The sequence below is a fragment of the Rhodamnia argentea genome, chromosome 9 (assembly GCF_020921035.1).
Source record: "Rhodamnia argentea isolate NSW1041297 chromosome 9, ASM2092103v1, whole genome shotgun sequence".
Taxonomy (NCBI): domain Eukaryota; kingdom Viridiplantae; phylum Streptophyta; class Magnoliopsida; order Myrtales; family Myrtaceae; genus Rhodamnia; species Rhodamnia argentea.
The window spans coordinates 14,195,678-14,448,441 of NC_063158.1; the positions used below are offsets into that span (position 1 = coordinate 14,195,678).

Sequence of the window (252,764 nt, forward strand, 5' to 3'; positions counted from 1 at the left end):
CTTGGATTTTGATTGACCTCTACGGCTTGATCCTCGATCCGTTGATCTTCCTCTTCCTTGACTGCTTTTCTCCTTCCCAAAGAGTCCCTCTCCCGAAGATTTTGAACTACTTGCCCTTTTCCGGATTACGTTAGAAATTAAGGCAGCAGTCACCTCTCCGATCTCCGGGGTTTCCTTGCCATAAAGGAGCGTAGTCACCAAGTGTTCAAACGAATCTGGCAACAACGCCAATAGTAGAAGCGTTATGTCTTCATCCTCGAACTTTACCTCCAAGCTTGTAAGTTCACCGATCATCCGATTGAACACATTGAGGTGTTCCAACGGATCTCCTCCTTCACTCATCCGAAGCGAATACAATCTCTTCTTCAAGAATAACTTGTTCGTAAGAGATTTTTTCATGTAGATGCTTTCGAGCTTGAGCCATACCTGCGGAGTGGAATCGATTTCCGCTACGTATTGAAGGGCCTCGTCCGATAGGTTCAATCGGATTGTGTTGCACGCCCTCTCCTCCATGTCGGCCCAATCATCATCGGTTATGGTGGCCGGCTTGTTCGAACTTCCCAAAAGAACCTTTGATAAACCCTATTGAATCAACAGATCCTTCATCCTTCTCTTCCATAGTGTAAAATTATTCTTCCCAGTGAATCGTTCTATATCGAATCGAATGGTCGTACGTTTTCTAGCCATCTAGTCAAAAGTCGCAATACAGGAACGAAGAACCTGGATTGCTCTGATACCAATTATTGTGCGGAAGAGCTCTCTAATTAGATGAGATGAAAAAAAAAATAAGAAAAATCAAGAACGCAGAGATTTACGTGGTTCGGAGAAAATCCGCCTACGTCCACCGGAGAGAGAGGCGATTTCTTATTTACGAGCGTAAAAAGATACAAGGTACAAGTGCTGAATAATAAAGATCATCATATTTGTATCCTAAAGATCTTATCGGTTTAAGAAACTAACTAATAAATCTTTAGTGATTATCCCCCAAATCTTTTGAAATATCTTGACATATCTCCAAGCCTTCCTTGACTTCGTTTGAAATTCAAGACAACATCAATAGACGCCATAAACGTAATACACAAGTGGAATGATATATTGAAACTTTAGCAGCATCATTTGATGAAAACTTGATGGTGACCAAATTTGACTACAGACTGAAAGTGTGTACTTTGTTAAGAAATAATTAAAAAAAAAAATTGGAGACCAGAATTGTGACCAAGAGCTAAAATTGATACTTTTGAAGGGAAATAGGTATACTCTATCGGTAGACTATTAATTACAACTGAAATTTGTATAAATCATAACTAATTCTACGTACATTATATAAATAATGATAACACCAATTATCATGCTTTTGACTTGGTCGAATAAATAATGAAAATTTTGATGCTATACTCCCCTTATTACATATGTCATAAACGAAACCAAACAACATGATAGGTATTACATTACTTAAACCAAGCAGCGCAAAAGTTAATAAACTTACAGTCTTATTCTATTATTGTAACCAAACGGGATTGTAACCAAACGGGTTGTATGTTTGTTATGAGGCATAAGGTGGAAAGGGGTTCTTTAGATGAAAGGAAAGAGACGGAGAGAAAGGATTATGCGGGATTATGAGATATTATGAAGAAGTTCGCAGGAATTTGGAGGGATTTGTGTATTAATAAACATGTTTATTCTTCTTTCTCACTCGTACCCTTATTATACACGTATTTAAAAATGCAGATACAAACATTAATGTCATTACATACTGTTTTCCTTCCTTTTTCCTCGCCAGGATTCAAACAAAATTATAATCACTTCTTTTATCTTTTATGATTACTTTAAATTCTCTTTTCCTTCTTAATCGCTTCTTCCAAAATAAAAGGGAAAAAAAAAAGATATATCCCCGATCGAAGATATGGAAATGGGAGTCTGACTTAGCTGGCTTTTACATAGTTATGCGTTTGCTCCTGATGGTTGACGTGTGTGATGGCAAGACAAAAAGGTCCAAATCTGTTTTCTCAAGCAACTAACCGTAAACGGTTTCAGTTAGTTTTTTGTAAATGATAATCATAAGAAATAATCAAATACAATTTGTTCAATATCTGGTATAGCGGACTAATCGAACTGTTATATGATTTATTAATTCAAATCATAGTTTTTTTTTTTTTTATAATCTAAAGACACGAGCAAATCATAATTGTTCTATTTATAGATCACAACCAAATATTAAACTATCGTTACAACTTGCATAACTTTGGTGATTACTGTCCACATGGCGTAATGAGTTGCATATTGGTTTTGTTGTATCCGATAAACGAAACTATCGAAAAAAATCGCTCTCCATTTTTCGTGTTTTCCCAGTTGTTTAGAGAGACGTAGATTAGCGAATACATAATTGTCATAAATCTTTCGTTTATATGCATCACTTTTCGAGAAATATAAGCTTAAACAGGACGTTTAATTTGATTCCTTTTTTTTCCTCCATTTTTCCTTTATTTTTTGCTTGGATTTTTTTTTTTTTTTTTCACTATATAAACTGAAACCCAGCCGGTTCATTCATTCAGCCTCAACTATTTTAGCGTTTTAGTAAGAGTCTCTCTCATTTCCTCTCTCAATCTCAATTTCATAAACATCTTCGCAGCTGCTCTCTTCCTTCTTCTTCGGTTCCATTCCCTACCAGATTAAAGAAGCGAGGGAGAAGGAAAAGAAAAGCCACGAAAATGACACCGAAGGTCTCGTCTGGAGACGATCAAAAGAACACCGTTCCGCCGTGGTTGAGGCCGATTATGAGCATCCAGCTCTATGGCTTGTGCGAGACTCATTCCTCCGAGGAGTGCAATTTTTACTGTAGAGTATGCATGTTCGCTCTGTGCAAAGAGTGCAAGAAGCAACACGATATTTTCGAGCACGAGATCATAAGGGTACATATAGTTTCCATTTCGGATCGTAATCGTAACAACATTCATTTTATCGGGGTGTCACGAAAATGCGCAATTTACTGCTACTCTTTTTCTCTTCATGATCAAGAAAACGGAAAGTCAGGATTTCTTTTCCTCATTTTGAAATCTTTGCCTCTTTTTGGGTCTTCAGCTTTTTAGGCATATAAAGTTAATGAAGTGGCGTCGTTCAGACTGGCGGATTTGGAGTCGCTGAGGGATGCTTCCGATATCTGTCCATACAAAGGAAACGGGCGGCTCGTTGAGGTTATATACAAAAGGGGAGATGGGATCGCCTGCTGCCACGGTCAGGGCAACGTTGTGGAGTGCGAATCTTGCCAATACCGGCTCAAGTCTCCGAGCGCCAAATACTGCTCCATCCAATGCAAGGTGACGATCAGGCACATTTCTTTGAACAAACCGGGTTTCGATCCACCTATATCGTGCATCATTTTGAATGTGCCGCAATTTCGAACGACGTTTTCTCACATGTGAGTCATTCTTTCTCGTTTTTTTCCTTCGTAGGTTGAAGCCGTGATGAAGATGAATGAAAGTGAAAGTGTGACGAACGAAGCAAAGAGGAAGGTAGAGACCATATCAGAGGAGAGTGCTAGCGATGTGAAGTCATTCACGAAACGACCAAGAGAGTAGAAAAACCCGTAGAGAGCTCCATTTTATTAGCCGAAGATTGGTACATATTGATTACATTCTTGAATAGGGTTCGTTGAAACTCTGATTTTTCTGCTTTTGGTGTCGAATCCACCACGAATGTTAAGCTCTACTTTTCTTGTTAAGCTCTACTTTTCTTTACTCCGTCGTGAAGTATATTGATGCAACAATTCTCCGTTTCAGTTCTACAAGCAAATATGACCGCCAAGTATTATGATTGGTACTATTACTATTTGTGGCATTTTTGGGATCATATAAATTCATCGTAATTTTTCCAGTGGTAATTAAACAATATTTTTTTTTTTTTTGATAAGGTAAGTATGTATTGATCTTTCAAAAGCTAGATACAAAAAAACCGGGCACAGAAGCTATGAACTCAACATGGCACATAGGGTGCCAGGGAGAGTTCAACGTTGACCGGTTGCAAAATACACCCAAGAGAGGGGCCAGAGCCAAAAGACTAGCAAGCTAGCAGGGGAAAGAAAAAGGCCAAACAAGTGGCCAAACAAGAAGAGGAACCAACAAAGCAGAAGTACACAGCTAGAAGATGAATAATTAAACAATATTATTCTCCACTTTTTCCACAAATTTCTGAATGCCATTTTAATGGGTCAAACCGTCCACAATTATTTCATATAATAATGTCATGCCAACTCCATCACGGGTAAACATGTAGGTATCCAACAGCCGACTCAGTCGCACTCCCACTTCGGCCTTCTGAGTCGGATGTATCCGTTTTCGGTATTTTAAGTCATTGACTATGGCTTTAAGTTTGGTGTATTGGAACAGACATGTACGCTGAGATGGACAGGAATATAACATGAAACAACTTTTTCTGTTACGAACTGTCGATAGATGCGAGGTTAGAAACTTCGAAATGGAAATCACAACCAGGCTCTGAGGATGAAATTTCACAACACCAACACTGCACTAGCATTTTGCATGTCGAATTCTTGCCTGCTCAAATAGACACATCGAATCCAATTTAACTAATGCTTAGATTGTTATCATTATTAATCCTATCGTACTTTTAACTATGTAGTAACTAATATGCATTTTAACATAATTACATACCATATGATAGAATGTAAATAATGATCACAGAACTAATTACTAGATAATACATATATATTACACTCATAGAAGGTTATCAAAGTGGTATTTACTCTATATTATTGTAGTATAATCGCATGCTATGTGTTTAACTTTTCATTATAACATACATAAATCATCAAAATATCGCTAAGTATTCATAAATCACATATTTATCTGGTTATTAAACTTATGAGTCATGGTTAAAGTGATAAGTACTATAATACCTATAATTCTGATTTTAGGGTACTCTTGAGAATTCTAATCCTGTCCTTCCCGTATTACATACGTCATAAATGAAATTAAACAACATAAGATGTATCACATTACTTAAACCAAATAGCGTACTAGCTATTATATTACAGTCTAATTCTTCTATTATTGCACCAAAAGGGCTGTAAGTTTGTAAGGAGGAATTAGGTGAAAAAACGTTCTACAAATATAATCGTGTTAGGATGAAGGGAAAGAGACAAAGAGATAGGATTATGCCGGATTATAAAAGATTAAGAAGAGGTTTTTTTTTTTTTCGGCCTTTAAGAGATTGAGAAGAACTTGCCTTGTCAATTTATACGCAATTTTAGGTCACTCTAAATCTTTCTAAATGCGAAGGAATTTGGATGGATTTGTGTACTAATAAACATGTTAAATCGTTTTTCTTAGTTGTGTGCTCTCATTTCTCATGTATATGTGCGCGCGCGCGTGTTTAATTATGTGTGTGTACGTATGTAAGTATGAAAACGGATATTAATGTCATCATATGCTGTTTTTCTTTCTTTTTTCCTCGCTAGCATCCAACAATAGTATAATTAATTATCTTCAGACCATTCTTCTTTTCTCTTATACTTATTTAAATAATAGACTAGATCATTGATAGAAGCAAATAAAAATGATATAATCTCCGATCTAAGATATGGTTATGTGGGAGTATGACTGAGCTGGCTTTTCTAGTGGTGGAATCGTGCGGTTTGTTTTCTCAAGCTATTAACCGTAAACGGTTTGAATTAGTTATTTGCAACTGAGATTATCAAACACAATCTGTTTGATACCTTTTTCCTCTCTTTTTCCTTCGTTAATTCACCCTCAGTTGCACTAGCGCTTTAGCAAAGTCTCTCTCATTTCCTCTCTCTCAATGTCAACTTCATAAACATCTTCGCAGCCTGCTCTTCTTTCTTCTTCTTGGGTTCCATTCTTTATCAGATTGAAGACGCGAGGGAGAGAGGAAAAGAAAAGCCACAGAAATGACAGCGATGGATATGACGATGGTCTTGTCTGGAGATGATCAAAAGAATGTTGTTCCGCCGTGGTTGAGGCCGATCGCGAGCATCAAGCTCTATGACTTGTGCAAGAATCATTCCTCCAGAGAGTGCAATTTCTACTGTAGAGTCTGCATGGTCGCTCTGTGCAAAGAGTGCAAGAAGCAACATGATCTTTCCGAGCACGAGATCATAAAGGTATTAGTTTATGTTTCAAATTGTCTTCGCGATTGTAATCATGATAGCATTTGTTTTATCAGTGTGTTGCGAAAATGCGCAGTATACTACTGCTCTTTATCTTTCCATGATCAAGAAAAATGGAAACTGGGGTTTTCTTTTCCTCATTTTGAATTCTTTGTCCCTTTTCAGTTTGTCTGTTTGGATTTTACTCTTTCAGGCATATAAAGTTGCCAAAGTGGCATCCTTCAGAATGGAGGATTTGGAGCCGTTTTGGGATATTTTCGATATTTGTCCGTACAATCAAAATGGGTGGCTTGTTGCGGTCATATATAAAAAGGGAGATGGGATCACTCGCTCTCGTGACCAGACCGATGCTGCGGAGTGCGAATCATGCCACTACCGGCTCAAGTCGTCGGGCTCCAAATACTGCTCCGTGGAGTGCAAGGTGACGATCGAGCACATCTTTTTGAGCGAACCGAGTTCGGACTTCCTACGTCGTGCGTCGTTTGGAATGTAATGCAGATTTGAGCAACGTTTTACCTCATGTGGTAATTCTTTCTTCTTTTTCCATTGTAGGTCGAAGCCGTGATGAAGATCAATGAAAGTGGAAATATGAAGAACGAAGCGAAGAGAACGGTAGAGACCATACCAGAGGGGAGTGCTAGCAATGTCCAGTCATTCAGGAAACGACCAAGAAAGCAGACAAGCCCGCAGAGAGCTCCATTTTATTAGCCGAAGATTGGTTATTGGCAAACTTGGTGAAAATCGGGGTGGGCTACTTTGTTTTGGTACATGATGGCTAATTTTACCTTTAGTTGTTTTGGTGCATTCTCGATGGAGCTCAGTGGAACTTTAGTTTTTCTGTTTTTGGTATTGGATCCACCACGAATGTAGGGAAATAAGCTCCATTTTGCTTGACTCTGCTATGAAGTATATCGATGCAACAATAATCTCTCGTTCAGTTCTACAAGCGAATATGACTGCGAATTATTATTATTATTATTATGATTAGGATCATATAAACTCAATTTATCGAATGGTAATTAAACAATTTTATCCTCTACTATTTCCACAATTTTCGATATACAATCCTATTGCCGACTCCGCCAAGGACAAACATGTAAATAGCCAACAACCAGCTCAACCGCCAAGAAATTAAAGCAAAGACACTATCTTATCAAATAGAGAGGAGTTCGGTCACTATCTTGCGGGTTCGGGTCCTGGCCTTACTGGGAAGGATATGGCGAATTGTAAGTCTAACTAACCTGGCTTTTATGCATTTACATGTTTGTCCCCGATAAAATGGATCGTCACTGTTTTATTAATAGATAAAAGCCAAAAACGAAGTATCGTCGCAATATTTGCAAATGAAAACCGTGGAAAGCGGTCTAATACAATTCTAATAGTGCTGCTGTAGACGATTGATTACAACCAAATTTTGCATTAATCTTAACTACTTTTTAATGTTATAAATAATGAAAACACCAATTATCATTTTTTACATAATCACCTGATGTAAGATTAATGAATAGAATATTAGTTGATAGGTAAATACTTGTTGTAATAATTATTGTGTTATCTTGATAATGCACAATTACATATCAGATTAAATACAATGCGTAATACATTAATTATCATACTATTAGTGGCCCTCTATTAGATACGATTATCCAACATGTTATATTTTCAACTGGTTTTCTCAATCATAGTTATTTTAACTAATACTTTTAATGCCCTCGTACTTTGAACTGTGCAGTAAATACTGTGTATTTTAACATAATTACATGCTAAGTTGTAAAATATAAATAATCATTGAATTGATTAGTAGATAATGCATAAAAATTTATTTATTACCCTGATTATAGGTTATCAACATGACATTTACTCTAAATTATTGTAGTGTAATCACCTGGTATGTGTTTAACTTTTCATTATAACATACATAAATCATCAAAATATTGCTAACTATTTCATAAATTACATGTGGAATTGGTTATTAAACTTACGAGTCATGATTAAAGTGATAAGTATTATATTCTCTCTCATTTTGATTTAGGGGTTTCGTAGAATTCTAATGCCATTAATTAAACTAAACAACATAATATTATTGCGTACTTCAACCAAACAGCGTAATAGCTATTATATTACTATCTTATTATATTTTTGTACCAAAAGGGTTGTAAGTTCGTGAGAAGGAATTAGGTGGAAAAACGTTATACGAATATAATCTTGTTTGGATGAAGGGAAAAAGACGGAGTGATAGGATTATGCCGGATTATGAGTGATTCGGAAGAATTTGCTCGGTCAATTTTATACACAAATTTAGTTCACTCCGATTCTCTCTAAATGCAAAGGAATTTGGAAGGATTTGTGTACTAATAAACCTGTTAAATCGTTTTATGTATTCAAATATATATTAACGGACATTAATGTCATTATACATGTTTTTGTTTCTTGTTTCGTCGCTAGGGTCCGAACGATAGTAGAATTAATTCTCTTCAGACCATTCTTCTTTTCTCATATACTTTTTTAAACCTTTTCCCTTTCATAATCACTTGGATATGGGAGTGCGACTGAGCTGGCTTTTAGACGTTTATCCCTGACGGAACTATTGCGTTATTAGGTGTGGAAGTGTGCGGTTTGTTGTCTTCAAGCTACTAACTTTAAACGGTTGTAATTAGTTGTTTGTAAATTAGAATCGCAGAAATTATAGTCAAACGCAATTTGTTCAATTTCTGATATAAGGACTAATCGAACTGTTATATGACATATTACTACAAATCACAGATAATTTTTTTTATAATCTAAAGACCAGAGCATTGTAATTATTTTATTTGTAGATCGCAACCAAACTAAACTATCATCCCAACTTGCATAACTTTGGTGATTAATGTGATTCCTTCTTTTCCTCTCATTTTCCTTTATATTTTGCCACATTATTTCTTACCATATAAGCGTAAACCCAGCCCGTTTATTCATTCAACCTCAATTATTTTAGTGCTATAGCAAAAGTCTCTCTCATTCCCCCTCTCAATCTCAATTTCATAAACATCTTCGCCACCTGCTCTCCTTCTTCTTCTTCTTCTTGGGTTCCCGTTCTTTATCAGATTAAAGAAGCGAGGGAGAGGGAAAAGAAAAGCCACGAGAATGACGGGGAAGGATATAATGATGGTTTCGTCTGGAGATGATCAAAAGAATGTCGTTCCACCATGGTTGAGGCCGATCGCGAGCATCAAGCTCTATGACTTCTGCGAGACTCATTCCTCCAAAGAGTGTAATTTCTACTGTAGAGTCTGTATGGTCGCTATGTGCAAAGAGTGCAAGACGCAACACGATCTTTCCAAGCATGAGGTCATGAAGGTACATATAGCCTCCATTTCCAATCTTCTTCGCGATTGTAATCGTAACAACTTTTGTTTTATCGGTGCATCGCAAAAAGCGCAATATACTACTCGTTTATCGTTTCACGAACAAGAAAATGGAAAACCGAGATTTCTTTTCCTTATTTTGAATTCTTTTCCCCTTTTAAATTTTTTCTCTTTTGGTCTTTATATGTTCAGGCATATAAATTTGATAGAGCGGCGTCGTTTAGAATGAAGGATTTGGAGCCGTTGTGGGATATTTATGATATATGTTCGTACAATAAAAATGGGTGGCTCGTTGTGGTCATACACAAAAGGGGAGATGGGATCGCCCACTCCCACGGTCAGAGCGATGCTGGGGAGTGCGAATGTTGCCAGTACCGGCTCAAGTCGCCGAGCACCAAATACTGCTCCGTGGAATGCAAGGTGATGACCGAGAGCATATTTCATTGAAAAAAAAAAAACCGTGTTCCAATCCGCCTACTTCATGCATCATTTTGAATGTGCTATGATTTTGAACGACGTTTTCGCACATGTGGGTCATTCTTTCTCTTTTTTTCCTTTGTAGGTTGAAGCCCTGATGAAGATGAAGGAAAGTGAAAGTATGAAGAACGAAGCAAAGAGAAAGGCAGAGACCATATCGGAGGGGAGTTCTAGCAGTGTACATTCATTCAGGAAACGAGCAAGAAAGCAGAAAAATCCGCAGAGAGCTCCATTGTATTAGCTGAGGATTGGCAATTAGCAAACTTGGTGGAAATCAGGGTGGGCTACTTCGTTTTGGTACTTAATGGCTAGTTTTTCTTTTAATGTTTTTCGTACATTCTTGAATAGGGTTCTGGGAAACTCTTATCTTTCTGTTTTTGCTGTCGGATCCACCATGTACGTTAAGCTTACTGTTCTTTACTCCGACGTGAAGTATATTGATGCAACAATTATCTCTTTTTCAGTTCTGCGAGTGAATAAGACCGCTAAGTATGATGATCATCATTATTTGATATTGTTATTATTATTATTGGTGGCATCTTTGGGATCATATAAACTCATCGTAATTTTTCCAATGGGGATTAAAAATACTATTCTCTACTTTTTCCACAATTTGCTGAATGCCATTTTAGTGGGTCAAACCGTCTACAATTATATCACACCATGGCTCGGCCTAGCTTGACTATATAGCAAAAGGAAGTTCATTTTTTTTTCCCTGAAAATAAAAAGAGAGCAAAGAAGCTTGAGAGAGAAAGAAGGGGGGGGTGCGGGGGGAGAAGCGACGATTTTAGCCTTACTTTTTATATTTAGGTACGTCATTGCCGCGTATGAGAGAAAAATATTAAAAAAAGCTGTGTCAACATTTTTGTTAATTGACGTAGTTAATGAAAGGACTCGATTGTACAAATTTAACAAGTTTTAGGATTTGGTTGCACTTTTGTAAGTTTTAAAATTCAATTGCACTTCTATCACTTTTCGTGATTAAAAGTTTCCTATTTTTATATTACTAGTATTGGTAGTATAATCTTTAGGGTCATACAAACTCATCATAATTTTTCCAAAAGCCAATTGCGGTCTTAACCCTTGTAGGTGCTACTCGCTAAACCTTGTAGGTAAAATATATATAAGTTCTATTAGTACTTGAATCAATGCGTGGACCCGTAGCGATATGAAACTAGGTACTTAATGTCGATAAACGAAATGTAGGTAGATATAAAATTCTCAGAAATGCTGATCAAACGATTTTATTTTCCTCTTCTTCGATATTTGATTGGGATTTTTCTCATTTTCATTTGCAAATAGTCATTTTAATATGTCATCCCGTTCTCAATTATTTATAGCATTAGGATTTTTTTCTTCTGAAAAATAAAAGATGACTGAGAAGCTTGTGGAGAGAGTCGACTCTAATAGTGCTAATAGCGCTAATAGCGGAATACTCCAACAAGGGCAAACTTGTAAATGTCTGAAAGCCAGCTCAGTCCCAATCATCACTGTTTATCAAAACCACAGATAAGAGGCTTAAGGTGTGATGCAATCTAAAAACTCGTGCATTTTCTTTTTAATCCTTTTTTACCAAAAAAAAAAAAAAAAGAACTGCTTGATCTCTAAATATGTCTAAGCAACTCGTTGAATTTGCATAACTTTTCAGACATATCCCCATGACTTCAAATTCGATTTATCGAAATAGACACGTACGTTGTCGGAATGAATAAGAAAATAACGTGAAAAAACTTTTTTTTTTTTTTTTGGTTATGGTCTATCAATCAAGTGTGAGATTAAAAAAAATCAAAATTAAAATCACAACCAAACCCTAAGAGTGAGATTCCTCAGCGAGAACACAGTAGTCGGAATTTTCCATGTCCAATTATTAGTGCCTCCAATAGACACGTCAAACTCAATCAAGTATTAACTAGGTTTAGAGCTAGAGATAATTGAAAGAATAATTATGTTAATTCAAGTACTTGATTAGACAAATTAAGAGTGCAAGGACTTAATTGATAAAATTCACAATTTAAATATAAACTTTGACTTTCGCAACAACAACAACAAAAATTAACAAAAGAATTGACCAAATAGACGTTAAGTACAAGACAAATTATCTTACGAGCTATGATCAGGGAGTTTACTCATCTTCTTGTGGTTTCGGGTTCAACCCTTCTCGGAGGATTGCGGTAACAAAATCTTGAATGCACTAGGTAAAAGTGCACCCATGAGATCGATTAAAGAGTTAGGCTAGTCAAGATGTAGGAAAGTTAACCTAAAAATCACATACCTAATCACTAAACTAAAAAAGATAAATTTCTTTTCCTTTTGAATTTTTCTCCATGCGTGAGCTCGAGGCTCGTGCGCTCATTACTGAGTGCTCGAAGCATAAGAGTCCCCAATAGCCTCAAGATCCATGGTTCGAAAACATCTCAGAACCATGGCCGTCGTGAACTTCGCGGCTCAATAAGATCTCGTGGCCATGCCGATCGCGAATAGCTGAGCGGACATGGCCACCACGAGCTTAGAGCTTGAGCTCAAAGCTATGGCAAATGTCATGTGTGTGTCTCTCTCTATATATATATATATATATATATATATATATATATCTCTTATATTTGTCTTATTCGATACCTAATTTCTGTCAGCGCTAGCGTTAACATTTAGATGAGGTGAATAGGTGATTTCAAGGAATAATGGGAATCAATGCCAAGTATAAACAAATACGCTCAGACCTTCGTTTAGATGATGCTTGCTAATAAGATCTAAGATACCCTTAGATGGAGTAGCGTGCACAATTCTACTATCACGGTATATAAACAGAGAGAATAAGGGATAGAAAATTTGCACATAGAGTTTATAGTGGTTCAACTTCGTTCAAGCCTACATCCACATTTTCGCTATAGCAATCAATCGGTTAGATTCCACTAGTGAATAGCTCAAAGGTTACAACTTGGTGAATAGACTTCTCGTCTAACACTCTTACTCTCGAATGTTCTTCTCTAAGTATTATAGTGTTTGAATCAAAGGTATGTAAAAAATGTGAAACTCTCTTGACCTTGAAATTTAGAATTATACTCTCTCGTTATTTTTTGCTTTTCAACCTCGATGTCTCCTTTTATATTTCTCTATCTCCAACTTTTCGTTACAAGATCTCCATAGAATCACTCTTCAAATTTCCCGTTTGAACAAGATTGTATACAAAGGATCTCGTAACCGTTGAAGTTAATAAATGAAAGAATCTCCCGTTAACCAAACCTCCCATACAATTAGGATCTTGGATTTTCGTAGATAAAGTTCTTTATTAGGTGAGTCATCCGCGTCTCCCTTAATTCACGTCTTTGATTGATTTTCAAGATTGGGAATCTCCAAGAACGATCCAACTTGATTTACTAGCCATTGTGATGATGTAATCATCTTGAATATATCACTTGATAATTTGATCGTTGCACATGAAATACTCTCTCGGAGCTTGAGCTTTATTCCAATGTCTGAGCTCCCCACTAGACGTACAACACCTGAGCTCCATATCGCTTTTGAGCCCCCTCAGAACATCATTTGAGCCTTTCTTGCCAAATTCAATCATGTGTACCTATTCTTTATTATTCGAATGTACATTAGGACAATCTGCAAACATCATTTCATTGCATTAACTCAGATATTAGAGATCGTGGATTTTTTTGTCAATTTTAAAATCAATTATGATTTTTCTCAACAATCTCCTCCTTTTTTATAATGATAAAACTATCCAAACAAATATACCAATTGTTGTATAAATATCATGAGTAACATTATAATTTGCTATTCAATGATATTTTGCTAGCAATAATATATCATAGAGTGCCTTAGCAAAAATAAGTTCTGGGATAACGATGAATTCATTGTTCGAATGCGTTCTCAAAATATAATTCAGTTTCGCCTTCAAAACTTGTAGAACCTGTGTCAAAGCATCTAAAAACTTGTAGAACATGTAAAGCTTGTATTAGAGCATGTAAAACTTGTATCAAGATTAGAACAAGTTTCTTCTGTTCAGAGTGTTTAATTCATTCTTGATCTGTAGAACCTGTATAGCTTGTATCAGAGAGTAACGAGTTTAAAGCATTATAGAGGTTCAAAGCATAAACTATAAGTGTGTAACTTCAAAACTTATATACTCAGAATGTCTTGTTCCTGAATCATTCTCAGAACTTGTTTATGTGATATTTGTTCATTTCATATCGTATCTTGGAACTTATTGCTGCAAATCATAACCTCTCCCTTTTGGAATACAATAAGGGGCATAATATACTTCTCCCCCTTTTTGTCATCAGTACGAAAGCATAGATTAAACCATCATATGTGCAAAAAATCAACATCCAAACTCAAAAACATTCAACATTCAAAACAGAATCAAATCTAAGAAAATAAGAGAATGCAAATGAGTTCTATTTGGGTGGATTTGGGGCTGGAGTAGATGTGGATGACACAAGTCTGAAGGAAGTTGGACCAAAGTGAATTTGGATAACTGTTCCAGCTTTAGATCAATTGTCGTTCTCATGTTGTCCATCTTCTTTCCCATGTGTTCCATCTCAATGAAGGCCAACTTGTTATATGAGGACATATCTCTCCCAGCTTCTAAATTTCAAAGGTCATTCTATCCTTCATTTCATCAATCTCCACATGTATTGGGCTCCACATATCCTTAATCAGTTTTGCCAATTCACCTTATCTGTACATGATTTCTTTAAGCATCTCAGAGTTTGTAGCATCACTCATATCATCTTTAGTCTGAACGCCATCAGCTTTAGATGACTCCCTCCAAGTCTTGGCTTGGTTCTCAATTGATGATATCGAAGTGTCTTGCAGATTTGGATCTGAAGCTGTCTTGAGTGGAGTATCGTCTGAAACATCAATGTTTTTGTCAACATGTACAATATGCTCACCCTCAATCTGAGCATCCTTCTGCATCTGATCTACCTTCTAAGAATCATTCTCAATTTCCTTCTGGTCACTTGTTCCTTGATCCTCAACTAGGATAGTTTGAGCATCAAATTGCTCATTGACTTCAACTTCCACATCTTGTGGACTTTCTACTTCCTTTTCTAACTCCTTTTTCTCTTTCTCCTCCTTCTCTTTCTCTTGCTGCTCCATCTAAGCTGCAATAGCATCTTCAGCAAATTGTTTTAATAAGATTCTCAATATCTTGCTTAATTGACTCATCATCCAAAGCTAACTTTTCCAATTCAGCTCTTGCAGCAGCTTCCTTCTACTCATGATGGTTCCATCTAAACAAGGGATCCTTCAGCAGTATCCATTTCAGAGTCATTGAGGATCCTATCAAGCAACCTCTGACCAAGTTTTCTTCTTTGTCTAGGTCTTGTGGACTTGTGAGCAAGCATCTTCATCCTCCTTTTCCTTGTGGATTCAGAAGATTGAGCTGGTGAATGCTCAGTAGACTGTTCAATAGATGAAGCTCTCTTGATCTTGGAATTTAGAATTATGCTCTCTCGTCGTTTTTTGCTCTTCAACCTTGAGGTCTCCTTTTATACTTTTTCAATCTCCAACTTCTCGTTGCAAGATCTCCAAAGAATCACTCTTCAAACTTTCTATTTGAACGATATTGTATATAAAGGATCTTGTAGCTCATAGCTGTTGAGGTTGACAAAGGAAAGAATCTCCCGTTAGATCAAACCATCCATACAATAAATATCTTGGGTAGATAGAGTTATTCATTAAGTGAGTCATCCTCATCTCTCTTATCCACGTCCTTGATTAATCTTTAAGATTGAAAATCTTCAAGAACGATACAACTTGATTTGCTAACTGTTGTGATGATCTAATCATCTTGAATATATCTCTTGATGATCTGGTCATTGCATATAAAATACTCTCTCGGAGCTTGAGTTTCATTCCAACGTCCGAGCTCCCTGCTCAACGTACAACATCTAAGCTCCATACAGCGTTTGAGCCCCTCAAAACATCGTATGAGCCTTTCTTGCTATATTCAATCCCCGTGTAACAAAATAACATTTCATTGCATTGACTCGGATATTAGAGACCATGCATTGTTTTGTCAACTTCAAAATCAATTAGGGGTTTTTCTCAGCAATTTCCATATGAGTAAACGCCATGAAGGTAATACACGTGGAATGATACATCGAATCTTTAACAACATCATTTGACGGAAATTTGGTAGTGGCCAAATTTGGGTATCGACTGAAAGTTGGTGCTTTATTATGAAATAATAATAAAAAAAGTGAGACCCGAGCCAAAATTGATACTTTTCAAGGGGATTAGAGACACTGTATTGGCAGACTATTGAGTACAATTAAAACTTGCATCAATCATATCTAATTATACCTATACTATATTTATCGTGACAAAGCCAATTATTATTGTTTTGACTCGCTCGCATATTATGAGATAATGAATTAAACTATCACGTGACAGGTAAATAATTGATGAAGTAACAAGTATGCTATCTTGATCTTGCATAATTTGTTATTTACACATTTACCCCCAATGGAGCTTTTACCCTTTAAGGTGGTTGACGTGTTCGGTGCAGGACAAGGGTCCACAACTGTTTTCTCAAGCTACTAACTGTAAACGGTTTCAATTATTTATTTCTAAATGATAATCATAGAAAATAACCAAATACAATTTGTTCTATATCTTCTATAATGGACTAGTCGAACTTTTCTATAATATATTAGTACAAATCATAGTTATTTTTTGTTTTATAGTCTGAAGACGGGCAAATCGTATTTATTTTATTTGTTGATCGCAACCAAAAGCTAAACTATAGTTACAATTTTGCATAACTTTGGTGTTTACTATCAACATGGCATGGTGACTATTATATTGGGTTCGCTTGTATTTGATAAATGAAATTATGAAAAAAGTTGTTCACCATAGCATAAATTAACGAACAGAGAATTGGCGCAAACATATGTTCATACTCGTCATTTTTCTAGAAATGTAAATGTAAACCCGATGTTTAATTTGATTCCTTTTTTTCCTCTCTTTTTCCTTTGTTGTTTTGCTTGATTTTTCCCTTTTTTTTGTACTGTATAAACTTAAACCCGATCGGTTCATTCACTCACCCTCAGTAATTTTAGCTCTTTAGCAAAGTCTCTCTCATTTCCTCTCTCTCAATCTCAATTTCAGGAACATCTTCGCAGCCTGCTCTCTTTCTTCTTCTTGGGTTCCACTCTTTATCAGATTAAATAAGCGAGGGAGAGGGAAAAGAAAAGCCACGAGAATGACTGGGAAGGACACAAGGATGGTCTTGTCTGGAGACGATCAAAAGAACGTCGTTCCGCCGTGGTTGAGGCCGATCGCCAGCATCAAGCTCTATGACTTTTGCGAGTCTCATTCCTCCAAAGAGTACAGTTTCTACTGCAGAGTCTGCATGGTCGCTCTATGCAAAGAGTGCAAGAAGCAACACGATCTTTCTGGGCACGACATCATAAAGGTACTAACTAGTTTTCATTTTGAATCGTCTTCGCAATGTTAATCGTAACGGTATATCGGCATGCACGAAAATGTGTAGTATGCTACTACTGTTTATCATTTCATGATCAAGAAATACCGGAATTTGTTTCCCTCATTTTGAATTCTTTGCCTCTCTTTAGTTTTTCTTTTTGGGTTTTGATCTTTTCAGGTATATAAAATTGCTCGAGTGGCGTCGTTCAGAAAGAAGGATTTGGAGCCGTTATGGGATATTTCCGATATCCGTTTATACAATCAAAAGGGGTGGCCTGTTGCAGTCATATATAAAGAGGGAGATGGGATCTCTCGCTCTAGCGACCAGAGCAATGCTGCAGAATGCGAATCTTGTCGATACCAACTCAAGTCGCCGCGAGCCAAATACTGCTCTGTGGAATGCAAGGTGACGATCAAGCATATCTTTTCGAACGAACCGGGTTTCAACTACCTACATCGCGCATCACTTTGAATGCAACGCAGATCTCAAACAAAGTTCTATCACACGGGGTAATTCTTTCTTCTTTTTCCATTCTAGGTTGAAGCCGTGATGAAGGTGGATGAAAGTGAAAGTATGAAGAACGAAGCAAAGAGAAAGGTTGAGGCCATATCAGAGGGAAGTGGTAGCAATGTGAAGTCGTTTAGGAGACGATCGAGAAAGCAGAAAAACCCGCGGAGAGCTCCATTATTTTAGCCGAAGATTGGTAATTAGCAAACTTAGTGAAAATCGAGGTGGGCTACTTGGTTTTGGTACGTAATGGTTGATTTTTCTTTTGATTGTTTTGGTACATTCCTGATAGGGTTAAGTGAAACTATTGTTCTTCTGTTTTTGGTGTTGGTATTGATGCAACAATAATCTCTCTTTTAGTACTACGAGCGAATATGACTGCCAAGTGTTGTGATTATTATTATTATCATTATTGGTAATTAAATAATTTTTTTTTGGTAAAGTAAGTATGTATTAACTTTCCAAAGCACTAGGTAGAAGAGTATAACCGGACACAAAAACCATGAACCCAAGATGTCATTGTTGTATGCCATAGAGGGTTCAACGGTGTACCGAATGCAAATTAAACAATTTTATTCTCCACTCTTTCCACAATTTTCTTATCTAATGATGTCCCTATGACTTCGAATTCGGTTGATTGGAGTAGATATGTACGTTGGGATTGGGAAGGACAAGAATATGACGTCAAAAGGATTTTTCCGTTGTGGATTATCAGTCGATGTGCGAGGTTAAAAATTTCGAAATGAAAAATACAACCAGGCTTTGAGAATGAGATTTCGCAATATGAACGTCGTGCTCGCATTGTTCATGTCAAATTCTCGTACCCACATCAAATGCAAGTTCGAGTGCTCGATTGAGAAAATTAAAAGCAATTAGAAGCAAAAGAACCTAAATAGATAAACATAGGCAGATATAGATACAAACATATACTTCAAAAAGAAATTAAGGAAAGAATTGACCAAATGAAAGTAAGTGTGTACACATATCATCTCACGAACTATGACGAAAAAGTCTTACTAACCTAGCTTTTATATTTTCCACAAAACAAATGAAGCCTAAACCTGCTCTGTGACAATTGGTGTTGATTTGTGACTTCGTACATCAAGTTTAGGCTAAAGACTTTATAAGATCCAGATCTAAAGATTGGGTTCAAAACTGCATATTGCCTGTTCGATGCTTTGTCCAGAAGAATCAAAATTCTTTTCATGAAAACGACTATTGGACAGTGTTTAGAATCGTGTCTGATGTTCGATTGCTCTAGTGATTATATGAATTACGTCTGATTCGCTGTATTTCCTTTTTGTTTCATGATGTATACTTCGAATCTTGATGCCTACCGCAAACGAGCATATGAATGGGAATCATAAGTCAACCTTGCTCCCCAACGATGGCCTACGAAGATGTCAAACGGGTGGATCGGATAGGGTTTGGACTAGGTCGAATATGGTTCGATCCAAATTAACACATTTAACCCGTTTTGACCTATTTTTATAGAAGTATAAATGTAATGGCCCAACCCACACTCCACCGTCTATCCAACCCATATTACTTAAACACTTCTATATTTAATCAAATCATGGAATATTTGTTTCTAACAATTTGTTAAGAAAAATGATATTGCTAAAACACCTTCATGCAATAAAAATTTAATGAATTTTTTTCAATTTTTATTTTTTCTAAAAATATAATTTTTAATATTAAATATTAAATTTTTTATTTGATTTTTTTTTTTTATTTTTCTATCTTGACAATCGGTAGTGGTTGGCGGCAGTCTGCAGCGGAGGGCGGCGGTGGCGGACAGCGACATTAACAATATTTATATTTTTCAATTTTTTTTTAATATTTCTCTCTTTCTTTTACTTATTAAAAATAATGAAAATCAAAATCAAAAATCAAGTAAATATAAATTGATAAATGGGTTAGGTTGGGCTAAGTGGACTTGTCTAGCTAAATGAGTCGTAAATGGGTTCAAAGATAAACCCATTAACAATCCACATATAATTATGTTAACCCATTGATAACCCATTTTGTAGAATTTTACTATCCATATTTGACCCATTTTCAATAAAGTTGGTCAAATATGAATTTTAGACCCATATTGATATCTCTACCTACGATTAAAGTCCATTCTCGTCGGTCTTGTTTCCCTCCTCTATGTGTGGATGATTCTATAGAGTTTGGATTCTTGATTTAGCCACAGTTTAGGTGATTGGAAAACGAAATTTTATCGCCAGCGTTGATTTTTGTGGTCACCGGCAGCTTTTCGGTAACGACGATGTTGGTTTAGTAACGGCAGCAGAAGTGTAGCGATAACGGTGGTGGTTGACCGGAGGTGTTGGCCGGCAACTGTCAAAAGCCAGAAATGATGACGTCGGTGAGTTCTCGAGGGAGAGGACTCCCGAAGAAGAAGAGCCAGAGAGAGAAAATAAAATAAAAAAAAAATAGTGATAAATAAATAATAGAAAAAAGAGAAACAAAAAATAGACTGAATTGGGTCAAGTGTGCTTAGTGGAGCAGGCCGAGCCGGATGAATTCAGGTGCAATTGAATAGAGTTAGCCAGGAATTTGGGTTAGGTTTTAGAACCGGGCCGGACTTAGTCTGGTCTGAGCTTTGTTAACCTGGGCCGTTAGACATTCTTATTTTAGAATTTACTTAGTTTAGAACTTTAATGAACATTAGATTTAGCATAAAAAAATGTGTAAACATCTTTAGGCAAACCCTGGGTTCAAAAATTGAATAAGCCTTTAGGGTTTTACCTTAGGATTTTGATTGTTTCTTAGAAACAAATGCTAGGTTGTTGATTGTGCCTTATTCATTTCTTTTTTATTTTTACCTAATTACGCATTTCTTTATATTGATTGTTCTTTTCATTTTCTTAGCGTGATTAGAGATGTTGCATGGACACTTAGTGGATTAGAATTTTAGAAATAAAATTGATAGAAACACTGCATGAACTCCTTAGAAAATGAAAATTCAAGTTGAGGCACCAAAAGGGCATTAGCTGATTAGCTAGTGCAATCAAGTTTCCAAACCTAAAAAATCTCTAGTTGGTAAGAAGTAAGGTATGGTCCCGCACCTTACTTGATTTCTAGCCAGCTTCAATAGGCTAGTAGTGACTCCTTTTGCATGTTGATTTTTTGTTTTTTAAGTCACGAATTGATAGGGACTTGGGAGAGCTCGAGCTAAGCATTTTTAGCTTAGTAATCCATTGACCATCCCTTGAGGGTACATTTGCCCTTTGAGAGGGTCGCAATAATACTATTTGTAATGCTTCTCTAATCAATGAAAGCAAATTTATCTTTATCTCTACTTTCCGCAATTTTATCTTTTATGTATGTTTGAATTCCTCGTACTTTAGTTGTAGTTTCAAATATTTTGTCGTTGATTAAATTCTGCTTGGTACCTTAGTTGTAGTTTTTAGATCTTCGTCATTGATTAAGTTCTAATGTTGTATCTTTATCATCACATTTAATCATAGATTGACCTTCGGAAAGGTATTTTATCCTTCGCCTTTGGATTAAATTCCAACGAACCATATTAGTTCTTGGGATTCATTGAGACTACTCCTATCCGGAATTGCCACTCCGTCTCCTTTTACTAAAATAGAATAACCAATTTTGGTGAAAGATATTTCGTTGATTGAGACACTTTTCGGCAAAATAACTATTTTCTTCTAATGAAACAAAAAAACAAATTAACAAATACAATCGACGATTTTGCTTCGTATGCCTCATTAGTGAGTTCACTTGCACATGTAATTTTCAATTCCCTTTACACTAAAGTTCACAAACCCTGAGGAACGGGCGGATTTGGAGGAACATGCTGCGTCCTCCCAATTATCAATATGCGAAGTAAATTTTGCACAGATGGAGAAAGTGCATATAAGTATGGACATTATGCAACATATTGATTTTCAGCACCATCCAAATTTTGGAGTTTTGAACACACTCTACCTTTAATTAGAGATTTTTTTTATTTAATCTTGCGATTTTAATTAGACATTTTCCTCAAATTTGCCGCACTTTGGTTAATAAAAGATTGCATTGTTAACAATTTTTCGTGAAAGGTTAGGGGAAATTATGGAGGCGAAAAAATACGATATGCACATGCTCGAGCCCTTAAACAAGAAAGTTTTTTTTTTTTTATAACTAAAACATGAAGGTTTAAGAAAAGCGAAAGGAGACCTAATAGCTTATGTAAAAATTGTATTCAAATGACAATTAGTGTAGTTTGTACTATCTATTAATAAGCACAATCTGAGTTGCGATCAAGCGATTCCGGTTAGGTTAAATACAAGATATTATTATTTTTAGAGAAAATTTCAAATAAGGGTCGAAAGTACCTTCATTGTTGTATAAAAAGGCCCGATCGAAAGGCATTTTCATCATTTGTATTTTTTTAATTCATTTTGCCTTTTCTTTCTCTATTTTCCCTTTTTCTTTTTTTCTCTTCCCTCCTCGGCCATTGTTGGGCCACCGGCGGAGGTTGCTGGACTTTTAGGCTAGGGCGGCCCTCGTTGGTGTTAGGTGGCCCTTACCTGGGTTCTGAAAGAAGAAAAACATTGGAAATCTCCCCAATGCCTAGAACACACAACACAAAGAAAAAGGCAACGAAACAATGCAGTGCCAAGAGCAAATCAATAACCCGGGAGCGAAATATAGATCGAAAAGGAGAGGAAAGGGAAAAAAAAAGACTTGTTAATGGCCTTTGTCAAATCGGCAATTTGGAATGCCATCCCGCACAAGGGCAAGGGCGCCCGATGAGGGCATCTCTTGACCGGGCTAGCCTCGCCAGCCCGACGCCTCTAGTGAGGGTCGCTCAATGCTAGCTCGAACGAGACGGCCCTAACGCCTGTGATGGTTGGGAAAGTAAGAGGAAAAATAAAAATAAAAAAGGAAATTAGAAAGAAAAAAAGTAAATGACGAAAATGCCTTGATTTTGAAATAATGAATGTATTTGAGGCCTTTATTTGAATAAATGAAGGCGCTTGTGATTTTTATTTGAAAATTTTCCTTATTTTTATCACATATTGAAACACCTATAATTTTTTTTCAGACATTTTTACAAACACCTATAATTTACGTACATACACTTTTTTTTTCTTTTTCTTTTGTTGCTGAATCAAGGTTTGTAATTGTTCGCGTCCATCTCCAGACCTGGACACTTGCCGCCTAACCTCCCGCTCCGCCGCTTTCCCGGAACAACGTCGCCATTCTTGTCTGTAAAAACCCTAAACCCTATTTCCCTCATCTTCCCCCACATCCCTCCTCTGCAACTCTCTCTCTCTCTCTCTCTCTCTCTCTCCCAACAACAACAACAACAACAAGATAGCACATTGGTTTTGAGTTACATCTCGGCTTTGGCTGAACATGCCGACTCTGACGGGGAAAAGGTCGAAGAAGAGAGGTGGTGCCAAGGTACACAAGAGAGGCAACAAGAAGTACTCCATAAACGAGGACCCCTTCTTCAGCCACCAAAAGCGGCGCCGGGTCGAGGACGACGGCATGGATGACGACGATGGCGACGACGACGACGACGACGATATAGTAGTCAGCAGCGCCTCCGAGGAGGAAGGCGTCGCGGAAGAGGCGGAGGAGTCCGAGTTCGACAGGGAGACCGCGGACGAGAAGCGGCAGCGAGTGGCGAAGGAGTACCTGGATAAGATTCGGGCGATCGCGAGGAGGGAGAAGGAAGATGACGACGAGGGCGAGGAGGATGAGGAGGAGGATGAGGACGAGTTTGGGGGAAGAGTGCGGGACGGAGTCCGGGATTCGCTCGTCTCGAAGATTCTGCAGCAGGAGCAGCTCGAAGAGAGCGGTAGAGTCCGCCGGCAAATTGCTTCCAGGTGCCTATTTTGGTTTTGACTTTTCGTTCATTTGGCAATGCTGGCGATTATGTGATCGATTAAAGATCTGACTTTTGCAGAATGTGCTCTGTTTTTTGTGTTTAATTGGACCTGGCTAATTGAATTAAACTCAATCACTTTCTCTTTGCTAACAATGCTGATTGAGTGGTTAATTATATGCTCTTGAGATAGCGAGAGATGCTGATTTTGAACTCAATTTTTTTAGTAATGGGGGATTGACTGAGTTCTTTGTGGGGTATCCAACTACTTAAACGAAAGGCAGAACAATTTTGAATTGCCCCATCAAGCGTGGAGATTGGGCATGGATAGTTTGTTCTAAGTTATGCCCCTTCTCTAAGTGCGGGAATGATGGAATGACCTGTGGAAAGACGGAAACAGCTTAAAGGGAACAGTAATGGAAATTTATATGATATGATGTTGTTTGATCGGGGATATTCTATATAAGCACTGTGTATATCAATCAACTGCTCCTACTTTGAAAGGAAGAGATGAATTACTAATAACTATTTGGCAAAAAAAAAATTTACTGGTAACTACTCCTGCTCCTCTCAAGATGGATGAACTGATAACCATCCATTATGCACTTTGAATCCGCCAGTAACCTCCACAGTCCTACTAACTGCCTCTAACGAACACCTAGTAGAAAGTGGGTGTTTAAATAGGGGGTTTTTTTTCTTGGTCCAAGTCAAGAGGAGGTTAACGTATGACTTTTCTACTACTTTGTAGTGATTTATGATATTCATATGGTACAAATCTCTCCAGGGTCATTTTCTTTCTGCCAAAGTGTATAATTGATGATATAATGATCGTAATGTGATCATTACCTGTAAGTGGAAGCACTCCTGGTCCTACCTACTGTTGTATTTTGGTTATTGTGCTCTTTGGCATTTGCAACTAGTTGTACTCGGGATATTATTAGCGTGCTTTGTATTTTTATTAAGTAACATCCACCGTCCTAATCAGCTCCCTTGGAGATTTTCTCCCAGTGACTGGTTAATTTCAATCCTTGGCTCGCGTTTGCAACTAATTTTACTCGCATGTTATTTGGCACACTTTATAATTTCATTATCTAACATCCGACATTCTAATCAGCTGGAGATTTTCTCCAGTGAGTGCTTAATTTCAAATTTTCAATCCTTGAATATTGATATATTTCCTTATAAGGAGGCTAAATCATTGATTCATGCACTTTCTCATGCTGAAGTATGAAATTCATTTCATGTGACATTTGGGCAATGAAGATGTTGAACTGTCATGTGGCAGGGTTAAAAAGCCAGAGACAGTTGATAATTTTTGCGCCTTAGTAAAGCACCGGCATTCGGTCACGGCCGTAGCATTGTCTGAGGATGACTTGAGGGGCTTTTCGGCATCAAAGGATGGTACCATATTGCATTGGGATGTAAGTAGTGGAAAAAGTGAAAAGTATGCTTGGCCTAGAGAGGATACACTGAGGTCTCATGGAACCAAGGATCCGCAAGGTCGAGCTAAAAAGCATAGTAAACATGTTTTAGCTTTGGCTGTTAGCTCAGATGGGAGGTATTTGGCCAGCGGAGGCCAAGATCGCCATGTTCATTTGTGGGACACGCGGACACGCGAGCACATTCAGGTAATTATCTCCTTCCCTGGTTTGTTGTGTAGAAACACATGGTTTTTTTATGGAGCATAAATAACTTGGAACTTCTTGAGGAGATCTGGTCCTCTAACCATGGGAACAATCTTCTCATGAGAGCAGTTCACTGTTGCACACAAATGGTGTCTAGATTGGAACAATTCTCTTATGATTCCTCCGTTGGAGCTCCAGGAATTGGCTTGTTAGAAGCATTGTTTTTGCCCTGATTATCTGTTAGGGAAGAATTAGTTAATCGATCAGGCAGTGAGAATGGTGCTGCAGCTTGGTCATGTATTTTGTCCACTAGAATGCACACATGTTGAACATAAGGGCCTCACCTTTAATCTAATTGCTTCAACTTGCAGGCTTTTCCAGGTCATAGAGGACCGGTGTCTTGTTTAACTTATAGGCAAGGAACTTCGGAACTTTTCTCTGGTTCTTTTGATCGAACAATCAAGATGTGGAACATGGATGACAGAGCTTACATTAACACCTTGTTTGGCCACCAAAGTGAAGTTCTAACTATAGATTGCTTAAGAAAGGAACGTGTTTTGACTGTCGGGCGTGATCGGACAATGCAATTGTTTAAGGTAGAATTTTGCCTTTAATATTTTGTTTATTTGTGTGTTTACTTCTACTCAAATGATCTGCAAATCAACTGAGTTACTGGTTATGTTCTATTGTTTATTTAGACTGGTTACGTAGGCTGTTTTATTTATGCTTTAGAGTTGGCAATTGGTTTAGTTGATTTTGGTATTTCTTTTACTATATTCCGTTTTATATATTTTGAAGAGTTGGGATTAGATCATGGTTGTAATGGGTACAGGCTGATGTGGGAAGATACTGATCTGATTCGATGAGATCTGAAGACACTTCTGGGCTCTGAACAGTACATGGGAACAGTTAGGTGGTCTTTTTGGACAATTCTGAGGACATCACTTTGTATAAGTATCCTTTGCTTTTAGAATCTTCACCGTCCACTTCTATTAGGAAATTGAGTAAACTTAACTTTGTTCCTTCAAATAATGAAATATTATGTCGCTTAGTCTTAGGTACATAGAACTGCTTTAAATTTGTTAAGATCTTCTAAGAAGTGTAATAGTAACTTCAGCATCAACATATATTTACTGTAGAGAGGTGGCCATGGAATACTTTTGAGGGGTGAACGGTATGCATGCTTTTACTTAATTATTTGTCAATGATAGAGTCAGAGCTGATGGTTCATTTTTAGTGCCTCGTCTTTCACCGTCGAGCATGAAATCAATTCTAGAATTAGCCATTTGTGATTCTCATATGACAAATCTGCATGGTAGGATTGTCATTGAGATTTCTTGGTTCATTTTTTACACTTATCAAAGAAATATTTCATGCTTATTGTTTGCAAAATATTAACTTTCATGGCTTTCGACCTCTGTTGAGCAGATTCCGGAGGAGACAAGAATAGTTTTCCGAGCTCCAGCATCATCTTTGGAATGCTGTTGTTTTATTAGCAATGATCAATATCTGACCGGCTCGGATGATGGAAGTGTTGAGCTCTGGAGTATGCTACGAAAGAAACCTGTTTACATCATTAAGAATGCTCACCCTTTCTTCCTCAAGGACAATAAGTTTGATAACGGAGATAGCGAAAAGATCCCCAATGGTGACGCAGGTAGAGCTGAGATTAAGATTCCTTCATTTTTATGGAAACCCTTTTATTGTTCTATCTGGTGATAATTGATTTTTTGTTGTTCATGTGTCCGACACTATTTCCCCTCTAATCAACCTTAATTAGTTGTTGCTGACTTTTTTCTGTATGAGAGAAAGAAAAACTTTTGCCTCTTCTCTACGTATCAAAAATACATACAGTTTCCTGTTCCAAACAGGTCATCCTTCCCATTTTCCATGATTGGCTTAAAAATTTTCTAACCTTTTGTTGTTTGGAAAGCATTTTATAATTGTTGACTCTCTGGAAGTTGAAGCTATCTACTTAATTCGTTAATATCTTTCAGCAACTTGAGAGTTATCTTTACTATCATGATTTCTCCTCGCAGAGAACTTCAAATCCAACCCTGAAAATACTCAGAACTCAACAGCACATTCATGGGTGAGTTCAATCAGTGTGTGCAGAGGTAGTGATCTTGCCGCCTCAGGTGCTGGAAATGGTTACATTCGTCTGTGGGCTGTCAAAAGCGAGACCAATAATATTCAGCCCTTATATGACCTTCCACTGGTATGCTGTAGTTGCATTACCTTTTGTATTATTGCTTTTTGAGATTTTTAACAAATCAAAGTTTTCTCCGAAATGCTTCTTGAGTGATGATTTGCAAGTGGTGATTATAGTAATTCCCTCTTGGCCATAATACACTTAGTTGCTTGTTGACTTTAGCATACTATTTAAGAGTCTTGTTTTTAGTCTCCTAATAGAAGATGAAGGCTCATCGTGGCCAGGACATTGTTGTCCTTAGTGAACCATGACTGCTTTATAGAAATATAAGTCATAATTTAAGTAACTCCATAATTTCTATGATGTTTGTTTGGTAAATGTGAAGATCTTCTTTTTGCGTCAGTTAACCTATTGGGAGGACTAAAATGTTTTCGTAAAACTGTCCCAGTGAGCAACCTCTAAGGAGCTTGAATGAGTTTTAACATCCTGGGTCGATTCTTTTGAGCTCTTGAGGCAGGATTTTTTTTTCTTATGAATGACGTCAGTAGGAAGATTATGTGGCTCAGTACTTTGCTCTATAAGTCAAATGTTATCACTGGCCCCCAATTTGGTTGATCCTTGCATCAGTAAGATTTTTCCAGTTGAAACTGAGAGAAGCCTAAAGGAAGTGAATTGAAGAGACAACGTATCTTTTCTTTTCTTGGTCTTCATAATGCATTGTGCTAGTCTTGTTGGTCAATTTGTTGTTGAATGTAAGGGGAGCTTCTTCATAGGCAAACATCTTGAACACAATGAAAATTATCAATATCCTGGTCGAATAATTTTTTCTGGTAGGACCTGGGCAAATGAACTAAATCCAAATTTTATTGCTCGACTATTGAAAACCTCAAACACCCCCTTGTTCCTTCCTATTGTTGAATCTAGTCACTCTTTTATTGTATGGTCTGGAATTGAACGATATCAGTCCTTTCATTTCAGTCACTGCATCCATTTGACAGAAATTTTGGTAACAGGTTGGATTTGTCAATTCATTGGCATTTGCAAAATCTGGGGAGTTCCTTGTGGCGGGTGTTGGACAGGTGGTTCTTTCCCTTTACTTCAACTTAATATTCTTTCTCCATGCATAATGTGGCGCTCGATTGAAAGGCAACATTGATGACTTAAACATAGTCACCACTGAGGAAAGTACTTATAGAAAGTAATAAAACACTCGAAAGTTTTCTATCATGCCAGGAGTCGCTTCTTTGGTGCTTCCCAAATATCCTCTCTCTTTTTCAATGTGCTTTTAGTTTAGGGATGGTAAACTGGTCAGCTTGAAAGTATGTGTCTTTGTATGATGAGCAAAGTAATTGAGTACTAAATGATCGCTTAATCTGTCAATGAAAATGATAAAATAGCCCCGAAATTTCCAAGCTCCCTAATCCGTATTGCACTTATTGATCCACCTTAGTCCTGAAACCTAAGTTCAACCTGATGAAAATATGCTAGAGTCGGATGCTTGCATAATTTCCTATGACTCTCTGTGTCCACAAGATTAGAGATGATGAGGACATCCTCTTGATAGAATGTAGCCTCCAAAGCATTCTTGCTATTTGCATATTGCTAATTTGTCTAATAGAGTGAGAGTTCATGATAACAAGTCGATCAAATTGTCATGGTAGACTATTATTCCATCTGGTGTCTCTTGTTGGATTGTTCTCTTTTGTAAGTTGATCAGTTAATGGAGCCAAGATCTTGAGTTGGAATTGGCCGATTAGAACTTAAAATAGGAGTGTAACAACCAACACAAAGATGGGGAATGGGAATAACTGATTGAGTGTCCATTTTTCTCTGGTTTCTATATTGATAATGTAAATCGCATTGTTATACTTCTATCGCTTTTGAAACTTCATAGTGAACCATTATATGGGGGCAAAATGTTTTTTTTCTTGGTCCCATATTAGGATTTGATACATTGAAGATGCGAAGAAGTTTCTGAGTTTAAGACTACTCAAGCATCCATGGACACACAAGAAGAAAACTTATGCAATGCACATCTATTTTTTGGGGGAGAGGAGTGATAAACATGTTCGACTTTTTGCCTAGAAATTTGATGATGAATGTTGAGATCTTTGGGATAAACTGCAGACTTCCTTTACTTGTTCTTGAATGTCTCATTGATGATTTACCTCTAATGGGATTGGAAATGGGCCTGATTTCTCTTTTTATCCCTTGATACATCATCCTTTATCTCGATGTGGGGTGTCATATGTTTGTCTTTGTGTTTGTTTGAGTTCTCATTAGTACGCAGTGGTGTTACTCCTCCCATTATCTGTGTTGCCTATCTTGCGGGATATGTAGAAGTATCTCTTTCATTGTGAAAGAAAGAAGTCAGTGTCCAATTGGTGTACTAATTTCATGAAGACAGATTGAAAACACTCTTCCTTTATGAGGACGTCTAGAAAATGTTGTTGATTGTTGCTGCTGCTTTCCCTAAAAGGTTTTAAGAACTATTTTGCGACTTGTCAATAGGATGGACAACTTGAACATACTTACTCGGATTTGTTTGTTTCTTCTTCAAAATGCATTTTCCTCACTTGTCAAAATCACCAAAAACTATTAGAATCAGGATGGCCTGAAGTTCTGATAATTGTTTTCTAAATCATCATATTTTTATGTTACTAATGTCTAGTTCTCTGTTTCTTTGGAGCAGGAACCCCGTCTAGGACGGTGGGGGCGTGTACAAGCTGCCAGTAATGGCGTTGCCGTCCAGTCTCTCAAGCTTTTGTAAGGGCGATCATTGGCTCTTCAATTTTGACTGATAAAAGGTTGTCTTTATCTCTGTAATGATTATTCAGCTTCTTTGCTGACTTTTACTCTATACGAGCCGTCTGTATCCATCGGTGTTTCATTACATTTTTAGAAAGAAAGAATCATCCAGAGAGCAAATTTGATGGTCTATTAGGAAAAACTAATGAGGGTCGCTTAGTTTTCGGGATGTTTGGTTTGATTTATGCAACCAAACAGGTGGGGTCACACCTGCTTCAAGTCCATTATTCCACATCAAACAGAGTTGAGAGAAGATTAATTCTTCTTGACGCTGTTTCTCATCTTTGTTAACACTTCAAATGGACATTACAAACTTGTGTTAAGAAAATCAACGATTTGTCGTGGTCCTTTTCTTCTTCTTCCCGAGTAGTCACGCATGAATCGAACTCGAGACGAAATTCTGGTAGATGATGCACCAGGTTTGTTCGTGGAACTTAGCCAAAATTCCATGATCAGTTTGAGAAGATTTATTTCTACCGAAAATACGAAAGTGAGATAAGAAAAGAAGCATTTTGAAAATTCGAAGAAAGCATCTACAACTTTATGCGTCCTTGATTCATAGTTATTAACAGATGTGACCTTCGGCTGCAGTGTATGACTTTCTTTTTTTTTTTGGTCAAAGTAGCGTGTGACCTTAAGTGTACTCTGTTCCAACAGAGCTAGCCAAATGTGATACATATGAGAATGTAATGCAGCAGGAACATGGTGTGTAATAAGCTTTCGTCATTTGTTCTCAGTCGTGCTCTGGTGTTAACGCGTCTCGTTTACATCTGAATGTGCTACAGTGTATTGTTAGAATGGCTCTCTCTTCGTCGTGAGAAAAGGTTTTGGTGATGTCTCAGCGAAAGCGCCCCCCACCTAGACGCCATCTCAACAAGAATAAAATCCACAATTCAGATTGTCAACCAGAAATTAATAGACATTCAAAGTCATCTCTCTGTCTTTTATGGTACGTTTGTGTTTGCATTTTGCGAATCTATGATCAGTAGACGTATTTATGTAAAGGTAATGCATCTAGCTATCCCACCATCATTTGAGACCAAGTAGAAGACGTGTTTTATATTAAGAGTGACCAGTTATCGGTCCGGTCCGGTCTCACCCCAGAATTGGGAACCAAATTGGAGGGATCGATTCTCAGTTTTCGAAACCTTTGTCCAGTCCAGTTCCCAGGCGGAGGTGCACATTACTCCTACAAATAGCCATAATGCACGAAAATTTTTCACTGCCGACTGGTCAGGGAAAAAGTGCACCAAACAAAAGAAGAAGGGGAAAGGTGCGAAGAGGATTAAGCCTGTCTTTTTGCATCGGTATTTTACGTTTGAACTTTGACCAGTAAGTGTAATTCTCTGAAATTCAGCGGATATGAAGACGCGTGGAAAGAAGAGGCTGCGCGTTTAGATTAAGGTTAATGTTTAAGAAATTTAAAAATAAATAAAAAATTATTCGGTCCGGTCCGGGTGGCCTGGTTCCTCCTAGAACTAGAAACCGAACCACCTGGACACCGATTCCAATTTCAAGGAACTAGGAATCAGAACGATGCTCTCTAGAATTGAACCAAACCGGCTTGTTCGGTCCGATCCAGGCGGTTCCCGGTTCAATTAGTTCATTATGCTCAACCCTATTTTATATAGTGTCATATCGAAAATTTGTACAGTACATACAAAACCGTATGGAAATTTTAACTACTATGGAGTTATTACTTGTAGACAAGTGTGTATAATTGTACTCGTATTACAATTAGATATGCATTACAAAACCAAAAATCACTTCTTCTTTTTGACTGATGGGATGTGATCAACCCTGAACCTTCGTTTTTTGAGTATTTGAATGGGGGAGGACAGCAATTGATTCAGCTCATCTGTTGAACAATCCGAGTTAGATTAGAGTCAAAAGAGCAAATGGGATGCCGATTCCTAGAGCCCAAATCTCCACGAGATGCTTACTTTCTTTGGCGAAATTGTCCAAAATATGATCCACGTCAACGCCAGGTCCACATAGTCGATTGCCGTCCAAAATTAATTGGTAGGATTAAATTGATGAATCGTTGAAAGATGTAACACTAAATTGGCATAATTGAAATTTTTAGAACTATGATACATTATATTTAAAAAAATTTAGACGATTTTCTCCCACTTCTTTTGATTTTGCTAGGGGTAAAGCCGATTTTGATTTCACTATCTAGTGGCGGCTCATGCTAATCCATTACATCAAATTAGCTTGTTCTTTAGTTTAGAAAAAAAACTGAAAAGAGATGTGCCTAAGCTACACGCACGACACGGATTCATTTTCCCACGCCGACGAGTGTAAGGAATTCTGTGTTTGCACCATCCATTCGAATTCCGACTCTCGTCTTATCGGATCAGTGAAGGGATTTATCGGAACCGAATCGGATTATCACACGTAGAATCGAGAAAAATTGAAAGACGCACGAGATTACCCAGGTTCACCCCAAGATTAGGACTACGTCCCGCAAAGAGATTTTCACTATATTTTTCGGTTTACAGCTAATTCGCAAATTACAATAATAAAACCGAGCAAAATATATATGTCCAAAAACGGGCTAAAAAACCTAAATCTCTTAATCTCAACCATACGGGCCAGCTTAAATAAAAGCCCAAACCTGTAAAGGTTTCGGGGACGCCGCCCTCGAACCCCCGCCCGCTCACCAATGGAACCCCGTCGGGGAGGCGCTTTCCCCCGAACCCCCGACCGGCGGCAATGGGACACCCGTGTCGGGCGCCGCCTCCGAACCCCGCATCCCGCGTGGGGTCATATGTCGTTGGATAACACTTCGGTTTCCCTAAGCTCACGTGGGCGTATCCGGTGTGAGAAACAAGGGTCCCCGAAGTATTTGCCAACTCCAACAATCAGCAGGATACTTGGCAGGTCTGTGAATTACCTACTCAACACGGGCAGATTTAGCATACCAGGTTGCTCGCTTTACCAGGCTGCTCGCTTTACAAAGCTCGACGCATTGTTATTCCCAGCAGATTTAGCATACCAGGTTGCTCGCTTGACAAAGCTTGACGACATGCATGAAACCGAAATCATTCACTTCAACACGACCAAATTGCTCGCTTTACAAAGCTCGACCACGTGTTTACTTCCAACACAACCACAACGCATAGTGACTCGATATGGCGTGTGAATTAGTGTAAGAGAATATTTTCCAATTGGAGTCAGATGGATGGATCATGGAGTCAACTCATGAAAAGTGATCACTGGGGTTGGAGTCAGTGCTGGAGTCAAGGTTGGAGTCGATTATCGAGGGCTGAGGATTTCAGGTGCTTTTTAGACTTTTCCTTTTACCTCCTCTCTCTCTCTCTCCCTCCCCTTTTTAGTTTCAGTGTTCACACGCACGGTGGCCTGCAACTGACGTGGCATACGTGTTTTAGTCCCAGCCACTCATGATTTGACACATGTTTAATTTCTGGCTTGGCCAAGCATCAACCCTCTTTCTCCCTTGCTCCATTCTCCATCAAAAAGTGGGCTCCATCATGAACACGTGGCGATTGATGAATGGAGTGGTGGCTGGCTGACTTGGAAAGACCGGAGTGCAATATTTTCCTCTATTTCCGCCTCTAAATCCTTTCCTCCATTTTCGATCCCCCGTTGCATATCGTACGACCCAATTCGAGAAGAGCGTTCTTTCTTCTTCTTCTTCTTCTTCTTCTTCTTCACTTCGACTCCAACGCATTTGACTCCATCCGCTCTCGAATCCAGAACCATCCTTTTCATGTTTCTCGTATGTAGTTTATGGAATTCGTTTCCAACAGATACATTCTAACCAAAGTAAAAGGCTTCATGAAAAGTTTTGCCCATTTTTTAAGAAAATAATTTATGCATTTCCCTACTTTGGTAAAATAAAAAGAGATAAGAATTTCGTTTCTCTTGACTCATTATCGCATGTGCGGGACGCAGGGTACTCCAGGATGGCTACAATGCCACCGGTCGAGGAGGGTACAACTGATGAATTTTCCTTTGATTACATCAGTATAAGATGTTAATAAATAATAATGTAATGGGTCTATTATCATAACATTAAAATGCCCCGGTTTGTTATTTTATGATTATCATATTATTACGACACTTCGTTAGTGTCGTAATTTGGGATTGGTGTGAATTTATCCGCCTCAAGTCATTGATTAGCGGTTGCATCATGTCGTGTATCATCGATTATGGATGGCAAAACTTACTTGCAAGAATGCTACTTGAGCAGCATATATGGATATGGTTAGAAACTCTCGATCGATGAATAGTTCAATGAGATCCAACAAGGGATTTAGGTTGTTTCCCATGGATATACAGAAAAGTTTTATGTACTTCCAAGAGTACATCCAAGAGTTTCTAGTGCTTCGCAACCCCAATCAGTAGGAGTGTATTCAATAAGTGAACCGATAGCATATTTGTAATGATATGATTAAAATGATTAGTTTACAGGATTATACCATATGATAATCATGACATAAAATACCAACAATGGGTAGATTACAATGTGTCAAAAGTCACATGCAAATGGGAAATGTTTCCCCGATAGTACCGTCAAGAACGGTACAATCTTAATTGTAGATTTACACACCATCATTGCTTGTTTTGCATAAATCACTCATTGATTGGGACATCCGTAATTAGAAATAACTAACAAGACTGTCTTTCATGCTGACCTTCCTATGCAAATTATAGACATCCACCTGTAAAGAGGACACATACTACGAGAAAGTCCATTAGAATAGGTAGGCTGAGCAGTTTATGCCCATAAAAGGCGAGGCTAGGCCAATGATTTTGCCCCTGCATAAAAATTCGTGTAGAGCATACGAAAAAGAAGTGGCATGCGTTATATGCCCAAACACATAATTTTAAATGGCATACAAGTGCATGTTTTCTTTTCCCGAATGTAGAAAGAGATCACCAAAGACAATCTATTTTCCATTTCAAGAATAGGAATTAAAAATATTAATGTCTATTCTAATCTAATATATCATTACGAAGTTAGGGATGAACAATTGTGGTTACCCCATGTGGCAAAACACTTGTACGTCTAAGCCATGACATAGTAGCGCCTACCAATAATGGCATGCTATTTGAATTGCGATGGCCACATATTAACTGTTTTACTTTGCAATTGGTTTCAATTTTAAGTGTAACTCGAGCTGCAAAGAATAATCTTCATATCGTATGGGAACTAGCAATACCGCAAAACGGTTAATGAAATTTGGTCGATCCTATACGAATGAAAATTAAAACTCAAAAGAATCTAGGATAAAACAAATTTGGAATTGTGGTCGATCAACATTAAAAAAAAAAAAAGTTCACGAAATGTAGCCAATCCACTTTAAGTGGCAATTAAAATTTAAAGAGAAGTTGAGATACAAAGAATTTTGGAATATGATCAATCAACATAGGAAAAGGTTAGGATATTTATAGGATACATGTAGAAACATGACTTAAGTTTGCCATTGAGAATTTAAAGTTTTATTTTGATCGATTGAAAAAAAAAATCAAACAAACAAACAAACTTCAATCAGGTCTCAAGCTCGTTGTTGGATGAGGATTCAAGTTTCGGTAATCCGACATGGCTTCAACGTGGAATATTAGGTCATTTGCCACATGTCATCTCCAACGTATGAATTTCGCAAACAGCAAGCGCGAGACATGATTAAGATTTTTCATAAAACATTAAATTCTCGATTGACCAAGAAAAAATCATAAATCATCAATTAACCAATGATCAACCCTTTTAACATCTTGTTTTAACACCAATCCCAAAGATTGAATATGCCCCACAAATGTTTTCTAATTTTTACACACCTCACCGGTTTATTGGAGAGAGAGCGAGAGAGAGAGAGAGAGAGAGAGAGAGTTTTTGGCATCATTTTGCACATGTATTGATTACAAAATCAAATGTGCACAAATTTAAGGAATATGGCACGGTAGAGAAAGGAAGTTGAGACCCCCATTAGCTCTTTAATGAGGGTTTAATTGAGGGGTGTCACCGGTAATGACGTTTAATTGAGAAATTTTCCATATACTCACGTAACATTGTCTCATGGACCGTTGCGCAACTATCGATTTGTTTTCCACTAATTAATGTTGTGTGTTGTTCAAATTTATTTCAGTGATTTTGTAATATTTATCTATCCTCTCAATTAGGCTTATCGTTCGTGTTGTCTTTTATTTTGCGATGTGAAAGTATAATTAAAGATGTCGCCGAATGCCTTTAGCAATCACAGCCGCAACATCAGCTGATGCCAAATCATATGTCCGAAAAAATTGACGCCAGGATTCGTTCGCGACGGAGTTCGGCAAGGCTAGGGATTCGCTTGATTTCTTGTATCGATCGATCTTTCGGATAATTTCGGGCATGATGAGAACCAAACTGCAGTCATTCCAATTTCATCATCGACATGGGAAGTCACAAGAACAGCAGTCACAAGTTGCTGTGGACGGAGCGAACATGCGATTGAACTTCCTGACGAGCTACGGGCCTCCTTATGTTTCTTGTAGTAGTGGTTAGCGCTCCTGACACGCCCTTCCAACATACATAGGTGGGTCAGTTTTAAACATTTTTAATAAATTAGAGGTCAAAATATAAATCTATCAAAAATATATATACTTAAATCATATATCCAATCAGATTAAAAAAAATCTAATCGTAAATCCCTAATAAAAGAAGAAGAAACTCACCGCTAATATGCATAATAATATAAATTTAACATACAACGTGTTCTAACATTTCGAATTCTCTATTTTTTTTTTTTTAAATGATGTGTCAATTTATCTTGTCGTCTCGTCTCGTCTGGTCTTGTATCGCATGTCGCATGTGTCAGTGCTACTTGGCAAATAGCATCGCACACTCCTTAAAATTTAAATGGGCAAAGCTGTTGATTCTTATCAGTCCTCAAGTGTTTTTTATTCAAGTCAAAGAAGTTCGCATATTCGTTGCCTTGAGTACCAACAAAATTGACCTTCGGTTTCCATAACTTAATTCTAAACCCCACAAATAGCTTCACACACTCCTTAAATTTTAAATGGTCCAAAGTAACCCTCACTGGGAGCTCATTAATGGTAAATTTGATGGAGGGAAAAATATATTTAGCGCTGATTAAGCAATCGGATAAATTTTTGTCATCCCAAAGCTGTTGTCTTTTGTCTTCAAAGAGGAGAAGTATTCTGATAAAAAGAAAAAGACGGAGATTTGTCACGGTCCGGAGGTTTCCCTAAACCAAAGGACCGTGAACCAAATAATTTTTGTCATCCCTTTTCTTTGTTATCTATTATTATAGGTGCATTCCCATATTGCCTTTACTCGATTGAAGATAATCACTGGAGTCGAATCCATCGTCGCTCCTCCTTGACGTAACTCTGTCTTCAATCCCAGTTCAGTCGTTTGATAGAATCAAATCACATCTCGTTCTTCATTGACGTTCGGATCAAACCATCCAGACTTCTGTAGCTGGATTTCTTACTGCCAATGGCAAAATTGGGGGAAAACCCTTTCCCCCAATAAATTGGACCCTCAGGGATTGGGGCTTTCTGATTACACTTATCGACGAGAAAACCTAGAGATGGAGACTTGCAGTTGGTGGCGGTAGCGGCGGAGAAGCCGAAGTCGGAGCTCTCGCTGAGGCCCCTGATTAGCTGCGGCTCCGCCGCACTCGATTGTCAAGTTCTGTCATCTAGAATTCTGCATTACTAGCTCCTAAATAAGGGATCTTCAAGGGCTTGTAGAAGCACCTTGCGAGTGACATATATAGCTTTCCTTGATTTAGACCGCTTAACATACTAAGCTACTCTCGTTATGTAGCGATACTCGTCATGTCACAATACAATCTTTTCAGAGAGGAATTGTGAACACGAAAATTTTGAAAATTCAAGCACTTAGAGAAGCGCATTTTCCAACAACTTTCGTGTCTTGACAATTTGCAAATGAGGACATTAAAATATCGAAATTAATTTGACAAATCTAATCAGTCACTCAAATGATTTTCCAAGTCTTATCAGAACAATTTTTTTTTAAACGAACATTAGCTACGACTTCACACTTTCAACTTGCACAAATCCACTGCAACCCATCACTATAACTCTGCTTAATTCTGCAAATACCACAGCAACTACGAACAATGCTTATTCAGAAAACATATGATCGCAAGAAATAGTAAAAAGAACATTGTTCGATGTATTTCATTGTCATAAAACAACAAAGGGACTACACAATAGACCAATACTTATAGACAAGATTAGGTACGATTTTGTCATTCCAACTTGACAGATTTTCTGTTGGTGGAGTTTGATCCAGTCACTTCCTGTTATCAGCTTCTGTGAAAGATAAATAAGGAAACAATGGAAGCCATTTTGCAAAATAAACAAAATACCTCTGCCAATAATTTATGTTGAGTTAACATTTAGTGCTGTACTAGTGTAATATCCGTTTTTGTTCCTTGATTTTCTTGTATCTTTCTTGGAACTTGAAAGGTCTCCGTACTCATTTTTTTCCACACTGTTAATATTCTGATATGTAAAACAGGAAACCAAAAACATTCACTGTTCTTATCGATGTTATTGCTTCGACAGAAAATCTTCTGCCAAAACACCCACCAAGTAGTTTCTTTGTACTCCATAGCTCTACAACACATTAGTTCCCTGAATGTAGAAAATGGTTTGGGATGAAAATAAATGCTAATACTTCCTAAGAGACTGCAGTTGGTGCCTACCATCTAATTTTACTAACATCCTAACCATGTATGTCCAACAAATTGGGTATGGTAATCGGAGTCGCGGGACCGTAGAAACAGCCTCCCTTCATACATGATATTACCAGTCTTCAGTATATTTAATTTACAATCAATCACCAAGGCTGGCCCTTGCCTCCAAGCCGTCGAGCCAGCTCAAAATCCTTCCTCACTGTGATGAAAAGAGCAAAATAATATTGTAAGTGAAGCAAATCAAGTCCGAGTATCAAGAGTGGCTGTCAACACAATCAATATCTAATCTTGCGGTCATTGGATCGACATCTGGTTATATCAATTCTATGTCAAATATGAGGCAGTTTCCATCGAGTCAACAGCAAGAGTCTTCATATCAGTAGAGGAGTAAATGGGGTATTTTGCTTCTCAATGGGATTCTCATTAAGGTCAATGATAGGGTAGGCCAAACGGTACAGTGTATACAAGGATAAGGCATACATCTCAGCCACTTCATGAGCCTTATAATACGATGTATTACGCGCATACACGTTCTTAATGTAATCACTTAAGCAAAATTAAGATAGTGTAAAAGGAAACCTCTAAGCACAATTACATTGTCAAGGGAGTATTAACCTTCAAACTTCACCTGCCTAACCTTGTGGATCCTTCCGCCACGTATTAAAAAAGAAAAATGTCCATCCAAACCAAATGAACATTTGTCACCCAAATTCCAGACAGGAAAAAGATTATTTTCTCTATGTTTATCCATAGTTCACCAGTGTAGCATAATTTGTTGATGCTACAAATTAAATAGGACTTACTGAGGGTAACACGCTTTGCATGAATAGTGCATAGCGTTGCATCTTCAAATAAATGAACCAGAAAATCCTCTGCTGCCTACATAAAGAAAGACCAGTATAAGTTACAATAAAATAGTACAACCAGCCACATTCAGCCATCAAAAAAATTGAAGACACTGCCGACTTTTTTCCTAGCATTTGAGTATCAAATGAAATAGCTTATGCTCTCAATACCAAGTTAAAGTAGACCAAAGAGTTAGATGCAGTTAACGCATAATCTTATTGCAGCTAACATGGTGCTGTATGTTCTGCTCTGCAATTAACTATGTTGTTGATGAAATTACAGCATCATCCGCACATTTAGCCATCCAACTTCCAGTCGAGGATGATAATAAAAGAACCAGTATTCACACAGCCGCACTTTCAAGTAGAAACCAGGGGCATCCAGAGGCAAAGACTCAATCCAACGAATATATCAGAAGATAGCTTAATTTGACACAACAATTAATTAACAAAAGATACCACATTTCCCAAATGAAAATTTTCTACAATAATCATGACTCCAAGTGAAGCATATAGAATAGCAAAGGCAGCATGCTGATAGGTGGAGATTATCCAGAGAGTCATATAGGAAGAGCATAGAACATATTCAATGTCAAAGATCTCTCGGAAGACCATGTCACATGTGCAGCCACCGCCAATAATCATGACTCCAAGTGAAGCATATAGAATAGCAAAGGCAGCGTGCTGATAGGTGGATATTATCTATAGCATGTTCAATGTCAAAGATATCTCGAAAGACCATGTCACATTTGCATCCACTGCTGCTCAAAGTACAAATTATGTTGACACTAATACCTCCTGTAGAGCCACTAGAGCTTCAGCTGTCCAACGAGTGATATTAGGGGCTAGAGTGCCACTAATTTCTCTTACCTGCAATGACAACAAAAAACATCTCCATCAGGAATACCACCTGAAAGAATCTCCATAACAGATACATGCAAAGGTTCCAATAGCCACAGCACATTAAGTTTTCAAGATTTGCTGGTAAGATATGACTCAAGCTAATTAATACATCTAGCTCAGAAGCAACTGAAACTGAGGCATTGATGGAAATCATTTCCTGACTTATCACATAGGTCGAAATGGAAATTTATACATTAAAAGCGTTTGATATATTTAGATATTACTGAACTAGCTGATTAAATGACATTATATTGTTGGGATTGCCCTGGAATGTGTACATAAATATTTGTCATCAGCTCGTTTTACTGCATTAGAGACATAAATGTGCTATCTGATCATTCTCCTCCTAGAGATGGGAACAAAATTACACAAATTCGTCTCAGTAAAGAAATGAAAAAAGCAAGAGTTCAGTACAGAATTGAAAGGCCAATCCATATAAGGATATAAACGTTCTGCAGGTCCACCAAAGATCTGTCAAATAACAGGAATTAAATTTACTCAATTCACGTGCACCACATGGCGACACTTGCGAAGATGGAATAGATGTGTTAGTTTTTCTACACTTTTGGAATCATGAACAAAAGTCTCATCTGAAGTAAATAAAGGCCCTAATACACAAGCTATTGCAGCAAATGACGCCCCAATGTGCAGCACCAAAGTAATCACATGCAGTCACGATGTGAAGCCATCTATCCCGAAGTAGATTCACCTCTGTCCACAAACCAAAGCTACAATTTCCCCAACACACACACATCTATGAGCAAGATAGTAAGACCTGAAGTAGAGATCCCGTAACTAATTATCACATATGTTATATGACTCGTCTGCATGGTGATCTGTGACCCTTGGCTGCTTCTATTCTAGTGAACATACATATGCAATCATGCAAATGTATGCTTACAATATAAGCACAATAACAATACAGCCTCATGTCACTTCGCGTGACCACATGGATGTTCGAAACGGCTAACTAAAGTCTATTGTGAATCAAGCTTTCGGTAGAGCATAGACTCACAGTTCTAATGAAAGGAGCGGCGGGTATGAGGAGTGTCCAGGTCTTTTGGAAATGTCGAATTTCCCGGAGAGCAACTGTTCCTGATCTGAAGCGTCGCTTCTTCTTCTGCCCCGATGCAATTGGAGCTTAAAGGGAGAAGGAAAGAAATATAACAATACATTCTCCTAGCATTCAACTTTATCATAATCAACATAGATCAAGATGCCTAGCCGAGTAGAGTGATAACAGAACTCGTTACTATTAACAAGACTCACTTCGTGGAGCAGCACGTTTCTTGGGGCTTCTCCTCGGGCTTGTACTCGTGCCAGGGGTCTTCACCATCAATGGGAACAAACAAGATTGGCAGAAGAAAAGATGCACAAAATTAATGCAAGGAAAACCCGGGACTTCCATTGCAAAATACATAGAGAAAAGATATGACTTGTCCGACTTCTAGAGCTCAAAGTCCTTCTGCTCTCTTTGTGCATTCCCATTAAGTAGCTCAAAGCACAAAAGCACACAATTGCGCATCACACTAGGACATGCTGGCAATTGCATCGATGAATCTAAAACAAACATACTAGCAGATGGATCTTTTCTTAGCACAACTCAAACCTCTTGATGGTCGAAGAGAATTGAAAAAAAAAAATTAGAAAGGAGTAAAACCGACATGTCCAACAGCCCAAACACCGGCAAAACCCAGAACGCCACATTTCCGAACACGAAACAGAGAGCGAAAGGAAAAGGAAATCGGAGAGACGTACGGAGCTAGGTCCAGGCGACGCCGGCGACCGCGAGGCGGAGCCTGCAATGCAGATTTCACACACAGAGGGAGAGAGTGATCGTTAGGACCTGAAACGATGAATCCCTAGGTTTCGAAACTCGACGCGCTTCGCGTACGACGAAGGCGAACCAGTAGTGTACACGGAGACACAGAGAGAGAGAGAGAGAGAGAGAGAGAGAGAACCGGGAGGTGGTGGACGGCGAGCAGATTTCTTTGGTGCAGCGTGCTTGATTCTCGCCATGGAAGGAGTCGAGTCGAGGTCGCGAGCTCAGAGACTGGAGGAGGAGTGGAGCCGCATTTCGGGGACTCTCGGGCGGGGCGGGATTTCAATTTTCCCACACTTTCCCTCTCTTCGATTTCTTCCGTTTCCCACCTGGACCACCAGACTTTCTAACGGTTATTAATTACAGAGTTTTTTTTTTTTTTTTTACCAAAAGAAGTATTACGAAGTTTAAAGTAAAAATCACTCAACAACAATCTATTTCCCCACCACAAATCATCAAGAAAATATTCCAGAAAATTTAAGAAGTTGGCTTTTACGACATTAACTAAATTGATTCCTAGATCCTTCCTTATTATTATTCCCAAGCGACATTGCGAGAAAACTCTCGAGAGGGCCCCGTAGCGACAATGCTCGCGCGACTTTGCGACCGAAGCATGAGGGTCGTCTACGAATAGGATCTGCAGGGGGATTCCACGGGTTAAAAGTCGGGCTCGATTGGTCATGATGAGATCGTGCTCGCAACAAGTCGGAGTGTGTTCGCACGGCCACCGGTTGTGCTCTTAAGCCTTCCAAAAGGTCCGGCCTCCAGGGGTCTAGTTCCAGTGGCGAGTGCAACTGGCCTTGGACGTACACTGAGCAAGTAATGGGCTATTGGATGGGTTGAACAAACCAGGAGAAGAAGATTTTGAAGACCGCTTCAGTGAACGAGTAAGTTTGTTACGAGAAGATGCAGTCTTCTTCACGAATTCCGGTTGTCCACCACCGACAGTGGAGATTAAGGAGGCAAAGGAGGATATGCTCGCGACGGAGGTCGCGCATCAATTTATGAAGCGGGCTTATCACTTTCCTCTTTCAGGAAAGTGCCGATGATTCATCACCTAAGATGGATTCTGTACGTCACTTGCTCATAACCACCGAACCAAAATGGTCAGTACGAAGATTTATGGAGTGACTCCTTGTTAGGTTACCTGGGATCGCTTGTTTAGAAGCAGACGGGCTCAGGCAATTACTCTGTAGATACGTGCATATAAACATAAGCACACGTTCTCGTCGTACAAACCAACAGACAATCGTCTTGCGTCTCCAGTAAGAAATTCTGCTATTATTATTCACGACCTCTCGAGATCACGGCTCCATGTCCTAAATCATCGTCACTGGAAAAGTACATTGGAACAAGCAAAAGATGCTTCATTCCCCAATTTAACGATAGTAGCTGAAGACAATCGTGTACAGTACACTGTTTCAGTGCTAAAACTCTATGGACAAAAGTATACCTAGTAGGAGCAACAAAACATTAATGAACACATCAAATCTTTGCAAGAAATTCCCCCGCTTCCCATTTGGTGCTTCAAGATTTTTTCGAGGGATCAGAACAACACTTGACGGCACTGTTCTTGTGTGATGTTGCAGGACTGGTTTCGAAGATGGCCATCTACTACCAAGTGGCACATCTCGAATGAGATATTTTGATTGCTCCAGTTGAACGAAGAATCTGGGGAGCCTGAGGATAATGAACCAGTCATGGCCTTAATTCTCAGTTTTCTCAACTCCCACTGCTTTCTCTTTATCAACCTCAGAGATCACATTCCCAGATTCCTTAACTCCTGATTCATCTGCTATACTAACTTCAGAAGTGACTTCTATTTTGGCTACCATCTCTGCATCAGTTTGGCTTGAACCTGGATCCACATGACCAGATACTGACTCAGCAGGATTGGAGCTAGGAGTTTCACTTGCAGGCTGGAGAGCTTGTCCGGCACTTCTCTCATTATTCATCGACAAATCTGTGGATGGAGAAGGTTCAGCTGCATCAGTCTCACTATGGTCACCCCTATTCTCAGACTCGCCATCATGATTGCCCAGATTCTCCGTTTCCACTTCACCATTGGGAACAATTGGTGGTTTATCTGTGTCAGTTTGATCAATGATGTCAGACACTTCACCCCAGTCTACCCATTCAGGCTGCTTTTCAGTTTCGCTAACCCCAATTTCTTTTATGTCATCACATGCGTCATTGAGCAGAGTATCTTCTAGTTTTGCAGCAGGTTCTTGACGAGATGTTGCATCGGGGACTGAGTCAGTGCCCTCATCAACAGTTACCCCATCATTGCCACTGCTGGTGGTGTGGCCGATGCCATCATTGTCAAGAGACGAGGAAGCAAGCATGTCAGTCGAGCGGTCAGTGGCAACTCTATGGTCATCAAAAGCAAACCAGTTCGAATTTGTGAAAAGCGATCCGCTGCAAACCAAAGCATCAGGATATCAAGTTCACTGACAGCATAAAACAATGACACAGGATATAAGCATGTAAAATATGCTGAATGAAGAAGACTACTTTCAATTAAAAAAAAAATTACTGCTACTAAAAGTAAAAGGTTTACACTGTTCGTCAACTTTCTAAATATGGACCCATCTAAGTATCACAGTTTCTACTTGAAGAAGAAGATTAATTACTTCAAAAAACTTTTAACTGGCCAAATATAATTATGAGATGTTAACGCCAGCATGTGATTCTGACACTAGTCTCGCATTATCAGATGGAGTACAACCAAATCCCAAAATTGTGTGAACAAGCAGCAACCTATCAATTGACTAATGATAGCACCAATCTACAAATTGATACTTCAACTCCTGAGATGAATGCACTCCATTAAACAAGAGATGCACAGGGAATTTTCTGAGCGTTGCATATAAAAATTTGACTTGGAGATGAAAGAATCGATGAAATTGAGATACTGACAAAAGACATTTGAAAATTTAGCCATCCACCAACCTTTCCTGGTCATCTCCAAGACGCAAAGAGGATATGACCACCTCGGCGGATTCGTCATCAAAGTAAACGTCCTGCAAAATACAAAGTCAAAAGCTCATGCTTATTGCCACAATGAAGCTCAAGATGTTACTTCACAGTTCTTAAAAGGCAAGCACGTGATAAATCAACTTTATTTACAGTGTCCTAAGGTGTGAGCATCTGGCCATACACACAACAGACTATCTTTGCAAAAGGCCATTCACCAAAATGTTTGTCCAAGAATAAATTAGCAATTATAAGTTCAAGTTATTTAAACAAATTCTTGTCCTGTTCATCAGCTAAGGATATACGAAGAAGAAAATAATCAGGCTGGATTAAAAACAAGAAACTAGCTGGTTTTCTGATTTTATCCATAGTGAAAATAAAGTCTTGTCAAATGATCAATTTGGTAGTCTCTCCTGCTTTAAAATTTTGTTTCAAGTCAAAGTTTCCAGAAAACTAGAAGATAAACAAAATGTGTCTCCTTTTCAAGGACAAGACTTTCCTTCCAATACTTGCAACCCTTCAGTTTAGTCCCCCGCAAACAGCCTTTTCATGTTAGTCACTTACAGATTGTTTTGCTACTAATTTAGTCTCTTACGAATTGTTTTGCTACTAATTTAGACTCTCAGGCCTTTTTTTCTTGCCATTAACAGAGTGCAAAAAATATTAACAAAACACTTCTCCTGGGGACCAAGTCAGCTGCAATATAGGTGACATACTAAAGAACAAGATGTTAGCGGTTCAAGAAAAGGAAATTTAAAATAACTCCACTATCTGCTAAAAACATTTCTAACAACAGTTTCCCAATACTTATTACTGCGATCCCTGTTCCAGAGTCCTAAAGGACACCTACGACTTTTTGGAGGGGCCTGCATTCTATAAGTGGGAATCTCTTCCAAGTTGGTTGTCAATTTATAGCAAAAGAACATAGTAACGTGATTGAATTAAAAACTCACCAAAAATTCAAGGACAAGAAGTATACTTTTTCCCCTGATCAGGGAAAAAAATTTCTTTTTAACTGAAATAAGAGAGAGGACTCAGGTTTTGTGAAAATTTTCAGGTTATATTGATTTTGCACCATAATTAATAGAAAAAATGAAAATTTGAAACAGTACAATTTTGTAACACTTTACAATAAAATGGAAAACAATAAGCTATGGAGTCAAACGCGCATACCAAGTGTCTCCTGTCCTAATATCTTTAAGTAAATGACAAGGACAATGATAAGGTCAACCACAAGAAATAGACTATATAATTTCCGCATAGAAAACAAAAAGTTGTAATATGAGATAAGTTAAGAAGGAAAGAACCGTCAAAACATTAGTCACCCAATTCAAACCCCAACTTTGGGCGCGTTTATTACATTAAATTTCTTCTTAAAACTTCAAACAAGGTGTCCACTTGGCCCTCTCGGCCCTCTCATCAAGTCTAAAGGTGACTTTATCAAGAATGTGGATTGAATCTAGTGAAGTATATGACCAGGGATATTAGACATTAGCCATTAAGAAGTATTAGATAAGGCATTAGGTTGGAGTGACTCTCAATGCTCTGTAAATAGAGCTCTCATGTAATGTTCTTATTAAGTCATTGAGTAAACATTTAGCCTTTAGTATTCTCTCTCTTCACATCCTAAAAAATTGACAAGGTGCACAACCAAGAGAGAGGGACCCAAGACAAAAACCTAACTGCCATATTGATACTTACCCAGTATCACTAGTTGGACTTCAACAGAATTCAAACCTATAAAAAATATAAAAAGAGAGGAAGGTACAGAATAATTGAAAAAAACCTAGCCACTAGATGGCCTCACCATGGACTAGAAAAGTAATTAAAAGTAGCTGATCAGATATCTGCATAAAGAATGGCCCTTCATATTTTAAATGGAAATTAAAGAGACAAAAGTGAGCAAACCAATACCTCGTCATCCCGTTCAAGTGAACCACGAGGCTGCAAAGAATGCAGAAGAAACTAGAAAATTAGCATGCTGCTTCAGGTTATCATTATATAATAATCAGTCCAAGCATAGGCAATACAAGTAACTAAAAAAAGGACCAGCAAAAGATTGATGCCTAAGATGAAATGTACCATTTACAAGTCGGCACCGCTATAAATTATATCACGACCTAATGTTAAAATCTGATGGGCAATATAAATAATGCAACAGCACCAAAGAAGAGAGCGTAACTAAGCACAACCATAACCTCTTTCCAAAGCATGATCTTAAGTTCTCTCTCTCTCCTATTAACTTCTTCTTTTTCTGATTGACTAAAATATTACATGACACAGCCCGTCAACCTATTTCATCCAACATTACAGAAATCTTCATAGCTATCCACAAATATTAAAAGCAAGTATAGCTATCCACATCTATGGTACACATCATGGATGCCACTCCTTTCACACTTTCTAAGTAACTTCTCTTCATCATAAAGGTAATCTACGTTTTTGTCCAAAAAGCTTTAGGAAACAACCTCATCAATCTCATCATGGCTATAAATGCCGTAACGGAAGGCCTGACTCAGATTATTTGCTAGGGCTGCCACATCATAGTCTCTGTCTTGATAATCATCATCATCGCTATCCCTTGGCCGGTCTTGTAATGCCGTAGGCCTCCTATTACAACAAAGGTAGCAGCGTTCGATCAATTGTATGAATATCTCAAATGAATCCACTCATTGAAAGTTTATCCTTAAAAAAAAAAAAAGAAACAAAAAGCATAGCACTATCAACATAACGAATATTAGTACCCAGCGCCTGGGATGCAGATATCCTGCAGTTGGCACCAAGTAGGAATGTTTTCTAAAGACAGGATTAGATCCGTCTGCAGAAGTATGCCAACACTAACAAGTACTAAAACAATAAACCATTTAATCAAGTAGAAAGTGAAATCAAAACACATTGTGACTTCAAAAATATTTAACTAGTGAAGATGCTAGCAAAGTTGATAAAAACAGCAAAAGCAGACAACAAAAGTAAACGTTCCTTGAGCTAGTGCTGGAACAGCCTATGTGGACCAAACAAGTATTTATTGCTTATTTTTCAATGAAGATCAGAACGGCCATATAAGCTCATGCAAGTACTTGCAATGCATATTTTCTATATGTGACTAATAGCTTTACTGTACATTATAATGTCTCTCCCGACAATTGAGAGAAACCAGGAGTATACTTCTCGGTAAACAAAATGCCATTTCAGATATAAGTATTCAAAACTAGATAGAACTGGCTGGTTGTGTGTGGCTCTTAAAACACTGTTTTCAAACAAATCTTTCATAAGGAAGCCACCAAGATGACTCCCTAAATTAGAACAACCACATCCAGTACAAACAAACTACAGCAAAACATGGGAGATAAGTGCCATGGAAGCCAAGAGATGAAAGGTTAATCAGGTCTGAACATAAGAACTAACAATAGATTGACATATCAAAATGAAAGAACCAGTGTTTCAGGTCAATTACTCATTCCCATGCATTACTATTCACACTAATAACTCCAGGCTCCAGCGCATCCAGCAGTCACTGACATATACTTCAACCAAGATAAACATTCTTACCAGGCAAAGATGACAAAGGAGTAACATTAGCGCAGTGCCAGACACACCCATGCATGCATCTTTATTAACTGGAGCTTGGATATCAATTCCAGAAAGCTGGTAACATGACCGAAGTAGAAAAAGTTGAATAAAAGTTTCAGAAAAGAAACCTACCCACAGGACCACTGATACACATTTTCAACTGCATTGCGATTTGACAACAGATTCGTTTCCCAATCAATCCACTCACCATTTTCCTATTAAAAAACAATAATTAACATCATATAATTAAGGTAAAATACAAGACCAAACAATGAAGTAAGTACTACTAGAATTTGTTCATATTTGTTGGTCGACTTACAAAGATGAAAAATCTAACCAAAAACAAAAGCTTCAATCAGCAACGAGAGCACATTATTGGCGAAGTGCCATGATGATTTCTCAGTAGTTTTCACATACATACCAAAAGGTTCGAAGAAGGAGGGCGCATAAGAGTAGATAAACAGCCCACCCTTCTGTATAACCTATTCACATTAGTGAAGCAGTTGGATGCAGAACATAAGGCAAGTGCACGTTTGTGAGAACTTAGTGGGGATGGGGAGTCAAACTACGAGCAGAGAAGAGGGTGATACCACTGCCCCTCTCTAAGTAAATGTAAAGTCTCTCGTGCAGGTAGAATGGTTGGCAAAGGCGGTTGCTAGCATCAAAGAGAGCCGTCATCGACGAGAAAGTGGGAGTTCGGACTCAGCAAATGAGCTCTTGCCACAGGAGAGGAAGGCAGGGCAGGCAAAATAACCATTCCGGTGGTGGATAGTGGAGCAAAGGCTGGATAAAAGATGGATAGGCATGCCTTATCATCCAAAAGGATTTGAAAGAGGAAGGGCGTTGTGCGGCTTCTATTATAGCGCACGCGTATGATGGTGAGCAACAAGCTGTTGGTTTTTCAAGTAGGGGCTCTTACCACCAAGCACCCAATCCAACCAGAATACAAGTAATATGAATCGGCTGTCCCTCAAGCAAGTAGGAAAGAGCCATTGCTTTTGTCAAACCAAATACTTGAGTTCGACCGATTGCTTTGTAAGAAGGAAGGGATTGGTGCAGGACTAGAAGAATCTAGCTAGGAGTAAGAGGAGGCATGCATCGTATAATAAGATGGTCTCAAAAGTAAAGATATCCATGCACAAAAGAGAATCACTTTGGAAAGAAGAGCGACGTTCTCGAGCAAGATGGGGGACTTCCGGATATGCCTTTCCTGTCTTATGTTATCGCCGACGTTGATGGGGAGCTTTTTGAGGGAGGAACTTTTAAATGAACTACAAACGGGATTCCGATTATCAAATCAAATAAGTTCTACTATGATAGGTATCTCATTTCTGATGAAGTTGAATATGTGATGTTAGAAGCACTTTAAATCCAGCCAAGTGACCAAGTCCATAGCCATCATATAATTAGTAGTTGAAAAACCTCATCAATAACCCATCTTCTGTGGTAATAAGCATGCCTTATTTTGTGTTCCAACCTCAATTGTTACCCGATTTTAGCCCTTATGTTTGTTCTATGTTCCATCTACTTGTATTAGAACTTAAAAGTCCCAGAAGTTTGTTGTAGTTTTCATTGGAAGGCTATTATCGGTTGCAGCAAAGGTCATGGAACAGGCAATAAAAGTCATAAACAGATATAGACCAAAAAGAGCAAAATTTCAAACCAATTTCCAACAAGTGCCAAATAGAAAATTCTTCCCGGTAAAAGCTCTATTGCTCTGTTCTTTCCTAACCAAACAAAAAATACAGAAAAGAGTTGAGGAAATTCATTTTATACTATAAAAGCAATTAAATGTTAAAGAAGAAGTGTCACAGTTTCTTTGTCCTTTTTGCAGAGGAAGCACGTGTTGGCCAACACTCACCTCTCTTCTTCAATTTGCCCAAAGTAAAAGTACATTTTCACAAACTCCCCAACAAAAGAAGGCTACCCAAGGTAGAAACCTTGGTTTCCAAATAGCTCTCCACGTAAAAGAAATCATACCACCAACAATCAACTCCCCCCACATCTGACGAAAAAAAAAAAAAACCATGTTCGATCTTTAACACAATTACAAACCAACACATTATCCGAGTTAGAAGCAATGTTTGAATCATGAAACACAAAAAAAAGTCAGCAAAAGCTTCCAGCCCACGGCCATGGGCTTGTCCAAAAAATCAATCACCCAATAAATTTGGACCATACCTACATTAGTTGGCACCGCCTAGATGCCATTTTGCAGTTAAAGCTCTCTCACATATAAAACTCAGTCTAAAATCATATCAAGTTTCTAATTTGTTATTCAATTTTAATCTCCCAAATACTCATTAACCCTCAAAATGCTTAACATCATTTTCCATTCAATATTCGATCTACTCGTTTTAGCATTTTTTTGGTCCTCTTTTGCCATCTTTTACTATCTAATTCACTAGTCATTTGGACTGTCAAGCCTAACCCCAGCATGATTTATAAAGTTGTACAAAATTACCCAGGTTCTTGCCCAGGCTATATTTTGAACCAAATTAAATATGGCTAGCAACCGGTTTACTTATTTCAAAAGCTAAAAATTCTACTACAGCACTTCGAGAACATCATCATGAAGGTCGAAGGACCTTGTCTTGAGAAGGTCTAAAATTTGGACACAGGTACAGGGACACATCTAAAATTCCAAGAAGAAAAAAACTGTTCTGTAAAAGTAACAAACTTTCTCAGTGAGTTGCGTACTAACTTGGGGTTGCTATTTATAAATCTTAATAGGCTTCCAGAATACTGGTAAGCAAGGGTAAGCTAAGAAACTCCTCTTGCATGCTCAAAACTCTTTTGGGCCAAATTTTAACCCAGCCCAACCAACGTGACATTATTAATCTGAACATGAGATTGTCTTCCTCACCTATCACTCTAGGGTTCTCTGTCTGTCGAAGCATATCTGACATCTCCTTTTCTCACACGAAGGACGTAACAAGGAGTTACAGCTAGCCTTGCCCTGAAGCTTGTTAGGCTTCTTTATATAAAGGTCCAACTGCTTTTTAAGGGGTCCAAAACATAATCCATACCAACATGATGCCAGCCAAGATATCAATGAAGTCATTTGTGTCCAATATAATAACTTCATTGCCAAGGTTTGGTGTAGAAGAGTTGTTGCCAAAATCCACAATCCAAAAAAGTCTTACTAGACATAGGATATCCGACTTAAATTAGTAGCATTGAGTTCTATTAGGAGTTTCCTCTTCTTTCAATTTGGAATTTAATATTTGGGGTCACCAATTAGCAAGACTTTGCCTTTTGAATTGGGCATCGGCTAATTTTCTCTTAAATGCCTTTTTTCTCTTCAGCGTGATGCTTAAGAAACTAGAGGCATTATTATGCCTGACAAGTTTCTGGGTATCAGCCTAGGAAAATTTACTCTTCTTCAGTTAATTCTGGAATTCAAATTCCGTCTGAATTTAAATCCAAAATGGGCTTCTTATTTAAAAACTCATTGTCCTGCTTTACCATACCCAATACTTAACTCGTGGTACGTGACACAGGCACATGAGGGTTAAGAGACGAGTTTAAGTAATGTAGCCAAATAGAATCTAAACTTATATAGGATGGGAAAAGAAGATACTATTGGAATTGAAGCTTTGACACAACTAGAGTATAAACTTTTGACTGTTGATCATTTTGCTTCACCCATTGAATATTCAGATTACAAAAGTAACGGGTGAGTCCATTGCCAACACCTATCTCAAATACAGTATAGGAAACAAACCTGCAGGTGTTTCTGAATTTCAGTATCGCTAGTCCCCAGCTGAACAAGCTTATTCGATATTCGTGTTAAGTGTCCAATGTTGCCTATCTTGGGAGGTAATCTGCCCTCAGTAGGAACTGTTGGCTGCAGGAAGATTTAATGTAAGCAGCAACCCAGAAACAGACATAAAAACACAATACAGGATTGAAATATATATTCAATATCAAGAAACAGAAAGCAACAGATACACAAGCTGAGTGCTAACGATATGTAGCATCACCTTATCTGGTTTAGCTGTTAAAGAGGAATTCTTTTCCGCTTCAAGGATTCTTCCTATGAGATTACAACCTTGAAGAACATGCTCAACAAGAGAATGGTCCTTGTTTTCCAAGCATGATAAAAGAATATTTTCAACATGATGATGCAAGAAGTTATTGTAAGGGTACCTGCAGTTATAAAAATTAAAGCAAGTTATAAAACTCCAACTTAACCACCACCAACACTTTGACAGATGCTCAGAACTTACTCAAAGAACAAGTCCAGAATTCTCTGAACTGCTCCAAGACGAATCAGTTCCTTCTCAGCAGCTTCACTTCCAACAGTCAGTAAAACTGCAATAAACTCTACAATCTACAAATTCAGCAATGAGAAACTATTAGCTCAAGGTAGCATATAATGGAAATTCTAAAACAAATGATCTGAATCAATAAAGAACCTTGCTTCAACAAGATGCTGCCATACAAGGAGAAGAGGAAGTGTAAGAAGTACCTTCAAACGGTGTTTTCCAAGAGGTGGCTGCAGCTTGCCATAGGTGGTTGGCAATGCCTTCTCAGTTGACGATACGTCCAAAAGTTTAAGGAGATCACCTGCAAAATGTAATTTTGCTGACAATGAAGTATCCGCAGAAAGATTATAACAGTGAGAAGATTTACTTGTTTTTTCATAGATATGCATTTGGGTGCTCAATGACAACATAACACTGCTTCTGCATCAAGGTATAGTCAGTTTAATTTGCCTTCTCCTTATCTTTTTCATTTTCAACATACAGACAGAGAACAGAACCTATTCATGAACAGAAAAAAATAGAAAGACTAATTCCCAGTGGAATCAAGTCAATTCTGAGAGATCCGCATTAACAGTGCATGCCTCACTCAAATTGGTGAAGTATGCAAATAATGTATGCCGGGGAAGACTGTCCACCATATTCAGGTAACTATTAGATCCGCATTTCTAATCAGGTTTAAGCGCAAGAGATAAAGTCTTCTCAGTGTACTACAGACATCAGAGATAACAAGGCATGAGATTAGGTTAGTCTAGGAAGCTACACAATCTCGTCCTCAGTAGCAGGTATTCAGTGGAAAAAGACCTAAGATCATGGTCGGGCATTGGAACTAGCAAAGAGAAGTGGAATATGATTCATTTGATCCCTCTGGCAACTTTTTGGCTAATTTGGACGTAGAAATGTAAGAGAGTTTTCGATAATTCTGAAAGCTATTATGGGACTAAATAATAGGTGATATCAATATGCATGTTGTGTAGTGCATAGGGCACTTTCCTGAGCCATTGCTAGGAATTAGCATGATTGTCATTATATGCCTTTTTACATAAAAAAGATAAGTAAAAGTATTCATAAAGAGACTCCAAGCGGATGCCATCCCGTTTTTTTTTTGTCAAAGATGCCATCCCATTTACCACCATATATTTTACCATCATTTACACATAAAAAATGCTGCAATATCACATGCAGAAAGAAAGCAAAAACCAAAAAGTAGAAACAGAGCCCAAAATTAAGAAAACTAAAAGAGCACACAAAAAAACATGCTTAGATTTAACCCAAAAATCCCCAAAAAAAAAAAAAAAAAAGCCAACAGGTGCCTATTAAAAACTTGAAAACATATTGCTATTTTCTACAACGCTTCCTAGTAGATGTCGACAGTGTACAAAGATGCCTATCCCCTTATCAAAAGCTAGATTTTATTTCAATCAAGTAAATGACAGAAACTAGATTGAAGGCATAAAGAAACACTGATGATTATCAATCTAGTTCTTGTTATACTTAATACACATACCCAATTGAAAACACCAATTACAGGCAATCTACTCATGCTCCTTGCATAGCATTAATATCATAAAGAATGGTATCCTTGCATACAAGATGCTTATTTCTTCATCACAGTGGAAGCAGAAAAGACCATGGTATTATCAGAGTACATAACACTAAACCAGCATGACAGTGGATTAACATGCTTTAAACAAATGATATGCAACTGGAACTGAACCATAGGAGGAAAACACATTTTAAGTTGAGGCTACTTTCTCATCCAGAATGGCTGGGCATACAGCCTAGTGGAAAGAATAGACAAAAAATGACCGCAGTCAAAAGTTGACAACCCTAAGTCATTTTACTTTCTCCTTGATGCGATCTGGTTCCCAATTATACCAGTACAAGTGAAGAGGAGTAGGGTCTATCATGTGACTTAGGGGCAATCATCTGCACCAGTGTTACAGAATAAACCCTGAATGCCATTGTCCCAATTTTATCACAGATCAAATGCATTGGCTAAACTAGTTAGTTTTTCCAGCCAAATTAGCTTGAACCAAACAATTACAGTAATATTTGTCCAGATTTCACCATGTCTCTTCATATGAACACCATGCAAGCAAAAAACTTACCTAAGCTCTCCAACATGCCTTCAACCGTCTCAGGATCAGCCGTTACAGTAGATCCATGAGTAAGTTGGCGGTTATATGTGTGATATGGACCAAGCGTTGACCTCTTAGGGTCCAACAAAGATATGCATACAGACAAGGAGTTAACCAAAACTGACTTCGGCCTAGAATCTTCCAATGCGTGCCGAAACAATCTCCCAATAAAGCTGACAAATCAAGACAGTTAATACATGAGAAAATGGCTAAGTCAGACATTCAAGGATAACATCTACATAACACGTAGAAAATGAACACACTAAAAAGCAAACAGCTGCACAAAAGGCATAATGGGTACAAATAACACAACAAAAATATGAGAAAATGGCTAAGTCGGACATTCAAGGAAAACATCTACATAACATTTAGAAAATGAAAACACTAAAAAAGCAAACAGCTGCACAAAAGGCGTAATGGGTACAAATAACACAACAAAACTAACCTGGGACTAGAGATTTTAATGGCAAGACCGGCATGAGCAAATCTTGTTATAGCACACAGTGTCTCAGCAGCATTGGCATGTACTTCTGGACAGTCCTGTAAGAAGCATTTCAAAGGAAAGGCTTACGATACTGTTAAATAGTACGTATTTTTAGAGCAAAACTAACATGTCTCTATAACCAACACATCAGGATCTTTAGATTACATCGACCCGGTCATTAAGGAATTTAAGCACCATTGATCATAGCAGTTATCTTAGGGAAAAGAAAAACACTACTGCATGCAACATATGCACGTAAAAGTTTAATTGGCTCCAATGATATAGTACATGTCAACATTGACATCTATATAATAATGAAAATCATTGTATAGCGACTTTGCAAATAATTGTCACTCAGCGAGGAAAAAGGAACCAATGAGAAAACAATTGATGCAAAGAATGTATGCCACAGAGCCACGGAGACTTGGTAGAAAAAACTATAGCTCTCTAATTATCAACGCAGTTTGCAGCAATTGAAAAATTGAAAGCAAGTTAGAATTTTCATTTGAGGACCTCATCACTTATTACAGACTGAATCAACTATAATGAAGTCGACTGTTGATTTAGAATCCAAACGCCATGTCATAAGCATAAAGAATGTTGAGCAACCTAGAGCCTTCCTCTTCTACTCATAAAGCTAGAAACAGCAATTAAGAAAACCAGTACTCTGAACAGGGATTATACATATAATAAAATTCAAAAATAAATCAATTATACTTACTGAAGAGCTGAACTTGTTGGCAATCATCTCCAGGACATCTATATCTTCTAACCAGCTCATTGCATCTGTATAGTTCGTGTACAAATGCTCCTCAGCACCAATGAGCCTTACCAAAACCTGTTCAGCATTGCAAAGTAACTTTAACTCTCATAAAAGAAGCCTATGAGTAATGTCAGTTTAAGATCAATGCTCAAAGGCAATACTTTTCAGAAAGCAAACCAACAGACAAGTATGTTTTACTTTAGACAGAAAGTCAATTCACTGTTAGGCACTGAGGAGGTGCCCCTCTTAAAGAAAATTCGCCCGCTCTTAGAAAACACAAAAAATCAAGAAATAGAACCCAATCCTATTACCACCAAGTTATGAGTTGTCCTTCCATAATGGTAAAATGCACCAAAAAAGCTTTCAACGCAACAAACTAACACCAACGATGGCAGCTTCAACACCAATTAGTAAAATGCTGTATATTAATGTCCTTCTATGAAAGAAAGGTTCTTCGATTGCCATGTCAAGAAAGCAAACTAATGAGCCATATGAAGATCATAAGCAGCAAGCTAATTAACTGGAAAGTGCTAGAACCAACACCAGGCTACATGCAACTGGCACCAAGATAATGATCCAAGAGCAAAGAATAAAACTGCCAGAAACAAAGAAAATAGCAAAGAATACAAATGACCAACTACTAACCTCCATAATCGATGTGATCCCAATGAGGTCAATTAATTGCCTAACAAGTCCCAAGTGATCCTGCATGACCATGTACGGATATTATTTCTGCAATTTTATTCCTATAATAGCTTACTTTACCGGTAGTTAAAAAAAATTGCATTCTCAAGAGAATTTTTATTTGCTTGAGAAAAATGTGTCTGGAATCAAACTGTCACTTCAATGGCCTGGAATAAATCCGTCTGTTCATCTCAGCGCTTCTAGACCATGAGGCAATTCACAACTGAAGACTGTTGCTTTAGAAGGATACAAACACAACGAATGTAAACATACTGGTATACAAAACCATCCTAATACCACAAATTTGACCAGCAACGGCAAGAATGAGTAAACGATCCAAACAATGATCAACAGGAAAATTTTATTTTCCCCATAATGATGACGAAACCCACCTAAGTAGTTAAAATCAGAGCCCATAAAATACCACATGGACCAAATAAAACAAGCCAAAACCCAAGTTGGTAGCCCAAACATAAGATAGTTTGCACTTGCTAATAGGGAATCGAATCTATGTCATTCGCATAATCCATCCATGTATATTTCTTCCTTAACCATTGAATCAACACATGGGGTTAGATGAGCAACTTCAAATTTCAGTAGAAATTTCAGTAGAAAGAAACAAACAAACATAAAGATCAATTTAGCTCTCCGCAAAAGACACATATATTTACACACACACTTGTCAATAGAACTGTGGAGAAAAATTGAAAAGACTGGCCTAGCTTAGCCTAATGCAGAGTGGATCATAGATGGTTTTAAGACCTAAGGAAGTCTTTTGCACCTATAAAATGGTAATGCATAGTATACTAACATCCCAAATTACAAAAACAAGAGAACATAAATATTAATAGAACAAATTACTCTTATAAACAGGTTGCTTCGCAAGACGGTTGTCAAAATTGTTTTTACCTCGTGGAAGGTTGCATAGAATCACAAAAAAACATTGACTCATAGGATTGAAAATTCTATACCTCAACAGCAATTAGTGCTGATACTTTCATAAAAGAAAAAAGGACAACAATGAGAACAATTTCTTCAAGTAATTTTATCAAGCAATCTCATAGTAAATATTGCTATTAAAGGACAACTATTCCACTTAATCTACTAAACAGAATAAAGGTTCTACTAAACTGGTCGATTTTGCAGATGAATATTCTGTCAATTAAAAAATTATTCTCTACAATTGTGATCTAGAGCTTTCCAAGATATACTGGATGTGACATCCCACTAAGGGGGTGCACATCTCTTTGTCCCACATCGCTTAGGGAGATAATCTTGGGCTACTTTATAAGGGGTTGGGGGCTCTTTAACTTGCATGAGGCCTTTTCTGGGCTAGGTGCCCAGAGAAACAAAACCGTGCGGGTTGCAAAGCCCAAAGCGGACAATATCGAGCAATTGGGACCCCCAGGAGTTACATTGGAATTCCCAGGAATAGCTACATCGATAGCTGTCCTCGCTAATAGAATTGCTAACAATGACCATCACCTCTGTGTCGCTAGTGGAGCATTGGAATGTGGTTCCATGGAAACTATCAAGCGATTCATCTCTACTAACTTAGAAGCACTTCATCTAGAAAAAAATCACTGTGACAAGTAAGATATGGACTGGCTTTTGCTATTTCTTGCTTAGGCTCGAGAAGCCCAGAAGGAACAGCTCCAATAACCACCATGGAACGCTGGTTAGCTCAATGATTCCACTACAGAATGAGTTTTGCTAGGATTGAGATCTCCCATGATTTTTTGACACGTAAGCTCAGGAGTTTTGCAAGGACATACCCAGCGATTTATAAAAAATAGCGTTTGTTTAAACCAAGAAGATGAAAAAGCAGGCTTAAAAGCATGAGTCATTTCACTAAAGATTTACTAGAAAAGGGTAGTGCAGATCGGCGTCTTTGAACATTTCACTTTACTCTACTAGGATAAAAGAAATATACACTACATTGTCATCAGAATTCATCGATTTGGGGGATCGACATGCTCACTTACAGTTATTTCACAAAAAAAAGGGCGAACCTACAAAGCTGCCAAAACAAGAGGAGATCAAAGTAATTGAACCTCATTGATGAAGCTACTGGTGTAAAAAAAAACTCAAATGATCAACCATCTGCACCTAACATGCAAATGAAAAAGCAATTGCAGGACATCTCTAATGCAATTGCAGGATTTTGTTCAGGGGAAGCTCGAATATGATGCAAATGATGGAACAAGAGATTTACTAAGCATCATTGAAGGCTATTCAGCTTAGCAGAAAAAAAAAATGCTGCACCTAATTTCACTCCTAATCTTTTAGGTTCAATGGAGGAGAAAGAGGAGAGATTTGAGCCCAGCACAAAAGTATCACTGTGTCATGAATAAACTAGACAGATTTCAGCCCTAATTTTCTTCAAGATGGGCATACTTTTTTCTAAATAATGAAGACTTTAATCATGAATTAACTTTATCAAGACTTGTAACCATGAATTAACTTTCTTTGTGAAGTAATGGCATATCGGCTTATCCTAGACACTATCCTGGGAACAAGAAAGTGAAATTGGCAATATCAACAGACTCTTGTGGTGTCCAAACAAACATGAAACAAAAAAGATCCGCTCTTGCAATTTAATTTGTATGAAATTTGGATATCGATAGCAGATATATAATCATGATTCAATGTGTTAGGTCTCCTTGAATTGTTTATCCCAATCTCTTTGCGTAGGTCCACACAAACCTCAACCTCATCTCCATTTACCAATACAAAAGAACATATCACGATCAGAACACATCACTATCTATATATCCAACAAAAACAAACATATCACAATCAGAGGTATTTACTTTCCTTGAAAGGAAATGACCCTGGCTCTATGTATTTAGTGAAATATAAAGCACATTAATGGCACTGGCCGCAAAACCAAGAGACTGACACAACCTCAATTAGAGGTCTAAGGTGAACAATGTAAAAGCGAGCTGTTTGCAAAGTTTAAAATAATAGGGAACATTGCATCTGACCCAACTGAGCAGTCTATGCAAATAGCTGGAATAATTTAGCAAAGAAACTGATGATTAATATGGTAGGTTACTTACTTGAATGTAATTCATAAAAGGCATCGTTTTTCGCATCAGCAGGCAAATGACAACCTAACAAAATAGCACAGCATAATTATTATGAACAGAAGTGCATGCAGTAGGTTTGGAGCAATAATGCCTTGAGAAAGCATATAAAAGCGAGTACTTAAAAATCACAACATACCTTACTAAAGTACCCGGCCAGCTGTGTACTATGGTTACGATCAGGTTCAAGGAAAGAAAACAATAAGTCCATCAACTGCACATAGCCAACCGAGAAAAGTTTCAGTGACTAAATCCTACCAAACTAAAAATCTTTACAGAGACAAAGCCTTGTTACCTCCCGATCATCAACCAATGTCCTCAGTATTATATCAACTTCACAAGTAAAGATCTCACAAGCGATGAAAGGAAACCTATTAACCACAAAAAAAATTAATGAAAAACGGGAATATATTATGAACGCAAGACCTAAAAATTCTTGCACATAAGCCTACTTGATTGTTCGCTTCTTCTCAGCATCAGAATCAGCTTCTTCCACGATGTACCGCAAAAGCTGTTCCACCTGAGGTTTTTCCCGCAAACTGAAAGCATAGTGATTAATGAAGTAAGAGATAGATGCTTGAAGTCATACACATAATTGCTGCACTAAAACTCGGAAAAATTATTTACATCAACTCCAATAAGCAGAGAAAAGATACAAATACAACAATGTAATAAAAACAATTGCAGAAGATCAAATTAGTTAAGACTCCCAATGAAATCATCCAAGGGAAACCCATACAAGCACCAAATTCTAGACAAACAGAAGCACAGATCAGTTAAGTCAGATTGACAATCATTTCCAACACACAAGGGCTTATCCAGAAGACATAAAACCAATTGACAGACCCATGAATTAATATAGAGTAATAAGGGATATCTTGGACACTACTAACAGGATTGATCAGAATGAAGCCCTGACAGGGGAGAAATAAAACAATATAAAATAGCAATAAGAAGAACCTTGATTGCCCAAATTTAACCCCCAGAGATGCAATATAGTTTCAACATGAATTTTTCATCACTCAATAATCCCAGGCTTACACAATATTTCTTGCCGAAACAATTATGAAAAGAGTATAAAGTTTGAGCACAGAGGGTATCAATTGAAAGAAGAAAAAAGATTTGGCAAAGAATCGCAACCATTAAATGATTCCAAAGTCCAAGATTCAACTAAACACAACTCCTTGAATGAAGCTACTGCAAATTACTTAATTCTACTTAAGCAAATGACATAAAACTAGATTATTCATGGAATAGCCAGTATATTTGCACTGCTACATTTGAGGAACTACACTCATCATGCCCTTTAAAAGCATAGTCCAAGACAAGTACAACTAAACAGATGTAAGGAGTCTAATATGGCCTTGTGAAGCTCATTGGTTAAACATAGCAATCTTATTAATAAGGTACACTGTCAAAGAACTACATGCCAAAGGCACAAACTGAAAGTAAGGATTAGCATTCATTTTCATTCATTCTAGACAGTTATTGTTACCGAAGAAGAGGAAGATTGTCAAGAAACTCTGGACACTGCTTAATAAAGAAAGAAACCTCTTAACAAAGAAAGAGACGAAGGAAAACCCACGAACATATACAAATTAAATTAGCATTACAAATTAATGAGACGATTGTTAAGTGCTTTGCATTCTTGAATAATTTCATCCTCATCAAGAAGCTCCTCTAAAGTATAGCTATCTTTGTCCAGAATAGTCTCCACCTGTAAAAAAAAAAAAAAAAAGCAACCACAAACATTAGGATCTCAAGGTCAGTCACGCAAAATTTACACTCACGTCAGGTCCAAAGGGCCCTTGAACTAATCAAATGCAATGACAACACGACGGGTTGATTAACAGTTAAAATAGTGACAAAAAATCGAAAGGAGCATTTACCTAGAAAGTTTGCTCATCATTTAACGTAATGCAGAGAGACGGACATCAATAGCTGATGAGAAAATCAACCAAAGTTGATACTCAATTGCTATTCAAACTGGGGCCTCTCTCTCTCTCTCTCACACACACACAAAAAAAAAAGCAAACAAACAAACAAACAAAGGCTGAAAACATACTCTTGCATTAACTTTAAGAAAATATGAATGAATCTCTTTATTAAGCTAAAGTAAGTAGACCCATTTGTCCACTCTAGCTTGGATCCAGAAATGTTGGCACCAAACGGAAAGACCAGTAGACAACTGGCAGGAGTGCATGTAGATAAGCTGGATCATGCAGGACCTTGGCCTCTTCTTGATTTAAAAAAAAGACCCACAGACTAGATAAGTTTTACAATTAGAATATCTCCCGTTCTGCCAACCTTCATGAGATAGGAATCATGTCGACTTTATGCAATACCAGGAAATGGCCTGAGGTAAAATTTTGAGTGCATTCTTTTTACCTTAAAATCCATGAATGAGTTAATACACCAGAAAACTTCTGACACCAGAAAGCAGGTATCTCTAGTATGCTAGATTCAATCATCATGGCTTTATCTACCGTTTTCTCTCTTTATCTACCGTTTTCTCTCTTACTTTTGAGTGCATTCTTTTTACCTTAAAATCCATGAATGAGTTAATACACCAGAAAACTTCTGACACCAGAAAGCAGGTATCTCTAGTATGCTAGATTCAATCATCATGGATTTATCTACCGTTTTCTCTCTTACTTTTGAGTGCATTCTTTTTACCTTAAAATCCATGAATGAGTTAATACACCAGAAAACTTCTGACACCAGAAAGCAGGTATCTCTAGTATGCTAGATTCAATCATCATGGCTTTATCTACCATTTTCTCTCTTAATTCTCTTTGTCTTTCATATGACTGAGTAATCTCAGCAAGAATGTCGATCAAATACTAAGACTCGACCCACAATGATTAGTTAATAAAATTCACAAAGCTTCCTTTCTCCCATCAAAAAATATCTTTGAAAGCCACTACCCAGTCCTTCTAACCCGTACTTGTACCAAGACAAAGAACTCTCTTGTCAATTTTTCACTACAAGTATATACAAACTAGCAACTAGTGGAATTTGACCAAAGGTACCACTTGACAAAAAGTCACAGCCAAAAACTAATAAGAGCACTTCAGCCCTTTGGCACACGGCACTTCACTATTCTTCTGCATTGTGATGCACTGCTCTGGCAAGTCCCTATAATTTAAAAACGAATTTTTCCCAAAAGAAATTGATTGAAGTCAAGAGTTGAAAAAATGCAATTGCGGAACTAAAGCACAAAGGCTGTCCATAAAAAGTCTCGTAGAAATAGAAAGTTCTGGCCAAGCATGACCGTAGACTATGCTAATTCCATGACATTGCAGCTTTCCAACGCAGAAGACAACATTCATCAGAACGCTAATCAGAAGCAACCATTACCATCAAAAGAAAGCTGGTGATAATGCCCAAACCAATGTGACTCAGTAAATCAGGCTTCTCAGCTGAAGTCCAGCACCCCGATTACGAAAGAGGGAAATATTAAACCCAAAAAAAAGACAACGAAACTCTGTCTGCGCTCAGCCATTAAACGAGCGATGGAACAGAAACTGATCAAAAGGGTTACGATCCCCATGAAAATCCGCGAACCATTCGAAGCATTTCTCACACATCCACTACATTCACAAAAGCCCAAGTACCCATTTTCTCTCCCAATATGCCGAAGCACATGCAACTCCAAAATACAAATCCAGCAAAATTACCCCGCAACAGCAATCAAAAGCGCCCGAGAAAGCACTCACCGGAGACGCAGTGGACAATCCCGCCATACGCCAGAACATCCTGAACTGCAAACCGAAGACGACCGAGCACCCGCCCCCTCTTCAAATCCGGTCGAGACTCGGATCGGCGAATCCCGCAAACCCTAACGACGACTCGAGCGGCGACGGCCGGATCCCCACACCACCGCAACGCGAAGCAAGAAGCGCCCCCCTCAAAATTAAGGCGAATCGAAACCCTAGAATGCGAAGAGCGAAAACGTAGGAGAGGTGGATTCGAAGGGAAGCGGATTGGATCGAATCTAAGCGAATGGACGACGCAAGAGACGAGAGGGGGGCGAAGGAGGATTATACACACGCCCCTTCTATCGCGGGAGGTTAAAGGTGTTTTGAAATGAATGAGGGGTGCGTTCGCTCAATTCAACATGATGATGACACATTTGATATTTAATTTGATGGCGAGTCCTTTTAGGCGAATGTCGAAATTTGGATAATTGTGCAACCTTTTCCAATTTTTTTTTCCACTTATTCTTGGGGATTAGGTTTTTTTTTTCCCCTCTCTTTCGGTCGAGTATCGAGATGGAAAATCCGAAATACGAACGGGGTTTATATAATATTTTTTAACGGAAAAATACGATTGTTGAAATGAAAACAGACGTGATCCAATTTGAAAATGATTTCGTGGGTTTTATACGGATTCAAATTTTAAAAGAAAAAATCAACCAAAAAAAACTTTTATACATTATGTATACCATTGACTCCGGTGGGAAGCACGAGTACAAGGAGGGGACTTTTTAAGCACGAGATGCATGTGTGAAAGATGTAGATGTGTACGCGATTCATACGTACGGTCTCTCTCGTGATTGATTTTGGATGATGTATGAATACCGGTACTTAAAAGTATGAAGCCACCGAATTCGTGGGTTTCCGACTTACCAAACGGGGACGGTTCGATTGCAAAATAAACGCAATTCCAGGGTAGGATTGGGAATCGGGCCGATGCGGTTTAGGCCGGGTCCAAACTATAACCGGTTGGGTTCCCAAATCCAATTCTTTGGAACCGGGAAGTGCAGGGCAAGTGTTGGGCTCCGTCCTCGAAACGGATTCATCCTAGAACCGATCAATCTTACAAGGCTACGACTTACTCGGTAGGTTGTCGCGGAAAACGCATCGACACTTAGACACTTTTTTGGAAATTTGTGTTAATGATTGTTTCTCAAAACGAAAGGGGGACTTTACAGCATCATGTAAATATTAATAACTGCGTAGTTCAGTTTCCAAGACGTATTTGTTATTTCGAGATCGTATCTTTGTTGGTTCGTTGGGATTGGTTGAGGAACAAATTACAGTTTGATAGCGAAATGTCCAAATAGACCCTGATGGTTCCCTCGTTAATAAACTAAAGACTGATTAAAATATCTATTTCCATATTCTTAAGACATCCTTCACTAAAGCTACTATCATAATTTATGAGGTATAATATCTTTGTTCCTTATTATAATCGTCATGTCTTCTGTATCTAACTAATTGCCATTTTTTGACAATCATATTCTGTCTCGATAAAAGAATATTTACACAATTAGCACGTTGGGTAAGCATAATTTATAAAGGGGTAGATACTACTAGAAATCTCAAAGCGGTTTACTCGTGCCATATTTACTCCAAACTAATTTTCGTGTCATAAAAATTTATCGAACCAATACATATGTGTCACATTTAGCTCAAACTAATTTATATATCATAAAATGTCTCAAATCGGAATATGCGTGTCACATTTGCCTCAAGCTAATGTTACGTGAGAAAAACCCCAAACTGTGCATTCGTGCCCCATTTGCCCCAATTTGTCATAAGAATTTGGAAGATCTGTTACAAGCGTACTAATTTTTTGTGACACGAGAATTAGTTTAGATTAAACAATACAAGTGTACCCCGTTCAAGATTTTTTATGATACGAAAAAAGGTTTGGATAAATGTGGCACGGCTATACCAATTTAAAAAAAAATTATGATATGAAAATTAGTTGGGGGTAAAGGTGGCACGAGTATACCAATTTAAGATTTTTCTCTTCATAAACTAAGAGTCGTACTACTTGTGTAAATGACGTATTTATTAACAAAAAAAAAGCACGTATTAATATATAATCTCAAATAGTTAATTGATGCTGGATATATATTGTTATGGTTCAAAATAAGTAATCAATAATAACAAAGTGTGCACTATAATTCCATAGTACCAAATAGCATGCACTTTAAATTTCTATAACTTAGAATCATAATCAGGAGTCAACCTTTGAATATGATTAAAAATTCATTGACAATTAAAATATTAGTTCCGTTTACTCGCTTTACACCACCATAATGAAGTACAAAACTAGAAGCTAATAGCACAAATCGTCAATAATTGATTATTTTGAATTCATCGCATATAAAATTGAGGCAATATCATCGGTGGTCCCGAAATATTGCTCGATGTTTCAATGTACTTAATCGATGACACGAATATGTTTTAAAAATGACATAGATTGAAAACGTGAAACTACCATGCTAAAATTTAAGCGACGATACGATACTCGGGATACATAGACACGTCGAAATGTAATCAATAACTCGCATATGAAAGTTATCGACGGAGGCTACAAAGGCTATGAAAGATAAAGTGCGATACAAGAAAGTAAAAATAAAATAAATTTATTTGATTTGTGTAGGGGTCCTCCGAAGAACACGATGTGACTATTTAAAGCCTGCGATAGAAGGTTATCAACGGAGGCTACAAAGGGAAGTTACAAACGGAGGCTACAAACAAGGGTTACAAAGGGAAGTTACTAACATATACTACAAACACTTATGAATGATTTCTTCCACTCCACTATCTTGACTGTTTCTTTTTCGGCGGTTGCATAAAAGATCATCGGCTTCACTTTTTATCGATTTCTTCAAGCTGTCGATTCATCACGTTGTCGATAATTCTGTTTATAAACGATCAAATTATCCTATCATCGACTAAATCTATCACATGTAAATAATAACCAAAACGGGTCAATTTTTTTTGTGTGTAAACAACTACATACCTTTTCAGTTTGAAATGATCATTTTACCGAAAAACAGAAGATGGAAATGCTGATATGGTCATTAAATCCTTATTACACGACACTCTGAAATTACACGTGGCATCCCCATTGGCTGTTGAAAGCTTTCTAACAAAAAAGGTGAAATGGCACCAGTGATCATCTACCTTTTCCAGAAATGCCTTTTTTCTTACTAAAATGTGTAGCTAGCTGTCCCTGAGTTGAACTGGTGATGGAATTTGCTGACATGAATTTGTCACTATTAAAAATTTATTGATGTGGACTCTTCAGAAAAAGAAATGATCAGACCCCTCTCTCTCTCTCTCTCTCTCTCTCTCTCTCTCTCTCTCTCTCTCTCTCTCTCTCTCTCTCTCTAAACATGGCCACGGGCCGATTTGGGCGCAGAACCGACCTGTGGAAGAACCGGAACCGGCCCGTTGACCGGAACCGGCCCCACCCCTCATGGGCCGGTTCCGGTTTTAAAAAATTAGGAACCGGCAAAAAAAAAAATTAGGGAAAGAGCCGTTGCTCTTTCCCTCCCTTCCGGGCCCCACCCCAAAACCGGAACCACCCCTTCAAGAGCCGGTTCCGGTTCCATAGTGGCCACGAACCGGAACCACCGGTTCATGAATCGGAACCGGTGCTTCACGGCCCGTGGCCATGCCTACCTCTCTCCCGCTCTTCTCTTGTTAGCTCTCTCCCTTCTCGCCACGTTGGTCGCTCGAGCTCGAGCTCGCAACACCCATGGCCGCTTGAGCTCGAGCTTGTCTATGGCTATGATTTGCTCAAGCTCACGGCATCTTTGGTCGCTTGCCGCTCGAGCCCGAGCTTGCGGTGTCCTTGGCCGTTGGTAGCTTGAGATTGCGACGTTTAATGGGCTGGTCGTTCGGGCCGGCAGCCTCCATGGCCGCGATCTACTCGAGCTGGTAGCATCCGTGACCACTAGATCCGAGTCGGACGGCGACAAGCAACATCCGCAAGGCGCGAGGTGGCCTAAGCCGTAGGGGTAATGGCCGTGGTGGGGAAGGGTTTGGATGTGGGTGAGTCATGGTTAGTGTCTTATTTATTTTTAAATTTTTGTGTGAATGATTTGGCATCCATATGACGCCACATAAAAATGTAAAAATTATCAAAAAAGTCATAAGCCTATTAAAATTGTGTCAATTCATTTTTAGACCTTTTTTTGTGCCAATTTAGTTCCTCCAGTCAACTTTGGCCGGCGCCGACTTGGACATGTTATTTTTTTTCCCTTTTCTTTTTATTTTTTCTCCTTCCTTTGGCCGGTTGCGACTGGTGTCCACATCAATGCCGATCAGCATCCACATCGGCGTCGACCGGTTAAAGTTGGCCGGAATAACTAAATCTGCACAAATGGGAAGGTTTAAGACTGAATTGGCACAAAAAAAGATTTAGAACTGAACTGGTATAGTTGCAATATATGTAGGACTTTCCCGATAATTTTCTCCATAAAAATTGAGCACATTATATGATGATACGTGTATTTCAATGGTCCACATTGTTGCGTGGAACAAGTGATTGAATAATAAAATAGACAAAATAAGAAAATAAATTGAACACCAGATTTACGTGGTTCGGTCGTAGAGACCTACAGTTCACGGGGAAAGTAGCAACGAATTCGGTTGTAAAGACCTATGTTCACGGGGAGAGTAGTAACAAATTCCACTATATATCAAACGATATAAAGGGGGTCACAAACCTCACTCAAACACTTTCAGTAAGTATCTCACGAAATAATTTCTCAATCTCAAATAGGAATTATAAACAAATCTCAAACTCACGAGACTTAAGTAGCTCCACCCCTCTATAGCTTCAAGATGTGATTCACAATAGGATCCACTTCTAATTTATAGGCAATGGTTTGCTCCAAAATAGGAAAACCATCTCCAATTATGGTTAGGGAACTTATTCAAAATATGAAATATCACACGGATTCCACTAAAGATAGATTTCCATGAGATTCAAAACACATTTTATCCAGTGTAGAATTCAAATTCGGCCAATCCACTTCCATATTAGATTTTCTAGGTCAACTTCAAAAGCCAAAAAAAGATTACATGCTCATTTCTCTTATCTTTAATTTCACGATCAAGATATACTTATTTTCAAAATTTAGATTTTCGCTTCGGGTTCAAATTCAAAACATATTTTCAACACACATCAACAAATTAGATGAACGGTTTGCAACCCAAAAAATAGTAGACGACAATTTTGAATTTCAGGCAAAAGTACGTAAATCACTGATGCCATTTAAAAAAAAATCAAAATGAATCATTATAAAAAATTTAGAAGGAGAAAACTCATTGGAGAAGAAAAGAAAAGAAAAGAAAAGTTGTTTTTCAGTCTGAACGTGGGGATTTTGAAATTTGACTGATCTGTAATCCTTAACACCTGTTTCTTTTTTAAATTTGGCGTACCTGTAGGTCTGTGATCGTGTTATGGAATTGTTGTGTTGTGCTAGGACCACTATAATCACAATAACGAATAAGAGAGACTCATAACTTTGTTATTTCAAGAGCTTTTATTGGCTTTTATGTTCGTGTTATTAGAACTTTTGGACACATCGTTTTCGTTAACAAAATGCACATAGCGATGTTATTATTTTTCATTTAAAAAGTGAGGAGAAGCCGTTGTAAATTTCGTTCCGATGAAATATACCAAGGAATATTCGCGTGTGCAATAATCATGACAATAATAATCGTATCGTATTTTATTATTTTCCATAAGGAAATATTAATCCTATTATGTGTTATTTCAAATTTGTTGAAAATTTTTTCGAGAAAGGGAGGGTATTTGTTTGGGTAATTTTGTCTTAACAATGTAATCCTTCAAAAGTTTAAAAGCTACAAGCCATTCGAGGCAGTCGTGAAATTTTTACCTAAAAGTCTTGAGCTTTCTTCTTCGTCTTCTTCATGTTTGCGTCAGGGTTGACTGTTTGAGTGTAATGGCGGGAATCATTCATGCATCTTCGCGACGGAAGCCTTATCATTCAGCACGCAGCCATAATGTTCTTGGAGAAGAGGAAGTAGGAGGAGAAAGGGGATTTGCTCTCACCCAGATCTTCTCGCTCTTTGTCTGGCACGAGAGACGGCGAATGTCCCGTCAGCCGTCAGCTATCCCGGATCCGGTGAGAGACGCCCGGCCCCAGCGTCCTACCCGAGGCGGTGCACAATCCAGGCCTCCCTCACCCTTCACGAGCACGTCTACTTTGTAACTCTCAGCTATTGCTCTTTTTATTCTCTCCACGTGTGACAGCCAAAGAAAATCTTTGTGTGTGGATGAACGCTTGGATCCGCGACGACCGTCAGCCGAAGGCCGGCGAGAGCTCGATGACCCCTCACGGTCACTCGGGCGGTCAGTTCCAGATGCTTGAATCGACAAGGTTTGCCAATTCATGGACATGATTGCTCACGGTTCTGGATGGTGCCCCACTTTTCAATGGATCGACCAGGAACTCAGCGCATGAGCTGTTGATGTGCTCAAATGAATGATCGCGAGAGAAAATTGGTTGAGCAAGTTGACAATATGACGAATGAATGCAGAATACAATGATACATTGCTATTGAATACGGAGAGCTCTTTAAATGGAAAATCTTGCTCTGAAGAACCAAAAGTTAGGAGCGTACACTAGAGTGACTCGGCCTCTGGAAGTACAGATAATCACCATCTCTCTCTCTCTCTCTCTCTCTCTCTCTCCGCCATCCAGTGGAGGTCAACATAGCGATTGAGGTGGCCAACCTCAGAATGGAGGTTGTGGGACCCACACTCCAAGGTTGCGCGCTAAAACTCGAGGGCCTAACCTCAAATATCGTTTTGTCTCTGTGTGGTTATGTGTTGGCCGTGTTCGGCATATGGTGGGTGAATGCGGCGGCGGCGGCGGCAAGTTCTGGTGATGCTGATGGTGGTGGCGGCGGCGGTGGTAGTGCTGGTCAGCTGGGACGGATCAAGATCTCGTCTTTTGGGGTGGAAGAAAAAAGACTATGCGTCTCCCAACTGAAGTCGCTCTAGATTAGCATACGATAAGGAAGCATTTGGTCGTCAGTATAAAACTCGGGATAGAATATGTTTTATCATATCCCGTGTTTGGTAGGTGTCCCGGATAGTATAATGTCGGATATAGAGGGGATATAACCCGGATAAAAAAATCCGAGTTGGGGGGGTAGGATAAGGTCGGATAGGATTTCTTTTATCCAACATATAAAAAGTAACTTTTAAAATGATGACAACTTTCTTGTCTCATTCGTTTCTATTTTCATTTTATTTTATTTTTTTTGCAAAGAGGTTTGAAAATGTAATAAAATGTGTATATTTTCAAGTTTTTTTTTTTTTTATGTATGAGAACATTATTTTTATAGTAATAAGATCGGAATATTTCATGAGCATCACATAGGGGCATATATGTTCTTTATATTGATATACGGTTTCTACCAAATGCGGGATATGATAGAATATGAGAATATCCGACTTTAAATCCGTAGTTCACCAAACAGTAGATAGAATATGGGCAAATCCCTAGATTTCTTATCATATCTTATCCAATCCTATCCTGACGAGAAATCCTGACGAACAAACGCAGCCGCAAAGAACATATTATAGCAAAGATTTGCATTAGCGAGAAAATAACAATTTTGACGTAAAAGAAAGTCATTACAGAGTCTACAATCATCATAACATAACCGAAAGGTACAATTTCAAAGTCGGAGTTAATTTCTTTCGCCACTTGTACTTGGGTTTCATTACCGGAAAATGACAAAAGTGGTCCATGAATTTTAATGCAATGTAATTCATAGACTTTTAATTTATTTAAAATAGTCTTAAACTATTAGTAAATGTTTCATTTGAGTATATTATGTGGGTAAATCACGCGTAAATTTTTCTTTTGTCCACCATTCAAACTTAGCGGATTGGAAGCCAAATTAATAGATTTCGTTAACTTGGACTAACGAAATAGTAATATTGGACATTTTCATATAGTTTAGGAACTGTATTAAGTATTTTATGAGTAGTTCAGTGATAGAATTGAACAAATTAAAAGTCCAATAACGGCATTGCACATTGAAGTTTTCAGTGATCATTATTTGTATAATTTGTCGTTTAGTCAAACTACCCATAATGAGGTTCAGATTCTATGGGGTCAAACTATGGGACTTAAAAGAAATGATGGAAGGGAATAAAAAATTGGATGTAATAAAAGAAAAGAAAAAAGAAGTAAAAGAAAATGAGAGATAGATGAAGGACACATCTAACTTTCATAGATATATATATATATATATATATATATATATCGAAAAGCTTTTTTATGATTTGAATGCTTTGAATTTGTCTTAATTTTTTACTATATAATCGACACGGTTATAGTGATTAGCTCATAAATTGCTCTAACTAAAGATTCAATGCATGTAAAACCATAACGTGGTTACTTAAATCAAAACAAAAAAGTCAATCTTAGGCTAGGACTAGTTGAGCAAATGCTTAAGAGAGAGCACGTCTATGATTCCTTTGGCTGTGCCTTTGCAAAGTGCTCGACTTTTAGGGTGCGTATGGTAACGTTTCTGTTTCCGGAACAACTTTTGGAACGGAAATACTTTTTTCTTTTTCTGTTCTCGGCTACGATTTTTGAGAACAGAAACGCGTTTGATAACTACAAAAAAAAAAAATGTGTTCAAAAGCTTTCATAAAAAGTCGTCGTCTTTGAGAGTGTGAAGGAATAGTCCGAGAACAGAGGGTTGCAAAAAGTGTTCCTCTTGCGTTATAAAATGTGTTAAAAAGCTTTGATAAAAAATGTTCCGGGAACAAAGAAACAAGTATTTTTTGTTTCTGTTTACTCCAAAAGTGTTCCTGTTTCTGAAAAGTGTTCTCGGAACACTCTGGGAACACTTTTTTACCATATGCGTTTCGGGAGCGTTACCATATGCACCATTAACTTCTAAAACCTTTTCTCGTCCGTTTAGCACGCGTTTGGTAGTATTTCTATTCCTAAAAAATAATTTTTGTGTTTTCTCTATTTTTATTCTCTAGACAAATTTTCGAGTTGAAGAACGTGTTTAATAACTACGCAAAATTTCTATTCACGGAGTGAAAAAAGAACAAAAATGTATTTAGTAAAACCCTAAAGATTCTATCCTCGATTTTTTCATTTAAGTATAAAAATACCAATGAATACTTAACAATTCATGTTTGAATAACATTGAACTTTTATAAGGACTCAACTGATGAAGACATTCTAAGATGACTTCAGAAAATCCAACTTAATAGTTGTTAGGGGTGTCAAAAATACCTTAGTCGGTCCTACCTAATCCATCCGATCCGACCTGAAATTGGGTCGATCAGTTTATGAGTAAATGATTTCAAATAGTTTGACGGTTTGGGCGGGTCGGGTTTTAAGGGTTTTTTTTTCTTTTTCTTTACTCACCTGCATTGCCAAGAATTCGAGAAAAGTATCTAGTCAAAAGATAATATCTAAAGATGAAGAGAGAGAATGTGGAGGGGTGCTTACGAAAGAGAGAGTGAGCAAGGAAGAGATTCAAAAATCTTAAATATGGGCCCATTAAACATGTGTCGATACAACAAATGGATTCGAGTAAAAATGAGTTGGCACTCTTGGATACACAATATTTTTGGGATATGTCCACTAGAAGTATTAAAACTTATCACGAATGTATAATTGAGTCATAAAACTTACAAAAAGTGCAATTAAGTCATAAAACTTATTAAATCGGTGGAATTGAATCCTTCCGTTAATTTCGTCCAACTCTGCTAATGGAAAATACCATTGTAATTTTTTTAATATTTTGTCTCTTATACGTGGTGATGACATGGCTAAAATAATGTTGTTTTAGTGCAAATCTAATTTTTAATTATATATATTCTATTTAAATTTGATTAAAAATAATCTAGAAAAGAAGAAGGAGCATGGTAGCGGCGATGAGGGCTTCGGCGAGGGTCGCCGACCCGGCGGTTGTGGGCGGCAGTGGTGAGGGCTGCCCCTTGCCGCCTAATTCTAAGTTCTGTCTACTTATCGTTGTAGTTACATTATTGCCACGTAGGAGAAAGAAAATATTAAAAAAAGTCACATCAACATTTTTCTTTAGTCAAGTTGGACGGAGTTAACAGAAGAATTTAATTGCTCTAATTTCACAAATTTTAAGACTTGATTATAATTTTTGTAAATTTTTGAATTCAATTACCCTTTGATGATAAATTTTAAGATTTCCGGTGCATACGTCCTCAATATTTTCTAAAGGGGAGAGACGAAGAGCTGACGTGGACGACAAGTAGGCGCCACGGTGTACTATAGTTCTGGGTGAATTTCGAGAAATTAAGGCTGAATTATGAAGCCCAAGTGATAATTGCAAAAAGGCAGGATCGACAGATCTGTCAATCTCAACGACGCGGAAGAGTCACGATAAGCCCATTATTCTTCTTCCTCTCGCTAAATCATTCCTTTCGTCATTCTGTTCTCACAAATCTCTCTCGATCTTCGCCGTCCATGGCGTCCTCTTTGCTGCGACACGCCTCTTCTTGACATCCATTTCTCGCTGGTTTCACTCTCCCACATTGCTTTGCTTGGGGCCCTACAGAGAGCGAGAGAGATATGTTGGGTGGACTGTACGGAGACCTCCCTCCGCCTTCGTCCGCCGACGAAGAGAACCCTAGCGGCGCCAACCCTACCTCCACCGTCTGGTCGAGCAGCGCGAAGTTCGCTCCGCCGGCGCTCCGGAAGCCCTCCATCACGCCCCAGACGATCCTCCGGTCCCAGAACAAGCCGAAAGCCCCTGGCTCCGCTCTGCCGCCGAAGCCGACGGTGGCGCAGGTGGTCGCGCCGCTTCCCGCCCTGCAGCCGGATGACGTGGCGGCCCAGCCCGCGCTGGTGGGGGTCACGTCGACCATCGTGGAGGAGTACGACCCCGCGAGGCCGAATGATTACGAGGAGTACCGGAGGGAGAGGAAGAAGAAGGCGATGGAGGCGGAGCGGAGGAGGGAGTTGGAGAGGAGGAGGCAGGAGGAGGAGGAGAGGGAGAGGAGGGAGAGGGAGGAGAGGGAAAGAGAGAGGGAAAGGGACAGGAACATCTCGGGCGAGGAGGCATGGAAACGGCGCGCTGCGATGAGTGGGGCAGCTCCGAGGTCACCGTCTCCGCCTGGGAATGGGGACGGGTTCACCATTGGGAAGTCAGAGACGCCAGGCTTGGGCGTCGGTGCAGGCGGTCAGATGACGGCTGCACAGAGGATGATGGCGAAGATGGGTTGGAAGGAGGGGCAGGGGCTTGGAAAGCTGGAGCAGGGGATCACAACTCCGCTGATGGCGAAGAAGACGGATAGGAGAGCCGGAGTCATCGTAAATGCAAGTGAAACGAAGCCGGAGAAGAAGGTGAAGAGTGTCAATTTCAATGGCCAGCCGACTCGGGTTATGTTGCTCAGAAACATGGTTAGTGCTTCAATCTGCTTATTTCATCAGTATCTGTATGTCACTTTTATTGCTTCTTCAGAAAGATGATGGTTTAGAATTATTTCCCACAGCTGCTGTTCTTCCCTTTGCGGTTATGCTTGTAGATTTCTGTAGTTGTCCTCGCTCTTTCTGATATCCGCTTGCCCTGATCAGTGATGTGAACTTAACTCTGCATCTACTTTTGCATTGTTCAAATGAACAAACTTGTTACTAGTCTGTCTGCAGTTTAAGCTTATTAAGAGTCTCTTGTACAGTTCATAACAAAGTTTCAGCGCCCAATCGAGTCACGGTGAAATTATAATGGCACACACTACAAATTCACGCTTTTTTCTAAGTTAAGTTGACCAAGACGTAGTTTAGTATCAACGGACATTGTGCTGTGGATTTCAGTTATCTGGGATTTGTTTGAGTGTAAAAAATTGTGCTAATTCGAAACTGAAGTACGTGCATCGGAAGTATGGGAATAAACAGTGTTTTTAATAAAACAATAAAATAAATGGGTACCACAAACTCTGCCTAAAAAACAAGAGTCTGAGCTCCTTTTTAATTTCCACCTTTTTTATGCCTAGATACTGCAATTATGATATGAACTTGCTGCGCCTTTGATTTGCTTAACGGGCTGAATACTAAAGTGCTAGAAAAGGGAATGCATAACCTGAGGCAAACCAAACATTTTGTTATTTGTGCACGTGCTGGTGTTTGATTGCCCAAAATTTTGTCCCATAAAGCGTTGCTAGCTTTGTTGCCCCTAATAGAATTTTTCCTTGAGCTTTAGTGGCATTCGACATTCACACAAGACTCAAAATGCACTTCTGGACTTGATCCGTTATACTTCTACTTGATAAGTGAGATATGCATCAATTCCGCCATCTGTTTGCCAAATGGATTCAAGATATTGAAAGTGGTTACCTGTTGAGATTGCTTGATTTCCAATTCTTGCGATTGTGTTGTTTGAGTCCTGAGTATATTATGTTGACTATATTCCCAATGCCCTTGAACATTCAATCTGATAGTATACGCCCATATTTGGCATTCCTTCGTTTATTTCCTAAACAAAAAGAAGGATATAGGAGAATTTTATATCCAATCCGATTAAAGGCAGCCTTGGGGTTTACTCATGGCAAATGCAAAAGATCACGGTCTTTTTTCTCGTTCTGATAAATTGGAGTAGGTTGTGTTGCGGGCAAATAGTTACATATTTCTAGCATTTTCCTGTAAGCAAGAGTCCTTAGCCAATTCTTTAGAAGGAAGAGGCAGAAAAATAGAGAAGATTGAGTCTTTTATATTATTCAATGGATGTCATTTCAAGATGATGGAAAGCTTAGGCTTTCATCAAGTGAGCTGATTTTGAAGTTGGTGAAGCTTTGTCAAGATTAGATTTGTCAGCATGTTTAGAGCCTCTCAGAAGTTTCAGAATTAATAATCCTTGTGGAAGGTGCTTCACAGGCTTGATTTGGTTTTAACACTTCGTTATCTTGTTGTGTTTTGGTGTGACTTGTCATCTTTGGTATGTCTTGTATTTGTTTTATCGTGGGAGGTCGTGCTACAGTGTTTAGGGCCAGATGTTTTGTGCTTAGGGCAAGATACATACTTGGTTCTTAGTAGAGAAGGTGGACTATTTGTTCCTGTAACGATTGGTTTTGTGTTGGTACTCTTGCTGTGCCTTTAGCAATAAATTTCTTATACATAAAGGTTTCTATCACCTTATTTCACTTGATTTTCTAGTGGCTCCCCCTGATAGTTCATTGTACTTTTTGACCATTTTTCTTTTGTTGGATTCTGAGCTGTTTCTTCCTTTTCTTTTAATGTGAAATACTACAATGTTGTGGAAAAAATGAGTTGTCTCTTGTGATTGTTCATGCGTCTACTTTCTTATACATTTACCACCATTTACATGAGTTGTTTTCTAAATAAGAAACATGCTAGATAGTATGAATAATATGGGAATTTTGATATTATTTAGGGACAATTACAAAGAAGAGTTTGAAGTGAGGTCATTTTCTCAAAAGAGGGTCTACAGTGGACTTTCTCTCAAATAATGGCCTAAAGTGGCAAACTTAATCTCAAACAAAGGCCCGATCTCACTAAAAGTCAAATCTTATTTTTAGCTAGTGGTACTTTCGTCTAAGGGTTTCCAAAAAAAATTTCTTTCTTTTTTCTCTTTTTGTTATTTTTTTCTTTTTCTGTCTTTCTCTCTCTCTCCTTTTTTTTTTTCAATCATCTTCCTCGCGCCTCCATTTTACTCCTCAAATCTCCTCTTCCAAGGACCTTTAATCTCTGCCCACTAACCTCACCATCAATGCCCTCGACTTGCTCCGCCACTACCCTTGGCAGCAAATCAGAGCGCCTTCGCCATCAGATGGAGGTCAATCTGAGCCCTAAATTGAACACGAAGGAGCCGAGATTTGATGCTCATCCTCGATTTGAGACCCATATCTCTTCTTCGTGGTTGAGCACTGGTGATGGCCGAAGATGAAGCTAGGAGTTGTAAGCCATTAGCTCGTCATCCTCAATGCTCGAACTCAGATTCGTCCCCGAGCAAGTTCTCGTCAGTTTCAACAATGAGAAGCTGGATTTAATATAGGTTTTTGTGGCTGGATTAATCTCTTCGATCTCTTCAAGAGATTTCTCTTGAATCTCTTGATGTATATGGTTGCGATAACATGATATAGCTGTTCCGGACCTTAGTAAGTCCTAAAACTGCCACATCTATGGCCCATTTGGACCTCGAGATCCCTTATATGTAAAGCAATTAAAGGGTATTCGCCATCATCAGGGGAGGAAAAGATATAATGACAATTAGGGGGCTGGCGGTGGATAGTGTAGACTCCATGTCTGCTGGGTAGGCCTGTATAGTAGCGACTCGCGCCCGGGGTGAGTCATCGGAGCTTCAACTCCTAAGTTGTCAACTCCGCATGAGTGTCTGATCGATTTCCAAATCTTGGAAGGATAGAAGTCAGGTGCTGGAATGAACCGTGGAGATGATAAGCAGAGCGGGACAAGGCCAAGAAAGAAGCATAATGACTCTGTAAATAACACCCCTTCATCCTTCCGGTCTTCAACTTCTCTCCCAAAGCTGAAGCACTTGCAGCTACACAATGTACCCCAGCTGAAGAGCATATGTGAAGTCCCAATTGCTTGCTATTCCATGAAAGTTATAGTGATATCCAAATGCCCAGAATTGAATAGGATTCCTTTGGAATTGGGATTACGTGATATTGAGAGGGACAAGTAAAAGGAGAGAGAGAGTAAGAAAAAGCACCTCTAAATTTCAACAATCACCATATTTACTTGGCATATATTCTCTGTTTTATGTATCAATCTTTTAGCGGTTGCAAATTAAGATGGAGGTGATGCAGAGCCAAGGAGGCGTGAGGAAGATGAAAGAAAATGAAGAAAGAAAGAAAGGAAAACAAATAGATAAAAAGAGAAAAGATAAAGAAAAACGAAAAGATAATTAAAAAGAGGTCATTGGGCAAAAATACCTCTACCCGCATATAAGATTTGGTCAACCGATGAACTTAGGCCCTTCTTTGAGAGTAAGGTGGCTACTTCGGACCCTTATTTGAGACGAGGTAGACTATGGGCCTTTTTTTGAAAAAACGACTTCACTTCAGTCCTTTATTTGAAATTTTCCTATTTTTGATAGAAGGTTTGATTTGGGAAAAGACTATTCAATTGGGACATATTGGATATCTTTCGATCGGTTATATTTGTGTTCGAACAAGTTAAATGAATAACCTGATTATTCTGGAAGAACACAAAAAAATTTGCTTACCAAGCAAGAAAGCACGTAATATAGTTCAAATTCTAACAGCAAGAAGTTTGCTGCATCTATCAGAAGTATAGTACTAAACTTAGTTCTTTATGGTTATCTCATTATATGTTATTTGAACCAATGATCCTTGCATTGCATTTAATTCCGCCTATCTAAATGGACATGTTGGTCAAAGTAGTGGAGGTTTTGACAGAGTTCATGGAGGTTTTGGCTATGGGACTAGAAATGAGGCTGGCGAAGACATCTTGAGCATGGCATTAGCTTATGATTTGATGTTGACAAATACCTTCTTTAGGAAAAGAGAGTCACATCTAATCACTTTTCGCAGCGGTAAAAATTGCAGCTAGATCGATTTCTTTCTTGCTTGAAGAGAGGATAGAGCCTCGTATGTAGATTGCAAATTGTATCCTAGAGAATGCGTAGCTACGCAACATAAGTTGATAGTCTTAGAGGTTTGATATAACAAAGTACAGCAAATGCAGAGAAATGCTTAGAACCCAAGAATAAGATGGTGGAAGTTAAATGAGGCAAAACGAACAGTTTTCAAGGAAAGAATGCTTCACACAAGGATGGATAAGATAAGAAATTAAGATATTCGAAGAAAAGTTGAAGTAGTACCGGTGGTAGATAACATGAGAGAACATAGATTGAGATGGTTTGGGCATATTCTTCGAAGATTCCTAGATGTTCCGGTAAGAACAAGTACATTCTATCGAGAGCATGACATGAAAAAAGGAAGAGGGCGGCCGAAATTTACTTGGAGGAAAGTAGAAAAATAAGATTTAATGAAGTGGGAAATAGATTGGCATACAGTTTGCCTTAGGATGGAGTGGAGGAAAGCAATTAGAATTGTGGAGGGGCAGAATTCCTATGTTCCGGATTGTCCTTTCTAATCTTTTTTCCTTATATATTTTTATTTTTAGATATTTATTTTTAGATAACTATTTCTTTCCCTCAATTGATCTTGCTTTTATTTTATTTATTTTTGGGTTCATCGACCGCCGACTTCAATTAGTTTGGGATAAAGGTGTTGGTGATGTTGATGTTGATCTTTGCATTGCATTTCTGTAAAAATTCGAGTTGCAAGCATAGCCAAACTTTTTTATATCTGGGGAGGCTATATACATTAGACAACAAGTTTTTCATTTGTATTGTGAACAGAAACAAGATAATCGTATCCAACATACCCTATGTCCCAGTTGAACTCCTTTATTTTCAGTAGCATGTGTATGAGCTAATCGCAAGTTTCCAAGTGTTGCTTTCTGATGATTTATTTTATCATAGCAAAGCAATATTTATGATCCCTTTAGGTCCATTGCAGTCTATATAAGTGTGAAAGACCTGGAAGTTGGATCCAAGAACTGCTTGTTGACCTTTTGTATTTTAGTCCACCATTTTGGTTGATAGATGAAAAGAAAATGGAGTTTGGTTGTTGATGGTTCCCAGCAATGTTGAGCAGGAAATCAAGTCCTTTTTTGTTGTGCTCTTCCGTTGGAGCGCTTTGCATGTGCTCTCTGATTTTTTTGCTTTGATTGATATGTGTTGGCATGTAATAGGTTTTCTGTGACATTGTGAAGGAGAAAGTGACTTACCCTGATGTTGTTTTGTTGTTCAAGGTGGGCCCTGGTGAGGTAGATGATGAGCTAGAAGAGGAAGTCGGATCAGAGTGTGCAAAGTATGGCACCGTTACCAGGGTTCTTATATTCGAGATAACAGAACCAAACTTTCCCTCCGATGAAGCAGTTCGAATTTTTGTGCAATTCGAGAGACCCGAAGAAACAACCAAGGCACTTGTCGATCTCGATGGTCGATTCTTTGGGGGACGAGTGGTTCATGCAACCTTTTATGACGAAGAGCGGTTCAGTAAGAACGAATTGGCTCCTATGCCAGGTGAAATCCCTGGTTTCTAACAGGTAGCAATTTCCTCTTCTCATGAGCAGCCTCGTTAAGCCATTTAAGGAAATGCTGTGTCAGATTAAGAATTTGATGTTTATCAGGTGTCATGGGAGTAAAAGGCTTAAAACATCGCTATGACTCAGCACTTTTGGACATCAATTTATATGTTTTGTGTCTGAGTAATGCGCAAGATTTTCTTGGAGTGGGAAAAGGTTGTTTGATTAGGGATTGTTATCATTTTGTTAGCAAGCACACTTAAAAGACGACCAAATACGATTTTCTTTTGAACCAGCAATCTTGGGACTTTTTATGTGCACTTCTGCCGTTAAGTGTGTCATGCTCAAAAGCTTTGTCGCTTCTATTAATTGCAAACGGCACCTATTTCTACATGTATGGTTCTAAGACTGGTAACTGATCGTTATTCATCGATAGATAGGAGATTTAATTGTAAATGGAAGGAGCATGTTTATGAAGAATCCATGTTGTTAAATGCTCAATAGTGTTCCTCTTCCTCTGTTTTAGATGTCAGAAATTCGTTTGTCTTCATTGCTACTTTTTTGGGGTTGGCCTTGTACTGAATGGCACAACAAAAGAACTGATGGAGGATGAAGTTGGTCATCCGGAAAAAGGAAAATGAGACATGGTGGTAAATGAAGCTTTCTAAAACCACCTATAAAAGGGAAAACAGCATCACTTCAGTATCCGCATGTTACGCGAAAGAAGGAAAATTCGAGACACCATTAGTTTTGTGTATTGGCTTCTTGACACTTCTTGTAGATCTAGTGAAAAGTCTGCTCCATGCACGGTTCTGGGACTGATACACATTAGTATATACGACTTGGATATCTCTGAATCAGATGTGTTTCTGCATATTCTGCAGTATGGTACTCCGTATCCATAAGGAGTTGGTTCAGGTTCACTTGCATGGGGTCAAGAGATCAGCCTCCGTGCAATTGAATTTCATGAGCTTATTTTGGATTTTACATCGTCTAGTATATTTGAAGTTTCCAGAACATCTTGTTCATGACACCCCGCTGTTCATAGTCCATTCTTTATTCGAATGATTCAATAGACTAACTGCATTTTTGCTGCTAGCGATGTGCTTGTGTAATCAATATTGATTTATACCCCAATTATTCATGTCTCTCTTAGATGAATTGAAGAAAATTACATTGAGAATGCACGTTCTAACACGTAAAGCTGATCTCGGGTGAAATTACTTTCATGACAATGAATTTACGCCAAGCCACTTGGAGATGATCCCAACAAGGGAAATTTATTCCTAGACATGGTCTATTTCCATCTGTCGTAGTAATTTACTGAACCTCCATGGATAAGATAGATGGATTCCCGCCAAATATATGCATGCTTACTAGATACCCTTCTGCTAATAACATTCATTGCAAGTGCACATTATTGGAAAAGGAAAAATTCGAACGAATTTCATGTGGATTGACGCAGGGGGAGAGGGGTGTTTCGATTCTTGGGGACCGTCGGATAAAACACAGAGAGAAACTCATCCTTTAATCGAAGAGTCTTTGAGTTTGTTTGTGAATTTACGACATTTACACAGGAGTTGCGAAAAGTTGCAAGAATATTACAACTCGAGAGGCCATAGAACCGCGCAGGGAGAGGGTGAGAAATTCATGGAGGGGTCACATGTAGAGAAACCACAAAATGGCAATCGTAAAATTATGGATCACCCAAATTTCTATTGAAAAGAAAAAATATTCGCATGGAGAAAACCGTATTGCTCACCCGATCCTTGTTATGATGACTTCGGTCATGCCGACAGATTTATTTGCCCCGACGTGTTAGAAAAATTCGCTTTAGACATTGATCCAATCCGACGAATAATCAGATAATGTCATGCATCAATAATTCAACCTTGATGGTGAATCGGTAGTGCAGGCCCAGCCGCCCATATTTTTCCCTAGGGCGACTAGGCGAGCTTAGGCACTTGCCCAGGCGCCCAGAGCATTCATATTGAGTGTGCTCAAAGTCAGATGTTCCGAATCTCATGATTTACTTGTAACTAGAACAATATCTTGAGATCGGCACTTGTGGCTTATGAATTCGGGTATAAGTTTAACTAGTTAACTAATTTGAACAGTAGCGATATACAAGATAGTTTGAATTTCGATAAACACCGATTAACATGCCATAAAGTATGTGGCATTTGTACAGGGCAATGCATCAAATGCCTACCTCGCGAGTTCCAAAAATTGCAAATTGGTTTAAGCTCCGAGTGATTAGCTGGTCTTGTTTGCCACACTTGAGTGATTAGTGGGCTGTAAACTGTAGAAGTTGAATGCAGTGAAATGGAATACCGTCAAATCGACATACTGCTCAATCTTTGAAAACGCCTCATGATGCATGTGATCTCTATTTTGAATGTACAAGAGGTGACATGTATCTACATGTGTACATCCTTAGCTGCAAGGTCAAAGAATTATGGTTCGCTTACCGACATAACATTGGAGAGAGAAGAGAGAAAACTTTTAAATAAATTGATACATTGGCATTTTCTTTTAGCCAAACCAACGGCCGATGAAATTCACGGAAGGACTCGATTGGACAAATTTGATAAGTTTTAAACTCGATTGCAATTTTTAAAAGTTTTAGGACTTATGCCACACTTGTCTCCATAAGTTCAATCTATAAAGTTACCAAAGCGAATTCGCCTAGGTTCTAATGTGCGTTGCGCGAAATGTCACAAGATTGAAACCACTGCCTTGGATTTTCTTCCTTTTATCTTGTCCTTTACATATTGCATAAAAACCAACGTTTGGTATAAGGGGTTGAGAGGCTTAGTTTGCCCGTATTATGACGTATAAATGGATATTTTTTGTCACACACCTATAATGTAGAGAGAGACACATTAATTAATGCTAAAACTGATTAATCGCTCGTTCCCCATAGCTATTGCAGTTAATCCATATCTAGAATTAGGTAAGGAGGAGTTCTAAGCATAATTTAGGAAGAAATGGTAGGATTACTCGGAGCGTAACTCTTTCGAAACTTACCTAGGCAACTTGAAGGATTGCTTTTATTAGGGTGAGTAAGATGGATCGACCGAATTGGGAGTCACCCGAACCGGCCGGTTTGGTCCAGTTCCCTAGGGCACTATTTTAGTTCTCGATTCCATAAAATTGGAAGCGGTGGCTTTCTTAAATCTAATAATTCGCCGCTTTCGGGGGGAGTTGGACTGCCTGGACCAGTATTATTTATTCATTTATTACTTAAATGTAAACCTAATAATCCACCATTTTTTATTTCTTAAATGAAAATCTAACGTCCATAAATCGATCATTCCGAGCCGGTTCCTACTCCCGGAAACCGGGAACCATTCCAGGAATCGATCAGCATCCCTCCTTCCTATAGGCTTTGAGCCGAAAGAGAATGAGATGGAACCCTAAAGAGTATGAGATGGAACCCTAAATAGATTGAGAGAGAAAATGTTGGACGGAGAAAAATCGTATACATAATGTCGGTCACAACACAAGCTTCGTTTCTTTTGCGAAAAATGACTAATCTAAAAAATATTTTTCCTAAAAATAATCGCATGTATCAATTACAAAAATCAATGAACGACTAATCTTTTTGTCGTTCGCGATAATATTTAGATATAAGTTCTCATAATTATTTCAAACGACACAAGCTATTACTTTTGAAAAAACATTTTCTAGATAGTTCATGTTTCGCGAAACAAACGCATCCTCGAGACTAGCACTCGCGCACGGTTAATTTCGCCTTCTTGAAAGCGAATAAATGAAAGATAAACGTATGGACTCGCGAAGGATTAACGGGTTGGGGATCGGGGAGCAACCATTGCCTTGCTTGACTTCATTTAACAAGACTCATGCAATGAATAAAAAAACAACCAAACATAATTTGACTTGGGACGCGGCAAATTGTTGTCATTTGTTGCTCGTTTTATTCCTGAATTGATTGCAGAAAATCCGAGTTTCAATAATTAGCCAGCAAACGCTTCTGCGATATAAAAAAAGAAAAATTCTTACTTATGTTTGCCTCGTCATGTCGATGAATAATTAGCATTTCTTTCGCACGACACGAGATTTAATTTTCGGGGCCGTCGTAAGAGACCCTAACAATTTTATGCTACAAATTGATCGATTGGCTAATATCAATCTAAACATGGACTTACCGTCATGCAATACACAAGGTAAAAAGAAAGTAAAATAACTAATTACGGGGACAAAAAGGATGGATCTCTCAAATCGAGTTAAAAGTTAATTTTAATATGATTTGATTTACTTTCCCAATAATAAATGGCTAAATATGCTTAAATATTCTTTTCTTTAGGTTGAGATCTTTACTTTCACTTGAGGACAAGTTTGGAATGAAATCGAGTAAAAGGGAGGCAAACACCTCTGGCTTCCATTAATATCGGGCCAATAAATTGGGCAATTTATCAAGAAATTTCAAAACAATTCATCGATCTTTTCCAGCATATCTGGAAATCTATGCAAAGGGACACCAAAGGTCATTTGCAATTGCAATCATGCCATTTTTCATAAATTTTTTGGAAATCAAATTATGCGGTACTTTTATTTTGCTAGACAATCATACATAGACGATAAGCCGCGATCACGGTGGTCATAAAGCACATCAAGCTGACGGCGATGTGGTGTGAGACGCGCGCTCACGTGCAACGGTTTATCGTAGTTACGACAACATTCGAGGATTTACTATGTGAGATTAGTGCCCAAGGGCAATAATATGCTGCCTGAGGATGGATGCAACCAACTTAGGGCATCAGGATCGCTTCAATTTGGAGTAATCATTCATTTATCACCCTCCTTTTGGCCTTTTTGTGTGCCTTTACTTCTTGTTGTAGCAACCCAAAATGGGTGATTTTGATGCTCCAGGAGAGTCACGTTGGGGTGGTGGGGCATGCCTCGTTGAGTGTTGAAATATGATTAGAATGAAGTTCACAGGATTCGAAGTCTTGAGAAATGATTAAGAAATCAAACTTTATCTTTAAGCATATATTCCGATCTTCTCGGTTGAATTAGAATATGCTCGTTCTAGTACGACTGCCAGAACCTGAATTTGTCGCTTTACTTATCCCTTGGGCAAATGCAGAGAATTGCTTAACAATTACGCATCCAAAAGTAGTGCCGTGAGTACTGTAATCGCTAGTGTTTCGAAAAGCGTATGGCTTTTTCGTTCCTGTAATGTTATGCGGGATGAATAAATTATCCTATATTTGATCTCTATATCGAATTATTGGTTATAAATAGAGGCCGTTCTGAGGTAAATTCAAGACTCATGTTGTTTTGGTCTTGCTTTGTCCTCTCCCCATATAATCTTAAGTTTGGCCGGTCTTTGAGACGGTGCCCGATCGTTGCACCTTTCGATGCCGACACCGAGTTCAACCATGGCATTTTCGCTGCTCCCCCGTAACGCTCGCGAGCCGTGGAAGGAGTGGGAGCTACGGTTCCTCGTCCTTCTCAGCTTGTTCCTCCAATTGACCCTTGCGACTCTAGGCTTCCGGAGGAAATCCATCTACAAGTACTGGATTCAAGTCGTGGTCCGGACGACGTACCTATCGGCCGAATCCATCGCGACCCTCACGCTCGGTGTCCTCTCGAACCGGCTGGCCAACCTCAAGGAAGTGGAGGGGTCGATCGATCCGAAGAGCCGGATCACCGCTTTCTGGGCCCCGTTCCTTCTCCTCCACTTGGGTGGTCCCGACGCGATCACCGCGCACGCCCCGGAGGACAATGAGCTATGGTTAAGGCGGTTGGCGCGGCTTTGCATCCAGGTAGGACTAGCTTGTTACATCTACTTCATGGCCTTGTCGGGGTCCACGCTGTCGATATTAGCGGCCGGCGTGATCCCGGTCGGGTTCATCAAATTTGCAGAGAGGACTTTGTGCTTGTACTTGGCGAGCAAAAGTCGACTTCGAGATTCAATGCTTTCGCTTCCCGATTTCGGTCCCATATACCCCAGGATAATGCAGCAGTACACTCCGAAGAAAGAGGAGGGTTATCGAGTCGGCATCAACGAGGTCACGGAGGCTCCGGCACCGGAGGATCTCTCGGTGAACAGCAGTCAATCCGGGAATGAAGAGAAAGCCACGATTCCGGTCAAAGCCTATGAGTTGTTCAAGATCTTCAAGCTTCTCTTCGCCGGCCTCATCCTCAACTCCGGCGACCGGGAGGGCAGTAAGCGCATGTTCATGAACCCCGATATGGACTCGGAGGCGGCTTTCGGGATCGTGGAGATAGAGCTTGGGTTCATGTTCGATCCGCTCTACACCAAGGCGCCGCTGCTGAACTTTGCTTGGGGCGTCATTCGTTGCGGCATTAATCTCTCGGTGCCGTGTGCCGTGTTGGTATTCTTCTCCCTACGGGATAGGAAGGATTACCCCAAAGTCGACGTCTGGATCACCTTCTTCCCGATAAGCTCGGCTATTCTTTTAGAGATTTACGCAGCTCTTCTCGCGATTTCGTCCGATTGGGTCCACCACCGGCAGCTCCAGAGACCCGGGGAATCCGCGGTGTCATCCATCGTGGCTTTTCTCCGGGTCCGCCAGCACCAAAGATGGTCGAATTCCGTGGCCCGGTTTAGCCTCTTGGGATTATCTATCGGGAAAAGACGCGGGATCTTCAGCAAGTGCCCGAGGCTCGCCAAGTTAGAGAAGAAGCCGGAGAAGAACTTCTCCGTCGGTTACAAAGAGTTCAAGAGCAACATCAAAGATTGGATCTTTCGTCACATGATGGACACAATCAATCCGGAACGGACCAACAGAGTGACGAGCTGGTGGACTACTCTTGAGCCGGAGACTAGCGGAGTGCTGGAGCAATCAAACCAGGATGAGCTTAACTGGAGCGTGGAAAATATGGAGTTCGACCAGAGCATCCTCATCCGGCACATAGCCACCGAGCTCTGCCACAGCAAGGACCATGGCAGCAGACGGAACCAAAGACCGGAAGACATCATCAACTTCAAGATGAGTAAGTTGGTATCTCGGTACATGATCTATCTTTTAGTACTCCATCCTTCCATGTTGCCGACGGGGATAGGGATGCTTCGATACGAAGACACTTTTGTCGATGCTCAGAAGTTCTTCGAGGACAAGCTAGCCGTGTTGTCGAGGGAAGAAGGCAGCATCTTCTCATGGGTTGTCCGGAAGTGGCGGAAATTATACAAGGAAGAGCAGCATTCCCACACCGGTGTTAAAAGCTGCGAAAAGATGCACAAGTCGGCGGTGTCGCGCGATCTTTGCGAAGTCCGCCATCTTACGCTCCAAGTAGGGACTCGGCTGCCCGCCGAGAAAATACGTGGCGGCAAAAGCAGGTCGGTGCTGTTCGATGCGTGCCATCTCGCGTCCCGGGTTGAACGGTATCGAGCGTAACGACTTACAAAAAAATGGGAGTTGATCGGCCGGGTCCGGGTGAAGTTTCGATGCAAGCGGCTTGCCGGAGCAAAGGCCGGGAACACTCCGAGAGCTCGAGCAGAGGAGGAGAGCTCCTCGGCCATGTTTGGCTTCCGATGGCGCATCTCGGCATGGCGGATCCGGTACAGGCTGCCGAAGCACAATGCATCACCAAGGCGATCATGAAATAGAAACTTTGAGGTGGGAATGTGTCTTCCGGTTAACCTAATGTGGTTTGAGTAAGACGAATAAGTTAAGCTCATCATCTTCGAGATGGTGAGGGAGTTATTTCAATATCTGCTGTACTTGAGGTGTCGGGTAATAATGTAACCGTGTATCGGTAATTTGAATAAAACTACCTATGGGTAAATTTACACCCCCATACGGCGAAAGAACCATCATATGCCCAAGAAGATGGATTATTACGGGCCATACTTGGCATTCCGGTATCCACTTCTGAGGAAATTTGTCTAAAACTACCTATATGTGGTAGGACCTCGAGATGCTAATTCATGAAAAATGATACGAGAAATTAGAAAGAACTTATATACGAAACGAGCGAGCCCGTCAAACTAAAAGTGGCAGTAAAATCTCATTTTCCAATTTTAAAAGGTTTGATTTTCTTTTGTTTTCTTTAATCGCCACAGTATTATTCTGAATTTACGAAATTTTAATGCGGCACTCATTTATAATCCCCCGGCAACCTAAAGACTCAATTGGTTGAAGTTCTCAAATAATTTTTATATAAGTTTTGAAAGTTGCCATAGTAATTTCGTCAAGCAAAATTAACAGAGGGTAATGGTGCCGTCAGGCTAGCAATGCTCTAGACAGATTGTTTTCAAAAACACATTTCATCTCTTTAGTCCTTTAAGTTTAGTCTTTCCTATCCAATCTTTCACGCCTCTACGAATGAAGAAAATAATTCAAGAAAGCATATGTAAGAATCGGAAGATAACTTAAAAAATTGCCTTATGAACACATTATTAATTTCTTATGCAAATTTCTAGTAGATAGATAGAAAACTTCATGTTTTTTGATACTTCCCATTTGTTGACACCTAAATTTTAGCTAACCTTTTAGTCATCGATTGCATTTTAAAATCAGGACTAACCTTGACCCTTACCAAAACTATTAAATCCTTTATTTGTATATTTTTCATATACAATTAGTTTAACTTACAGCATTCCCGCATTGCATTTGCATTTAATCGGACAGGTGGCGAAGAATAGACGGAACTTAAGCGTGTGAATTCGACGAGCAAAACACAAAATTCTGCTGTGGCTCAAAATTCTGCTGTGGCATTGGGGGGGACATGTGGGCCGAAAATTCCATGAGAATAAGGCCTAATCTGGACTAAACTGAGCATAATTTAGAGACTTAAGGATTTAATAGAACCAATTCATCCCTTCATGGACTTAATCTGAAAAATATTTGAAGATAGGGTCTAATTTGTTAAAAGGACAAAGAATTAAGCCCGCGGTTTGACCTACGGTTCCACTATATGAGCATGTCAATGCTTCGCCAAAAGAGGAGGCCACACGTCGATGATACATCGCCATTAGAGAGAAAACAGGCTCCCCGCCAAGCTATAATCTTCCACTTCATCATCCGTGCCTTGACGAAACTCCCTCAGCAACCCCGACGACCGGAGCCATTTTTTGTCCGGGACGACGACCGGTTTCACCGACATCACCCCCTGCGAGCAAGCTAGCCGTTCGTGACGATTATCCCAACGGCAACGCACCCGTGACACCGTTGAGCCGATCCATGCCGAGGCGACACCGACAACCGCTGCGGTTGCCGCTCACTTTTTCTTCGCTGCGCCCGCACTTTATTCTGATCCCGACGAGCCCACGAGACGAGCCGACGTGGCCGCGCCGCCCCGACAATCTGCCGTATCCCGACGATCGGATTCGGCCGTGACGCCGCGACGCCGTCCTTGCTTTAGTTACCGTGGTGGTCCCTATCCGACACCGAAGCAAGCTCTGCAACAGCGGCTCTCGACGTCGCGTCGCAGCACCCCCACCGAGCCGAGAATTCTCTATTCTTGTTTTCCGGGCTTCGGCGAGGATTCGATCACCGTGATCGGCCGTGGTTCGCGATCTACCCTCCGGCCGTGTCGAGCTCCCTACATCCGAGACAATCACCGAGACGGTCCCTCACTTGGCGGAGCATATCCCGTTGCCGGTCGAGCCTCCAAGCCGCGAATAATACTTATAAGCAGTGCCCCAAGATTACCAAGTTTACATATTCGAACCATAATAACGTAGAAGAATTTACGCGCCTGATTTAAAATAATCATTCTTGACGCGGAATATGGACGTTGCAATGCTCAAGAGCTTCTAATCTGTAAGCCCTTTTAATCACTAGCTCGCCTCTCGCGTGTCGTATTTTGTGGCGGAGCTTCTCCCGTCTAAGCCCCTTTAATCACCGGTTTGCGCCTCACGTATCGCATTTTGTGGCGACTCTTTGCGTGAGGTTGTGTGAGCATTATGGTTTAGACCTCATGCGTCGCATTCTGTGGCGACCATTTTGTGGAGGGACTTGAACTCTATTTAATGAGTCTGCAAACCTACCCTCTCATTCAACCCACACTATGCAGTCCTATATTAGACACATTAGGAAACTTTATATCTTTACTTTATTAGACCAATTTATTAATAATAATAATAATTAATTCAGCCCAAATTAGAAATAACTTTTACATTCTCTAGCTTGGGCTATATTAATTAAAATTGTGCTGCATATACGCATCTTTATATTGGTCGAGATAATTCCTATTTGTCAATCTGATCCCATAAAGTCTCAAATACCGAATCATGCTAGTAACTGCACGAGAAGACACAAAGCCATCCATGGGCACAAGTATTCTTAATTTTACTGATATTGTATTCAATATGATAGTGTGCCATACGGATAACACATCAAATAATAGAGTAACTTTATCCGTTATCCTCCTTGTCGATCATGATTTTATTACTTTATGTGTCATAAAACCCGATGTGCCATAGGAGAATATCCTTATGATTCCAATAAACCCACATATGTCTTACATTTATAGTTAACTATACTTTATGCGTAGCTATATTAAGAAAAGAAAAGAAATTAAAATAAATCGAAAATTTGAAAAAAAAAATCAAAATATCAGTAAAAGTTATCCACGTCAACATCAATAATTGCACATAGGACATCCATCAAGAGGATCTTTCATATACAGATTATCCGGGGGAGAGAGAGAGAGAGAGAGAGAGAGGAGGGATTGCCTTCTTATCTTTGTAAATGACGCCATCTTGGAGAAGCTTGTTGATCCTAGCTGGGTTGGTTAGGTACTCAACAGCATTCACGTCTGCGCCACCAGCGTCCATCAAGAAGCCGATTTGCCTGTACTTGCTAATCTCCCCCTTGTGCCCATTTGCTCTTTGGTAATGTTTGATGCCGATCGATCTGTTTAGAGAAAGGCATATATATGGGGTTGGTTTGCCATCCAAATTGCAACTTGTTGGAGAAAAGAAAGATTCCAATTCCTTTAGAAAATAAGGCAAGCTCAATTTATGAAAGAGTTTTTGCTATATTCCGACTAGTCGAACCTACTCACCAGCTGTTTACCGGTCCGGTTTGAAAGCCACACAAAAACAAAATCAAATGATCGTTCAGCACACAATTGGGACAATGATTTTTGTCTGAATTTTGACTCCTAGCTCACCGAAATTGGTTCATGAGTACTCTGATCCAGAATACACATTGCAACCAATCCAAGAATGGAGGGCAAATTTATGCCATATATCAAAAGAAAGATCAACCAAGGACTTTAATGCACCATCCTTCACTGCATCAGCCTTTACCAGCACTACTTGCACCTCGTGTCCCATCCACTTACATTAAACATGAAAGAGGCTCTAACAGAAGCAGTGGTACGTGCAAGTTTTTGCCCTGAATTACCCAAAGGTACGTGAAGTTCTGCAATTAGTCTCCATGACAACTAGGTCATCGGTTGGCAGATGGCCAGTCCAACACGTTTGGCCAAAGAAAAACCCCATTCACCAGCGATGTTGCCTAATAATGCAGTACCATGAATCAAAAAGCATCAAGCCGACTACAACTTTTACAACTCCAGCCCCAAAAAAAAAAAAACAGAACACTTGTACTGCACGCTCTTCTAAAATCAAATTTAAAAAAAAAAATGTCAGCCAAGAAAATGGGGCAACATATTGCTCTGGCAGTATACCGGTGATGATAATTAATATAGAACACCTGGCGAGATGGTTCACAAGTTCTGGTCATCTGTCCTTCCTCTATCCCCACTGCAGCAATAAAAATGGGGCAGCTTGACACGACCGCATACCCTGGAACTAAGACAAGCAAAATATGCAATTGAAGATATATATCAACATGTTTTACTTTTGCCAAGGCACAAGGGGTATTACAAATAGAATAAGTAATGCGTTTGGTAAATAAGAAGTCGAAAATACAATCAAGGTGTGGGATATGCTCTTTGAGTTCATGGGTTGGTGTTCAAGTCTCCTCACCAGCAGTCCATCACAACTAAAAGTAAAAGCTAACTTTGAATAAATTGTTTTCTATTTAATAAACTAAACTGAAATGAGGTTTGGCTGAGCCCAATCCTTTAAGGGGTTCAGATTCGACCAAACTGAATTTACCAATTAAACCATCTAACTTTGAATAAATTGTTTTCTATTTAATAAACTAAACTGAAAAGACGTTTGGCCGAGGACAATCTTCTAAAGAGTTCAGATCCGACCAAACTGAATTTAACAATTAAACCATCTAACTTTGAATAAATTGTTTTCTATTTAATAAACTAAACTGAAAAGACGTTTGGCTGAGGACAATCTTATAAAGGGTTCAGATCCGACCAAACTGAATTTAACAATTAAACCATCACACACACAATTAAAACAGATTGAAGCAGGTTACTGGCTCTCTCTCTCTCATGGTGATACAGGGACTATACAGTTGAAGACATAGAGTGCTAGAGATTGATATATCATCCGTAAGATCCTGCTTCAGCAGTTTAGTCTTTAAGAAAGTGATATAGAAAACTCCTCGAGTTACAAGACACCGCATCAAGTCACAAAAATGACACTGAAAATTGAAAATGCAATTGTTTTTCTTGAATATCCCATCATTCCTTCATTTTAAAAAATTGTAGATACAGTAAAAATGAGATATAAATAATAATGCAAAGATACTTATGTGGATTGAACTATAACTGGAATGGGTTTCAGAGCCTTCGGTCCATTCCTAATACCTTTCTTGTGGCGGGAAACCTGCATTGTTATTAAATAGAAGCCAGTAACAACCCAGACACCATAAGAACTAGTATCTCCAAATCGATGATCTACAAGCACAATCATGCACATATTTGCATTATGGACAAGAATGAACCTAATGTAAACCAAAGGCACAATGAGGTGTAGGACATCAAATTAATCTAAACGGTATAGGCAATTAACTGACCCACAGAAAGTCATAATTGGAGTTGATCGCAACTGTAGACAAAGTAGAAAGATGCAATGGCCAACAAAGGAAAAATCAATGTTGACCAAGGAAAGCAAGAGCATCAGGACAAGGTGCAATAGATTATAACATGTCAACTTTCCCACAGAACTTTCCCTACACTGACTAGATTTAAGTTTAAGCCACCTTCAAAACAAGGAGAATGCATAGAAAAGATTCCAAAGGGTTACAAGTGATATAGTTTACAACATGAATAAAATTATACATCGCTTGAGTTCCATCGAAACCAAATTATGCAAAACTTTAACCAACTTTATTGAACTCAATCCAAGCCATTGGCTTTGTACTGTAAATGACAAAGTACCATATGAAGACAATTCAATTTCTAAGCTACCTTTCTTTCTGTATTCTTGATGGTCAGCATAGTGGATCCTCGCAATAGATAGTTTACCTCCATTATGAAAGCCCCTTTCGGAGTCCGGGATCAGTTCCAAGACATTGTGGGACATAGAAGGTGCCCACAGTGAAATTAACATTGTGGATAATGGGAATGCAATGAAGTTCCACTGTCCATCTTGTGATTACAACATAAACGAATTAACCATCTACAGCAAGAATGGCTAATGACAGGAGAACAACTATCAATAAAACCTCAAGCCACCGAAGACAACCACAATTTTCCTACATCTTTCTTGACATCCAATGTATTCTTGCCGCACATAGCACTAAAAAGAAAATTTCCATATCTCCTTTACTGCTTTTCTACTGACCTCTGCTTATCCCCGGCAAGAAAAGCCAAATGATCACAAAACATCCCAACAAGGCCGAAAAAGCAAAAGAAAATGCTTATGAGACAATGTTTTTTTATCCGAAAGGCATCCTTGCTAACTTCATCAGTTAATGTGGCTACTAATCTATCAGCCCCTATCACATCCGCTGCCCATATCACATCCGCTCTTGTTATCGGTGATCTAACATTACGGATGCGAATTTAGTGAAGTTCCCATCTCAAAGGCTAAAACGAATAGGATAACTACTGACCCCATATCGACACTCTCGAGAACATCTTTTCATTCCACAAGGAGCGGCAGCTTTTAATCATCATGACTAGACACGTCTACTAATCGGAAAAATGACCACATACATCTGTGAGACACATGAAGGATGACCGTCAAACTTTAGTCAACAACAAATTTCTTAAAAGATCATACGAAATATGCAGAGAGCAAAACCAGAGTCAAGAATCAAGAACACTATCCATACACAAAACCCCCCTTAAAACCCACTGACGGAATGGACACATCGACAAAACAAAACTTCGTCAAGGCAATACCTTCTTCTTCGGAACCGCCATGAGCTCCATGGCCCCTCCTAAACGAATCTTGGGAAATCCATCCACATGCGGCTGTCCTCCGGCAACTGGCCGTGCTCGGGCAAGACCAACGGCGAAGACGCGACGACGGGGGAGACGAGGTTATACAAGGGCCCGGGTCGGGCCACGGCCTGAAATCCGCGACTGGGTCCTAGCATCGACCCGCCGCCATGGCCGGCGACGACCCTTTGAACTGCCCTGTGCAACGCCATTCAAGAAGCTCTTTCTTCGGCTGGTTGCCTCCCAGGGAAAGAGAGCTTACCCTTTCAGACCCGGATTCTGGGTCGGGTGGGCTCATGGTCGGACCTAAATCAGCCCGTGATTAAAAAGTTCGTCTTCAAAATGGGATTTGGCAATTCGTACACGCGGGCCCCGTATTTCACCAAATATTTCCTTTAAGAGTATAGCAACACCAAAATTGTGAGAGAGAGCAAACATTTCTTTATATTAGTGGTAGATGCAAGTGTTGACACATTAAACACGTGAGTCAGGTCGGGTTTGGCTGGGCTGAAAATGGAACTAACCCAAATTGACCTATTTTACTTATATTGACCCACTTTTGTGTAAGACAAGTCTAACGATATGTAGCCGACCCAACTCGTACTCAATCCACACTTGATCCAATTCGAGCTTCAGTTGTCGGCAAATTTTCCCCTTATATATGAGAAAGAAATAGCATGTTGAAAATAGCAATCAAACCAATTTGAAAACAAATTAATATGAAAAGCTTACATGATATTAACTTACTAAAAAGTTAGCAAACTTTTTTAGCATTGATGTTAATCATCATATCAATAGCTTCATTCTTATTATTGTGAAGAATTTACAGTAGTTTGCTACTTTCCATAGTGCCCATGGCAGCTGGAGCAGCGAGTAGAACACGAGTGTTTCCCACACAGATAGGTGCTGGTACAACACATCATCCTGGACAAACCCGGTTGCCCTATTGCTCCGGTAGATGGGGGATGCAAGATCTTGGAAAGGAATCACGTGGCAAGAAAAGAGAAAATGGGTTTAGTGAGAGAAAGAGGGAGCGATTGAATTTTGAACATATGGGTTTAGAGAGAGAGAATGAAACGAGAGTTTTATCGCACGGTCGCTAGTGTGGAGGCTTGGTCCATCTATACTTGAGGTATGTACAAAGAAAGAACACTTGTTAATAAATAGCTCATGCCTTTGGTACGTAAAGATCATACGCAATACATATTCTTCGACAAATCACTAATTTAAAAAAATTGCGCATCAATTGCGATAATTCAACGACAATATTAAAATTAATTTTTTTTATCTTATTAAACTTTAAATGCTATCATCAAAATTAAATGTTGTACCTTGATAGTTACCTTTTTTCATCAATAAGTCATCCCCAAATAATTGACAAATGCAATTTACATTATAACACATCAATCCAACTTTAGTCTTCAAAGGGAAAAGAGAATGGTACCTCCGTGAAATCAACAAAATCAACCGCAAAAGTAAGGAAAGGAAAATTGACGATAAAAATTAGTATTGTCATAATTCTAGAATAAGACTGGAAAAGTTAATATATTCTCGTTACTTGGTCGATTTTATTCACGAGGATAGTCCTAATGCTAAAATTACCCTTTGAAAAATACAAAAAAAGAATACATTTTTTATTATTACTATTCTACTCATTACTATTAGTGGTAGTCTGGTATATGCAGGTGTTCACATGTTAAACATGTGAGTTGGGTCGGATTTGGGTGGACTGGAAATGGGTCCGACCCAATTTGACCTATTTTTACTTATGTTGAATCATTTTTGCGTAACACAAGTTTAACGGTCTATACACGACCTAACTCGTATTCAATCCACACTCGACCCAATTCGAGCTTCGGTTCTCAGCAAAATTTTTCCCCTTATATGCGAAAGAAATAGCATATTGAAAATAAAAATCAAACCAATTGAAAACAAATTAATATGAAAAGCTTACACGATAACAAATTACCAAAAAAATTAGCAAACTTGTTTAGCATTGATGTTAGCCATATACTAATAGCTTCATCCTTATTATTGTGGAGAATTTCCAATAGTTTGCTACCTTCCATAGCGCTCGCAGTAGCCGGAGCAACGCTCAAAACATGAGTGTTTCACAATTTGCACCCAGTAGGTGTGCCCAAGTAGACAACTCTCATGCTCATGTCACTAGCTCCCGAGCTCGAGTCCACAGAGGCCGGGCCAGATCCGTCTAGGCTAGGCCCAAGAATTCGGAGCCTATGCCCGAGTCACTAGCACCTCGGCTCAACAGCATCTGGGCTCAATTCTATCGAAGCCGGGCCTAGGGTACCCGACACCCATGCTCGGTTTCTAGTGGCTGGGTCCGGAAATCTCGATTGTCGAGTATCCATTTTATCACATGGATGGTGCATGTCGCTTGAAAGAAAATAAAATCAAGTCTCCCTTTTCAATGGATGGAACCCAATTTCTAATTCGTTTTCAAATTTCAGCCGAACATTCGGAAAATATTATTATTTCTCTGAAAAATGACTTCTTGGAAATATCTTCCGGAAATGTCCAGTTCCCCCGAAACCAAGGTCGTGATCCGGCATTCCAAACCCAGTTAACCCACACAGACCCAGCCATGCAGAGCGTGAGATAGCGGCCAAGGGAGCTCGGGCACATTTTGGAATTCAACGTTCTTCTCAAACAGGATCCCTCCCTGGTCAGACCAACGAACATTGGCTAATGTCCTTCTCACTTCTCATTTTTCAATACTGCGACACTTTTGCTTTATCAGAAGTTGATTTTTCTACTTCTGGAGAGAAGTAAATTTTTTTCTTTGATTTTACTTTTTCAAATGGCTCTAAAATTATTTCTGAAACAAAAAAAAGAAAAAATCCAGAAGTAGAAAAATGAAGTTGCGTAACCATATGAATTTTTGCTCCATAACCACTTATGAAGCAGAAATTCTATTTCAAAAGTGTTGTCATGCGCGCCCTTAGTAACAAGGAAAAAAAAAGTTAGGGAAATGTCTTGGAGTAAATGACTAAAAAGTCTAAATAAGTACATGAGGAGGTAGAACAAATCCAAAATTGTGACATCGATTGAGGTATAGAGTATCTTTTTTCAATGAAATCATGTCAACTTAGACCCGTGTGGGTGCTCTTGTTTCAACCAAATTGTTATGCTCTTTATTTTACTAAAATTCTATACTTTAACTCTTTTTTTCTTTTGTAGCACTAGAACAAGTTCAAAGAATCTATTGCGGCTTTTGAGTGCTTATTCTTGTTTCAACCGAATGAGATGTTTTGGAGTCTTAAGTTTCCATCGTGGTGGTCCGATCCGTTTCATCATCTCGTGTTTCCTCTATTTTTCAAATGCCAATAGTTGTTTTAGAATTATTTCCCACAGCTGCTGTCCTTCCCTTTGCGTTTATGCTTGTAGATTTCTGTAGTTGTCCTTCCTCTTTCTGATATCCGCGTGCCATGATCAGTGATGTGAACTTAACTCTGCATCTACTTCTGCATTGTTCAAATGAACAAACTCGTTACTAGTCTGTCTGCAGTTTAAGCTTATTAAGAGTCTCTTGTACTGTTCATAACAAAGTTTCAGCGCCCAATCGAGTCACGGTGAAATTATAATGGCACACACTACAAATTCACACTTTTTTCTAAGTTAAGTAGACCAAGACGTAGTTTAGTATCAACGGACATTGTGCTGTGGATTTCAGTTATCTGTGATTTGTTTGAGTGTAAAAAATTGTGCTAATTCGAAACTGAAGTACGTGCATCGGAAGTATGGGAACAAACAGTGTTTTTAATAAAACAATAAAATAAATGGGTACCACAAACTCTGCCTTAAAAACAAGAGTCTGATCTCCTTTTTAATTTCCACCTTTTTGTTTTTTTGCCTAGATACTGCAATTATGATATGAACTTGCCGCTCCTTTGATTTGCTTAACGGGCTGAGTACTAAAGTGCTAGAAAAGGGAATGCATAACCTGAGGCAAACCAAACATTTTGTTATTTGTGCACGTGCTGGTGTTTGATTGCCCAAAATTTTGTCCCATAAAGCATTGCTAGCTTTGTTGCCCCTAATAGAATTTTTCCTTGAGCTTTAGTGGCATTCGACATTCATACAAGACTCAAAATACACTTCTCCACTTGATCCATTATACTTCTACTTGATAAGTGAGATATGCATCAATTCCGCCATCTGTTTGCCAAATGGATTCAAGATATTGAAAGTGGTTACCTGTTGAGATTGCTTGATTTCCAATTCTTGCGACTGTGTTGTTTGAGTCCTGAGTATATTATGTTAACTATATTCCCAATGCCCTTGAACATTCAATCTGATAGTGTACGCCCATATTTGGCATTCTTTCGTTTATTTCCTAAACAAAAAGAAGGATATAGGAGAATTTTATATCCAATCCGATTAAAGGCAGCCTTGGGGTTTACTCATGGCAAATGCAAAAGATCACAGTCTTTTTTCTCGTTCTGATAAATTGGAGTAGGTTGTGTTGCGGGCAAATAGTTACATATTTCTAGCATTTTCCTGTAAGCAAGAGTCCTTAGCCAATTGTTTAGACGGAAGAGGCACAAAAATAGAGAAGATTGAGTCTTTTATATTATTTAGTGGATGTCATTTCAAGATGATGGAAAGCTTAGGCTTTCATCAAGTGAGCTTATTTTGAAGTTGGTGAAGCTTTGTCAAGATTTGTCAGCATGTTTAGAGCCTCTCAGAAGTTTCAGAATTAACAATCCTTGTGGAAGGTGCTTCATAGGCTTGATTTGGTTTTGACACTTCGTTATCTTGTTGTGTTTTGGTGTGACTTGTCATCTTTGGTATGTCTTGTATTTGTTTTATCGTGGGAGGTCGTGCTACAGTGTTTAGGGCCAGATGTTTTGTGCTTAGGGCAAGATACATACTTGGTTCTTAGTAGATAAGGTGGACTATTTGTTCCTGTAACGATTGGTTTTGTGTTGGTACTCTTGCTGTGCCTTTAGCAATAAATTTCTTATACATAAAGGTTTCTATCACCTTATTTCACTTGATTTTCTAGTGGCTCCCCCTGATAGTTCATTGTACGTTTTGGCCATTTTTCTTTTGTTGGATTCTGAGCTGTTTCTTCCTTTTCTTCTAATGTGAAATACTACAATGTTGTGGAAAAAATGAGTTGTCTCTTGTGATTGTTCATGCGTCTACTTTCTTATACATTTACCACCATTTACATGAGTAGTTTTCTAAATAAGAAACATACTAGATAGTATGAATAATAGGGGAATTTTGATATTATTTAGGGACAATTTCAAAGAAGAGTTTGAAGTGAGGTCATTTTCTCAAAAGAGGGTCTACAGTGGACTTTCTCTCAAATAATGGCCTAAAGTGGCAAACTTAATCTCAAACAAAGGCCTAATCTCACTAAAAGCCAAATCTTATTTTTAGCTAGTGGTACTTTCGTCTAAGGGTTTCTAAAAAAATTTCTTTCTTTTTTCTCTTTTTGTTATTGTTTTCTTTTTCTGTCTTTCTCTCTCTCGTTTTTTTTTTTTTTCCAATCCTCTTCCTCGCGCCTACATTTTACTCTTCAAATCTCCTCTTCCAAGGTCCTTTAATCTCTGCCCGCTAACCTCACCATCAATGCCCTCAACTTGGTACGCCGCTACCCTTGGCAGCAAAACAAAGCGCCTTCGCCATCAGATGGAGGTCGATTTGAGCCCTAAATTGGGCATGAAGGAGCCGAGATTTTACTCTCGTCCTCGATTTGAGACCCATATCTCTTCTTCGTGGTTGAGCATTGGTGATGGCCGAAGATGAAGCTAGGAGTTGTAAGCCATTAGCTCGTCATCCTCAATGCTCGAACTCAGATTCGTCCTCGAGCAAGTTCTCGTCAGTCTCAACAATGAGAAGCTGGATTTAATATAGGTTTTTGTGGCTGGATTAATCTCTTCGATCCCTTCAAGAGATTTCTCTTGAATCTCTTGATGTATATGGTTGCAATAACATGATATAGTTGTTTCGGACATTAGTAAGTCCTAAAACTGCCACATCTAAGGCCCGTTTGGACCTCGAGATCCCTTATATGTAAAGCAATTAAAGGGTATTCGCCATCATCAGGGAGGAAAAGATATAATGACAATTAGGGGCTGGCGGTGGAGAGTGTCGACTCCACATCTGCTGGGTAGACCTGTATAGTAGCGACTCGCGCTCGGGGTGAGTCATCGGAGCTTCAACTCCTAAGTTGTCAACTCCGCATGAGTGTCTGATCGATTTCCAAATCTTGGAAGGACAGAAGTCAGGTGCTGGAATGAACCGTGGAGATGATAAGCAGAGCGGGACAAGGCCAAGAAGGAAGCATAATGACTCTGTAAACAACACCCCTTCATCCTTCCGTTCTTCAATTTCTCTCCCAAAGCTGAAGCACTTGCAGCTACACAATTTACCCCAGCTGAAGAGCATATGTGAAGTCCCAATTACTTGCTATTCCATGAAAGTTATAGTGGTATCCAAATGCCCAGAATTGAATAGGATTCCTTTGCAATTGGGATTACGTGATATTGAGAGGGACAAGTAAAAGGAGAGAGAGAGTAAGAAAAAGCACCTCTAAATATCAACAATCACCATATTTACTGGGCATATATTCTCTGTTTTATGTATCAATCTTTTAGCAGTTGTAAATTAAGATGGAGGTGATGCAGAGCCAAGGAGGCGTGAGGAAGATGAAAGAAAATGAAGAAAGAAAGAAAAGAAAACAAATAGATAAAAAGAGAAAAGATGAAGAAAAAAGAAAAGATAATTAAAAAGAGGCCATTGGGCAAAAATATCTCTACCCACATATAAGATTTGGTCAACCGATGAACTCAGGCCCTTCCTTGAGAGTAAGGTGGCTACTTTAGACCCTTGTTTGAGACGAGGTCGAATAAGGGTCCTTTTTTGAAAAAACGGCTTCACTTCAGTCCCTTATTTGAAATTTTCCTATTTTTTTATAGAAGGTTTGATTTGGGAAAAGACTATTCAATTGAGATATGTTGGATATCTTTTGATCGGTTATATTTGTGTTTGAACAAGTTAAATGAATAACCTAATTATTCCGGAAGAACACAAAAAAAAAAAAATTTGTTTACCAAGCAAGAAAGTGCGTAATAAAGTTCAAATTCTAACAGCAAGAAGTTTGCTGCATCTATTAGAAGTATAGTACTAACTTAGTTCTTTATGGTTATCTCATTATATGTTATTTGAACCAATGATACTTGCATTCCATTTAACTCTGACTATGTTTGTTTACATAGCCTATCCCAAGCTAGGGTAAAGGAGGAGGGTTGCGTCGGGCGTTGCGAATATCCTTAGTGTGTATGCCTCCCAAGTTGGACTGCAAGCATCTGATAAGAACAGATTTTAGGAAGAACTGGAGGAGATTTTAAGGGAGACACCACACAAGGAGAAGATATTCATGGGAGGGGATCTAAATGGACATGTTGGTCAAAGTAGTGGAGGTTTTGATAGAGTTCATGGGGGTTTTGGCTATGGGACTAAAAATGAGGCTGGCGAAGACATCTTGAGCGTGGCATTAGCTTATGATTTGATGTTGACAAATACTTTCTTTAGGAAAAGAGAGTCACATCTAATCACTTTTTGTAGCGGTCAAAATTGCAGCCAGATTGATTTCTTTCTTGCTAGAGGAGAGGATAGAGCCTCGTATGTAGATTGTAAAGTCTATCCTGGAGAATGCGAAACTACGCAACATAAGTTGATAGTCTTAGAGGTTCGATATAACAAAGTACAACAAATGCAGAGAAGTGTTGAGAATCCAAGAATAAGATGGTGGAAGTTAAATGAGGCAAAACGAACAGTTTTCAAGGAAAGAATGCTTCACGAAGGACCGTGGCGACTAGAGGGCGAAATAAATATGTTGTGGAACGAGATGTATAACTACGTTAAAAGAGTGGCAAGCGGGGTGTTAGGGGAAAGTAAAGGGAATGGACATCAAACAAAGGAAACTTGGTGGTGGAATGAAGGCACTTGTCGATCTCGATGGTCGATTCTTTGGGGGACGAGTGGTTCATGCAACCTTTTATGACGAAGAGCGGTTCGGTAAGAACGAATTGGCTCCTATGCCAGGTGAAATCCCTGGTTTCTAACAGGTAGCAATTTCCTTCTCATGAGCTGCCTCGTTAAGCCATTTAAGGAAATGCTGTGTCAGATTTAGAATTTGATGTTTATCAGGTGACATGGGAGTAAAAGGCTTAAAACATCGCCATGACTCAGCACTTTTGGACATCAATTTATATGTTTTGTGTCTGAGCAATGCGCATGATTTTTCTTGGACCGGGAAAAGGTTGTTTGATTAGGGATTGTTATCATTTTGTTAGCAAGCACACTTAAAAGACAACCAAATATGATTTTCTTTTGAACCATCAATCTTGGGACTTTTTATGTGCACTTCTGCCGTTAAGTGTGTCATGCTCAAAAGCTTTGTCGCTCCTATTAATTGCAAACGGCACCTATTTCTACATTTATGGTTCTAAGACTGGTAACTGATCATTATTCATCGATAGATAGGAGATTTAATTGTAAATGGAAGGAGCATGTTTATGAAGAATCCATGTTGTTAACTGCTCAATAGTGTCCTCTTCCTCTGTTTTAGATGTCAGAAATTCGTTTGTCTTCATGGCTACTTTTTTGGGGTTGGCCATGTACTGAATGGCACAACAAAAGAACTGATGGAGGATGAAGTTGGTCATCCGGAAAAAGGAAAATGAGACATGGTGGTAAATGAAGCTTTCTACAGCCAGCTATAAAAGGGAAAACAGCATCACTTCAGTATCCGCATGCTACGCGAAAGAAGGAAAATTCGAGACACCATTAGTTTTGTGTATTGGCTTCTTGACACTTCTTGTAGATCTAGTGAAAAGTCTGCGCGATGCACGGTTCTGGGACTGATACACATTAGTATATACGACTTGGATATCTCTGGATCAGATGTGTTTCTGCATATTCTGCAGTATGGTACTCCGTATCCGTAAGGAGTTGGTTCAGGTTCACTTGCATGGGGTCGAGAGATTAGCCTTCGTGCAATTGAATATCATGAGCTTATTTTGGATTTTACATCGTCTAGTATATTTGAAGTTTGCAGAACATCTTGTTCATGACACCCCCACTGTTCATAGTCCATTCTTTATTCGAATGATTCAATAGACTAACTGCATTTTTGCTGCTAGCGATGTGCTTGTGTAATCAATATTGATTTATACCCCAATTATTCATGTCTCTCTTAGATGAATTGAAGAAAATTACATTGAGAATGCACGTTCTAACACGTAAAGCTGATCTCGGGTGAAATTACTTTCATGACAATGAATTTACGCCAAGCCACTTGGAGATGATCCCAATAAGGGAAATTTATTCCTAGACATGGTCTATTTCTATCCGTCGGAGTAATTTACTGAACCTCCATAGATAAGATAGATGGATTCCCGCCAAATATATGCATGCTTACTAGATACCCTTCTGCTAATAACGTTCATTGCAAGTGCACATTATAGGAAAAGGGAAAATTCGAACGAATTGCATGCGGATTGACGCAGGGGGAGAGGGGTGTTTCGATTCTTGGGGACCGTCGGATCAAAAACAGAGAAACTCGCCCCTTAATCGAAGAGTCTTTGAGTTTGTTTGTGAATTTACGACATTTATACAGGAGTTGTGAAAAGTTGCAAGAATATTACAACTCGAGAGGCCATAGAACCGCGCAGGGAGAGGGTGAGAAATTCATGGAGGGGTCACATGTAGAGAAACCACAAAATGGCAATCATAAAATTATGGATCACACAAATTTCTGTTGAAAAGAAAAAATATTCGCGTGGAGAAAACTGTATTGCTCACCCGATCCTTGTTATGACGGCTTCGGTCACGCCAACAGATTTATTTGCCCCGACGTGTTGCAAAAACTCGCTATAGACAATGATCCAATCCGAAGAATAATCAGATAATGTTTTGCATCAATAATTCAACCTTGATGGTGAATCGGTAGTGTAGGCCCAGCCGACCATGTTTTATCCCTAGGGCGACTGGGCAAGCTTAGGCACTTGCCTAGGCGCAAAGAGCATTCATGTTGAGTATGCTCAAAGTCGGATGTTCCGAATCTCATAATTTACTTGTAACGAGAATAATATCTTGAGATCGGCACTTGTGGCTTCCAAATTCCGGTATAAGTTTAACTAGTTAACTAATTTGAACCGCATCGATATACAAGATAGTTTGAATTTCAATAAACACTGATTAACATGCCATAAAGTATGTGGTAATTGTACAGGGCAATGCATCAAATACCTACCTTGCAAGTTCCAAAAATTGCAAATTGGTTTAAGCTCCGAGTGATTAGCTGGTCTTGTTTGCCACACTTGAGTGATTAGTGGCATTAAACTGTAAAAGTTGAATGCAGTGAAATGGAATATCGTCAAGTCGACTTACTGCTCAATCTTTGAAAACCCTCATGACACATGTGATCTCTATTTTGAATGTCCAAGAGGTGACATGTATCTGCATGTGTACATCCTTAGCCGCAAGTCCCAAGAATTATGGTTCTAATGTGCGTTGCGCGAAATGTCACAAGATTGAAACCTCTGCCTTGGATTTTTTTCCTTTTATCTTGTCCTTTACATAATGCATTAAAACCAACGTTTGGTATAAGGGGTTGAGAGGCTTAGTTTGCCCGTATTATGACGTATAAATGGATATTTTTTGTCACACACCTATAATGTAGAGAGAGACACATTAACTGATGCTAAAACTGATTAATCGCTCATACCCCATAGCTATTGCAGTTAATCCATATCTAGAATTAGGTAAGGAGGAGTTCTAAGAATAATTTAGGAAGAAATGGTAGGATTACTCGGAGCGTAACTCTTTCGAAACTTACCTCGGCAACTTGAAGCATTGCTTCTATTAGGATAAGCAAGATGGATTGACCGAATCAGGAATCACCCGGACTAGCCGGTTCGGTCTAGTTCCCTAGGGCACTATTTCTATTCTCGATTCCATAAAATTGGAAGCGATGATTTTCTTAAATCTAATAATTCGCCGATTCCAGGGGGAGTTGGACTGACTAGACTGGTATTATTTATTCATTTATTTCTTAAATGTAAACCTAATAATCCACCATTTTTTATTTCTTAAATGAAAATCTGATTTTAATAAATATATTAAAATAGCGTCCGGAAATCGATCGTTCCGAGCCGGTTCCTACTCCCGAAAACTGGGAACCATTCTAGGAACTGGTCAGCATCCCTCCTTCCTATAGGCTTTGAGCCGAAAGAGAATGAGATGGAACCCTAAAGAGATTGAGAGAGAAAATGTTGGAAGGAGAAAAATCGTATACATAACGTCGGTCACAACACAAGCTTTGTTTCTTTCACGAAAAATGACTGATCTAAAAAATATTTTTCCTAAAAGTAATCGCTTGTATCAATTACAAAAATCAATGAACGACTAATCTTTTTGTCGTTCATGATAATATTTAGATATAATTGCCAGAAGTAATGAGAACATATTCCATTATATAACCATTTCAAGCGACACGAGCGATTATTTTTGGAAAGATATTTTCTAGATAGTTCATGTTTCGCAAAACAAACGCATCCTCGAGACTAGCACTCGCGCACGGTTAATTTCGCGTCCTTGAGAGCGAATAAAAGAAAGATAAACGTATGGACTCGCGAAGGATTAACGTGGTTGGGGATCTGGGAGCAACCATTGCCTTGCTTGACTTCATTTAACAAGACTCAAGCAATGAATAAAAAAAACAACCAAACATAATTTGACTTGTGACGCGACAAATTGTTGTCATTTGTTGCTCGTTTTATTCCTGAATTGATTGCAGAAAATCGGAGTTTCAATAGTTAGCCAGCAAACGCTTCTGTGATGTAAAAAAAGAAAAATTCTTACTTATGTTTGCCTCGTCATGTTGATGAATAATTAGCATTTCTTTCGCATGACACGAGATTTAATTTTCGGGGCCGTCGTAAGAGACCCTAACAATTTTATGCTACAAATTGATCGATTGGCTAATATCAATCTAAACATGGACTTACCATCATGCAATGCAATACACAAGGTAAAAAGAGAGTAAAATAACTAATTACGGGGACAAAAAGGATGGATCTCTCAAATCGAGTTAAAGTTAATTTTAATATGATTTGATTTACTTTCCCAATAATAAGTGGCTAAATATGCTTAAATATTCTTTTCTTTAGGTTGAGATCTTTACTTTCACTTGAGGACAAGTTTGGAATGAAATCGAGTAAAAGGGAGGCAAAAACCTCTGGCTTCCATTAATATCAGGCCAACAAATTGGGCAATTTATCAAGAGATTTCAAAACATTTCATCGATCTTTTTCAGCATATCTGGAAATCTATGCGTAGGGACACCAAAGGTCATTTGCAATTGCAATTGCAATCATGCCATTTTTCATAAATTTTTTGGAAATCAAATTATGCGGTACTTCTATTTTGCTAAACAATCATACATAGACGATAAGCCGCGCGATCACGGCGGTCATAAAGCGCATCAAGCTGACGGCGATGTGGTGCGAGACGCGCGCTCACGTGCAACGGTTTATCGTAGTTACGACAACATTCGAGGATTTACTATGTGAGATTAGTGCCTAAGGACAATAATATGCTGCCGGAGGATGGATGCAACCAACTTAGCGCATCAGGATCGCTTCAATTTGGAGTAACCATTTATCACCCTCCTTTTGGCCTTTTTGTGTGCCTTTACTTCTTGTTGTAGCAACCCAAAATGGGTGATTTTGATGCTCCAGGAGAGTCACGTTGGGCTGGTGGGGCATGCCTCGTTGAGTGTTGAAATACGATTAGAATGAAGTTCACAGGATTCAAAGTCTTGAGAAGTGATTGAGAAATCAAACTTTATCTTTAGGCATATATTCCGATCTTCTCGGTTGAAATAGAATATGCTCGTTCTAATACCATTGCCAGAACTTGAATTTGTCGCTTTACTTATCTCCTGGGCAAATGCAGAGAATTGCTTAACAATTACGCATCCAAAAGTAGTGTCGTGAGTACTGTAATCACGGGTGTTTCGAAAAGCGTATGGCTTTTTCGTTCCTGTAATGGTATGCGGGATGAATGAATTCTCCTATATTTGATCTCTATATCGAATTATTGGTTATAAATAGGGGCCGTTCTGTGGTAAATTCAAGACTCATGTTGTTTTGATCTTGCTTTGTCCTCTCCCCATATAATCTTAAGTTTGACGGGTCTTTGAGACATTGCCCCATCGTTGCACCTTTCGATGCCGACACTCAGTTCAACCATGGCATTTTCGCTGCTCCCCCCGAATGCTCGCGAGCCGTGGAAGGAGTGGGAGCTACGGTTCCTCGTCCTTCTCAGCTTGTTCCTCCAATTGACCCTTGCGACTCTAGGCTTCCGGAGGAAATCCATCTACAAGTACTGGATCCAAGTCGTGGTCCGGACGACGTACCTATCGGCCGAATCCATCGCGACCCTCACGCTCGGTGTCCTCTCGAACCGCCTGGCCAACCTCAAGGAAGTGGAGGGGTCGATCGATCTCAAGAGCCGGATCACCGCTTTCCGGGCCCCGTTCCTTCTCCTCCACTTGGGCGGTCCCGACGCGATCACCGCGCACGCCCTGGAGGACAATGAGCTATGGTTAAGGCAGTTGGCGCGGCTTTGCGTCCAGGTAGGACTAGCTTGTTACATCTACTTCATGGCCTTGTCGGGGTCCACGCTGTCGATATTAGCGGCCGGCGTGATCCTGGTCGGGTTCATCAAATATGCAGAGAGGACATTGTGCTTGTACTTGGCGAGCAAAAGTCGACTTCGAGATTCGATGCTTTCGCTTCCCGATTTCGGTCCCATATACCCCAGGATAATGCAGCAAGTACACTCTGAAGAAAGAGGAGGGTTATCGAGTCGGCATCGACGAGGTCACGGAGGCTCCGGCACCAGAGGATCTCCCGGTGAACAGCAGTCAATCCGGCAATGAAGAGAAAGCCACGATTCTGGTCAAAGCCTACGAGTTGTTCAAGATCTTCAAGCTTCTCTTCGCCGGCCTCATCCTCAACTCCGGCGACCTGGAGGCCAAGAAGCGCATGTTCACGAACCGTGATATGGACTCGGAGGCGGCTTTCGGGATCGTGGAGATAGAGCTTGGGTTCATGTTCGATCTGCTCTACACCAAGGCGCCGCTGCTGAGCTTTGCTTGGGGCGTCATTCGTTGCGGCATTAATCTCTCGGTGCCGTGTGCCGTGTTGGTATTCTTCTCCCTACGGGACGGGAAGGATTACCCCAAAGTCGACGTCTGGATCACCTTCTTCCCGATAAGCTCGGCTATTCTTTTAGAGATTTACGCAGCTCTTCTCGCAATTTCGTCCGATTGGGTCGACCACCGGCAGCTCCGGAGACCCGGGGAATCCGCGGTTTCATCCATCGTGGCTTTTCTATGGGTCCGCCAGCACCAAAGATGGTCGAATTCCGTGGCCCAGTTTAGCCTCTTGGGATTATCTATCGGGAAAAGACGCGGGATCTTCAGCAAGTGCCCGAGGCTCGCCAAGTTAGAGAAGAAGCTGGAGAAGAACTTCTCCGTCGGTTACAAAAAGTTCAAGAGCAACATCAAAGATTGGATCTTTCGTCACATGATGGACACAGTCAATCTGAAACGGACCAACAGAGTGACGAGCTGGTGGACTACTCTTGAGCTGGAGACTAGCGGAGGCTTGGAGCAGTCAAACCAGGATGAGCTTAACTGGAGCGTGGAAAATATGGAGTTCGACCAGAGCATCCTCATCCGGCACATAGCCACCGAGCTCGCCGCCAGCAAGGACCATGGCAGCAGACGGAACCAAAGACCGGAAGACATCATCAACTTCAAGATGAGTAAGTTGGTATCTCGGTACACGATCTATCTTTTAGTACTCCATCCTTCCATGTTGCCGACAGGGATAGGGATGCTTCGATACGAAGACACTTTCGTCGACGCTCAGAAGTTCTTCGAGGACAAGCTAGCCGTGTTGTCGAGGGAAGAAGGCAGCATCTTCTCATGGGTTGTCCGGAAGTGGCGGAAATTATACAAGGAAGAGCAACATTCCCACACCCGTGTTAAAAGCTGCGAAAAGATGCACAAGTCAGCAGTGTCGCGCGATCTCTGCGAAGTCCGCCATCTTCTGCTCCAAGTAGGGACTCGGCTGCCCGCCGAGAAAATACGCGGCGGCAAAAGCAGGTCGGTGCTGTTCGATGCGTGCCATCTCGCGTCCTAGTTGAACGGTATCGAGCGTAACGACTTCAGCAAAAAATGGGAGTTGATCGGCCAGGTCCGGGTGAAGTTTCTGATGCAAGCGGCTTGCCGGAGCAAAGGCTGGGAACACACCGAGAGCCCGAGCAGAGGAGGAGAGCTCCTCGGCCATGTTTGGCTTCCGATGGCGCATCTCGGCATGGCGGATCCGGTACAGACCGCCGAAGCACAATGCATCACCAAGCCGATCATGAAATAGAAACTTTGAGGTGGGAATGTGTCTTGTGGTTAACCTAATGTGGTTTGAGTAAGACGAATAAATTAAGCTCATCATCTTCGAGATGGTGAGGGAGTTATTTCAATATCCGCCGTACTTGAGGAGTCGGGTAATAATGAAACTGTGTATCGGTAATTTGAATAAAACTACCTATGGGTAAATTCACATCCCATAGGGGAAAGAATCGTCGTATACCCAAGAAGATGGATTATCACAGGCCATACTTGGCATTCCGGTATCTACTTTAGAGGAAACTTGTCTAAAACTACCAATATGTGGTAGGACATCGAGATGCTAATTCACGAAAAACGATATGAGAAATTCGAAAGAATTCATATAGGGAACAAGAGAGCCCCGTCAAACTAAAAGTGGCCAGGAAAATCTCATATTCCAATTTTAAATGGTTTGATTTTCTTTTGTTTTCTTTAATCTCCACGGTATTATTCTGAATTTACGAAGTTTTAATGCGGCGATCGTTTATAAACCCCCAACAACCTGAAGACTCAATTGGTTGAAGTTTTCAAATAATTTTTCTATAGGTTTCGGAAGTTGCCATAATAATTTCGTCAAGCGAAATTAACGGAGGGTAATGGTGCCGTCGGACTAGCAATGCTCTAGACAGATTGTTCCCAAAAACACGTTTCGTCTCTTTAGTCCCTTGAGTTTAGTCTTTCCTATCCAATCTTTCACGCCTCTCCAAATAAAGAAAATAATTCAAGAAAGCATATGTCAGAATCGGAAGATAACTAAAAAAATTGTCTTATGAACACATTTTTAATTTCTTACCCGAATTTCTAGTAGATAGATAGAAAAGTTCATGTTTTTTTACACTTCCCATTTGTTGACATCTAAATTCTGGCTATCCTTATAGTCATCGATTGCATTTTAAAATTAGGATTAACCTTGGCCCTTACCAAAAATATTAAATCCTTTATTTGCATAGTTTTCATATAGGATTAGTTTAACTTCCAGCATTCCTGCATTGCATTGCATTTGCATTTAATCAGACTGGTGGCGACGAATAGAACGGACTTAATTGTGCGAATTCGATGAGCAAAACACAAAATTCTGCTGTGGCATTGGGGGGGGACATGTCGGCCGAAGATTCCATGAGAATAAGGGCTAATTTGGACTAAACTGAGCACAATTTAGCGACTTAAGGATTTAATAGAACCCAATCCATCCCTTCATGGACTTAATCTGAAAAATATTTTAGGATAGGGTCTATTTTGTTAAAAGGACAAAGAATTAAGGCCGTGGTTTGACCTACGGTTCCACCGTATGAGCATGTCAATGCTTCGCCAAAAGAGGAGGCCACACGTCGATGATATATCGCCATTAGAGAGAAAACGGGCTCTCCGCTAAGCTGTAATCTGTCACTTCATCATCCGCGCCTTGACGAAACTCCGTCAGCAACCCCGACGACCAGAGCCATTTTTTGTCCGGGACGACGACCGGTTTCGCCGACATCACCCTGTCGCGACCTTCAAAAAATAGACGAGTTAATTTTCGGGCTAATGGATTACCCGATTAATTAATTAGATTAATTAACCTAGTTCGAGCTCTCCCAAGCTCTACCAAATCGCAACTTATGGTTATGTGATTGTCTTGCAAAATATTTTTTCATTTTTGGAGCCGCCACTAATCATTTTCGGTAGGTTGATTAGAAACCTAAATAAAATAGCGGGAGAACTATTTTATTTCTGCGAACCGGAGATTTTAAATTCGGGGATTTGGTTACGTCGGATTTCTCTAACGCCCTTTCGGTACCATTTTCATGAAAAATATTTGATTTAGCAATTTTGATGGATTTTACTTGAAATTCAAAGATGCAATTTTTTGGTTTTTTATCTTCTTTTTTATGAGAATGTAAAACATTGAACTTTGTGCGATATACACCATGGATGATTTAGAAAGAAAGAAAACGCAGTCAAGCACGAGTATTTACGGAAATAAATTAACATGTAATAATGCTAAAATTTGGAACACGTGGCATGTCTAAAATAAACAAACAAATGTTCAAACCAAACGATTACATTTTTGTAGATCGAGATGGAAAGGATTACCTTCTATTACACAAAATCTTACTCACATACACGTTATAGTTCCCTTCAAGATCTCGGAGCTGGAAGAACGCGGCTGTCGTCGAAAATGGCAAGCAATGGCGTTGTTGGGTTGCGAGGGGCGAAATATGTGTCGGGACTCGTCGAAGATGATGCTCGACTAAAACTCTTTTCTTCACTCTCGAATTTTCTCTTCTGATTTTTCTCAAGAACTCTCTTTTTCCTCTCTAAAAATTCCTCTCAAAAACTCTCTCAAAACTCTCTCAATTCTCTTCCACTCCCCCCTCCTAAAACTCTTCTCAAGAGCTCTCTACCTTCCCTATCACCAAAATTCTCTTTCTCAATTCTCAAGAACTCTCCCTCTTTTATAGCCAAATTTCTCCACCCTTCATTCTTCATCTTCATTTCTTCACCTTCCATTTTCATCTTCCCTTCTTCATCTTCATTTCTTCACCTTCCATTTTCATCTTCCCTTCTTCATCTTCATTTCTTCACCTTCCATTTTCATCTTCCCTTCATCACCTTCCCTTCATCATCTTCCCTTCTTCATCTTCTTTTGGTATTTGCAATACGGTCCCCGAAGTTCCAAGTATTTGCAATGCAGATCCTGAAATTTTAAGTATTTGCAATACAGTTCTGAAGTTTCAAATCTTCTCGGTGTATTTTTCCATCCCGTGCCTAGTCTAGACGCATGCTAAATTAAGTGTTCTGCTTGCCCAATTATATGCCAATGCAATGTACGCTAAAAATAAATATGTGAGATGATTTTTATTTAGAACTAAAATTAGTTCTAATTTTTATGCAAAAAATAGATTAGTCAAAATTTAGGCGTCAACAATTGCCCCTCTTTGAGTGGAAGCTCGTAGAGGTTCCGCTCAAAGACAAAATTGAATCCTAAATTTTGACAGTGCAAATTATGGATGAACTTTTTGGCGGGAGTTTTAATCCCATTTTTATGAAGTGATGCATGATATGCAAGACTGTAAATAACATGTGTCATAATTTTCCTTTTTCATGTTAGAGAAACCTGCACATGGATCGCATACAAGAATACTTGTTTTACCAAATTTCTCGTAAGCTAATGGTTCTCTTAATTTCCAAGCTTCTTTTTGCAGATGCAAGGATTTTAAGGTATTTGGCCTATCTGTTATCAGAGACTTCTCCCTAATGCGAGACAGCGCAAGATATGTGTGTCGTTCGAGATCACAAGAACTACGTCGTTGTGAGTCGAAAGAAGTGGAACCAAGTTCACAAGAGCTACGTCGTTGTGAGTTGATTAAATGTTGAAATCGCCAGTGCATATGTCTTCACGATTCGACAAAGGGGAAACAAAATCATAAGAGCTACGTCATTATGATTTGGTTTGGATCAAAACCATGGGTGCTTATGTCTTCATGATTTGATAAGGGAGCCGAAAATCATAAGAGCTATGTCATTATGAGCCGACTAAAGGTCAAGATCACCAGTGCATACGTCTTCGTGATTCGAGACCGAAATCATAAGAGCTACGTCGTTATGATTTGATAAGATGTCAAGATCGCCAGTGCATATGTCTTCACGACCTGACAGAAAAGAGGCATATTGCCCGAATTGAACAATATTTGATAGGAGCACCATCGAATGGAATCGATAAGTATGAAATGGGCATATTGCCCGAATTGAATCATAACAACTATCATCGGAAGAGTTGTTAATTTGAAAAGTGGTTCGGAAAACTTACCCGGGTTCTCCAAACGATTAATCAAGGAACGAAACAGATTGGTCGTATCGTACCTGGTAGGCATTTGCCAGCAAAACTTGCTCATTCAATAATCCTTGGATGAATTTCGAGACCTTGGGAGGGAACTCGAACATCGGGAATGTATTACCTATCATAGAATGTCAGAGGTAACACACACAAACATATTCAACAATGAGTATAATGCAATCACTCATACTATGGTTCATGCATAACCATTCTGTCAAGTTTGCATTACCAATTTTGTCCAGGGAGGTTCTCACATTACGAATACCTCGAATGTGAGCTGAATGGGGGGACTTCAGTCCGAAAGGGCTTTCTCTCACTCTCGAGAAAAGCTATTTATCCTGTCTGTGAGGATTCAAGAGAAATCACTCAATCTTTCCATCATCGCATTCGATAAGGATCCAAGTAATCTCGCAATTGATACGACCGAGTCGATCCGGAGGTCTTGATTAGGACCGTAATGAGGGCTAGGTCAAAGGTTTACAAAGGGGACTCTAGTTGAGTCAAGGCTTTGAAATGAATTTCTTCGTTATCCGCTCCGGGTTTACAAGTCAAGAACCCCGCAAAAAATGAGAGAGAAATAATCTTGCTCGAACTTCTTCGAGTGATGCTTAAAATCATTTAACTCTACGTTAACTCAAGTGCCCTAATCAGAAGAGACTTTGGAGAGTTATAACGTAGGCTAGGATTGGGGACCGAGGAACGAAAAGGCTCGTTTTGGCTCGGAAATTAAATGAGAAGGGGCTTGACGTTGGTGATCATCACCGACTAGTCACCGATCTTGGTCTTCTGGAAATGTCTTCGGAAAGAATACCATCATTGAATGAGGGATGGTAGTTTTCTACTGAAAATTGCACTTTGCAAACCGATTTCTTGGGGAGTCTTCTTCACAACAAGTGTCTGTCGAGGATTTGCAAGAGACACAATGCAAACATGTACATGGAATTTACAACTTAACATGCAAAACCGTACATTCAAAATTCAGAAGTACTTTACAAATGAATGTGCATTGGCCTTACTTTTGGTAGGCACTTTGCTTTTCCTATGCTTGAAATTTTCATATGAGATCGGCCTTTGCTTTTCTTACTCCCGACTCTCATTTTTATTTTTTCTTATTTTTTTCGAGAAGTGATTTTTTTTCTTTTTTCTTTGAGAGCTCTTCGACATCTCTCTATTTTGCTTTTTTTTTTGTTTTTTTTTTTCGAGAGCGGGCCCTTCTCCTTTAAGCTGAGTTTGCCTCTCCCTTTTTTATAATCCCATGATTTTGAACCAGGAATTACAACAAGCATAAACATTTACAAAGAAAAATTATGTAAACATAAAAAATCTAGCATACAAGAAATGAGTCCATTCGGGAATTCTCTGTTGACCCCACCATCTCCAATTCTAATCCTTGGGAAAATGCTATCTTCGTCCTTGGAATGAGCAAATGATCACCAACAGGGGTTTAAGAAATGAATTTGCAGGCTCAAGTGGGCTATGCAAAGAATGAAGTGTATAGGATAGAGAAGTGAATGCTCTTCATCATCCTAAGGCACTTGAATTAAAATTCGAGTATAAATGCAAAGAAACACCCGAAGATTAATGTTAGTCCGAGCAAGAAAATTTCTAACCATTTCCCTCGTGTTGCTGCTAGAATTAACCCGTCTGGACCCCGATGTGGGGTGGTTCTTGACAGGGGTAAAGAAATGAAACCACCGCTCAAAAGGGGTAATCAATGGATAACTTGTAGTGTTTAGGATAGAGAAATAAACGCCTCCGTCACTTCGGTTATCGTACCTTTCGCGAGAAAACTCTTTACCTCGGGGAATGCGGAATTTTGCCACCGTTCATCTCGCCTGAAAAAATTGGACGTGTTTGGGAAATGATTGCCTTTCATCATCCTGTCATGCCCCATTCCATACATTTGATGTATCTTATGTAGTTCATGTTCCTTATTCAGAGTTGGTAAATTAAACATGAGGAACAGTCATGCACAAACTATGCAATATATGAGTGTTTTCGAGCATATAAAATGCAGCAACTTTTTATCTTGGTGCAAGCACGTAAGAAAATTCTTAAGGGCGTGGATTGTGAGTTGCCCTTGCTCATGCAAATGAGTTGCAAAACTTCATTATCTAGTTTGAGACATGAGATTGTCAAAGGCTCCAGGAATTTCTCATTTCATTAATTTTTTCGGAGAAGGGATACTTCCCTATCCGGAAAGGCGGTGACCTTCGTAAAAATCAAAAAGGAAAGCATCAATGTACGTTCTCATGTCCTAAACGAGTTGAAACGATACCGCTTTACCCTTGTACGTATTCCTTGCAAACTTTGAATTTGAAAAGATCGATTCATCCGGATCGGATTGTATGTCCGGGACGTTATCTCTTCGGTTTTGTAACCATCTAGGCTGAGCTTCAATCGGCATTGAATCGCGAAGCAAAAAGGTTTTTATTAATCTTTGTACATTGATGCCAAATCCCGGGATCGAACCTGGGATGCCTTAGACCATTGTCATTCCCCCCAACCACCAGGTGTGTGGTGATGTTGGCGCCCACGGATTGGTTCACTTTTTGCTATATTGTTCTCAAAACAGTTGGCAATCCCCATCGAGAATAAAATAAGCATAATTTAGAGTTTGAAATGACTCGAGAGCCAATTGGGACGATACGGAGTTACCCATCTTTGAGCCCGCTTGGCCTTTTACTCGTATTCTCCCAAGTAAGGCTATTCGGAATCTCTCTTTACGGGCGTTCGGGGCGTCGTCTACAAATTGATTTGCTACTGTGCCTAGCTTAACAAGGAACTCACGCATTTGATAAGGGAGGAGAAAATTCGCCCTTTAACTCTAGGCAAATTCTAGACGGCTAGAAAGTAAAAAAATATCCCACGCAGGGAACTATACATGGAATTAAAGGAGTATTCATGCAAGATTGGTTCCACCTCTTTTGCTTGGCCATTCCAATGATCGATCGATTTTGTCTTGGATCATACACCAACGATCGTTGTTTGAGGATCCATAATCACTTGCTTCGGATCACAACTGCGGGAGGTCCTTCACTCCGAACCGGGCGATCAAGGTGGTGAGCTCATCATCAAAGTAATCTTCTGATTTTTCGAGCAATTGATACTCGAATTGGGCATTGTTACTTGCTAACACCGGCGACTGATTTCCCACTTTGTTTTCGCCATGAGCAGTCTGACTCCTTGAGCTTGAGCTCGCCGTTGCTCGGGAACTTGTAGGGATGATCAAGCGGTCCGTTGCTAGAACCACTAGCGGAAGGTTGGTATGGCCTGTATTCTTGATTGGGAAGTGGCCGGGTACCTTTTGCTCGGTAGGTTTTCCCGGTATTGATCTTCCAATCAACTTTGGTCCGGTCGCCTTGATTCCAAGCCGTAATAACTCTTATCTCTCACTCAATCTGTCATCTTTTTCTTTTCCGATATGGAGGAGCCCTCAAATCTTTTCGTTTTCTCTACGAACGAGGCAGTTATTTCCCTCCTCAAATCTTTTCGCTCCCTCCTACGGAAGAGGCGGTTATTTCCCTCTTCAAATCTTTCCGCTTTCTCTACTAACGAGGCAGTTATTTCCCTCCTCATGTCTCCTCTCCGAATCTAAATCCTCCAGTGGATCATCACATATGGCATTAATGAATGATTTGAAAGGTTTAGGCGCCATGTAAGGTTCCTCCTTATGCGCCCCGTCTTCAGATATAGCAGTAATGGTTACAACATCAAAACAACCGGCGATATCGAAGACTCCTTCATCCTTACTAGCACCAACCCGTCCGATTCCCAGCCCGAATACGAAATTAATTTTACCAAAATGATCTAGCAAAGGATTATTCTGGATATTTGGCTGTTTGTTGCCTTGGAACGAGAATGCCTTAGAATCAAGAAGATCTTGAATCCGATGCTTCAACACGATACGGTTGTCGTTGTCATGTCCAAGCTCCCCGCAGTGGTAATCACATTTCTTTGATGGATCATATCTTGGCGAGCTCGTGTTACTGGGTCGTAGAGGCTCGGAAGTCAGTAAACCTATCTTACGTAGAACCGCGAGTACTTGCGACGGGGTTCCTAGTAGAGGGGTAAACCGCCGAGGGGACCGTTGATTCTATCTTTGTCGTTGCACGCCGAAATTGGCCTGTTGCTGATTTGGAACATGTACGACCGGCGTCCGGGTCGTGGGTTTTTGGTCGTAGGTCATGTTGACCCGTGGGGCCGGCTCATTGTCTTTCCTTACCACAAACCTCTTAGTCGTTGTGGTGACATCATCGTACCAGCCTTTCTTCATACCGTTCTCGATTTCTTCAGCCATTGCGATGAGATGGCTGAATGACGTGGCAGAGAATCCCAAAATTCGGGTTCTCATAACTTGCGGCAGAGTGGAAACAAACAATTTCATGAGCTCCCTTTCGGGAGGGACTGGTTTCAGTTGAGATGCCACATTCCTCCACCTGGTAGCATACCGCTTGATTGTTTCTCCTCTCTTCATCTCAAGCTGTTCAAGATCTTCTCCGGTGGTCAGCACGTCCAAGTTAAAGCTAAAATGTTTGATGAAAGCATTAGCTGCCTTTTCCCAATCATCCATCCGGTAGATCTCAGTAGTCCGTATACCATTTCATGGCGGCTTCTTTTAAACTAGCCTGGAAAGTCCGGACCATTAGGGGGCCGTTGATCGCATACTTGTTCATTCTTGCCTGGTACATCCGGACGTGCTGAACCGGGTTGGAAGTTCCATCATACTTCTCAAAGTCGGGCATCTTGAACTTCTCCCAGCACCGTGACCTTTGCAAAGACAGACAGTGTCAACTGGGGTATGTTGTGAGTCCCCTCGACCTCTCGGATCTTCTGTTCCATTTGGGCCAACTGCTTGGCCGTATCACCATTCAACCCGGGGGCCACAGGGCTGGCTTGGGGGATTGGGACTACGGGCGGCGTGCTCGAGTTCACGCCAGTAATGATCACATCTTCTAGCGGCATTGTCGGATAGGGAGTAGCTTCTAGGGCTTTACCGACGTTGTCCGTAGGAGGAATTAGAGCAGGAATGGTTAGCGGCGGGCTGGAGGTGGATGATTGAAGTTTGGCGGCAAAGGCGGCCATCATTTCCTCCATCTTTCGGGACATCATCCCTTCAAAGCGCTCGGTCAAGGAGCCAAGTTTCTCATCCAGGGCAGCACTAACGGCGGCGTTAATGTCGGCCATCCTCTTTGCGACCGATCGAGTAATATGTGGAGGATCCGTGATAAATTACTTGTACACAATAACAAACCCAAAATGAGTACAGGGAGCAAGAATAGCGAGCCGGCCCATGGCATCCCTCTAGACTCAAACGAACAAAGTGATTATGACCAAAAGATTGAAACATGTAATTTTCAGTTTGTCCGCTTTTACGAAAAAATTCATATTAATTCGAACGTTGATCAAAACATGTCCAAATTTTACGAGCTTGTAGTTGAGAAGATGCTGAAGAACTTTTATGTTGGCCAATTGGACTAGAAATGCATGGATCAAATCAGTTTAATGTGTTTTTCCAAAAAAATCACGTTTAGAAAACTGTTATAACCGCATATTGTTGAAAAAACGAAGGGCCATCTTAAATTATGAATTTAATTCTGAAATTTTGCAAGATATTAGTTGAAACATAGGTCTACAACTTTCATGTTTGGCACTTACTCAAAGCTCGATCGTAGAATTTAGTAAAAATCGCACAACAGGAATAAGCCAAATCAGAATTGAGGACAACTGATGAAATTGTAAAAGCTACGGAAGCAAAGTGCGAAATTGGAAATAAGACAATGAAACTTCTAAACAATCAACCTAAACCATGGACCGGCCCAAAATAAAAATGAGATAACAGGGTACAAGAGACAAGAAATTACCTCTCATACGAAGAAAATACCAATCACAAAGACATGCGCATGAATTGTGAGTTTAAATCTTATTCTATCTATCCAAAAGGCTTTTGCAAAGTGAAATGATGAACGAAATGACATGTCGCAGCCTCGCGCGCAATCATCATGACTAGTCGCAACCTCGCGTTCAATAGTCATGACTAGTTGGGTCCAATCACCTCGGCTTGGTTACGTCGACAAGGGCAATTCTCATGCATAGTAGCCTCACGTGTATGAGAACGACCCTTGAGCCATTTTTTGGAAAAATTTTCGGAATCCAAATGGGATAACCTTTAGCGAAACCTTACCGCCAAGGTTAAAGAACCATCTAAATACCATCTTAAAACTATTAGTGTGACCCAGGTCCGGTCACGGGTTGTGTGCGGTGTAGTGCAAATACGATAAATCATGCACAACAATTAAAGGCAAACACCGCTTCAATGATTCAAAAGTTAAATCACAATTCCAATTCACCAAGCCTGCAAAACAAAGGGTTAGCCGATCACTCCTCCCCTTATAACTCCCAATCTGCAAAAATATTTAACACCTAAGAATGAGAATTCAACCAAAGTTTACCAAATCAAGTGATTTCTTTTTCATGAAATTATCTGGCCTAAGTCCTCTTTGGATCCCCAGCGGAGTCGCCAAGCTGTCGCGACCTTCAAAAAAATAGACGAGTTAATTTTCGGGCTAATGGATTACCTGATTAATTAATTAGATTAATTAACCTAGTTCGAGCTCTCCCAAGCTCTACCAAATCGCAACTTATGGTTATGTGATTTTCTTGCAAAATATTTTTTCATTTTTGGAGCCGCCACTAATCATTTTCGGTAGGTTGATTAGAAACCTAAATAAAATAGCGGGAGAACTATTTTATTTCTGCGAACCGGAGATTTTAAATTCGGGGATTTGGTTACGTCAGATTTCTCTAACGCCCTTTCGGTACCATTTTCATGAAAAATATTTGATTTAGCAATTTTGATGGATTTTACTTGAAATTCAAAGATGCAATTTTTTGGTTTTTTATCTTCTTTTTTATGAGAATGTAAAACATTGAACTTTGTGCGATATACACCATGGATGATTTAGAAAGAAAGAAAACGCAGTCAAGCACGAGTATTTACAGAAATAAATTAACATGTAATAATGCTAAAATTTGGAACACGTGGCATGTCTAAAATAAACAAACAAATGTTCAAACCAAACGATTACATTTTTGTAGATCGAGATGGAAAGGATTACCTTCTATTACACAAAATCTTACTCACATACACGTTATAGTTCCCTTCAAGATCTCGGAGTTGGAAGAACGCGGCTGTCGTCGAAAATGGCAAGCAATGGCGTTGTTGGGTTGCGAGGGGCGAAATATGTGTCGGGACTCGTCGAAGATGATGCTCGACTAAAACTCTTTTCTTCACTCTCGAATTTTCTCTTCTGATTTTTCTCAAGAACTCTCTTTTTCCTCTCTAAAAATTCCTCTCAAAAACTCTCTCAAAACTCTCTCAATTCTCTTCCACTCCCCCCTCCTAAAACTCTTCTCAAGAGCTCTCTACCTTCCCTATCACCAAAATTCTCTTTCTCAATTCTCAAGAACTCTCCCTCTTTTATAGCCAAATTTCTCCACCCTTCATTCTTCATCTTCATTTCTTCACCTTCCATTTTCATCTTCCCTTCTTCATCTTCATTTCTTCACCTTCCATTTTCATCTTCCCTTCTTCATCTTCATTTCTTCACCTTCCATTTTCATCTTCCCTTCATCACCTTCCCTTCATCATCTTCCCTTCTTCATCTTCTTTTGGTATTTGCAATACAGATCCTGAAGTTCCAAGTATTTGCAATGCAATCCCTGAAATTTTAAGTATTTGCAATACGGTTCTGAAGTTTCAAATCTTCTCGGTGTATTTTTCCATCCCGTGCCTAGTCTAGACGCATGCTAAATTAAGTGTTACGCTTGCCCAATTATATGCCAATGCAATGTACGCTAAAAATAAATATGTGAGATGATTTTTATTTAGAACTAAAATTAGTTCTAATTTTTATGCAAAAAATAGATTAGTCAAAATTTAGGCGTCAACACACCCCCTGCGAACAAGCTAGCCGTCCGTGACGATTATCCCAACGGCAACGCACCCGCGACACCGTTGGAGCGATCCATGCCGAGGTGACACCGACAACCGCTGCGGTTGCCACTCACTGTTCTTGCCGCCGCTCCGCACCTGTTACGGCCCCGACGAGCCCACGAGACGAGCCAACGCGGCCGCGCTGCCCCGACAATCTGCTGTATCCCGACAATCAGATTCGGCCGCGCAACGCCGTCCTTGCTTTAGTTACCGTGGTGGTCCCTATCCGACACCGAAGCAAGCTCTGCAACAGCAGCTCTCGAAGTCGCCTCGCATCATCCCCACCGAGCCGAGAATTCTCTGTTCTTGTTTTCCGGGCTTCGGCGAGGATTCGATCACCGTGACGGGCTGTGGTTCGCGATCTACCCTCCGGCCGGGTCGAGCTTCCTACATCCGAGACAATCACCGAGATGGTCCCTCACTTGGCCGAGCATATCACGTTGCCGGTCGAGCCTCTAAGCTGCGAATAATACTTATAAGCAGTGCCCCAAGATTACCAAGTTTACATATTCGAACCATAATAATAACGTAGAAGAATTTACACGCCTAATTTGAAATAATCATTCTTGACGCGGAATATGGACGTTGCAATGCTCAAGAGCTTCTAATCTTTAAGCCCTTTTAATCACTAGCTTGCCTCTCGCGTGTCGCATTCCGTGGCGGAGCTTCTCCCGTCTAAGCCCCTTTAATCACCGGTTTGCCCCTCACGTATCGCATTTTGTGGCGACTCTTTGCGTGAGGTTGTGTGAGCATTATGGTTTAGACCTCATGCGTTGCATTATGTGGCGACCATTTTGTGGAGGGACTTGAACTCTATTTAATGAGTTTGTAAACCTCCCCTCTCGTTCAACCCACACTATGCAGTCCTATATTAGACACATTAGGCAACTTTATATCTTTACTTTATTAGACCAATTTATTAATTATAATAATAATTAATTTAGCCCAAATTAGAAATAACTTTTACATTCTCTAACTTGGGCTATATTAATTAAAATTGTGCTGTATATACGCATCTTTATATTGGTCGAGATAATTCCTAATTGTCAATCTGATCCCATAAAGTCTCAAATACCGAATCATGCTAGTAACTGCACGAAAAGACACAAAGCCATCCATGGGCACAAGTATTCTTAATTTTACTGATATTGTATTCAATATGATAGTGTGCCAAACCAGTAACACATCAAATAATAGAGTAACTTTGTCCGTTATCCTCGTTGTCGGTCATGATTTTATTTCTTTATGTGTCATAAAACCTGATGTGCCATAGGAGAATATCTTTATAGTTTCAATAAACCCACATATGTCTTACATTTATAGTTAACTATACTTTATGCGTAGCTATATTAAGAAAAGAAAAGAAATTAAAATAAACCGAAAATTCAAAAAAAAAAAATCAAAATATCAGTAAAAGTTATCCACGTCAACATCAATAATTGCACATAGGACATCCATAAAGAGTATCTTTCATATACAGATTATCCGAGAGAGAGAGAGAGAGAGAGAGAGAGGAGGGATTGCCTTCTTATCTTTGTAAATGACGCCATCTTGGAGAAGCTTGTTGATCCTAGCTGGGTCGGTTAGGTACTCAACAGCACTCACGTCTGCGCCAGCGTCCATCAAGAAGCCGATTTGCCAGTACTTGCTCATCTCCCCCTTGTGCCCATTTGCTCTTTGGAAATGTTTGATGCCGATCGATCTGTTTATAGAAAGGCATATATATGGGGTTGGTTCGCCATCCAAATTGCAACTTGTTGGAGAAAAGAAAGATTCCAATTCCTTTAGAAAAGAAGGCAAGCTCAATTTATGAAAGAGTTTTTGCTTTGAATCTTGACCTAAATCCGATAGGTTTTTGACGTTTTGAAGTTCTTTGGCTGACAAATGTATTATTATTATTTTTCCTTTAATCTCGATGGAAAAAAATGTTATACATTGAGCTTTGCACATTGTGACAAAACGGAAGTCTCGAAAAATATGAACTTCTCTGTCTATCTACTAAAAATTAACATTGCTTTTTTAGGATGAATCTTATCCTAAGGGTGAGCAAAAGGAATGGATTGGAATGGGAATCGTCCGAAACATGGCGGGAATAATTAACCCACCTTTCTTCCTTCCTCCCTTTCCTCTTATCTTCTTTACTTCATCCCTAATATATGATATCAGTTACCATACAAAGGAAGACCAAAAAGGTAGGTCTTGATTGATCGTAATGATGGGTGATTTGATTGCCAATTCCAAAGAAGAGTATATTACATATTATCTCAAAGAAAACGAACAACGTTCTTTCAATTACACAAAAACCCTTGCCTAAAACTTTGTGATTTTCTCTTGAAGAACGAGCGATTGACAGATCCAAATTCTCTCCCATTTGCATCTTGGGGCTTTTAATTTGTGGCAATCGATGAATGTTCATTCTACGTGATATAATTCTTCGATTAATGACTCAAGTTGATTTAAGACATGTAATTCAGTTTAATCCGCTACATATATGTACATATATGTTATTGAAATTCATTCCTTTTACTGATATTAGAGCAATCAGTTCTTGTTTCCTAATCTTTGTGATAGCTTGTAAACGAATTACGTGAGAGACCCATTTTTCGTCAGTTCTGTATGATGATGTTTCGTGATGTTCTGTGCAATAAAAATGTTTTTTCAACATATGGTAGGAGCGGGCTCGGCGAGACAATACGATAACGAGTACGAATGGAGACAGGATCTCATCCGGTGTAATCTCACTGAAGCGTTCAACACAGAAATGAAACTTCCGACAGTTTGCTCTTTTCAGGAGACTGGTACCACAAAGGCTTTTGGTCCAGGAGTAATCTCACACCTTAAAGGAGAAACAAGACAAAGGAGAACGGGGCAATGTCTTCCTTAGATAGGGGTGTTGAAGTACTAAAAGCAGCACCAGTTACCAGATGCTTGGAGTTATCTTTGTCAAAAACCAGTTCTTGGCAATGGGGGATAGCAGTAGCTGGTAAATGATGCCAACTGGGACTGCTTTATTCCGACTAGTCGAACCTACTCACCGGCTGTTTACTGGTCCGGTTTGAAAGCCACGCAAAAACAAAATCACATGATCGTTCAGCACACAATTGGGACAATGATTTTCGTCTGAATTTTGACTCCTAGCTCAACGAAATTCGCTCATGAGTACTCTGATCCAGAATACACATTGCAACCAATCCAAGAATGGAGGGCAAATTTATGCCATATATCAAAAGAAAGATCAACCAAGGACTTTTATGCACCATCCTTCACTGCATCAGCCTTTACCAGCACTACTTGCACCTCATGTCCCATTCACTTACATCAAACATGAAAGAGGTTCTAACAAAAGCAGGGGTACGTGCAAGTTTTTGCCCTGAATTACCCAAAGGTACGTGAAGTTCTGCAATTAGTCTCCATGACAACTAGGTCATCAGTTGGCAGATGGCCAGTCCAACACGTTTGGCCAAAGAAAAACCCCATTCACCAGCGATGTTGCCTAATAATGCAGTACCATGAATCAAAAAGCATCAAGCCTACTACAACTTTTACTACTCCAGCCCAAAAAAAAGAAAAAAAAAAGAACACTTGTACTGCACGCTCTTCTAAAATCAAATTTAAAAAAAAAAAAACATCAGCCAAGAAAATGGGGCAACATATTGCTCTGGCAGTATACCGGTGATGATAATTAATATAGAACACCTGGCGAGATGGTTCACAAGTTCTGGTCATCTGTCCTTCCTCTATCCCCACTGCAGCAATAAAAATGGGGCAGCTTGACACGACCGCATACCCTGGAACTAAGACAAGCAAAATATACAATTGAAGATATATATCAACATGTTTTACTTTTGCCAAGGCACAAGGGGTATTACAAATAGAATAAGTAATGTGTTTAGCAAATAAGAAGTCGAAAATACAATCAAGGTGTGGGATATGCTCTTTGAGTTCATGGGTTGGTGTTCAAGTCTCGTCACCAGCAGTCCATCACAACTAAAAGTAAAAGCTAACTTTGAATAAATTGTTTTCTATTTAATAAACTAAACTGAAATGAGGTTTGGCTGAGCCCAATCCTTTAAAGGGTTCAGATTCGACCAAACTGAATTTAACAATTAAACCATCTAACTTTGAATAAATTGTTTTCTATTTAATAAACTAAACTGAAAAGACGTTTGGCTGAGGACAATCTTATAAAGGGTTCAGATTCGACCAAACTGAATTTAACAATTAAACCATCTAACTTTGAATAAATTGTTTTCTATTTAATAAACTAAACTGAAAAGACGTTTGGCTGAGGACAATCTTATAAAGGGTTCGGATCCGACCAAACTGAATTTAACAATTAAACCATCACACACACAATTAAAACAGATTGAAGCAGGTTACTGGCTCTCTCTCTCATGGTGATACAGGGACTATACAGTTGAAGACATAGAGTGCTAGAGATTGATATATTATCCGTAAGATCCTGCTTCAGCAGTTTAGTCTTTAAGAAAGTGATATAGAAAACTCCTCGAGTTACAACACACCGCATCAAGTCACAAAAATGACATTGAAAATTGAAAATGCAATTGTTTTTCTTGAATATCCCATCATTCCTTCATTTTAAAAAATTGTACAAACAGTAAAAAAGAGATATAAATAATAATGCAAAGATACTTACGTGGATCGAACTATAACTGGAACGGGTTTCAGAGCCTTCGGTCCATTCCTAATACCTTTCTTGTGGCGGGAAACCTGCATTGTTATTAAATAGAAGCCAGTAATAACCCAGACACCATAAGAACTACTATCTCCAAATTGATCATCTACAAGCACAATCATGCACATATTTGCATTATGGACAAGAATGAACCTAATGTAAACCAAAGGCACAATGAGGTGTCGCACATCAAATTAATCTAAACGGTATAGGCAATTAACTGACCCACAGAAAGTCATAATTGGAGTTGATCGCAACTGTAGACAAAGTAGAAAGATGCAATGGCCAACAAAGGAAAAATCAATGTTGACCAAGGAAAGCGAGAGCATCAGGACAAGGTGCAATAGAATATAACATGTCAACTTTCCCACAGAGCTTTCCCTACACTGACTAGATTTAAGTTTAAGCCACCTTCAAAACAAGGAGAATGCATAGAAAAGATTCCAAAGGGTTACAAGTGACATAGTTTACAAGATGAATAAAATTATACATCGCTTGAGTTCCATCGAAACCAAATTATGCAAAACTTTAACCAACTTTATTGAACTCAATCCAAGCCATTGGCTTTGTACTGTAAATGACAAAGTACCATATGAAGACAATTCAATTTCTAAGCTACCTTTCTTTCTGTATTCTTGATGGTCAGCATAGTGGATCCTCGCAATAGATAGTTTACCTCCATTATGAAAGCCCCTTTCGGAGTCCGGGATCAGTTCCAAGACATTGTGGGACATAGAAGGTGCCCACAGCGAAATTAATATTGTGGATAATGGGAATGCAATGAAGTTCCACTGTCCATCTTGTGATTACAACATAAACGAATTAACCATCTACAGCAAGAATGGCTAATGACAGGAGAACAACTATCAATAAAACCTCAAGCCACCGAAGACAACCACAATTTTCCTACATCTTTCTTGACATCCAATGTATTCTTTCCGCACATAGCATTAAAAAGAAAATTTCCATATCTCCTTTACTGCTTTTCTACCGACCTCTGCTTATCTCCGGCAAGAAAAGCCAAATGATCATAAAACATCCCAAAAAGGCCGAAAAAGCAAAAGAAAATGCTTATGAGACAATGTTTTTTTATCCGAAAGGCATCCTTGCTAACTTCATCAGTTAATGTGGCTACTAATCTATCAGCCCATATCACATCCGCTCTTGTTATCGGTGATCTAACATTACGGATGCGAATTTAGTGAAGTTCCCATCTCAAAGGCTAAAACGAATAGGATAACTACTGACCCCATATCGACACTCTCGAGAACATCTTTTCATTCCACAAGAAGCGGCAGCTTTTAATCATCGTGACTAGACACGTCTACTAATCGGAAAAATGACCACATACATCTGTGAGACACATGAAGGATGACCGTCAAACTTTAGTCAACAACAAATTTCTTAAAAGATCATACGAAATATGCAGAGAGCAAAACCAGAGTCAAGAATCAAGAACAGTATCCATACACAAAACCCCCCTTAAAACCCACTGACGGAATGGACACATCGACAAAACAAAACTTCGTCAAGGCAATACCTTCTTCTTCGGAACGGCCATGAGCTCCATGGCCCCTCCTATACCGAATCTTGGGAAATCCATCCACACGCGGCTGTCCTCCGGCAACTGGCCGTGTTCTGGCAAGACCAACGGCGGAGACGCGACGACGGGGGAGACGAGGTTATACAAGGGCCCGGGTCGCGCCACGGCCTGAAATCCGCGACTGGGTCCTAGCATCGACCCGCCGCTATGGCCGGCGACGACCCTTTGAACTGCCCTGTGTAACGCCATTCAAGAAGCTCTTTCTTCTGCTGGTTGCCTTTAATTGTGAGAGAGAGCAAACATTTCTTTATATTAGTGGTAGATGCAAGTGTTGACACATTAAACACGTGAGTCAGGTCGGGTTTGGCTGGGCTGAAAATGGAACTGACCCAAATTGACCTATTTTACTTATATTGACCCGCTTTTGTGTAAGGCAAGTCTAACGATATGTAGCTGACCCAACTCGTACTCAATCCACACTTGATCCAAATCGAGCTTAAGTTGTCGGCAAATTTTCCCCTTATATATGAGAAAGAAATAGCATGCTGGAAATAGCAATCAAACCAATTTGAAAACAAATTAATACGAAAAGCTTACATGATATTAACTTACTAAAAAGTTAGCAAACTTTTTTAGCATTGATGTTAATCATCATATTAATAGCTTCATTCTTATTATTGTGAAGAATTTACAGTAGTTTGCTACCTTCTATAGCGCCCATGGCAGCTGGAGCAGCGAGTAGAACACAAGTGTTTCCCACATAGCTAGGTGCTGGTGCAACACATCATCCTGGACAAACCCGGTTGCCCTGTTGCTTCGGTGGATCGAGAGATGGGGGATGCAAGATCCAGGAAAGGAATCACGCGGCAAGAAAAGAGAAAATGGGTTTAGTGAGAGAAAGAGGGAGCCATTGAATTTTGAACATATGGGTTTAGAGAGAGAGAATGAAACGAGAATTTTATCGCGCGGTCGCTAGTGTGGAGGCTTGGTCCATCTATACAAAGAAATAACACTTGTTAATAAATAGCTCATGCCTTTGGTACGTAAAGATCATACGCAATACATATTCTTCGACAAATCACTAATTAAAAAAAATTGCGCATCGATTGTGATAATTCAATGATAATATTAAAATTAATTTTTTTTATTTTATTAAAATTTAAATGCTATCATCAAAATTAAATGTTGTACCTTGATTATTACCTTTTTTTCATCAATAAGTCATCCCCAAATAATTGACAAATGCAATTTACATTATAACACATCAATCCAGCTTTAGTCTTCAAAGGGAAAAGAGAATGGTACCTCCGTGAAATCAACAAAATCAACCGCAAAAGTAAGGAGAGGAAAATTGACGATAAAAATTAGTATCGTCATGGTGCTAGAATAAGACCGGAAAAGCTAATATATTCTCGTTACTTGGTCAATTTTATTCACGAGGATCGTCCTAATGCTAAAATTACCCTTTGAAAAATACAAAAAAATTACGGTTTTTTTTATTATTACTACTCTACTCATTACTATTAGTGGTAGTCTGGTACATACAGGTGTTCACATGTTAAACAGGTGAGTTGGGTTGGATTTGAGTGGGCTGTAAATGGGTCCGACCCAATTTGACCTTTTTTTACTTATGTTGACCCATTTTTACGTAACACAAGTTTAACGGTCTATACACGACCCAACTCGTATTCAATCCACACTCGACCCAATTCGAGCTTCGGTTCTCAGCAAAATTTTTCCCCTTATATGCAAAAGAAATAGCATATTGAAAATAAAAATCAAACCAATTGAAAACAAATTCATATGAAAAGCTTACATGATAACAAATTACCAAAAAAAATTAGCAAACTTGTTTAGCATTGATGTTAGCCATATACTAATAGCTTCATCCTCATTATTGTGGAGAATTTTCAGTAGTTTGCTACCTTCCACAGTGCTCGCAGTAGCCGGAGCAACGCTCAAAACATGAGTGTTTCACAATTTGCACCCAGTAGGTGTGCCCAGGTAGACAGCTCTCATGCTCATGCCACTAGCTCGTGAGCTCAAGTCCACAGAGGCCAGGCTAGATCCCTCTAGGCTAGGCCCAAGAATTCGGAGCCTATGCCCGAGTCACTAGCACCTGGGCTCAACAGCATCTGGGCTCAATTCTATCGAAGCTGGGCCTAGGGTACCCGACACCCATGCTTTGTTTCCAGTGGTTGGGTCCGGAAATCTCGATTGTCGAGTATCCATTTTATCACATGGATGGTGCATGTCGCTTAAAAGAAAATAAAATCAAGTCTCCCTTTTCAATGGATGGAACCCAATTTCTAATTCGTTTTCAAATTTCAGCCGAACATCGGAAAATATTATTATTTCTCTGAAAAATGACTTCTTGGAAATATCTTCCGGAAATGTCCGAGTTCCCCCGAAACCAAGCTCGTGATCCGGCATCCCAAACCCAGTAACCCACACAGACTCAGCCATGCAGAGCGTGAGATAGCGGCCAAGGGAGCTCGAGCACATTTTGGAATTCAACGTTCTTCTCAAACAGGATCCCTCCCTGGTCAGACCAACGAACATTGGCTAATGTCCTTCTCACTTCTCATTTTTCAATATTGCGACACTTTTGCTTTATCAGAAGTTGATTTTTCTACTTCTGGAGAGAAGTAAATTTTTTTTCTTTGATTTTACTTTTTCAAATGGCTCTAAAATTATTTCTGAAACAAAAAAAAGGAAAAATCCGGAAGTAGAAAAATGAAGTTGCGTAACCATACGAATTTCTGCTCCATAACCACTTTTGAAGCAGAAATTCTATTTCAAAAGTGTTGTCATGCGTGCCCTTAGTAACAAGGAAAAAAAAAGTTAGGGAAATGTCTTGGAGTAAATGACTAAAAAGTCTAAATAAGTACATGAGGAGGTAGAACAAATCCAAAATTGTGACATCGATTGAGGTATAGAGTATCTTTATTCAATGAAATCATGTCAACTTAGACCCGTGTGGGTGCTCTTGTTTCAACCAAATTGTTATGCTCTTTATTTTACTAAAATTCTATACTTTAACTCTTTTTTTCTTTTGTAGCACTAGAACAAGTTCAAAGAATCTATTGCGGCTTTTGAGTGCTTATTCTTGTTTCAACCGAATGAGATGTTTTGGAGTCTTAAGTTTCCATCGTGGTGGTCCGATCCGTTTCATCATCTCGTGTTTCCTCTATTTTTCAAATGCCAATAGTTGTTTTAGAATTATTTCCCACAGCTGCTGTCCTTCCCTTTGCGTTTATGCTTGTAGATTTCTGTAGTTGTCCTTCCTCTTTCTGATATCCGCGTGCCATGATCAGTGATGTGAACTTAACTCTGCATCTACTTCTGCATTGTTCAAATGAACAAACTCGTTACTAGTCTGTCTGCAGTTTAAGCTTATTAAGAGTCTCTTGTACTGTTCATAACAAAGTTTCAGCGCCCAATCGAGTCACGGTGAAATTATAATGGCACACACTACAAATTCACACTTTTTTCTAAGTTAAGTAGACCAAGACGTAGTTTAGTATCAACGGACATTGTGCTGTGGATTTCAGTTATCTGTGACTTGTTTGAGTGTAAAAAATTGTGCTAATTCGAAACTGAAGTACGTGCATCGGAAGTATGGGAACAAACAGTGTTTTTAATAAAACAATAAAATAAATGGGTACCACAAACTCTGCCTTAAAAACAAGAGTCTGATCTCCTTTTTAATTTCCACCTTTTTGTTTTTATGCCTAGATACTGCAATTATGATATGAACTTGCCGCTCCTTTGATTTGCTTAACGGGCTGAGTACTAAAGTGCTAGAAAAGGGAATGCATAACCTGAGGCAAACCAAACATTTTGTTATTTGTGCACGTGCTGGTGTTTGATTGCCCAAAATTTTGTCCCATAAAGCGTTGCTAGCTTTGTTGCCCCTAATAGAATTTTTCCTTGAGCTTTAGTGGCATTCGACATTCACACAAGACTCAAAATACACTTCTGCACTTGATCCATTATACTTCTACTTGATAAGTGAGATATGGATCAATTCCGCCATCTGTTTGCCAAATGGATTCAAGGTATTGAAAGTGGTTACCTGTTGAGATTGCTTGATTTCCAATTCTTGCGATTGTGTTGTTTGAGTCCTGAGTATATTATGTTAACTATATTCCCAATGCCCTTGAACATTCAATCTGATAGTATACGCCCATATTTGGCATTCTTTCGTTTATTTCCTAAACAAAAAGAAGGATATAGGAGAATTTTATATCCAATCCGATTAAAGGCAGCCTTGGGGTTTACTCATGGCAAATGCAAAAGATCACAGTCTTTTTTCTCGTTCTGATAAATTGGAGTAGGTTGTGTTGCGGGCAAATAGTTACATATTTCTAGCATTTTCCTGTAAGCAAGAGTCCTTAGCCAATTGTTTAGAAGGAAGAGGCAGAAAAATAGAGAAGATTGAGTCTTTTATATTATTTAATGGATGTCATTTCAAGATGATGGAAAGCTTAGGCTTTCATCAAGTGAGCTTATTTTGAAGTTGGTGAAGGTTTGTCAAGATTTGTCAGCATGTTTAGAGCCTCTCAGAAGTTTCAGAATTAACAATCCTTGTGGAAGGTGCTTCACAGGCTTGATTTGGTTTTGACACTTCGTTATCTTGTTGTGTTTTGGTGTGACTTGTCATCTTTGGTATGTCTTGTATTTGTTTTATCGCGGGAGGTCGTGCTACAGTGTTTAGGGCCAGATGTTTTGTGCTTAGGGCAAGGTACATACTTGTTTCTTAGTAGATAAGGTGGACTATTTGTTCCTGTAACGATTGGTTTTGTGTTGGTACTCTTGCTGTGCCTTTAGCAATAAATTTCTTATACATAAAGGTTTCTATCACCTTATTTCACTTGATTTTCTAGTGGCTCCCCCTGATAGTTCATTGTACTTTTTGGCCATTTTTCTTTTGTTGGATTCTGAGCTGTTTCTTCCTTTTCTTCTAATGTGAAATACTACAATGTTGTGGAAAAAATGAGTTGTCTCTTGTGATTGTTCATGCGTCTACTTTCTTATACATTTACCACCATTTACATGAGTAGTTTTCTAAATAAGAAACATGGTAGATAGTATGAATAATAGGGGAATTTTGATATTATTTAGGGACAATTTCAAAGAAGAGTTTGAAGTGAGGTCATTTTCTCAAAAGAGGGTCTACAGTGGACTTTCTCTCAAATAATGGCCTAAAGTGGCAAACTTAATCTCAAACAAAGGCCTGATCTCACTAAAAGTCAAATCTTATTTTTAGCTAGTGATACTTTCGTATAAGGGTTTCTAAAAAAATTTCTTTCTTTTTTCTCTTTTTGTTATTGTTTTCTTTTTCTGTCTTTCTCTCTCTCATTTTTTTTTTCAATCGTCTCCCTCGCCCCTTCATTTTACTCTTCAAATCTCCTCTTCCAAGGTCCTTTAATCTCTGCCCGCTAACCTCACCATCAGTGCCCTCAACTTGGTCCGCCACTACCCTTGGCAGCAAATCAGAGCGCCTTCGTCATCAGATGGAGGTCAATCTGAGCCCTAAATTGAGCACAAAGGAGTCGAGATTTGGCGCTCGTCCTCGATTTGAGACCCATATCTCTTCTTCGTAGTTGAGCATTGGTGATGGCCAAAGATGAAGCTAGGAGTTGTAAGCCATTAGCTCGTCATCCTCAATGCTCCAACTCAGATTCGTCCTCGAGCAAGTTCTCGTCAGTCTCAACAATGAGAAGCTGGATTTAATATAGGTTTTTGTGGCTGGATTAATCTCTTCGATCCCTTCAAGAGATTTCTCTTGAATCTCTTGATGTATACGGTTGTGATAACATGATATAGCTGTTTCGGACCTTAGTAAGTCCTAAAACTGCCACATCTAAGGCCCGTTTGGACCTCGAGATCCCTTATATGTAAAGCAATTAAAGGGTATTCGCCATCATCAGGGGAGGAAAAGATATAATGACAATTAGGGGGCTGGCGGTGGAGAGTGTCGACTCCACATCTGCTGGGTAGACCTGTATAGTAGCGACTCGCGCTCGGGGTGAGTCATCGGAGCTTCAACTCCTAAGTTGTCAACTCCGCATGAGTGTCTGATCGATTTCCAAATCTTGGAAGGATAGAAGTCAGGTGCTGGAATGAACCGTGGAGATGATAAGCAGAGCGGGACAAGGCCAAGAAGGAAGCATAATGACTCTGTAAACAACACCCCTTCATCCTTCCGTTCTTCAATTTCTCTCCCAAAGCTGAAGGACTTGTAGCTACACAATTTACCCCAGCTGAAGAGCATATGTGAAGTCCCAATTATTTGCTATTCCATGACAGTTATAGTGGTATCCAAATGCTCAGAATTGAATAGGATTCCTTTGCAATTGGGATTACGTGATATTGAGAGGGACAAGTAAAAGGAGAGAGAGAGAGAGTAAGAAAAAGCACCTCTAAATATCAACAATCACCGTATTTTAGCGGTTGTAAATTAAGATGGAGGTGATGCAGAGCCAAGGAGGCTCGAGGAAGATGAAAGAAAATGAAGAAAGAAAGAAAGAAAAGAAAAGAAATAGATAAAAAGAGAAAAGATGAAGAAAAAAGAAAAGATAATTAAAAAGAGGCCATTGGGCAAAAATACCTCTACCCACATATAGGATTTGGTCAACCGATGAACTCAGGTCCTTCTTTGAGAGTAAGGTGGCTACTTTAAACCCTTATTTGAGATGAGGTCGAGTATGGGCCCTTTTTTGGAAAAACGGCTTTACTTCAGTCCCTTATTTGAAATTTTCCTATTTTGATAGAGGGTTTGATTTGGGAAAAGACTATTCAATTGAGACACGTTGGATATCTTTCGATCGGTTATATTTGTGTTTGAACAAGTTAAATGAATAACCTGATTATTCTGGAAGAACGCAAAAAAATTTGCTTACCAAGCAAGAAAGCGCGTAATAAAGTTCAAATTCTAACAGCAAGAAGTTTGCTGCATCTATCAGAAGTATAGTACTAAACTTAGTTCTTTATGGTTATCTCATTATATGTTATTTGAACCAATGATCCTTGCATTGCATTGCATTTAACTCTGCCTATGTCTGTTTACATAGCTTGTCCCAAGCTAGGGTAAAGAAGGAGGGTTGCGTTAGGCGTTGTGAATATCCTTAGTGTGTATGCCTCCCAAGTTGGACTGCAAGCATCTGATAAGAACAGATTTTGGGAAGAACTGGAGGAGATTTTAAGGGGGATACCACACAAGGAGAAGATATTTGTAGGAGGAGATCTAAATGGACATGTTGGTCAAAAGTAGTGGAGGTTTTGACATAATTCATGGAGGTTTTGGCTATGGGACTAGAAATGAGGCTGGCGAAGACATCTTGAGCGTGGCATTAGCTTATGATTTGATGTTGACAAATACCTCTTTAGGAAAAGAGAGTCACATCTAATCACTTTTCGTAATGATCAAAATTGCAGCCAGATTGATTTCTTTCTTGCTAGAAGAGAGGATAGAGCCCTATATGTAGATTGCAAAGTCTATCCTGGAGAATGCGAAGCTACACAACATAAGAGGTTCGATATAACAAAGTACAGCAAATGTAGAGAAGTGCTTAGAACCCAAGAATAAGATGGTGGAAGTTAAATGAGGCAAAAGGAACAGTTTTTAAGGAAAGAATGCTTCCCGAAGGACCGTGGCGACTAGAGGGCGAAATAAATATGTTGTGGAACGAGATGTCTAACTGCATTAAAAGAGTGGCAAGAGGGGTGTTAGGGGAAAGCAAAGGGAATGGACATTAAACAAAGGAAACTTGGTGGTGGAATGAAGAGGTGCAGGAGGCAATTAAACAGAAGGAGGGTTTCGGATGTTTGCATAAATGTCCTAATGAAGAGAATTTGCAAAAGTTTAGGTGGACAAAATCCCTCTTACGTTAAAAGGAAAATTTTATAGAATAGCAGTAAGACCTGTAATCCTATATGGAGCTGAATGTTGGCCAACATATAGGCAGCCTGAGTATAAAATGGGAGTAGTGGAAATGAGGATGTTAAGGTGGATGTGTGGTCATACAAAGATGGATAAAATAAGAAATGAAGATATTCGAAGAAAAGTTGGAGTAGTACCAGTGGCAGATAAGATGAGAGAACATAGATTGAGATGGTTTGAGCATATTCTTCGAAGACCCCTAGATGCTCCGGTAAGAACATAAATCTGTTACCGAAAGCATGACATGAAGAAAAGAAGAGGGCGGCCGAAACTTACCTAGGGGAAAGTAGAAAAATAAGATTTAATGGAGTGAGAAATATATTGGCGTACAGCTTGCCTTAAGACGGAGTGGAGAAAAGTAATTAGAATTGTGGAGGGGCAGAATTCCTATGTTCCGGACTACCCTTTCTAGTCTTTTTTCCTTATATATTTTTATTTTTAGATAACTATTTCTTTCCCTCAATTGATCTTGCTTTTATTTTATTCATTTTTGGGTTCGTCAACTGCCGACCTCAATTTGTTTGGGATAAAAGTGTTGTTGATGTTGATGTTGATTCTTGCATTGCATTTCTGTAAAAATTCGAGTTGGAAGCATAGCCAAACTTTTTTATATCTGGGGAGGCTATATACATTAGACAAGAAGTTTTTCATTTGTATTGTGAACAGAAACAAGATAATCGTATCCAACATACCCTATGTCCTAGTTGAACTCCTTTATTTTTAGTAGTATGTGTATGAGCTAATAGCAAGTTACCAAGTGTTGCTTTCTGATGATTTATTTTATCATGGCAAAGCAATATTTATGATGCCTTTAGGTCCATTGCTATCTATATAAGTGTGAAAGACCTGGAAGTTGGATCCAAGAACTGCTTGTTGGCTTTTTGTATTTTAGTCCACCATTTTGGTTGATAGATTAAAAGAAAATGGAGTTTGGTTGTTGATGGTTCCCAGCAATGTTGGGCAGGAAATCAAGTCCTTTTTTGTTGTGCTCTTCTGTTGGAGCGCTTTGCATGCGCCCTCTGATTTTTTGCTTTGATTGATATGTGTGTTGGCATGATATAGGTTTTAGATATCAGAAATTCGTTTGTCTTCATGGCTACTTTTTTGGGGTTGGCCATGTACTGAATGGCACAACAAAACGACTGATGAAGGATGAAGTTGGTCATCCGGAAAAAGGAAAATGAGACATGGTGGTAAATGAAGCTTTCTACAACCACCTATAAAAGGGAAAACAGCATCACTTTAGTATCCACATGTTACGCAAAAGAAGGAAAATTCGAGACACCATTAATTTTGTGTATTGGCTTCTTGACACTTCTTGTAGATCTAGTGAAAAGTCTGCGCGATGCACGGTTCTGGGACGAATACACATTAGTATGTACGACTTGGATATCTCTGAATCAGATGTGTTTCTGCATATTATGCAGTATGGTACTCCGTATCCGTAAGGAGCTGGTTCAGGTTCACTTGCATGGTGTCGAGAGATTAGCCTTCGTGCAATTGAATTTCATGAGCTTATTTTGGATTTTACATCGTCTAGCATATTTGAAATTTGCAGAACATCTTGTTCATGACACCCCACTGTTCACAGTCTTTATTCGAATGATTCAATAGACTAACTGCATTTTCGCTGCTAGCGATGTGCTTGTGTAATCAATATTGATTTATACCCCATTTATTCATGTCTCTCTTGGATGAATTGAAGAAAATTACATTGAGAATGCACGTTCTAACACGTAAAGCTGATCTCGGGTGAAATTACTTTCATGACAATGAATTTACGCCAAGCCACTTGGAGATGATCCCAATAAGGGAAATTTATTCCTAGACATGGTCTATTTCTATCTGGCGTAGTAATTTACTGAACCTCCATAGATAAGATAGATGGATTCCCGCCAAATATATGCATGCTTACTAGATACCCTTCTGCTAATAACATTCATTGTAAGTGCACATTATAGGAAAAGGAAAAATTCGAACGAATTGCATGCGGATTGACGCAGGGGGAGGGGGTGTTTCGATTCTTGGGGACCGTCGGATAAAAAACAGAGAGAAACTCGCCCCTTAATCGAAGAGTCTTTGAGTTTGTTTGTGAATTTACGACATTTATACAGGAGTTGTGAAAAGTTGCAAGAATATTACAACTCGAGAGGCCATAGAACCGCGCAGGGAGAGGGTGAGAAATTCATGGAGGGGTCACATGTAGAGAAACCACAAAATGGCAATCATAAAATTATGGATCACCCAAATTCCTGTTGAAAAGAAAAAATATTCGCATGGAGAAAACCGTATTGCTCACCCGATCCTTGTTATGACGACTTCGGTCACGCCAACAGATTTATTTGCCCCGACGTGTTGCAAAAACTCGCTATAGAGAATGATCCAATCCGAAGAATAATCAGATAATGTTTTGCATCAATAATTCAACCATGATGGTGAATCGGTAGTGCAGGCCCAGCCGCCCATGTTTTTTCCGTAGGGCGACTGGGCAAGCTTAGGCACTTGCCTAGGCGCAAAGAGCATTCATGTTGAGTATGCTCAAAGTCGGATGTTCCGAATCTCATGATTTACTTGTAACGAGAATAATATCTTGAGATCGGCACTTGTGGCTTCCGAATTCCGGTATAAGTTTAACTAGTTAACTAATTTGAACCGCATCGATATACAAGATAGTTTGAATTTCAATAAACACTGATTAACATGCCATAAAGTATGTGGTATTTGTACAGGGCAATGCATCAAATACCTACCTTGCAAGTTCCAAAAATTGCAAATTGGTTTAAGCTCCGAGTGATTAGCTGGTCTTGTTTGCCACACTTGAGTGATTAGTGGCTGTAAACTGTAAAAGTTGAATGCAGTGAAATGGAATATCGTCAAGTCGACTTACTGCTCAATCTTTGAAAACCCTCATGACACATGTGATCTCTATTTTGAATGTCCAAGAGGTGACATGTATCTGCATGTGTACATCCTTAGCCGCAAGTTCAAAGAATTATGGTTCTAATGTGCGTTGCGCGAAATGTCACAAGATTGAAACCTCTGCCTTGGATTTTTTTCCTTTTATCTTGTCCTTTACATAATGCATTAAAACCAACGTTTAGTATAAGGGGTTGAGAGGCTTAGTTTGCCCGTATTATGACGTATAAATGGATATTTTTTGTCACACACCTATAATGTAGAGAGAGACACATTAACTAATGCTAGAACTGATTAATCGATCATACCCCATAGCTATTGTAGTTAATCCATATCTAGAATTAGGTAAGGAGGAGTTCTAAGAGTAATTTAGGAAGAAATGGTAGGATTACTCGGAGCGTAACTCTTTCGAAACTTACCTCGGCAACTTGAAGCATTGCTTCTATTAGGGTGAGCAAGATGGATCGACCGAATTAGGAATCACCCGGACTAGCCGGTTCAGTCCAGTTCCCTAGGGCGCTATTTCTGTTCTCGATTCCATAAAATTGGAAGCGGTGATTTTCTTAAATCTAATAATTCGCCGATTCCAGGGGGAGTTGGACTGACTGGACCGGTATTATTTATTCATTTATTTCTTAAATGTAAACCTAATAATCCACCATTTTTTATTTCTTAAATGAAAATCTAATTTTAATAAATATATTAAAATAGCGTCTAGAAATCGATCGTTCCGAGCCGGTTCCTACTCCCGAAAACTGGGAACCATTCTAGGAACTGGTCAACATCCCTCCTTCCTATAGGCTTTGAGCCGAAAGAGAATGAGATGGAACCCTAAAGAGATTGAGAGAGAAAATGTTGGAAGGAGAAAAATCGTATACATAACGTCGGTCACAACACAAGCTTTGTTTCTTTCACGAAAAATGACTGATCTAAAAAATATTTTTCCTAAAAGTAATCACTTGTGTCAATTACAAAAATCAATGAACGACTAATCTTTTTGTCGTTCACGATAATATTTAGATATAATTGTCAGAAGTAATGAGAACATATTCCATTATATAACCATTTCAAGCGACACGAGAGATTATTTTTGGAAAGATATTTTCAATAGTTAGCCAGCAAACTCTTCTGTGATATAAAAAAAGAAAAATTTTTATTTATGTTTGCCTCGTCATGTCAATGAATAATTAGCATTTCTTTCGCACGACACGAGATTTAATTTTCGGGGTCGTCGGAGACACCCTAACAATTTTATGCTGCAAATTGATCGATTGGCTAGTATCAATCTAAACATGGACTTACCGTCATGCAATGCAATACACAAGGTAAAAAGAGAGTAAAATAACTAATTACGGGGTCAAAAAGGATGGATCTCTCAAATCGAGTTAAAGTTAATTTTAATATGATTTGATTTACTTTCCCAATAATAAGTGGCTAAATATGCTTAAATATTCTTTTCTTTAGGTTGAGATCTTTACTTTCACTTGAGGACAAGTTTGGAATGAAATCGAGTAAAAGGGAGGCAAAAACCTGGCTTCCATTAATATCAGGCCAATAAATTGGGCAATTTATCAAGAGATTTCAAAACATTTCATCGATCTTTTTCAGCACATCTGGAAAACTATGCATAGGGACACCAAAGGTCATTTGCAATTGCAATTGCAATCATGCCATTTTTCATAAATTTTTTGGAAATCAAATTATGCGGTACTTTCATTTTGCTAAACAATCATACATAGGCGATAAGCCACGATTACGGTGGTCATAAAGCACATCAAGCTGACGGCGATGTGGTGCGAGACGCGCGCTCACGTGCAACGGTTTATCGTAGTTATGACCGCATTCGAGGATTTACTATGTGAGATTAGTGCCCAAGGACAATAATATGCTGCCTGAGGATCGATGCAACCAACTTAGCGCATCAGGATCGCTTCAATTTGGAGTAATCATTTATCACCCTCCTTTTGGCCTTTTTGCGTGCCTTTACTTCTTGTTGTAGCAACCCAAAATGGGTGATTTTGATGCTCCAAGAGAGTCACGTTGGGCTGGTGGGGGCATCCCTCGTTGAGTGTTGAAATATGATTAGAATGAAATTTACAGGATTCGAAGTCTTGAGAAGTGATTGAGAAATCAAACTTTATCTTTAGGCATATATTCCGATCTTCTCAGTTAAATTAGAATATGCTTGTTCTAATACGGCTGCCGGAACCTGAATTTGTCACTTTACTTCTCCCTCGGGCAAATGCAGAGAATTGTTTAACAATTACGCATCCAAAAGTAGTGTCGTGAGTACTGTAATCGCGGGTGTTTTGAAAAGCGTATGGCTTTTTCGTTCCTATAATGGTATGTAGGATGAATGAATTCTCCTGTATTTGATCTCTATATCGAATTATTGGTTATAAATAGAGGCCGTTCTGAGGTAAATTCAAGACTCATGTTGTTTTGATCGTGCTTTGTCCTCTCCCCATATAATCTTAAGTTTGACTGGTCTTTGAGACAGTGCCCGATCATTGCACCTTTCGATCCCGACACCGAGTTCAACCATGGCATTTTCGCAGCTCCCCCAGAACGCTCGCGAGCCGTGGAAGGAGTGGGAGCCTACGATTCCTTGTCCTTCTCAGCTTGTTCCTCCAATTGACCCTTGCGACTCTAGGCTTCCGGAGGAAATCCATCTACAAGTACTGGATTCAAGTCGTGGTCTGGATGACGTACCTATCGGCCGAATCCATCGCGACCCTCACGCTCGGTATCCTCTCGAACCAGCTGGCCAATCCTTGTTATGACAACTTCGGTCACGACAAAAGATTTATTTGCCCCGACGTGTTACAAAAATTCGCTTTAGACAATGATCCAATCCGAAGAATAATCAGATAATGTTTTGCATCAATAATTCAACCTTGATGGCAAATTGGTAGTGCCGGCCCAGCCGCCCATGTTTTTTCCCTAGGGCGACTGGGCGAGCTTAGGCACTTGCCTAGGCGCACAGAGCATTCATATTGAGTATGCTCAAAGTCGGATGTTCCGAATCTCATGATTTACTTGTAACGAGAATAATATCTTGAGATCGGCACTTGTGGCTTCCGAATTCGGGTACAAGTTTAACTAGTTAATTAATTTGAACCGTAGCAATATACAAGATAGTTTGAATTTCGATAAACACTGATTAACATGCCATAAAGACATAAAGTATGTGGTATTTGTACAGGGCAATGCATCAAATACCTACCTCACGAGTTCCAAAAATTGCAAATTGGTTTAAGCTCCGAGTGATTAGCTGGTCTTGTTTGCCACACTTGAGTGATTAGTGGCTGTAAACTGTAAAAGTTGAATGCAGTGAAATGGAATATCGTCAAGTCGACTTACTGCTCAATCTTTGAAAACCCCTCATGACACATGTGATCTCCATTTTGAATGTCCAAGAGGTGACATGTATCTGCATGTGTACATCCTCAGCCGCAAGGTCAAAGAATTATGGTTCTAATGTGCGTTGCGCAAAATGTCACAAGATTGAAACCACTGCCTTGGATTTTCTTCCTTTTATCTTGTCCTTTACATAATGCATAAAAACCAACGTTTGGTATAAGGGGGTGAGAGGCTTAGTTTGCCCGCGTTATGACGTATAAATGGATATTTTTATTCACACACCTATAATGTAGAGAGAGACACATTAATTAATGCTAGAACTGATTAATCGATTGTACCCCATAGCTATTGCAGTTAATCCATATCTAGAATTAGGTAAGGAGGAGTTCTAAGAGTAATTTAGGAAGAAATGGTAGGATTACTCGGAGCGTAACTCTTTCGAAACTTACCTCGGCAACTTGAAGCATTGCTTTTATTAGGGTGAGTAAGATGGATCGACCGAATTGAGAATCACCCGAACTGGCCGGTTTGGTCTAGTTCCCTAGTGCACTATTTCTATTCTTGATTCCATAAAATTGGAAGCGGTGATTTTCTTAAATCTAATAATTCGCCTATTTCAGGGGGAGTTGGACTGCCTAGGCCAGTATTATTTATTCATTTATTTCTTAAATGTAAACCTAATAATCCACCATTTTTTATTTCTTAAATGAAAATCTAATTTTAATAAATATATTAAAATCCGAGCCGGTTCCTACTCCCCGAAATTGGGAACCATTCCAGGAACCGATCAGCATCCCTCCTTCCCATAGGCTTTGAGCCGAAAGAGAATGAGATGGAACCCTAAATAGATTGAGAGAGAAAATGTTGGGCGGGGAAAAATCGTATACATAACGTCGGTCACAATACAAGCTTCGTTTCTTTCGCGAAAAATGATCGATCTAAAAAATATTTTTCCTAAAAATAATCGCATGTATCAATTACAAAAATCAATAAACGACTAATCTTTTTGTCGTTCACAATAATATTTAGATATAAATTGTCAGAAGTAATGAGAACATATTTCATTATATAACTATTGCAAGCGACACGAGCGATTATTTTTAGAAAAATATTTTCCAGATAGTTCATGTTACGTGAAACAAACGCATCCTCGAGACTAGCACTGGCGCACGGTTAATCTCGCGTTCTTGAAAGCGAATAAATGAAAGATAAACGTATGGACTCGCGAAGGATTAACGGGGTTGGGGATCTGGGGGCAACCATTGCCTTGCTTGACTTCATTTAACAAGACTCGCGCAATGAATAAAAAAAACAACCAAACATAATTTGACTTGTGACGCGACAAATTGTTGTCATTTGTTGCCCGTTTTATTCCCGAATTGATTGCAGAAAATCGGAGTTTCAATAATTAGCCAGCAAACGCTTCTGTGATGTAAAAAAAGAAAAATTCTTACTTATGTTTGCCTCGTCATGTCGATGAATAATTAGCATTTCTTTCGCACGACACGAGATTTAATTTTCGGGGCCATCGTAAGAGACCCTAACAATTTTATGCTACAAATTGATCGATTGGCTAATATCAATCTAAACATGGACTTACCGTCATGCAATGCAATACACAAGGTAAAAAGAGAGTAAAATAACTAATTACGGGGATAAAAACGATGGATCTCTCAAATCGAGTTAAAGTTAATTTTAGTATGATTTGATTTACTTTCCCAATAATAAGTGGCTAAATATGCTTAAATATTCTTTTCTTTAGGTTGAGATCTTTACTTTCACTTGAGGACAAGCTTGGAATGAAATCGAGTAAAAGGGAGGCAAAAACCTGGCTTCCATTAATATCAGGCCAATAAATTGGGCAATTTATCAAGAGATTTCAAAACATTTCATCGATCTTTTTCAGCATATCTGGAAATCTATGCATAGGGACACCAAAGGTCATTTGCAATTGCAATTGCAATCATGCCATTTTTCATAATTTTTTTGGAAATCAAATTACGTGGTACTTTTATTTCGCTAAACAATCATACATAGACGATAAGCCACGATCACGGTCGTCATAAAGCACATCAAGCTGACGGTGATGTGGTGTGAGACACGCGCTCACATGCAACTGTTTATTGTAGTTACGACCGCGTTTGAGGATTTATTATGTGAGATTAGTGCCTAAGGACAATAATATGCTGCCTGAGGATCGATGCAACCAACTTAGCGCATCAGGATCGCTTCAATTTGGAGTAATCATTTATCACCCTCCTTTTGGCCTTTTTGTGTGCCTTTACTTCTTGTTGTAGCAACCCAAAATGGGTGATTTTGATGCTCCAGGAGAGTCACGTTGGGCTGGTGGGGCATGCCTCGTTGAGTGTTGAAATATGATTAGAATGAAATTTACAGGATTCGAAGTCTTGAGAAGTGATTGAGAAATCAAACTTTATCTTTAGGCATATATTCTGATCTTCTCGGTTGAATTAGAATATGCTCGTTCTAATACAATTGCCAGAACCTGAATTTGTCGCTTTACTTCTCCCCCGGCAAATGCAGAGAATTGCTTAACAATTACGCATCCAAAAGTAGTGCCGTGAGTACTGTAATCGCGGGTGTTTCGAAAAGCGTATGGCTTTTTCGTTCCTATAATGGTATGCGGGATAAATGAATTCTCCTGTATTTGATCTCTATATCGAATTATTGGTTATAAATAGAGGCCGTTCTAAGGTAAATTCAAGACTCATGTTGTTTTGATCTTGCTTTGTCCTCTCCCCATATAATCTTAAGTTTGACTGGTCTTTGAGACATTGCCCCATCGTTGCACCTTTCGATGCCGACACTCGGTTCAACCATGGCATTTTCGCTGCTCCCCCAGAATGCTCGCGAGCCGTGGAAGGAGTGGGAGCTACGGTTCCTCGTCCTTCTCAGCTTGTTCCTCCAATTGACCCTTGCGACTCTAGGCTTCCGGAGGAAATCCATCTACAAATCTTGGATCCAAGTCGTGGTCCGGACGACGTACCTATCGGCCGAATCCATCGCGACCCTCACGCTCGGTGTCCTCTCGAACCGGCTGGCCAACCTCAAGGAAGTGGAGGGGTCGATCGATCCGAAGAGCCAGATCACCGCTTTCTGGGCCCCGTTCCTTCTCCTCCACTTGGGCGGTCCCGACGCGATCACCGCGTACGCCCGGGAGGACAATGAGCTATGGTTAAGGCGGTTGGCGCGGCTTTGCGTCCAGGTAGGACTAGCTTGTTACATCTACTTCATGGCCTTGTCGGGGTCCACGCTGTCGATATTAGCGGCCGGCGTGATCCTGGTCGGGTTCATCAAATATGCAGAGAGGACATTGTGCTTGTACTTGGCGAGCAAAAGTCGACTTCGAGATTCGATGCTTTCGCTTCCCGATTTCGGTCCCATATACCCCAGGATAATGCAGCAGTACACTCTGAAGAAAGAGGAGGGTTATCGAGTCGGCATCGACGAGGTCACGGAGGCTCCGGCACCAGAGGATCTCCCGAAGAAAAGCAGTCAATCCGGCAATGAAGAGAAAGCCACGATTCTGATCAAAGCCTATGAGTTGTTCAAGATCTTCAAGCTTCTCTTCGCCGGCCTCATCCTCAACTCCGGCGACCTGGAGGCCGGTAAGCGCATGTTCACGAACCGTGATATGGACTCGGAGGCGGCTTTCGGGATCGTGGAGATAGAGCTTGGGTTCATGTTCGATCTGCTCTACACCAAGGCGCTGCTGCTGAACTTTGCTTGGGGCGTCATTCGTTGCGGCATTAATCTCTCGGTGCCGTGTGCCGTGTTGGTATTCTTCTCCCTACGGGATAGGAAGGATTACCCCAAAGTCGACGCCTGGATCACCTTCTTCCCGATAAGCTCGGCTATTCTTTTAGAGATTTACGCAGCTCTTCTCGCGATTTCGTCCGATTGGGTCCACCACTGGCAGCTCCGGAGACCCGGGGAATCCGCGGTGTCATCCATCGTGGCTTTTCTCCGGGTCCGCCAGCACCAAAGATGGTCGAATTCCGTGGCCCGGTTTAGCCTCTTGAGATTATCTATCAAGAAAAGACGCGGGATCTTCAGCAAGTGCCCGAGGCTCGCCAAGTTGGACAAGAAGCTGGAGAAGAACTTCTGCGTCGGTTACAAAGAGTTCAAGAGGAACATGAAAGATTGGATCTTTCGTCACATGAGGGACACAGTCGATCCGGAACGGACCAACATAGTGAAGAGCTGGTCGACTACTCTTGAGCTGGAGACTAGCGATGTGCTGAACCAGTCAAACCAGGATGAGCTTAATTGGAGCGTGGAAAATATGGAGTTCGACCAGAGCATCCTCATCCGGCACATAGCCACCGAGCTCCGCCAAAGCAAGGACTATGGTAGCAATCGGAACCAAAGATCGGAAGACATCATCAACTTCGAGATGAGTAAGTTGGTATCTCGGTACACGATCTATCTTTTAGTACTCCATCCTTCCATGTTGCCGACGGGGATAGGGATGCTTCGATACGAAGACACTTTGGTGGACGCTCAGAAGTTCTTCGAGGACAAGCTAGCCGTGTTGTCGAGGGAAGAAGGCAGCATCTTCTCATGGGTTGTCCGGAAGTGGCGGAAATTATACAAGGAAGAGCAACATTCCCACACCGGTGTTAAAAGCTGCGAAGAGACGCACAAGTCGGCGGTGTCGCGCAATCACTGCGAAGTCTGCCATCTTCTGCTCCAAGTAGGGACTCAGCTGCCCGCCGAGAAAATACGCGGCGGCAAAAGCAGGTCGGTGCTGTTCGATGCGTGCCATCTCGCGGCCCAGGTTGAACGGAATCGAGCAGAACGGCTTCAGCAGAAAATGGGAGTTGATCGGCAAGGTCCGGGTGAAGTTTCTGATGCAAGCGGCTTGCCGGAGCAAAGGCTGGGAACACTCCGAGAGCCCGAGCAGAGGAGGAGAGCTCCTCGGCCATGTTTGGCTTCTGATGGCGCATCTCGGCATGGCGGATCCGGCATGCACTGCCGAAGCACAATGCATCACCAAGCCGATCATGGAATAGAAACTTTGAGGTGGGAATGTGTCTTCTGGTTAACCTAATGTGGTTTGAGTAAGACGAATAAGTTAAGCTCATCATCTTCGAGATGGTGAGGGAGTTATTTCAATATCTGCGGTACTTGAGGTGTCGGGTAATAATGTAAGCGTGTATCGGTAATTTGAATAAAACTACCTATGGGTAAATTTACACCCCCATACGGTGAAAGAACCATCATATGCCCGAAAAGATGGATTATTACGGGCTACACTTGGCATTCCGGTAACTTGTCTAAAACTACCTATATGTGGTAGGACCTTGAGATGCTAATTCACGAAAAACGATATGAGAAATTCGAAAAAACTCATATGCGGAACGAGAGAACCCCGTCAAATTAAAAGTGGTTAGTAAAATCTCATATTCCAATTTTAAACGGTTTGATTTTCTTTTGTTTTCTTTAATCTCCACGGTATTATTTTGAATTTACGAAATTTTAATGTGGCGATCGTTCATAATCCTCCAGCAACCTGAAGACTCAATTGGTTGAAGTTCTCAAATAATTTTTCTATAGGTTTTGAAAGTTGCCATAATAATTTTGTCGAGCGAAATTAACGGAGGATAATGGTGCTGTCAGGCTAGCAATGCTCTAGACAAATTGTTCCCAAAAACACATTTCGTCTCTTTAGTCCCTTGAGTTGAGTCTTTCCTATCTAATCTTTCATGCCTCTCCGAATAAAGAAAATAATTCAAGAAAGCATATGTCGGATCGGAAGATAACTAAAAAAATTGTCTTATGAACACATTATTAATTTCTTACGCGAATTTCTAGTAGATAGATAGAAAAGTTCATGTTTTTTTACACTTTCCATTTGTTGACACCTAAATTATGGCTATCCTTATAGTCATCAATTACATCTTAAAATCGGGACTAACCTTGGCCCTTACCAAAAATATTAAATCCTTTATTTGTATAGTTTTCATATAGGATTAGTTTAACTGACAGCATTCCTGTGTTGCATTTGCATTTGCATTTAATCGAACAGGTGGCAACGAATAGACCGGACTTAACCGTGCGAATTTGGCTAGCAAAACACAAAATTCTGCTGTGGCATTTGGGGGGGACATGTCGGCCGAAAATTCCATGAGAATAAGGCCTAATTTGGACTAAACCGAGCCCAATTTAGCGACTTAAGGATTTAGTAGAACCCAATTCATCCCTTCATAGACTTAATTTGAAAAATATTTGAAGATAGGGTCTATTTTGTTAAAAGGAAAAAGAATTAAGCCCGTGGTTTGACCTACGGTTGCACTGTATGAGCATGTCAATGCTTCGCCAAAAGAGGAGGCCACACGTCGATGATATATCCGTTGGGGATTTATCCCTCTAGAGTGAATGAGAAGGAAATGTGGGAGTCCCACATAGGATGAGAGGTAGATGGGAGATGGGTTTATTAAGTGGAACCTCACAAATGGGTTTGGGCCCCAAGGGGCACCCCACTTTTGTGGAGGAAGGAGGACCTACGCAAATGGATTTCGGCCCGCGCGCGCCGCCGCCGCCGTCCGTCCGGCCGGCTCGATTCGGGCCCGGGCTTCTTATATTCCATTTTTTATTTTTTGCCCATCAGTCTTTTATTTTTTGCCGAACAGACACATAGCCGAACAGAATTGTCTAGAAATTTCTTGACATTCGTCCGCGAACGAACAGTTGCAATTGTTCGGAAATTTCTGGACATTCGTCCGTGAACGAACAGTTGCAATTGTTCGGAGAATAACGAACAAATACAATTGTTCATAAGGAGTTGGCTGGTTATGAAAAACTACCGCCCGAATTCAAGCTTCGTGACTCTTCGTGGCTTTTCGTCCTTCCAAAATAAATAGTCCTCGAATAGGCCATTTCGGGATATGTTTTTCCTTTTTCCTGAGCATACATTTCGGTTTCCTGAAAAATCTTGCACACCTGTTTTCGCCTCATACATTACGTGTGATAATTCCGCAAAGTTACGTTCGTTGGAGTCCTTTGAAGAAGTACCGCTTCGGAGGAACGCGATCCGTTCTATCCCGGGAGACAATTGTCCAACGTCCTCGGGTACGAAACTTGTCTGAATTGAGGGGACAAATTTGTCTTAAGGAGACAGCGACATTCGTTGGGCTCGGATCAATCTTCTGCATACTCGTTTTTCATTTGGCTAAAGGTTAGTCTTTCAATCTTATTTTCTGTTTATACGAGCTTACATGACAACAATCTTAAGACAAAGTTGTGGTTCGTTCATTCATGATCATTGTGCTTAGTTCGTATAATATTTTATTGAAAGTATTCTGTTCAACCGTTAATGTATCGTGTACATGCTTGTTGTATGATATTCTATTGCATCGTTCAATATCAATCTATTTGTTTTTCATTCTGTCTTCGACGTATACTTCTTCATTAGATTGATCTTCGTTCCGGTGTATCTCTGTTCTCGTGCATTTAACATATTTAATAGTCCATTGTCACTTAGTTCATTTCTTGCCAAGCAACTATCATAATCACGATATTATTTTTTTCTGTTTTGTGCCGAGACCGTTGCTTGTTTATTTTGTTAGTACTCGTTTGTGCTTTATAATTATCATTTTGTGATTTGTTGTGGTCACTGTATAATAGATATGGCTTTGACTTCGACTTGAGTCAACCCTATTCCGAATCACGGAGAAAAGCCGTAAAAGTTCAATGGTATAGATTTCAAGAGATGGCAACAAAAAATGTTGTTTTATCTTACGACATTGAACTTGGCAAGGTTCCTCAATGAGGATGCTCCTAAGTTGGATGAAGGAGAGGTAGACAAGGAAAGGTTTGCTGCAGTAGACGCATAAAAGCATTCTCGATTTCCGTGTCGCAATTATGTCCTCAACAGTCTAGATAATACTCTCTACAACGTCTATAGTCCACTAAAAACGGCTAAGGAGTTATGGGATAGTCCGGATAAGAAATATAAAACCGAAGATGCCGGACTGAAGAAATTCATTGTCGGGAAATTTCTGGACTTCAAGATGGTTGATTCAAAGACCGTCTTAAGTCAGGTTCAAGAGCTTCAAGTGATTATGTATGATATTCATGCTGAAGGAATGACTCTAAGTGAGTCATTTCAAGTGGCTGCCTTCATTGAAAAACTGCCACCGTCCCGGAGAGATTTCAAAAATTATCTCAAACATAAGAGAAAGGAGTTGTCACTTGAAGACTTGATTGTTCCGTTGAGGATAGAGGAAGATAATAGATCTTCCGAGAAGAAAGTTAGAAAAAATCTGGAGGTCTCAAGGGCCAATGTTGTTGAAGAAAGATCGAATCCCAACAAGAAGAGGAAAATGCCTAGCAAGTCGGGAGAGGGATTCACCCAACGTCTGAAAAAGTTTGTTCGCAAATGCTTTAATTGTGAAAAATCTGGACATCGAGCCAAAGATTGCAGAGCCAAGAAAAGATAGAAAACTCAGGCAAATGTGGTGGAAGAGATTTCCAATGGTGTTGACGATATCAATCTGATTGCTATGATATCCGAGTGTAATATGGTGGGAAACCCCAAGGAGTGGTGGATTGATACTGGAGCAACTCGTCATATCCGCGCGAACAAATCGATGTTCTCGTCCTACACAACTGTGGGGGGTGATGAAAAACTCTATATGGGTAATTCATCAACCTCTAAGGTTGAAGGTGTCGGAAAGATTGCTTTGAAGATGACATTTGGAAAGATTGTGACACTAAATAATGTTCTGCATGTGCCGGATGTTCGCAAGAATTTAGTGTCCGGATCTCTCCTTAGTAAGAATGGCTTCAAGTTGGTTTTTGTATTTGACAAGTTTGTACTCTCCAAAAATGAGATGTATGTAGGAAAGGGTTATCCGAGTGATGGTTTGTTCAAGTTGAATGTAATGACCGTTGTAACCAAAGATGATATGAATAAAACCGCTTTTACTTATGTCTTGGAGTCTCCTAATATTTGGCATGCTAGACTAGGATACGTTAACTATAAGTCGATAAAGAAATTAATTAGTATGGGACTATTGCCGAAGTTTGATTGTCCAAGTGAAAAGTGCCAAGTATGTGTTGAATCTAAGTTTTCTAAGCCTCCTTTCCATTCTGTAGATAATAGAGTTACTGAACCTTTAGATCTAATACACACAGATATTTGTGATATGAAAGCAATACCTTCTAGAGGTGGTAAGAAATACTTTATCACGTTCATAGATGACTGTTCGAGATATTGCTCTATCTATCTACTTAGTAGTAAGGATGAAGCTGTGAATGCTTTTAGAACTTATAAATCTGAAGTTAAAAATCAGTTGAATAAGAAAATAAAAGTGTTAAGAAGTGATAAAGGAGGTGAATATGAATTTCCTTTTGAGGAAATTTGTACTGAGTTCGGTATCATTCACTAAACTACCGCCCCTTATACACCGCAATCGAATGGTGTGGCGGAAAGAAAGAATCGATCCTTAAATGAAACAATGAATGCATTGTTAAACAGCTACGGTTTACCGCAGAATTTATGGGGGGAAGCTGTCTTGACAGCAAATCTTATTTTAAATAGAGTACCCCACAAAAAGACAAAACAAACTCCCTATGAGAAATGGAAAAGCGGAATGCCTAACCTGAATTATCTTAAAGTGTGGGGGTGTTTAGCTAAGGTTACGGTTCCTAAGCCTAAAAAGGTTAAAATAGGACCGAAGACCGTTGATTGTATTTTTATCGGATATGCTCGTAATAGCAATGCATATCGTTTTCTTGTTCACAAATCGGAGATCCCGGATATACATGTTAACACGATCATTGAATCAAGGGACGCTTCGTTCTTTGAAAATATATTTCCGTATAACATAGTATATGAGCCAATTGAAAATAATAAGAGGTCTCGAGATACTACATCTAGAAGTGATCCAATGAAGGATGAACCTAGACGTAGTAAAAGGCAAAAGACTTCTACGTCTTTTGGACCTGAGTTTCTGACATATTTGTTAGAGAATGAACCTCGAACATATAAGGAAGTTGTGACATCTCCAGAAACCTCGCTCCGGAAAGAAGCTATCAATAGTGAAGTTGAATCCATATTGTCAAACCATACTTGGGAATTGGTTGACCTTCCTCCTGGCAATAAACCATTACAATGTAAGTGGATATTTAAGAGGAAAATGAAAGCAGATGGTACTATTGATAAGTATAAGGCTAGGCTTGTCGTAAAAGGTTACGCACAACGTGAAGGTCTAGATTATTTTGACACTTATTCACCTGTCACGAGAATTACATATATACGGATGTTAATTGCTATAGCAGCCTTATATAAACTTGAAATTCATCAAATGGATGTCAAAACAGCTTTTCTAAATGGGGATCCGGAAGAAGAAATATATTTACAGCAACTTGAAGGGTTCATTGTTCCGGGACAAGAGAATAAAGTATGTCGGCTTATCAAGTCACTATATGGCTTGAAACAAGCACCAAAGCAATGGCATGCTAAATTCGACCAAGTTATGTTGTCGAATGGTTTCAAAATTAATGAGTGTGATAAATGTGTATACATTAAGAACACTCATAATAGCTTTGCCATCTTATGTCTATATGTAGACGACCCGCTTATAATGGGCGGTGATAGTGAGATTGTCAAGAAGATCAAATGCTTGCTCGCAAGTAAATTTGATATGAAAGAAATGGGGATCGCAGATGTCATTTTAGGAATTAAAATCCGTAAAACATCTGAAGGACTATCTCTATCTCAATCCCATTACATTGAGAAGATTCTTGAAAAAGGCAAGAATCTAGGCATATCACTAGTAAGTACACCAATAGATGTTAATTTACATCTTTCAAAGAATACTGGTGATAGTAAGGCTCAAAATGAGTATGCAAGTATACTAGGCAGTTTAATGTATGTCATGAACTACACTAGACCGGACATAGCTTGCGCGGTAAGCAAGCTAAGCCGATTTACAATTAGTCCAAATGAAAATCATTGGAAAGCTATGAAGCGTGTATTGGGCTACTTGAAGCATACTCAAGATTATGCCTTGCATTATACAGAGTATCCAGCGGTACTTGAGGGATACTGTGATGCAAATTGGATAACCGGCACTAAAGACACAAAATCGACAAGTGGATATGTATTCACACTTGGTGGGGCAGCAGTGTCATGGAAATCATCCAAACAAACTTGTATTGCTAGATCCACTATGGAATCAGAATTTATAGCTTTGGATAAAGCCGGTGAAGAAGCAGAGTGGCTTCGAAACTTCTTGGAAGATATTCCTAATTGGCCTAAACCGATTACTGCTGTATGCATACATTGTGACGGTCAAGCGGCAATAGGAAGGGCAAGGAATGTCATGTATAACGGTAAGTCTCGACACATACGTCGAAGACATGACACTGTAAGACAACTTCTTTCTAGTGGAATTATCACCATTGACTATGTGAAGTCAAAAGATAATGTTGCAGATTCATTAACAAAAGGCCTAACTAGAGAGATAGTTGTAAAAACATCGAAAGGAATGGGTTTAAGGCCTATAAATAAGTCCTCATAGCGGATACCCTACCTTGTTGATTGGAGATCCCAAGATCTAGGTTCAAAGGGACAACCAAGTTATGAAGACTGTGTATAGTACTGTAATTTATTACTCATTCCTAGATGAAGACAGTACTAATATGTGAAGGTTAAGCGAAAAGCTTTTAATGATTCTGAATTGAGTATGTGATATACTATATGTTTAGAAATCACCTATGTGAGTGTGAAGTGAGGGCCGCTTATGTGAGAATTGAAAAGGCCGAATTCTCTAAAACACTCATGAGACCAGGCGGTGTTCATGGCCAAAACGAACACAACGGTGAGAACTAACTTTGTTCGAGAGAAAGTTATGTGATTTTTATTGTCTAGGCTTACACCAAAGGTCGACGGTTCAAAGACATCAAGTCTACTGATTGACCGAGTAAGTCCGATAGGTTTCACTAGGGAAAGTTCAAAGTTTCGGACTACTTATCCCGATGTAACTATTTCTCAAGGAATAATCGCACATTGCATTTCATGCATATACGAAGAGTCGTGATGTCCGAATATCTCATTCATGTGGGGGATTGTTGGGGATTTATCCCTCTAGAGTGAATGAGAAGGAAATGTGGGAGTCCCACATAGGATGAGAGGTAGATGGGAGATGGGTTTATTAAGTGGAACCTCACAAATGGGTTTGGGCCCCAAAGGGCACCCCACTTTTGTGGAGGAGGGAGGACCTACGCAAATGGATTTCGGCTCACACGCGCGCGCCGCCGCCACCGTCCGTCCGGCCGGCCTCGCTCGGTTCGGTTAGAGCCCGGGCTTCTTATATTCCATTTTTTATTTTTTGCCCATCGGTCTTTTATTTTTTGCCGAACAGACACATAGCCGAACAGAATTGTCTAGAAATTTCTTAACATTCGTCCGCGAACGAACGATTGCAATTGTTCGGAAATTTCTGGACATTTGTCCGTGAACGAACAGTTGCAATTGTTCGAAGAATAACGAACAAATACAATTGTTCGTAAGGAGTCGGCCGGTTATGAAAAACTACCGCCCGAATTCAAACTTCGTGACTCTTCGTGGCTTTTCGTCCTTCCAAAATAAATAGTCCTCGAATAGGCCATTTCGGGATATGTTTTTCCTTTTTCCCGAGCATACATTTCGGTTTCTCGAAAAATCTTGCACACCTGTTTTCGCCTCATACATTCCGTGCGATAATTCTGCAAAGTTACGTTCGTTGGAGTCCTTTGAAGAAGTACCGCTTCGGAGGAACGCGATCCGTTCTATCCCGGGAGACAATTGTCCAACGTCCTCGGGTACGAAACTTGTCCGAATTGAGGGGACAAATTTGTCTTAAGGAGACAGCGACATTCGTTGGGCTCGGATCAATCTTCTGCATACTCGTTTTTCATTTGGCTAAAGGTTAGTCTTTCAATCTTATTTTCTGTTTATACAAACTTACACGACAACAATATCGCCATTAGAGAGAAAACGGGCTCTCTGCCAAGCTCATCATCCGTGCCTTGACGAAACTCCCTCAGCAACCGCGACGACCGGTTTCACCGACATCGCCCCCTGCGTGCAAGCTAGCCGTCCGTGACGATTATCCCAACGGCAACGCACCCGCGACACCGTTGCGCCGATCCATGCTAAGGTGACACCGACAACTGCTGCGGTTGCCGCTCGCTGTTCTTGCCGCCGCTCCGCACCTGTTACGGCCCCGACGAGCCCCACGAGACGAGCCGACATGGCCGTGCTGCCCCGACAATCTGCTGTATCCCGACTATCAGATTCGGCCGTGCTACGCCGTCCTTGCTTTAGTTACCGTGGAGGTCCCTATCCAACTCCGAAGCAAGCTCTGCAACAGCAGCTCTCAACGTCGCCTCGCAAGACCCCCACCGAGCCGAGAATTCTCTGTTCTTGTTTTCCGGGCTTCGGTGAGGATTCGATCACCGTGATCGGCTGTGGTTTGCGATCTACCCTCGGGCTGTGTCGAGCTCCCTACATCCGAGACAATCGCCGAGACGGTCCCTCACTTGGCCGAGCATATCACGTTGCCGGTCGAGCCTCTAAGCTGCGAATAATACTTTTAAGCAGTGCCCCAAGATTATCAAATTTACATATTCGAACCATAATAATAATGTAGAAGAATTTACACACGTGATTTGAAATAATCATTCTTGATGCGGAATATGGACGTTGCAATGCTCTAAGAGCTTCTAATCTATAAGCCCTTTTAATCACCGGCTTGCCTCTCGCATATCGCATTTTGTGGCGGAGCTTCTCCCGTATAAGCCCTTTTAATCACTGGTTTCCCCTCACGTATCACATTTTGTGGTGACTCTTTGTGTGAGGTTGTGTAAGTATTATGGTTTAGACCTCATGTAGTGCATTCTGTGGCGACCATTTTGTGGAGGGACTTGAACTCTATTTAAAGAGTTTGTAAACCTACCCTCTCATTCAGCCCACACTATGCGGTCCTATATTGGACTAATTAGGAAACTGTATATCTTTACTATATTAAACCAATTAATTAATTATAATAATAATTAATTTAGCCCAAATTAGAAATAACTTTTACATTCTCTAACTTGGGCTATGTTAATTAAAATTGTGCTGTACATACGCATCTTGATATTGGTCGAGATAATTCCTAATAGTCAATCCGATCCCATAAAGTCTAAAATACCGAATCAAGCTAGTAATTGCACAAGAAGAAACAAAGCCATCCATGGGCACAAGTGTTCTTAATTTTACTGATATTGTATTCAATATGATACTGTGCCAAACCGATAACACATCAAATAATAGAGTACCTTTATCCGTTATCCTCCTTGTCGGTCATGATTTTATTACTTTATGTGTCATAAAACCTGATGTGCCATAGGAGAATATCCTTATGGTTCCAATGAACCCACATATGTCTTACATTTATAGTTAACTATACTTTATGCATAGCCATATTAAGAAAAGAAAATAAATTAAAATAAACAGAAAATTCGAAAAAATATCAAAAATCGTTAAAAGTTATCTATGTCAACATCAATAATTGCACATAGGACGTCCATCTAGAGTATCTTTCATATACTTATTATCCGATCGAGAGATCGAGAGATCGAGATCGAGAGAGAGAGAGAGAGAGAGAGAGAGAGAGAGAGAGAGGGAGAGAGAGAGAGAGGAGGGATTGCCTTCTTATCTTGGTAAATGACGCCATCTTGGAGAGGCTTGTTGATCCTAGCTGGGTCGGTTAGGCACTCAAACAGCATTCACGTCTGCGCCAGCGTCCATCAAGAAGCCGATTTGCCTGTACTTGCACATCGCCCCTTGTGCCCATTTGCTCTTCGGTAATGTTTGGTGCCGATCAATCTGTTTAGAGAAAGGCATATATATGGGGTTGGTTCGCCATCCAAATTACAACTCGAGGAGAAAAGAAAGATTCCAATTCCTTTAGAAAAGAAGGCAAGCTCAATTTATGAAAGTTTTTGCTTTGAATATTGACCTAAATCCCATAGGTTTTTGACGTTTTCAAGTTCTTTGGCTGACAAATGTATTATTAGTTTTCCTTTAATCTTGATGGGAAAAAATGTTATACATTGAGCTTTGCACATTGTGACAAAACGGAAGTCTCGAAAAATATGAACTTCTCTGTCTATCTACTAAAAATTAACATTTCTTTTTCAAGATGAATCTTATCCTAAGGGTGAGCAAAAAGAACAGATTGGAGTGGGAATCGCCTGAAACATGGTGGAAATAATTAACCCACTTTCCTTCCTTCCTTCCTTTCCTTTAATCTTCTTTGCTTCATCCCTAATATATGATATCAGTTACCATACAAAGGAAGACCAAAAAGGTAGGTCTTGATTGATCGTAATAATGGGTGATTTGATTGCCAATTCCAAAGAAGAGTATATTACATATTCTCTCAGAGAAAACGAACGACGTTCTTTCACTTGGGCAAAAACACTCTCTAAAAACTCTATGAATTTCTCTTAAAGAACAAGCAATCAACAGATCCGAATTCTCTCTCATCTGCGTCTTGGGGCTTTTAATTTGTGGCAATTGATAAATGTTCATTCTACGTGATATAATTCTTCGATTAATGACTCAAGTTGATTTAAGACATGTAAATCAGTTTAATCCGCAGCATATATGTACACATATGTTATTGAAATCCGTTTCCTTCGTTGGTATCAAAGCAATCAGTTCTTGTTTCCTAATCTTTGTGATAGCTTGTAAACGAATTACGTGAGAGACCCATTTTTCGTCAGTTCTGTATGATGATGTTTCGTGATGTTCTGTGCAATAAAAATGTTTTTTCAACATATGGCAGGAGCGGGCTCGGCGAGACAATACGATAACGAGTACGAATGGAGACAGGATCTCATCCGGTGTAATCTCACTGAAGCGTTCAACACAGAAATGAAACTTCCGACAGTTTGCTCTTTTCAGGAGACTGGTACCACAAAGGCTTTTGGTCCAGGAGTAATCTCACACCTTAAAGGAGAAACAAGACAAAGGAGAACGGGGCAATGTCTTCCTTAGATAGGGGTGTTGATGTACTAAAAGCAGCACCAGTTACCAGATGCTTGGAGTTATCTTTGTCAAAAACCAGTTCTTGGCAATGGGGGATAGCAGTAGCTGGTAAATGATGCCAACTGGGACTGCTATATTCCGACTAGTCGAACCTACTCACCGGCTGTTTACTGGTCCGGTTTGAAAGCCACGCAAAAACAAAATCACATGATCGTTCAGCACACAATTGGGACAATGATTTTCGTCTGAATTTTGATTCCTAGCTCAACGAAATTCGCTCATGAGTACTCTGATCCAGAATACACATTGCAACCAATCCAAGAATGGAGGGCAAATTTATGCCATATATCAAAAGAAAGATCAACCAAGGACTTTTATGCACCATCCTTCACTGCATCAGCCTTTACCAGCACTACTTGCACCTCATGTCCCATTCACTTACATCAAACATGAAAGAGGTTCTAACAAAAGCAGGGGTACGTGCAAGTTTTTGCCCTGAATTACCCAAAGGTACGTGAAGTTCTGCAATTAGTCTCCATGACAACTAGGTCATCAGTTGGCAGATGGCCAGTCCAACAACACGTTTGGCCAAAGAAAAACCCCATTCACCAGCGATGTTGCCTAATAATGCAGTACCATGAATCAAAAAGCATCAAGCCTACTACAACTTTTACTACTCCAGCCCAAAAAAAAGGAAAAAAAAAGAACACTTGTACTGCACGCTCTTCTAAAATCAAATTAAAAAAAAAAAAAAACATCAGCCAAGAAAATGGGGCAACATATTGCTCTGGCAGTATACCGGTGATGATAATTAATATAGAACACCTGGCGAGATGGTTCACAAGTTCTGGTCATCTGTCCTTCCTCTATCCCCACTGCAGCAATAAAAATGGGGCAGCTTGACACGACCGCATACCCTGGAACTAAGACAAGCAAAATATACAATTGAAGATATATATCAACATGTTTTACTTTTGCCAAGGCACAAGGGGTATTACAAATAGAATAAGTAATGCGTTTAGCAAATAATAAGTCGAAAATACAATCAAGGTGTGGGATATGCTCTTTGAGTTCATGGGTTGGTGTTCAAGTCTCCTCACCAGCAGTCCATCACAACTAAAAGTAAAAGCTAACTTTGAATAAATTGTTTTCTATTTAATAAACTAAACTGAAATGAGGTTTGGCTGAGCCCAATCCTTTAAAGGGTTCAGATTCGACCAAACTGAATTTAACAATTAAACCATCTAACTTTGAATAAATTGTTTTCTATTTAATAAACTAAACTGAAAAGACGTTTGGCTGAGGACAATCTTATAAAGGGTTCAGATTCGACCAAACTGAATTTAACAATTAAACCATCTAACTTTGAATAAATTGTTTTCTATTTAATAAACTAAACTGAAAAGACGTTTGGCTGAGGACAATCTTATAAAGGGTTCGGATCCGACCAAACTGAATTTAACAATTAAACCATCACACACACAATTAAAACAGATTGAAGCAGGTTACTGGCTCTCTCTCTCATGGTGATACAGGGACTATACAGTTGAAGACATAGAGTGCTAGAGATTGATATATTATCCGTAAGATCCTGCTTCAGCAGTTTAGTCTTTAAGAAAGTGATATAGAAAACTCCTCGAGTTACAACACACCGCATCAAGTCACAAAAATGACATTGAAAATTGAAAATGCAATTGTTTTTCTTGAATATCCCATCATTCCTTCATTTTAAAAAATTGTACATACAGTAAAAAAGAGATATAAATAATAATGCAAAGATACTTACGTGGATCGAACTATAACTGGAACGGGTTTCAGAGCCTTCGGTCCATTCCTAATACCTTTCTTGTGGCGGGAAACCAGCATTGTTATTAAATAGAAGCCAGTAATAACCCAGACACCATAGAACTACTATCTCCAAATTGATCATCTACAAGCACAATCATGCACATATTTGCATTATGGACAAGAATGAACCTAATGTAAACCAAAGGCACAATGAGGTGTCGCACATCAAATTAATCCAAACGGTATAGGCAATTAACTGACCCACAGAAAGTCATAATTGGAGTTGATCGCAACTGTAGACAAAGTAGAAAGATGCAATGGCCAACAAAGGAAAAATCAATGTTGACCAAGGAAAGCGAGAGCATCAGGACAAGGTGCAATAGAATATAACATGTCAACTTTCCCACAGAACTTTCCCTACACTGACTAGATTTAAGTTTAAGCCACCTTCAAAACAAGGAGAATGCATAGAAAAGATTCCAAAGGGTTACAAGTGACATAGTTTACAAGATGAATAAAATTATACATCGCTTGAGTTCCATCGAAACCAAATTATGCAAAACTTTAACCAACTTTATTGAACTGAATCCAAGCCATTGGCTTTGTACTGTAAATGACAAAGTACCATATGAAGACAATTCAATTTCTAAGCTACCTTTCTTTCTGTATTCTTGATGGTCAGCATAGTGGATCCTCGCAATAGATAGTTTACCTCCATTATGAAAGCCCCTTTCGGAGTCCGGGATCAGTTCCAAGACATTGTGGGACATAGAAGGTGCCCACAGTGAAATTAATATTGTGGATAATGGGAATGCAATGAAGTTCCACTGTCCATCTTGTGATTACAACATAGACGAATTAACCATCTACAGCAAGAATGGCTAATGACAGGAGAACAACTATCAATAAAACCTCAAGCCACCGAAGACAACCACAATTTTCCTACATCTTTCTTGACATCCAATGTATTCTTTCCGCACATAGCACTAAAAAGAAAATTTCCATATCTCCTTTACTGCTTTTCTACGGACCTCTGCTTATCTCCGGCAAGAAAAGCCAAATGTTCATAAAACATCCCAAAAAGGCCGAAAAAGCAAAAGAAAATGCTTATGAGACAATGTTTTTTTATCCGAAAGGCATCCTTGCTAACTTCATCAGTTAATGTGGCTACTAATCTATCAGCCCATATCACATCCGCTCTTGTTATCGGTGATCTAACATTATGGATGCGAATTTAGTGAAGTTCCCATCTCAAAGGCTAAAACGAATAGGATAACTACTGACCCCATATCGACACTCTCGAGAACATCTTTTCATTCCACAAGAAGCGGCAGCTTTTAATCATCGTGACTAGACACGTCTACTAATCGGAAAAATGACCACATACATCTGTGAGACACATGAAGGATGACCGTCAAACTTTAGTCAACAACAAATTTCTTAAAAGATCATACGAAATATGCAGAGAGCAAAACCAGAGCCAAGAATCAAGAACAGTATCCATACACAAAACCCCCCTTAAAACCCACTGACGGAATGGACACATCGACAAAACAAAACTTCGTCAAGGCAATACCTTCTTCTTCGGAACGGCCATGAGCTCCATGGCCCCTCCTATACCGAATCTTGGGAAATCCATCCACACGCGGCTGTCCTCCGGCAACTGGCCGTGTTCTGGCAAGACCAACGGCGGAGACGCGACGACGGGGGAGACGAGGTTATACAAGGGCCCGGGTCGCGCCACGGCCTGAAATCCGCGACTGGGTCCTAGCATCGACCCGCCGCTATGGCCGGCGACGACCCTTTGAACTGCCCTGTGCAACGCCATTCAAGAAGCTCTTTCTTCTGCTGGTTGCCTCCCAGTGAAAGAGAGCTTACCCTTTCAGACCCGGATTCTGGGTCGGGTGGGCTCATGGTCGGACCTAAATCAGCCCGTGATTAAAAAGTTCGTCTTCAAAATGGATTTGGCAATTCGTACACGCGGGCCCCGTATTTCACCAAATATTTCCTTTAAGAGTATAGCAACACCAAAATTGTGAGAGAGAGCAAACATTTCTTTATATTAGTGGTAGATGCAAGTGTTGACACATTAAACACGTGAGTCAGGTCGGGTTTGGCTGGGCTGAAAATGGAACCGACCCAAATTGACCTATTTTACTTATATTGACCCGCTTTTGTGTAAGGCAAGTCTAACGATATGTAGTCGACCCAACTCGTACTCAATCCACACTTGATCCAAATCGAGCTTAAGTTGTCGGCAAATTTTCCCCTTATATATGAGAAAGAAATAGCATGCTGGAAATAGCAATCAAACCAATTTGAAAACAAATTAATACGAAAAGCTTACATGATATTAACTTACTAAAAAGTTAGCAAACTTTTTTAGCATTGATGTTAATCATCATATTAATAGCTTCATTCTTATTATTGTGAAGAATTTACAGTAGTTTGCTACCTTCCATAGCGCCCATGGCAGCCGGAGCAGTGAGTAGAACACAAGTGTTTCCCACACGCCTAGGTGCTGGTACAACACATCATCCTGGACAAACCCGGTTGCCCTGTTGCTTCGGTCGATCGAGAGATGGGGGATGCGAGATCGAGGAAAGGAATCACGCGGCAAGAAAAGAGAAAATGGGTTTAGTGAGAGAAAGAGGGAGCCATTGAATTTTGAATATATGGGTTTAGAGAGAGAGAATGAAACGAGAATTTTATCGCGCGGTCGCTAGTGTGGAGGCTTGGTCCATCTATACAAAAAAAATAACACTTGTTAATAAATAGCTCATGCCTTTGGTACGTAAAGATCATACGCAACACATATTCTTCGACAAATCACTAATTTAGAAAAATTGTGCATCGATTGCGATAATTCAATGATAATACTAAAATTAATTTTTTTATTTTATTAAAATTTAAATGCTATCATCAAAATTAAATGTTGTACCTTGATTATTACCTTTTTTTCATCAATAAGTCATCCCCAAATAATTGACAAATGCAATTTACATTATAACACATCAATCCAGCTTTAGTCTTCAAAGGGAAAAGAGAATGGTACCTCCGTGAAATCAACAAAATCAACCGCAAAAGTAAGGAAAGGAAAATTGACGATAAAAATTAGTATCGTCATAATTCTAGAATAAGACCGGAAAAGTTAATATATTCTCGTTACTTGGTCGATTTTATTCACGAGGATAGTCCTAATGCTAAAATTACCCTTTGAAAAATACAAAAAAAGAGTACATTTTTTATTATTACTATTCTACTCATTACTATTAGTGGTAGTCTCGTACATACAGGTGTTCACATGTTAAACAGGTGAGTTGGGTCGGATTTGGGTGGGCTGGAAATGGGTCCGACCCAATTTGACCTATTTTCACTTATGTTGAAGCATTTTTACGTAACACAAGTTTAACGGTCTATACACAACCCAACTCGTATTCAATCCACACTCGACCCAATTCGAGCTTCGGTTCTCAGCAAAATTTTTCCCCTTATATGCAAAAGAAATAGCATATTGAAAATAAAAATCAAACCAATTGAAAACAAATTAATATGAAAAGCTTACATGATAACAAATTACCAAAAAAAATTAGCAAACTTGTTTAGCATTGATGTTAGCCATATACTAATAGCTTCATCCTCATTATTGTGGAGAATTTTCAGTAGTTTGCTACCTTCCACAGTGCTCGCAGTAGCCAGAGCAACGCTCAAAACATGAGTGTTTCACAATTTGCACCCAGTAGGTGTGCCCAGGTAGACAGCTCTCATGCTCATGCCACTAGCTCGTGAGCTCAAGTCCACAGAGGCCAGGCTAGATCCCTCTAGGCTAGGCCCAAGAATTCGGAGCCTATGCCCGAGTCACTAGCACCTGGGCTCAACAGCATCTGGGCTCAATTCTATCGAAGCTGGGCCTAGGGTACCCGACACCCATGCTTTGTTTCCAGTGGTTGGGTCCGGAAATCTCGATTGTCGAGTATCCATTTTATCACATGGATGGTGCATGTCGCTTAAAAGAAAATAAAATCAAGTCTCCCTTTTCAATGGATGGAACCCAATTTCTAATTCGTTTTCAAATTTCAGCCGAACATCGGAAAATATTATTATTTCTCTGAAAAATGACTTCTTGGAAATATCTTCCGGAAATGTCCGAGTTCCCCCGAAACCAAGCTCGTGATCCGGCATCCCAAACCCAGTAACCCACACAGACTCAGCCATGCAGAGCGTGAGATAGCGGCCAAGGGAGCTCGAGCACATTTGGAATTCAACGTTCTTCTCAAACAGGATCCCTCCCTGGTCAGACCAACGAACATTGGCTAATGTCCTTCTCACTTCTCATTTTTCAATACGGCGACACTTTTGCTTTATCAGAAGTTGATTTTTCTACTTATGGAGAGAAGTAATTTTTTTTCTTTGATTTTACTTTTTCAAATGGCTCTAAAATTATTTCTGAAACAAAAAAAAAAATATCCAGAAGTAGAAAAATGAAGTTGCGTAACCATACGGATTTCTGCTCCATAACCACTTCTGAAGCAGAAATTCTATTTCAAAAGTGTTGTCGGGCGTGCCCTTAGTAACAAGGAAAAAAAAAGTTAGGGAAATGTCTTGGAGTAAATGACTAAAAAGTCTAAATAAGTACATGAGGAGGTAGAACAAATCCAAAATTGTGACATCGATTGAGGTATAGAGTATCTTTTTTCAATGAAATCATGTCAACTTAGACCCGTGTGGGTGCTCTTGTTTCAACCAAATTGTTATGCTCTTTATTTTACTAAAATTCTATACTTTAACTCTTTTTTTCTTTTGTAGCACTAGAACAAGTTCAAAGAATCTATTGCGGCTTTTGAGTGCTTATTCTTGTTTCAACCGAATGAGATGTTTTGGAGTCTTAAGTTTCCATCGTGGTGGTCCGATCCGTTTCATCATCTCGTGTTTCCTCTATTTTTCAAATGCCAATAGTTGTTTTAGAATTATTTCCCACAGCTGCTGTCCTTCCCTTTGCGTTTATGCTTGTAGATTTCTGTAGTTGTCCTTCCTCTTTCTGATATCCGCGTGCCATGATCAGTGATGTGAACTTAACTCTGCATCTACTTCTGCATTGTTCAAATGAACAAACTCGTTACTAGTCTGTCTGCAGTTTAAGCTTATTAAGAGTCTCTTGTACTGTTCATAACAAAGTTTCAGCGCCCAATCGAGTCACGGTGAAATTATAATGGCACACACTACAAATTCACACTTTTTCTAAGTTAAGTAGACCAAGACGTAGTTTAGTATCAACGGACATTGTGCTGTGGATTTCAGTTATCTGTGATTTGTTTGAGTGTAAAAAATTGTGCTAATTCGAAACTGAAGTACGTGCATCGGAAGTATGGGAACAAACAGTGTTTTTAATAAAACAATAAAATAAATGGGTACCACAAACTCTGCCTTAAAAACAAGAGTCTGATCTCCTTTTTAATTTCCACCTTTTTGTTTTTATGCCTAGATACTGCAATTATGATATGAACTTGCCGCTCCTTTGATTTGCTTAACGGGCTGAGTACTAAAGTGCTAGAAAAGGGAATGCATAACCTGAGGCAAACCAAACATTTTGTTATTTGTGCACGTGCTGGTGTTTGATTGCCCAAAATTTTGTCCCATAAAGCATTGCTAGCTTTGTTGCCCCTAATAGAATTTTTCCTTGAGCTTTAGTGGCATTCGACATTCATACAAGACTCAAAATACACTTCTCCACTTGATCCATTATACTTCTACTTGATAAGTGAGATATGCATCAATTCCGCCATCTGTTTGCCAAATGGATTCAAGATATTGAAAGTGGTTACCTGTTGAGATTGCTTGATTTCCAATTCTTGCGACTGTGTTGTTTGAGTCCTGAGTATATTATGTTAACTATATTCCCAATGCCCTTGAACATTCAATCTGATAGTGTACGCCCATATTTGGCATTCTTTCGTTTATTTCCTAAACAAAAAGAAGGATATAGGAGAATTTTATATCCAATCCGATTAAAGGCAGCCTTGGGGTTTACTCATGGCAAATGCAAAAGATCACAGTCTTTTTTCTCGTTCTGATAAATTGGAGTTGGTTGTGTTGCGGGCAAATAGTTACATATTTCTAGCATTTTCCTGTAAGCAAGAGTCCTTAGCCAATTGTTTAGACGGAAGAAGCACAAAAATAGAGAAGATTGAGTCTTTTATATTATTTAGTGGATGTCATTTCAAGATGATGGACAGCTTAGGCTTTCATCAAGTGAGCTTATTTTGAAGTTGGTGAAGCTTTGTCAAGATTTGTCAGCATGTTTAGAGCCTCTCAGAAGTTTCAGAATTAATAATCCTTGTGGAAGGTGCTTCACAGGCTTGATTTGGTTTTGACACTTCGTTATCTTGTTGTGTTTTGGTGTGACTTGTCATCTTTGGTATGTCTTGTATTTGTTTTATCGTGGGAGGTCGTGCTACAGTGTTTAGGGCCAGATGTTTTGTGCTTAGGGCAAGATACATACTTGGTTCTTAGTAGAGAAGGTGGACTATTTGTTCCTGTAACGATTGGTTTTGTGTTGGTACTCTTGCTGTGCCTTTAGCAATAAATTTCTTATACATAAAGGTTTCTATCACCTTATTTCACTTGATTTTCTAGTGGCTCCCCCTGATAGTTCATTGTACGTTTTGGCCATTTTTCTTTTGTTGGATTCTGAGCTGTTTCTTCCTTTTCTTCTAATGTGAAATACTGCAATGTTGTGGAAAAAATGAGTTGTCTCTTGTGATTGTTCATGCGTCTACTTTCTTATACATTTACCACCATTTACATGAGTAGTTTTCTAAATAAGAAACATACTAGATAGTATGAATAATAGGGGAATTTTGATATTATTTAGGGACAATTTCAAAGAAGAGTTTGAAGTGAGGTCATTTTCTCAAAAGAGGGTCTACAGTGGACTTTCTCTCAAATAATGGCCTAAAGTGGCAAACTTAATCTCAAACAAAGGCCTAATCTCACTAAAAGCCAAATCTTATTTTTAGCTAGTGGTACTTTCGTCTAAGGGTTTCTAAAAAAATTTCTTTCTTTTTTCTCTTTTTGTTATTGTTTTCTTTTTCTGTCTTTCTCTCTCTCGGTTTTTTTTTTTTTCCAATCCTCTTCCTCGCGCCTACATTTTACTCTTCAAATCTCCTCTTCCAAGGTCCTTTAATCTCTGCCCGCTAACCTCACCATCAATGCCCTCAACTTGGTACGCCGCTACCCTTGGCAGCAAAACAAAGCGCCTTCGCCATCAGATGGAGGTCGATTTGAGCCCTAAATTGGGCATGAAGGAGCCGAGATTTTACTCTCGTCCTCGATTTGAGACCCATATCTCTTCTTCGTGGTTGAGCATTGGTGATGGCCGAAGATGAAGCTAGGAGTTGTAAGCCATTAGCTCGTCATCCTCAATGCTCGAACTCAGATTCGTCCTCGAGCAAGTTCTCGTCAGTCTCAACAATGAGAAGCTGGATTTAATATAGGTTTTTGTGGCTGGATTAATCTCTTCGATCCCTTCAAGAGATTTCTCTTGAATCTCTTGATGTATATGGTTGCAATAACATGATATAGTTGTTTCGGACATTAGTAAGTCCTAAAACTGCCACATCTAAGGCCCGTTTGGACCTCGAGATCCCTTATATGTAAAGCAATTAAAGGGTATTCGCCATCATCAGGGGAGGAAAAGATATAATGACAATTAGGGGGCTGGTGGTGGAGAGTGTCGACTCCACATCTGCTGGGTAGACCTGTATAGTAGCGACTCGCGCTCGGGGTGAGTCATCGGAGCTTCAACTCCTAAGTTGTCAACTCCGCATGAGTGTCTGATCGATTTCCAAATCTTGGAAGGACAGAAGTCAGGTGCTGGAATGAACCGTGGAGATGATAAGCAGAGCGGGACAAGGCCAAGAAGGAAGCATAATGACTCTGTAAACAACACCCCTTCATCCTTCCGTTCTTCAATTTCTCTCCCAAAGCTGAAGCACTTGCAGCTACACAATTTACCCCAGCTGAAGAGCATATGTGAAGTCCCAATTACTTGCTATTCCATGAAAGTTATAGTGGTATCCAAATGCCCAGAATTGAATAGGATTCCTTTGCAATTGGGATTACGTGATATTGAGAGGGACAAGTAAAAGGAGAGAGAGAGTAAGAAAAAGCACCTCTAAATATCAACAATCACCATATTTACTGGGCATATATTCTCTGTTTTATGTATCAATCTTTTAGCAGTTGTAAATTAAGATGGAGGTGATGCAGAGCCAAGGAGGCGTGAGGAAGATGAAAGAAAATGAAGAAAGAAAGAAAAGAAAACAAATAGATAAAAAGAGAAAAGATGAAGAAAAAAGAAAAGATAATTAAAAAGAGGCCATTGGGCAAAAATATCTCTACCCACATATAAGATTTGGTCAACCGATGAACTCAGGCCCTTCCTTGAGAGTAAGATGGCTACTTTAGACCCTTGTTTGAGACGAGGTCGAATAAGGGTCCTTTTTTGAAAAAAACGGCTTCACTTCAGTCCCTTATTTGAAATTTTCCTATTTTTTTATAGAAGGTTTGATTTGGGAAAAGACTATTCAATTGAGATATGTTGGATATCTTTTGATCGGTTATATTTGTGTTTGAACAAGTTAAATGAATAACCTAATTATTCCGGAAGAACACAAAAAAAAAAAAAAATTTGTTTACCAAGCAAGAAAGTGCGTAATAAAGTTCAAATTCTAACAGCAAGAAGTTTGCTGCATCTATTAGAAGTATAGTACTAACTTAGTTCTTTATGGTTATCTCATTATATGTTATTTGAACCAATGATACTTACATTCCATTTAACTCTGACTATGTTTGTTTACATAGCCTATCCCAAGCTAGGGTAAAGGAGGAGGGTTGCGTCAGGCGTTGCGAATATCCTTAGTGTGTATGCCTCCCAAGTTGGACTGCAAGCATCTGATAAGAACAGATTTTAGGAAGAACTGGAGGAGATTTTAAGGGAGACACCACACAAGGAGAAGATATTCATGGGAGGGGATCTAAATGGACATGTTGGTCAAAGTAGTGGAGGTTTTGATAGAGTTCATGGGGGTTTTGGCTATGGGACTAAAAATGAGGCTGGCGAAGACATCTTGAGCGTGGCATTAGCTTATGATTTGATGTTGACAAATACTTTCTTTAGAAAAAGAGAGTCACATCTAATCACTTTTTGTAGCGGTCAAAATTGCAGCCAGATTGATTTCTTTCTTGCTAGAGGAGAGGATAGAGCCTCGTATGTAGATTGTAAAGTCTATCCTGGAGAATGCGAAACTACGCAACATAAGTTGATAGTCTTAGAGGTTCGATATAACAAAGTACAACAAATGCAGAGAAGTGTTGAGAATCCAAGAATAAGATGGTGGAAGTTAAATGAGGCAAAACGAACAGTTTTCAAGGAAAGAATGCTTCACGAAGGACCGTGGCGACTAGAGGGCGAAATAAATATGTTGTGGAACGAGATGTATAACTGCGTTAAAAGAGTGGCAAGCGGGGTGTTAGGGGAAAGTAAAGGGAATGGACATCAAACAAAGGAAACTTGGTGGTGGAATGAAGGCACTTGTCGATCTCGATGGTCGATTCTTTGGGGGACGAGTGGTTCATGCAACCTTTTATGACGAAGAGCGGTTCGGTAAGAACGAATTGGCTCCTATGCCAGGTGAAATCCCTGGTTTCTAACAGGTAGCAATTTCCTTCTCATGAGCTGCCTCGTTAAGCCATTTAAGGAAATGCTGTGTCAGATTTAGAATTTGATGTTTATCAGGTGACATGGGAGTAAAAGGCTTAAAACATCGCCATGACTCAGCACTTTTGGACATCAATTTATATGTTTTGTGTCTGAGCAATGCGCATGATTTTCTTGGACCGGGAAAAGGTTGTTTGATTAGGGATTGTTATCATTTTGTTAGCAAGCACACTTAAAAGACAACCAAATATGATTTTCTTTTGAACCATCAATCTTGGGACTTTTTATGTGCACTTCTGCCGTTAAGTGTGTCATGCTCAAAAGCTTTGTCGCTCCTATTAATTGCAAACGGCACCTATTTCTACATTTATGGTTCTAAGACTGGTAACTGATCATTATTCATCGATAGATAGGAGATTTAATTGTAAATGGAAGGAGCATGTTTATGAAGAATCCATGTTGTTAACTGCTCAATAGTGTCCTCTTCCTCTGTTTTAGATGTCAGAAATTCGTTTGTCTTCATGGCTACTTTTTTGGGGTTGGCCATGTACTGAATGGCACAACAAAAGAACTGATGGAGGATGAAGTTGGTCATCCGGAAAAAGGAAAATGAGACATGGTGGTAAATGAAGCTTTCTACAGCCAGCTATAAAAGGGAAAACAGCATCACTTCAGTATCCGCATGTTACGCGAAAGAAGGAAAATTCGAGACACCATTAGTTTTGTGTATTGGCTTCTTGACACTTCTTGTAGATCTAGTGAAAAGTCTGCGCGATGCACGGTTCTGGGACTGATACACATTAGTATATACGACTTGGATATCTCTGGATCAGATGTGTTTCTGCATATTCTGCAGTATGGTACTCCGTATCCGTAAGGAGTTGGTTCAGGTTCACTTGCATGGGGTCGAGAGATTAGCCTTCGTGCAATTGAATATCATGAGCTTATTTTGGATTTTACATCGTCTAGTATATTTGAAGTTTGCAGAACATCTTGTTCATGACACCCCACTGTTCATAGTCCATTCTTTATTCGAATGATTCAATAGACTAACTGCATTTTTGCTGCTAGCGATGTGCTTGTGTAATCAATATTGATTTATACCCCAATTATTCATGTCTCTCTTAGATGAATTGAAGAAAATTACATTGAGAATGCACGTTCTAACACGTAAAGCTGATCTCGGGTGAAATTACTTTCATGACAATGAATTTACGCCAAGCCACTTGGAGATGATCCCAATAAGGGAAATTTATTCCTAGACATGGTCTATTTCTATCCGTCGGAGTAATTTACTGAACCTCCATAGATAAGATAGATGGATTCCCGCCAAATATATGCATGCTTACTAGATACCCTTCTGCTAATAACGTTCATTGCAAGTGCACATTATAGGAAAAGGGAAAATTCGAACGAATTGCATGCGGATTGACGCACGGGGAGAGGGGTGTTTCGATTCTTGGGGACCGTCGGATCAAAAACAGAGAGAAACTCACCCCTTAATCGAAGAGTCTTTGAGTTAATTTGTTTGTGAATTTACGACATTTATACAGGAGTTGCGAAAAGTCGCGAGAATATTACAACTCGAGAGGCCATAGAACCGCGCAGGGAGAGGGTGAGAAATTCATGGAGGCGTCACACGTAGAGAAACCACAAAATGGCAATCATAAAATAATGGATCACCCAAATTTCTGTTTGAAAAAAAAAATATTCGCATGGAGAAAACCGTATTGCTCACCCGATCCTTGTTATGATGACTTCGGTCATGCCGACATATTTATTTGCCCCGACGTGTTAGAAAAATTCGCTTTAGACATTGATCCAATCCGACGAATAATCAGATAATGTCATGCATCAATAATTCAACCTTGATGGTGAATCGGTAGTGCAGGCCCAGCCGCCCATGTTTTTTCCCTAGGGCGACTGGGCAAGCTTAGGCACTTGCCTAGGCGCAAAGAGCATTCATGTTGAGTATGCTCAAAGTCGGATGTTCCGAATCTCATGATTTACTTGTAACGAGAATAATATCTTGAGATCGGCACTTGTTGCTTCCGAATTCCGGTATAAGTTTAACTAGTTAACTAATTTGAACCGCATCGATATACAAGATAGTTTGAATTTCAATAAACACTGATTAACATGCCATAAAGTATGTGGTAATTGTACAGGGCAATGCATCAAATACCTACCTTGCAAGTTCCAAAAATTGCAAATTGGTTTAAGCTCCGAGTGATTAGCTGGTCTTGTTTGCCACACTTGAGTGATTAGTGGGCATTAAACTGTAAAAGTTGAATGCAGTGAAATGGAATACCGTCAAGTCGACTTACTGCTCAATCTTTGAAAACGCCTCACGATACATGTGACCTCTATTTTGAATGTACAAGAGGTGACATGGATCTGCATGCGTACATCCTTAGCTGCAAGGTCAAAGAATTATGGTTCGCTTACCGACATAACATTGGAGAGAGAAGAGAGAAAACTTTTAAATAAATTGATACATTGGCATTTTCTTTTAGCCAAACCAACGGCCGATGAAGTTCACGGAAGGACTCGATTGGACAAATTTGATAAGTTTTAAACTCGATTGCAATTTTTGAAAGTTTTAGGACTTATGCCACACTTGTCTCCATAAGTTCAATCTATAAAGTTACCAAAGCGAATTCATCTAGGTTCTAATGTGCATTGCACGAAATGTCACAAGATTGAAACCATTGCCTTGGATTTTCTTCCTTTTATTGGCATTGTTTGGTTCAGCATTGGAAATGAGCATTGGGCCTCTAAAGTCCCTTGACCAAATGCAAATGGTGTTTGGTTCATTTTTTGGCTTACTTTAGAGAGATGCAATTGCATCTCAAATGCTCTTTAAAGTCCTTTAGCCCAAAGTGCCTCTTAAAAGAAAAAAAAAATTAGTTGTATTTCGCAAAAGTCTTTTAGCCCAAAGTACCTATCACCTCAGCATGCCGCCACCCGTCACCGTTGCTGCCGCCCATCGCCACCAGCCACTCGCCACCACCCACCAGCCACCGCCCATCGCCACCGATCGCCATCCATCGCCGCCGACCACCGCCCACCGACCGCCGACGACCGTTGCCCATTGCCAGCGGCCGCCGCCACCACCGCCCCCCACTAATCACTGTCGCTCGCTGGCGGACGGCCGCCGCCGCCACCCCATACCAATCACTGCCGCTTGCTGATCGCCGGCCATCGCCCATCGCCGCCCACTACCGGCCGCCACCGCCCCCCACCACCGGCCGCCACCGCCCCCCACCAATTGCCGCCACTCACCGACCGTCGCTCGTCGCTACCGCTCACCACCGATCACAGTTGACCATCCCCCGCCGCCATCGCCACCGCCTCCTACTACCGTCAACCGCCACTTTTTTTTCAAAAAGTAAAAATACTTTATAAAGTTCATTTTTCACCAAACAGCATTTACATTAAAGTTGTTTTTCAATGTGTTTTTAAAATACACTTTACCAAACACTACTTATATTTTAAAAAAGGCCTTTAGCCCAATAGTATTTATATTTTCTTAAAGTCCCTTGGCCAAATGCTAAACCAAACAGGCCCATCTTGTCCTTTACATATTGCATAAAAACCAATGTTTGGTATAAGGGGTTGGGAGGTTTAGTTTGCTCGTGTTATGACGTATAAACGGATATGTTTCGTCACACACCTATAATGTAGAGAGAGACACATCAATTAATGTTGAAACCGATTAATCGCTCATACCCTATAGCTATTGCAGTTAATCCATATCTGAAATTAGGTAAGGAGGAGTTCTAAGAGTAATTTAGGAAGAAATGGTAGGAGTACTCGGAGCGTAACTCTTTCGAAACTTACCTCAGCAACTTGAAGCATTGCTTCTATTAGGGTGAGTAAGATGGATCGATCGAATTGGGAATCACTTGGAATGGCCGATTCGATCCAGTTCCCCGGGGCACTATTCCGGTTCTCGATTCCATAAAATTGAAAGCGGTGATTTTCTTAAATCTAATAATTCGCTGATTCCAAAGGGAGTTGGACTACCTGGATCGGTATTATTTATTCATTTATTTCTTAAATGTAAACCTGATAATCCATCATTCTTTAATTTCTTAAATGAAAATCTAATTTTAATAAATATATTAAAATAGCGTCCATAAATCAATCGTTCCAAGCCGGTTCCTACTCCCGAAAATTGGGAACCATTCTAGGAACCGATCAGCATCCCTCCTTCCTATAGGCTTTGAGCCGAAAGAGAATGAGATGGAACCCTAAAGAGATTGAGAGAGAAAATGTTGGACGGAGAAAAATCGTATACGTAACGTCGGTCACAACACAAGCTTCGTTTCTTTCACGAAAAATGACTCGATCTAAAAATATTTTTCCTAAAAATAATCGCATGTATCAATTACAAAAATCAATGAATGACTAATCTTTTTGTCGTTTACGATAATATTTAGATATAAATTGTTAGAAGTAATGAGAACATATTCCATTAAATAACTATTTCAAACGACACGAGTGATTGCTTTTGAAAAAACATTTTCTAGATAGTTCATGTTTCGCGAAACAAATGCATCCTCGAGACTAGCACTCGCGCACGGTTAATTTCGCCTTCTTGAAAGCGAATAAATGAAAGATAAACGTATGGACTCCCGAAGGATTCACGGGTTGGGGATCGGGGAGCAACCATTGCCTTGCTTGACTTCATTTAACAAGATTCACGCAATGAATAAAAAAACAACCAAACATAATTTGACTTGTGACGCGACAAATTGTTGTCATTTGTTGCTCGTTTTATTCCTGAATTGATTGCAGAAAATCTGAGTTTCAATAGTTAGCCAGCAAACTCTTCTGTGATATAAAAAAAAGAAAAATTCTTACTTATGTTTGCCTCGTCATGTCGATGAATAATTACCATTTCTTTCGCACGACACGAGATTTAATTTTCGGGGCCGTCGTAAGAGACCCTAACAATTTTATGCTACAAATTGATCGATTGGCTAATATCAATCTAAACATGGACTTACCGTCATGCAATACACAAGGTAAAAAGAAAGTAAAATAACTAATTACGGTTAAAAAAGGATGGATCTCTCAAATCGAGTTAAAGTTAATTTTAACATGATTTGATTTACTTTCCCAATAATAAATGGCTAAATAGGCTTAAATATTCTTTTCTTTAGGTTGAGATCTTTACTTTCACTTGAGGACAAGTTTGGAATGAAATCGAGTAAAAGGGAGGCAAAAACCTCTGGCTTCCATTAATATCAGGCCAACAAATTGGGCAATTTATCAAGAGATTTCAAAACATTTCATCGATCTTTTTCAGCATATCTGGAAATCTATGCGTAGGGACACCAAAGGTCATTTGCAATTGCAATTGCAATCATGCCATTTTTCATAAATTTTTTGGAAATCAAATTATGCGGTACTTCTATTTTGCTAAACAATCATACATAGACGATAAGCCGCACGATCACGGCGGTCATAAAGCGCATCAAGCTGACGGCGATGTGGTGCGAGACGCGCGCTCACGTGCAACGGTTTATCGTAGTTACGACAACATTCGAGGATTTACTATGTGAGATTAGTGCCTAAGGACAATAATATGCTGCCGGAGGATGGATGCAACCAACTTAGCGCATCAGGATCGCTTCAATTTGGAGTAACCATTTATCACCCTCCTTTTGGCCTTTTTGTGTGCCTTTACTTCTTGTTGTAGCAAGCCAAAATGGGTGATTTTGATGCTCCAGGAGAGTCACGTTGGGCTGGTGGGGCATGCCTCGTTGAGTGTTGAAATACGATTAGAATGAAGTTCACAGGATTCAAAGTCTTGAGAAGTGATTGAGAAATCAAACTTTATCTTTAGGCATATATTCCGATCTTCTCAGTTGAAATAGAATATGCTCGTTCTAATACCATTGCCAGAACCTGAATTTGTCGCTTTACTTATCTCCCGGGCAAATGCAGAGAATTGCTTAACAATTACGCATCCAAAAGTAGTGTCGTGAGTACTGTAATCGCGGGTGTTTCGAAAAGCGTATGGCTTTTTCGTTCTCGTAATGGTATGCGGGATGAATGAATTCTCCTATATTTGATCTCTATATCGAATTATTGGTTATAAATAGAGGCCGTTCTGTGGTAAATTCAAGACTCATGTTGTTTTGATCTTGCTTTGTCCTCTCCCCATATAATCTTAAGTTTGACTGGTCTTTGAGACATTGCCCCATCGTTGCACCTTTCGATGCCGACACTCGGTTCAACCATGGCATTTTCGCTGCTCCCCCAGAATGCTCGCGAGCTGTGGAAGGAGTGGGAGCTACGGTTCCTCGTCCTTCTCGGCTTGTTCCTCCAATTGACCCTTGCGACTCTAGGCTTCCGGAGGAAATCCATCTACAAGTACTGGATCCAAGTCGTGGTCCGGACAACGTACCTATCGGCCGAATCCATCGCGACCCTCACGCTCGGTGTCCTCTCGAACCGCCTGGCCAACCTCAAGGAAGTGGAGGGGTCGATCGATCTCAAGAGCCAGATCACCGCTTTCCGGGCCCCGTTCCTTCTCCTCCACTTGGGCGGTCCCGACGCGATCACCGCGTACGCCCTGGAGGACAATGAGCTATGGTTAAGGCGGTTAGGCGCGGCTTTGCGTCCGTGTAGGACTAGCTTGTTACATCTACTTCATGGCCTTGTCGGGGTCCACGCTGTCGATATTAGCGGCCGGCGTGATCCTGGTCGGGTTCATCAAATATGCAGAGAGGACATTGTGCTTGTACTTGGCGAGCAAAAGTCGACTTCGAGATTCGATGCTTTCGCTTCCCGATTTCGGTCCCATATACCCCAGGATAATGCAGCAAGACACTCGAAGAAAGAGGAGGGTTATCGAGTCGGCATCGACGAGGTCACTGGAGGCTCCGGCACCGAGGATCTCCCGGTGAACAGCGATCAATCCGGCAATGAAGAGAAAGCCACGATTCGGGTCAAAGCCTACGAGTTGTTCAAGATCTTCAAGCTTCTCTTCGCCGGCCTCATCCTCAACTCCGGCGACACGGGAGGCCAAGTAAGCGCATGTTCACGAACCGTGATATGGACTCGGAGGCGGCTTTCGGGATCGTGGAGATAGAGCTTGGGTTCATGTTCGATCTGCTCTACACCAAGGCGCCGCTGCTGAACTTTGCTTGGGGCGTCATTCGTTGCGGCATTAATCTCTCGGTGCCGTGTGCCGTGTTGGTATTCTTCTCCCTACGGGACGGGAAGGATTACCCCAAAGTCGACGTCTGGATCACCTTCTTCCCGATAAGCTCGGCTATTCTTTTAGAGATTTACGCTGCTCTTCTCGCAATTTCGTCCGATTGGGTCGACCACCGGCAGCTCCACAGACCCGGGGAATCCGCGGTTTCATCCATCGTGGCTTTTCTACGGGTCCGCCAGCACCAAAGATGGTCGAATTCCGTGGCCCGATTTAGCCTCTTGAGATTGTCTATCAAGAAAAGACGCGGGATCTTCAGCAAGTGCCCGAGGCTCGCCAAGTTGGACAAGAAGCTGGAGAAGAACTTCTACGTCGGTTACAAAGAGTTCAAGAGGAACATGAAAGATTGGATCTTTCGTCACATGAGGGACACGGTCGATCCGGAACGGACCAACAGAGTGACGAGCTGGTGGACTACTCTTGAGCTGGAGACTAGCGGAGTGCTCAAGCGATCAAACCAGGATGAGCTTAACTGGAGCGTGGAAAATATGGAGTTCGACCAGAGCATCCTCATCCGGCACATAGCCACCGAGCTCTGCCACAGCAAGGACCATGGCAGCAGACGGAACCAAAGACCGGAAGACATCATCAACTTCAAGATGAGTAAGTTGGTATCTCGGTACTCGATCTATCTTTTAGTACTCCATCCTTCCATGTTGCCGACGGGGATAGGGATGCTTCGATACGAAGACACTTTCGTCGACGCTCAGAAGTTCTTCGAGGACAAGCTAGCCGTGTTGTCGAGGGAAGAAGGCAGCATCTTCTCATGGGTTGTCCGGAAGTGGCGGAAATTATACAAGGAAGAGCAACATTCCCACACCCGTGTTAAAAGCTGCGAAAAGATGCACAAGTCAGCAGTGTCGCGCGATCTCTACGAAGTCTGCCATCTTCTGCTCCAAGTAGGGACTCAGCTGCCCGCCGAGAAAATACGCGGCGGCAAAAGGTGTCGGTGCTGTTCGATGCGTGCCATCTCGCGTCCCAGTTGAACGGTATCGAGCACAACGACTTCAGCAAAAAATGGGAGTTGATCGGCCGTGTCCGGGTGAAGTTTCTGATGCAAGCGGCTTGCCGGGGCAAAGGCTGGGAACACTCCGAGAGCCTGAGCAGAGGAGGAGAGCTCCTCGGCCATGTTTGGCTTCTGATGGCGCATCTCGGCATGGCGGATCCGGTGCAGACTGTTCGCCGAAGCACAATGCATCACCAAGCCGATCATGAAATAGAAACTTTGAGGTGGGAATGTGTCTTCTGGTTAACCTAATGTGGTTTGAGTGAGACGAATAAGTTAAGCTCATCATCTTCGAGATGGTGAGGGAGTTATTTCAATATCTGCTGTACTTGAGGTGTCGGGTAATAATGTAACTGTGTATCGGTAATTTGAATAAAACTACCTATGGGTAAATTTACCCCCCATACGGCGAAAGAACCATCATATGCCCAAGAAGATGGATTATTACGGGCCATACTTGGCATTCCAGTATTCACTTCCGAGGAAATTTGTCTAAAACTACCTATATGTGGTAGGACCTCGAGATGCTAATTCATGAAAAATGATACGAGAAATTAGAAAGAACTTATATACGAAACGGGCGAGCCCGTCAAACTAAAAGTGGCGGTAAAATCTCATATTCCAATTTTAAAAGGTTTGATTTTCTTTTGTTTTCTTTAATCGCCACAGTATTATTCTGAATTTACGAAATTTTAATGCGGCACTCGTTTATAATCCCCCGGCAACCTAAAGACTCAATTGGTTGAAGTTCTCAAATAATTTTTATATAAGTTTTGAAAGTTGCCATAGTAATTTCGTCAAGCAAAATTAACAGAGGGTAATGGTGCCGTCTGGCTAGCAATGCTCTAGACAGATTGTTTCCAAAAACACATTTCATCTATTTAGTCCTTTGAGTTTAGTCTTTCCTATCCAATCTTCACGCCTCTCCGAATGAAGAAAATAATTCAAGAAAGCATATGTAAGAATCGGAAGATAACTTAAAAAATTGCCTTATGAACACATTATTAATTTCTTATGCAAATTTCTAGTAGATAGATAGAAAACTTCATGTTTTTTGATACTTCCCATTTGTTGACACCTAAATTTTAACTAACCTTTTAGTCATCGATTGCATTTTAAAATCAGGACTAACCTTGGCCCTTACCAAAAATATTAAATCCTTTATTTGTATAGTTTTCATATACGATTAGTTTAACTTACAGCATTCCTACATTGCATTTGCATTTAATCAGACAGGTGGCGAAGAATATACCGAACTTAAGCGTGCGAATTCGACGAGCAAAACACAAAATTCTGCTGTGGCATTGGGGGGGACATGTCGGCCAAAAATTCCATGAGAATAAGGCCTAATCTGGACTAAACCGAGCATAATTTAGAGACTTAAGGATTTAATAGAACCAATTCATCCCTTCATGGACTTAATCTAAAAAATATTTGAAGATAGGGTCTAATTTGTTAAAAGGACAAAGAATTAAGCCCGTGGTTTGACCTACGGTTCCACTACATGAGCATGTCAATGCTTCGCCAAAAGAGGAGGCCACACGTCGATGATACATCGCCATTAGAGAGAAAACAGGCTCCCCGCCAAGCTATAATCTTCCACTTCATCATCCGTGCCTTGACGAAACTCCCTCAGAACCCCCGACGACCAGAGCCATTTTTTGTCCGGTACGACGACCGGTTTCACCGACATCACCCCCTGCGAGCAAGCTAGCCGTCCGTGACGATTATCCCAACGGCAACGCACCCGCGACACCGTTGAGCTGATCCATGCCAAGGCGACACCGACAACTGCTGCGGTTGCCGCTCACTGTTCTTGCCGCTGCTCCGCACCTTTTACTGTCCCGACGAGCCCCACGAGACGAGCCGACGCGGCCGCGCCGCCCCGACAATCTGGTGTATCCCGACGATCAGATTCGGCCGTGACGCCGCGACGCCGTGCGACGCCGTCCTTGCTTTAGTTACCGTGGTGGTCCCTATCCGACACCGAAGCAAGCTCGCAACAGGCGGCTCTCGACGTCGCCTCGCGGGGGCTTTTTTCCAAATCAAGTTAAAAAATAATACTAATTACCAATTCAAGTGTAAAAAAATTTTATTTACCAAATCAGGTGTTTGTCCCTCGCTCGGCAATCACCCTGCCGAGCCGGCCAAAAAAGCAAAAAAAATTACCCGCTCGGCAACTCGATTGCCATGCCGACGGAGTGCAAATATATTTTTTTTATTCCCGCTCGGCAATCTAATTGCCGAGCGGAGGAACGCATCACTTTTTTTTAAAAAAATTATGCTTGCTAGGCAAGATGACTGCAGAGCAAGCACCCACCTTTTTCTTTTTTTAAAAAAAATTTTTTTATTGTTTTCTTTTTTAATCATTTTTTAATTTCTTTTTCTTATTTTCTTTTAATCATTTTTTTATTATTCAATTTTTTCTTTGGAATGGACAAAATATTAATCACATTCCTATATAATACAATGTTCCGTGTTAACGAGTGAGTGAACGAACGAACGATCAAGAGTGCAGAGCAAACGTTTGCTCGTTCGCTTGCTCGGTTCGCAGGGTCGAGGCTCGCTCGTTCGTTTGTTCACTTGCTCGCTCGCTCGTTCGCTCCGAGGCCTCGATCGTTCGTTTGCTCCGCAGCCTCGATCATTCGTTCGCTCATTTCGCAGGGTCGAGGCTCACTCGCTCACTCGTTCATTCGTTCGCTCGTTCATGTTTACATTCCGTGTCGGAGTAAACCAAGCCATCCTGGTCTCATTATAGGGCGAGGAAAGGGACTATCAGAATAGAGCGTATGCACCATGTTTATGAATTTAACGCACATGTTTACGTTGCGTGTCGTGGTTTCCTTGCCATGCCTAGTGCTCAATGAAGTGGACTCACTCAAGAATGCATCTTTCCGTAAATTGGAATTATTTGCAGGAATGAGTTTGGGCAAAGGAACCGGCGCGACCATGTCGGACGATGAGGATGAGTTGCAAATGGATTTCTCGTGGGATCTTTCCTTCCAATTGAATCCGAAAGGTCTTTGATGGAGAAAGTTCGCCACGAATTGAAAATTGAGAATGAGCAAGTGAATGATCGAGGCCGCGGAGCGAACGAACGAGCGAGCCTCGACCTCGCGGAGCGAGCGAACGAAGGATCGAGGCCGCGGAGTGAACGAACGAGCGAGCATTCGCTTCGCAGCCTCGATCGTTCATTCGCTCGCTCATTAACGCAGACCATTATATTATATAGGAATTTCACTAATATTTTGTCCATTCCAGAGAACAAATTGAATGATAAAAAAATGATTAAAAGAAAATAAAAAAATAAATTTAAAAATGATTAAAAAAGAAAACAATAAAAAATTTAAAAATAAAGAAAAGGTTGGGTGCTTGCTCGGCAGTCATACTGCCGAGCAAGCATAATTTATTTTTAAAAAAAGTATGCACTCCTCCCGCTCGGCAATCAGATTGCCGAGCGGGAATAAAAAAAATAATATATATATGTGCTCCGTCGGCTCAAGAATCAGACCGCCGAGAGGGCAATTTTTTTGCTTTTTTGGCCCGCTCGGCAGTGTGACTACCGAGCGAGGGACTGCTCGACATTAAGATCGCCGAGCGGCACCTAATTTGGTAAATAAAATTTTTTTACACTTGATTTGGTAATTTTTTTTTTTTTAAACTTGATTTGGAAAAAAGCCCGCCTCGCAGCATCCCCACCGAGCCGAGAATTCTCTGTTCTTATTTTCCAGGCTTCAGCGAGGATTCAATCACCGTGACCGGCTGTGGTTCGCGATCTACCCTCCGGCCGTGTCGAGCTCCCTACATCCGAGACAATCACCGAGACGGTCCCTCACTTGGCGGATCATATCACGTTGCCGGTCGAGCCTCTAAGCTGCGAATAATACTTATAAGCAGTGCCCCAAGATTACCAACTTTACATATTCGAACCATAATAATAACGTAGAAGAATTACGCACCTAATTTAAAATAATCATTCTTGACGCGGAATATGGACGTTGCAATGCTCAAGAGCTTCTAATCTATAAGCCCTTTTAATCGCTAGCTTGCCTCTCGCGTATCGCATTCCGTGGCGGAGCGTCTACCGTATTAAGCCCTTTTAATCACGGGTTTGCCCCTCACTTATCGCATTTTGTGGTGACTCTTTGTGTGAGGTTGTGCGAGCATTATGGTTTAGACCTCATGTATCGCATTATGTGGCGACCATTTTGTGGAGGGAGTTGAACTCTATTTAAACAGTTTGTAAACCTACCCTCTCATTCAGCCCATACTATGCAGTCCAATATTAGACTAATTAGGAAACCGTATATCTTTACTTTATTAAACCAATTAATTAATTATAATTTTAATTAATTTATCCCAAATTAGAAATAACTTTTACATTATCTAACTTGGGTTATATTAATTAAAATTGTGCTGTATATACGCATCTTTATATTGGTTGAGATAATTTCTACTAGTCAATCTGATCCCATATAGTCTCAAATACCGAATCATGCTAGTTACCGCACGAAAAGACACAAAGCCATCCATGGGCACAAGTGTTCTTAATTTTACTGATATTGTATTCAATATGATAGTGTGCCAAACCAATAACACATCAAATAATAGAGTAACTTTATGTGTTATCCTCCCCGTCGATCATTATTTTATTACCTTATGTGTCATAAAACCCGATGTGCCACAGGAGAATATCTTTATGGTTCCAATGAACCCACATATGTCTTACATTTATAGTTAACTATACTTTATGTGTAGCCATATTAAGAAAAGAAAACAAATTAAAATAAACAGAAAATTCGAAAAAATATCAAAATATCAGTAAAAGTTATTCACGTCAGCATCAACGATGGCACATAGGACGTCTATCAAGAATATCTTTCATATACAGATTATCCCAGAGAGAGAGAGAGAGAGAGAGAGAGAGAGAGAGAGAGAGAGAGAGAGAGAGAGAGGAGGGATTGCCTTCCTATCTTTGTAAATGACGCCATCTTGGAATTGCCTTCCTATCTTTGTAAATGACGCCATCTTGGAGAGAGAGATAGGAGGGATTGCCTTCTTATCTTTGTAAATGATGCCATCTTGGAGAAGCTTGTTGATCCTAGCTGGGTCGGTTAGGCACTCAAACAGCATTCACGTCTGCGCCAGCGTCCATCAAGAAGCCGATTTGCCTGTACTTGCTCATCGCCCCTTGTGCCCATTTGCTCTTCGGTAATGTTTGGTGCCGATCAATCTGTTTAGAGAAAGGCATATATATGGGGTTGGTTCGCCATCCAAATTACAACTCGAGGAGAAAAGAAAGATTCCAATTCCTTTAGAAAAGAAGGCAAGCTCAATTTATGAAAGAGTTTTTGCTTTGAAATCTTGACCTAAATCCCATAGGTTTTTGACGTTTTGAAGTTCTTTGGCTGACAAATGTATTATTATTTTTCCTTTAATCTCGATGGAAAAAATGTTATACATTGAGCTTTGCACATTGTGACAAACGGAAGTCTCGAAAAATATGAACTTCTCTGTATATCTACTAAAAATTAACATTTCTTTTTTTTAGGACGAATCTTATCCTAAGGGTGAGCAAAAGGAACGGATTGGAGTAGGAATCGCCCGAAACATGGCGGGAATAATTAACCCACCTTTCTTCCTTCCTTCCTTCCTTTCCTTTCATCTTCTTTACTTCATCCCTAATATATGATATCAGTTACCATGCAAAGGAAACCAAAAAGGTAGGTCTTGATTAATCGCAATGATGGGCGATTTGATTGCCAATTCCAAAGAAGAGTATATTACGTATTCTCTTAGAGAAAACGAACAACATTCTTTCACTTGCGCAAAAACACTCTCTAAAAACTCTATGAATTTCTCTTGAAGAACGAGCGATCGACAGATCCGAATTCTCTCTCACCTGCGTCTTGGGGCTTTTAATTTGTGGCAATCGGTGAATGTTCGTTCTATGTGATATAATTCTTCGATTAATGACTTGACTTGATTTAAGACATGTAATTTAGTTTAATTCGCTGCATATGTACATATATGTTATTGAAATTCGTTCCCTTCATTAGTATCAAAGCAATCAGTTCTGGTTCCCTAATCTTTGTGATAGCTTGTAAACGAATTACGTGAGAGACCCATTTTTTGTCAGTTCTGTATGATGATGTTTCATGATGTTCTATGCAATAAAAATGTTTTTTCAACATATGGTAGGAGCGGGCACGGCGAGACAATACAATAACGAGTACGAATGGAGACAGGATCTCATCCGGTGTAATCTCGCTGAAGTGTTCAACACGGAAATGAAACTTCCAACAGTTTGCTATTTTCAGGAGACTGGTACCACAAAAGGCTTTTGGTCCAGGAGTAATCTCACATCTTAAAGGAGAAACAAGACAAAGGAGAACGGGGCAATGTCTTCATTAGATAGGGGTGTTTATGTACTAAAAGCGGCACCAGTTACCAGATGCTTGAAGTTATCTTGTCAAAAACCAGCTCTTGGCAATGGGGGATGGCAGTAACTGGTAAATGATGCCAACTCGGACTGCTTTATGCTGACTAGTCGAACCTACTCACCGGCTGTTTTCTGGTCCGGTTTGAAAGCCACGCAAAAACAAAGCCAAATGATCGTTCAGCACACAATTGGGACAATGATTTTCGTCTGAATTTTGACTACTAGCTCACCGAAATTGGTTCATGAGTACTCTGATCCAGAATACACATTGCAACCAATCCAAGAATGGAGGGCAAATTTATGCCATATATCAAAAGAAAGATCGACCAAGGACTTTTAAGCACCATCCTTCACTGCATCAGCCTTTACCAGCACTACTTGCACCTCATGTCCCATTCACTTACATCAAACATGAAAGAGGTTTTAACAAAAGCAGGGGTACGTGCAAGTTTTTGCCCTGAACAACCCACAGATACGTGAAGTTCTGCAATTATTCTCCATGACGACTAGGTCATCAGTTGGCAGATGGCTGGTCCAACGCGTTTGGCCAAAGAAAAACCCCATTCACCAGCGATGTTGCCTAATAATGCAGTACCATGAATCAAAAAGCATCAAGCCGACTACAACTTCTACTACTCCGGCCAAAAAAAAAAAAAAAAAAACATCAGCCAAGAAAATGGGGCAACATATTGCTCTGGCAGTATACCGGTGATGATAACTAATATAGAACACCTGGCGAGATGGTTCACGAGTTCTGCTCATCTGTCCTTCCTCTATCCCCACTGCAGCAATAAAAATGGGGCAGCTTGACACGACCGCATACCCTGGAACAAAGACAAGCAAAATATGCAATTGAAGATATATATCAACATGTTTTATTTTTGCCCAGGCACAAGGGGTATTACAAATAGAATAAGTTATGCGTTTGGTAAATAAGAAGTCGAAAATACAATCAAGGTGTGGGATATGCTCTTTGAGTTCATGGGTTGGTGTTCAAGTCTCCTCACCAGCAGTCCATCACAACTAAAAGTAAAAGCTAACTTTGAATAAATTGTTTTCTATTTAATAAACTAAACTGAAAAGAGGTTTGGCAAAGGACAATCTTTTAAAGGGTTCAGATCCGACCAAACTGAATTTAACAATTAAACCCTCTAACTTTGAATAAATTGTTTTCTATTTAATAAACTAAACTGAAAAGATGTTTGGCTGAGGACAATCTTATATAAAGGGTTCGGATCAGACCAAACTGAATTTAACAATTAAACCATCACACACACAATTAAAACAGATTGAAGCAGGTTACCGGCTCTCTCTCTCTCATGGTGATTCAGGGACTAGACAGTTGAAGACATAGAGTGCTAGAGATTGATATATCATCCGTAAGATCCTGCTTCAGCAGTTTAGTCTTTAAGAAAGTGATATAGAAAACTCCTCGAGTTACAAGACACCGCATCATGTCACAAAAATGACAATGAAAATTGAAAATGCAATTGTTTTTCTTAAATTTCCCATCATTCCTTCATTTTAAAAAATTGTAGATATAAATAATAATGTGAAGATACTTACGTGCATCGAACTATAACTGGAACGGGTTTCAGAGCCTTCGGTCCATTCCTAATACCTTTCTTGTGGCGGGAAACCTGCATTATTATTAAATAGAAGCCAGTAATAACCCAGACACCGTAAGAACTAGTATCTCCAAATCGATGATGTACAAGCACAATCATGCACATATTTGCATTATGGACAAGAATGAACCTAATGTAAACCAAACGCACGATGAGGTGTAAGACATCAAATTAATCTAAACGGAATAGGCAATTAACTGACTCACAGAAAGTCATACTTGCAGTTGATCGCAACTGTAGACAAAGTAGAAAGATGCAATGGCCAACAAAGGAAAAATCAATGTTGACCAAGGAAAGCGAGAGCATCAGGACAAGGTGCAATGGATTATAACATGTCGACTTTCCCACAGAACTTTCCCTACACTGACTAGATTTAAGTTTAAGCCACCTTCAAAACAAGGAGAATGCATAGAAAAGATTCCAAAGGGTTACAAGTGACATAGTTTACAACATGAATAAAATTATACATTGCTTGAGTTCCATCGAAAACAAATTATGCAAAACTTTAACCAACTTTATTGAACTCAATCCAAGCCGTTGGCTTTGTACTGTAAATGACAAAGTACCATATGAAGACAATTCAATTTCTAAGCTACCTTTCTTTCTGTATTCTTGATGGTCAGCATAGTGGATCCTCACAATAGATAGTTTACCTCCATTATGAAAGCCCCTTTGGAGTCCGGGATCAGTTCCAAGACATTGTGGGACATAGATGGTGCCCACAGTGAAATTAACATTGTGGATAATGGGAATGCAATGAAGTTCCACTGTCCATCTTGTGATTACAACATAAATGAATTAACTATCTACAGCAAGAATGGCTAATGACAGGAGAACAACTATCAATAAAACCTCAAGCCACCGGAGACAACCACAATTTTCCTACATCTTTCTTGGCATCCAATGTGTTCTTGCCGCACATAGCACTAAAAAGAAAATTTCCATATCTCCTTTACTGCTTTTCTACTGACCTCTGCTTATCTCCGGCAAGAAAAGCCAAATGATCATAAAACATCCCAAAAAGGCCGAAAAAACAAAAGAAAATGCTTATGAGACAATGTTTTTTTATCCGAAAGGCATCCTTGCTAACTTCATCAGTTAATGTGGCTACTAATCAATCAGCCCATATCACATCCGCTCTTCTTATCGCTGATCTAACATTACGGATGCGAATTTAGTGAAGTTCCCATCTCAAAGGCTAAAACGAATCGGATAACTACTGACCCCATATCGACACTCTCGAGAACATCTTTTCATTCCACAAGGAGCGGCAGCTTTTAATCATCATGACTAGACACGTCTACTAATCGGAAAAATGACCACATACATCAGTGAGACACATGAAGGACGACCGTCAAACTTTAGTCAACAAGAAATTTCTTAAAAGATCATACGAAATATGCAGAGAGCAAAACCAGAGTCAAGAATCAAGAACACTATCAATACACAAAACCCCCCTTAAAACCCACTGACGGAATGGACACATCGACAAAATAAAACTTCGTCAAGGCAATACCTTCTTCTTCGGAACGGCCATGAGCTCCATGGCCCCTCCTATACCGAATCTTGGGAAATCCATCCACACGCGGCTGTCCTCCGGCAACTGGCCGTGCTCGGGCAAGACCAACGGCGGAGACGCGACGACGGGGGAGACGATGTTATACAAGGGCCCGGGTCGGGCCACGGCCTGAAATCCGCGACTGGGTCCTAGCATCGACCCGCCGCTATGGCCGGCGACGACCCTTTGAACCGCCCTGTGCAACGCCATTCAAGAAGCTCTTTCTTCTGCTGGTTGCCTCCCAGTGAAAGAGAGATTACCCTTTCGGACCCGGATTCTTGGTCGGGTGGGCTCATGGTCAGACCTAAATCAGCCCGTGATTAAAAAGTTCGTCTTCAAAATGGATTTGGCAATTCGTATAAGCGGGCCTCGTATTTCACCAAATATTTCCTTTAAGAGTATAGCAACACCAAAATTGTGAGAGGGAGCAAACATTTCCTTACATTAGTGGTAGATGCAAGTGTTGACACGTTAAACATGTGAGTCAGGTCAGGTTTGGCTGGGCCGAAAATGGAACCGACCCAAATTGACCTATTTTACTTATATCGACCCGCTTTTGTGTAAGACAAGTTTAACGATATATACCCGACCAAACACGTGCTTAATCCACACTCGATCCAATTTGAGCTTCAGTTGTCGGCAAATTTTCCCCTTATATATGAGAAAGAAATAACATGTTGAAAATAGCAATCAAACCAATTTGAAAACAAATCAATACGAAAAGCTTACATGATATTAACTTACTAAAAAGTTAGCAAACTTTTTTAGCATTGATGTTAACCATCATATTAATGGCTTCATTCTTATAATTGTGAAGAATTTACAGTAGTTTGCTACCTTCCACGGCGCCCATGGCAGCCGAATGAGCAATGAGCGTAACACGAGTGTTTCCTACACGGCCAGGGTACAACACATCATCCTAAACAAACCCGCTTGCCATGTTGCTTCGGTCGATCGAGAGACGAGAGATGCGAGATCCTAGAAAGGAATCACGCGACGAGACAAGAGAAAATGGGTTTAGTGAGGGAAAGAGGGAGCGATTGAATTTTGAACATATGGGTTTAGAGAGAGAGTGAGAGAATGAAACAAGAGTTTTATCGCGCGGTCGCTAGTGTGGAGGCTTGATCCATCTATACTTGAGCTTCGTACAAAGAAAGAACACGTGTTAATAAATAGCTCATGCCTTAGGTACTTAAGGATCATACGCAATACATATTCTTCGACAAACCACTAATTAAAAAAAAAAATTGCGCACCTATTGCAATAATTTAACGACAATATTAAAATTAATTTTTTTGCATCTTATTAAAATTTAAATGCTGTCATCAAAATTAAATGTTGTACCTTGATTGTTACCTTTTTTCATCAATAAGTCATCCCCAAATAATTGACAAATACGATTTACATTATAACACATCAATCCAACTTTAGTCTTCAAAGGGAAAAGAGAATGGTACCTCCGTGAAATCAACAAAATCAACCGCAAAAGTAAGGAGAGGAAAATTGACGATAAAAATTAGTACCGTCATGGTGCTAGAATAAGACCGGAAAAGCTAATATATTCTCGTTACTTGGTCAATTTGATTCACGAGGATCGTCCTAATGCTAAAATTACCCTTTGAAAAATACAAAAAAAGGTACGGTTTTTTTTTATTATTACTACTCTACTCATTACTAGTGGTGGTAGATGCAGGTGTTCACATGTTAAACAGGTGAGTTGGGTTGGATTTGGGTGAGCTGAAAATGGGTCCGACCCAATTTGACCTATTTTTACTTATGTTGACCCATTTTTACGTAACACAAGTTTAACGGTTCATACACGACGCAACTCGTATTCAATTCACACTCGACACAATTCGAGCTTCGGTTCTTAGCAAAATTTTTCCCCTTATATGCGAAAGAAATAGCATATTGAAAATAAAAATCAAACCAATTGAAAACAAATTAATATAAAAAAGCTTACATGATAACAAATTACCAAAAAAAATTAGCAAGCTTGTTTAGCATTGATGTTAGCCATACACTGATAGCTTCATCCTTGTTATTGTGGAGAATTTCCAGTAGTTCGCTACCTTCCACAGCGCCCACCGTAGCCGGAGCAACCGGCAAAACACGAGTGTTTTGCGGTTTGCACACAGTAGGTGTGCCCGGGTAGCCAGCTCTCATGCTCATGTCACTAGCTCCCGGGCTCGAGTCCACAGAGGCCGGGCCATATCCCTTTAGGCTAGGCCCAAGAATTCGGAGCCTATGCCCGAGTCACTAGCACTTGGGCTCAATAGCATCTGGGCTCAATTCTATCGAAGCTGGGCCTGGGGTCCTCGACACCCATGCTCTGTTTCTAGTGGCTAGGTCCGAAAATCTCGATTGTCGAGTGTCCATTTTATCACATGAATGGTGCATGTCCCTTAAAAGAAAATAAAATCAAGTCTCCCTTTTCAATTCATGGAACCCAATTTCTAATTCGTTTTCAAATTTCAACCGAACACCGGAAAATATTATTATTTCTCTGGAAAATGACTCCTTGGAAATATCTTGAGGAAATGTCCGAGTTTTCCCGAAACCAAGGTCGTGATCCGGCATCCCAAACCCAGTAACCCCCACAGACTCAGCCATGCAGAGCGTGAGATAGCGGCCAAGGGAGCTCGGGGACCAGTGACAGAGGCGGCGTGATTTGTGCGCTTGTACTTATGGACCCAGGAGCAAAATGGAAAAGAAGAAAGATCGGGGCAAAAGGTAAAGGAAAGAGAAAAAAGAATTCTAGCTTTAAAGAGCTCCCAAGTTATACCTTCCACATTTCAGATTTATGCTAAAACACTATTCATCCCACTCGTCCTCACTTAAAAATGTTGGCTTCCAAGTGAAAAAACGGGACGTTGGGTAAAACCACATTGCAATAAATAGTTAGGGCAAGGACCCTATGGTCCGTTCCGTCCGGTGCTTCTGCTCGTACATCGACAGATATCAACCGTTCTCATGTCAATCATGTTGAAGTTTGTTTGTAAAACAAACAAAACAAAAAGTTACCTTTCTAATTCCACATAATATAGAAAGAAGAGCGCAAATCTTTTTATTAGTTATAAGGTTATTATAGTCTTTCAAAATAAAAATAAAAAATGGGCAAGGCGGTTAGACCCCACTATACCCCGCGAGTTGGTGCGCGTGTGATTACGCGATTTTGATGCGATCATTAGACGCATTTAGTACTTTGCATGCTTGCGCGATCACGGTCTAGATTTCACACTATTCAGCGATTATTTTTATGTTTTATTTTTCGAAATAGTAATAATAATTAACTGTTGAACCCTACCAAAACAGTGCGATTGTTCACGTAGGAGTTGAAGTTAATTTCTATTTTATTATCATTATTTAATTTCGAATTTTATACAATAAAAAGTTACAATTTTTCAGACGCAACAGTTTTCAAACAATGAAAGGTTACGTCCGTCATAATTAGCAATTTTGAACGTGAATAGATGTGTCCAAACAGCGGTTTTCACACACGAACAGTCATGTCCGAATTGCGACTTTTCAAACATGAATAGGTGCGTTCGTATGGAAAGTTCGGACACCAAGAGTTGTGTTGTATTAGTATTATATAATGAATAATTCTGTTCATTTTCGGAAGTTACTTTCATTTTTTCATTTTCCTTCAAAAAAGAGAGAGCTATCTTTCATTGTTTTGCAGAGAGTTTTAGGAGATTTACTGGAATTGATATCAAGTATTCTCACCGTGACTTTGTTGTATCCTCAAGAGAATTCGCTAAAAACCTATAGCAATTTCGTGGGGCAAATTGATCCAAAAAGAGAGTGATTATACGTCTCAAAGTCCGACTACATTGTTACTCCATTTCTCCCATATTTTTCCAACAATTTTTAGGATCAATCTCGCGCAACAATGGAGTCAAAAACCATCAAAGTGATGAATCGGGACATGGTCAAGTTGGATCGGTTCGACGGCAACAACTTCTCACGTTGGAAGGACAAAAAGATGTTTCTGCTTACGGCTTTGAAGATATCATATATTCTGGACCCGAATCTGGTGCCTATTGAAGATCCTATTCCTACCACCGAAGGGCAAGAACCAAATGTCGAAGAAATTGAGAGGGTGAATAAGGCAAAGAAGAAACATGATGAAGACGAACTACTCTATCGTGGGCACATTCTCAATACGCTGTCCGATCGATTGTATGACTTGTTCATGGAAATGAAGTCTGCTAGGGAAATCTGGAATGCACTTGAATTCAAATACAGAGCAGGGGAACAAGGTACTAACAAATATCCGATTGTTAAATACTTTGATTTCAAATTCATTGATACTAAACTCCTTTTGGAGCAAGTCCATGAACTACAAGTTCTAGTGAACAAAATTCGTGCTCTCAAAATTGACATACCAGAAGCATTTCAAGTTGGAGCAATCATTACTAAATTGCCTTCAAGTTGGAAGAATTATGGGAAAAGACTTATGCACAAGACAGATGATGTAACTTTGGTTCAACTCTAGAAACGTCTTCACATTGAGGAAGAGTCACGCTTGCGTGAAAATTCTAGTCTATATGAGACTAAAGTGAATGTCCCGATGGGTGATGGATTTCGGTCCAAAAATCACGCGAACTTGAAATGCAAGAGAGAGTAGAATTTTAAAAAGGCACAAAAGAAAAAGAAAGGAGGATGTTTCGTTTGATGCAAAGTGGGGCATTTTGTAAGGGACTGTAGGCACCGCAAGAACAACACTTCCAAGGAGAAGAATACACTAATGCCAATTGTGAAGGCGGATATCAATGTTGTTGAAGAAAACTATGCTGCTATGGTTACACATAAGTTTTTAAACTTGGAAATTTATGAGAAAATTGATGGTATTGTGGCCACGATTACTGAAATCAACGGTGTTTCTGTCCAATCGGGTTGGTGGTTGGATTTTAGAGCAACGGTCTACGTGTGCAAGGATAAGTCCATGATTAAAAACTTTCAAGATGTTGTTGACATTAACTATCGAGAGGTCTAAATGGCAAACAATAGTATTGCAAAAATCGAAGGCCAAGGCTTCGTGGAGTTAGACTTCACTTCGGAAAAGAAAATTGCCCTTCTCAATGTATTGTATGTACCCGAGATTAGGAAGAATTTAATTTCTATTGATTTGTTATGTAAAAGAGGATTTCGGTACTCGTTTGAATTCGACAAGATTATCCTGTCGAATAATGGAATCTTTGTGGGAAAGGGTTATATCAATGATGGGATGTATCAACAAAGTATCAATAATAAAATTGAATCTTATGTTTATACTGTTGATTCTTCAATTTTATAGCATAGTATATTAGCTCATTTAAACTTTCGATATTTAAAGAATATGAAAAAATTAGACTTGATCAATTTTAATGGACAATTAGATAAATGTAAAATTTGTGCTAAGTCTAAATTAACTAAGAGGCCTTTTTCGAGTACAAATAGAAATTCAAATTTGTTAAATTTGGTGCATAGCGATATATACGAATTCAATGGAATGTTAACTTGTGGTGGTAAAAGGTATTTTACTACCTTTGTGGATGATTGCAGTAGGTATTTGTACGTGTATCTTCTAAGATCGAAAGATGAAGTATTTAACATGTTTAAGAAATATAAGGTTGACGTAGAAAATCAATTGGAACGGAAAATTAAAGTTCTACATTCAGATAGAGGTGGTGAATATTTCCTAAATGAATATTCATCATTTTGTGAAGAATATGGTATTATTCATCAAACTTTAGCACCTTACACTCCACAGCAGAATAATTTGGCTGAAAGGAAAAATAGATCTCTTGGAGAAATGATTAGTTGTATCCTTTCTAATTCAAAGCTACCAATTAATATATGGAGTGAATCATTACTTACTGTCCGTCATATTCAAAACAGAATACCATCCAAGAAGAATAACGTAAGTCCATATGAATTGTGGAAAGATAAAAAACCAAACTTTGCATATTTTAAAGTGTGGGGGTGTTTGGCTTATTATAGAGTACCGAACCTTAAGAGAACAAAGCTTGGTCCTAGAGCAATTAAAAATATTTTCCTTGGATACATTGAAAATAATAAAGCTTATAAGCTTCTTGATTTAGAGTCAAATGTCATAATGGAATCGAGAGATGTTGAATTATTTGAGAATAAGTATTCTACGGATTTTGAAATTGTTGAAAATAATAATTCAAGACATATAGAAATAAAAATAGACTCTCATGAGAATGAAACAAATGATTAAAAAATTATGACCGAACCAAGGAGAAGCACTAGACCAGAGCGAGAAAATTGAGAGATTTAGGCCCTAATTTTGTTACTCATGTTTTCCTTATTGAAGGAGACAGAGATAATAACATGGTAAATAAGTACCATCTAGTATTAAATTTAGAAGACGATCCTAAAAGTTTTAGTGATGTTATGTCTTCTAGCGATGCTTCTTTTTGGAAAGAAGCTATAAATAATGGAATGGACTCAATTATGTCCAATAATACTTGGGTATTAGCAGATTTACCAAAAGGATCTAAACCAATTGGTTGTAAATGGATTTTTAAAAGAAAATATAATTCTGATGATATTGTCCAAACTTTTAAGGCGAGGTTAGTGGCCAAAGGGTATAGACAAAAAGAAGGAATATATTATTTTGATAATTATGCCCCCGTAGCACGTATAACATCTATTCAGATTCTTTTTGCTCTCGCATCCATTTATGATCTTTGTGTTCATCAAATGGATGTCAAAACTACTTTATTAAATGGAGATTTAAATGAGGAAATTTACATGGAACAATCAGAGGGTTTTGTACTTACTATGAATGAAAAGAAAGTGTGTAAATTGATTAAATCTCTTTATGGACTTAAGCAAGCTCCAAAGCAGTGGCATGAAGAATTTGATTAAGTCATATTGTCCAATGATTTCAAACATAATAGTGTTGATAAGTGTATTTACTCTAAGTTCACGAAAGACTATGGGGTCTTGGTTTGCTTATACGTTAATGATATGCTTATTTTTGGAATCAATATGACTGGAGTCAATGAGACTAAAAAGTATCTAACTTCGAATTTTAAAATGAAAGATTTGGGTGAAGTAGATACTATATTAGGTATCGAAGTTAAAAATAATAGTGGAGGTTACTCTTTGAGCCAAGAAGATTACATTGAAAAAAAGTTAAATAAATTTGAACATCTTGGTTACAAAGTAGCGAGTACTCCATTTGATCCCAATGTGAAATTAAATTATAATTATGGTAGGGCAATAGCACAACTTGAATATGCGAGTGATATAAAGTCTTTAATGTATGCGATACATTGTACTAGACCCGACATTGCATTTTACGTGTGTAAATTGAGTAGATACACTAGTAATCCAAGTATAGAACATTGGAATGCGGTTACCAGAATTTTTGGCCATCTTAAGAGAACTAATTTAGGATTGTTCTATAATAATTATCCGGCTGTACTAGATGGATACATCGATGCTAGTTGGATAACAAGCGTAGGGTATAAAAATTCCACCTCCGGATGGATATTCATATTAGGGGGAAGTGTTGTATCTTGTCAAGCAAGAAACAAACTTGCATATCTCACTCAACAATGAAATTAGAATTTATTACTTTAGCAACAACCGGGAAAGAAGTTGAGTGGATTAGGAATTTGTTGTTGGACATCAAATTGTGATCTAGTCCTATGCCTCATAATTCTATCCATGTGATAGTCCGGCTACTTTAGCAAGAGCTTATATGAGCACCTATAATGAAAAGTCTAGGCATATTAACCTAAGACATGAATACGTAAGACAGTTGATTAAGGATGGTATTATAACAATTGTCTATGTAAGGCCAAGCAAGAATCTGGTTGACCTTTTTACAAAGACACTACCAAGAAAGGTGGTAATAATGAGCTCAAAAGAAATGGCGCTGAAACCATTTAATTAAAATTATCAATAATGGTAACCCGACCAAATACTAGCACATCACTAGTTATATGATTTAATGGGTAAGAACAAGTTGCTGAAAGTGATTGTATAATACCGATATTAGCCCCGACATGAGAAATCAGTATCGTCTATTACGTTTTAGACGCCGAATTATATTCTTAATGAAGTATAATATATTAATGTATCGTGTTCATTAGTAATGTAAACACATGATAGATACTTCACCTATATGAGCTTAGAAGTGGTGCCACTTCTTACGAAAGTTATGGTTGCTTTTTAGAGAGCTCATGAAAAGGTACAAGCACAAGGCCATAACAGTGCTAAGTATATTATAAATTTCTTGTTGAAACAAGATGTTAGTATATGTGCGGTATGTCCGGTACTATTACTAAAAGTAACAAGTTTAACGCTAGCAGCTACTTGTGACTTTGATAGAACCTTAAGATACTTGCACTAAATGAAGGTTTAACTTAAAAGAGACCTTCATGTATATATACCGGTGTCATGAAATTTTGGCTATATCTTATTTAAATATATATTATTAAAAAATTAGAAAATATTTGTTTTACAAACAAAGTGGGGATTGTTGAAGTTTGTCTCGTAAAACAAACAAAACAAAAAGTTGCCTTTCTAATCCCACATAGGATAGAAAAAAGAGTGCAAGTCTCTTTATCGCTTAAAATGTTATTATAGTCTTTCAAAATAAAGAAATTGGCAAGCGAGCTAGATCTCATTGTACCCGCGTACGAGTGCCGTGTAATTGCGCGATTTTGACGCACTTTGCATGCTTGCGCGGTCGTGATCCAAATTTTGCACTATTCAAGAATTAGTTTTATGTTTTATTTTTCGAAATAGTAATAATAATTAATTGTTGAACCCTACCGAAACAAGGCGACTATTCACGTAGGAGTTAAAGTTAATTTCTATTTTATTATTATTTAATTTCGAATTTTATACAATAAAGAGTTACAATTTTTCAAACGCGACAGTTTTCAAATAATGAAATGTTGTGTCCGTCTCAATTAGCAATTTTGAACGTGAATAGGTGTGTTCGAACGGCGGTTTTCACACATGAATAGTCATATCCAAATTGCGACTTTTCGAACATGAATAGGTTCGTTCATATGGGAAGTTCGGATATCAAGAGGTGTGTTGTATTAGCGTTATATAATGGACAGTTCCGTTCATTTTCGGAAGTTACTTTCATTTTTTTCGTTTCCCTTCAAAAAAGAGACAATAATCTTTCATTATTTCGTAGAGAGTTTTAGGAGATTTACTGGAATTGCTATCAAGTATTCTTACCGTGACTTTGTTGTATCCTGAAGGGAATTTGCCGTAAATCTATAGCAACTTTGTGGGTCAAATTGATCCTAAAAGAGACCGATTACACGCCTTAAAGTTCGACTATATCGTTACTTCATTTCTCTCGTATTTTTCTAACAAATCACAATTTCATCACTTCGCACATACCACTGGTTTGGATCCTCGTTCTTTTAATCGGTGGGCCAGAGGATGATAATTAGGAGCCACAAGGCGGAAAAATAAACAAAGAGAGCTTGAAACTTTTGGTCATTAATTAGTCCAAAAGCTTAATTAACTTCAGAGGCATGGATTCATGATGTGGACTCACCCACCACTATAAGCATGTTCATGCCGCATGTTGACTGACTAATTTCAAGGAGTGTGCATGCATGGTTTATGTTGCAAAGTTGACGTTGACTCGACGACATAAGCCCTACCAAAAAAAAGTCTCACTCACGAATAAACTCTCCCTCCCTTTTTTTCCTCCCCTTTTGCTTTTCCCTAGGGCTTAGGCCAATGGAATTCGCATACGTTAGTGCGACTCCTCCATGTTGTAGGTAGGAAATATGATATGCAGTGCCATCATTGGTGCCAAAAGAGAGACCAAGATCTGCCTTGGGCATGAGCATCCCGTGGAGGCATCACTAGCTAGTGTCTCTCCTTTCATTTGAGTGTCAATAGTATTTTTTTTTTTTTTTTTGTCTGTCTTATTTCTAACTCTCATTTCTCTGACTTTCGCTCGACTTTTTTATAAAGTGCAAGAGTCGAATCCCGCAACCATAATACTAGTATCTCCATCCTCCAATTCCTTTATCAGCAGGACCACATGTCTATTGGCTCTGTCGGTACAATTTAGAAGACTAAGGTTTTGTCTTTTTCCTTATTAATGGCCACCTTTACACCTCCTATCATGCATGAGAGAAAGAGAGAGAGATGTAAAATTGAAGCAAAGGCAACGTAATCAAGGGTGACAAAAGTGGAGGGTGGGGTTCACTTGATTTTTGAATTGAGAGATGTGGGAGTTCATCTTTTGGTGCATGACAAGAAGAAGGGAAAAAAAAAAAAAAAAAAATGGGGGCCTCCATCTCAATCCTCCACCCAAAGGGCTGTTTGGGTCCCTCTCTTTGGAAAGGACTCCCACAATTTTTGGTTTTGTTTTTGCAAGGTCACGCAATGTGATATTGGCCCGCGGGGGAGGAGCATGCACACTTATAAAGTTAGGCCTGCGCTTATGCATGGTGGGAAACCCTACTAGGAAAAAGTTATTCACTATGAAATAGAGTCAAAATTAGACCCCAAACTATATATATAAATATATATATATATAGAGAGAGAGAGAGAGATGTGTGAGAAAAATGTAAGACTCTTATCATCTCTGCCTCTCGCCTCTAGCAGCCCACCGATATTGATGACAATTCCGAGAATGGAGTTTACATATGAATAACATCGTAAGGTCTCACCCATCCGACATTGAACTTGGGGTACTCCACATAAATTGGAGGCCACGCGTTTTAACGATTTAGAGTGTGTTGATGTGTCAATTACCCAAAAAAAGTAAACCTACGACGTGGATTTACCTCCTTAAACTTAGATGTTCCCCAATCATGCAAAAAAAAAAAAAAAAAACTCAAATTGTAATAGGCTACTGATTATGTGATATATAGAATAAATGACAATATCGGACGCATTCGAGGTTCAAGTACTTGTCGTAGGATATGGTTCTCATGCTATGTAGTACGAGACTGATTATTGTGACATTTGTTATCTGTTAAGATGTAACACAAGCGTTGCTCATAGGCTTGCTCTTCATTGCATGCAGGGAAAGGAATTTTACTACTTTGTTGATCGAGGCAAGCGTGTATACAAGTACTTCTCTAACTTCGTAGGATACATGTCGACCAAAAGAGAAAACTTGGTAGGATACACTTAAATATGAAATTGAAATATTCCATGTAACATATGTAGTCTAAAGAAATTTTCCGCTAGACTTTCTAATATAGTATCGATATCTAATTTTGCTTGGTTATACTTTTATTTTTTCGTGGAGAAATGACACGAGGTATGCTTCAACAATCAAGATGTTACTTTGTTTCCATGCAGAAGTTTCTTACTCTATGACATAGTTTTACTACAGCCGTGGCCCCAAAAGAGTCGATCGTTTTTTCCTTCTATATAATACATTTTCTAGCTAACAGATTATTTGTACATCATTATGTTTCTTCTGAAAGTGAACATTTTGATTAAAACTTAACCATATAACATAAAACTTAGAATCAATCGTACCATTTGACAACGATATCATAGTATTTCGATCTCTCACCCTAAATTTGATTTTCATACGATAAACTCGTAAATGGCACGCTAATTGATTGATTTGGGAAGAAGAAAAATCGAATTTGAAGGACGCTTTTACGCTTAGAATATACGTTGAAAATGAAAAAGAAATTCATTAATTAGATTGAGAATAACGAAATGAAGAGGGAAAAGGGGGGAAAAGAACTAAGCTATATGATATCTTATGTTTATTTGGAAATAAAAAGAAGGACACGATTTTATTAGAAAAATGACAGACGAAAAAAAAGAAAGAAACACCGGAGGTGCTAGAGTTAGGAGTCAGCACTTGGCGCGTAGAAAATTTGCTTAATTCCTTTTATGAAAAACCCCAAATTTTAGGTCGAATTCCGATTCGTCCCCGAACTTTTTTTGTGTAAAAAAAAATCTCAAACTTTCACTATACTCTATAATCTGCCCTACGTCCAAAAATCACTACTAATTTCTTTGAAATTATTAGCATCAGGGTCAGTTAAAGTTTCATCGTCAAACCTCACGTCTTCACCAATACACTTGCATTTGCTTTTTGGACGTGGAGCATATTTGAGATTAGAATGAAATCTTGGGATTATTAAAGTTCGGAGTAGACTTAGGATTAGACTTGCAGTTGAGATTTTCTTTAAGGGAAGTAGGTCATAGAAGATTAGTATAAATGAGTGGTTTGGACAATCAATCTTGCTTGACGTGCGACGGTATTTGGTGATCAATCGGGGGCTTCTTTCTGAGTACAATTCCTTAGTGTTTCTAAAGATTGTGTGCTCATTGTGATTGTCAAGCTTATTAAAACTAGTTGTCGATAAGAATTTCCTGTGCATGCTAGTGATAGCACCTTTAGAAGAGAGAGAGAGAGAGAGAGTCATGATAATAGCATATTGCCAAGGCAGACAGGAGGAAAACACCAAGTGAATCTGTGTGGCCATTGACTCGCCATTGTGCTCCATCATGAAACCCTAATTGATTACAAACATATGCATGAGAGAGAGAGAGAGAGAGAGAGAGAGAGAGAGAGAGAGATTGACTTTTTTGGCTGCACAAGGTTTGACTTTTGTCGAGGAAAACAGTGTGGAAAGCATCCAAGGCATTTTGCCACAGAAGAAAAAGGAGAAAGAGTGCGAGATAATTCTAAATTCGTGTTGGGTCGCACTCTCTCTTCCTTTTGTGACTTTTTCGCGAGTGAAAGGCAAGGGAAAATGACAAGACTCGTGGTAATTTAAATGCTTTTCATTTTCATTAGTTGGAGTGGGACTAAGTGTGTGCTTTAAGGAAAGGAACGAATCATCATTCATGAACGGAACCTTTCAGAGGAGGATTGCGAAGCGTCCTAAGAATCTTGGTCGTGCCATTTGGATCGTAGACAGACGAAAACCATGAAAGGGTTTTGCATCGATGACTCGATTGCACTACCAAAATTGGAATTTCTTTGTGGAATTTGTCATTGAAATGATGTGTTACATTGTTGTTGGTGCTAAAATGGACCGCTAGCTTTATCATATATCTGAGTTCCCCCATCAATTATCAAAACAATTTAGCACAGAATAGCCTAAATATCTTTAGCACGAATAATCTCAACGAGAATCCGACACTACTTTTTGGAATTATAGCTAGGAATTGGACTGAAAATTTTGGGCATTTGTATGGAACATCATGCCACGTAGATTTGTCCAGCTTGAAAGTACCATGCATGGATTATCAATGGATGAAGTTTTCCTCCATTGCTGATTGCGAGAAATTTCCTTCAAACCCATACTTGCCTTTAATTGGAAGATGATTTCCATAACCCGTGACTCACCGATCGTAGATATCGAGGATGCAGAAAAATACATCGTACTAATCGTTCTTATTTTTGACACCCAGACACAACCCATTCGATAATCAAGCCGAACAATATAACACGATTATTTTTTACTGTGCTACCACGCTTGTTTCTTTTGCTCTTTTTTAACCATGTTTACTTTAAGTACCCATTTCACATGGGGTATGTGTTGAGTAAACAAAGGGCAGATTGCCCTTCAAATTACTAATTATCACAGCGGAGGAGAAGCACAATAACATATACGTCGATAGAGTCATTAATATTGATTTTGGTCACGTAAGTGTCAACCGATTATCAATTTCAGTCCGAAAAAGGAATGTTGACTTAGGTTGTAAGATCGGTTAGGGGCAGACTTTATCAATCTCGAAATATCATCGTCGTCGGTAAGTTTTCGCAACTTAATCGACCAAAATTGAAAATGAATTAGGACTCAGCGGATCAAATTTAAAAAAAAATTGCTAAGAAATCAATCAGACAAGACGTTCTAGAATGCCGTCACCCGATGTTTTCTCAGCCTTCTCTCTCTTCCGTCCCCCACGATGCGTGTTTGCACTCTGACATACATACATGGCGCATCATTGCATGCAGACATCATCACCATGCCATGCATGCGCATGGCATTTTGCTCATGCCCTTGTTGGGTACTGTTGTTCTCTGCTTCACTTCAATGTGAGGGGAAAAAACAAGAGTAAATGCGCCTTTTTTATCCCACAGAGTTGCCATTCCATGTCACTCCGGAGAACTGTTACAGTAGAGAGAGAAAGTTAGAGAGAGAGATATGCAGAAAGACCCAGAAGAGAGAGAGAGGCAGAGGGGGGACGCCTGACACCTGGCCGTGTCTTTCTTCTGCCATTGGCTCTTCCGTTTGTATTTTCCTCTGCTCTCTCTCTCTCTCTCTCTCTCTCTCTCTCTCCCTCTCTAAAGTCTGTCGGTTTGGTTGTGGTCAGTATGGTCCTTTGAACAGTCTCTCTCTGGCTCTCTGCAGAAAGCGGAGAGAAATTCTCGAGATTGGCGTCTCGAGATAAAGACCAGCACAGGGGACCGTCTTCTTCACCCTCGTTCTCTCTCCCCAACTGGAACAAGAAAGCTCTGTTTGTCGCGGAGGAAGTGCGAGAGAGAGACAGAGAGAGAGAGAGCGCTGTGGACATTACTCTCATGAAGGAGATAGGAGGCTCTCTTTGGCCGAGAGAGCCTGCCTGACCGACCCAGACATCGCCATTCGCGTTCACAACCTCGGAAGCTCGCCGCGGATTCGCCGGACACGTCATCTTCTTCCTCTCGAGAACCTTGGAGAAAAAGCAAGGCGAACGGGCCTGCGATGGCGTTAATAATGCACAAGGAGTGCTCGAGCAAGCAGATGGACGCGAGCAAGTACGTGCGGTACACGCCCGAGCAGGTGGAGGCGCTGGAGAGGGTCTACAACGAGTGCCCCAAGCCCAGCTCGCTGAGGCGGCAACAGCTGATCCGAGAGTGCCCCATCCTCTGCAACATCGAGCCCAAGCAGATCAAAGTCTGGTTCCAGAATCGCAGGTGATAAAACCAAAAAATGCTTACACATTGTTTTCCCTCCTTCTTCTCCTTCTTTCTCCGTTAGTCTCGCTCCATTTCGTCATTTGCGAAGCTTCCGATGAATCAGAGCTCGTGTTTTCGTTTCCCTGCTCTCTTTCTTCTCGAAAGAGAAAATGTTTGCGCAAGTTGGGAAGGTAGTTTCTTTCGAAACTATACTGGGGTTTCATTTTCTTGCCGCGATAGGATAAAAGTCTGAAAATTTCTTGGTACTGCTGGAAAGTTTGTCCAGAAAGTGGTGTTTTATCGTCAGGCAATGTTCATTTTTAAGTTGGTTTTCTCTTTTGTCTGGTTCCATATGTAGAAAGGAAGATAATGAAGGCTTTAAGCATCCTAAATATCCTCTTGGTCGCCCTCGCTGCAATTCTTTCTTTAATACATTGATGGTTTCTGTTGGAGCTTTTGGCAAATCCTCGATTATTTGTGCTTTCCTTTCGCGGCCATATCATTGCTCTGCTGCTCTGGATCTCTTTTTCCCTTCTTTGGGATGTTTTGCCAATGAAGGAAAGAGACAAAAACCAGATAATTTCTTGCTCTACTGTTGCCTTGTTTAATTACCCAAGTAAAAGACATGTTGCACTGTTGATTAAGATGCTGCTCTTCATCTGGAAGTGGTTGAAATCTTTTCATTAGCAACTTTCGTTTTGTGGCACTAGAATGGGATCATTTGGATCTCTTCCAGACTGATTGTGTTCGCTGGGCCATGCCCTGTTATGAAAAACTCTATTTTGGGTATCTTTTATCCAAACACACATATCTACTGTTGTAGCAGAATTGGGGTTTTTTTTGCCTGAACAATTTAATGATTATGGACAATCAGTGGAGGGAAGTGGTCAGATCATGTTTTGCTTTCTGTTTCCTTAGTGAGCAAGTGAGATTCGATTGGTCTGATCCGTAAGCTTTTTCAGTGTAATCATGTAACCTTCCAAAGCAATTTTTTTTCATAAATTTTGTTAGGACTTGGATTACCTGTCGTTTGCTCTGGTGGTTGGTATAAGTGATACGTTTAGGTGTATATGTAAATTTTATACTCTGTCTGGCACCTCACTGATGAATTAGCCTTTTTATGTAGATGTCGGGAAAAGCAGAGGAAGGAAGCATTCCGTCTCCAAACTGTTAACAGAAAGCTGACAGCCATGAACAAGCTGTTAATGGAAGAGAATGATCGCCTCCAGAAACAAGTTTCACAATTGGTTTATGAGAACGGCCACATGCGGCACCAGCTGCATAGCGTAAGCGCTTCCCGTTTTTAACCACAACGTGTCTAATTTGAGATGCTATTGAGTCCCTACATGGATCTTTGGTGCAATTTGCATTGCACAATTTGTTCATTGATGATTGCATTTTCTTTGTCTTCCGATGCTATAAAATATGCATAACATATAAGCATGTATTATTTCCTTCTAATTCAACAGTGAGTAAGTATGTGGGTGAAAAACTCACAGGTTGTGATCTAGTCACTGAAAATATACTAGTGAGTGAGGTTCCTGTTAACCCAATGCTTTGTTTGTAAATGGGCTGTGATTCGTCACGTCTCTTGGTTATACTCTGATTTACGATTTTGTATTTTTAGATATCTTAGGGGAAGGCTCATTTCATTCATTCTTAGCAGGCATCAACAGTGACCACAGACAATAGCTGTGAGTCTGTGGTCATGAGCGGTCAGCACCAACAGCAGCATAACCCAACACCTCAGCATCCGGAAAAGGATGCCAGCAGCCCAGCTGGGTAAGTAACTGCTTCACCTGGAAATATATTGTTTATATGTGAATGTTTCATTTCACAAATCATGTTGCTGGTCTAACACACTTTATTTCAATGTATTGCTCTTTTAGTCTTCTTACGATTGCTGCGGAGGCCCTCACACAGTTCCTTGCCAAGGCTACTGGAACTGCTGTTGACTGGGTACAGATGATTGGGATGAAGGTATAGTTGGTCATCGCTTTTAGAAACCTTGGTTTCAGAGACATTCATTATACTCATAATTTACACGGTGATTTGTAGCCTGGTCCGGATTCTATTGGAATCGTTGCTGTTTCCCGCAATTGCAATGGGGTGGCAGCGCGAGTCTGCGGTCTCGTGAGTCTAGAGCCCATGAAGGTATGTGTATCCTAAATGGCTTCAGCTAACCTGATTAAGGCAATTGATAGTTGTGATGAACCACTCACAGGTCGCCGAAATTCTCAAAGATCGTCCATCTTGGTTTCGCGACTGTCGATGCCTTGAGGTTCTTAGTGTGATTCCTACAGGGAATGGGGGGACGATAGAGCTTGTATACATGCAGGTTGGTAGCAGTCTCAACTTTTTGGCAGTGCTGACTAGAAGAATACTTGTTTTTTCTGTTCCTGACTGTTTATATGTTACTGGTTAGACCTATGCACCCACAACTCTGGCAGCAGCACGTGATTTTTGGACACTTCGATATACCACTACCCTGGAAGATGGCAGTCTTGTGGTAACTAACCCCTTTAATCCTTGTCTTGACCTTATTCTTATCTAGAACTATGTAAACTCATGGTAATCTTATTGCAAACTAATTCTGAATAAGTGCATTCTTTCACAATGCTACTATAAGTTTTCCTCATTTAGGTCACTGATAAAACTGTAATCAGATTGTGGCTAGTTTCCTTTCCCCATTTAATTTTTTCGAGGGGCCTAGCTGTACATGTGGTATACTTGTGTTTCTAATGAAACTTGATTTAGAGGTGTAACATGTGAAATATTCGGCGTTGGAAAATCATATTAGTGTGATTGTTATTTTTTATTGTTGTCTGAAAATTCTTTCTGCAGATATGTGAGAGGTCATTGACTACGATTACTGGTGGCCCATCCGGGCCATCGTCTTCAAATTTTGTGAGAGCCGAAGTTCTTCCAAGTGGTTATCTCATCCGACCTTGTGACGGCGGTGGTGCCATCATTCATATTGTGGATCATGTTGATCTAGATGTGAGTGCATAGTTCATTTCAGCTATTCGTATGCTACTTATGGTTCTATTACTTATATTATGATATTACGCGGATTTCTTTCATGTTCAATTCTCTTGTTAGGCTTGGAGTGTCCCTGAAGTTCTCAGACCACTTTATGAATCGTCCAAAATTCTTGCGCAGAAGATGACTGTTGCTGTAATAATGGTTCCATGTTTCCTTTCTCATTCAGTTATTGTTTATCTTTCGCTTAATCATTTGAACATGATTTGCAGGCTTTGCGCCATATTAGACAAATAGCCCAAGAAACTAGTGGGGAGATTCAGTATGGAGGAAGCCGACAACCGGCAGTCTTGAGGACATTTAGCCAGAAATTGTGCAGGTATTTACTCAGTTATGTCGAACTGTCTTATCAGCCTGCCTCCTCCGTTAAGTCTTTTGCTCCTTCAAAGATGCAAAAGCTAGGTTCTTCATGATTTTAAACTAGTGTCTTACAGCTTGGAAACATGTATTCTAGGGGGTTTAATGATGCTGTGAGTGGATTTGTGGATGACGGATGGTCTGTTCTAAGTAGCGATGGGGTAGAAGATGTCACCATTGCTGTCAACTCATCTCCAAATAAATTTCTTGGTTCGCAATATAATGCATCCATGTTTCCAAATTTTGGAAGAGGGGTGCTCTGTGCCAAGGCTTCCATGCTTCTTCAGGTGTGTTCACAATAGCATGACAAGAGTTGCCCGATTGCACTAATGGTGGCTGGAGCCCTATTTCTTCCACCAGCTGTTGCTTTATAGGTTCTTGGTTGTTGCTCTGGACTTACTTTCCTGATTAACTTTGTCTTTGCCTCTCTTTTTTTGCACTTACAGAATGTTCCGCCTGCTGTACTTGTACGCTTTCTGAGGGAGCACCGCTCTGAGTGGGCTGACCATGGAATTGATGCATACTCAGCTGCATCTCTGAAAACTAGTCCTTACGCCATTCCATGTGTGAGACCTGGTGGCTTCCCTAGTAGCCATGTCATTTTGCCTCTTGCCCACACTGTAGAGCAAGAGGAGGTAATAGTTGTCTATGCATACTGATCTTTCTTTAATTGCTTTCAATGAATTCTTCCTTTGTTTCCTTAGAAATCACCCCTCACAATTTCCCATATACAGTTCTTGGAGGTGGTTCGGCTAGAGGGTCATGCATTCTCACCTGAAGATATACCTATGGCACATGATATGTATTTACTTCAGGTTTGCATTTTCTATTGGCTTTTTACATGGAAGCGCTTGTCATTTGTCTACCTTACATTTTAGGAAGCTCTTTGTAAATGATGTTGCTTACTCAAATCATTGGTGCAGTTATGCAGTGGGGTAGATGAAAATGCAGTTGGTGCCTGTGCTCAGCTTGTCTTTGCTCCTATTGATGAATCTTTCGCAGATGATGCTCCTTTGTTGCCATCTGGCTTTCGTGTCATACAATTGGATCCTAAAACAGTTAAGCATCCTGGATACTGCCTTCTTTCATATAGTCCTACTGTTTGGGCATCTTTGGCTGAGACTTAGCTTGACTATGCTCCCAATCTACTTCTTGTTTGCTCTTCTATACCGCTTACCATACAATACAAGCTAGGAGCAATCTTTATAACACAAAACGATTTTATGCCACTGGGTTCAGAGACTCGGAAGTATTGTGAAATAGAAAGGCTCTGAAGAATGAATGGCTGCCAAGAAGCTTGTTTGAGCAGATTCCTAAGATTACTTGAAACTCCTAGCATGCCATTTATCTGATCTTTACTTCTCTGTGCTTTTTTCATTCAGGATGGGCCTGGCCCTACTCGGACATTGGACCTGGCCTCCACGCTGGAGGTGGGATCTAGTGGTGCTCGTCCTACTTGTGAAGCTGATGCTAGCACCTACAACCTACGATCCGTCCTGACCATTGCATTCCAATTCGTGTTTGAGAACCATTTACGGGACACTGTTGCGATCATGGCCCGTCAATATGTGCGTAGTGTTGTGGGATCTGTCCAGAGGGTTGCCATGGCAATTGCGCCTTCCAGGCTAAGTGGCCATCTGGGGCCAAAATCTCTATCTGGTTCTCCTGAAGCTCTTACGCTAGCACGATGGATCTGCCGAAGCTATAGGTTTGACTCTTAGTAATGTTTGTGTTAGATATGACTGGAATTATGGGCTCTCTACTTGCATATATACCACTGAGTGCTGAGTGAGAGATGAGTGATATTACCCTTCCCTGAAAATTAACATACGACTTTTTCCAGGTGATATGTTCACCTAGCATAGTTATCCCAGCCCTGGCCTGAAAAAAAAAAAATGCTAACTTATCAATTGTGTTGCAAAGCAACTGGGAGCTTTGGAGAAAAGGCATTGGTAGACGTGTTATTGGATTGTAAGGGGGTTAAACAATATACCTACGATGGATATCTGTGTAAGACTTTGGTGTGTGGACGATATACCTTTGAATTTGAACCAGTTTCCTCTGATTTTCGTGGTGTTTATTCAAAAGTAGCTGACCTTTATATGTGTTGATACCGCACTTCGTGTAGGAAATTATCAGCTTAGGCCATACTTGATATCTCTGATGATTTTTTTTACGTTGTGCTGCTGCTTGAGAATTCGCATTGATGTTTTTACTTTTACAGGCATAATTTTGCTTGAATTCCATCCTTGGAACTCTTTTCTCGCCCCAGCTAAGCTGCAAACCAATTTTTTTGTTGTAGAATTTGTACTGGAGCTGAACTGTTAAGTGGGGACACCCAAGCTGGTGATGCTGCTTTGAAGCAATTTTGGCACCATTCTGATGCAATTATGTGCTGCTCCGTGAATACAAATGCGGTACACTGCCATTTTTTCCTCTTTAATCATACACATTCATCGACTTTTGCATGCCTTTCAATTGAAAGCTATATCTGACATCTGAGTATTTTTAATTGCTTTGAAAAAGAGAAGATTGCTGGCCTCTTTTTCACTCACCTAAAGAAAATGGATCGCAGGCTTCTCCCGTCTTCACCTTCGCCAACCAAGCTGGACTCGATATGCTTGAAACTACTCTGGTGGCCCTCCAAGATATTATGCTGGAAAAGGTTCTTGATGAAGGTGGCAGGAAAGTTCTTTCTTCGGAGTTCTCGAAGATCATGCAGCAGGTAAAATTAGTTTAACCCTTCATCCTAATTTGAGAAACTCCAAACTATAATCAAGCTGCAGACTCAGTGAAATGCATGGGAAACAATTAAAGCAGATAGGCAGGTTTCATCCGGAAAAAATGCTTTCTCCAAAAATCATCTCAACGGAGAAAAAAGTTTAAATTGATCAACTTTTGCAGAGCTGTGATGCAAGTCGGTTAGCCTGACATTAATTCATTGTTTGCCAGGGTATTGCGTATCTGCCAGCCGGAGTGTGCGTTTCTAGCATGGGAAGGCCGGTGGCTTATGAGCAAGCCGTCGCATGGAAAGTTCTCAACGACGATGATTCCCACCACTGTCTTGCCTTCATGTTCATGAACTGGTCTTTTGTGTAGGAGGAACAAAGTATTCACCGGTCTCATTTTGGCGTATATGCACGCTTTAAATTATATAAAGCTTGTTTTGAGCATCAACTGCAAGAACTTGAAAGACCTTACATTTGCATGTACTCATTGCACCAGATCACTGCTATTATTATTGTTGTTGTTGTTGTTATTATTGTTGTATTTCACGAGATTGTATGTGAGCAAAGTTCTTGTACCGCGCAATATGGCAACGCGTTCGCCGATACAAAGCTTCATCGCACATGGAAGTGTCATTGTGTTCCATAATTGGTTTTCTGAAAGATTAGCAATGAGGGCAACTTGACTGTATAGATGGATGAGTCATGTACCAAAGTTCACCTCTGTTCTCTTTGAAGTGCACTTCTTTCGTTGCCGAACTTTTTTGTCTATTTTCTAGGAGAGACTTGTACACGAGGTGGCAAAAAAGCAATGGTCATTGCTCAGCTTTTGCTCCTACTTTGCCTGGCATAGAAAATGGAATGATGGCTTTGTTGGGAGTATGAAGTATCTGTTTTGCTGATGGACATGTCTATTTCTTTTTGTCATTTCCAATGTTTTCATAGCTCATCTTTGTAACGGGCAGGAACATATAGGTATCTAACACAAGCAATCAATGAAAGAAAAAGTACTAAAATATTTTAAAAAAAATACTCGATTGCATGGTCTCTAAGCATAATTGAATAAAAAAGAATCCATGCTCCATGAAAATATTTACAAACAAGTTGCCGTCCATAGCGACCTAAAATTAGGAAATTCCAAGTTAACAGATTATTGAGTTAATTAGATTAACTAACCTAATTCGGATTCTCACAAGTCCTACTGAATTATAACTTGGGTTCAATTACATGCAAAATTTATCAATTTGGAGCCGCCACTAATCTTTTGTGGTAGGTAAATTAGAAACCTAAATAAAATATTCGGGAGAAAATACTTTATTTCATGCGAACCAAAGATTAAATGGGTTTGGATAATTGGTTATATTAATTTTTCAATTAATGCCCTTTCGGTACCCGACTTTCATAAAAAAATCTTTAGTTTGATGACTTCAATTAAATTTTTTGAAAGGTTTTCTCTTGTTAAATGAAATACAAATGCAATCTAACTATATGATATAAAATAAATGCAATGACATGACCAAACTATGCTATATGCGAAATTTAATATGCAAAATGACGTACAAATATGATGTGAAAAATGCATGAATAAAGTGCACATATTGACATGGTAAGAATGCATGACATGGCAATAATGACGTAGCAAAACATCAATGACATGGCAATTATATCTAAACTATATGCTATGCAAAATGAATGACATCTTTGGGTATTTTTGTGTATTTTTGAATTTACGAAAAACCTAAAGTCAAATAGCACCCAATTTAATTCAAGAAATTGATTTCTCAAAGTCCTAAACTTTATGAGGGGTTATTTGACATGCAAAAGGTATGAGAAAACATGATTTAAGTTAAGAAAACATGACATCTTTGTTTGGGATTTTTAGGGATTTATTTAGACCATGAAAACAATGTAATTTGAACAAAAATAAATAAAATTGCCTATAAAACACCTTTAAATCCGAAATTCCGATTTTTATTCACACCATTTCCGGAGATTGGGGCTAGCAAGTGAATATATTATTGAATTTTCATCGTCCTTATATACATAGGGCAAACCTTGAAATTCTATTTAGGAATTAGCAATCCGCTTCTCGAGATTGAGGATTTCATGTCTAATTTATATGTACGAGCACAATCGTACTTATATGTTGCCATTAATGTACGTTTTCCGAGGGACAATGCACAATTGGGAGCATGTGTTATGGGCAAAATTATTTATTTAAGTGCAAATTATCACAATCATGCAATCATAAAATAAATAACAAATAAAGATGAGGAAATAAATAAAAGAGTAAACAAAACCAATCCATCCGGGAATATTCTGATAATGTGTCTACTTATCTATAAGGTAATATTGCGTTATTTCTAACATAATATTATCTTATCTATAAGATTAGATTTTCCAGCCATATATGCAAGAGATGCTATGATATGCAATTAAGATAATATTTTTTGAAGATAAGAAAATATACGTTCCGAATATAGCTTTCCTAATTTGAATTTTCCCGAAATCTCGTAGCTCAAGTTTTGGACTCCTCGGACCAGTAGGCTTTGCTTGAAATTAGAACGGTTTATGATTCGGAGCAAGAGAAGTTCGAAGGTTTGATGAACAAAATTTTTGCCGTCCTTTGTCTCGCCGACCCCTGGTGCGTCTTTGGTGGTCACGGACGAGTCTCGCTGTCAATGGATCACCGGTGGGGACTCGATCGAGCAAAGATGCTCGGTGTCGGCTCCGCGGATGACTCGTCCAAGGCTGATCGGCGGCGGTGCTTCGCCGGGAAACCTCCTGGAGCTAACGTGGGAGCCGGTGTAAAGGGTGGCTCGGTTTCTTTCCTTTTCTCTCTCCTGCTGGTCTTTTCGCTTTGTATCGTGGCCTCAAGTTAACTGCAGAAACAAAGCTTGACCAAAAATTTCAAAAATCACCGTTTCACCATCATCTTCAATCTCCAAAGGGCTCTGCCGCTTTCCACTCATGATGTTTCGTACATGGGCGGGCTGCTGGCTCCTTTCTCACACTTTTGCCGTGTTTGACAATGAATTGGTCCCCTCTCAAACCCCAGCCATAAGCTAGTATTTACAGAGCAAATTGTTGCAAGCTTAGGGCATGAAGTTTCTTCAAATTTACAAAATAAATCTGGGCTCAAAATACATCTTGAATTAAGTCTCGAAGGGTTTAATTGCACAAAATTGATCCTTGCATGTGCTGAAAATTTCGGCCTAGCAATATATAGATGGGCTAGCTGAATTTTTCATGTCTATTGTGGGCTTTTTTCAAATAATTGACATTTTAAATAAAGCCTTTTTTTAAAAAAAATTATAAGCTCCAAAATAATTTTTCAATTTTTAGCACATACGTCCATGAATTGTCAAAAAATTTGCCCGTCGGTTTAAATCCAAATCGCCCAACAAATTAAGGTCGGTCTCGCGTCGTCGATCCGGATGAATGCTAATGCAATGCATGAATGAAAAAAGACTTAATTATTTTTTTCTAGAATTGAAAGATTAGCTCTAATTTTCTATGCAAAAATGATTGAAAAGGTTAATCAAAATTTAGGTGTTAACACCATCGGTAATGGAAATATCTTTTATCGATTAATTATTATATGTGATACAAGTCATTATTTTGAGAGAAATAGTTTTCAAATCATTCTCTTTTTTTTTTTTGCGAAACAAACGGAGTTGAAATGATTTGATATTTTCTTGTATTTATCTGTTTTGCGAATAACGAAGACAATAAATATTGAACAGACTTTTCTGATTTTAAAATTGCAGCAGTTCACAAAAATTGCTATTTAAAGAAAAAAAAAAAATCCAAGTTACAAGGGTGAGCTAAACCTTAAGCAGATGAGTTACTAATTCAAGAGATTCAAATATTTCCCCCTCTTTTTTTTTTTTCCTTAACTAGATTCTTTAAATGTGTTGGATTTGGTCTACAGCTCAAAGTAGATTCTCATTTACCCCCTCAAAAGCAGCCACCTACAGAAATAGGCTTAGCATCTTTTCTCAGCAAAAGATCTTTGAAGAAAGCAATTGCTTCAACTGACAAAAAGATCATCCTTGAGAGTCATAAAAGTAGATCCCTAGCCCTGGTGTCTATATAGCTATAATTCGGACACGCCGCACTTTTATTTGAGAAAATATTTGTGGTCGTAGAACGCAATTTTTACTCATATCCAATAATATAACGACACATGTGAATTGAATTGAAAAATTAAATAAAATTTTGAGTTTTTTTTTTCTTCTTCCTCCATCTCATAGCAATCATCCTCCGGCCACCAGCTCCGCTCCTTGCGGCGGCCTCCTCCATCGCAAAAGGCAAAGACACTATAATGAAGGTGAGCGACGACGAACGCTGCTCCCTCGCGGTAGCAACGGTGGTGTTCACGGTGGCTGCAATGGCAGATGGTGGAGGAAGGGAGATGGACGGAGATTTTTATTTTAAAATTAATTACATGTCGATAATACACGTGTCGATTTTTAATTGGCTTATGCACGCCACGTCATCTAGTGATGTGGCGCTTGACAATCACTGAATATTTTTTGTCTTTTATTTAAATTCTTGTAGAGTGGAAAGGTCGTTTGACGAGGGATTGTTATCATTCTGTCGACAAGACGATTGACCAAATGGGATCGTTATCATTCTGTTGTTAATGTTCGAAAATGTCCTCTTCCTCTACGTTGAATGTCAGAACAATTTGTCTTGTCTTGATGGCTGCTTTTTTCTTGGGTAGCCATGTCCTCAAAGGACAAGCAAATTACTGATAAAGGATGGAGTTGCTCATCCGGAAGACAAAAAAAAATTCCAAAAAGGAAAAATAGAGACACGATAGAAACGAACGTTCCTACAAACCACATTTTACGAAAAGGAAAAATAGCACTTAATATTTTCGCCATTGGTTAATTGAGGATTTACAATTTCTCTTAATAAATTAAGGACTTCAAAGGTTTAAAAAAATGCCGTCGATTAAGTCTCGAGCCTGCCGTCAGTGAAAGTCCAGGAGCAAGAATCCAATTGGCTCCCACGTCGACTATCTGGTCATTCGCTGCGTTTTATTTGGAATTTTTCCTTTCATTTATGACGTTTCAATTTCGCCGGGGGCGTGCTCGGGACCTGATCGTGGCTTATTTAAAACCTTATAAGTAGTTTGATTATTTTTTTTTAATGTGGGGTTTAATGACATTATTATCTGGTGCTGTAACTTTTGTTTTTGCTTTCTTTCTGGTTCAAACTTTGGCTTCGGAGTGTCTCTCGTCTTTTGCCTTTTGTAAGCCACTCGAAGAGGCTTTTTACTGTTTTTACTTTCTTCCGGACAAAGACTCGCCCCCGTCCCTTTCGAAATTGACCAACATGTCGCTCGTAACTGTAATCCCCATATTCCTTTTGTCTTATTGTTTTTTTTTTTTATATATTGAGTAGAAGTCCTAAAATTTATTTAAAAAGTACAATTAATTCTTCAAACCTGTAAAAAATACAATCAAGCTCCAAAATTTGTCAAATTGATACAATCGAGTACTTCCTTTCGGCACCCATTGCTGGTTCTGCTTCTGCTTCTACTTTTTTTATTTACCTTATTTTTTTACATTAAATTTAAATGAAAATTATATTAAAAATCACATTTAGACCAAAACAACGTCGTTTCAACCAAGTAGGATAGAAACAATATTAAAAAAAATCCACGTCAATATTTTTTGTTAGCCAAATTGAATAAAGTTAACAGAAGGACTTGATTGCATCAATTTGACAAGTTTTAGAACTTGTTTGCATTTTTTGCAAGTTGTAGGCCTCAATTGTACTTTCGTGACAAGTTTTAAGATATCTAATGAACATATCCTCTCTTTTTTTCTTCTTCTTAGCAACAACAACAACAACAAAAGGCGAACCCATTAATGTGCGATTTGACGGGAAAATTACCCAATAAGTTAAAACCCTATTGTGCTAATGCAAATTCTATTATAAACTTTTCAATTTTGGCAACGGTCCTAAACTTTTGGCAAAATTTTAGTATGATCTTTTCGGATAATTTTCGTCGGAAATATCTGATGTAACGATCCGCTCGTCATTGGCGGTCTTATGTGGCACATTGCTACGCTAGCGATTTACGGCAACATTGGTTGGAAGTACTTGATGGAAATTCGCACGGTGGTTTATGACTCAATTGATAAAATTGAAAAGTTCAGCATTGAATTGACATCCGTACAATGAGTTTAGCTTGGGACTAATTAGACAATTTTCTCTCTCGGGAAAAATTATCGAAAAAGGCTTAAACAGTTTACACTTTTGCCAATTCAGTCCTAAATCTCGTAAGTTTGCCGATTCAATTCAAAATCTTTTTACCTTTTACTTATTCAGTCCTACTTATTTGTTTCACTACGAAACCTTCTTGTCTATTTTCTAGAAGAGCTTGTCCACGAGATGGTAAAAAGAAATCTTCATGACTCGGCTTTTGCTCCTACTTTGCCTGGCATAGAAAATGGAATGATGGCTTTGTTGGGAGTGTGAAGCATCTGTTATTCTTATGGACATGTGTCACGGGGTGATGTTTGCCCGAATCAAGTTTTGGCTCGAGGATCATTCGCTCGCTCACAATGCACTCGATCGGTGGAGGAAAGAGAGGGAACTGAGAGAGTTTGAGTCGTGGGAGATAATGAATGCTCTATTGCTTGATGAATGATGAGTACAAGGTGATTTACAATGTGAGGGTTCACCCCTGTTTATAGTACAAGAGGGCAGAATTCGTGTGGTCCTTCAGCTGGCATATTTCGTCTTTTTCTGTTCGTTCTATTCTTGTCTTTGCTTGGTTTGAGTTCCTCATGCCTTGTCCTTTGAGGCTGGTCCCTCGTAGGACTTCTGGACTCCCCCATGGCTGAATGATTGAGTGGACAACCCCTTGAGCGTGCTCAAGAAGGTTGGGGAGTCGAAGGGTCGCGCGTCTCTTTGTCTGCCTACTCGCTCGCTCGCTCAGCCGCGTAGGTCGTTCATTGCACGATTCACGACATCATGCTGCATGAGTCCTGTGTTGTACACTGATTCAAGTTGAACGAGCGATGCGTCATGCATTGAGTCAGGCCGTACGATCCGTGCTTCATTCATTGGTTTATTCCGTTTGTCCACCGCATCTGTTGCGATTCATGTACTGATGCATATGCTGATTCATTTGCCATGCATTGGTTTTTTGAATGAATCATGACATGGCTGATTGATCGTGTCACGGTCCATCCTCAATCGAGGATTCAGCCGAACCATGATATTCTCCCCTACTACATCGAGCGACATCCTCGGCACTCCTATTTTGGGATCGTTCGCTTGAGTCGATGGCTGGCGATCCTTCCTTCGGCTTTGCTGGTTCCTCTACTTCAGGGCCTATTGGCTGTGTGGTGTGCGAACCTTAGGGGGATTTGCCAATGATTCCTTCACTGACTCAGCATCTCATAGCGATAAAATCGGGTTGTTTCTCCTCATATTAAACTATTATGCTTCATATTTCTGGTTTTGCTATGTTTCGATGTTGTAGTCGCAATCAATTCAATGCTTAATTGAATAGGAGAATATAGCCTTTGGAGCCCTTCCATGCACGAACTCATGAAGACATTCATGCCTTTTACTTGCACGATGAACAATGAAAGAGGAAGGGAAGCGGTGCTATTCGTCTTAATGTGTCCAGGTGTTTTTAGAATAGGCCAAAAGGAAAAAGACAAAAGGTGGGGGAATTCTTCTTTGGTGGAAAATTCGTGAGGCTTCGTAAAGTCCATTGCTCGATGCCCCATCGTCCTCCGCGGGTCCCAAGACTGACCAGCTCGATCCCGATCCGTTAGTTCAAACAGCAAATAATTCGAGTCGAATTAGGTAAAATAATATCTAATTTCGATTTCGATTTTATTTCCGATTCTGAGCTAATAGAAAATTCTCATTGCATATTTTTTTAGTCGTTAGAAAAACCGATTCAAATTGGAGATTATCTCCTACCGACAACGTGCAAATTCGAACTAATCTCGACCTTGAGATTTGTCTCGATGGTGCGGAAATCGAGATATCTAATCTATAACCACTAGATATGATTTCTAATAAATCACATCTAATTGATTAGGTGCATTTTAAATATCCTCATGTACATTAGGATTGCATCTTCATTTAGATAGGATATCATATCTGAAAACATATAGATTTAGGATGAAAGATTTCCTAGATAATTTTAGGGTTTAATTCAGATTATTTCCTAGACATTTAGGATAATATCATTTAGGATAGTTTTAACTTCATGAATAGTTAAATCCAAAAATTCATTCAAAATACCAAAATATCTCATTCATATGCATTGCATATAGTTCGGAATATTCCATGTCATACATGTAGATTAAACATTTTATTTTATTGCACGTCATATAGGTTAAAATGTGTAATTGCCATGTCATATATTTTTACTTCATTTGCCACGTCATTATGCCATATCATTCGCATGTATGCCATGTCACATTCGCATGTCATTTAGAATCATGTCTAGGTTCATCCGCATAGTTTACATGTATAGATTCATTAATCTAGTTTACATGTTTAAGTCATTTAGCCTAATGTTGCATGTCCCTTAGGTTAAATTCATAACATTTTCACATGCCATTTAGACTAGGTTAATTTAGTCAATTTTCATGTCATCTAATTAGAATTGCATTGTCATTCTAATTAGCCTTATTTTCGCACGGCGTTAGAATTAGATCATTTAAATAAATGCCTAGCATCCCATTCCATGTCATTTAGTCTAAGATTGCATATGCATTTTGTTCCATTGCATTCTTCATTTAAACAAGCAGAAGTCGTAAAAAATTACATTAGACTAAGTCTTACGCTTGGGAAATAAGCGTTAAGATTTAGGCTGCGGTGTCCTGGTACGTTCCCTTTTCCTTACCCTCATAATTTATTTAACGCTTTAATTATTGGGTGTTGTTTGCACACTTGCATGATCATCTCACATGTTAGGATTTTAGATTAAAATTAATGCAAGTTGCCTGCTTAAATGTTTTTCATTGAAATGAAAGGTACTAAGGGCATTAATAGAAATATTAGCGTAATCAAGTCCCCGAACTCAATGAATCTCCGGTTTGTAGGAATAAAGTATTTCTCCCGATACTTTATATAGGTGTCTAATCAGCCAACCATAAAATAATTAGTGGGGACCCCGAGTATAAAATCTTTGCATGAAATTAAGCCTTAAGTTGCGATTTCGTGAAGCTTGGGAGAGCTCGTACTAGGTTAATTGATCTAATTAACTTGATAATCCATTAGTCTAGAAACCTAATTTTTAGGTTGCGACAGCTTCGTCGAAGAACTTCAACCCCAAGATGAGGTCGTAGTAGCCTAGCGGAATGATATCGATGGGGAATTTGACACGCCATCTGCCAATTTCAAGATCCACCTTCCATGCTGCGCCGACGATTGACTTGTCTTTTCAGTTAGCGGGTTTTAATCGTCGTCCGTTCGGCTCTACTTGCAACTCCAACCACTTTGGCGCTTCACTCGATATGAAGTTATTCGACACGCCCGTGTCCACCAAGGCGTCCAGCGTCGTTCTGCATGATTCGACGTGCACCTTCACTTCCACAAATGCCCACTCATTGTGCTCGCGGACGACTTCTTGGGCCAAGCTACAATTTCACCTCGTTCATCGGGTGGACTATCTATACGATTTCGAGTCAGATTTCCCGTCGTTCTGGTTCCTTTTGCTTCGTCGGATGATCCTTTTCCTTTTCCAAGGCGAGCAAGGTGTTGATTTTGTTTTTTGTGCGGCACTCATTAACCCAATGATCCCCTTGGAAAATGAAGCACGGGGATGATGGTGACTTCTTGCCTTGCGGGATGATTCCCCTTTGGGTAGGATGGCTTGGATGTCCCCTCTCCCCATATTCGTCGCTCGAGTCTTTGACCACGGTCGCCCTCATGATCGTTGTTGTGGTGAGGATCATCTCCTCCACCATTGGCCTTGGCCTTGGGCTCATCCTAATGGTAGAGATCGATGAGGGATCAGCTACAGCGAGAGCTTTGGACAGCTCTTGTACTCTACGACATTCCAGCTCCATCTTTGCCCGGGGTTTGAGCTCGTCCATGAATGCGAACAGGGCCTCAACATAGGTCATCACCGAGATCTTGAGTATGAGCTCAGAGAACTCCCGTACGTACTTGTGGAGGCCTCCATTTCATGAGAGCCGATGTTGCTTGCTTCAAGCTTCATTCCTCACATCTTCGGGGAAGAATTGCTCACGGAATGCAAGAACAAAGTCGGGTCGGCGAGTGATAGGTCTCACATCGCGCTGCTCATCGTTGCATCGTCCACGCCACCGCAATAATGCTACCGCGGACAAGTACATGGTGGATATCCGCACTATGGCTCCTTCATCCGTGATTCCCATGGCATCAAAATGTTGTTTGACCGCCCATAGGAAGTTTTCCACCTCTTTGGAAGATCGCTCTTCTTTGAATGGTTATGGTTTGGGCACGTCTAGCTTTAGACTCGGTATCACAGTGATGACGCCTTGTGCCACGGTCGTTTTTCAGGCCTTGATTTCCTCCTCGAGTTGTTCAAGCTTGTCCTATGTGGATGTCTTGTGGGCTGTGTAATTGGCTTTGAAAACCACAAGTTTCGCTTGAAGGTTGCCGGTCAGCACGTCTAGGTGTCGGTCCATTCCACGCCTCTCCCAGTGACAATGTTTAAGCCGGTGTTGAACTTGTGACAAAGTTCTTCCTTGAGCTTCTCAAGCGGGTCCTTCTCCGCGTCGAAGCACTTGTCCATGACAGCCTTTATTTGGGCAAGTTTTTCCTTAAACGAGAACGAAGCATCACATGAGCCAACTCGATTTTTGTCTTTGTTCTTCAGACAGGGTCCCGAGCTTCACAGGCACCCGGAACTAGACGTGGCTGAAAGAATGAATTTGCCAATGATCACTCCAAATATTGCTACTATATGTACACGGCCATTGAATTCCGCAAAAAATTTTGCTAAAGATTTTTTTTTTATAAAAATGAAAAAGTTCTCATTTAAGAGTACTTTTTGGAATAGTTGGTACTTGCGGAACCAACGCAGTATTTATTAAATATTTCAAATTAAAATTTTTATCGGTAGTAAACAGAGCATGATCAAGGGCAACATATTAAGCTAATGTTTATTTATAAAATGCATCGGTGTAACGGAATAAAGGATGAAGATTAGAATTGGCGTACCTGGAAATTTGTTATTGCGTAGTGTCGATCCCCGCTTGCATTGGATGTTTTTTCGTCAAATGCCAATGGAATGTTCCGTAGCCGTCTCCTTTCGTAAATTTATATGTTTGCGAACAATATTTATAATTTATATTATACTTACCTTCACCTTCATCACGTACCTTGTCAAAGTGCAGCCACAAGTTGGATGTACTCTCTCCACCCTTCTCGTTCGGCTCATTTGCCGTTGACGTTTTTTCGACACCGGTAAGAGGATGAAGACTTTCTTGTGTTGGGATGTGCTCGACGTTCGGAATCGAGACAATGTTGATATTATCGTCGTTGTCTTCCCAACATGCATACTCATGAGGATCATATTCGGGAATGTGATACTCGGAATCTCTCATAGTTATCTTGCCATTTCCAGCATTTACGCTTCCACTTGCCATTTTTAAGAGAATTGATTGGAAATCCGATTGAGAGAATTGAGGCGGGATTGAGAGAATTAACCGAATTGAGAGAATTTGAAAGAATTGTTGAGAGGATTTATGAGAAAAATAAAAGGGGAGGGATAGGTATTTATAGACAAGAATTAAAAACAAATCAATTTAAAAAAAAAAAACCAACGGCCAAATTAGCCGTTGCTCTTCTGGGGCGGGCGAGCCCGCGGGGGTCGGGGGGGAAGGTGTGGTGGGGCAAAGAGCCGTTGGGCTCTTTGCCCCACGGGCCCCACCATGCCCCTTATTTATTTATTTATTTAAACAGGTCGGAACTAGCCCCGAATCGTCGATTCCGGGCCGGTTCCCACAATTATGAAACCGTGGGCCCGGTCAACAAGCCGGTTCCGAGCCTATCAACAGGCCGATTCCGGGCCCCAATTCCAATTTGGCCACGTCTACTCAGAACGTTCTGGTCATGGGGGACCTGTTACCGGCAGCAACAATAGCAACATAGTCTTGTTCAAACAACATTCTCTTAAACACTTGGCGTGCACCACGAACTTCTTCTCGGCACAGTAATTCACACTCAACTCCACGATCGGCGAAACAAACGGAGTTGAATCATGGGAGAGAATGGATGCTTTATTGCTTGGTGAATGATAAGTACATGGTGATTTATAATTATTAAATAATTACTTTTTTGCAAAACAAACAGAGTTGAAATGGTTTGAAATTTTTTTTTATCGATTTTTGTGAATCATGAAGACAATAAATATTGAACATGACTTCTCTGATTTTAAAATTGCAGCAGTTCACAGAAATTGCCATTTAAAGTCAACAAAAAATTCAATTTAGAAGGTGAGCTAAAGCCAAAGCCAAATCTTAAGCAGACAGATGAGTTATGGTACGTATGGTAACACTCTAGAAACGCGTATGGTAAAAAATTGTTCCAGAAACAAAAATACTTTTAGAGCAAAAATGAGAAAAAAAAATTGTTTCTGAATTTGGAACACTTTTTAAAAACAACTCGAATGCGAGCTTGTGCAAGTCACCACTACTCACCATCGTCGGCGAGGAGTTGAAGCGGCCGCTGCCGCCCATCGCCTCCGCCGGTCACCGACGCCTGCCACCACCTGACGCCGGCCACCGGTTGCAGATCTTTCTTTTTTATGAGAAAAGTATTTTTTTTTTTTTGTATTTGCCAAACGTGTTTTCGTTCTCAAAAATCGTAGTCCGGAATAGAAACATAAAAAAATATTTTTGTTCCAAGTATGTTTCCATAAATAGATTTGGAACCATACACAGCCTTACTTATGTTGGAGAGATTCAAACATTTCCTCTCTTTTTTTTTTTTTCTAACTAGGTTCTTTAAATGTGTTGGATTTAGTCTAAAACTCAAAGTACATTCTCATTTACCCCTCAAAAGCAGCCACCTACAAAAATAGGCTTAGCATCTTTTCTCAGCAAAAAATCTCTGAAGAAAGCAATTGCTTTAACTGACAAAAAGATCTTCCTCGAGAGTCGTAAAGGTGGATCCCCAACCCCAACCCTAACCCTAACCCTAACCCTAGTGTTTGTGTTGTGTAGCTATTATTCGGACAAACACTCTTTTGTTGTGATTCTTGCAGTGTGGAAAGGTCGGTTGACGAGGGATTGCTATCATTCTGTCGGAAGACGATTGACCAAATTGGAATTTTCTTTTGAACCATCAATCTTGCTTTCTTGCGCTTCCACCGTTACGGTTGTAATGCTCCAAAGCTTCCTTGCTCTTTTCAATTGAAAAAGGCACCTATTATCAGGATTCCATTTGAGGAGTAAAGGGATTAATCCATTTATAAGTTAATAGTTCCAAGACTAGTTTCTCCGACCACCGGTTCACTTCTTTCAAATTATTATTAAGAAGACGTAATGGATTGTTCGATACATAGCGCGAATGATAATTATTTTGTTTATCTGTTTATCTATTTATGTTCCCAAAAACTAGTTTGGAACATAAATCTGTTTGCTAAAATAATTTCATTTTTCTTTTTCTATCATAAATTTTTAGCCTAGAAATATGCTTGGAACAGAAATGGGAAGTAGAAATTTTTTACTTTTCTATTTTTGGAACAGAAAAAGAAGTAATAATTATTCTCATCGCTCACTCTTTCTATCTCGCGTGTGGTCTCGCTTTCTCTCGCATCCCCGGCCCTCGAATCTTCGATCTCGGGCAGCCGGTCGTCGTCGTTGTTCGAGGCCCAGTGGTTGCAAACCGTAGAAATTTTATGCTATTTTCAACTGAATTTATGTTTTGAAAATAGAAATTTGTGTCGTTGTCAAACACATTTCTCTGCTCGGAAATTCATTCATGAAATAACAATAGAAAAATCTATTTCTAAACAGAAATAAATACCGGAAACAGAATGGTTATCATTCGCGCCCTTAGCTGCAAATGTAAGAAGCAGGTTTGTTGAGAATCCATGTTGTGCGTGTTCAATAATGTCCTCTTCCTCTACTTCAAATGTTAGAACAATTCGTTTGTCTTGATGGCTGCTTTTTACTTGCAAAATTACTGATAAACTGATGAAGTTGCTCATCCGGGTAAAAAAATTCCAAAAAGCAAAAAATGGAGACGTAATAGAAATGAACCTTCCTAGGCAAAAATTGGACTTAAACGTTGTAGCCGTTGCTTAAAAAATTACCCCAACCAAGTCTTGAGCCTGCCGTCGGTGGAAGTCAGGTTTCATAAATCCGACATGGCTCCCTCATCTACTATTTGGTCACTTGGCAACGTGTCATTTATGACGCTTGAGATTCAAAAATGGCGGCCTCGGGACTTGATTGTGACTTTTTTTTTTAGAGCCAGGTGTGATTCGTCGTCTCGATTTTTAGTTAAGATGGGATTGAATAAGATATGAATATATAATTTATAAATTTTGCTTTATCTTATTTGTTGTTTCTTTTTCTTTTTCAAAAGAGGGTTCAAGCTTTGGCTCCAGCATTATGATAACTATTTTGCACTCGAAAGCAATTTCTGGCAAAAAAATATATTTTTATTTTTATTTTTATTCTTTAAACGAGTTTCTGAGTAAGGAAACGCGCTTGACAACGTCACAAAAATTTTTTATCCCACAAAAAAATTCATTTGATAATAATATAAAATTTCTACGATTACCGGCTGTGGGGTCTCAACCGCCGACTGGCGGACATCTCTTTCTGGATCCACCGATAACCGGGTACCCATAAACTAATGTCCCTAACATCAGACATTTCCTCAGATTTGATTTTCATGGTGCTGTCATTAATTGACTTGACCTGCTGCCTCTCCTCCTCCTTTCAGGAACTCCACAGGAAGAGGATGAAACTGGCCACTTGAGAAGCATGATCAGAAGAGACATGAAGAATCGAGTTCGGATCTTTGTCTTCTTGTCATGGTCACCGTAATTTTAATTTATTCATGTATATTCTTACACCCCAGAAAGGGAAGGTTGCTTTTTCAAATATCTTTGGGTTAATATCACAAAAAATAATAAATTCTAAATTGATACACCTGCAACAAATTTACCAAAAACTAATTCTTTAATCATCAAAAATCTAAATTGGTACACTTGTCATAGATTTAGCTTCGGTTAGTTTTCATCAAATTGGGTTATCATCATGTAAAGCTCTAAATTGGTATATATGTGACAAATGGTGGATAAAAATTTCAACCTGGTACATCCGTCAACCGCTACATGTTATCCAACTTAGCAATTTAACGGTAAAATTTAAGAAAACTAACGGGGAGTAAATTTGTCGGATGTACCACTTTGAGGTTTTTAGTGGTCAAAAAATTAGTTTTGGGTAAATTTATCACATGTGTACCAATTTATGATCTTTCGTGGTATGAACACATATTTTTTTTCCATGCAAATTTTTTTTATCAATTGTATATTTTTTTAAAATTAATTTGCAACTACAACTTTGAGTTGACAACATTTGCACATGATGACCTTAGTTTAGAACATGAATTTTGCATCACTTTAGACTACTTCATGTGACATTACGGAATCATCTGTATAAAACATCAGAAGTGTCAAAATGTGTGTATGACACTCAATTTAGTGTCAAATTTTTTTTTTTTTTTGCTCACTTAAGTGCTAACTTTTTTTAAAAACGATCATTAAATGTTAACTCCAATCTGGTTGATCAGAAATCCTACGTGGCATTTTTATTATAATCACCACCAAGGTGGTTGGCCTAGGTCACATGTTTTTCAGAAGATTACGAATTTAAATAGAATGATTTGTGCTATATTGCCTAGTCGCCACATTTCTCGTGTGAGGAGGTTTCATATCCCCTAAAAATCTCGGTAGCGTTGTCGCAAGGGACTTGCCAATTTCGAGCTTCGAGTATCGATTACATATAAACAGTAATGACTTTCAATCGATCATTTCGTGACAAGTATGAGATTTTTATGATAATGTTCAGAGAGGGCAATTACCGCTTTTCGCTCCTTCTCGCCTTTTGACCAATAGAAAAAGGAGCTTTTTTAACTGCACGTGCTGGTGAAATGAAAAACAATTTACAAATTCATTGTTAAATGGTGCACAATAATACGACCAACAAACTAAGAGCGCGAATGACAACCATTTTCTTTTTAGACTTTATTTCTAGATAAAAATAAATTTTTCTATTTTTATTCCCTGGAAGAGTTTTTGAGCAGAGACTTGCGTTTGATAATGACACAAAATTTCTATTCCCAAAATAGAAATTTGTTTGGTAACAATATATAATTTCTACCGTTGCCGAATATTGAGCCTCGGCCGGAGGACGGCAATGGGAGAACGGAGACCGACGGTGGGGATGCGAGAGAGGCAACCGGTGACGAACGACGATCAACGGTCGGTAGCCAACAACAGATGGCTGGGGATCGAGGATCGATGGCCGAAGGGCGGCGGTTGGCAGACAGTGACAGGCGGCGGGGACACAAGAGAGAGGAAGACCGCAAGCGAGAGAGAGAGAGAGTGATCAATGAAAAGAATTCTTATTTCTGTTTCTATTCTAGAAATAAAAATTAAAAAAAATTACTTTTTATTTCTGTTTCAAACCTTTTTATGTTCCGAAAATTTGTATTAGAAATAAAAGAAATGAAATTGTGTTACCAAATAGATTTCTATTTCAAACCGATTTTTCAAAATAGAAAAATAGGGAAATAAAATTCTTACAATGCACATCCTAACTGACCATCCAAGGTTGATGCATAATCGGTTGCACGTAAACAGTAACGACTTATGATCGATCCGTGACAATAATGAGATTCTTATGATAATATTCACAAAGGGCAATCACCGCTTTTTGCTCCTCCTCGCCCTTTTACCAATAGAAAAAGGAGTTTTGTTTACCGCAGGTGAAATGAAAAATAATTTACAAATTCATTGTTAAATGGTGGACAATAATACGATCAAGAAATTACGAGCGCGAATGATAACCGTTCTCTTCCCGGACTCTATTTCTAGTAATAAATAGAATTTTTTTTTATTTCTATTTCCCCAAACGAGTTTCCGAGTAAAGACACGCGTTTGATAACAACATAAAATTTCTGTTCTCCGAAACAAAAATTCGTTTGATAAAATATAAAATTTCTACGATTGCCGACCGCCGGGCCTCGGTAGGCCGACGGACGGCAACGGGAGAATGGAGATCGGCTAGCCACTAGTGGCAGATGACGACCGGTGGCCGGCAGCCAGCAACAAATGGCCAGGGATCGATAGCGAGAGAGCGGCAGTTGGCAAACGGCGAGCAACGGCAAGGACGCGAGAGACACCATTTTATGTTCCAAAAGTTTATCCCGAAAATAGAAAAATGAAATTACGTTACCAAATGGATTTCTATTCCATGTCTATTTCTTGAAATAGAAAAAATAGAGAAATGAAATTGTAGTAACGCGAGTCCTAACAACTGACCATCCAAGGTTGATGCATAAAAAAAAAAAAAAAAAAAAAGGTTGATGCATAATTTTTCTTTTTTTCTTTTTTTTCCCTCTGTTGGGTTTTACCATGCCATGCCATGCATGATGGAACAGCGATGTGTCCACGTTTCTATTGGAACATGCATGGATGACTATGATGTCTTATGCGAGACCCCTTAAGAAACTCAGCTAGACTTAGGGGATCCAGAGAGGATTTTTAGCTTTTTCAGAATTTTATTTTTTCTGCTCTCAAATTTTTTTTTTTTTTGGCCTTTTTCTCTGCAATTTCGAGGCCCTTCTCCTCCATCTTAATGGGATGAGTGCGAAAGGCACTGTGGCTCTCGAGCCTCGTGCACACAGGCCTCTTTCTTCTTCTTGGCTTTCTTCTATGTATTGAATGTCCCCTTGCATGCGATAAGATTCATCAATATAATCCATTCATATTCATGAGCTGAACCCTCTTCATTTATTATTTCACAAATGCTTTGAGAGCATTCTTTGATGTTTTTCAACTTCAAAAAATGTGCATTGTGAAATATGTGATTTTCTTGATTAATTGCTTGAAACAGTGTACTCGTCCCCCATCAACTTGTATACATACAATGTTATTGTCCTATTTATGAGAACTACGCTTTTACTGTGGTGAATTTAAACGTTATATCATATAACTAATTTACCACATATTAGTTCTCGTCAAATTAGGTTAATATCACCAAAAATTATGAATCGATATGCATGTGATAAGTACAGGGTAAAAACTTTCAAACTGGTCAATTATGTGTGTTATTTAATTCAGCACTTTGATAATAAAAATTAATAAAAATTAAAGGAGGATGAATTTGTGAATTTAAGTATCTCAATTCAGGCCAAAAAAGACTTGCAGTCTGCCTCGCTTCTCTCTCTCTCTTCTCTATATCTTTTGGTGCAGGGCAAAATTTAAAGAACTATTCCACGCATGGACAGCCATTGCTTTCTGCTTTTGTCGATTGATCACATCAACATCTCCATCTCTCTCTCTCTCTCTCTCTCTCTCTCTCTCTCAAATATTGAAAACTATATCCAGTGGAAAACGCAGGGAAAAGAGACCACTTTTTCACGAACCCTTTTCTAGAATGAGATAATTAACTCGGTTCTTTTTGACCCAAAAAAAAAAAAAGCCTCGGTTCTTGGTGTTTTTGCAGAAACAAAGGGTGTGTAAATGTAGCAGTAATGACTAATGAAAGCTTCTTATTAATTAACCTGAAAAATCGTTTCTTTCTTCTTCTTCCTTTGTTGTTTGATTTTTCTTCGTGTGGTTGGAACGTAAGAGATCTTTGGTTTTTGCAGGTCATAAGATTGAGTAGTGGGTGACTTCAGAGTATAGGGTAGACCCATCATGGGTCTGAGTCTATGCGTCTGTTTCTAGTTTTGGGGGGGTTTTTAAAGATGAAGGATGTTGTTTGACTGGGGTTTTTGCATGGGGGCATCTTATTCTTGCATAGGAAATTGAGGGTTTCTAGGGTTTGAAGGAGTTTTTGCCATTCTTTTTTTTTTTTTTTTCAATAACGTCCCCAATTCATGGGGATTTCTTTTTTCCTTTTTCTTTTTTTTTTGCAGAGAGGCAATGATGATGAAGATGGGATTTGGTCATTTTAGGTGAGTTATGTTTCTTGTGATCATCAGAGTTGGGGTTTAGGGTTTTGCAGGGGTGGCTTTTGGGAAAACTTTGAGCGATGACTTCTTGAAGTTTGGTGTTGGACCCTCTGTTTAGGTCATGGGACTTTGTATAGCAGTTGGACTGCGGAGGAAGTTTAATGGCAGACCCATAGAGAGTGATCTGAACATCTTGTGATTTTCAGTAGTGGACTCGACCATTTTCACATTTACCATCATGTAATAGCCCAATTAATCAAATTGAGTGGGAAAATCCATCTAATAGCCCAAGTTTTTGGATGCCACTATAACATTATGCTGATATGATTTACCCTACCATGCTAAAGTTTCAGACTGCTATTTTGTAGTTGCAAAGCCAGAGCTCTTCTTAAGCTGAACAAGGCAGAGAGACGTACTTGTGGCCTTTTGGAAGAGTTACTCTATTCGCAAACTGGAAAGCATGGTTCGATTCTTTGATTCTTCAATTCGAACCATTTGATGACAATCCGACCAGAACTTCTTGAATTATCCCCATCTGGAGGACGAATTCGGAATAGCTCCCCTATTTGTTCTTATGTTACTTGATTTGAAAGAAATAGGCTTTTTCATTCGTACGAAACCCAATCGGGTTCAGATATTGCAACTGCTAACTACGGAGAATTGGGGTTGATTAGAGAAAGGGGCGCTCTTTAAACGGTGTACCTTTGAAAGGCCCCATCTCTGATACACGTGATCTCAAGATGGGACTAGGTATTGACCACGTTGGAGCGCTCGCAAATTGCAAAGAAAACGCGATCGACCATGAAGTTTGGAGGAGGTGATCAACTCATTTGAGTGGAAGTCATGCGCCATTACTTCTTAAAGTTTTGGTCGGCCCTCTCATTTTTGCTTCCTCTCAGCTTCCCTTCTGCAGTTTTTGTCATCTCGAAATGGTCTTCTTCGTCTCCATTCATCTTATAGATACATCACACCGATGAAACTAATTCATCGCTTTTTGGCTCGACTTCTATATTGTTGCATACCTAAACACGTTAGCAAGAAATAGGTACGGCGTGTCCGAATGATCGGGCTGTTTCGATGTTTCTAATGAATCACACTCGCAGTGTACTGTGGCTCTCATAACACAAAAATCTGAATTGGTACTTTTCGGAAACTATTTGACAGGGTAGATTAGGAAATGCTTGTGAACGACATATCCAGTGGACTCGCCAGAACAAAAACACCCTTGCCAAAAAGGAGAATGCTCAACATGAGAAAAAGGCTTCACAGGAAATTATCATTCCTAGGGGAAATAATCAGGATCGTTATTAATGTTATTCTTTGAAAACATAATCATGTCTGACAAAGAATAATGTACAATCTACGACAGGCGAAATACCGGGGCTATGTCAGTGGCTCAGCTTACGCTTCTTCGCCATTTTCCTCATCTCTTCCCGTCGCTCCTCCTCCTCGATTAGGCGTTGTTGCTCCTCATCTTCCTTCCTAGCTATTTTAGCACTGTACCCCCAGCAGGCAAAACAAGTCCGAATTATGGTCAGCACTCACTAGTTCGATATTCAAAGCCCAAACACACTGCACATGGAATCTAGAAAAACCAACACAATCAATTTGACTCCTTGGAGATGTTTCATGTGAATTATAACTGGCACTATATTCAAATTCAAACTGCAAGTGGGGCTTATTTTAGGAAGACCATCAATATGACTATTTTGAGCTGCGATTTTTTCAAAGGGCGAGAGACTTCAACATCTTTTCAAAACCAAACCTTATCCGTGCAAGCACTAAACATGTAAACTACATGACAGCTCATATCTCACACATGAATGTTAAGGTGCACCTTTCCCTACATTCCACAACCGGTTTCATGCTTTATCCTATTTGCAGTAGCAAAGATAATGCAAATGACATGATTTATGAGGCTGCTCCACAACATTAAGAAATGGATTTGGTGGCAGAACCAAGTTATAAAGACGCCATAAGATCCCAAGGAAATCACTCATAACGTGCCAGTGTGGTGGCAGCAGCTGTGACCACAGTAGGCTCTCTGGTTTAAGAATGAAATAATGCAGAGTGCCACGAACACTCAAAAAGCAGGAGATAAAAGAAATAATTAACAAAAATAGCAAGCATGACAATCATCGTTCAACCACCATGGTAACTAAATGGTGCATGAAACAAACCTTCTCTTCTCCTCCTTCATAATTTCATCGAAATTTGCTTCCATGTCGCTGTCGCTGTTGTCGTCATCCCGACCAGCAAAACTCCCAGGATTATATCTGCAAGACAATTATGATTGAATATTAATCTAAAAGCACGTGCATCAAGCATCAAACCAACTTGTCACCAAGTATAAATAAAAGATCAACTATACACATGAAGTATCATAGCCATTTCAAATTTTCCCTCAATATACATCAGATAAACTTACAAAAAAACTTGTGCTAAGAGAAGACACCATGGACCATGTCAGGACTATAAATCTAATAGGTGAAGAAATCTACGAAAGCATTCACATCAAATCCAGTCCACCCACTAGTTCTAAACAAGTCGGGAATGGAACACACATGGGGTGGGTGATTTGCGAACAGCACAAACTCACACCATACAACTGAACATGAATAGCTTGCTGCTGATGGTGATGTGTCCACCATGGTCCGGACCACAACAATTCCACAACAAATAGCCTGGAGGGAACCAAACAAAAGGAGCGGCTGTAGCATGTGGTCAGACAAGCTTTTTGGCGCAATTGAGACATGGCATAAGTCCTGACTTCACCCACATATAATTTGACAATACAAGCTTAATACCTTTTTGCTTATCCTCACTAAGATCAGCTGGCAACTAGATACTTCCCCCCCCCCCCCAAAAAAAAAAACACAAATAAATAAATAATAAATAAACCATCGACCCATGCACGGGCACATTCACAAACCTAAGAGTGGTTTCTGTTTTAAGCATCTTAAATTTGTCTTTCCATTGCTAAACTGGAAAATAACATTTCCAGTCCAATCACCTCCTCAAAGTGGCTATCAATCCATGCATAAAAGCATCTACAGAACATCAAGCCCACTAGATCCAGGATAGCATATTATCAAAACTCATGCTATGTGAAGGAGAATTGGCAGAATATCTATCCCGATTAAAGCAGGAAGTATGCCAGATTAGGCATCTGCTCTTCTATTTTGCGAGTACTTGGAAGAGAAATATTTTCTACCATCTTGCTTAAATACAGTAGATTTGTCATCAAATATCTGCAGTTTTGCTTGAACATAACCATTAGTCTCAACTTGCAGCTCGTATTTTCCTAATAAATACAATGGGAAATGCTAGATTTGTGTGAAAAGAGGCAGGCAGCCCAGAAAAATGGAGATCATCTAGGAGCAGGAAACAAGGCAGAAAAAAGCCTGTCCCTGAAGATATGGGGATGGATCCTCGAGAACATATGTGGCAGCAAATTGATGGACCATAAGCAATTGTTCTATATCTAGAAAAATTGACCAATTACGCTACCATGACATAAAATCCTCCTTTGCAACTTATTTTAATTAGATAATATAATGAATGGAAGGAACTATAGGACAAGGAAGAAATAACTGGAACATATCAAGAATTGCGTATCCAGTTATTTTGATTACCATGTCATACAAGCTGTATTAGTGCACATCCTTATACTCTAAGGAAGAATCTGTCATTTGCTGATCAATATTGGCCCATATCATTGGATTCTGAAAAGGTCTTGGGAGAGACCAATTTCGTTGGTTCATGAATAAGCAGTTAAAAGCAGGGCCACTTATGCCATCATGACAATTGTTTTTATTGCAGAGCATGGTCAAAATAATTAAAATATACACAACAACAACCACTCCTTTTCCAACAAAGTGAAGTCTGCTTAAAGAAAACCATTTCACAGTGTTACCGTATTCTACCACATCTTCCAAGTCTAAGAACTCAACATCTTTCATTCTGCTTTATTTGTATTTTTTTTTCAACATAATAAAGTAGTATAAGAACCCACGGGCTGACCACATACAAGTTGAGTAATTGAACAGGCATCAATGGCTGCCATATCCTCTAAAATGCTTAAGACTAGTATTTTTGAGTTGAAGAGTGGCACTCTTCCTATGAAAGCTATCTAAAGAATCCTCCCATTACCGGAAGCATTCTGCTAGCAAACGTGCAACTTCAGTAACCTACGAACAAAATTTCGTAATACCATTTTCAACCACAGCTGGTCTTACCACATCTAAACAAATACACCATCATCGCCAACAAATGGTTTGGAGTAACTAAGCTGTGGCAGGTGAGCATAAGCAGTTGGGTAAAAATAATTACAATAATTACTATGGATGCTTGATCAAAATGCTGACCCCAGTCCATGGAGCCACCATTCAACTTCGCCATTGTGACGAACATTACAAGACGAATACCAGAAATAATTTCCTTCTTATGACATTCACTACTTAAAATGCCATGATCAAGATTAAAGATTCAGAAAATTTCTATTTCACATGATAACAATCATGGCTTAGCTATTATCATTTCATTCTCCTTCATCAAAAGAAATTTTTTATCCATTCTCATTTGGCAAGATAGGGCTTAACAATTGTATGCTTGCAACTGCAGATATTTTGTGTCTACAAAGGTCATAACCGAGCTGGCAAAGGTATGTGCAGCCTAGGGAAGAGATTTCGTTCCATGGGACTAAGCCTTTCCTAATGGGCCACCACAAATATTTAATTTAAGAAACTTTTCCATCAAGTTCCCGAATTAATGCATAAAAAATAGCATCTGCACAGAAGGAATCTTTACTTAATCGACTCAAAGTACTTTGTTGAAGCTAACTCAAAATCATGAGCTAAGACTGAATCAGTTTTGTTTATAACTATGCATCTCATCAACAGAGATCTAGTGAAAGGAGTTATCCTACTACTCCTAAAAGTGCATAGAGAATAGAAACAGAATGATCGAGTGAAACAACCATAGAAGAAGCACAATAAGACAATATACATAAAGCACTTGCCCGAACATCTTCCTGATCATACTACTAATAGCCACTATTATCCTCAGGCTTCTTCTTGGGTTTCTGATCCTGGGATTTAACAGCAGATGAAATCTGCTTTGGAGGCTTGTTCACCTGTTTATAGGAAACAAGATCAGATAATCAACCAACCAAAGTGACTATTACAGATGTCCATCTCTGGTGAGTTTACATGAGTATGAATATATCCAAAAAAAAAAAAATGAGCACACTGAGATGACTTAAACCTGAGGCTTTATTGAAGCAACTGGCTGTTTAGGTGCAATTTTGTACTTATTGGGATTCCCAAAATCCTTTCTCTGTTGCACATTGTGCTTCAAAGCAGGCGACGGGATTTTCGCAGCTAGCGGTTTGGACATCACTGGAGTGGAAATCTTAGCAACTTGTGAAGTCTTCCCCGTGATGGCAAGAGGTTTCTTTTGTTGCAACCCATTTGCCATTGCAGGCCGTCCAGGACCATTTCTGTTGGTACTATGAAGCTGCCTTTTGTCAGCTGCCAACATCGAATTAGATTTGGTAGTAGATGAGAGCTTAGTTGCGCCTGGTCTAGAGTTTGTCTGACCATTCATTGAAGATGGTCTCCTATCATCTTGAACATTATGAGGGATTCTACCATTGCTACCATATGCCTGTTTGCTTGGCAATGGCATTTTAGCTGGCCGTGCCTCTTCAAACCACGAAAGAACCACAAAAGCTTATCAATGAAAGATATAGGCAAAATATGAGAGATTTCATCTAGAACATAGTAACACACCAGAAGTAGGAGCAGAGGTATTTCGTGAAGGGGGTTGCTTCGCAGGAGCAGGAAGTTCAGCATCATCAGAAAACAAAAAAGAATAGTCTCTTGTATCCTTCAGCTTTTGAACCTTATGATTAACCTTAAAAAATCAGCAAAAGAATTTATTAATAAAAAGTGGCAACTAAATTTAAAAGTCCGTATGAGCATCTTTGGAGACAATTTACCACATTGTTTCCTTTAGGTATCTTGTCACGAACTACAGGCCTTGATCCTGTAGATGTTGAGGAAGAACTCTTCTGATTCTGAAATGCATAGGTCTCAGCAAAGAGCTGATAGCATGAAAGGTATGATACGAGTATTTACAACTAAGATATATACCAATTAAGAAATGTGTTGAAATTTCAACACCATGATGCCAGAATAAGTCTGCTGTATTAACCTCGGATCATGAAAAACAGGTGGCCCTTGTGGATGTGAAGAACCCACTTTCCCCATTAAAGATCCTATTATTACCTAGATATTGGCTGTTTGGGTTTATATTTACATGTTTCCTTCTTGTCTTGTCATAATCAGCCAAAGGTTGTATTTTTTTTTTTTTTTGGTCGAAAGCCAAAGGTTGTAGTTTATTCGTTGCTAATTATGCAATTCACAAGTTGCTAGGGTAATTAGGGCCTCATGAATCCCATTGCTGCCAAGACTTACGGGAACAAGGGTGGAGGAACTGATGCCACTTATAACTATCAGGTATGATGAATCTCTATAATGAAGTCTCATGTAATCTCCTCATACAATAAGAACCACAAATTATAGCACGGACCTTGTATTGTGACTGTAGAACTCGAGTAGCCAAATGTTGATTCTCCAAAAGTGACTTGCTTTCTTGAATCACTCTCTGTGCAATGACTGGCTTAGAAGGGCCAAAGAAGGATCCATAACTGTTGGAATGAGTGAACAAACCTTAAGGGATGATTCATAAACTACTTGTGCAGCACATGCATATGAAAAGCATTCCAGCAAACCAATTTCTGATACAAGGGACTTCGGAAAACACTAGACCTAGCCCACTATAATGGAGATTGAAATTTTCAGCCGGGAATGAAGTGACAGAATTAAACACACGATTGAAATTATATTGGCTAAGATGTGACCAGATGATTCAAAACCTAAAAAATTTCATCATAGATAAACGAATTAGAAAAACAGATTCAACTGAATCCTCCAACGAGTTAAGGGCAAACTTACTTGTCATACGGAAGCTTCTTTTTGTCCTGAAAAGCAGAAGGACCTTCCTTCTTCATCTTCTCCTTTCTAAGCCTTTCTTTCCTTCTTTGCCTATACTCGAGGAACTCCAACTCCTCCTTGGAGGGTTTTGGGTCTTCTTCCTCCTCCTCTTCATATTCCTCCTCCTGTTCTCCTCCATCCTCCTCGTAGTCATCATAATCTTCGTATTCCTGCGCCAACCGGTCCCCCATCAACACAGCGAACGTAGGCATTCCCATAACCCGAAAAAAACAAAAAAACAAAAGGAAGAAGAAACTGGATCGAATACGAAAGACAAGAAAATCCAGCACTCCAGAGAGGAGACTGTGAACAGCAGTGTGGAACTCACCTCTCTCTCGTATCCCCTCATCGCTGAGCGAATCCAAGAAAGCTGAAGCGGCGAAACCGATCGAAGTGATTGGCCGAAATACCAGATCAAGAAGGGCTCCAAAATCGGTCGTCGGCCGGCGATTTGCGAATTGGGAACGCACGTCGGGAATCGACGGACGCGGGCTTCTCCGGCGGATCCGAAGAAGAAGAGGAAGAAGAAGAAAGAGGCGACGGTAGCGATCGAATGGAGCTGATGCGAAATCGAAACCCTACACTGTTCGGGGAAACGAAGGAAGAGGATGACGACCACCTCACGCGCCTGGCGTTTATGAAAGACGATGGAGGAGCCGAAAATGCCGAAGGCCGAAATAGTCCGAATCAAGCATAGGTGGAAATGTGGGGCAGTTCTTGCTTAAAATTACGAGCACTGCCACTGAGTTTTCTTGTTCGGCTTGCAGTTTCGGATCGAACTTTGTCGGACCGCGTTATAACGAAGGCAAAGAAGGAAGCCGACTTCTCCATCCGACTGACGTGGCCGGTCCTCAATTTACGCTACTGCCCTTTTATACAAGGATTAATACATCAAAAAACCTTTGATAAATTTATCCAAAATTTTTTTTTTACTATAAAAAAACCTAAACTAATACACTTTTGATAAATTTATTCAAAATTAATGCATCTGTGACAAATTTACTTTTTATTAATTTTCGTTAAATTTTCTCATCAAATTACTAAGTTGGATTACACGTGACAATTATTGAATATATATGTTAGGAGTTTTTACCTTCTATTTGTCACAATTATATCAATTTAGGATTTTTCGTTGTATTAATCTAATTTAATGAAAACTAATGACCGGAAAATTTATCACATGTCTTGGGATAAATTTATCACAAATGTATCGGTTTGGAGTTTTTAGTGGTCGAAAAAATAGTTTATGTTAAATTTATCACATGTGTATCGGTTTGAGATTTTTCGTGATATTAACCCTTTTATATAAATGAATAGATGACAAGAGATGGGCATGGCCACGGATGCGTATAGAGAGAGAGAGAGAGAGAGTTGCCGACAAACCATTACATTGATTGTACGAGTTTCTCGACTTCGGGATAGACGGCGATCGCGATCAAATGGCGCACTTATCTCACCAAGGATGACTGCCGATGACGAGCTTGGCGACCTCCGACAAGCAATAGAAGCTCGAAATGATGTCGGAAATCAAACTCGAGTGCATCCTGAGAATTAATTACTGAAACAAATAGAGGGCGAGGATCGCGAAGCACTCTGCTACTTTGCATGTGATTTCAGCTGTGTTTTTTTTTTTCCCAAAGAAGGCACAAAGCTTATGTTTAAATGAAGGGGAGGAGGACAAGACATAGAGTGATGAGTTCGAAATCGAATCCACCAAAGCCTTTGAGGATCAATCTTAGCATTAAGAATTATCAAGCGCGAAAAAGGGATTGATTTGATGGACGAATCTACTTTTGGCATGAGATTACGTTTAGAACAGAGATGATTAGGTAAAGTTGTATGATTATTCGTATTACGATTGTAAAATCACGTTGCACACTTGTCACACATACGCACAATAGTCGCAACAAGTTGGTGCTCTACATTGTACTATAGGAGTGATCGATTTCTGGGTGGTTTGTTTCCCTATTATCGAGGTTGGAGACCTAAGTAGAGGTGCCTAGAACCGGACCAATCGATCCGGTTCGATTCTCGAACAATCTAGTGAAATCGGTTATATGTGTTTGAAGTACATATTCACATATTTTTCATATTCTGCTGCAGTTAAAGTGGATGTATCTTTTTGCATTACAAAAACATTGTAAATTTAAGACAAGGTTGGATGTCATTTTCCCGATGAAATTATCAAAAAAGTCTTAAATCTATTACAATTGTGTCAATTTAGTCATAAACTCCCCATCTTTTTTTTTTTGTTGATTCAGTTCTAAACATTTTGTAATTGTGTCAATTCAGTCCATCTAACCAATTTTAATCGGCCGATTCTGATGTGAACATCGTCTAGCTACATAATATTTTAATGATTTTTTAAAATATTTTATCTCATTCTTCATTTTTTTTTCTCTTCCGTCTTCTTCTTCCTCTAGCCGGTGGCCAGAGGCGACACCGGCAAGCCGGTGAAGCTCCCGGTGAGCCTCACCGGAGCTGTTTCAAGATACTTTCGATTTAAATTGTGCTCGATAATTGAGGAAAATGAGAACAATATTGAAGGCGCTCTACTATGGAGATCTCAAGACCAAAAAATGCAGGAGATTTAGGGAGACTTGCCCAGCTACTAGAGAATCAAGCACAACTGGAGAAGGAGGAACCACAACCAAACGAAGGCACGATTAGCAAGGCGGCGGCCTAGCGACGGCGAGGCTTGACGTGAGCTTTGCTCGCCCACCGGCGTCGCCTCTAGCTAGAGGAGGAAGAAGAGGGAAGAGAAACAAATGAAAAAAAGTTAAATATTAATATACTATGTCGCGGGAAGGCCGTCGCCGGCCGATGTCCATGTCAACGTGGCTAGCCAAAATTAGCCGAATGGATTGAATTGACACAATTGCAAAATATTTAGGACTGAATCAATAAAAAAAAAGTTTAGAATTGAATTGACACAATTGCAATAGTTTTAAGACTTTTTTGGTAATTTTTCCCAACTTCTACTTACCTACAAAAAAAAATCAAATTGCTTTAAAAGAGGCTTCCAAAATTGTGTGAGCATGACTGCATTTGCTTAGTCCACCATATTCGCATAGTTTCATGTTGGAAAAAAGCCTTGAACCAAGTCACTTTCACTCCACAAATCAGGAATCAAACTGAAAATCACCGATTTCAATTTTATGGAATTAAGCCGGTGCTCTCGAGAATCGGTTGGTTCCATCCAATCCGAAAGGTTCCTAGTTTGGTTGGTTCTTTTTGCTCACCCATAGTACTATGATTGTTCATCGTACATTGCATTACATACTTGACTTTGTTAGGGAGAGATAAGCATGGGATTGGAGAAATTGTCTAATAAGTCTTATCTTATTATACGGATATCAATTCAGTTTTAAACTTTTCAATTTTTTTAATCCAATCTCAAACATTTACCCGAAATTCCAATATAGTTGCCTTTACCAATTTTCACTGGAAATCGCCAAAGCAATGGTGTGCTACATAGGAAGAGTGGCCATGATTAGACCGTCACGTCAACGATTTTCAACAAAAATTGATTGAAATGATTGCATTGGTATTTCGCACAAAGGTTTATAACTAAATTCGCAGAAAAATTAGATGAAATTTCAATTTTACTTTAAAAGCATAAAAAGGTATTTTTGTATAAGTGTACCAAATCACACGGACATCTATTAAAATTCGATGAAAGGAAGGTTTCATGGGTCGTATAGTAAGAAGAGTAGTAGGAGCATGGCGTTGGTGGATATAGGCTTTGACAATTTTACTTAATCCCTCCTTTCCATTTTTATTTCCCTTAAGTACTTTTATTAAATTAATTTATGTACTTAATTCGCATTTATTTCCATTTTTAATCACTTTGTTTTATCCTTTCATTTTTTTTTTGGAGATACATTGAACGTTTCTTTAATGCACTTATTTTACAATTTTCTATGCCGATAGTAAGCTCTAATTTTATCACCACTTTGTTTTTTTACTTTGTCCTGAGTTTTAATTTTACTCTTCAACCCTCGAGAATATCCATGAGATAATTATATATATCACACACACATCCTCGTACACATTTTCATCGCTTCAAATTCGACTTATTTTTGGACAAAAAAAAATCAATTTTGTTTTGGACAAAAAAAAATCAATTTTGTTTAATAATTTAAGTTCTCTCTAGCTTTATTTTTTTCATGCGTAATATGCACGGAAGTAAAAGGAATACCATGAGCGAAAATCAACAACTACGAAATTCAATTTTGTTTAACAATTTAAATTCTCTTTAGCTTTTTTTTTTTTTAAACTGCAATGTCTATTTTCTTAATGCAAGTCTAGTAATATCTTGAATTTGGTCGTCTCCGTTTGTTTTGAGAAAATCAACGACTACGAAAACATTTTTCTAATTCTGGTTGTTCAAATTGCTTATAATATGCATTCACGGAAAAGTATCTATTGTCCATCCCTACAAAGCCCTTCAATTGGAAATGAAAATAATTTTGGTCTACTTATTTTCCTAAGCAACATAAACGGCCAAAAATTTTTTTAAAAAAAAATTATTTTTCGAATTGATTATTTTTCTATAAAATAAATGGAGCGTTGGATGAATTCTTTCTGGATTTGATGTTCACCCGCAAATCGACAGAACATAGATACGCACTTCGGAATTCGACACTTTAATGAAATGACAAACTCCCACTACGCTGTCCAAGTGAAATTTGATGCACACGATGTACGAGAGAAACGAGAGTTAGTTTGACTTCACCGGCTGGGGGAGCCCATTTACCTCTTGTATGTTTCAGGGCGCTGACTGATCCGCCACGTGACACGTGGCATTTTCGGGAGAAAACTTACTGGGTTGGGAATATTTTTATTGGCCCAATATCCAAAAAAACTCAAACTTAAGTATTTGTAACAATTCTACCCAATTTTTTTTTTTTGTCTCATAAAAAATATCTAACTTTTACATTTGTCGTAATTCTACCCCAAACTTTTACTTTTGTTTCAATTCCACCGGCATAGTACAAAAAAAACCTCAACTTTAGTAGATATTCCAATTATATCCAAAACTCTTTTTTAGTCTCATAAAAACTTCCAACGGTTACTTTTGTCCCAATTCTACCATCGTTAGCCTTCCTTCCATAATTACTATTAGTTAATCCTATGTAGCATTTTTCACGTTGTTAATGAATTACACCTCAATAAAGCTAACTTGAAAAAAACTCACGAACTTTTCTTTTGTAGTTTGCTTTCCCTACATATTGCTGGGAGTTATAGAGTCACTCAAAACAACACATTTCGTATTCTTTTCGGCACTCTACAACCCAAAAAAGGCTAGCAATGGAGATATTTGCACCGATGATCTAAAACATCGTCGTCCCCGAAACCTACTATTTGTAAATTTCGAAGATTCAATAGTAAGTTCGGCGCAAAAACTTGAGCCACATAGGATTAACTAACAGTGATATGGATGGAAGGCTGACGGTGATAGAATTTGGATAAAACTAAAAGTTGAGGGTTTTTTATGAGACAAAAAAGTTTTGGATATAATTGGGACATATGATAAAGTTGAGGGGTTTTTTTTTTTTTTTTTGTATTAGACCGGTAGAATTGGGACAAAAGTAAAAGTTGGGGGTTTTTTATAAAACAAAAAAAATTGGATATAATTGTCACAAATGCTAAAGTTTGAGTTTTTTTGGGTATTAGGCCCATTTTTATATGCTCCATTTATTTCAAGAAAAAAATTAATTATTCAAAAAAATATTCTTTTTAAAATTGATCGTTTGTATCGATTTAAATATTAATATTAAATAAGAATATTTCATCGATAAATATTTTATGTCTAAACATATACGTGGACGACGAAAATATTTTCCATTCATTCATTTACGCAAATAATACAAATAATCATTTTTTGAAAAATGTTTTCCAACTTATCCATTTTTCGCGAAACAAACGAAACCTATATGTTCATGATAAATGATGATTAACTCATGTACTGCAGTAGGAAGAACGATATCACGATCTAATCAAATCTTATCCTCCGTTTATTTCACGAAAATAAATGATTTGAAAAATATTCACTTGTATCATAATCCTACATTCCCCATCCCGCTTCCTTTAGTAGGGTTAATACAATGACAAACCCCAAACCGATACACATGCGATAAATTTATCCCGAACTATTTTTTTTACCACAAAAAACCTCAAACTAATACACTTGTGGCAAATTTACTCCAAACTATTTTTTCAACTATCAAAAACTCCAAACTAGTACCCCTGTGATAATTTTGTCCCAAAATTTTTTTTTTACCCACAAAAACCCAAAATGGTACACATGTGATAAATAAACCCTCCGTTAGTTTCTATTAAATTAGGTTAATACTACGAAAAATCCCAAATTAATACACCCGTGACAAACAGAGGGTAAAAACCCAAACTTATATACCCAAGAATTGTCACGTGTCATCTAATTCAAAAATTTGGCTATTAAATTTAATAAAAATTAACAAAGGGTAAATTCATCACAAATATACCAGTTAGGAATAAATTTGTCAAAGGTATACTAGTTTGGAATTTTTGATGGTAAAAAAATATTATTTATGGTAAATTTGTCACACATGTATCGATTTGAAATTTTTTGTGATAAAAAAAATAGTTTGAGGTAAATTTATCATAGGTGTACCAATTTGAGATTTTTTATAGTATTAACCCTCTTTTAATATCAATTGAGCACAATGTCTCTACATTAATTAGGAAAAAATAATTATCCCACTTAGTCTAGCATTTAATCTTCCTACAACAACACATTGACATCGATTTGAATAGCTTGTTAATTTTAACTCGATTTGATGTAATAGTTAATTAGCCCTTGCACATGAGTGGTGTAATTGGCATCGCACGTGCGTGATTGCTATTACGCTCTTTTAATGCAAAATAAGAGAGCACATGACCGCTATTCTACTTCTCTGTTTCTATTCCAAATCTATTTGTGGAACAAGTTTGGAATAGAAACTCATTTGGTCACTAACCTAACCGGCACAAATATTTTGATAGCTAACACATTTTAAATTTTTCTGTGGTCAGAAAAATATATGTACATATATAAAATATTTTAAACTTGAAGTGCCTTTGTAAAAAAAGGGGGAAAAAAAAAACAAGTTACGATTTGAATTAGACGGATTATCATCTCGAAAAAATAAACGAAGTTTTGAGGAAATGGCATTTTATTTGACAGATGGATTTTGCTCGGAATAAAAAAGAAACCCAAAGAAGACCTCCTCCCCTCTCGCCAAGAACAACTGAGCTTGCCTTCACAATTGTCGTACTCACCAGAAAATCTGGAAATTTCACAATAATCGATTGTGAAGTTGATGATATATGGGAAGAATTTGCACTGTACAATGAATAAACGTAAATTATTATTCATAATAGAAATATTTCTATCGACTAAAACAAATAGAGCCGTAAAATCAGGCTTTTCATAAGTAAAAAACGATGCAAATGATTTCTGAATTTTGATCTAATAGACGATATCGTTCATGGGCTGTTAATTTGTTCAATGCGTTCTCTAAATTTTGGTGTGATTCCTAAACTTTTCACTATGTTTATATAATTTAGAGATTACATTGAATATTTACTAATAATTCAAAGATCATGTTACATAAATTAAACATTTATAGACCATGTTGCACGTCGGATCAAAGTTCGGGCACGACTCGTGCTATTATCCATTTCGATGTCCAAAAGCAAAAGGGCAAAAAGAACGGAGAACAAAGCAGAAGAAAAACCAGGCTGTCCCCCCTAAAAAGCCGATTAAAATAAACAAAAGTTGTCGCCCTGAACGAGTTTCGTCTTCGTGCCGAGATCTTCTTTTCGCGCTATAAAAGCAAGCAATGCAATGCTGTTCTGCCTTGACCTCAAAAACAGTGCGAAACTGAGTACGCGAGACTTTCTTGATCGGTTCGATACTCATGACCACCGCCACGACTCCCTCCAACTCCTCCGCGCACCATCTGGACAGCCTCGCTCCTTCTCCTCCTCCTCCCGGAACCCAGTCCCTGAACGGTCCATCGGAATCAGATGCCCGTCCTTTCCCCTGCCGAGACTCCCTCGCGGACCCATCGATGGAGGATCTCCGTTGCGGGGAGAGGGGGAGCAGCAGAGCCTGGGTTGCGGAGCAAGAGCGCGGGATCGAGAGGGAGATCGTCCGGACCATCTGCTCCGGCAATGCCGACTCCCTCAAGCCGAATTCCGGCAAGGCCGTCGCCGTTGGCGAGCACTACATCTGCGTCTCCTTCCACGATGGGGTCGACCCGAGCTACCGGACGTGGGAGTGGCACGGGCATGTCATGGCCCTCGACGGGAACAATGGGTACGTGCCCGAGCACATTTACGGGAATTACCTCGAGAGGGTGGATGCGGCCGGTTTGTACGGCGAGGAAGACGAAGACGGGACAGAGGATTCTGGCATTCCCATTGTCCTTGGGAACGTGAACTTGAGGTTAGTGTAACCGGACCTACCGTTCTCGCAAATAAAAACGACATCTTTATTGACTTGTGCGATTTGTCGTTTTCGTTTGTTCTCCCATGTCCTTTTGTGTTGGAGTGTTTTGAATTTTTTTTTTTCTATTGCGGAATGTATCTCTCTGTTTTGTTTTCCCTTTTAAGCTTATGCCTTTTTTCTGCCATCGGTTTAGTCGCTTGGTCGCTGGTGTGTCGTTCGTTGATTTGTCTGTGTGGATTCTTGGGTTATTTCAGTTGTTGGAATACTCCAAGTCCATGCCCAAGTTTCTGACTTCTGTTCACATACTGTTCTGATATGAAATGTGTGATTTCAATAATATGACCTGCTACCCTGACCGACACTACTGAGGACTTGAGAGCCTTTAAACGTTTCTCAGTCCTGTTTAGAATGCTTCCCGATGGGAGAACTGGAAGGCTATATGGCATAGACATTTCGATAATCTTATGGGGTGTGTGAAAGATGTGATCGTTTACCGAGCTTCCAGAGTAGTATTAAATAGCATTTGTTCGAAAGGAGCTGGCTTTGTGTATAAACTTCAGTTCAGCATGACTACTGATGTGATGTGCACAAAGCTTATTCGTAATGGCGGCTAAGCTTATGGTTGTGTTTTCTAAATACGTGGTGGAATAAGGCTTGATTAGTGAAACAATCCTGTTGTAGTTTTTAGTCTGGCTGGATGATCATAAGTCCGACCCATTGTAAATTTCTACCTGTGTTGTCTTGCATCTGTAACCACTCTCCACTTATACTTTGTTTCGTTGTTATTGTAGATGTGATTGGTCCATTAATCCTAATCAAAGAATTAACTGTGAAAACTCACAGATCTGGTGGATTAAAGTCCTGTAAATTTCAGACTCTTAAAACTTGTAAGGCATGCTTTCATTTCCAACATTACCGAATTCTAATGAATTGGCAGTGCCCTGCTATTAAATTAGTTTATTCTCCTTTATATTGTATAAGAGAGGTGGAAAGTTGAGCTTGGCAAATTTGGTTGTTGTTACTGGACAGAATCTCTCATCTCTCGTCAGAACCATTGCATTTTCTGTGCGCTTGTGCGTGTTGTGTGAGGGTGCATGTTTTTGTAGGGACTGGGGAAAGGTGTTGTTCAGGCATATGCTGTCTGGTCTATATTTGATTGTTGCTTGCAAACTAGAGTCATGAAGAATCACTACCTTCCAGTTTTTACAACTTAGCTATTTTTGTGCGAGACCGTGATAAATATCTGCAATTAGGATCATCCACTTTGGCATTTGATGCGGTACAGTAGACAATGACTCAACCTTATGTTCCGATTGAGCCAATTAAGTGTGAAAAGTATTATGTACTGCGGATGTTTACTCCCTCTTGCTAGTGGGTCCCATACATCAGAGGTATGTAAACGTTTCTCATCAAGTGTTTGTCATTAAAAGTTCAGAATGTTGTGTGCCATTTAAGTACCACTCTTCATGTGTCAAATGCATCTTCTTTTTGCATGCAACTATGCCTGTGGAAGTGTTTGCTAAAGAGGGTTGGCCTTCGGTAGTTTGTGCTTTTAGCACTATGTAGTAGCCATAGATGTATTGTCTCATGGCAACACAAGCTAAAGTGGCTCAGCAATTCTAAAGGTAGAGATTTTTTAAGATTTGTAGCTGGATTTTGGCCTCGTGTGTACTTGATTGGAAAGCAAGAAATCAAGCTGTTTTATCTGGGGATTTTAGAAGTCTTAATCAGACTATAGATTTTATAAAGTTTCCTGTCAAGTGTTTGCATCGATCATGCTGTTGGCGGTGGGGAATCAATGTGAATAGTTGCACTTCATTGCATTCTCTGAATTGTTATAAGGGGTGGCAGCTGGATTTTGCCTACCTGCTTTAATAATTTGTGGAGATGTAACTGCTTCCTTATCACAAAAAGGAAAAGAATAGGAAGAAGGATGTGCAATGGAGTGACAAGATGAAATGGAAGGACCAGCAAAGTGGAAGCACCAGCACAATGCTGGTAATGTGACTAGATCATAATGCAGAACTGATTGATCTAAGCTAAATGAGAAGCAATAACACTGGTCATTAGAAGTGAAATAAATCTAAGCTAATAGGTAAATTGGCAGAATGATTGTGGAGATGTATTAAAAGGTCAAATGGAGAAGAACTGAGCTGGAAGGAGTGGTTAACTGGAAAACTGAGTAGATATTATAGAATGTTTTTCTTGCAAAGGGTCTTTGATCATCAATAGAAAGGATTTAACTAGAAGTGAGGCTAATGCATGTGCAAGTTGGGTTGCAAGCCAAATGAAATGAAATGTGTGTTTGTTTATTAGAGGGCAATGAATATGGTTTTTCCTGTTAATGCATTCCATGTTCAATTTTCATCATTGAGATGCAAGCGCTTAGGGTTTTTGTATTTGTACCCTTCTGTATGCTAGTTGATAAGACAACTTTTGTAAGCTTTTTTTGGTCTATTTATATAGTTTGTGGATGTTTGGACCTATCATTGTTAAAAGGTTGGTGTTCTATTATCCTAATCTTGTATCCGCTTCATTACGTATCAGCATTTCTTTGGCAAATTTTTGTAGCTCCTATTTATGCATCTCTATGCTTCTTCACAATTCTTTTTGTTGTAATAAGACTGGCTTTTTATTTTGGTTGCGCACTTATTTTCCTTTGTTGAATTGAAATTGACAGGTTCAATAGGTTCAACTGACAAGTTTGTTCAGAGTTGTAGAATTAGTCCACAAGTTGTAAGACTATAATACAAGATCGATGACCATTCTTTCCTTTTTGCGAGATTCACGTGATGGAAGTACATTTGGAGTTCTCCGCCAATTTTTCGAATTTCAAAGCACGAGTTTGCAACATAATGGAAAACAATAGAAATACCACATTTGCTGTATGACTGTTTTGATTCTTCATTTCTATTAGGCATTACCAAAAGAAAACCTTTAGCATTCATCCTCTATGTTGTAATTTTCATTTAACTCTGAAACTGCCTGGTAAAGAGCTGCAAACTGTAATTTGTTTGGAGTTATGTTCTCTCTTGTGTGGTTCCTGTTGAACTAACGTTAGTATTTGTGGATTTTTATTCGCTCTTTTACGTTGTTTGTCCACTATCTCAGCTTTGCCAGACATCGCTGTAGAAACATAGATGAATACATGCACATGATCTTATGATGCTTGGTCACATGACCACTGATCCTGTAAACCTTATTGGGAGAAAGACTTGCTTCATGCTTTTGTAACCTTTTCGTAAAGGAACTATGTGACTGGACAATTGTAGGAATGCTATCGTGCATGAGTTGTAAGGCTACTTTGTTTAGCTTTCTTCTCTTTGTCAGGAAAACCAGCTCCATTGGAAGAAGCTGAAATGTGTTTTTGTTCTTGTTCTTTTCTACCAATTGAGCTCCCTGCTCACAAACCTGAAACCATTAAGATAATGATATTTACATAAATTCCAGCATCAAGACTTATCATTTCTCAATCTTTTGTCGTTGACTATAAAAATTTCTCTTCTCTGCACAAGTGTGTATCTATTTAAACACTTAAGAAGACTAAGCTTTAAGGAGAGCCAACGATGCTGCATTGTTACGAAGCTAAGCATGAAGTCATCACCTACACACCACTTACATTTGCATCTCAATTCCTGGTCTGGAAGTTAAAAATTGTACATATGCAGTGCCACGGTTTCTGAATTTAGTTCAGTTCTGTTATTATTTTATTTTATTTTTGGTTTTGGGGCTTAAAGATCAAGTTACATGAGCCGTGATCGATAACTTGACCATTGAAAACTTCTTAGTCTTTTGTACTTCATTGATATCATTCCAGATTGACACACGAGCCTGTGAAAATCTTACACCGATCTCTCTATATTCACATGTATCCACATCCTTTCCCTCAGCCTCTAGGTATGTTGCAGCAGAGAAGGGATCTCCCGGACTACCATGCTTTCTCTGTCACTACCTCTATTAGTAGGTACCACCTCCTGCCCAAGGAGGAAAGTTTGGCCTTATGCAGTTCAATGACAACATCTCCGATGTCCATCCGTTCACCTGGTTATGCAACTGAACAGACCGATCCCGATCCGACAGATCGGGGCCAAGCACGTTCTTATGCAGTCTCTGTCTATATGTTGCCCTTTGTCTTGTCATCCAACTCCCTCTCTTCTTCGGAATTTAGCAAGGGATGTATGACCTGCATGAGCCTATCTAGAAGAGCCGTTTTGACGAAATCACGGAGAAAAAGAAAGAAATCAAAGGGACATCACATCACATTTGAGAGAAAGAATAGGGAATGCTTTTGGTAAAATAATAGTAGAGGATGCTGAAAAAGTGGACAAGGATAATGTGGTGAAAACATTAAAAAGGGGAGGTTACCAGCCAAGAAAAGAGTGGAAAAAGCATGATCCTTAATCAAATTATATAAATACCTATTTGATAATTGACCCAATATTGTTGAACTCTAATACATTATTTTTATAACAACCAACCATAAAAATTGACATGCCTACGGAAAAGAGACCGCAAAGATTGCAATTTCTATTTCGATATTTTGAATCTATCATATCCTCTTCTTCTTCTTCTTCTTTTTTTTTTATAGTAGACATACCGGTACTATTGAATAACAGCGAGAAGGATCTAACTGGCGACCGATTGAAGATCTCGAAGATCCATCCATTGATCGAGAGAGAGAAAGACGGGTTGGGAAATTCTGGAGAGAGGAATTGAATATAGAAAATGGGTTTTACAGATAGACTGAGCAGAATTTAGAATATGAAATGTGATTTGAGAGGGAAAGATAGACACGATGTTTTCATCTTACTTGGGTCGTGGGTGGACTGTGTTTTTGTCTCTTTGTTTGAATCAAGTAACGTGTATATTTATTATTTATTACAAACTTTTTATCTATCAATAATCCAATGATATAAACTATATTTCCATCTAGTGGAACTTAATAAAAATCTGAAGACAACCTATTTGTGTTTGTACATTTGTTGGAAAGGAAGAAGATGAGTAATTATAAATATTAAAAAAAACACCAGATAAAATGAAAAATCATTGGAGTTATATTAACTCTGTCTATTTTCTTTGATCTCCTATTTATTTCCTGTAATGATAATTTCTAAAAATTAAAAGTGAGATAAAAATTGACACATGCACAAATCATCTCCCAATGTTGGATGAGATTAATCCATAACCAAATTAGTAGTAATAATAAGACGGCTTAATACATTCCCTTAGGAATACAGATGTTCCGACACATGCGTGATTTTAATTACATTAAATATGAACATAAGTGAATCGAATTTTTGAAGGAAGAGTTCGCAGCTTATGATAACCATTGCTATTATTGGTCCCACGAATGGTCATTTCGGAAAGAAGTAAGGGAATCAAATGACACTTTAAACCAAATTATATACATACCCGTTTGATAATTGACTCAATATTGTTGAACCCTAATACATTATTTTTATCGCAACCAACCATAAAAATTGATATGCCTACAGAAAAAAGGCCATAAAGACTGCAATTTCTATTTCGTTCTTTTTCAATTTATCATATCTCGTTTTTTTATAGTAAACGTACCGCTACTATTAAGTAACATCGAGAACGGTCTGACTCCAAAACCCAATAGATCACAATGTTGAATGGAACAAAAACCCATTTCGGGGTGAAATTGCCTCGACCTTTTTCTTGAGGTACGATACAATTGTCCATTATGAATTTATGACCTGAATTCCAAATGAATTGATATCAAATCGGTTTGCACATAACTATGAGCCGTATTCAGATGAACCCGAATCTTCTGGTTCCACGCAGGCACGCCGAAGTTAAGTTCTTCAGTTCCCTCGTCAATAACTCTTGCAAAGCAGCAACTTCATGTGAAGAAGGTTTCTTTGTTTAAAATAGAAACAACCGGATCCAACCTCATGGAGATTTAGGTCAAATATATAAGTTTCATCGACTTGATGCGCGCACAATTTGTTCTCCCACATGCGGTGCACATTTCAAACGAGAACTCTGCCCCAACCCTGCGAGAGAATGTTCCTCACATTAGAAACATGGAAAATGAATGCCTGTGACAAATTTACGCACCCGTGACGACTGGGGGTTAGGGTTTGGATCGGGCGGGCGGGCATAGGGTATGGAGAGAGAGGGTGGGGGGGAGAGGGGGTTTTGGTACGTGTGGAAGATGGAGATGGAGATCGGAGAGAGAGATAGAAAGGCGAGATGGAGGGAAGGAGAAGGGGAAGGAGGAGTGACGGCGATGGAGTTGGGCAGGGATGGATCCAAACCAGGATTGGTTTTTGGCATGAAAAAATAAAATAAAAAATTTCATGTCAGCACCGGTGGTGCCATGTAGGACTGCTGGTATCCACGTCCGTGGTTTTCGGCTTAAATTGATCGAATTGACTGAATTGGTACCAATGTAAAACAAGTTTATGACTAAATTATTCCAATTGAAAAGTTTAGGACTGAATTAGTACCAATGCAATAGATTTACGACTTTTTTTAGTACTTTTTTCCTGAAACAATGGTAAGATGCTGAGAGAATGGTCAGTGAGGGAGCATTGAAAAAGTTACACTGCCTCCCTTTCTCCCCTTTTCTCCAGATTTTTTCTCCCTTTCTCCGGAGACTACTCTCTCTAAAAGCCACCTTATCTAGATTTTTCGAGTTAGCAAGTCGGCAACTTGCTGAGGGATGTGTGGAGACTTCCCCCTTACCCACCCGGCGACCATCTTTTAACTGGAGGGGAACAAGTATACGGTGTGGGCATTATAAGAGAGCCCATGTGTGAGAAGTGTGTATTAAAGTGAGTTGTGTAGGAGTGACATGAGAAACTTGAGTGAGCGAGTGTAAATGAGTGCGTATTTGCAATAGATTGTTTGTATAAATGATGAAGGTATTTTTCGATTGCCATTTATGCGGGATAGCCAAAGTATAGGGCTGACTCAACAAGTGGTGTTAGAGCATTTGATCAGGGGCTGTGAATCCAATGATCAAGAGTCGTGGCATGCGAAAAACAGCGGTTCGGGACCATTGTACATGAGAACGAGGTTAGAGACAAAGAGCATGCTGGAGTTTTGCCGATGCACGGTTAAGAACAATGATCGGTTGCTCTCGGGACCAATCATAGTTGGTATATAATGTTGGGCATTTTAACCGGGTCATGATGGTGGATATTTCGAGCTTGAATAGTGGCGTTGAGGAGCTCAACGACTCTAATTACAATAGTTGGAGTACCCGCGTGCAGTTTTGACTGTTGGGGCCATATTTGTGGAACATCGGTGGCCGCTGCTGCACACCACCCACTGAGGTAGAAGAGCTGAGGAAGTGGAAGATAAAGTTTGGTAAGGCTCTTTGTGCCGCCAACAATATCCAACACATCTTCCCAGTAGATAAAATTGCACGTAAGTATTTGAATTATTATATTGAAAAAATTCCAAATAAGGGCCCCAAATGCTTTTAATTTCTCAAATAAGCATATAAAGTTGACATTATGTCAAAGAAGAGCCTGAAGTGTCTCAAATAAAGGCCCCAAGTAGTCCTGATTGTTTCGGATAATGGTCTAACCTCACTGGCCAACACTGACAAAGTAAGCTTGATCTTGACCAACTAATCATAGTTCTTGTGTACGCATCGATAGAACTCCGACATAATCAGGTCCTTGATTACTCAGGAACTACATCATTTGGGCTTGTTTGAAATTTCAAGCAATAGAATTTATGCTCGAGAACTATCCCATGAGGTTTGTATATGACTCCACATTACCTTGAACTATTTCTGGAAGATTTGTCACTCCGTTGGAGGTAAAGGAAAGCTGCTACTCATACCGACTTCTTCCCTTCCACTGATCGTGTTGTAAAGAGTAAATGCTCGGTTGTGAAGTTAGACTCGATTGTCTACTTGATATGGGGAACAAAATCTGTTCTTCATCGCTCAGAGATGAGTAATTGTTTTCGGCAATTTGTGTTGACATTTTGCACTTGTACTTGAGCCTCCATGGATCCGCTGCTTTGAAGTTTGGGAATTCAAACTTGAAAGATCTCTTGTTCTTACTATAAGTTTGTGATTGGATCCACAGATGTTTGGTAAAAAG

General features: G+C 39.4%; 14 protein-coding genes and 1 long non-coding RNA gene across 28 annotated transcripts; 10 read left to right on the plus strand and 5 right to left on the minus strand.

The window, feature by feature from the left end:
* Positions 1-2,721: 2,721 nt before the first annotated feature.
* On the plus strand, positions 2,722-3,612 carry LOC115726627. Its single transcript, XM_030656588.2, has 3 exons — positions 2,722-2,909; positions 3,087-3,314; positions 3,450-3,612. Exons 1-3 carry the CDS (start codon positions 2,775-2,777, stop codon positions 3,573-3,575), a joined length of 489 nt encoding a protein of 162 aa, XP_030512448.2. The 5' UTR covers positions 2,722-2,774; the 3' UTR covers positions 3,576-3,612.
* Positions 3,613-5,774: 2,162 nt separating this feature from the next.
* On the plus strand, positions 5,775-7,078 carry LOC115726626. Its single transcript, XM_030656587.2, has 3 exons — positions 5,775-6,136; positions 6,336-6,563; positions 6,695-7,078. The coding sequence occupies exons 1-3, from the start codon at positions 5,924-5,926 to the stop codon at positions 6,848-6,850; spliced, it is 597 nt and encodes a 198-aa protein (XP_030512447.2). The 5' UTR covers positions 5,775-5,923; the 3' UTR covers positions 6,851-7,078.
* Positions 7,079-9,131: 2,053 nt separating this feature from the next.
* On the plus strand, positions 9,132-10,425 carry LOC125316542. The gene is made up of 3 exons (XM_048285140.1): positions 9,132-9,478; positions 9,679-9,906; positions 10,049-10,425. Exons 1-3 carry the CDS (start codon positions 9,266-9,268, stop codon positions 10,202-10,204), a joined length of 597 nt encoding a protein of 198 aa, XP_048141097.1. The 5' UTR covers positions 9,132-9,265; the 3' UTR covers positions 10,205-10,425.
* Positions 10,426-17,041: 6,616 nt separating this feature from the next.
* Positions 17,042-18,242, plus strand: LOC115726618 (uncharacterized protein At3g50808-like). The gene is made up of 3 exons (XM_030656576.2): positions 17,042-17,398; positions 17,588-17,815; positions 17,948-18,242. The coding sequence occupies exons 1-3, from the start codon at positions 17,186-17,188 to the stop codon at positions 18,101-18,103; spliced, it is 597 nt and encodes a 198-aa protein (XP_030512436.2). The 5' UTR covers positions 17,042-17,185; the 3' UTR covers positions 18,104-18,242.
* Positions 18,243-23,050: 4,808 nt separating this feature from the next.
* Positions 23,051-30,696, plus strand: LOC115726624 (U3 snoRNP-associated protein-like EMB2271). Its single transcript, XM_030656579.2, has 7 exons — positions 23,051-23,763; positions 25,048-25,390; positions 25,759-25,983; positions 26,816-27,044; positions 27,427-27,605; positions 28,553-28,618; positions 30,232-30,696. Exons 1-7 carry the CDS (start codon positions 23,288-23,290, stop codon positions 30,307-30,309), a joined length of 1,596 nt encoding a protein of 531 aa, XP_030512439.2. The 5' UTR covers positions 23,051-23,287; the 3' UTR covers positions 30,310-30,696.
* An 8,167-nt stretch (positions 30,697-38,863) lies between these two features.
* On the minus strand, positions 38,864-67,680 carry LOC115726615 (histone H3-like centromeric protein HTR12). Its single transcript, XM_048285142.1, has 9 exons — positions 67,663-67,680; positions 60,339-60,345; positions 42,759-42,923; positions 42,556-42,596; positions 42,067-42,124; positions 41,813-41,937; positions 40,690-40,764; positions 39,853-39,928; positions 38,864-39,248 (listed from the first exon to the last, which is right to left on the minus strand). Exons 3-9 carry the CDS (start codon positions 42,814-42,816, stop codon positions 39,193-39,195), a joined length of 489 nt encoding a protein of 162 aa, XP_048141099.1. The 5' UTR covers positions 42,817-42,923; positions 60,339-60,345; positions 67,663-67,680; the 3' UTR covers positions 38,864-39,192.
* On the minus strand, positions 43,962-64,709 carry LOC115726614 (serine/threonine-protein phosphatase 6 regulatory subunit 2). Its single transcript, XM_048285101.1, has 19 exons — positions 64,314-64,709; positions 62,208-62,311; positions 61,047-61,133; positions 60,890-60,965; positions 60,734-60,808; positions 60,568-60,621; positions 57,467-57,526; positions 56,780-56,896; positions 56,020-56,114; positions 55,545-55,747; positions 53,640-53,737; positions 53,398-53,501; positions 53,152-53,317; positions 52,893-53,015; positions 49,298-49,380; positions 48,064-48,205; positions 47,510-47,539; positions 45,572-45,642; positions 43,962-45,037 (listed from the first exon to the last, which is right to left on the minus strand). The coding sequence occupies exons 1-19, from the start codon at positions 64,350-64,352 to the stop codon at positions 44,326-44,328; spliced, it is 2,439 nt and encodes an 812-aa protein (XP_048141058.1). The 5' UTR covers positions 64,353-64,709; the 3' UTR covers positions 43,962-44,325.
* A 7,067-nt stretch (positions 67,681-74,747) lies between the features above and the next one.
* On the plus strand, positions 74,748-138,503 carry LOC115734008 (DNA-damage-repair/toleration protein DRT111, chloroplastic). Of its 8 annotated transcripts, none has more exons than XM_048285129.1 (4): positions 74,748-75,796; positions 81,212-81,382; positions 103,726-103,851; positions 138,325-138,503. In XM_048285129.1, exons 1-3 carry the CDS (start codon positions 74,966-74,968, stop codon positions 103,846-103,848), a joined length of 1,125 nt encoding a protein of 374 aa, XP_048141086.1. In that variant the 5' UTR covers positions 74,748-74,965; the 3' UTR covers positions 103,849-103,851; positions 138,325-138,503. The 8 variants fall into 8 exon arrangements, with proteins under 8 accessions (XP_048141086.1, XP_048141082.1, XP_048141081.1 ...); XM_048285125.1 differs by lacking the exon at positions 138,325-138,503 and adding an exon at positions 104,355-104,847; XM_048285124.1 differs by lacking the exon at positions 138,325-138,503 and adding an exon at positions 104,362-104,528.
* Positions 93,844-129,580, minus strand: LOC125316544. 3 transcript variants are annotated; one of them, XM_048285145.1, is made up of 4 exons: positions 129,298-129,580; positions 127,719-127,792; positions 126,730-126,849; positions 126,399-126,695 (listed from the first exon to the last, which is right to left on the minus strand). In XM_048285145.1, exons 1-3 carry the CDS (start codon positions 129,547-129,549, stop codon positions 126,771-126,773), a joined length of 405 nt encoding a protein of 134 aa, XP_048141102.1. In that variant the 5' UTR covers positions 129,550-129,580; the 3' UTR covers positions 126,399-126,695; positions 126,730-126,770. The 3 variants fall into 3 exon arrangements, with proteins under 3 accessions (XP_048141103.1, XP_048141102.1, XP_048141101.1); XM_048285144.1 differs by having other exon boundaries at positions 126,399-126,849; XM_048285146.1 differs by lacking the exons at positions 126,399-126,695; positions 126,730-126,849; positions 127,719-127,792 and adding an exon at positions 93,844-94,187.
* A 32,450-nt stretch (positions 138,504-170,953) lies between the features above and the next one.
* On the plus strand, positions 170,954-171,558 carry LOC115733712. The gene is made up of 2 exons (XR_004014538.2): positions 170,954-171,080; positions 171,163-171,558. It is a non-coding gene; the product is annotated as an uncharacterized LOC115733712 (long non-coding RNA).
* A 14,704-nt stretch (positions 171,559-186,262) lies between these two features.
* LOC125316543 lies at positions 186,263-189,225 on the minus strand. The gene is made up of 3 exons (XM_048285143.1): positions 188,911-189,225; positions 187,333-187,406; positions 186,263-186,590 (listed from the first exon to the last, which is right to left on the minus strand). Exons 1-3 carry the CDS (start codon positions 189,160-189,162, stop codon positions 186,512-186,514), a joined length of 405 nt encoding a protein of 134 aa, XP_048141100.1. The 5' UTR covers positions 189,163-189,225; the 3' UTR covers positions 186,263-186,511.
* A 3,622-nt stretch (positions 189,226-192,847) lies between these two features.
* On the plus strand, positions 192,848-193,453 carry LOC115728266. Its single transcript, XM_030658612.2, has one exon. The coding sequence runs from the start codon at positions 192,848-192,850 to the stop codon at positions 193,451-193,453; it is 606 nt and encodes a 201-aa protein (XP_030514472.2).
* Positions 193,454-203,233: 9,780 nt separating this feature from the next.
* Positions 203,234-210,486, plus strand: LOC115728261 (homeobox-leucine zipper protein ATHB-14). The gene is made up of 18 exons (XM_030658599.2): positions 203,234-203,848; positions 204,957-205,116; positions 205,497-205,612; positions 205,720-205,810; positions 205,889-205,984; positions 206,055-206,168; positions 206,256-206,339; positions 206,675-206,830; positions 206,933-207,007; positions 207,085-207,191; positions 207,327-207,516; positions 207,676-207,864; positions 207,964-208,044; positions 208,153-208,287; positions 208,612-208,937; positions 209,532-209,646; positions 209,805-209,954; positions 210,182-210,486. Exons 1-18 carry the CDS (start codon positions 203,637-203,639, stop codon positions 210,326-210,328), a joined length of 2,544 nt encoding a protein of 847 aa, XP_030514459.1. The 5' UTR covers positions 203,234-203,636; the 3' UTR covers positions 210,329-210,486.
* Positions 210,487-230,362: 19,876 nt separating this feature from the next.
* Positions 230,363-236,861, minus strand: LOC115728262 (protein SPT2 homolog). The gene is given in 10 exon segments (XM_030658603.2): positions 230,363-230,634; positions 231,318-231,413; positions 234,158-234,190; positions 234,192-234,271; positions 234,403-234,842; positions 234,930-235,053; positions 235,139-235,216; positions 235,732-235,849; positions 236,157-236,365; positions 236,524-236,861. Coding segments are annotated over 10 exon segments (1,308 nt in total). The 5' UTR covers positions 236,545-236,861; the 3' UTR covers positions 230,363-230,525.
* A 7,158-nt stretch (positions 236,862-244,019) lies between these two features.
* Positions 244,020-247,725, plus strand: LOC115728264. Of its 5 annotated transcripts, none has more exons than XR_004013805.2 (3): positions 244,020-244,671; positions 245,928-246,065; positions 247,355-247,725. XR_004013805.2 is itself a non-coding variant. In XM_030658609.2 (2 exons), the coding sequence occupies exons 1-2, from the start codon at positions 244,142-244,144 to the stop codon at positions 245,947-245,949; spliced, it is 552 nt and encodes a 183-aa protein (XP_030514469.2). In that variant the 5' UTR covers positions 244,020-244,141; the 3' UTR covers positions 245,950-247,725. The 5 variants fall into 5 exon arrangements, 3 of the variants coding, with proteins under 3 accessions (XP_030514469.2, XP_048141098.1, XP_030514470.2); XR_004013806.2 differs by having other exon boundaries at positions 245,960-246,065; XM_030658609.2 differs by having other exon boundaries at positions 245,928-247,725.
* The last annotated feature ends 5,039 nt before the right edge of the window (positions 247,726-252,764 follow it).

What these genes read in the sequence shown, in the direction of transcription:
- LOC115726627 (XM_030656588.2), top strand. Translation starts at nt 2,775, where the DNA reads ATGAGCATCCAGCTCTATGGCTTGTGCGAGACTCATTCCTCCGAGGAG. An exon ending in TCGAGCACGAGATCATAAGG is followed by an intron (nt 2,910 to 3,086) that starts GTACATATAGTT and finishes TCAGCTTTTTAG; the next exon opens with GCATATAAAGTTAATGAAGT. An exon ending in ACTGCTCCATCCAATGCAAG is followed by an intron (nt 3,315 to 3,449) that starts GTGACGATCAGG and finishes TTTCCTTCGTAG; the next exon opens with GTTGAAGCCGTGATGAAGAT.
- LOC115726626 (XM_030656587.2), top strand. Translation starts at nt 5,924, where the DNA reads ATGACAGCGATGGATATGACGATGGTCTTGTCTGGAGATGATCAAAAG. An exon ending in CCGAGCACGAGATCATAAAG is followed by an intron (nt 6,137 to 6,335) that starts GTATTAGTTTAT and finishes TTACTCTTTCAG; the next exon opens with GCATATAAAGTTGCCAAAGT. An exon ending in ACTGCTCCGTGGAGTGCAAG is followed by an intron (nt 6,564 to 6,694) that starts GTGACGATCGAG and finishes TTTCCATTGTAG; the next exon opens with GTCGAAGCCGTGATGAAGAT.
- LOC125316542 (XM_048285140.1), top strand. Translation starts at nt 9,266, where the DNA reads ATGACGGGGAAGGATATAATGATGGTTTCGTCTGGAGATGATCAAAAG. An exon ending in CCAAGCATGAGGTCATGAAG is followed by an intron (nt 9,479 to 9,678) that starts GTACATATAGCC and finishes TTATATGTTCAG; the next exon opens with GCATATAAATTTGATAGAGC. An exon ending in ACTGCTCCGTGGAATGCAAG is followed by an intron (nt 9,907 to 10,048) that starts GTGATGACCGAG and finishes TTTCCTTTGTAG; the next exon opens with GTTGAAGCCCTGATGAAGAT.
- LOC115726618 (XM_030656576.2), top strand. Translation starts at nt 17,186, where the DNA reads ATGACTGGGAAGGACACAAGGATGGTCTTGTCTGGAGACGATCAAAAG. An exon ending in CTGGGCACGACATCATAAAG is followed by an intron (nt 17,399 to 17,587) that starts GTACTAACTAGT and finishes TGATCTTTTCAG; the next exon opens with GTATATAAAATTGCTCGAGT. An exon ending in ACTGCTCTGTGGAATGCAAG is followed by an intron (nt 17,816 to 17,947) that starts GTGACGATCAAG and finishes TTTCCATTCTAG; the next exon opens with GTTGAAGCCGTGATGAAGGT.
- LOC115726624 (XM_030656579.2), top strand. Translation starts at nt 23,288, where the DNA reads ATGCCGACTCTGACGGGGAAAAGGTCGAAGAAGAGAGGTGGTGCCAAG. An exon ending in CGCCGGCAAATTGCTTCCAG is followed by an intron (nt 23,764 to 25,047) that starts GTGCCTATTTTG and finishes GTCATGTGGCAG; the next exon opens with GGTTAAAAAGCCAGAGACAG. An exon ending in GATCCCCAATGGTGACGCAG is followed by an intron (nt 27,045 to 27,426) that starts GTAGAGCTGAGA and finishes TTCTCCTCGCAG; the next exon opens with AGAACTTCAAATCCAACCCT.
- LOC115726615 (XM_048285142.1), bottom strand. Translation starts at nt 42,816, where the DNA reads ATGGCGAGAATCAAGCACGCTGCACCAAAGAAATCTGCTCGCCGTCCA. An exon ending in CGTCGCCTGGACCTAGCTCC is followed by an intron (nt 42,125 to 42,555) that starts GTACGTCTCTCC and finishes TTGATGGTGAAG; the next exon opens with ACCCCTGGCACGAGTACAAG. An exon ending in CTCTAGTGGCTCTACAGGAG is followed by an intron (nt 39,929 to 40,689) that starts GTATTAGTGTCA and finishes TTCTTTATGTAG; the next exon opens with GCAGCAGAGGATTTTCTGGT.
- LOC115726614 (XM_048285101.1), bottom strand. Translation starts at nt 64,352, where the DNA reads ATGTTCTGGCGTATGGCGGGATTGTCCACTGCGTCTCCG. An exon ending in CATTGGTTGATGATCGGGAG is followed by an intron (nt 60,809 to 60,889) that starts GTAACAAGGCTT and finishes GGCTATGTGCAG; the next exon opens with TTGATGGACTTATTGTTTTC. An exon ending in TAACAGCTAAACCAGATAAG is followed by an intron (nt 53,016 to 53,151) that starts GTGATGCTACAT and finishes ATCTTCCTGCAG; the next exon opens with CCAACAGTTCCTACTGAGGG.
- LOC115734008 (XM_048285129.1), top strand. Translation starts at nt 74,966, where the DNA reads ATGTTGGGTGGACTGTACGGAGACCTCCCTCCGCCTTCGTCCGCCGAC. An exon ending in TTATGTTGCTCAGAAACATG is followed by an intron (nt 75,797 to 81,211) that starts GTTAGTGCTTCA and finishes TTGTTGTTCAAG; the next exon opens with GTGGGCCCTGGTGAGGTAGA. An exon ending in GACCCGAAGAAACAACCAAG is followed by an intron (nt 81,383 to 103,725) that starts GCACTTGTCGAT and finishes GGTGGAATGAAG; the next exon opens with GCACTTGTCGATCTCGATGG.
- LOC125316544 (XM_048285145.1), bottom strand. Translation starts at nt 129,549, where the DNA reads ATGGCGTTACACAGGGCAGTTCAAAGGGTCGTCGCCGGCCATAGCGGC. An exon ending in TGGCCGTTCCGAAGAAGAAG is followed by an intron (nt 127,793 to 129,297) that starts GTATTGCCTTGA and finishes ATAACAATGCAG; the next exon opens with GTTTCCCGCCACAAGAAAGG. An exon ending in CCAGTTATAGTTCGATCCAC is followed by an intron (nt 126,850 to 127,718) that starts GTAAGTATCTTT and finishes TCTTAGTTCCAG; the next exon opens with GGTATGCGGTCGTGTCAAGC.
- LOC125316543 (XM_048285143.1), bottom strand. Translation starts at nt 189,162, where the DNA reads ATGGCGTTGCACAGGGCGGTTCAAAGGGTCGTCGCCGGCCATAGCGGC. An exon ending in TGGCCGTTCCGAAGAAGAAG is followed by an intron (nt 187,407 to 188,910) that starts GTATTGCCTTGA and finishes ATAATAATGCAG; the next exon opens with GTTTCCCGCCACAAGAAAGG. An exon ending in CCAGTTATAGTTCGATGCAC is followed by an intron (nt 186,591 to 187,332) that starts GTAAGTATCTTC and finishes TCTTTGTTCCAG; the next exon opens with GGTATGCGGTCGTGTCAAGC.
- LOC115728266 (XM_030658612.2), top strand. Translation starts at nt 192,848, where the DNA reads ATGGAGTCAAAAACCATCAAAGTGATGAATCGGGACATGGTCAAGTTG.
- LOC115728261 (XM_030658599.2), top strand. Translation starts at nt 203,637, where the DNA reads ATGGCGTTAATAATGCACAAGGAGTGCTCGAGCAAGCAGATGGACGCG. An exon ending in TGGAAGATGGCAGTCTTGTG is followed by an intron (nt 206,340 to 206,674) that starts GTAACTAACCCC and finishes TTCTTTCTGCAG; the next exon opens with ATATGTGAGAGGTCATTGAC. An exon ending in TCTCGAAGATCATGCAGCAG is followed by an intron (nt 209,955 to 210,181) that starts GTAAAATTAGTT and finishes ATTGTTTGCCAG; the next exon opens with GGTATTGCGTATCTGCCAGC.
- LOC115728264 (XM_030658609.2), top strand. Translation starts at nt 244,142, where the DNA reads ATGACCACCGCCACGACTCCCTCCAACTCCTCCGCGCACCATCTGGAC. An exon ending in CTTGGGAACGTGAACTTGAG is followed by an intron (nt 244,672 to 245,927) that starts GTTAGTGTAACC and finishes ATCTGCAATTAG; the next exon opens with GATCATCCACTTTGGCATTT.